At 36.0% G+C, this 288,358-nt stretch overlaps 1 protein-coding gene across 3 annotated transcripts; it reads right to left on the reverse strand.

Moving 5' to 3' along the window:
• Positions 1 to 104,519: 104,519 nt before the first annotated feature.
• EMCN (endomucin) lies at positions 104,520 to 225,192 on the reverse strand. Of its 3 annotated transcripts, XM_030922491.1 has the most exons (14): positions 224,993 to 225,189; positions 194,585 to 194,752; positions 189,220 to 189,376; positions 187,606 to 187,731; positions 182,977 to 183,051; positions 173,658 to 173,774; positions 157,184 to 157,222; positions 132,441 to 132,533; positions 132,145 to 132,204; positions 130,306 to 130,401; positions 126,114 to 126,138; positions 124,905 to 124,966; positions 119,277 to 119,350; positions 104,520 to 107,534 (listed from the first exon to the last, which is right to left on the reverse strand). In XM_030922491.1, the coding sequence occupies exons 3-13, from the start codon at positions 189,290 to 189,292 to the stop codon at positions 119,316 to 119,318; spliced, it is 801 nt and encodes a 266-aa protein (XP_030778351.1). In that variant the 5' UTR covers positions 189,293 to 189,376; positions 194,585 to 194,752; positions 224,993 to 225,189; the 3' UTR covers positions 104,520 to 107,534; positions 119,277 to 119,315. The 3 variants fall into 3 exon arrangements, with proteins under 3 accessions (XP_030778351.1, XP_010379690.1, XP_010379693.1); XM_010381388.2 differs by lacking the exon at positions 194,585 to 194,752 and having other exon boundaries at positions 224,993 to 225,086; XM_010381391.2 differs by lacking the exons at positions 189,220 to 189,376; positions 194,585 to 194,752 and having other exon boundaries at positions 224,993 to 225,192.
• Between the last annotated feature and the right edge of the window lie 63,166 nt (positions 225,193 to 288,358).

A 288,358-nucleotide genomic window follows, 5' to 3' on the forward strand; every position in this document is an offset into this window, starting at 1 on the left:
CTGGAGATGATCACTTCCTCTTATACATTCCAAGCAGTATTTGTTTCTTGTTTTTCACGGAAGTACTACTACACAAAGTATGTGTTTCTAACTCTTCCTACATTCATTCTGTTCTGCCTTACATTATAGTTGGCTATCTTTATTGGAATCATTCCCCTCTACAAGAAAAAGAGTTCTCTGAGGTCAAAGCCTCATTCAAATCAGGTTCCATGTCACCTTCAGTGCTTGACAGAGTGTCTGGTCCAAAATATTTGCTTAATGCATTCTTGATCTATTGAAATGGATGGAATGTATAAGAATTACAGCACCATCTATTTCTAGAAGTCAAACTTAGAAATCTCCACTTTTTGGGAGTGGAGACAATTAGGAAGAGACCTGTGGGGGAGAAAGAGGGACTGCAGGGATTCTGAGTGCTCCCCACCCCCCTTTCACTGCACCCTTTTGTATTAGGCATTCCTTACTTCCAGTTCTTAGACCAAATAGAAACAGAGCTTGCTGGTTGACAGCCACAGAGCTTACCATACCATAGAGATTTTGGGGGGTGAGGGGCAGGTGGCAAGAGCATATTCTGCAATGTACAGGAAAGATATCTTTATTTAATAACATGATTATAAATTATGATTATTCATTATCTGAATATTGTTATCTATGTGACCTACTTTCTTTTAAGACCCCAAATATGTAGATTATGGCTATAATACTCAGCAGCATTAAATATTGCTGTAAGACACTGTTATGGGCTGAGTTGTGCCACCTCCTAACATTCTCTTACCTCAGGATGTGACTGTATTTGGAGACAGTAATTTAAAATGATCTTAATCTAATATGGCTTGCGTCCTTATAAGAAGAGGACATTTAGACTCACTTAGAGACACCAGGGATGTGTGCACACACAAGAATGACCACGGGAGAACACAGTGAGATGGTGGCCACCTGCAAACCAAGGAGAGAAGCCTCAGGAGAAATCAAACCAGCCAACACCTCGATCTGGGACTTTTAGCTCCATACTTGCAGGAAAGTAAATGTGTGTTGTTTAAGTCAGTCTGTGGCATTTTGTTATAGCAGTCCTAGCAAACTTATACAGCAAAGAGATAAGCATTTTGTTGATGTGGTTTTTCTAACCCTCCCTTCTGTAATGTTCTGCAGGTACTGCAATGACCTTTTGGTCCCTTTGGTATTTAAAGAAGTTCCTCTGGTCTAATCTCAGGTATCCTGAGCACAGTATCATTTCTATGAATATTAAGTTTTGGCAAAATCACATGAAAAACACAATTCTCCTAAGCTAACTGAAAAGCTAGTCACAATGGGGCTACCATTGTAAAAAGCGTGTAGAGTGCAACATTTTGTCTATTTTAAAATTCAGTTATTTTCAAACCATGCATAACCTTGCCTGGGACACACTCTGAAAGTACTTTCTATTTATGAAGTTCATTGTTCTATTTACTTGAATTTTTCTTCCAAGTTCTGCCTGTGACATTTTTATTTCATTTATAAGGACAAAATAATGGTATACCAGGAGGTTGGTAGGAACAGACCCTAGAATGATTTTCAACTCTTAACCATGCTCAGATTTCAAGGCCAAGTGACTCAATATAGCATGCAGAAATATTGAGTTAGGGCCCAAGGATCAGGCCATACAGAATTTTAAAAAAAGAAAAAGAATAAAATAAGAACAAAAGGACACAGAGAGATGGGAAATGGCTGGAGTGACTCAGAACTTATTCCCTATAACCCAGACCTCCCTGAGTTTCCTTAGCTGAATTTCCATTGTTAGGGGTGTGTGTGTGTGTGTGTGTGTGTGTGTGTGTGTGTGTGTGTGTGTGCGTGTGTGTGTGTGCGTGTGTGTGTTTAAGCCAGCTTCTAATCTGTTCCCTGCTTTACCATGGAAGCTTTTGTCCCACAGCTGGGGCTCATTTGGTTTGGATTTTCATCTATAAATTGCTGTCAGCAAGGATCTTTGGGAGCTAATTGGTGAAAGTGACCTAAAAAGGAACTCCAGAGGGAACCAGAAAGACTCAGGATTTTCATCCTTTTTCTCTTCCTCCAAGAATTTGTGTTACCTTTTGCCAAGGAACAACTAACTTTGAAGCTTGAGTAATCTTTTTTATTTAAAAGGTAAAAACCACCTTAGATGACATGCCATCAAACAAAACCATGTTTCTTAATCCTGTAGCAGAGAGCAAGGAGTGGCTAGTGTCTGGTATTCAAAGTCCCATTTGGACACACTTCAAAGAAAGACTCCAGGCAGAACTGCTAAAAAGCTTTGCCAACACCAGGATATATACAGATTTCCAGTTGCTGCGGCCTGAGCTCAGTTCCTGCATCTGAGGAGGATCATAATTGCTATCCTTTTCATCTTTTTTTTGTAGCCTATTAAATGGAGGCCACGTCACAGCAGGACACATAGATTCACAATAATAATAGCAAAATCTGTAATGATTTGATTTCCCTTTGGAAAGCATCTTTGCAGTAATCCTGGAACTTACCAGAAGTGCAGAAATTTAAGTTGAAATAAAGGAGTCTGGTAACAGCTCAGGTGATGGAAAAGCAAATCTGGCATCTAAGACCTGGTTGTGAAATAGGTGTAGTAGGTGTGAATTTCAGTTCACAAACTAAGGCATACAGACATATAACTTTTAATTTTTGTGTAACAACTATTTTTTATCTCTAAATCTCCATTTCATGAAAGAAGTGTTATTTCATCTCAGTCAATTCAGTGTCTTCAATGTCCTAATGATTCCTAAATAGCCTCTACCCAATTCTCTGAAATAGGAAGTTTCAAGGCTCTATTATCCTGTTGGGACTTGGTCATTTGCCTCTATGGCTTGCTGTCCTGATGCGCCTTGTGCCTACGTCTAGCCCTGTTGGCTCTGGCTCTGTTGACTAATTGCATGTAGAGTCTGTGAGCACAAGAACTATCACATCATTTCACAGGGATGTGAGACTAACCATGTGTATCTCAACCAGCCATTCAGCCAGTACCTCCCCAATGGTTTTGCCAACTCCTTGAGGTTCTATAAGGAAGGAATGCTTCTTTATTTTTTGGAGATTTCGTACCTCTCTTGGAGTTGGCCACATTTTAGGGGCATAACGAGTGCCCCCTCTAGACTCACTCTCATTGTTTTGTCACCACCTCTCTTCTCTTTTTCCCTTCCTCCAGCCAGGGGGATATTTTGTACATCTGAGTTGAGACAAAGGCATTGTGGGGAGCTCTACCTTCCTTAGTCTCCTTGATTTGGGAAGCTCAACATTCCTTATATCCCTTGGTCTCAAACATTTGCTTATGTCAGGAGTGTTTTCTGCACCTAAAGACTTTGTCTTCGGAAATGTTATCTAGGAAAATTTTTTCTGTGCTTTGCTTTCTGCTCGGTTATAGTCTTCTCCTATGCCTAGGAGTATAGGCTTCCCAGGGATTGGGATGCAAGTGTGGGAGGTAAGAAGAAGAAGAGGGACAACTGAGGAGCTTTTAAGGAAAAAAAATCTTATTTATTAACATTTCAGATATGATGGCACCTTAATAGCTGCTTGTTTTAGTCTTAGGACTGTGCTGGGACAATGCTCAGCAGCCATACCTCATCTTTCACTTGTAATTTAGAGACTTTCCTTATCTGTTCTCATGCCCATCCCAGTCGCTACCTCTGCCTTCCCCACAGCCCTTAAACTCTATTATCTTAAGCAGTTCTCTGGCTGGACAAACATTACCCAGGAAGCATCATGTTCTACAATTTCTCCTTCCTTCATGTATGGATTCCTATTCCTGAAGTCCTTTCTAACCAACCAGGCAAAAGATTAAGGAAGGATCTCCCTGTTATTCACTCTTTTGGTGCTCTATTTTTCTTTCTTCACATGTCACAGCAGTGATTACTTAATTTTGCTACGATTTGCTAAATATTCATCTTTCCCATCGTGAAAATCGGAGCTATTCTTTTTTGTTTACTACTGTACCCATAGCACTTGGCATATAGTAGGTATCTGATAAATAGGTATTAGGTAATGAATTAATAAATGATAAACTAGATATTCATGTTGCAGGAACTCCCTGCAACGTGAATAGTAGGAACTTACCACATGAGCTCCTACTGCTTCATGCACTTTCACATAAACCTTATCCATATCCTTACCCCAGTTTTCTGAAAGAAATCTTCATTATCCCCATTTTGGAGCAAATATTCTGAGGGTCTAAGAGTTGGGGGAGATTGTGTCTAAGGTTAGTCAGCTAATAAAGGGCAAATGTTTCATTGATTCACTATTTAACATGTGTTTTCCCTAGCATCTGCTTGTCTTTAAACATAATTTCATACCTTCTATGAGTGACTGATAACTCACTAGGTGATATTTACTTTTTCAAAAAGAATGGTGATTAAACCAAATGAGTCTCCAGTCAGGTTAGTGCCCAGTGGAAAGAACTTTAGGCAGATTATGGTGCCAAAGTTGGTTGGAAATCTTTCCCTACATTACTTAAAGTACAATATAAAGATGTTCTTGTGTTCTGCTCCCTTTTTCCATTTGTCCTAAGCACCAGACCTGTTCCATTTCAAATACTGTATTCATTTCATTTTTTGGGCCTTTGTTTCAGAGTATGAGTCTGCGATTGTGGCTCGAGTGTCTACTCTGTGAGAAACATTGAAAGCAAAGCAGAAAACTCCCCTCTCTCTCCAAAAAAGAACACATTCCTGTTTTTTCTATTACAGTGGTTTGTGTTATCAAATGTAAGAAACATATGACAAGATAAATAATTATGCAAGAAAAATATGATGGATTTTGTGACTTTAAAAGAATACATCGGGGCAGGGTATGGTTGGTTGGGGGAGATTAACACAGACAGAGGACTGGAAAGCAATTTGAAGGAGAGGAGGTTTACACTGGGCTTCAAAAAGTATAAAATTTCTTTATACTTTGAAGCAGGAAGGCAGATTAAGAGGTGATTGCAGCAGTAATGGGCATTCCAAGAAAACCTAGTGGTTTATCCTGGCTCTAGATCTTCAATTTAGAGAACTTCCGAGAAGCACAGGCGGCCCTAGGGTCAGCTTACAAGTTGGAAACTAGCGCATTCGGTTTGAGTTTCATTGAGGTTTGAATGTCTCAGGGCCAGCTTAGGTGTACCTCAAACAGAGCCAAAACTCTCGATCGGTTTCAGAGCTCTCCTGCTCTCCTGGATGTGTTTCTGACCACAAGACCAGTCTCTGGGTCACAGATGCTGAGATCGGGAAGCACTTCCCAACAGACCCCCCACCCACTGCAGATGGAGTTAGTAACGTTCTGGGTACCAGCAACCTCAGGAACTCTTGCTTCTCCCCTGGTTGCCATCATGGCAGTGTTCACTTGGATTACAGGGCTTCCTTCCCTCCATGCTCTGGACTTCTTGAGATCAGGGATCTGTTTCATTCTAAGTGTTGGAAGCATCCACAGTCAGCATGTGATATTTTCTTAGCACCTAGCCTAAAAGGGACCCAAGTAATTGAATGGGAATAAAGAGACAACACTGCCAACCTCAACTTCCTGCTAGTCTTCATATAGGCAATGTATTTTTATGTAAGTTGTACACATCTCATCTAACTATCTGACGTAGATATTCTTATACAGCTATTTTTAATATACTGTAATTACAATACAGTATATATCATCTTACTATTTCATAGATGAAAGGAGACTGAGTGATTAAGTGACCACAGTTGCAGGCAAATACTATACTGTGTGCTCTTCTTTATACAGTTAGGTTCAACCTTATGCTTAGAAAGAGGGGTAAGTCCTGGAGAAGAATTTGATGGGACCCACAAAACTCACCCACCATTTACCGTAAAATCAGATATGCCCTTTTTTCTTTTGTGGAATTTCTCTGTTTGTTAAAGTGTCACCTTCAGAGGATCCTTTTTAAGTTTCATTTGTTTCTTGACAGTGATTATTTGATAATAAAGCTCACATGAGGTGGCTCATTTATTTTTTCAATAACAATAATAAATATTTAATTAGTGCTCTTTTGAGTGCTTTACATATTTTATTTTATTTTCTGTATTTATTTATTTGAGACGGGATCTCCCTCTGTTGCCCAGGCTGGAGTGTGGTGGTACAGTGATAGCTCACTGCAGCCTAAAATTCCTGGGCTCAAGGGATCCTCCCACCTCAACTTCCCAAGTGACTGGGACCATAGGCACTTGATACCATGCCCAGCTAATATTTTACATTTTTTTGTAGAGACGGGGTCTTGCTTTGTTTCTCAAGCTGGTCTTGAATTCCTGTCCTCAAATGTTTCTCCCACCTCAGCCTCCCAAAATATTGGGATTACGGGCATGAGCCACTATGCCCAGCCAACATACATTATTTTAACCTTCACAGCAACCTAATGAGATAGATTCTGCTTTGTCCTAATTTTATAGATAAGAAAACTGAGGCAAATGGAAATTAAGTAGTGTTACAAAGGTAACCCAGTTAAGTAAGTGACACAGCCAGTATTCCAAACCAGGGATCATTCGATGCCATTAAATATTCATTGAGGCCCTGTTCTGTGCCTGGTATTGCCATGTGGTGGGAGATAAAGCAATGTGCAAAGCAGACGAGGTTCTGTCTTCATGGAGCTTGCATCCTAGAAGTGGATGCCAGGCTGTATACCAAAAAGTAAATATTATCAATCAGACAAAGTAAAGGCCATAAAGGGAATAGCCAGGCTACCCTTCCCTTCAAGTCTGACTAGGTCAAGGGAGGAGGGTGGCTATGAATGGCAGGGAAGGAGGTGACATTTGAACTGACACCCATGGAATGAGAAGGTGTCACCTGTCAAACGTGTTACAGCAAGGGAATGGAGAAGACCTTGTTGCTTGCCCTTGGAGCTTGGGAAAGAGGAAGGAGCAAGACTATGTATGTTTTTACAGGTAATGGTAAGAGTTAGAATTTATTCTAAGTGCAGTAGGAAGAGTTTTATTCAGACTAGTGAAGTGATCTGATTTATATTTTATAAATGTCACTCTGTTGATAAGAATGATCTGTAGCTGGTGCAGATATGGGAGTAGGAGAGTGGTCAGGAGGCCATAGCATACATAGCCCTAGTCAGAGGTGATGGTGGCTGTGGATATGTGGAGGAGGGAGTAAGGGAGGAGTATTTTGGAGGTTAAGCTTACAACTTTTATTGGTGGATTAGAAGGGGAAAGTGAGAAACGAGAAAACTGGGATGTCTTGTACACTTTTGACTTTAGTTACTGGCTGAATGTGCGATTTTGATGAGGTGGAAAAGGACTGGGAGGAACCAGTATTGAAAAATGAGATGGAATTTGCCCAGGCGTGGTGGCTCAAGCTTGTAATCCCAGCACTTTGGGAGGCCGAGACGGGCGGATCACGAGGTCAGGAGATCGAGACCATCCTGGCTAACCCGGTGAAACCCCGTCTCTACTAAAAAAATACAAAAAAAAACTAGCTGGGTGAGGTGGCTGGCACCTGTAGTCGCAGCTACTAGGGAGGCTGAGGCAGGAGAATGGCGTGAACCCGGCAGGCGGAGCTTGCAGTGAGCTGAGATCCGGCCACTGCACTCCAGCCTGGGTGACAGAGCGAGACTCTGTCTCAAAAAAAAAAAAAGAAAAAGAAAAATGAGATGGAATTCAAGCTTTTTTGTGTGGAATATTATTTTGAGTGGCTTTAAAACATCGAAGTGGCATATTATGGAAGCAACTGTATATGGTATCAGGAATTATCCGTGTTACACAGAAGCCTAATGAGATTTAATAACATCACAATAGAACTTTTATGGTTTCAACATTTCCGCTCCAGAGGAGAATTCATTTAAAAAATATGCCTTGACACTGAAAATTCCTACTCTTATGAAAACAAATGGACTATAATTTTCACCAGTATCTCAGTACAGCAGTAATGTTAATGGGGCAGCACACACAGGAAGCAAGCTAAGTGCAGTTGGGAGATGGCAGATGGGTGTGAGCCACAAATGCACATCATTCCTGAAAGAAGTAGGAAACAACAAGGGCCGCATATTGGAGGTAAACACGGTCTCTTAACAATAATACTGCTTAAAATATTTCTATTAAAATCTGAACCTTGAGCAAATACAGAGACTATGTTTAGCAATAGGGATATAAGAATGTAACCCTTCCCAGGCAGTCTGGTGTAGGACAGGAGTAGATGATGTGTGGAAGATTAGCAGGATGTGATAATACAGAAGTCATTCTCTTGGTCACACCTGACAAAGGGTTTTCATTGACTCTTGCCGATGAGGATCTGGAAATATACATCACAACCCCCGTTGTGCATCCTTTATGATCTGCTGACTGCATTTTTGCCTAAGTCAGTTGTATAATAAAATAAATATGTATCTAATTCTAGTTTAGGTTCAATCCTTTAAGGCTCATCCATTTTTCCTTTTGTTACTCACTAAGTTCAAAATAAAGAGAACTTACAGATTTTATTAGAGCCCTCCTGGCAATTAGTGCAGTTAAGATTCTTGTTTTCAGGATGGTCAGAACTAGTTGGTAGAACCTCTCACATGATGCCAGGTTAATTCTTTCCTGGATGGGTTGCAAGTTTCACTAACACCATGAAACATGAACACAGATGTGCTGGTCACATTTCCTGTCTGAAAGCTAACAGAGAGCAGTCCTAAGCAGTGGGATGTAGCTCAGGTGGCCTTTGTGCTGGAAAAAGGGAGATGTGCAAAGGTGTGGAGCAATGAGCACTTCTACAAATTAAATAAATAAAATAAAAGGCCTGGATGGGCAGTCTCAGCTGCTATGGGATCTGAGAGCTGGCCAAAGGCACAAGGCACTGGGTGCTGGCAAGCAGAGCTGTGGGGAGTTAGGGGTCATGTAGTGGGGGAAATTCCAAAATTCATCTTTAGATTTTCAATTTTGAATATGGCGTACTCTTGCACAAAACAGATCTTTATCTCTCTTACTTGACTGGAACCAATCCATTCTCCTGAATTTGGGAACCCAACAATTCATATCAGGCCTAAGGCTGGCCTTAGTGTTAACTCTTCCTTAGTCCTTGCCCAAGTCACTTGCTCAGGAAGTCAAGAAGAATCATTCATCCTTGTTAGTTACTGTTCACGTATCATTGTATGCTGGCCATTTTACTGACTAGACAACTTGCTAAGAACTACATTCTCTGAGTCACTGAGGGATTAATGGAGCAAGACAGGAGATTTGGCAAATGGCATCCAGCAGCCTGGTTAATCTCCTGCATTTTTCAGGACACCAAGAACTTCTTGGACAATGACTAAGTCAAAAACAGAAAGTTTTACTTGGTTTCTATTATTTTATACCACAAATCATGCTCTGCATTTACAGAGTGTTCATTTGCCTACCTGTATGTCCATTACAAATATGAGAAAACATATCCAATAGCCTGTTAGATGAAGAAACAAAACTGGATCCCGTGTTAGGCCTTATCAAATGCATTCACAAGAGCACATGAACATATATATGGTGCATATTTGGGTGTTCCTGAGAAATGCACCTTTAAGTTATATGAACAAAAGAAATAGCATGGATTTATAGCACGCAAAAGCTAAAGGAATCTTAGAGCTGATAGTCAGGTGTTTCTTGAACGGTTTGTAAAGTTTAGAACATTTTCTTCAAGTGAAAGTTTTTGCAGAAGCCCAAATATACTGAGCGGGTGGAGGGAGGGCTGTGCTTTTTCTTACCTTCTCTGAAACAACTCCATAGAAACGTTGGGATTCAGCAGGCTCTTTCTGCAAATCCAGCTGACTGGTATTATTGCTAAGGAAACTGTTACCCAGGTTGACCCAAGGTTATGTTGTGAACAATTTAAGTTACCACAGCTAGACCTTGGTTCTACTTACTCTTGGTTCATTGCCTCACTTTCTAGGAATCAATTCCACTGAAAATGTGTGTGGAACCAGTGAAGGAAGGATTATATAGTTCTTGTTATTGTTATTGCTTTTGTTTAGCTATTTCTTACTTTCAGGAAAGAGTTAGATGATTAGAAGGAAGCACATGTTTTTATGTTTCATTTTTTTCTATCTGGTATTTGGGAAAAACACAGCTTCATTAGATAAGGACGTGAGTTTCTCCAGTCTATTCCTAGGTTATGTCTTTGACCCAACTGACAATGCCACAATCCATGCTCCAGCTTCTCAGAGTCCAGCTGACCACTTCCTTCTCCCTAGACTGCACATAGTTTGGCTGGCATCACTCATATGCTTCTCCTCTGTATGCCCTTTTCCCATATTTCTAGCCATGACATCCTGAATCTCATATCTCAACTGTCCCATAAGACTTTTCAGATGCCCTGTTTGGCTTTCACCCTTCTGCTGCTGTTTTTGTAGACTAGCACTTATCAGAGTGCACCTGTTTTCGGTGTTATTTGGTGTCTTTCTTCTTCCTTCTCAGTTGTGAACTCGTAAAAGAGAGCAGAAACATGTCAGATTCATAGCACCAGATAAAATTCTCATACCAGAAGCCCCCAAACTGCTAGCTGAATTGAACTGCACATAATAAATATAAATAGTCCTACAGCCAAGTTTTAATGACATGTGACAAAGAAGGTACAGATGGGTAGCAGAGATGGGTGGTAGATGCTTTAAAAAATAACTTTTACTTTTTAAATAAAAACCTGAGGTTTTGAGTATGTAGGACTTAATTAAGAGTTATTCAGCCCGATTTTGCAGTTTTCTATAAAATTCCTCCCGTGCTTTGCTCTTTTTGGGGTATTTCATTACAATTGATATGTAATATCATGATTAAAAAATTTATTTTCTACTTTAAAGAATTAATTCCTCAAATATACTGTTTTCTGACTCAGTTTTCCTCAAAATTATGAAGGTACTTCCAGTTAACTTACTTTTCGTATATAAATGTATGCATTATATATGTACTCTATCCATCTATCATCTCTATCATATAAGATAATGAGAAGCAGGTTTTAAATTTTTTTATTTTGGTTCCTTCTTGATTATAGACTTCAGCCATCTGTGTTGTTATCCTCCTGGGATAATCTTTTAAAAGATTCTTATTTTTAACAAGACAACACATGACATTATAATTAAGAGCATGCCTGGGTTTGAATCACAGTTCCACTACTCATTTGTGTAAATTAGGGCAAGCTACTTTATCCCTCTGTTTCTGTTTCCTAACCGTAAAATTGGGATGATGATAATAATAGTACTTACCTCCTAGGGGTGCTGTAAATACTAAATGAAGTCATACTTAAAGTGCTTAGACCAGAACCTAGGATAAGAGAAATGCTGTATTAGTTTTAGAAGTTATTCTAGAACTCGTTTTTTTTTCATTTTCCCTCTCTTACTCCCTCCCACACACATGCTTTTTGGTACATTCTAGAGCATTAGTTATGTGGCTAAGATGAACATGAGTAAATATAAGCATGTACACCTCTGAGAAGTATTTCTGTAGGGTAGATGCTAATGTCAATGTAAGTGCTCTTGTAGCAAGGCTGCTATTAAAGAGTAAATGGTGCTGCTCATAACTGAGAGTAGAATATATGGAGGGATAATTACCAATATAGTCACTGCATTAAAAACATTCAGATAATATAGCATGGACTTTTACCCTAGGCAACTTTGGTATATTATTAAAGTCTGAACAGAGCTGCATATTTTGAAAAGCCATTTTAGACTGAGAAGTTTGCTGATGTTAAAGAAGTGCAAATATATTCAACCAATCGGTGAACAGCAGGGAGAAGTGTCTGCTGACTCAGCCCAATGTTGAATTCCCTCAGATTATTATTATTTACAGGTCTTTGGGAAACAAGGCTTCCTGCATGCACTGAGTTGCTTTTAATGATCCCCTTGCTTGCCATCAGTCTGCATAATAAGACTAGCCTTTGTGGGCATTTTTCCTGAGTTTTGAAACTCTGCAGGTTTTTTCTTTACCCTCTTTATATTTCTAAAGCATATGTGTTTAGTAGAGAAAGACTCCAAATTGTGCTCACTGTGCTTGATTGGATACGTAGTTTTTCTGCTTTGGGTTTTAAATAGATTTGCAGATTTAGGAATCTGCAGAGGTAAAGCTGCCCAAGCCTTCCTGAATGGACTACCCACTCCTGTAGCCAGATAATTCAGCATCCACCAACACTTTCCAGTTATGTTTTCCATGCTTATTCAGATGCAAATCCCAAACCATATATTTACCTTTATGTTTAACATCATTATTTACAGCAACAAAATTGTAAATCCTTCATTCATATGAACTCTAGTAGGCAAGAAAAGGGTAACAGGAAATGGGGTTTATATCTATCTATCTATCTATCTATCTATATAATTATTTTTGACTCATAAAAGTTGTGGGATGGCTAAGGAGTTTGGCCAAGTAGTTGTATGGAAAAGTACAGGCTAATGCCAAATACCTAAATAAAAGCTAAAGAACTCATAAAAGTGTTCAGTCTGTCTCCATAATATCAGACAGCCAGATATATGAAAATATCTGCATAATGAACTAAGTTTTTCTAGATTTTTTTTCTGATTGTGATGTCATTCAGAGGCCCACCTGACTCTAAATTATTAAGTTAGTTCTCGGCGTCTCTAGTGCTACCTTCTGTGTATGTGACCCAAGAAGGTATTAGACGGTTAGAGGCTGACCTAATACCGTTATTGCCCTAGGTGGTCTCTACTTAGCTAGGCATGATACCACCTTGAGGAAAGGATCCCTTAGTGATCTACTAAGTTAATTCATCTCTAAGGGAAACAATTGCCCCAAAGATTAGTTTAATAACAATGGCTCTGGGAATGTTGTAAAAACATCTAGAGGAATTTGGTTTTGTTTCTAGAAGAAATCAAGACAAATCTTATGTCATGCTATCTAGAGTTACTATTAAGCATGGCCATCTGTGTATTTCTGAATCTATCTAAACTTTAGTTCTTTCGTTATGAATGTGGGCGTGACAATATCATTTTGGCGTTGATATGAGGTTAATAACAAAATCTGTGTTTAAATGTCTACTCCAGGACCTGACACATAGTAAGTATTCAATAAGTGGTAGTTGTAGGGTAGTACCAAATACTTATCGACAAAACGCTGAAGTTGTGTAGAGTAGCTGTACTCAATCATACAATAGCTGCAGCATAAGTGTTAGATGCTTTTCTCTCCCATTACTGAGTAAAATTTTATTTTTAATAGCTGAGACTTGAGGATGCTCCAATCTTCAGAGTCTTCAGCTGAGAATGCTTGTCTAAAGCACTCTCTCCTTAAGGGAGCTCAGGTTCACAGTTGATAGCCCTTCGATTTGTCTCTGTTGTCTAAAGACATTTCCTTCTCTGCTTTCTTTTTCTCCTCTAAAAGAGGTTAAGAGAAATGATGCAATAGAATGGGAAACAATCATTGACGATTATGCTTACTACTGCAAGATCTGATTTCAAAATTACTTAGGACTTTGAGGAGTTTAAAAAATTCTAAGTAGTTTTCATCTATTAATTTTTTTCTGTTTAAATTAATTACCAGGGGATTAAACACCACATAGAAGTAGATTACTTGCACCTGTATTGATTCAGTACCATGTACTACCACGTTCAGAACATTGGTGGATATACTGCTAGGAAACAGACACAACTGTGGGATGAAATGAGTTAGGAATGACTTAAATTATAGACTTTTGAGCACTGATCATGTGAACACTGATAAGAGGGTGAGAACTTGAGTCCTGAGTTCTCTTTTTTACTCCTTTACTACAAGGTACGGAAGAGTATCTTGACTAGGGTCCAGTCTTGAGATAGAAACCATACCTTTATTCAATGTTATGAATTGTTAATTTTATATTAAAGAACTGAAAATGCCAAAAAGGTACATTGCCATATACCTTTTTGGAGGTAATCTGAGTCAGCAGGGCTGGTTTCACGGATTTGCGGCCCCTGCATTTGCACAGTTTCCTTGTTAAGACGGGTCGTATGCTTGGTTTAATGCTGTGCTGCTGCCATCTTAAAATTCTTAATGATTTTTGAACAAGGAGCACACATTTTTATTTTTCAATGGGCTCTGCAAATGATGTGGCTGGTGACACCTGTAGGAGGCAGCTAGCACCTTAAAGATGGGAGAACAAAGGGAAATAATTGAGTTAATTAGACAAGGAGTCTTGGAGAAAGGGCCTCCCAAGTGTAGATGCAGCCTGGTGTTGGTGTCTCCAAGTTTAAAGGAGGGGGCCTTGTGCAGCTGGGGCACAGACATCTGAGAATGGGTACTGGTCGACTGGTGCTGGAGTCTTGGGAGAACATACTTGTTCTAGAATCTGTGAAGTGACACCATGAGTCTGGTTCTGTGAATGCTAGAACTTCAGACTTCTGCCGCTAGAGGAACTGTTACTGCTGGGCTGAAGAAGTATTGCTAGGTAAGCCAAAGGCAAAGAGGAACAGGAAACAAATGAAATTCAGGAAGCAGAGAAGTAGGAGCAGATGCTTTCTTCCTCCTCCAGCCTTCACCTTTCCCCTATTGCCTACTGGTAAAGTCTAATGGAACCAGCTGTCAAAGCAGAACTGTGGGCTGTAGAGCCCCAGTCTCAGAAACACAAGATACAGAAAGGTGTGTTGGAAACAAGAGCTTAATAACCCCCACAAGCAGTTAAGTAAGAGACTAAGATTTGTAAAATGCCCTGGGTCTCTGTCCTCCCAGGTGTATCTGTAGCAGCTCCACCACCACCTATCGAAGCAAATCCTCTGATTGTTAATACAGCACTCAGGAGGCAACTAACACATCTTTTCAAATAGACTTACAATCATTGTACCTCCAATTTGCTCTGATAACTTTATGATGATTTATGTAATAAATAATTCTGGTTCAGACTAGTAAAGTCTGAAAAGAGGAGGGAATATTTTATTATGCAGAATGTTTACCTTCCCTCTGAGTGCTTCCTGGCAGAAAAAAATTCAGACTTTTCCCATTATGTTCCCTGCAGATTTGGAATTGTGTTTATGCCAACATTTAGATAACATTGGTTGAACATCAAGTTTACATCTAGTATAGTCTTCTCACCTCCTTTTCCACCCTTTTCCCCTTTCCTTTAGTTCTTTTCATTGTACTCAGCTAAAGTAAGATTTTATTTTAAATAAAAAAAGTTTGCATTGAAGGATTTAAAGTTCCTATAAAGAAGGCCATTCTCCAGATGAATGGATATGTAATTTTCATCTCGCCCCATTTCATTGGGCTATTCCTTGGCTACCATTTTGTTCTGGTAGTCAAAGCTGTAGTAATGATGAGTTCAGCTATCAAGTTTGGTAGGTTAAAGAAAATAATGTTCTTAGAGAGTGATTTGTAAGAGTGGTATCTTCATCAACATTCTTTCCCTTACAGTTGCTTTTATCTTTTTTAACTACTGTTTTTACGAAGATTATCACAATTTCCTAACACAAATATGTGCTAAGGGAAAAGGGTTTTATCAGAATGATGGTGTCAAACAAGGTAATAATATGAATTTAAAGTTAATATAACCTTCACATGGCTAATTTACTTACCTTTAGGGCTGCCTTTCTAATAATGCCTTTAAAAAATCAAATGCCTTTAAAAAATCACAGTTGCTTGATTTTTAGCAGCTGTGGTTGCTAAAGGGCCAGAGGAATGAAAACTATATATGTGGAAGATAAAAAGCCTGAAACATATTTTTTTTTTAGGGTTGTTTTCAGATGAAGAACAAGTATAGTAATAGTTCATATACTTGTCATCCATGGTCGATCCCAATTTTCCTCAAAGAGGAGTGGATGGCACATTATACTAGAATGTCAAACTTCTACCTTGAGCAATTTAGCTAAGCCCCGCTGACACATTTAGTTCACAACAGATGTTAAGGGTACATGCAGGCAGGCTGACAGGTTAACCTGATACACTCAATTTCAACATCATGCTGGATCACTCAGGGTGCTGAATTCACTGAAGTTATTGCTTAAGAAATGCGAAAGGTGGGTTCTTTACAAAAGTATCTAAGAGAAATCCATCTGTGAAATGTATTTGCTTCATAAAGTGCACAATTTGCCACAAAGAACACAAGAATCAAGGACTCTTCCTGCTGCTTTGCTTGTCTTTTTCTTTAACAGCAAGAATTCCCAAATTATGTAAACATGGAGAGGCTTTGGCACACTTTTGGAGAAGGGGAAAAAGAGACCCAGCTGAATCAGCTTCCTAAACGACTGCATTATTTTACTCTGATGGTTTTAATTAGAGAAAAAAAAAATAACTGCATTGAGACCATCTGCATATTCATAATGTAGAACATATGGCTGGTTTTCAGGATTTTGAAAAAGAAAACACATTAATAAGCGTGCTTCTTTCCATTCATTTCTCACATTCTAGGTTATTTCTTTGAGAAATAATATATTTGAAAAATCTGTTTACTCTTTACATAAGCCAAGTGTTCTCATTCGTTTAGGGTTTGTGTGTGTGTGTATGTGTGTGTGTTGTGCGTGTTACTTACTATTTTACATTTTAGCAACAAATGTTGAAAAAGAATATGGTTGTTTATGATTGAGAATGCCTCATAAGTGAGTTCATAACACTTTGTAGATGCATATTTACATTAACACACTGTCTTTTGTTAGCATAACTTACTGGAGTTAGATTTATGGGAAAGTCTTATTTGAATTTCCCAAGAGCATGATAAGGACTTCAAACCAAGATAGGTGTGTAGTATGTGTGTTCACACACACGTGTGTGTATACCTGTGTGCACGAAGGTCTGTGTATCTCAGATAGGATATAATGTGCATCTCATTTGACCAATGCAAATAATCAGCTATTATAAAAACTAAAATGTAAAAGTATACTTAGGAATAATATGTAAGTATATTTGTAAGTTTATTTGTAATATATGTTTACATAAGTATATGAAAAGTATTTCAGACTTGAGATGATTTTTGAATTTTAAATTCTTGAAAGAAGAAAAACATCTCTAGTTATATTAGAAGAAAATAGAAAATCAATAGAACTTTTACTTTTTTTCTGGCTTTGCTGGTAGTTACTGGATCAATAAATCCAATTCCCAATGTGCAATAACAAACAAGAAACAACCAAAGAGCTAGAATTGGCATAGCTACCTTAATAACAATTCAGAAAAGGGTATAAACATTGGGAAAAAAGGATTAGAAAAGAAATGAAATGTTGTTCCTTTGAGACCAAGCTACCATGTTTGTTGAGCAAAGGTGAAAGGAAACAAGTGAAGCAGAATTTAGGTGGCAGAGGTGTGTGTGCTGGGAAGAATTGGAGGAAATCACCCTGCTCTCTGGGAGGCTGCCTCTGAAACTCTTGTCCGGCGAGGCTTGATGCAGCTTAGTTGTTGCTAATGCTCCACCGTGCTGTAAGAGGTCCAAGGGCTCAGAGATAAAACTTCTTTCAGGATTTAGCAAAGGGTATTAGAGCCTTGAATGAAACAATCTACAACTTGTTGCCCAGTTCAGAGATTTAAAAAATTGAGCTATTTGAGCAGGTATTGTTTATTGAAAAGGAAAGACTTCAAGGCACTTATTGGCACTGAAATAAACAACTTGCTTATATTGAAATCATGCTTTTATGAAATAAGTCACTATTTTACAGAAGAAAACAATCTGACTTTTCCATTTATTCAGTAAGGGCATTGGAGATTTCCAGTATTTCACAAAATCTACTATGACAACTGTAAGATTGGGAATGAGTTTGCTTTTAGAGACATAGTTATTGAATAACCCCTTTTTCAAGGAATTGAGTTGATTTCAGCTAGTTTCCTCTGTCAATTTTTTTCTCTTCCAGCTAAGATATCACACCTTTAATTTCACCAGATCTTGTTTAGCTCCTGTTTTGAACTAGAGGATACTAACTCAGCTCCATTACCATAGTAATTTTTTTTTTTTTTTTCGTGATGGAGTTTCACTTTTGTTGCCCACTGCCCATGCTGGAGTGCAATGGTGGAATCTCAACTCACTGCAACCTCTGCCTCCAGACTCAAGTGATTCTCCTGCCTCAGCCTCTCAAGCAGCTGGGATGACAGGCATGCGCAACCACACTCAGCTACTTTTGTATTTTTGGTAAAGATGGGGTTTTACCATATTGGTCATGTTGATCTTGAACTCCTGACCTCAGGTGATCTACCCGCCTTGGCCTCCCAAAGTGCTGGGATTACAGGCATGAGCCACTGCACTTGGCCTGACTTAGATTTTGAATAGCAGACAGGATCTATTGCATTGCTTCTTGGCCTTTTGGCTAAGATCAAATACAGGATATCTTCCATGTTTTATCTATTTTCTAATTTCTAGTGATGAAGTTACAAAGTTAATCATTTTCTAAGTATGATTTTGAAATTTACCTCATATTTATGATCCTTTTATATGCCTAAAATTCCCTTTGCCTTTTTCTTTACTGTTAATATCAAACTTTTTCTTTAGATTCATTATAGTTTTTATTATGTATGTATTTACCTTTGACATAAGCTGTGCGATACAAGTATTCTTTTTGCACTGAGCCCCACGTTGAATTATGTATCCTACTAATGACATTTTTTTTTTCTCTATGAGTTTATAGTATTTGGGACTCAGTTATAGCTGATGAAATTGTCTCCACTCCCTTCATGGGGACACAGTGTACTTAGATATAATAAAGCTACATTTTAGTAAAATGTGGACAATTTGGTCTTTTTAAAATTTGCTTATGGCTGTATGCCAATCCAGAAGTAATAATAAGATAAAAGATTTTCATTAATAATTGTTTTCTTTTTCTTACTGACATGTGATAGAACTTGATGTAGATCATTAAGTACTGTGCATTTAACAAATCCATAAAAACCTGAATCAAATCAGTTATTTAATATGAAGTGGCCAAAATATCTGAAATAAAATTTTCTTTTAAAAATTTTTAGTAAAATATACTTCAAATAAAATTTCCATTCTCATCATTTTTAAGTGTATAGTTCATTGGCATTAAGTACATTTACCACTGTTCATGTCTAGAACTTTTCATTATCCCAAATGATGAACTTTTCATTATCCCAAACTGAAGCTGTGCAATCATTAAACAACAATCCCCCTTCCCCATCTTCGGGTAACCACTATTCCACTTTCTGTCTCTGAATTTGACTGCTTTGTGTGCCCCACGTAAGTGGAATTACACAATGTGTATTTGTTATTCTATATAAATTTCTCCTTTCTAAACAGATATTGCAGCATTAAGGAGATGATGTAGGCCCCCAAACTGCTCTTCCACTTACCTTAAGTTTCTAACTCTGTTACCAGTCAAGGGAATACTGTGTGTGGAATCATGATGGCTTCTCTGTTAGTCCCAGTGAAAATATGCCTCAACTTCATCAAAGACAAATTCATTTTACGTCTTATCAGAGGCATAGAATACATAACATAATATACATAACATAATATAAGACTACTTTAAGTTACATGAGGTAGGCAAATCAACATATACTAAAATAATGAAGTAACTTAGATTCCCCATCCCTGCTTCTTGTGTGTGTGTGTGTGTGTGTGTGTGTGTGTGTGTCTGTGTGTACTGATAAATGACACAAATTTGCTTGATAACATTAATAGCTAATAATTATAATGTGTATTACATTATAATTTGCAAAGGACTTTTTCACAGACATTTCCCTATCAAATAACAGCCTTGAAAATGTTAATGTTTATTATCATATTTAGATGCTACAATTAAGGCTCAGTGAGATTAATTAATGGTCACCAGGCAGGTGACTAGTGTGCTAGAGTCTAGTGTTTTTGCACCTCACTCCTCTTGCTAATTACCCCCAGTGGTACAGGAAGCTGAGGTCCAACATGCAGCTGTGTACAGAGTCCCAGTCTGATGCACTAATCAGCAGATACAGTACTCTTCTTATAACTTTACCTTCCAAGAGATCTTTCCCTGTTCCCAACACTCTGTTACTCACTCTAAGGATCAGATACTTGACCTACCCATTATGAGGTTCCATAAGGGTCAGAAACTTTCCATGTCTGGCAAAGCACTTTCCCTAAGCTACAGCAATAAAAGATCATGAACTCTTTCCTTTCACCAAAACTGGATCACATTATAAATAGTTGGGAGAAATCACGTGGAACTATTTCATAGTGGCAGCTGACCAAGTTCTGTTGCTGGCAAAAAAAAAGAAAAAAGGAAACCATTTTATGTCAAAGTCCAATATGAAATTGCAAAGAATTAAAATAATAATATAAATGCTGCCAATGTGTATGAAAAAGAAACTCTTTCAAAATTTAAGGAATATAGCATAGAATTTGTCAATTTATTCTGTGATCCTTCTGCTGTAACTGTGTGTCCAGTCTGTGCAGCAAACACAGCAAAGGGAAAAATGTACGAAGTAGAAACCTCAGCTCCGTGCTTTCTTGACTCTTGGAACCTCACATCCCCAAGGGCATTGTCAGAGTGGTTTTTAATTTTTTTTTTAATGTAGGTTGGCAGGGCTGTAGAAGTGTTTCATTTTTTCAACCCTTGCTGGACATGTCCACTGACAGAACCATGTTATGCTGGTCCTGAAAAGCTGCCAACAGAGGGAAATGAGTTATGCTGTATGGATTCATCTCAGCTCTTTCACATTCGCTCCTATTTTCCATGGCACTTTGATCCTTTCTTGTTTTCCATTCCAAATTGCTCCCTGTGTATCCTGTGCCAACTGGCACACTTCTGTTAAATAAGTATTTTGCTAATAATATCCTAGCTGTTTCTGAATTCTCCTCCACAGTCCCTTTTATTCTATCTGGGTATAAAGTTGATTGCTCTAAATCCCACTGCTGAATCTTGCTAATACAAGCATGATGGCTTAGCTTTAAATTCAGTTTGTTTATTGATAGATTCACCAAGGATCTTTATTCTAGAGTTCAAATTTTTTCAAAAGAATTTTTTATTAGATAACATTTTATTTTAACAACTTGATGAAAGTATAATTATTATTTATAGTGGTTTATTAATTTGCTAACGTATCCTACTATGCTTAGGCTATGTGAAATACAGTTTTTATTAAATAGTTTGTAAAAGTAAATCTTATAAAGAGATACTACTCTACTGGAACAACTCAGAAGGCTCTCCTTCTAACCAGCTGTCCTGCACTGAGTGACTGACTTAACCTTTCCAGGTTTTCAGTCTGCATAAAAAATAAGAGGTGAAAGCTTCCACTTGCCTCTGGGCATTAAAATGCAATGATTCTATGAATGTATTAAATAAAGAGCCAACTTGGCATGTTGCCTGATGACTCTTAGGAGTGATATTTTAGATGCTCTTGGCTGTATGTTTCTGGAAATCAGTTTCCTCATTAGACTTTTTTCAACTTATTTTGAATTCCTGCCTCTGGATTTTTACTGTCTCCTTCCCACTGCAGCCCAACAAAACTCATTTATTTTTAGAAACCAGCAGCTTCTATATGTGCTTTGAAACAGAGCAGTATCAACAATCAAAGCTACATGTGGAATCTTGGTAAAGGGATTTCATAGAAGAGTGACTTGAAGGCAGTGACCTTCTATCCTTTGTTTTCTTTTTTAGGACGTTGAACTTTGCCAGACAGAAATATGATTTCTGTGCTTTGTATGAATTGTGAAACTTGGTTTACATGAATATTTTATCATTATACATCAACTTTATCTGGAACATGATTTTTAAAAGAGTTCTGTTTGGGTAAGAATGTTTTTATTATGCCCTGGGCCTAATCTTTCTATGGAAATGTACTTTGAATATTATAATAGAAGTCAGTTGAAAAACAGAATAAAAATAAAAGCATTTCATTAAAGAAAACTTTTCAATAATGTTATGTATCGAGCCTTGGTAAAGTTCTTACTAGTGTTTAGGCTTTTGATATTTAATAAGGTATTTTATAAGTTTAAGTGAATGATGCTTATTTCTTAGAGGTAGTATATTTTTATTTTTCATAATGAAAGATGTCTAAGCTTTCAGTTAGACAGCCTTGGGCTTAAATTTCACGCCCCACCCCACCTCAGCTCTATGACCTTAGACAAGTCATTTTACCAGTTTGAAGCTCAGTTTTTCACCTGTAATGTGGGGGCGATCATTATCACTTCCCAAAATAAGAGTTGAATGCCATCTAGCCCATAGGAGGTACAAAGCAAATGATCTTGGGATGATTTTCTACTAACAGATGTGAGATGAGTACACACAGTCATAAAAACAAAACAAAACAAAACAAAAACAAGAGATGGGAGAGATTTCAGTTCTCCTCCCTCCGGAGTACCACATTTTTTTTTTTTCTTTTTTTTTTAAATTTATTTTTATTTATTTTATTTTATTTTATTTTTTTATTTTTATTATACTTCAAGTTCTAGGCTACATGTGCATAACGTGCAGGATTGTTACATATGTATAATTGTGCCATGTTGGTGTGCTGCACCCATCAACTCGTGAGCACCATCAATTCATCATTTATATCATGTATAACTCCCCAATGCAATCCCTCCCCCCTCCCCCCTCCCCCCTCCCTCCTCCCTCCTCCCCATGATAGGCCCCAGTGTGTGATGTTCCCCTTCCCGAGTCCAAGTGATCTCATTGTTCAGTTCCCACCTATGAGTGAGAACATGCAGTGTTTGGTTTTCTCTTCTTGTGATAGTTTGCTAAGAATGATGGTTTCCAGCTGCATCCATGTCCCTACAAAGGACACAAACTCATCCTTTTTGATGGCTGCATAGTATTCCATGGTGTATATGTGCCACATTTTCTTAATCCAGTCTGTCACAGATGGACATTTGGGTTGATTCCAAGTCTTTGCTATTGTGAATAGTGCCGCAATAAACATATGTGTGCATGTGTCTTTGTAGTAGAATAATTTATAATCCTTTGGGTATATACCCAGTAGTGGGATGGCTGGGTCATATGGTACATCTATTTCTAGATCCTTGAGGAATTGCCATACTGTTTTCCATAATGGTTGAACTAGTTTACAATCCCACCAACAGTGTAAAAGTGTTCCTATTTCTCCACATCCTCTCCAACACCTGTTGTTTCCTGATTTTTTAATGATTGCCATTGTAACTGGTGTGAGATGGTATCTCATTGTGGTTTTGATTTGCATTTCTCTGATGGCCAGTGATGATGAGCATTTTTTCATGTGTCTGTTGGCTGTATGAATGTCTTCTTTTGAGAAATGTCTGTTCATATCCTTTGCCCACTTTTTGATGGGGTTGTTTGTTTTTTTCTTGTATATTTGTTTGAGTTCTTTGTAGATTCTGGATAATAGCCCTTTGTCAGATGAGTAGATTGCAAAAATTTTCTCCCATTCTGTAGGTTGCCTGTTCGCTCTGATGGTAGTTTCTTTTGCTGTGCAGAAGCTCTTTAGTTTAATGAGATCCCATTTGTCAATTTTGGCTTTTGCTGCCGTTGCTTTTGGTGTTTTAGACATGAAATCCTTGCCCATGCCTATGTCCTGAATGGTACTACCTAGATTTTCTTCTAGGGTTTTTATGGTATTAGGTCTAACATTTAAGTCTCTAATCCATCTTGAATTAATCTTCGTATAAGGAGTAAGGAAAGGATCCAGTTTCAGCTTTCTACTTATGGCTAGCCAATTTTCCCAGCACCATTTATTAAATAGGGAATCCTTTCCCCATTTCTTGTTTCTCTCAGGTTTGTCAAAGATCAGATGGCTGTAGATGTGTGGTATTATTTCTGAGGACTCTGTTCTGTTCCATTGGTCTATAGCTCTGTTTTGGTACCAGTACCATGCTGTTTTGGTTACTGTAGCCTTGTAGTATAGTTTGAAGTCAGGTAGCGTGACGCCTCCAGCTTTGTCCTTTTGACTTAGGATTGTCTTGGCAATGTGGGCTCTTTTTTGGTTCCATATTAACTTTAAAGCAGTTTTTTCCAATTCTGTGAAGAAACTCATTGGTAGCTTGATGGGGATGGCATTGAATCTATAAATAACCTTGGGCAGTATGGCCATTTTCACGATATTGATTCTTCCTATCCATGAGCATGGTATGTTCTTCCATTTGTTTGTGTCCTCTTTTATTTCACTGAGCAGTGGTTTGTAGTTCTCCTTGAAGAGGTCCTTTACATCCCTTGTAAGTTGGATTCCTAGGTATTTGATTCTCTTTGAAGCAATTGTGAATGGAAGTTCATTCCTGATTTGGCTCTCTGTTTGTCTGTTACTGGTGTATAAGAATGCTTGTGATTTTTGCACATTAATTTTGTATCCTGAGACTTTGCTGAAGTTGCTTATCAGCTTAAGGAGATTCTGGGCTGAGACAATGGGGTTTTCTAAATATACAATCATGTCATCTGCAAACAGGGACAATTTGACTTCTTCTTTTCCTAACTGAATACCCTTGATTTCTTTCTCTTGCCTGATTGCCCTAGCCAGAAGTTCCAACACTATGTTGAATAGGAGTGGTGAGAGAGGGCATCCCTGTCTTGTGCCAGTTTTCAAAGGGAATGTTTCCAGTTTTTGCCCATTCAGTATGATATTAGCTGTGGGTTTGTCATAAATAGCTCTTATTATTTTGAGGTACGTTCCATCAATACTGAATTTATTGAGCGTTTTTAGCATGAAGGGCTGTTGAATTTTGTCAAAAGCCTTTTCTGCATCTATTGAGATAATCATGTGGTTCTTGTCTTTGGTTCTGTTTATATGCTGGATTATGTTTATTGATTTGCGAATGTTGAAGCAGCCTTGCATCCCAGGGATGAAGCCCACTTGATCATGGTGGATAAGCTTTTGGATGTGCTGCTGAATCCGGTTTGCCAGTATTTTATTGAGGATTTTTGCATCGATGTTCATCAGGGATATTGGTCTAAAATTCTCTTTTTTTGTTGTGTCTCTGCCAGGCTTTGGTATCAGGATGATGTTGGCCTCATAAAATGAGTTAGGGAGGATTCCCTCTTTTTCTATTCATTGGAATAGTTTCAGAAGGAATGGTACCAGCTCCTCCTTGTACCTCTGGTAGAATTCAGCTGTGAATCCATCTGGTCCTGGACTTTTTTTGGTGGGTAGGCTATTAATTATTGCCTCAATTTCAGAGCCTGCTATTGGTCTATTCAGGGATTCAACTTCTTCCTGGTTGAGTCTTGGGAGAGTGTAAGTGTCCAGGAAATTATCCATTTCTTCTAGATTTTCTAGTTGATTTGCGTAGAGGTGTTTATAGTATTCTCTGATGGTAGTTTGTATTTCTGTGGGGTCAGTGGTGATATCCCCTTTATCATTTTTTATTGCGTTTATTTGATTCCTCTCTCTTTTCTTCTTTCTTAGTCTTGCTAGCGGTCTGTCAATTTTGTTGATCTTTTCAAAAAACCAACTCCTGGATTCATTGATTTTTTGGAGGGTTTTTTGTGTCTCTATCTCCTTCAGTTCTGCTCTGATCTTAGTCATTTCTTGCCTTCTGCTAGCTTTTGAATGTGTTTGCTCTTGCCTCTCTAGTTCTTTTAATTGTGATGTTAGAGTGTCAATTTTAGATCTTTCCTGCTTTCTCTGTGGGCATTTAGTGCTATAAATTTCCCTCTACCCACTGCTTTAAATGTGTCCCAGAGATTCTGGTATGTTGTATCTTTGTTCTCATTGATTTCAAAGAACATCTTTATTTCTGCTTTCACTTCGTTATGTACCCAGTAGTCATTCAGGAGCAGGTTGTTCAGTTTCCATGTAGTTGAGCGGTTTTGATTGAGTTTCTTAGTCCTGAGTTCTAGTTTGATTGCACTGTGGTCTGAGAGACAGTTTGTTATAATTTCTGTTCTTTTACATTTGCTGAGGAGTGCTTTACTTCCAATTATGTGGTCAATTTTGGAATAAGTGCGATGTGGTGCTGAGAAGAATGTATAATCTGTTGTTTTGGGGTGGAGAGTTCTATAGATGTCTATTAGGGACATTTTTTTTTCTTTTGGAGTTGAAATAAGAATTCACTGGGTACAATTGTGCAAGTTAACTATCATTTATTTTAATAAGTTTGCTTTTAAAGTAGATCTACCAATTATTTCCTTCATACCTGAAACCACCTTTTATCACATACTTACCCTTCTTTAAGATTAAACTGTCAGCAGAGTAAGTCAGTGATTCACCAGATGCCTTTTTTTAGCTGAAAAATGTTTCTAGCATATAGTTTAAGTCTTCATTATATACTTCATTTTGGTTTCCTGACCTCAATCAAAAGCATTTCTTTCTCTCTTCTTCTCTCTCCTGTGCCTTTCTTTCATCCTTTGATTCAACATGTATTTATTGAGTGTCAGTTACTGGCCAGACACCGTTTTAGGCCCTGGGGATAGAGCAATAAATAAACTAGGAGATCTCCTTTAAGTTAGATGGTCAGAGAAGGCCTCTCTGAGCAGGTGACATTTAGGCTGAGCAATATTTATACTATGATATCTATTCTACTCTTCTACCTTTACCCAGAGGCTGCTGAAATACTTCTGGTTCTCCGGCCATATCTTACTCTCTGAGACTACATCTGCTAGACATGCAGGGCCACCGGGCTTTGTCTTATCCTTATCTTGAATTCCATCCGATTGCTTCTCAGAAATGCTTGGGAGGTCACATATGTTAAAAATCACTTTAGCCAATTTTTCCTTTAAACTCCCCCAGTTGAACTTTTCAACAAGAATGAGAAGCCATTGGTGGGTGGGTGTATAGATGTTGGGGACAAAGAAGCAATGTTTACCAAGCACTATGTCACAGATGCTATGCTAAAACATTCCCACTGGATTTTCATAATCTGATAAAAATCCTGTGAGATTAATATTACCATTATTTCTAGATGTGGAAGCAAGTTCAGAGATGTTAAGCCACTTGCTTAGGTCACCAGCTAATAAGAGACAAAGCTCAATTTCAATCCCACGGCCTTTCTACGGTTCCTTGGTACCATCTATATCATGGTGCTTGTTTTGGTGAGTACACCTATTTGCCTTGAATCTTGTAACAATGATGATTAACAAGGCTGCTTTTCTAGCTATTTGACATTGTACATTGTACACATTTAGCCAGAGCTACCCTTATATTAAGAATAAGATTGAACTAAATATCCATAAAAATGAGCACGAACAAGTGTCAAACAGTATAATTTTATTAATATGAAGAAAAAAATAAAAGGAGACTCAAAGCCATGGCAATAGGCATCTATTATTTTTGGTTTGTCCAACATCCCTTTCTTTGGGAAACCACTCTCCTCCACATTTCCATGTGGTTGTGAACATATTTTCAATCAGAGTATTTGCCTATGATTGATAGCACCCCATCTTCTTTCCTGCTGTACTCGTGGAAATGTGACCCAGGTCTGAGCAATCCTGGTACCTTTCACCCTAGGCCAAAGTGATGCTTGCAATGGGTAGAGTCATGACTCAAGGTGGGCCAATAGCAATCCTTTGCCAGTATTGGCATATGGATGTTAGGGGAGGAAAATTCATTTTGGCCAAAAGTACAAAATTGGGAGGACATAAATTTCTCCAGAAAGTGGTCCTTTTTTCTGAAACATAGCAAAAATTTCTCTGGAATATTAAAAAATTAAATTTTTTCCTTCCCTCCCTTCCTTCCTTCCTTCCTTCCTTCCTTCCTTCCTTCCTTCCTTCCTTCCTTCCTTCCTTCCTTCCTTCCTTCCTCCTTCTTTCTTTCCCCTCTCCTTACTCTCTCTCTCTCTCTCTCTCTCTCTTTTCCCCCACCTCTTCTTCCTTAAGAGGAAGGCACCATTCCCTGGGGTGAGCAGCCATCTACCGGGTGGCAGATTGATTACACTGGACTGCTTCCTTCATGGAAGGAACACTGTTTTGTTCTTAACAGAATAGACACTTACCTTGAATATAGATTTGCCATCCCTGCACATAGTGCTTCTGCAAAAACTACCGTCTGTGGATTTATAGAATGCCTTACCCACTGTCATGGTACTCCACACAGCATTGCTTTTGATAAAGGAACTCACTTCACAGCAACAGAAGTGTGGAAATAGGCCTGTGCTTATGGGGTTTACTGATTTACTACATTCTCCATCATCTTGAATCACCTAGCTTGAAACAATGGTGGAACAGCCTTTTGAGGACTCAGGTACAATGCCAGTTATGTAGTGATACCTTGGAGACCTGGAGCAAGCATCTCAAGAAGGCTGTATATACTGTATGTGCTTTGAATGAGTGTCCAGTATATGGATCTATTTGTCCTATAGTCAGGATTCATGGAGTACAAGAATCAAGGAGTGGAAATGGAGTGGCACAACTGACTACTATCCTTAGTGACTCACTAGCAATTTTTTTGCTTCCTATTTCTATGACCTTATGCTCTGCTGGCCTAGAGGTCTGAGTTCCAAAGGTAGGAATGTTGCCACCAGGAGGCACAACAATATCGAACTGGAAGGTTCCCCATGCCTCTGAATCAACAGGCAAAGAAAGAAGTTACTGTGTTGGCTGGGGTGATTGACCCTGACTACCAAAGGGAAATTTGACTACTATTCTACAATGAAGGTAAAGAAGAGTATGCTTGGAATACAGGAGATCCCTTTGGGCATTTCTTAGTATTATCACGCTTTGTGATTCAGGTCAATGGAAAACTACAACAATCTAATTCAGGCAGGACTGTTAATGGCCAAGATGCTTCAGGAATTAATGCTTGTGCCACCCCACCAGGTCAAGAACCATGACCAATTGATGGCCTTGGAGAAAGCAAAGGGAATATAGAATGGGTAGTGGAAAGTAGTTATAAATACCAGCTATGACCATGTGACCAGTTGCAGAAATGAGGACTAAATTTTCATGAGTATTCTTTCTTATTTTGTTACAAATACCATACATATATTTAAAAATCTGTTTTTTATTTCCTTATCAGGAACCATAAGATCTGCATTAGTCTGTTTTCACACTTCTGTAAAGATACTATCTGAGACTGGGTAATTTATAAACAAAAGATGTTTTATTGACTCAGAGTTCTGCATGGGTGGGGAGGCCTCAGGAAACTTACAATCATGGTGGAAGGTGAAGCAGAAGCAAGGCATATCTTACATGGCAGCAGGAGAGAGAGCAAGAAGGGGGAAGCACTGGACACTTATCAAACAGCCAGATCTTGGGAGAACTCACTATCATGAGAACAGCAAGGGGGAAATCCACCCCCATGATCCAATCACCTCCTATCAGGTTCTTCCTTCAACATGTGGGGATTACAGTTCAAAATGAGATTTGGGTGGGGACACAGGGCCAAACCATATCAGATATATTGCCTTTATAATATTTAAATATTGTTAATTTTATATCATACTATTTGAATTACATGAGGTGAAGGAGAAGAGTAAACCTCACTCAATGATTTTACCTCTTCTTCTGGGGTGGGGATTAGTAAATTTTCAGTTGTATGCAGGATACTTGTATAAAGTTCAGTATAATTATGATTTTGTTATTGTCTTTATTTGAAGATGAAATATGGTTTCAGGAGATGCATGTGGTTGACAAGGAGTGGATTTGTGATGGCTAATTTTATGTGCCAATTTTACTGGGCTAGTCAGTGCTTAGATATTAGGTTAAACATTATTCTGGGATTCTTGGTGTGTATGTGAGGGTACTTTTGGATGAAATTAGCATTTGAATCAGCAGACTGAGTAAAGAAGATTGAGCTGCCCAAAGAGAGTGAATCTCTTCCAATCTATTGAAGGCTTGAATAAAATAAAAAGGCAGAATCAGGGAGAATTTGCCCTCTGCTGGACAGTCTTTGAGCTGGAAAATTGGTTGTCTCCTCCCTTTGGACTCAGACTTGAACTGGAACTTACTCCATTGGCTCTTTTGGTTCTTGGGCTTTTGGACCCAGACTATGAATATCATCACCATTCCTGGGTCTCCAGCTTGCAGCTCTTGAGACTTTTCAGCCTCCGTAATTGGAGGCATTCTTGACTGACAAAACTTTTTTTGTTGTTGGACTTTAGTAGTCTAGAAAAACTTGTGTGATTGTTGTGTTGTCTTCTTTTCTTTCCTTTTTTTTTTTTTTGTGACAGGATCTCCCTCTGTTGCCCAGGCTGGAGTGCAGTGGCAGTCTCAGCTCGCTTCCATCTCTGCCTCCCGGGCTCAAGCAAATCTTCCACTTCATTCTCTCAAGTAGTTGAGACTACAAGCACATATCACAACTTTCAGCTAATTTTTAAATTTTTTGTAGAGACAAGGTCTCACTATATTACCCAGGATTATCTTGAACTCCAGGACTCAAGCCATCTTCCCACCTTGGCTTCCCAAAGTGTTGGGATTACAAGCATGAGCCACTGTGCCTGGCCCACAGCTGTTGTTTTCTATTGGTATCTAATTAGCAGTGGCAGTTCTGCATTCTTACCCTTCAAACAAGAATTTCTGAAACCTCCAGTCAGATGATCATACTGCTGTCCATAATGACTCTTAATTTGGGTCTAAATCAATCTTTTTCTCTTCTCATGACAGATGTCAGGCTGCTAAAAAGGAGCCTAAATTCTTAAAAATATGAACCTCACAGTTATGTAGCACATTTCTATCGAGGAATTAAGATACCTTGCATGTTTTAATTACCTTTAATTTAAAATAACCCTGAGATTTAAGGTGGAGATGGTAGTTTTCTTGCCTACTAAATGGAGAAGGCATGAGCATGGGGAACTTTCATGCTAACACTCTATTCTGGAAAAATGACACCTAAGCTGGATGCTTGCAAATCAAGGAGATGACAGTGGTAACATATAGCTTGTAAGGTAAATAAATTTTATGGTGAAAAATAGTGATAACATATATTACCCTTCAATGTATTATTTTTTTTTACTAAAAATTCAGATTTTTATATGTTTAACCTAAGGAAATATGCTTTGCCTGGAACTACATTTCTTGTACTAGAATTGTCAGTAGAATCTTCAGTCCAGGGCTGTTTGTCCTGGTTTTGCTGAAAGATCAGTGACAAATGAACTTCCATTTAAAACATTTAAACTTCTAAGCCCCTCTAGGACTTTTTAGAATACGGACATCACTTATGCTTTTCAATCTTATTTTCTACTATGTGAACCTTTTTCTTTTGCCAATGAAGTAAATGTATTGTTAGTTTCTGCATGTCCCAGTTAAACCAATTGGCAGGAAGTACTGAATGCTATGGGCTCAGTACTACCCTTGCCCTGAACCAAGAAGCATGAAGTTTGGCAGGTATATAAGGAACCTTGTTCTTCTGCAACAGAAATTACTTTGCTTCTCAGAGCCTGAGTCCCTGAACTAGACATCTGGGTACCAGCCCATTCACAAGTATTTGCCTCCTCGTGCCCTGTGGAAATCTGCCCCACAGTTTCCTACTGGATTCAAGTCAACCCAAACCCACTCTTCTCTAGCCAGTCTCTTCTCCCTGGTCTTTGGATCTTCTTCTTTCTTAATATAGCATGCAAAGCTGTCCATGACTTGCTCTGACAATCTTTATTGATTTCCTGCCTCAACATTCATCCTCTAGTAACACACATCTTTTTATCTACATATTTTTCTTGTCTCTAGAATTTTGTTAATATTGCACTTCTGTCTGGAATGTCTTAGCTGATAAAACTTTCACATCTTTGAAGACTCAAGTTAGATGTCAGCACCTCCAGGAACATTTCTCAGATCTTTCCTAGTCCACAGGCTAGGTGAATTTCCTTCCTTTATTCTTTCATAATAAGTTGAATTGTAATTTCCTGTTTGTGTATATACTTCTAATAACTTCTCTGCTTAGTCCTATCCACTTAAATTTGATTTCAGGTTCTATCTCCTCTGTGAAGTTTCTCTGAACACCAACGTCCATATTCATCCCTTCTCTTTTGCATTCCTCTTAGTTTCTAGACCCCCACATTGGCCCTTATTTTTCTCCGTGTTGCCAATTTCTAGCCAACTGGACTATAAGCAAAATTATAGTCAATTGGACTATAAGCCTCTCAAGTACAGATGTTTTAACTTAGGGGAGATCTGAGTTCGAGCATGTGGGGACCTCAGTGACACAGACCCCTGGGGAAAGGGGTGGGAATGGCAGGATCAGGTCAGAAATAGATGGGAAAAAGTTGATCCAGGCTGACCAGTGCTCTATATCCCAGAGACAGAGAGGTTAGAGGTAATTCATGCCAATGTTGGGATCAAGGGATCTGATCTGCTCTGGGGAGTGGGGCAATGTGGAGGGAACCACGGCAGCAGGATGAGTATTGTGGTTCCAGTGAAAAAGTTATTTCCTGATAGGAAGCCAGGCAGGCTGTGGAAGCAGGGAAGGTTCAGGCAAGATCTAGGTAGAATGGGAAGAAAGGCTCCTAGTTTAGTAGGAAGTGGGGTGTTGGTCTAGCAGGTTGAGGCAGAAGCCCAAATAACATGATGGAGGTGAGGAAAAGATGGGAGGAAGGGGAGAAAGGGAGAGAAAAGGAGAAGAGGAGGCAGGAGAGGGAAATGAGAAGAAGGTAGAGAAAGGCTGTTAATGAAAGCCTCAAATAAGTTGAAGGGAAAGGAAGAGAAAGAGAAGAAGGGTAATGGAAGTGAAAGGGAAGAGAGAAGATAAAGCAGAGAAGTGATTAAAAGAAAGAAGAAACAAAGAGAAGAAAGGGAAATCAGAAGGCTCATTCCTGAACACCGTCTGCCTGAACAAATTCCCAATAAGTAGTCATGCCAAGGGGTTAGGAACAATCACATTATATCCCTTAAAATCACTATCAGCTTTTGCTTCCCAAACAGACACTTTGACATGAACAATTGCCATTTTTTCTCACCTTCTAGAGTATGAACAAAAGCATTTTAAGAAAATTTGATTATATATAATTTTTACTCTCCATACACCATTATATATACATTTATGCACATTAAATATATTATGCATACATTATTCATTTGACACAAATGCAGTGTGATTGCTATAGAAACCCTGCCTTAAAACTAATTTCCTAACTAGCTCACAGAGCCACATTTTGCCTACCTTAATCACATTATGTTCTTAAGCTTAAATTCTGTGTGAAATTCTAGGACTTCCATAGTTCTAGTAGTAACTCACTTGTAGATTTGAGGCCACCAACTGTATTAGTCTGTTTTCATGCTGCTGTTAAAGACATACTCGAGACTAGGCAGTTTACAAAAGAAAGAGGTTTATTAGACTCACAGTTCCATGTGGCTGGGGAGGCTTCACAATCATAGTGAAGGCAAAAGACACTTACACTGTGGGGGCAAGAGAGAAAGAGCTTACGCAGGGAAACTCCCGTTTTTAAAACCATCAGATCTCACGAGGTCCTTTCATTATCACGAGAACAACACAGGAAAGACACTCTCCCATAATTCAGACATCTCCCACCAGGTCCCTCCCACAACACTTGGGAATTATGGGAGTTACAAGATGAGATTTGAGAGGGGACACAGAGCCAAACCATATCACTGACACACCTAGTCTCCTTAAAATTGGCTCATCACTGGGCAGAGTAATGATGGAAGGTGGTTGAGAAGGTGGTCATAATCAGTTTTAATATACATGTAAGAACAGCACGAAGAGTAATGCATTCTTAGCACTTAAATATATTAGGTATATAAAAATAAAACAATTCTTAGATGTGCTGCATGGCAGTTACAGCTTAGCACATGGTGCTGCTTAGCATCTATTATTACTTTTTTAAAATTTACTATTGTTTAATGCTTATACTTTAACATGCAACATCTTATGTGATTTTGACAACCACTTATAAGGTAGTCAGAGCAGGTGTTACAGCCCAGCTTTACCAGTGAGAAAATAAAGTTTTGCCTCAGGTTGTGCACAGGCTCGTGGAGAGCAACACAACCCTGGAAGTTATTCAGTGGCTTAGTTCAGTATTATCTGTATGCCTGTGGGCTACAATCAACTAGGTCAGCAAAATAAAAATGGTTGTTTCTACATTATTTCTAAATGGCCACAGAATAATATATAGTATGTCCTGACAACCCTCTGGTAAAGGATTTCACAACTATATGTTGCTTGATATACTTAATTTTTTTTTCAGTTTCAGCCAGGATTTATTTCTGTCCTCTTTCTCCATTATCTTTCAACATTGGGAAAGTAATACTCAACATTTGAAGGCTAAAGGGCCACTGGGAACAAGTGTTCAAATTAAAACTGGCTTCAAAACTGTTCTGAATTTTATTAGTGTGTATAAAACTGACATTGGTGGTGACTGTGCATGGCTTTCAGGCTATCCTTTGCTAAAGTGAAAAGACAAGGCAGTAAATCCAGGAGTGAAACCAGGACAGCCAATTTCTGACTTGCTCTGTGACTCTTGACAAGTCATTTAATATCCATCCCTTGTTATCTTCCAAATGTAAGCCGGGGCAACTATGAGATCAAAAATGACAGGGGGCATTGTGATTACCAACGATCAAAACTGTATCGAAACAAGAGCAGTTTTTCAATATATGAATCAGAATATTGGATTGATTTAAAGTTTCACAGAGCAGATTTCCTAAGGGAGACACCATCAATGGCATTGCTATTAAGTATTAGACACAAATTCTCATTCAAAAGCACCAAGACTGCTTTGGGGACTGTGATTTTACCAGGAGACACTGTTGCTGGTGTATTTGTCTTAATTCTATTCCCTATGGCCTCCAAAGGATTGCGAGGAAAATCTTGAGATATTACCTTGGATTAACTCAGACAAAAGGTTTTCCTCCAAAAAGCCTAACTACTGGTTGTGCCTCATTCATCTTCTGGAAACCCTGATGAAGCATTTACTAAGAACTTTCTGGCATATTTTAAACGTGTGAAACCTGAGGGAATAAAGAAATATGTCTAAAGAGATTGTATCTTCTCTCATATCCGTGTTCTTTTTCATTAACTCTAACATGATGTTTAGCAACCTTAAATAAGCATGTTATATAGTTCCACTGAGAAACAGAATAGTCTCCAGACCTTTCACAATTTTACAGATCCTCAGAATAAACATATTCGGATGAAATTTGCTCATAGGCTGATGCATATTTCAAATTTATGGTATTCTTTTCTATTGATACTCATTCCTTAGGTGATCTCATCTAGTATTGACTTTAAATATCATCAATGTGCTAACACTCCTATATTTATATCTCTGACCCAGACTTCTCCCCTGAACTCCGGACAATACACCCAGTTGCCTACTTCACAGCTCCATTTGGCTTCCTAAAAGCATTTCAAACCTAACTTGTGCCAAACCAAATTCCTGTTTGTCTCCACCAAACCTGTTCTTTTCATAATCTTCCCCAACTCCGTCAAAGGCAAATTTATTCTTAAGTTAGTCCAAAAGCTTTGGGTTACTTTTTATTTCTCCTTACCTCACAGCTCATATTAAACTCCTCAGCAATTCCTATCAGGATTACTTTTCAAAAATTATTCAAAATCTGACCAACATTTGCCACCCCCACCTCTACCATGATGGGCCAAGCCACCATTGCCTTTCACCTGAATTAATTCTAATTGGTTTCCATGTCTGTTGTTGCCAGTTTTCTGTGTGATTCTTTTAAAATATAAATCAGACTTTGTTATTACTCTGCTCAAACCTTTGGAATCTTGCCACCACATGGACAGTAAAAACAAAACAAAACAAAAACCCTAAAAATGATCTACAAATATTAAAATATCGACACCTTCCTTCACCTCCTTATTCTCTTTCCTAATAGCTTTTCTCTTATTCCCTCAGGTTTAGATACCAACCTACTTGCTCTTCCTCTAATATGCAAGGTACACTCTAGTCTCAGGACCTTTACAGGTTTTGTTCCCTTTTCCTGGAACACTCTTTCTCCAGATCCTGTCAAAGTGGCCATCTACACTTGTATCTCAATTTTCATATTCTGAAAATTGCTTCCTCCCTTCATTGCCACCTTTGGATTGTGGGTGGTAACAAGCAATCTGGAATAATACACTTTCACTTATGGTTTACTCAATTTCCCATTGTGGCAAATTGTCCTTTTGCAAATATGCCTTCTTTTAATTATCCTAAATTAAATATGCCACCTCTAACCTGTTCTGACCCTGAATAATACAATAATTACTATTGGTACTGGACCAATACTAATTGGTACTGGATATCCTATGGATATCCAAATGGGATCCTGAAAATGAGTCTCTCTAAAATTTATGGAGTACAGGGATAATAATCTTGTCAGGGGAAGGTAAAAATGGGTAATTCATGGCATGGGAAAATATTACTATTATGCCGGTGAAAATTGATGGGGAACAGGATGATGTGCCGATTGAGGCATAGCATTGAAAGACCACTACTACGGCAAGAGTAGAGAGGATAAAAATTATGGAGTAAACTGGCTTCTTCTTTTCTTCAGGAGTGTACTTAGGGAAGAAAGAAATTAAGAGATAAAAATTTATATAATACTTCATGTAATATTTACTATTAATAATATAATATTTTTTATTATATAAACATTTATAAAATACTTCTTGGAGAACAAGAAGACCTTGATAGCAACTTTGATGAAATTCTCTTATTGTTGCAGGACATAATTGGCTAAGGCTCAAGGAGTGGATTTGGTTATAAGAGATGTGGTATGGCAGCATCCATGAAATCTTCAAGTCTGCCAGATTTCTCATCTAAGAAAACTGGGGAGGAAGGAGTTGTACCCTAAGGCACGGGTTTAAGACTTTTGAGTAGACATTGGCAGAACTGAGACCCTTAAGCTTACAGATTTTTCTGGAAACTCTCTTGCTTGGTGAAGCAGTCTCTGCCCAATCCCCTCACCAAAAATAGTCCTCTTCTGCTTAACAGTTGTTCAGTGATTGAATATAAGGTAGTAGACTCAGCTTGGTGCTGATTTTCTTTCAGATCCAACCTCATGAACTCTCTTTCCTTTTATGCCTGTAATGAGAATTATTTTCCAATGACATAGCACAATTTGAGAGATTCAAACCTGCCTCTGTGAGGAAAACATATACAAAAGGAAAGAATAATTGACCAATCTGTACCACTTGTGTATTTCCAGTAGGTGCCGAAACAGTGTAGGAACAAATTCTAAAGGTTTTAGAGCATGGGCGAAAAATACAAGGACTGGTCAAGCCAAAATCATTGACATGGTTACCCTTGCCTGGAAGGCTGAATTTAGTATGTCATCTCCAGGACATGAGAATGGCATTAATAGTGTGCTAGGTTTGTTAGTTGAGTTCTGGACTCATCTGTGGAACTTGCGTGGCATATTGCAGAGGAAAAAGACTTAAGGTTTAGGAAGATGGGGATATTTGAATAAATATAAACAACACTATTTAGCAATTCTCCATTCATACCCTTTGGGAGGGCCCAAAGGACCCAACATTCACCAAAACATTAAGAAGTGTATTGGGATAGAGCCAGGGGATCCTCCCCGACCCAGGGAAGCGGTGAATGAATGAGTGACCCTGGCAAACCACAATTCTTCCCCAGATCTTTGCAACCCTTGGGTCGGGAGGTCTCCTTGTGAACCCACTCAACCAAGGTCTTTAGTCTTCAGTCTGACAAACAGAGCTACGTGGAGTCATGGCAGAGCAGCCACTCAAGCACGAGTGGAAATACTGGAGCCTTAGACACTTGGGCTTTCTAGCAAAAGTATCTGTAGCTTCAGCAAAGTGGGAGGTTAGAATCCTGTACATATCCCTAGGAAAGAGGCTGAATCAAGGAAGCTGAGCAGCAACAGCCTGCAACCCCACTTCCATGGCACCTGGTAAGATAAGACCCACCGGCCTGGAATTCCAGCCAGCTACCAGGAGCAGCATTGCACCTACCTAAGAAGGAGCTCTGGTGGGAAAGCACAGGCCACTATTTTTGCTGTTCAGGTGCCGTAATGTTCTGGCCTTCAAGCCTTGGAGAGTCCGAGACCACCCAGGGCAGAAGGGATCCCCCAGCACAGCACAGCTGCTCTACCAAAACATGGCCAAACTGCAGCTTTAAGTGGGTGCCTGATTCTATTCCTCCTCACTGGGTGTGACCTCCCAACTGGGACTTCCAGACACCCCTGCCCGAGCTCTCCAGCCAACAGGGATCTGAATACCCCCCGGGACAGTGCTTCCAGAGGGAGGCAAGGGCTGCCATCTTTTCTCTTTTGGTGACTTATCCATTCCAGCCTTTGGGCTTTGGAGTATCTTGGGTGACTGGGGACTGAAGTGGACCCCAGCACAGCACAACTGCTCTACAAAAACATGCTGAGACTGCTTTTTAAAGCAGGTCCTGATCCCATTCCTCCTCACTGGGTAGGATCTCCCAACTGGAGTCTCCAGACACATCCTACAGGTGCCTTTGGGGCACCAACAGGTCCATATCTCCCTGTGACAAAGCTCCCAGAGGGAGGAACAGGCTGCCTTCTTTGGTGTTTTGCAGCTTTCACAGGTTCTGAAAAATCTGAAGTGACTAGGGACTGGATTGGCCCCCAAACACATTGCAGCAGCCCTATGGAAAAGGCCAGACTATTATGTGGGTGCCCATTCCCATATCTCCTCACCAGACAGATCCTCCAGCCACCTCCTGCCAGAGCTATTTAGCAAGTATCAACTCAGCAACTCCCTAGACAGAGTCTTCAGGGGCAACCGAAAGCCTCTCGGCCACTGCCTCTGCATGGAACTGCCCTTGCCACCCTCAGACTAATGAAGGAGCAAAGACTTTAAAAGCTTTATCCAGACCTCCAATAAGCTAAAGTTAGCCCAAGGATAGGAAACCAATCTGTCTCCCATGGGTCCCACTCCCTCCCCCCATGGCTTATCACCAGACAAGAAACCCCTTACTTGGGTCCACAGCATTAACCCTCCATCTTGGGCTGACTGCACTAAGCAATTGCTGACCTGTGTCTCTCTGTGGTGGAGCCCCCAGGAGTCAAGCAAATGACCCTTGGTCCAAACCACTACTAAGATGTATTCTTCTTTTCCCTGTAAGCTGGGGAAGGGACACAAACATTGAGATCACACCAGAGCTGCAGTGGGCAGTCCAGGAGTGCCAAGTCATGAACTAAAGCCAACACTTAAGGCAGAGAGGAACCCATACTTTCAGAGCACTGAGAAGGAACACAGCTGCAACTGTGAGGAAAAATAAGGAAGCCACACAACTAAGCAAGAGTCTACCAACTGACCAATACACCTCTGTGTCACCTGCTGGATCACACCCCAAAGCTTCAATGCCAAAAATACCTCACTAGCATATCCCCCTCTGAAACCAGAAACAAGAAGTTAGCTTCAAATAAAGACTCTACATAAAGCCTTGGCCCAGTGAAAAGAAGAGACATCCAAAAAATAAGTCTATTGACTTTACTCAATCTGCACTTCAGGTAAAGGAACACCATCATGCAGAGATGAGAAAGAAACAACTCAAGAACTCTGGTAACTCAGATGGCCAAGATGACCAGAGTGTCACATGTCCTCCAAATGATCACACTCGTTCTCCAACAAGAGTTCTTAACTAGGCCAAACTGGCTGGAATGACAGAAATACAATTCAGAATATGGATAAGAGCAAAGATCACTGAGATTCCGGAGGATGGCAAAACTCAATTCAAGGAAAATAAGAATTACAGTAAAGTGATATAGGAGCTGAAGGACAAAATAGTTGGTATATAAAGAAACCTAATGGCTCTGACAGAGCTGAGTAACACAATACAAGAATTTTGCAATGACATCACAAATATTAACAGCAGAATAAATCAAGTTGAGAAAAGAATCACAGACCTTGAAGACTGGTTCTCTGAAATAAGACAATCAGACAAAAATAAAGAAAAAAGAAAAAAAGGAATGAACAAAACCTCTGAGAAGTATGGGATTGTGTAAAGAGACCAAACCTACAAATCACTGGCATCTGTGAAAGGAGGGGAAAGAAAGCAAACAAATTGCAAAATATATTTCAGGATATCATCTATGAAAACTTCTCCAACTTGCTAGAGAGGCCAACAGTCAAATTCAGGATATGAAGAGAACTCCTACAAGATTCTACAGAAGAAGATTATCCCCAAGACACATAACCATCAGATTTTCAAGGTCAAAATGAAAGAAAGAATGTTAAATGCAGCTAGAGAAAAAGGGCAGGTCACCTACAAAGGGATCCCTATCAGGCTAACAGTGGACCTTTCAGTTGAAACCCTACAAGCCAGAAGAGACTGGGGGCCTGTATTCTGAATTCATAAAGAAAAATCTTCAACCAAGAATTTCTTTTCATTTTCTTTCTTTTTTTCTTTCTTCTTTTCTTTTTTTGTTTTTGAGATGGAGTCTTGCTCTGTCTTTCAGGCTGGAGTACAGTCACGTGATCTTGGCTCACTGCAACCTCTGCCTCCCGGGTTCAGGCAATTCTTGTGCCTCAAACTCCCAAGTAGCTGGGATTGCAGGTGTGTACCACCATGCCTGGCTAATTTTTTGCACTTTTTGTAGAGATGGAGTTTCATCATGTTGGCCAAGTTGGTCTGAAACTCCTGACCTCAAGTGATCCTTCTGCCTCAGCCTCCCAAAATGCTGGGATTACAGTCATGAGACACCATGCCTGACCAACCAAGAATTTCATATCCAGCCAAACTAAACTTCCTAAGTGAAGGAGAAATGAGATTCTTTTCAGATAAACAAATATTGCAGGACTTCATTATCACCAGAACTGTCTTACAAGAGATCTTGAAAGGAGCACTAAATATAGAAAGGAAAGACCACTACCAGCTAATGCAAAAACACACTTAAATACACAGAGCAGTATCACTGTAAAGCAACCACACAACCACACAAACAAGCCAACATAATAACCAGCTAACAGCACAATGACAGTAACAAATCCACACATATCAATACTAACCTTGAATGTAAATGGGCTAAATGTCCCACTTAAAAGACACAGAGTGGCAAGCTAGATAAAAAACTAAGACTTAATGGTATGCTGTCTTCAAGAGACCCATCTCACACGTAATGACACTCATAGGCTCAAAATAAGGGGATGGAGGAAAATCTACCAAGCAAAGGTAAAACAGAAAAAAGCAAGGGCTACAATCCTGATCTTAGACAAAATAGATTTCAAACCAACAAAGACCAAAAAGATGAGGAAAGGCATTACATGATGGTAAAGGATTCAATTCAATTAGAAGACCTAACCATCCTAAATAAATATGCACCTAACAGGACACCCAGATACATAAAGCAAGTTCTTAGAGACCCGCAAAGAGACATACACTCCCACATAATAACAGTGGGAGATTTCAACACTCCACTGACAGTATTAGACAGATTACCAAGGCAGAAAATGAACAAAGGTATTTAGGACCTAAACTCAGCATTGGACCAAATGGATCTGATAGACTTTTACAGAAGTCTTCACCCCAAAACAACAGAATACACATTCTTCTTATTGCCATACTCATGACATGTACTCTAAAACTGACCACATAATTGGATATAAAACAATCCTCAACAAATGTAAAAGGTTTAAAATCATACCGAACACATTCTTGGGCCACAGTGCAATAAACATAGAATGCACCACAATAAAAATTGCTCAAAACTATACCATTACCTGGAAATCAAACAACATTCTCCTGAATTACTTTTGTGTAAATAATGAAATTAAGGCAGAAATCAAGAAGTGTTTTGAAAATAATGAGAACAAAGATGATGCATACCAGAATCACTGGGACACAGCTAAGGCAGTGTTAATAGGGTGATTCATAGCACTAAATGCTCACATAAAAGTTAGAAAGATCTCAAATTAACAACCTAACTTTACAGATGAAAGAATTACAGAAGCAAGAACAAATCAACTCCAAAGCTAGCAGAAGATGAGAAATAACAAAAATCAGAGGTGAACTAAAGGAAATTGAGACACAAAAAAATCATTAAAAAGATAAACGAATTCAGGAATTGATGATTTGAAAAAAATAAAATTGATAGGTCACTGTCTAGACTAATTAAGAAGACAGAAGATCCAAATAAATACAATTAGAAATGGCAAAGGAAATGTTACTACTGATCCCACAGAAATAAAAACAACTGTCAGAAACAACTATGAACACCTCTATGCACACAAACTAGAAAATCTAGAAGAGATAGACAAATTCTTGGACACACATACCCTCCCAAGACTGATCTAGGAACATATTGATTACCTGAACAAACCAATAACACGCTCTGAAATGGAATCAGTAATAAGTAGCCTACCAACCAAAAAGAGCCCAGGACTGGATGGATTCTCAGCTGAATCCTATGAGATGTACAAAGAAGAACTGGTACCATTTGTAGAGAAACTATTACAAAAATTCTAGGAGGAGGGACTTTTCACCCAACTCATTCTATGAGGCCAGCATCATCTTGATACCAAAGTCTGGTAGAGACACAACAAAAAAAGAAAGCTTCAGGCCAACATCCTTGATGAACATAAATGCAAAAATTCTCAACAAAGTACTTGCAAACCAAACTAGCAGCACATCTTAAAGCTAATCCACCATGATCAAGTAGGCTACATCCCTAGGATGCAAGGTTTGTTCAACATACAAAAATCAATAAATATGATTCATCACATAAACAGAACTAAAGACAAAAACCACACGATTGTCTCAACAGATGCAGAAAAGACTTTTGATGAAATTAAACAATGCTTCATGTTAAAAACTCTCAATAAACTATGTATTGAAGGAATATACCTAAAAATAATAAGACCCATAGATGACAAACCCATGGCCAATATCATACTGAATGGGCAAAAGCTGGAAACATTCCCCTTGAAAATTGGCAAAAGACACATATGTCCTTTTCACCACTTCTATTCAATATAGTATTGGAAATCCTAGCCAGAGCAATCAGGCAAGAGAAAGAAATAAAGGGCACCCAAATAGGAAGAGGAGAAGTCAAACTATCTCTCTTTGTACAACATGATTCTATATCTAGAAAACACCATAGTGTCAGCCCCAAATCTCCTTCAACTGATAAACAACTTCAATAAGGTTTCAGGATACAAAATATACAAAAGTCACTAACATTCCTATACACCAACAACAACCAAACTGAGAACCAAATCAGAAAGGCAATCCCATTCACAATTGCCACAGTAAAATAAAACTCCTAGGAATACAACTAACCAGGGAGGAGAAAGATGTCTACATTGAGAATTAAAAAACACTGCTCAAATAAATCAGAGAAGACACAAACAAATGAAAAAACATCCCATGCTCATGGATAGGAAGAATCAATATCATTAAAATGGCTATACTGCCCAAGGCAATTTATAGATTCAATGCTATCACTATCAAACTACCAAAAAAGTTCTTCACAGAACTAGAAAATAAAATTTAAACTTTATATGAATCCAAAAAGGAGCCCAAATATCCCAGGCAATCCTAAGCAAAAGGAACAAAGCCGGAGAAATCATGTTACCTGACTTCAAACTATATTACAAGGCTACAGTGACCAAAACAGCATGGTATTGGTACAAAAACAGGGACATGGATCAATGGAACAGAATAGTGAGCCCAGAAAGAAGACCACACATCTACAATCATCTGATTTTTTTACAAAGCTGACAGAAACAGGCAATGGGGGAAGGACTCCTTATTCAATAAGTGGTGCTGAAATAACTGGCTAGACATATGCAGAAGATTGAAGCTGGACAACTTCCTTATACCATATACAAAAATCAACTCAAGATGTATTCAGACTTAAATGTAAGACCCAAAACTATAAAAACTGAAAGACAACATAGGCAATACCATCCTGGCCCTAGGAACAGGCAAAGATTCCATGACAAAGAAGCCAAAAGCAATCAAAACAAAAGCAAAATGACAAATGGGATCTAATTAAGCTAAAGAGCTTCTGCACAGCAAAATAAACTCTCAACAGAGTAAAAAGACGGCCTATAGAATGTAAGAAAATATTTGCAAACTATGCATCTGACAAAAGTCTAATATCCAGGATCTATAAGGAACTTAAACAACCCCATTAAAAAGTGGACTAAAGACATGAACAGAACATTGAAAAGTGGACAAAAGACAAAAGACATGAACAAAAGACACTTCTCAAAAGAAAACATATCTGTGGCTAAAAAGCATTTGAAAAAAAGCTCAGTATCACTGATCATTAGAGAAATGCAAATCAAAACCACAATGAGATAACATCTCACACCAGACAGAATGGCTACTATTAAAAAGTCAAAAAATAACAGATGCTGATGAGGTTGTGGAGAAAAGCGAACCCTTCTACACATTTGGTGGGAGTGTAAATTAGTTCAACCATTGTGGAAAGCAGTTTGGTGATTCCTCAAAGAGCTAAATGCAGAACTATCATTTGACTCAGCAATCCCATTACTGGGCATATACCCAGAGGAATAGAAAGCATTCTACCATAAAGACAAATGTACATGAATGTTCACTGCAACATTATTCATAACAGCAAAGACATGAAATCAACCTAAATGTCCATCAATGACAGACTGGATAAAGAAAATGTAGTACGAATACACCATGGAATATTATGCAGACATAAAAACGAATCAGATCATGTCTTTTGGGGGAACATGGATGGAGCTGGAGGCCATCATCCTAGCAAACGAATGCAGGAACAGAAAACCAAATACCACATGTTCTCATTTATAAGTGGGAGCTAAATGATAAGAACTTACGGACACAAGTAGGGAAACAACAGACACTGGGGTCTACTTGAATGGGGAGGCTGGGAGGAGGGAGAGGAGCAGAGAAGATAACTATTGAGTGCTGAGCTTAACACCTGGGTGATGTAGTAATATGTACAACAAACCCCATGACATGTGTTTATCATATAACAAACCCTCACATGTACCCCCAAACCTATATAAAACAACAACAACAACAACAAAAATGAAACAAAACAAAAAGAAATGCATTGGTGTGAGGGATATCAGTATGCTTGAAAATCAGTAGTAGGATAGCTCCTTTTAGGTCAGAGAAGATGGAGGGGATAATGCAATGTAATTGGGTTCACTGATATTAATGTGAGTAGTGGGATTCTCAGACTTGTAGAACACTTTAGTAACAATTATTCTGCTAATACTATAATAAGTTGTAGGATCAGAATGGTAATCATAGAATTTTGATCTGCAGGGATCTTTAACAACGCTTACCTGATGATGGGGCCCCTCAAAATAAATAGATGGGCAGCTTGCTAAAGGGATATTTGACATACATAAGTGGAAACATTTTTGGTCCACAGTGAAGAAACCTAAGTTGAGTCCTTGAAATGGGCTTCATGCCTTCTATCCAGTTTCTAAATCTAAATTTTTTCAAGCACCTAAAGTTTCTTAAATGAGGTGTTGTCCAGGCCCCTTTGAGGAAAGACATTGTAATATGGACTTATTAATCCTGTAAATATTTTCTGAAGACATCCTCACGGTTGATCTGAAGACCTTTACTATGGTAACTGTTCACTGAGGGAAGGCAAATGCTCTGACTAGCGGTTCTTAGACATTTTTTATGAAAGGAAGCTGTTCCCTGGAGACTCCTATTGGCTCTGTGCCCTAATGAGCAGAAGCTTATAGAAGACAAGTAATGGACGGAATCTTGCTCAAATCTAATAGTCGCTCTAGGAGGACTGGGGATAAATATTACAATTATTTATTATCCAGAAACTTTAGGGAAATTGATGTATTTAATAAAAAGCAAATTCCCTTATTGGTGCCCTGGCTTATGAAGTAGAGGACGTTATGGTAGGAAAAGTCAAGGGAAAACCCTTAGAACTGCCTTCCAATCCTTCTCTCTTTCCCCAATAATATAATGAACCAAAAATAATGTCCCATTCCTGGGAATATTGCATAGATTAATGTCATTATCAAAAATTTGAGAAATGAGATGGTAGTTATACTTATCATATATTATTTAACATAACTGACTCTTGGAAAAGCAGAAGTGTCATGGGGAATAACAGTGGACTATAGCAAACTTAATCATTTGGTGATTATGTTTGCAGTTATGGTGTGATTCTATTTCAATCTGTAAGGAAAATTATAAGCAGTTTGCCGTTACATGGCAGGGACTACAGTATACCAACACTATTTTGCCCAAGGGCTATGCCAACTCTCCTACTGTGTAAGCAGGAAGTAACAAACACTCTTGATGTCTTCATAAGGTATATACATTCCACAGAAATAGAAAAAATAGCAAAGTTTTAGGGTCTGAAATATGGGTGGGTCAGTAGGCTTAATGTGATATCCTTTTTGAAGTCAGAGACAAATTCCTACACCTTACACAATACCCACCACTTAGAAAAAGGTATGCACCTAGGACCAGTTAGAGTTTTGTAGGCAATGCATATATTTGGGTATAATCTTCTCACCCATTTATTGGTAATTCATAAGGTTACCTGTTTTGATTGGGATCTTTAGGAAAAATGGGCTCTGCCTCAGTCTACACTGGCAGTGCAGGCTGCTCATTTACTAAGAAAGGAAGTCTCCATGACAGATACAGATACTCTTCAAGCCTCTGGCAAACCCAGCAGGAAATTCAACAGCACAGATACCTAGGATTCTGAAATAAGGCTACATCTTTTTAAACTGACAACTTAAAACTCTAAACGGTAAAGCAGTTTTGGGCTTGCTATGATAAACACTAAACACTTGACCATGGAATATAAATGACCATGCAATTCAAACTTCATTTTATACATGAAGTATTATCTGATCTACAGAATTTAAAGCTGAATCTCAACAACAGAATTATACTAAAAAATTGAAGCCACACACACAAGTCCAGTCCTGAGCATATTCACTGACTACAGGAGCAAGTGGCTCAGACACATATTGTGGCTGCTTCTGCGGCTTTTCTATCTTTTTGTCATTCACAACAATGACTTCATGGGGAGTTCACAATTATTAGTTAATTGTAGAGAAAAAGCACAGGCTTGATTTATGGATAGATCACCATGCTTTGCTGACACCAGCTAAAGAAGTATAGGCAGTGCATAACAATCACACTCAGTGTTGACTTTGAAAGACGGGTGACAGTGTAATGGAACTGACATCACTTAATGATTATATGAAAGCTGATGGGAATTCGTATCTCTCTTGAGAGAAGACCATGTATTTGGATGAAGGACAAGAGAGAGAGGGGCAAAGTACGTAGGCTCTGCTGCATATCTTTCACTGGAAACTGCAAATCAATTTCTACCCTCCAAACCTCATTCTCTGCTCTGGGAGGCAGATTTGTGTGGATGACATCATAGGCTTCTCTGACTTTCAGCTGAGTATGGTCAGTAGGAATACCAGGCAGGAGATTACAACCAGAGTGAGGTCGGTGTATTTACTCCTTGGTTCTTTACCTGTGAGCTCACTTTAAGTTAGCTGTGTCCTTTGACTCAACATCTTTTTTGTTTGTTTTGAGGCAACTTCTTCTACATTAGTCTTCTCTTTTGTGTTTCTGGTTACTGCTTTCTCTCCTTGTCCTTTTAGGCTTAAGAGTGATTACAACACAGCTTTAACCAACCCTGAGTTAAGGCACAACCCTTGTGGTTCTGGTCCACCCTGCCTACACTTTTGTAAACAGAACCTAATTTTTAAAATTCTCTAAAATTACCCAATTTGAGAGCGCCATCTGTTTCCTATTGGGAAATATACCTCACACAGTCATCTTTCCTCTGAACCACACACTGTTTATTATTTAGAGCTCACACAATTGCAAGTGATAAAAATATTCCAACTATCCTTGCTTAAACTAAGGAAGCATAGAGATCTATTGGCTTGTATCAGCAGAAAGTCCAAAGGATGGTATTGTCTTCAGGCATGGTTGAATCCAAGAGCTCACATGATGTTGGCAGGGCTCTCTCCTCTTGGCTCTACTTTGTGTTGCCTTCCTTTTCAGGTGAGTCTTTTCCACAAAGTGACAAATATGGACACTGGCAGCTTCTGGCTTACAGTGGCTTTACAAATTGCAGTCCCAGAAAAAAAGAACATGAGAGATACTGCAAGTGTTCTAACACACATCATTATGTGATTCCAATGGAGAACTACTGAGTATAGTTGAGGTTGTTTCCCTGGCTATCATATTGACAGTCATGTAGAACAAGTTAAAAACTCTGCAGTTTGGCTGAGGAGTGGTTGTGAATAGAAAAGAACATTGCCTGGCTCAGAAGAGTATCATCTCCCAACCCTCAGTTGGAGTTCTTTCCCTTTGAAGTATAGGTTTGAAAATAAGGAAGAATACCAATAATAGAGATAGTAGGACAAGCTAAAGGCCTACTTCTGTTTTAAATGGACCACTCCTCTTTCTAGATACAGTGTCACATGATCACCTGAGAATAAAAGCTAATTTTGCAAATTCATTTGGAATGGACTCTCAGCCTCAGTCTTACTGCCAAATTCATTAATATGGTGAAGAGGGATCCCCTGGGATGAATAGTGAAACAGATCTGTTCAAAAGACTTCATAAAAGTCAAGAAAGCCCTTTGCCAACTTTGAATTTCTTTTTTGGCAAACCATTCTGCAAATATGACTTGGAGCAGTTCACATGAACCTTTGAGATGAAGAGGAATGTAAAAGAGCCAGCTTGTCTAGGATGGAGTGGGTAGTGGACTCTAAAACACATAATATATAAACCAGCTGGGTTGTAGCAGTAGAGGGAGCAGTCAGGTAGGGTGGGGTGAGCTCCTGAAGGGAACTGCCCACATTTCTGTAATTAGTAGAGCCATGGGAAACCTTAAGGATTTCATATAAAAGTACAGCGTGAAAGTGGCAGGTATGGAAAATAGCTTTGGCCATGGTATTAGGAGACTGGCGGGAAGGTTATAGCTGTCTAGGAAAGGAGTTCCTGGGGTCTAGACAAGGGAATTAACAGTTTACTGGGGAAAAGTAAGACAAAGAGGGTAAAAGAATTTTGTCAAAAATAGAATTTGTGTTAAGAAATAGTAGACAGAATTCATTTGCCACTTACATTCTTGTTTGCACACATCAGGCCAGGAACCAAACTACTATAGAAATGCACAGTGTCTCTTTCACAGAACATATAAGATTTTGTGTTTGGAGATTTTGTCATGCTTTGCCCAGCAGACTTTTGTTACCTTCTTTATTTATTACTATGTATTTAATAACTCCTGTGAAAAGTGTCATGAAATTTAAAACGTGGGTTTTGGTGTCAGCAAGCCCAATTTTGAATATCTGTTTTATCACTTACTAGCTTTTTGTTTTTGGCCAGATAATTGAATGTCATGTGTAACATGTAGAACATCATTCCTACCTCATGAGATTGCTTGTAGATATTAAATTAGCTAATGTGTGCAGAGTGGCTGGCAAAACATTCACTCAACAAATGGCTGCTAGTCTTACCAATTCCTTAATTAGAAATTGACTTGTTAAACCCAGGATGACATCATACTTACGGTTACTTGGCGTGTATATTGATATTTATTCATCCATCTCCCCACCTCATTTTAAATTGTTTAAAAAAACTGAGCTTGTTAAGACTCACCATCATTTACTTCTTAGCCTATTTGGGAAAAGAGTTTGTGTGTGGCTTTTCTGTGGTCTGATGTTATTCTCCATGTTTGGGTCAAAAGATGGCATATACTTTGTCTGTCAGCCTGGCTCACAGATTGTACTAGAGGAGACAGAGGTCATCTTGGCTGAGATTTGGAAATCTAGCTGCAGTTTGAAATTTCCAGTCTTCACACGGGCTGGTCCCTATAAATTTCAATTTTCAAAATATTCAATTTTCATTTTTTTTAACCTAACTAATTTTCCTGCTTAGGTAAAAGATAAATCTTAAAGTGTGCATCAAAACATAAAAAGGAACATAACTGTGCAAAGGAGAAGTACCTCACTAAAGTTACATTTAAAAAAAATAAGAATGGCTTTATAAAGCTCAAATCTTTTTGGTGTTAATTAGTAAGTGTATATCTATTTAAAATCTTTATGTTAGATATAGTCACGTTGTAAAGAACAGAGGCATGCTTAGAGTACAAAGGTCATTATATTTATTGGAAGAGTATATTGGAGAATGTGCAAAATTGATGGGCAGCCAAGTTTACCCAACCCTAGAGTACCATTAGGAAAAACAGAGTAGCCCTGACGACCTGGCTAGTGGCCAAACTTTCCAGAACTGGTGCCTATAAATGTTTCACCATTCTGGGGTCTTATATTCTTCATCTCTATTTCTATCGCCTCCACTTCTGCTGTTAGGGATAGACTGGTTATGACTTAAAGCTTTTGGTTAACCTCCAGAGGGGGACAGCCCACAAAGACAGAGCTTGCAGGACAGAAACTGGTTGAGGAAATTTGGGTAGATGCCCTTTGGGGGCATCCTTTTTTTGTTCTTCCATCAAAGCACCTGATTGTTGGTCTGTTGGTTCAGGTGCCATTCTTTTGTCCAAAGGGCAGGGTCACATGTATAAAGCATATTGCCACATGCCTCAGAAGCCATCTGGTACAAATTATGTGCATTTATGCCTATTACCTCTTTTCTTAACAGAGGACATGGTTGTGGCAAACATTCTAAGTAAGATAAACTCTATAGTTGATGTCATAACTCAGAATACAGAATCTAGAAACTTCTAAGAACTTAAAACACATATCCCACCTCATGGCCATTAAGAGGACTACTATCATAAAAGCAGTAAATAACAAGTTTTGACAAGGATGTGGAGAAATTAGAATTCTTGTGCTTTGTTGGTGGGAATGTAAAATGGTGTAGTTGCCATGGAAAACAGTATGGCAGTTCTCAAAAAATTAAAAATAGGATTCCTGTATGATCCAGCAATTCTACTTCTACTTGGTATATATCCAAAATAATTGAAGGCAAGGCATCAGAGAGATATTTGCACACTCATGTTCATAGCAGCATTATTCACAATAGTCAAAAGAAGGAATCAACTCAAGAGTCCATAGATGGATGATTGGATAAACAAAATGTGGCTTATGATACACAATGGAATGTTATTCAACCTTTAAAAAGAAGGAAACTGGCCGAGTGTGGGGGCTCACGTCTGTAATCCCAGCACTTTGGGAGGCTGAGGCGGGTGGATCACAAGGTCTGGAGATCGAGACCATCCTGGCTAACACAGTGAAACCCCGTATCTACTAAAAATACAAAAAAAAAAAAAAAAAAAAAATTACCTGAGTGTGGTGGCAGCGCCTGTAGTCCCAGCTACTCAGGAGGTTGAAGCAGGAGAATGGCATGAACCCGGGAGGCGGAACTTGCAGTGAGCCGAGATTGCACCACTGCACTCCAGCCTGGGAGACACAGCGAGATTCCGTCTCAAAAAAAAAAAGAAAAAAAAGAAGGAAATTCTGTTATATGCTGCAATACAAATGGACTTTGAGGTTATAATGATAAATGAAATAAGCCAGTCACAAAAAGGCAAATACTGTCTGATTCCACTGATATGATGTATCTAAATTAGTCAAATTCATAAACAGTAAGACGGTGGAGAAAAGGGGCGGGAGAGGGAAGTTATTGTTTAATGAGTATACAGTTTCAGTTTTGCAAGGTGAAAAGAGTCCTGGAGATGGATGGTGGTGATGGTTGTACAACAATGTGAATGTACTTAATGACATTGAGTTGTACATTTAAAAATGGTTAAGATGAGGATGAGGGCGGGGGCTCATGCCTGTAATTCAAGCACTTAGGGAGACTAAGGAGGATGGATATTTTCAGGCCAGGAGTTTGTGCCCAGCCTGGCCAACATGGTGGAACTCCATCTCTACTAAAAATACAAAAATTAGATGGGTGTGGTGGCATACCCCAGTAGTACCAGCTACTTGGGAGGCTGAGGTAGGAGAATCACTGGAACTTGGGAGCGAGATTGCAGTGAGCTAAGTTCATGCCACTGCACTCACTCCAGCTTGGGCAACAGAGCCAGATGCTGTCTCAAAAAAAGAAAAAAAAAAAAAAAAAAAAAAAAAAAAAAAAAAGGTTAACATGATAAATGTTTTTAAAAGTTAGTTTAAAAATTGTAAAAAACCTCATATACCCAAACCCCCAAACACACCACATACACATAATGCACACACACTCAGACACCAATGCACAATATTAGCTCTGTAGTGGAGTTAGCACAGTATAGTGGTAAAGTCTGCAGTCTCTGTAACCAGGATGCCTAGGCTCAAATACTGTTTGTAGTATCTGACAGCTGTATGACCTTGGACAACTTAACTTCTCTGGGCTTTGGTTTCCTCTTTTGTAAATAAAAATGCTAATACTATTTACCTCATAGGTTGTTGTAAGGATTAAATGAGCTCATACAACACTTGCAACAATGCCTGCAAAATACTAACTGCCCAAGGAACGGTAGCTGTTCTCACTATTTGAGTATGCATAAAGTATAATATTTTATTCTTAATGAATTGAATAAATCAAAGATCAATAACTTTGACAGGTACATTTCCTTTTAGAATCTGAAAAACGGAACTTGTAATAGAGGGTCCTAATCTTCTAAATGTGACAAAACAGTTGCTTTGGGGACATAATGGGTTGTTTTATTCAGGTCAGAACCACTTACATGTAAACCCTTGTATTATCCATTCTGTTAAGTTAGCAGTATCTTTTCCTTGTTGTAATTATTTTCAATTTCATCATTCATTGAAACAAAATATATTTCCTCATTTGGATATTATGCCTCAGCCATTAGTTTTTCACTAACTTTCCTCTATTAGTTATTCTTGCCTTGTATTTGTTGTAGAATGATTTAGTGAGCTTCTAAAACATGGCTGTGGATATTAAGTTTTGCAAATAGGACTAGGCTAGACAAAGAAGGATCATATTTGCATAATGGCCTTAGTACAGCTAAACTTAAAGCATTTTCCTGTTCATAACAGTGATGTTCAAATTATTATGCAGCTCAGAATGCAGCAGTCATCTAATCCAGTCTGGTGTCCCAGTTTAATATAACATATTATAGTCTTTTTATCCCTGAACATACCTAATGATGTTCCTGCCTATCCAATTTTTTTATGTCACAATCCATATAGGGCATCTTGAATGATTGTGTGTGTGAACTTTTTTGTGTATTTGATATTCTTTTTTTGTTTGTTTTGTTTTGTTTTGTTTTGAGACAGAGTCTTGCTCTGTCACCCAGGCTGGAGTGCAGTGGCGTAATCTCGGCTCACTGCAGGCTCTGCCTCCCAGGTTCACACCATTCTCCTGCCTCAGCCTCCCGAGTAGCTGGGACTACAGGTACCGGCCACCATGCCCGGCTAATTTTGTTTTGTTTTGTTTTGTTTTGTATTTTTAGTAGAGATGGGTTTTCACCGTGTTAGCCAGGATGATTTTGATCTCCTGACCTCGTGATCCACCTGCCTTGGCCTCCCAAAGTGCTGGGATTACAGGCATGAGCCACCGCTCCCGGCTGTGTATGTTATATTCTTATTTACAACTAAAGAATATTTTCCTGATTTGTTTATACTCCTATTGCAATTATTTCCTCAATCTGTATTCTTATTAGTACAAGTTATTTTTAAAAGCATAGTAAATATGTATGCATTAATAGTAATCAACAACAATTTGTATACATGTATACTATGGTTCTAGAATACCTAACATGTGATTTCAACATTTTCTTTTTATTTAGACATATTGAGAATATAGGAGTTGTCACGACTCCCACCATATCATGCTTTATGCTGGAGGAGAAAAAATCTAAAAGTGTAGGTTTTATTCATGTTCTCTTTTTCCTTGAGTAATATTGGAAGCATGAACATGAAATTTGGCATTATAGAGGCCCAGGTCCCAGGTTTGCCATTTACTAGTTGGGACTCTATTTAATCTCTCTAATCCTCAGTTTTCTTATTTATAAAGTAGGGTAATAGTGCTTACCACATAGAATGGTAAATGCAAAAATGTCTTCTCTAATTATGCATATATTTCCTATTCTAGTGCCTTAAATTTCTTTATGTCAATTTAATTTTCCACAAGGCATAATATTTCTTATGTCTGAAAAACTTTCACTTTATGAGATCTTGTAGTGAGTTTCTTATGGAAAATAATTATCAGTTTTTGTTTGTCTGAAAAAGTGTGTATTTCACTTTCCTTTTTGAAATATGTTTTTGCTGGGTATATGTAATGGTTTGGACATTAGGAACCCCCCAAAATTCATATGTTAGAACTTAATCCCCAATGTGACAATATTAAGAGGTGAGGCTTTAGGACTTGATTAGGTCATACAGACAGAGTCCCCATGAATGAAATTAGTACCCATATAAAAGAAGCTTGAGAGGGCCTGCTTGCCCCTTCCATCATAAAGGACATACAAGAAGGTGCCATCTATGAGACATAAACTCTCACCAGACACCAAGTTTCTGGTGGCTTGATCTTGTACTTCCCAGCTTCCAAAACTGTTAATAATATACTTCTGTTGTTTACATAAATTATTATTATTATTAGTAGTAGTATTTTCGGAGACAGAGTCACTCTGTCACCCTGACTGAAGTGCAGTGGCATGATCTCAGCTCACTGCAACCTCTGCCTCCCAGGTTCACGTGATTCTGCTTCCTCAACCTCCCAAGTAGCTGGGATTACAGGCATGAGCCACCAGGTCTGGCTAATTTTTGCATCTTGTTATATAAATTCTGTTATAGGAGACTGAGCTAAGATAATATATTGTTCTAGTTTGACAGAATTTTTATTTTCAGTAGTTCATTTCATTGTCCTCTGATGTACTTCACTTTTGATGATTAATTTGCTGTCATTCTTATGCTTATTTCTGTGTATGTAATATGTCTTCTATTTCTCTCTGACTGCTTTTAATATTTAGTCTTTTTCACTCTTTTTATTAATTGGGTTGGGATGTGCCTTGATCTGATTTTCTTAATGTGCATTCTGTTTCGAGTTCATGTAACTTATTGGATCTGTAAGATTATATTTTGCATCAAATTTAGAAAAATTTTATCCACTATTTAGTCAATATTTTTCTGACCTTCCTTTATTTTCTAATTTCCTGTGACTCAAATTTCATGTATATTTTACTTCTTGATGTTATTCTGCCACTAATGTACTAATCATTTTTGCTTCATTTGCTGTGTTTTCAATCCACTAATCTTTTCTTCTGAGGTATCTCATTTGCTGTTAGTTTTACCCAATGTATTTTTTATTTAAGATACATACATAATCTCTAGAAATTTTATTCAGACTGTTGTAGCTATCTTCTATTTCTCAAATCATTGTGCTCATGTTTTTTTTCTACTTTCTTGAACAATTAAAATTAGGACAATTTTAATAGCTTCACTAACATTCTGGTCTGTTCTACCAACGTCATTTGTAGGTCTGTTTCTATGGACTACTCTTTTTCTTGATTACAGTTTATATTTTCCTGCTTCTTTGGTGCTCTGGTAATTTTTGATTAGGTGCTGAATCATGTAAATGTTGTGTTGTTGAGTACTGGATTTGTTATATTATCTTAAGAATTACGAGATTTTGTTTATCATGCAATTAATCATTGAAGGAGTGTTTTTTAAAGCTTGCTTTTTAAGCTCTATTAAAATGGTTCCACAATAGCCTTTTATCTAGAGCTTATTTAGCCCTTTTACCATTGTGATATCCTTTTAAAGAATTTACCCAATGTCCCCTATATTATTAGGCTCTCCAGTATTGCTGATGAGAATAAAAATTATTCTCAGCCAGGTCTGAATTTTGAGAATCGTTTGGCCTACTGATTTCTGGTGCTTCTTTCGCCAGCCTCAGGTGGTTTTCTCTTCCTCAGCATAAATCAGTAATCAACTAAAGACTTACAGATAGTCCTCTGCACATAAGTACCAACCTCTTCTTTGGCATTTACCTTACAAAATTCTATCTTAGCTTACCTGATCTCCAATCTATGTCTTCTCAACCTGGCTAAGTTGCTGGACCACTTGGGTTCCTCCCACCTAGACTGTGGTCAGCAAAACGACTGCAGGCAGTAAATCAGAACAATCATAGGGCTTCTACCTTTTTAATTTCCCTTCTCCCAGGGACAAAAGTCCTGCATTGCCTATTGTCTAAAGTTGGAAATGAGTTATGTCATATATTTGTCTAGAGTTATAAGTTGTTAATGATAATAAAGAAATTCTTGTGCTAGTTAATAGTTTTTTAGAAGAAACATAATCTTTTATGCTTATTAGAGCTGGAGTATGGGTTGGTCCAACCACAAGAATTAAGAGTGAAAAAAATGAACATCAAAAGAAAATTAAGTTAATAATTTTCCTATGAGAGACCAAAAATAGGGATGATAGGTCCTAGATAGACAAAAGAACAACACTATTTATGAGAATGTTATTATAGCATTAGAGACTCTGCCAATCCCAAATTACTTATCATACCCAATTTATGATGTCTGAAAGGCTACAAAATTAAATTCATTCCTTTTGATTAGTGCTTTATTATTTTTATTTAAATTAGTAATTTCTCCTAGAATAGTTATAACTTTAAATCTCATAAATTACCTAGGGCAAGTAAAAATACAGTAGTACTCTCTTATCTGCTGTTTTGTTTTCCGTGATCTCAGACACCCATGGACAACTCTGGTCTGAAAATATTAAATGGGACATCCCAGAGATAAACAATTCATAAGTTTTAAATTGCATGCCAGTCTGAGTAGCATGATGAAATTTCTTGCTATCTCACTCAGCCCCACCCAGGACATGAATCATCCCTTTCTCCTGCGTATTCATAATGTACCTGCTACCTGCCCATTAGTCATTTAGCAGTCCTCTCAGTTATTAGATGGACTGTCTTGGTATTGTAGTGTTCGTGTTCAAGTAACCCTTATTTTACTTAATAATGGTCCCAAAGTATAAAAGTAGTGATGCTGGCAAACTGGATATATCAAAGTAAAGCCATAAAGTGCTGCTTTTAAGTGAAAAGGTAAGATTTCCCAACTTAATAAGAAAAGAAAAATATTAGATGCTAAGGTTGCTATGATTTAAGGCAAGAATTAACCTTCTATTCATGAAATTATGAAGGAAAAATAAATTTATGCTACTTTTGGTGTTACACATCAAACTGCAAAAGTTACAGTCACAGTGCTTAATAAATGTTTAGTTGTGATGGAAAAGGCATTAAATTTGTATCTGGAAGATGTGAACAGAAACATGTTCTGATTGACAACAATTGCATTTGGTACTATCTGTGGTTTCAGGCATCTATTGAGGGTCCTGGAACATACCACCCGGTCCCCAGCAAAAGTAGTTTTTGATGTTGGAGAAAGAGACAGAAAGAGGAAGGATAGTAGCTATCAAAGTTGCATTGAGGATTCCAAGAATGGAAGGAATGTAGAAAATGGAGCCTGTTTATGATATCACTATTTAGATATACTTTTCCATCTAAAAAGAAACTTCCACTGCAGTTTCAAATTTATAAATTAGACCTGTATTGATGTAAGACCAGAATAGTTTTATATAATTTACAACAGATATTATTACCTTTAAAAAACAGACCCCGACAAGGTGTGAATTCTTTAATTCTGGCATGGCCAGAGACCGCAGGGCAAGGTTTGCTAGGTCAAGAGTGACTTTTATTATCTAATACAATTATTGAGGTTTAATTAATATACAGTAAACCAAATATGTTTAAAGTATACAATTGGATACATTTTGACCTATGAATATACTCATGGAATTATAACCACAATTAAGGAATATACCCATCATACCCAAATGTTTCTTCTGACCTACTCTCCCCATTCCAAGACAACCAGTGACCTGCATTCTGTCACTACAGATTAGCTTCAGTTTTCTAGAATGTTATATAAATACAATAATCTGGTAGATATTCTTTTTTGGTCTGGATTTGTTTTTTCACTCAGTATAATGCCTTTGAGATTAATACAATGTTTTGGTATATCAATTTCCCTCATCTCAGGGCTGAAACTCCTGCATTGTCTATTTATGCAGGACTCCAATTGTAGATGTACTTATTTTTCCTCAGAGATACATCAGCTTTTGCTTTATTTTTATTTAAATTATGTAGTCAGGTGCATACATCTTTAAGGCTGCTGTGTTCTCTTTAGTAGTTCACTGGTTTACATTATGAAGTAATCCTCTGTCTCTGGTAATATTATTTGCTCTGAAATCTGTCAGCTTTCTTTAGTTAGTGTTAACACAGTACATCTTATTACATCTATTTACTTTTAACTATTTGTAAATGGATTTCTTGTAGGAAACATAGAGTTGGTTTTGTTTGCATATATTCTGACAATCTCTGCCTTTTAATTGGTATGTTTATGTTTATGTTATTTATATTTATATTTAGCCCAGTTTCTCCTGTCTTTGTGCCAGTGTGTCACCTATCATATTTTGAAGGGAGTAACTATTAAAACTCCAAATTATACTTATTTCTCTTTAATCTTTTTTCCAGACTAAAGAAGTAAATTTATAATTATAACTTGGCATCCAATATGTTTATTTTTTCAGTGCCACAATGCATTGGCAACTGATAAGAACCACTATAGTCTGCTTAAAAGCTATAATTCTCATTGTAAAACTATTCATTAATATTCCTTGTGTTGACCTAAAAGAAGAAACTGAGACAAAATTAATATAGTTTCTTTGGAACACACTTTCAAGTTTTCATGGGGAGTGCTCCCTTTAGCCTTTGTTACAAGCACATTTTTGAAGGCAAGAATGGGGAACAAGGACTGGGCTGATACAAAATTGTTCATCAGGAATTCTCATTGGTTTACAGAAATAACATTGATTTGTGATTAACTGTACATTGTTGAGCTATAGGATATGGTATCAGGATGAGACATTATTAGGTTAATTTATAGTTACTTGTGGCAACAGCAAGCAGTTTCAAGAGAATATTACGTAACTCAAGGGGGGAGATAAAATGTGATTGCTATCTCATTTTAATGCCTCTCTGGGCCTGATAATTTAAAAAGTCTTGCATTCCTCAGATTAGATATATACATACACATACACACACATGTTTATACATATGTAAAACATATTTATATATTCATATTATATCTATATTTATGTTAGATACTATACCATATATAATAATTTTATACTACATATAATGTATATTTCATATCATAATATTACATTTATATATGTATATATATCTCACTGGTTATGTAACTGTCTTTGTAACCAGGGCTAACCCCGAGAAACCAACCCTGCTGAATGTACCAATATGCTTCAGAGCTGAAGTTTGTGTCTTTCAACATGATTCTCTCATTGAGGTACTATCACCCTCTGAAGCCTTGAATGGGTGCTCTACCTTCCCAAATAATTCTATTTTCTCCCTAACTACAACAGAACCTGGTTTTAAATGAATATTTCTTAAAGGGTGTCTATGGGGCATTTAAACATTGGAATCATCTTGGACATAGCTTGTGAATATAGATTTCCGGGCCCAAATTTAGGCTAACTGAATTTATCTCAGGCATGAAGGCTCCATGAATCTGCATTTTTAGTAAGTTTCCCAGGTGATTTTCATGTACACTCAAGTTTGAAAACTGTCATTCTAAACTCTGATAATTAAATAGACGTTGTATGCATCCTCTGAATTTATACTAATATTTATAAAAATTTTACCTTGGTATTTTACTTTTTACTCCTGTATTACCATATTATAGAGATCATTGGCAAAAATAAATTTAAAAATTTTGAAATTTAAAATCAATAAAAATGGAAGTTACAATATTTCATGCCTACATTCAAATAGGTTGCATTTTTATCTCCCCATTTTGTAGACTTCTGTTCAAAACTTTGGGGAAATTGTGGTAGAATGATGTCTATTTTCAATAATTTCATAAGAAAGAACCAAAACAAGTCAGGAAAGGTGGCACATGCCTGTAATCCCAGCTACTTGGGACACTGAGATGAGAGGATTGGTTGAGACCAGAAGTTTGAAACCAGCCTGGATTTCTGAAGGAACTTAAAACAGAATTGCCACTCAACACAGTAATCCCACTCTTGGATATATACCCAAAGGAATACAAATCATTTTATCATAAAGACACGTACATGTGTATGTTCATTACAACATTCACAGTAGTAAAGACATGAAATCAGCCTAGATGCCTATCAATGGTGGATTGGATAAAGAAAATGTGGTATTATATACACTATGGAATACTATGCAGCCATAAAAAGAATGAGATTATTTATTTTGTAGCAACGTGAATGAGGTGGTGGCTGTTATCCTAAGCGAACTAACACAGGAATAGAACCAAATACCACATGTTCTCACCTATAAGTGGGAGTTAAACATTGAGTACATATGGATGTAGAAAAGGAACCAATAGGCATTGGGGGCCTACTTGAGTGTGTAGGGTGAGAAAAGGTTGAATGTGAATGTATTAGTCCATTCTCATGCTGCTATAAAGAGCTTCCCGAGATGGGGTAATTTATAAAGGAAAGAGGTTTCATTGACTCACAGTTCTGCATGACTGGGGAGGCCTCAGGAAACTTACAATCATGGCAGAAGGGGAAGCAAACACATACTTCTTCACATGACAGCAGAATGTAGAAGAATAAAGTCAAGCAAAGGGGGAAACCCCTTATAAAACCATCAGATCTCGTGAAACTCACTCACTATCACAAGAACAGTATGCAGGAACCACCCCCATGATGCAATTATCTCCACCTGGTCCTGCCCTTGACATGTGGGGATTATTAGAATTCAAGGTGAGATTTGGGTGGGGACACAGAGCCAAACCATATCAGTGAGGATTGAAAAACTACCTATTGAGCACTATACTTACTACCTGGGTGATAAAATAATTGGTACATTGAACCCTCATGACATGCAATTTACCTATACCACAAACCTCCATATGCATTCCTGAACCTAAAATAAAAGTATAAAGAAAGACAAGAGAAACCAGCCTGGCCAACATAGCCAGCCAACATTTTTGGATAGACTTCATCTCTATTAAAAAGAAGAGGAAGAAGAAGGAGAAGGAGAAGGAGAAGGAGAGGGAGGAGAGGAAGAAGGAGAGGAAGAAGGAGAGGAAGAAGGAGAGGAAGAAGGAGAGGAAGAAGGAGAGGAAGAAGGAGAGGAAGAAGGAGAGGAAGAAGAAGAAGAAGAGGAAGAGGAGGAGAAGAAGAAGAAGAAAAGGAGGAGGAGGAGGAGGAGGAGGAGGAAACAAAACAAATTTTGTTGGAGAATTGATTATCAACCATGATTATGTCTTGGCTACACTCCAGTTCAATAAATATGAATATGGGATGGAACTCAGGCATCAGCATTTTAAAATGTGATCCTTGTGTGCAAAAATGGTTGAAAACCTCTTTATCAAACATGTGTGGAAAGCACTTGTAGAGCTTATTAGAACACGGATCCTTGGTTCTACTTGCAGTTAGGTCTAGGTGGGGCTGAAATTTTGTTTTTAAAACTTTTTTTTTGTATTTGTAACAAAATATTGCTGCACTCAGTAGCACACTGCTTCACGGTGATGGTATGGTCTCTCAAGACTTTTAGACAAGTCTTCATCACTAAAAATATCACATAACTTTTAGTAATTAAATCTTACATTCAGCCTATGCCTACATTAATAAGTTATTCCTTTGAGACAATATTATCATTTAAAACAGTTTAATTATGGCTCTTTCTTGAGTATTTGAGAAAGTCCAATTATCACTTATATACACTAGGTGATGCTGACCATAAATCCTCTGATCTAAATTAACGTAACAGCCATGTGATCTGGACCACATGGCCAAGACCTGCTGAGATCACCACAACCTGCCAAACAAGTGTATTGACCTGCCCTTCCCTTTCGCTGTAATTTTTATTTAATACATACATTCTTGGTATAAGATGGGGACTGATTCCTATGATTGAAGTTTCTCTTTTTTTCCCAGATTTTCATCTTCTCAGACTTCCTTGGTACCAGTTCTCTAATTGTGTAGACACGGAAGAAGCGGCAGTGAGGAGAGTCAGGTTTAGCCTGACTTTGCCATTAGCTCTCTGTAGTTTAGGAAAGGCATGTTAAATTTTCTGGGCCTCATTTTCACTATCTATAAAATGATTTGGACAAAATGAATGTTCTTCAGTTCCTTTCCAGTTCTAAAATTGTCCTCTACATCGTTTCACAAAATACTATTCCCAGAGCAAACAAGTTGTTTATTATGTGAAAGAGTTTGTGATGGTTCAGTAATTCAGTACACGGAAAAAAAAAGCATTAGTGTTTCGGGTTTGGGGGCATAGTAAATACAATTAAAATCGGTATAGTTCCACTGTGGCTTTGCTGGATCTTGTTGTGGCCAGGAAACCTCTCCACAGAATATATTTGAAACAATTAAATTCATCGGTTTTAATCTTCCTTTGGGCTGTGTTCTGTTGGCAGAAATTATATTCTTCTGTATAAAAGTCCATGTGGCAAATAAAGAAACTTGAGAACATTATTGTCAGATTCAAAAAGGAAAGATTAGTGGTTTTTAATAAGACCATGATTTGGAACTTTGAATCTGTTCCCGCCATATAGAGCTGCTAGGTAATAGCCAGTGACCTTTGTAAAGAAGAATTTAAAAGACAGGATTCAGTTTATCATTCATTTTAGGGCTAAAAAACTAGAAACGTGTAGTGCTTAGAAAAAAATAAGAAACATTTTAGGTGTTTTACAGAAACAAAAGAGCACTCGTAAATGAGTGGAATTCCTGAATGGCTGAGAGTGAGTTTTATAATTAACATTTAGCAACAAACTTCAAATTGGAAGGAAGTTGGAGGGAAACTCCTAACAGTTGCTTCTTATTCCTAGTATAGCTCCTCACAGGCAAAGACTTTAATATCTTCTGTTTTCAGTTCTTATTATTACTTTCATGGCTTCAAATAATGTGCTTCTACTACTATTTCTTGATTTATGAGTGTTTTCTAATCTGACAAACGTGACAAGTTAGTGCATTTATATATGTACGATGGTTACTGGTGTATTTGAAGTTATTTCTACAACATTATGTTGTGTTTTCATTTTCTCCACTCCCTTACCTTACCCTTTTCTACCTTCTTGGATTTATCAAGATTTTATAAATATTTTATCCCCATTTTCTATCACTTATTTGCTTTTACTAGTTTAGAAGTTGTAATTTACATGTCTTCTGGATATTTAACACACTTAAATCATTGATTTTCAAATGTTAGGCCAAAGTTATGATAGACATATAAATCCAACTTGATCATGATATAATATTATTTTCATATATTGCTGTTTCTAAGATGATAAAATTTTGTTTGGAATTTTTTACACCTATGTTTGTGAATGAGATAGGCTATAATTTTCTTTTCTTTTACTGCCATTGTTGGCATTTACTATCCAGGCAGTGTTAATTCTTAAAACCAGGTGAATTAGTTGAGAATTGAAATACTTGTTCAATTCTCTGGAAGAGTTTGTATGCAGTTAATATTATTTTTTCTTAAATGTCTGGCGGAACTCAGCAGTGAAACAATCGAAACTTGGAGTTTTTTGGTAGAAAGTTTTACGTTACTGACTTGATTGATTTAATATTAAAACATATTCAGGTTTAAATTTTGTGTTTGTTTTTCACTGTGTCTGTTCTGATGAAATGTTTTCAGTATATATCTCTATAAATTTCAAAATTTTTGCTCTTGGATCTGTAATAATTTCTGTTGTTTCATGACTAAAACTGGATCTCTTTCTCCTGACTACACTCTCAATTTTGTATTTATTTTCCATTTTGTTAACATATTTTCCTCAGCTTTTTTCTCCCAGGATTTTGGCACGTCTCTTGTGTGTGTATGTTTCAACAACTATATTTTGTCATAGGTAGCAGTAGCTTGCTCATTTGCTTTTCAGTGTTTTCAGAAAATGACCTCAGAATAGCCAGTTCCGTTCTGAGAAAGTTCTGAATTAGGTGAAACAGAGGCAAGACCTTATGTCATTGCTTCAGAGAATTCCCATACAGGTCAAAACACACAAACACAATTTCTTTAGAACAAGGTTTTTGCTCCCTTTGATACCAAAGACTCACATCAGAAACACCGTATGCTGTCTTCAAATAAGTCAGTGAGCTGGAATTGGGCAAGGGTAAGTTAAAATGCCACAAAATTCTTCTGCTGTGTGTAAGTACCCTTATATTTTGTAATTGCGCATTTCCTTGATTACTATAAATCTTTGATTAAAAGAATATCTTTCCAAAATTCTGACAAATGTGATTCTGACAGCTTTTGCCCATTTGGGGGCCCATGATTCTTTGAAGTTATTTATCTTCTAACTACTTGTGATAGATTTTTTGATCACTTTTTAGGGGTATGTATTTCCTCAGTATAATGTTTTAGTTGCATCCTATACATTTTGGTCTACAATATTTTCAGTTTATTAAAAAAGATGCATCCGAGTGGAGCCAAGGGAGGACTGTAGTGGATTTTATGATGTGCTTTCTAGATTTCCCTTCTAGAAAAAATGACCTATTGCCTCAGCTGCTGAGAGTCTTCCTGGCAGAATGCCTACGGCTCTAGGTTCCCTTCAGGTACTCCCTTGGATGATGACAGCCACCTCACTCAAGGTTACATTTCTTCCTTCAGCACTTTGTGTCCAGTACCTGATTGACATGAAATGTAAATTCCTGACCCTTTTCCCCTGGCTTGGGACAATGCTGAAGGGTCAGCTTCAAAACTCTTCATAGAATCATCTGAGATTTCTGTTTGAATTTCATCACAGCTGGACTTCTCCTGTTGCTCAATCTCATTTCTTCTTTTTCCATCTGTGGATATTGATCCTAAGAGTTATTTCTAAAAAATCCTCTGGCAGAGTGATCTTTGTGTCAGCCTTCTTTTCAAGGATTAAACCATGAAGAAAGTCTTTCTAGATAAATTGTTAGCCAACCTGGGAACTAGAGTAAATGAACACAAGAATGCATACAGAACCAGCAGTTCATATTCTTGGAGCAAAGAAGGTCTGTGCATGTGTGTGTGTTACAGTGGAGTCATTGTGAGAAAGTGTGGCAGTATGAGAGACAGACCTAGTAAAGCAAATTTTGGCTAGATCACAAAGGATCTGATAATCTATTTGAGAAGTTTGAGACCTTAGATCCAAGAATATGGAGGAATCAAGAATCCATTGAAATAGTAAACAAATTATCATTTCTTGAAATGTGATGGCACTTAGCCAACAACAAATGTTTGCAGATAGAAATGATCATTAAGTGATTACAGAGTTTCTAACTACCCACTTCCTCATTAGAAGTTCATTCCACTGTTGACTTAGCCAGCAGGATTCTGGAAAATGTTTTTACTCTGTTGGGACCATGCAGCCTCCTGCTCATGGCTTGCAGGCTAATGGCACCCATAGGGAAAATTCTGCAGACTATTAGTTTCAGATATGCAACCAGATCACTGCTGTGCCTTATTAAAGGCATAAATCTGAACTTGTGCTGAATATGTACAAAGGAGATTTGATTTATACATCTCTGTAACATAAAAAGAGTTACTCCAGTTTCCAGAGGCAGCCTGTCTCTTACATGGTCAACACCATGGTAATAGTTTTCAATAGGAAATACTAGTGACAGCTAGAATGCAACAATTATACATTAAATACAAGATAATACCCACTTCTTCAATTGCCAATAATTTATCAGATATGGAAAAATGCTCATTTGATCATTATAAAAATTGCAGTTTAAAATTGAGCAATTTGGTTAGGAATCTCTGTAAGTATCAAGGGCATCAGAGTAAGTGTGGGTGGCAAAAGGAGAATGAGAGGAAGAGAGGAATGTGAAGGGATGTATCTAACTATGCTTGATTGAAGAGAAAAATGATGCTTTTCTAAAGATTTGAGCAAGCACTTCAAAGCTCTGCCACCAGCAGGAAAGTCAGCAGAGTCACTTTGATAATGCGTTCAGCCAAATGTTGCAAATCCTGTTGCATAATACAATACTTCAAAAGCAGTATCGCAACTCCTAAGTGACAAACTATCAATTTTACCACTTCATTGTATCCAGGAACAAAAAAAATGTGTGTGTATGGAGTTCCATGGGGGAAAAAAAACACAACAACTGGTAGGCAAAGTGGTATTTTATGGTCTATATTTGGCTCAGAGTAGCTGCTACAACAATGAAAAACAACACAGTTTACTAGCTCAATGTGAGAAGTGATTTAATAGTCTAATAAGGACTGGTTGTATGTGCCCACCTACCTGTTTCGGAGGGTGGAGAATGTAATCTATGTCTGTGGAGCCACTTCCTAAAGTCATCTCTGTATTCTGGCAATTTTGGAGGGCAGTTAACTTTCTCTTCCATGTGACCCATCACTCTCCTCAGAAAGTAGCAGTGAACCCCCTTGTGAGTTACTTTTCTGATAATTTCTTCATCAGTAAGACCACATTTGAACTGTATCAAATCTTCTGCATGTTGAAATAAAAACCATTGTATTCAGCTCAATTTGACACAAAAATATCATGAACGATCCTACATTGTTGAAGTATTGTGCTAGAGTCTGTGAATGATGACAGTAAGATATTGTTAAGGTCTGTAGGGAATTCACAAGGAATATATTCTAATGAAACCAAATTTCAACACAATATAGTAAGCTCTGATCTCTTTTAAGAATGCCAGAAGCTTACTCTTTCTATATTTTAAGATGCTGTAATTCCTTAGTGGATTAATTGTCACAAATTCAAATACAGTTGTATTGACATTTAAATTAAGTTTACATATGTCATGTGTCAAAAAATGAAACAAGCTTAGTAAAACTTTAGTAAATCTCTGAAATGTAACCATATAGAGAAACTGACTTTATATCAAAATTGTTTGATTTTCAAGGAAAGTCTTCCCCATTCTGTCTTTTGGAATAACAGCATCAAGCAGTCAGGCTAGCCAAATGTCATTTTTATTCCATAACATAACACACCCAGTCCGTCTTTTATTAACCTACTAATAATTGATACTTTGTTTTAATTAGTTCAAGAAGTTTTGCTCAGCACTTAGGAGTCTGACATGTCAAATAAGAACACAACTGCAGCCATTTAATAAACAGTTTATCCTGACGATGTCATTACTTCCTATGCTCTTTAGTGGCCTCCACAGCCCAGATGAACTGTTTCTCATTCCACTCTCACACTTTTTGATAAAGAATGAAATGCATTTAGGATCTTCATATGTAACTAGATATTGTAATACAAAGAAACTAAACCCAAATGGCCTAGGACTGCCGTTATATGACCTGAAATATGTATTCAACCAGTCAGTGTCTCAGTTACTTCACCTGCGAATTCAGTTTCAGATTAACAAAGTCTCAAGACCCTGTGTATTCTGTTTGCTGAGTCTACTATTCTAACACATTTTGGTAGAATGATGTCATCTATGCAGGGAATTCTAAAGTGAAAAAGGTCCAGTGGATATAGACTATTTGAACAATAGTCCTTGTGTTATTTAGATGTAAACTTATGTATATGGGGATAGTATATTGACTATTTGGAAATTAGATACCTTTGCTGTATCTTCTATTTATTCTTTAGTCTCTTTTGTGCTATGTCTTGCTTCTTATCCTCATAAATGCAAATTATCAACTCCCTGAAACTTATTCCATCAGCTACGTGGTTAAAAATTTGCACAATTCTTTATGTTTGGCAAAATTTTACTGAGGAAAATAATGTATTAAAAATAAATAGGCTTGGTTTGGGGAATGCTTCCAATTTTGAATCTTTGGCAGGATTGGGCTTCTACAGGAAAATAAAATTAGCCAAAGCTCTAGCTCAACATCTTTTGAAAGATAAAGCTATGGGGCTTACTCTAATGTATTCAAGGTGTCCATGTACTTTGAGAGCAGCTAATAATAAGCTCCCTGGAAAATATGATGAAAACGTTGGCAGATTATCAGAGTTCAACAAAATCAACTTCATGCACATCCAAGACTACCATTTCCAAAATAGATTCTAGTATTTCAGGTTTATCATTTCATTTAGAATGTTAACTTTGGGAGTGTGGGAAGCGTTTTTCATAATCACAGGGAAGGGGACAGTAAGCTTGCCTCCCACATTCGATGTGTATCCTCATACTGTTTTATTTTAGCATCTGAAATGCAAAGTAGCTTCCTCCAAAGCAAGAGCCCACCCAGGAGCTGAAATGCAAGGAGTATATGGAGAAATTTGTGGTGAAATTTTGCCACAGTCCTTGAAAGCTTCCTTTCTTGTATTTTTCTGAAATTGATATGTTCTGCTCACCGAATTCAACCTTTAGGAATTCTGGCACAACACTGTATTTTTCTCAGAGTGACTGGACTTCAAGAGTGACTAAAGGTATTACTTTGCTGTTCCAAAATACGGAAAACCCAGTAAAAATATTTCAGATCATGAAAATCTTCCTAGTAATTCAGCGATACCTAAAGTTCATAGAAAACAGTTTAATTTTCTTAGCTGAATAAGTAAACTCTCTTTTTATTCAGGAATTATATAACTTCCAGCAGTCGTTTTCAAGTAAGGAGGTAAAACGAAGGTTATTTTAGAATCACTTGTGACACTTTGTCAAACCACACATTCTCTCCTCTCAACAGGCCCCACTCTCTCCCCAAGATTCTAGCACATTCCTACCCTGGGGGCAGCATGGATAGAATGTGCCACGGTGATCAGTAGCTACTTATAAGAGTGGGCTGTATTTCCTGAATATTGGGGTTGGAAAAAGGTTGAGAAACACAGCTCCTCTGTCTTCAAGCAATATTTCTCAACAGTGTCCCTAGATCTCAGAGGATTCATGAAGTTAGTAATGGAGACCTACAGGCAATGTTCATTATTTTTTAAAGCAACCTTATAGAACCTGTATATCTACTGACAATAAAGCTGCTCCAGCTGCAGGCTAAAACCTTGTCTCTTCTCTTCAAGCTAAAGTTATACAAACTCAAGGTGATATACTAACTATTGCAAGCCCTTTGGAAGTTCTGAGGAAGTTACATGTTCCCTAGTGAATAGAAGTAGAAAAATATATTTCTATTTAAGTCTGTTCATTTGATAGAACATTTCAAAAAATGAGACACATAGATAAAACATAATTAAAAGGTCACTTGGAAGCTAAGTTTTGGAAGCCATTGACCTAAAATAAGGTAGAACTGAGCATAGGGAAGATATCTGTCGATTTCTCTTTAATTAATAACTTACTTATTAATAGTAACACACACATATATAAGCACATCTATATGTACATTGTTCTAAAATAGGACTGAAGAAAGAACAACAAATCTATGAAGAATAGAGTTCTGGCTGGGTGCGGTGGCTCAGGCCTGTAATCCCAGCACTTTGGGAGGATGAGGTGGGCGGATCATGAGGTCAGGAGATCAAGACCATCCTGGCCAACATGGTGAAACCCCATCTCTACTAAAAATACAAAAATAGCCGGGTGAGGTGGCATGCGCCTGTAGTCCCAGCTGCTCAGGAGACTGAGTCACGAGAATTACTTAAACCCGGGAGGCAGAAGCTGCAGTGAGCACAGATTGCCCAGCACTTCAGCCTGGGCAACAGAGTAAGACTCCATCTCAAAAAAAAAAAAAAGAAAAAAAAAATATATATATAGCTGTAGTAATCATTTATTAATTTTAATTCTGATCTTTTAAAATTATTCATGTTTATTTATTTCCAGTAAGTTTGAATTCCACATGCTTGCACTTCCTGGGATGGGCACTGTGGGTGGTGAGATTGTGGGAGGCTCAACTTCAGAATGTGTTTTTACAAAATTCATATCATCAGCAAGTTCTGGGTCTTACATAAGTTCTGGGTCTTACTTGTCCTTAAAAGTATATCTGCAAATACAATGCTATTAATACTACTTTTTTGGATAGTGAATTATAAATTAAAGTGTGGACATTGGGTCTCTCTCATTCTATTATAGAATTAGCAAAAATTTCCACCAGCCAAACCATTATTAGAAAGGATGCTGCTGAGGCGTAAAAATCATAGAACAGAAGTAAGAGGCCTTGGAAGCTACAGGTATTAACTTTTGAGAAACAGAATGTTATTTCTCCTTTTCTCTGTCTTCTTCCTAATTCCATTTAGAGTTGGAGGAAAAGACAAAAGATGACAGAGCTTTCTTAAATGGCAGTGAGGGACACAGACATGAGAAGGTGACATAAATTTAAGCTGAACAAGGATCTGCATCCACTCTCTTGATCTCTAAGGGATCTAGTCAGAAAGCAATAAAAGCTGACTTGGTAATATTCCTGCAAGGAATAAGGGTGTCTTCTAATTCTAAAACTACAGTGTATTCTGGAAGAATTCTGCTTTTTAAAACGATCCTCAACAAGTTCTTGAGATTCCAGTTCATCCGGTTAAGGGACTTGAACAGAGAGCAAAAATACATTATCAACATCAACCTCAATTTATTCACTTATTTATTTAATAATACTTTGACATTCTTGGGGTGATAGTAAATTATATTGTATTCGCCATTCAGCCAGTGGCCATAGTGGCTCCTTAATCAAGTTTTGACAAAAGGAGTTTGGAATAGCGAAAGAGAGAAAAGAAGTGAAGAAAGCCAAGCATTTAGATTGTGAAATAACATTACATGGACTCATCTTTTTAAATCCCTTCCTTATCTCTGCCTGTTTCCATTGTGAAGCAGGAATAATAATCGGAAACTCAAAAGCAATTTGACATGCACAAAGTATCTTTACTCTTGTCAATGCACATTTTATCTGGACAGCAGAGGAAAGAGGAAGACAAGGTAGAAGTGACTCAAAGACCAACATGATATAGATTCTTCATTCTGTGGTCTGTCGAGTCAGAGGGCACTTAAAGTCAGGAGGGAAGTTTTCCTGGCGTATGTGTGCTCTGAGTGTCCAACTCATAGCCAATGGCCTGAAAACACAGCTGCATGGGAAAAAAAGTCAGGTATCACTCTCCCTCTGTCAGCAAATCCAAAGTTATACTCACCCTGCTTTGAATTCAGTGACTTTTCTTTTTAATCTTTTCTATTCTTCCTTCTCATCATATTGCTTAAAACCTAGTGCTCTGTATACACAATGGCCACTCAATCATTGTGGGTAGGTTGGAAACAGGATAAATCTGAAACAGTAGCATGGCCTGTAGCTTCCAAGGCTTCTTATCTCTGTTCTATGAATTTTATGCCTTAGAAACAACCTTCCTAATACAAAATTATTTTTTAATAGTTCTGTAATGGAATGAGAGAGACTCAATGTCCAGACCTGAATTTATACTTCATTATACAGTGTAGTAGCAGGCTGCTTTGTTCACACAGAGCCTTTCTTCTGGTGGTAAGACTGGCTTATTCCTGTGAGGGGCAGGACTCCTCACATGGGTGATGTTGGCTTGCAAACTCTAAGGCCTGACTGAAACGTCTCAGCGCTATGTTGCAGTGTGAGGCTTTTCTATCAACCAACTTTCCTTCCTTTTTCCTCCCCTTCCACAGTGGACTTTCCCTGCCTCCTCCAGCTTCCTCTGCTTTTCCCCACAGGAGGGTTGTCTCCGATAACTCCCTTGCAGGTCTACTACTTGGCATCTGCTCCTCAGAGGACCTGAGCTAACACAAGAAGAAAGTAAGCTTTCTCCCATGGCTTAGAGCTCTAATTGTGAATGTAAATGTAAAACACACCAGGGAAAACCAAGAGATAAAAGGCACATATCCAAATGGCTTTTCAAATTGTGCTTGGCCATCCTCTCACCTTCTCAAGTCCTCTCCCTCTATTCAGTTCTAGGCAGGGGTTGGCCAGCTTTTTCTGTAAAGGGCAAGATTGCAAATGTTTTACACTGTGTGGACAACACAGTCTTGGTTGCAACCACTCAACTCTGCTATTGCAGTGCAAAAGCACTCATGGGCAATGCATAGATGAATGGACACGGCTGTGTTCTGATAAAACTGTGTGCTGTTAAAAACAAAAACAAAAACAGGTGGCAGGGTATTTTTGGCCTGCAGAGCATAGTTTTACTGAGCCCTATTCTTTGAGGTTCATATTGGAGGTTGCTTTTGGCTGACTTAATCAGCCACTTATTTAGACCCCTGGATACTGAGCAGATCATTTAAGCTAAAAAGAAAGATCAGAGAAATCTGTGTTCTTCATTGGCATCTGCTGCTTTAGAATTACTTCACCCTGCAGTCAGCATTGGAAATTCCCTTCCCTGGGGATCCTGTGAGTGTTCCACGATGCCCAATCCCCAAATCTCTTTCATTTTGCTTACAAATTGCTGAATACCCCACTTGCTGTTCTAACAAATGAGATTTCATTTCTCTTGTTGCTGGAAATTTTTAAAACTGAAATATAGCAACAGGATGGATGCATCTTACAAAAGCTTCTAGCAATTACTATAGGGGTCACCAAAGCAACTCATTTTTTTTTTTTTTTTTGGATTAAAGCATTTTAGGGGCCAGGAGTGGTGGCTCACTCCTGTAATCTCAACACTTTGGGAGACTGAGGCAGGTGGATCACATGAGGTCAGGGTTTTGAGATCAGCCTGGACAACATGGTGAAACCCCATCTCTGCTAAAAGTAAAAAAATTAACCAGGCATGATGGCATGTGCCTGTAGTCTCGGCTACTTGGGAGGCCAAGGCAGGAGAATCACTTGAACCCAGGAGGCAGAGATTGCAGTGGCTGATATGGCACCACTGCACTCCAGCCTGGGCAACAGAGCAAGACTCAGTCTCAAAAAAAAGCATTTTGGAGTGGGAACTGATGAAGAAAAAAATTCTGTATGCAACCAACTGAAGTTTTGACTTTATCGAGAAAACTACTCTGAAGTTTTTCCAGAGGTACAGGGATTGAGAAAAAGGAATTGGAGCTGAAAAAGGTCCTGTGGCCCCAAGCAAAGCCAGGTATTGGAGGAGAGTCAACCAGATGACCAAGTACTCTGTGGCTGCAGGTGAAACGGGATGGTTTTACTTCCCTGATTATAATTAATTGGTGGTAAACATGGATATTTTGTAATCAATATTTTATATACTATACCATTGCTTCATTAATATCATTACTTGGATATTACACTTTGTACGATTCTCCAAGATAAGATTGTAAAAAGGGCACTGGCTTTACTTGAATTGCCTTTGGCACTTGTTCTTCCAAATACGGCAAGCAAAAGAATGGCTTCAGTTCTTGGACAACATGGGATAGTGGCAACAGCAACCTTGGCCCACCTCTTGAAAGAGATTTGTGACTCAGAATGGATTTCCAAGGCTTGTTCTTGCCTCTCAGCACTTGACTCTTATCCCCTGTCCTTCCCTCCCTCTTTGTTCTTGTTGAGGATTGAGGCAGAGCTAAACCTGCAATATAAGTAAGAAATGGTAAAGCTTCACTTATGTAATGTAACAACGTGCAATACTTTCAATGAAGCATCGTTGTGAAGGCTAATCGTCAAATCAATGACAACATAGCATATAATTTACATAAATCATTAGTAGTTATGAAGTGACAAATTAAGAATGATCACAACAATTACTAAAATATCATCTCATTTGATTTTCACAATGGTCTGTGTAGTTGCCATTAGATTAGCAAATTTTGACTCACAGTTTAATTTTGATTGAACGATTCTATCAAGTTCATAAAGCTGATAATTTGTAAAGTTGAAATTACTGGCTAGTTTTCTGGCCTCTAAAAACTGGGACACAGGAGTTAGTTGTAAGGACTTAGGAACCAGGTGACCTGGGTTTGATTTCCACTTCTACCTCTTGTGTGGTCGGTGACTGAACCTCTTTGTGTCTGCCCCACAGAGTCATTAGGAGGATTAAATGAGAAGTGTTTCGATAATGTTTCCAACTATGCTTGGCATAAGTACTACATCAGTGTTTTTAAAAGCAACAAATACACTATGTTGTGTCTAAGAAATTGAATACATTAGTTGATCCTACGGAATTACCTGATCTCCCTAAGCTTCATTTTCTATTTATTTGCAAAAGGGAGATTATAATAGTACCTACTTTCTAAACAAGGCTCAATCAGAGTGAATGTAAAAACCTTTATATCATACATGGGATTTATTAAGAGCTCAGTTTGTGTTAGCTATTATAGTTTTGTTGTTGTTGTTTTTATCTTCTTATATGGAACAGAATATATGCAAATAGATTAGTCAGATCAACATTGAAATATAGGAATGTGAATGGCTAACATAGATAATAGAGATGATATTTTAAAGTTCTTAGGAGATCACACATGTTATTTAAATATTAATCTGGCTGGCTGAAAAATATTTTCAAAAACATTTTAAGGACATTTCTTCTCATAGAGATACATCTGGTTCAGGCACAAGACAACTTAAGAATAGTATAAAGTTGACTGAAAAGATACTAGACTCAAAGGAGACCATTGTATAAAATATTAAGGCTTTCCTTAAGTGTCAAGAGTTTGGACACATCATAGGACAGCAGGCTTTTAAAACTGCTAAATTAAGTCAGAGTTTCTGCAACACAGAGCACCTCTGATGAGAGGGGAATTTGTGAAATATCCTGAATGGCTTACTAAAAAAGACCCAGAGGAAATCCCTACAACCTACAAATAAAGCTTCCAGTGTTGACCACAACTGCCCTCAAGCTGCTACTATGAATATGTCAACCCACAACCATTGTAGGCTGGGAAGACTCGGGGCTCAGGCTGTGATCCAGCCCCTGCCTGCTTCTCCTCCCCTTTTCTCTCCTTCACTCAAGCTGCACTTTTCCTGGTTTTACCAGTTAGCTATGTTTGTCCTCACTTTCAGGTCTTTGCTCATGCTGTTCTTTTATGTGTGGAACTTTCTTTCCTCACCTCCTGGTTAAATCTTTCTCATCCTTCTCTCTTAACTTGGGCATCATTTCTTCAAGGAGGGTATTCGTGATTTCCCCGCTGAGATTAGTGCTCTAAGTACACCATATATTTCCCTCTCTTATAGCACTCAACTCTCTTATAATTATTTTTCTTACTATATTCTTTAGTAACTATATGCACTAAGATCCTCTAAACTTCTGAAGGGCAGGCACTATGTTCACTCTGTATTCTCAGTGCTCAACAAAGTGCCTGAAACACAGTAGGGGCTTAATAATTATCATATGTAATTGAATATAAGACACATTGATTGGAAGATAACCCATTATTTCATGAACCCACTAGGAAAGAAAAGAAACCCTATGAATTAAACTATAGAACGATGCCTTTATCATCACTTAGAATTCTTATTCTATATTTATTAGAAGATCTCATTTAGTCTTATTTAGACATCGATTTTTATCATGTCACTGTCGCATATTGTATATATGTGTGTATACATATATATAAATTGGTTACTGGATTCCTGAACTTCTTTTTTGGAGCCTCTTATGAATTATTTTTACACTTAATTTCGGTTATTCTTTTTTCTCCCCACAAAATATTATGCTCTGTGCCATCAAGAGCATGGGTGATGGCACATTTCTTGAAAAGATCATCCCCTATTGTTAAGGAGAATTTCTTGCAAATTTCATACCCATTCCTCAAATATTTATATGCATAGGCAATGACAACTTCATCATAACTGCTGCAAGGCCAGAATGGCTTTAAGATGCATCCTATTCCTGCCAATGTTCAAAGTATAAAAAAAAAAAAAAAAAAAAAAAAAAAGTGAAACAAAGAGCATGGCAATTCCCAAATAAATACTGTAAACTATATAAATGCGTGTAAACAGTTCTATGCATGTATGTGTGTGGGTAGGTAAGTAGCCAGAATATTTTCAGAACACTTGTGTGTAATATGTCTGTGAAAAATGAGTCCACATCAGATTGTTTATAGCAGGCCTCCTTGAGAATTTCAAGGTCAAGGGAAGCATGCTGCACTCTGTTTTCTTCTGCTTCTGCTTCCTGCTTCTGTAGGGCTGGAGTAAGAAGAGGGCTAGGGCTTTTGCTTACAAAAGCTTTGCTTATGAAAGAAGCTTGGCCGTCTGTTTTTGTGAGATTGGGCACTTTTTCTTCACCTTCTTGCCCTCTCACTATAACATCTAACTGGATCCTTATTCTGTTGTTGACTTGAAGACACTATAATTCTTATCTAGTCAAATCCCTTTATTGTGTCAGAGATAAAATTGGATGCTCATGTTGGTAAGAAGAAACTCATTTGCAGTTACAAGTGGCCAATTATAAAGCAGAGTAAATTGAGTAGATGCTCCAGGGAAAGGTCTTAGGCTAAGCATCGGGAAGCATAAAGGCCTGGTGTGTACATGTATAATACTCATTGTTTGCAAGCATCTGTTACGGACTGTATTGTGTCCTCTCCAAATTCATTTGTTGAAGTCCTAACCCCCAGTACTTTAGAATGAAACTATTTGGAGATGGGGCCTTTACAAAGGCAATCAAGTTAAAATGATGCCGTAAGGTGGGCCCTCATCCAAACTGACTGGTGTCTTTATGAGAGATTAAGACACACAAAAGGAGACATCAGAAATGTTTGCCCATAGAGAAAAGACAGCATGAAGAGGTAGCAAGAAGGTGGCTATCTGCAAGCCAAGTAGAGGCCTTAGATCTTGGAATACAAACCTCCAGAACTGAGAGAAAACAAGTTTCTGTTCCTTAAGCCACACACTCTGTGGCACATTTTGTTACAGCAACCTAAGCAGACTAATACAATATGTTAATGAGGGGATTCAGAAAGGTGATTGCAAAGGAAGGAGAAGGTACATACTTGAATGTCATTAGTAACTTACAGCAAGATTGACTATTAGATAGTATTATTCAAGGAGTCCCAGAGGAACAAAATCCTTCAAACCATAGCTTCTTCTACCCAAGGTGTTCAAGAAGAAATGAACCAAAGATAAGACTGCAAAACTTCATTGCTGGCAGAGCTTGGTGTGGAATTTCCTCAGAGAATCCTGGTTTGCTGAACTGAGAACACAGAGAGGGGCTCTTTCCTTGCCCTGAATTTGCATCTGTCTCAGCTCCCATTTGGTTATAGAAAGGACAGTACACAAAAGAAGAGAAAATGTCATTCTGGGCACTTTCAGGTTATTTCTTTTACTTTTTTAAAAACTTTTTATTTTTAACTTTTTATTTTAAATTCATATACAGCTTTGTTAGGGGTACATATACAGCTTTGTTACATAGGTAAATGGTATGTCACAGGGGTTTGGTGTACAGATTATTTTGTCACCCATGTAATAACCATAGTATCCAATAGGTAGTGTTTTGATCCTCTCCTTCCTCTCACCCTCCAACCTCAAGTGGGCGCCAGTGTCTCTTGTTCTTTTCTTTGTGTTCATGTATATTCAATGTTTCGCTCCCACTTACAATATGTGGTGTTAGTTCACTTAGGATAATGGCCTCCAATTCCATCCATGTTGCTGCAAAGAACATGATCTCGTTCCTTTTTATGGCTGTATAGTATTTCATGGTGTATATATACCACATTTACTTTATCCAGTTTACTGTTGATGGGCATTTAGGCTGATTCCATGTCTTTATTATTGTAAATAGTGCGTCATTGAACATATGCATGCATGTGTCTTTATGGCAGAACAATTAATATTCCTTTGGGTATTTACCCAATGATGGGATTGTTGGGTCAAATGGTAATTCTGTTTTAAGTTCTTTGAGAAATTGTCACACTGCTTTCCACAATGGCTGAACTAATTTACGTTTCCACCAGCATTGTATAAGCATTCCTTTTCTCTGAAACCTTATCAGCATCTTGTTATTTTTTTAACTGTTTAGTAATAGCCATTCTATTTCCTTATGAGCAAATCGAGACCATTTATGTTTCTCCAAATAAAATATATTTTATTCAAAATTTTACATTTATTAGTACAGAGTTACGCAGATTTTTCTTTTCCAATTCAGAAAAAAGCATACTTTATATATTTATTTTCGACTTTTACTCATTTCTTGTTTTGTTTGTGTTCTCCCTCTTTTTTCTTTCCTATTGTGTTGGTTCCCTTTGAAATCTTCAAAACACTCACTCTCACGTTGTAATTGCCTCTTAAACTGTGATTTTTGTTTGGGTACTCTGTATCATAGAGGTCACCTTCTTTTCTGGGCTGAGCCTCTGATTTTTCATGATAAATTAGTTTTCGACCTATGCCTTTTTTTGAGTCTTCATTATCTTGCTTTTAGTGTGTCCTACAGCTTCTCTTCATAGGCTCTCTTTAACTAGCTTGTTTACTTTTCGTTGAAAATAATAGAGCTTCAGCTGGTGTTTGTAAACAAATAGAGTATATGGATTGCCTTTGATCTCACCACTCACTGGAGAGTTTGTTCTGTTTGTTCAATCTTCTGACAGGCACAGCAAGAGAGAAAATTATAACACACAGTTCCTATTTCAGCTTCTGGAGTTTGACAGGATTTTACCTAATACAGCCCTATTGAGGTTCAATCATATGGCACCTTCTGCTCAAGCTGGTCCATTTTAGCTTTCTTCTGTAACAACTTGAATCAGTGCAATAAATGAAAAAGAATAATGCTCAGAATATTCTAGTCCAAGGTCTCTTTTTATGCATGTACTTAAGAACTGTTTCTATTTTCTGGCCAGTTGTTTTCTGAGCATTGCAGTCTCTTTGTGGATATAGAAACTGGTATTATGTCCTGGGGGAAGGGGGAAGGAAATATCACACTGCTTGCCTCAAAAATCAGAATCTATTCAGCAATAGAATTCATGTGCAGTGCTATAGTTGGTTCATATCCTTTTTCTGAGTGGGACAGCAGGGAGAAAATAAAAAGACATTTTCCTTTCCATTATCTTGCTTTTGCAGAACAACAGATTTGTTTCCTTTTTAGAAGCAAAGTATGTGTGGGACCATGATTGTGTTTCCTAGTCCTATTTTATCACTTTAATTCTAGTTTCAGGCAATTATATGAATTTTCACCTTTCTCGCTAACTTTCATGTGGGCAGTAACTATGCTTCTTCCCATTTTACTTCGGACATAATCTCAGTGTCAGGAATATTCTAGGTGCTCAATAAACAATTTATTTAATGAACACATGAATACCACAATTGTTACATTAGTGAGTCATTACGAACAAACTGAATCAAGCATAATTTGCTAAAAAGTAATCTAAACAAGGCTTCCCCATTATGATTTCATTACATCTTAGTGCCAATTTTACTTCCTTACAACCTAGTAATATTTCTATAACTCTTAACAAGGGTTAATAACTTGATCTGGAAACTTTGATGTGTGAGAAATTGTATGAAGATCAATCATTCATTCTACAAACATGTATTGAGCACCTATTTATGGTTGGCACTATGCCATGGTAGAATTCTTTCCAGTCACACAGCGGGTAGAGGTTTGGGGTGGCTGTACACTAAAAAGTAATTACAAGATATTGTGAGATATCAGAGAGTTACATAAAATTTGCCATGAGATACATTTGAACTCTGCTTTGAGTCTTCAGAGAAAATCATGAATACTAAGAGCTATAGGGGATGGAGATGTAAGGAGAGGAGTGTTTCTAGGAAAGGTAATAACACCCAGAGTCTGGAGTACTCAGGGGATTGCATGTAGTTAATTGTGACTGAAAACAGAGGGTGGAAGATAACCAGAAAGGTTTTAAATGCAATTTCCTATAGATCACTGAGGATAGTTTTCACCTAGAATGTAAGGATAATGCTAGATTCAAGAGGGTGGCTGACCATAAGCCAGAGTGATAATGACTGGGGAAGATATGTGAGTATAGGGGTAGTGAGGAGAATATGTGGGTGAGAGTTGTATAATTGGATAAAGCTTCCATAAAGAAAATGAATTTAAAGCTGCACTGGATACATTAGAAGAGATAGTGCTGAGAGAATCATTATGTTCTTATAGGAAGAGGTGTGTGTGTGTGTGTGTGTGTGTGTGTGTGTGTGTGTGTGTCTGTGTGTGTGTTTGAGATCGTAGACACACCTGAGCTAGAGTTGGAGCTGTGTGGCTGCCTCAATCAGTCAATATTTGTTTGCCACCCTTTGAAGTCATGGCTTAACACACTGGCTCATATCCAAGAGAGAAAAAATGCAGATAAAATTAAAGTATAAGCTAAAGCTAAGAATGCTCAGAGAATGGAACAAAATGAACTACCAGTAAAGATGTTGGGAAAACATCATCATAGATTTTCAAGGACACTGATCTGATGTCAGGGGAGTGATGTGCTAAAGGAATGGACAGCCTTAAACAGTAATTATAAAGCTGGAAACCTATTATTAAGTAAAGGATTTAAGTGAGGCCTTAACTATAGAGTCTCTTGTATAATACCCCATCATGATTGTGCCAAACCTCTACCATTTTATTCAAAATCAAATTCCACTTCATCAACATTAGATTCATGTCTTTTAACATCTGCTGTGCCCTTTGGCACAATCTAGGTTTTCTAAATTTTTATTTCTTCATTTTCTCATATATTTTATGTACATACATACACACATTATATATATGTACATCCTCAGGTAATTTTAAAATAATTTTCACATTATGTTGAGAAACTATAATACATCCGAAAATATTCTTTAGATTTTATTGATATAGCTTAGGTGTCCTATAGGTGAAGGTATACAAAATTTTGCTTTTACTATATCTTTCAGTTAGCCAAATTATTGTCTAGCCCAAAGTGAGTATTTATAGTGATGAAATGGCTCTTTCCATTCAAAGAGGCATCCATTGTGTTTCTTTATGTAAGAGATATCGGGTAACAGATCCTGTGATGTGGTAAGAATAGATCACTATTCCAGCTAGAAGGTATCTGCCACTGGACACGGTGAAAAGAACCAACGGTATGATTAGGAGTGTGAGACTGTGATGATACTCAGATTTGTTTCCTTGATGTAATTTCATCTCTAGACTTCTTTCAGGAAAGAGGGGCACAGCATTATAACCACCACCAGGGGGCTGCTGTTGAAAGGTACCCTAGCCTTTTGCAGGGAGATTGAGCTGCTTTTTCCTAAGTGTTTAAGTTTGCTTTAAAAAGTAAACACAATTTTAAAAGAAATTAATAAAAATAGCAATGAGCTAGGTGCGGTGGCTCATGCCTATAATCCCAGCACCTTGAGACACTGAGGCAGGTGGATTAACTGAGGTCAGGAGTTTGAGACCAGCCTGGCCAACATGGTGAAACCCCGTTTCTACTAAAAATACAAGAATTAGCCTGGTGTGGTGGTGCGCACCTGTAATTCCAGTTACTCAGGAGGTTGAGGCAGGAGAATTGCTTGAGCCCAAGAGACGGAGGTTGCAGTAAGCCGAGATTGTGCCACTGTACTACAGTCTGCTTGAAGAGTGAGAGGCTGTCTCAAAAAAAAAAAAAAAAAAAAAAAGCAATGACACAAATGCCATATTGCTTTTAGTTTACAGGCATATTGATTTCATTAATTAATATAGTGATTGAATTATGGGTTTTCTGATAAGTTGGGCAAAATGGGAGACATGATGACTTCATGCTGCCTACTAATAGAAATCATACAAGCTCATCTACGGCGACAAACTTCAGTGGCACGAATTCAAAGAGGCATCAATTGTGTGAGTCTTTAAGAGATATGGGGTAACAGATCCTGTGATGTTTTCAATTGGGATTTTGCACAGGGCACATCCATTTTGTTCAAAATGGAGTTTTATCTATCTGTGTTTATAAAAGCTGCAGAAGACAACTTTAAGGCATCACTCAGGGAAGATATTTCTTCAGGGAAATGAAGTGGGTTCAGGAATATTATTTCCTAATGATCTTTCTTAATGCAGGGACTAAGTGTAGGGAATCCAGGAGAATGGCTAATTAAAATGCCCATTACATTATTTCTCTGATATATGATTTGCTTAAAACTACCCATTGGTAAGTACTCAGAGTTGACTTCCGGTAATTATCTGATGAGAACCTAGAACCAAAATACAAAGATGCCTTGAGTAGGTATTTTGTACAGAGTTAAAAAATTAGAGCATGTTCAGCCGTATTTTATTTCCATTACAAAAAAGTTAAACCTGAAATCCATGTCAATTTTCAGAGGTCCTCATTCACCTATGATCTCCACCCCTTAAGGTTTTGGTTTTTTCTTTTTTTGGGGGGATGGGGGGGTTGTAATTAATTTCTTATAGAAACTAGCTTGCCTGCTAAGAGCAATCACAAACCTAAATGCCTTTCTCTTTCTTGCTCAAATCTACAGGGCATCAAATATTGACCAAAATGTTTCTTCAAAAGAAAACATTAGCCTAGTAAATGCAGTTCATTTCTAACCATCCTTGAATGTTCAATGTTTTCCCAAAGTTGTTGACAGTGCATCTATATAACAACATGTATTAATTTAATATTTAATATAGGTCTTCTTTCTCCATGGAGCTTAAAGCACTGCATAAAGATTTTTATTTTAAATGAATTCAAGATACAAACTTGATAAAGCACAGGACAACTTCAAGTCTTATATATTTCAAATCCAATATACAATGAACTCACACCTGGATTATTAGAGCTATGCTAGAATAAATATGATTTATTGATTGAAATGGAACTCACATTGTTTTCACTTTTTAAATGTGTTTTATTTTTTGAACATGATTTTTTATTATAAAAGTAATATATGTTCATTGTGAACATTATGGAAATAAAAATAATAAAATAAAAATCATAGATAACTGTTTTAACCTCTATTAAACTTTTAGACTATGTCCTTACACACATTTCCTATGCACTAGTATGTATTAAAAATAATTAGGATATATGACATTGCTCATTTGTGAGTGACACTTCATTTAAAATGTATCACATTTTCCCATGTCATTAAATACTAACTATAGTATTCCATAGCATGAATTGCACCATAATTCATTTAACAATTTCTTTAACACTATATATTTAGTTATTTCTAACTTTTCTATGTTGTAAACAATGCTATGTGAACATTTCCATCAACAAATGTTTGCATATTTCTAGAGCTATTTTCTCTTGTTAAATCTGCAAAAGGAGAATTTCAGGGTCAAATTTTTTTTCACAAGTTTTCATACACAGGCTAAACTATCTTCCACAATGGAAGTATATGAGAGTGTCTATCTTTATCTTTGCAACACTAAGTGTTATTATATCAAGTTTAAAATCATCTATAATTTGATATATGAGAAAAGATTGTTCTTTTACCCTTTGTTACTTTGCTTACCTGAAAAATTTGAAATAATTCATATATTTATTTACTGTTTACATTATTGCTTTATGCCTTACTTATTCCTACACATCATTCATTTTTTTCTATTAGGGTGTATTAAATTTTGTATGAAGAGAATTCTTTACATAAAATTAGGATAACAATGTGTCATACATTTTACAAGTATCTTTCCACCTAATTTTGTCATGTTTTGTTATTGAACTTTTCATTTTTAAATTGTCAATTTCTCAAGTGTTTTCATTAAAGTTTCCACATTTGTTTGTACAATCAGAAAACCTTTTTCACAAAATGTTCAATATTCATTTTTATTTTACATATTTGATTATTTGCTCAGTTTGTTTTTCATTTCATGCATTTAATGCTTTAATAAATCTGTAACTAATTATGGTTTATCATGTGAGGAGAGGATTTTATCAGTTTTTTCTATTGTTTTGCAATTGTTCCTGCATGTTTATTGAATAATACGCTTCTTCCTACTGATTTTAATATTTTTAAATTCAGTTGAAGCTTTTATGTTCTGTGGTTTTCTCCTGAGATTAATTTCTGCTCCACTGATTTCTCTATTCTTCGATGTTTATCACAATATTTTAATAATGCATTCTCGTATCTGGTATTGCAAGTCCTTCTTCAGTAGTTTTTCCCAGAATGTTGTCATTCTTGACTCTTTATTCTTACATATACTTCAGAATTACTTTATTAAGTTGAAAAAGATTCACTTAAGAAGATATGTTTCACTATGGAAAAATGCCCAGGATACATTAAGCAAGGAAAGCAAATTATGTAACAGTATGTATATTATCCCTCTTACAATGAAACAGAAATCAGAAAAAACACAGAAGTGTGTGTGTATGCTCATGTGTATATGAGAATGTTTCTTACAGATACATACAAAAGTTCTAGAAGAATGGCCAGAAAATTTATTAACAATGGTTACCTGTAGTAAGTGGGAATGGACATTGTGGGGAAGAGGACCTTTTGCTTTTTCACTAGAAAGAGTCTTTTCATGCAATTTGAATTTTCTACCATGAGCAAGCATTAATCTTAAAAATTTTAAAGATTTTAAAATGTCTTTGTAAAAATCATCCAAAAAATATTAAAAAGCTATTTACACACAAAAGGACAAAAACTGCATAATTTCACTCATATGAAGTACTTGGGTAGTCAGATTCATAGATACATAAAGTAGAATGGTGGTCGCCAGGATATGGGGGGAGAGGGGAAAGGGAGTTGCTGTTAAACATGTAGAGAGTTTCTATTTTGCAAGATAAAAAATATTTTAAAGATGGATGCTGTCTCAGTGATGGTTGTACAACAATATGAATGTACCTAATGCCACTGAACTGCCGCTGTACTTAAAATGGCTAAAACGATGTTTTATTTTATGTATATTTTACAATAATTTTAAAAGCTATTTACAATGATTCACCTCTGGGGAGTTGCATTGAGGAGTCAGGATGTAGGCTGAGGACAATACTTTTCATTTAACACCTTCCGCATGGCCTGAATTTTTCATGCGAAGTTAGTGTTGTTTTCATAATGCAAAAAAATTTAGGAGTCTTTCTAAGCCTATTCTGATTTTAAGGGATGCCTGATTAAGAACAATTTAATGTCATAGCTAATTTTAAAATGTATTGAATTCTAAGTGGAATTATATTACATTTATGAATGATGGGACATCTTTATTGTTATAAAAATATTTTGTCCTTTAGTCATATAGAAATACTTTTCAAAAAACATTTGAAACTTTTTTTATTTCAATAGCTTTAGGGGTATAAAAGGGTTTTGGTTATACGGATGAACTGTACATTGGTAAAGTCTAGGATTTTAGTGACCTCATCACCCAAGTAGTGTACATTGTATCTAGTAGATAGATTTTCATCTGTTACCCTCCTCCCATCCTCCCGCTTCTGAGTCTCCAACGTCTGTTATACCACTCTGTATGCCTTTGCATGCCCATAGCTTAGGTACCACTTATAACTGAGAACATGTGATGTTTGGTGTTTGATTCCTAAGGAACGCACATGTTTGACTATCAGAAATAGAATGTTCAATTGAGTGAACATTCATAGAATGAATGTTCATGAATTCTCTCTCTTGGTTCTTCTCTACCCCATTATCATTCAATTTTTAAATTTTCCTTCTGCCTATCCTTTAAGTGTTGGTGCTTTTCACTGTTTTACGTCGCTGTGTGAACTCTTCCTGCAATGGTGCACTCATTCTCTTCAATCACCATGTATAAGGGGTCTTCAAAAAAGTTCACAAAAAATGCATATTATGAAAAAACTATGCGTGAATTTCAATTTTTCTTGCACCAAAAAAATTATACTAACTTGTTATAACATGTCTGAGCAGGATTTAGTTTAAGGCATTAAGAGGGTTAAGACATCAGTTTGAAAAGGGCCCCTATCGGGGCAACATGAATTCTGCTAAGATTGAAGCATGAACAAACATCAAATGTAGGTGAAGCTTGGGTGAAAGAATGGTGAAAATCACTGATGCTTTATAAAAAGCTTTCGAGGGTAGTACCCCAAAGAAATCAGCAGTTTACAAATGGATAAGTGTGATGAGACAATGTTGAAGATGAAACCAACAGCAACAGACCATCCACATCGATTCATGAGGAAAAAAATTCATCTTGTTCATGCCCTAATTAAAGAGGACTGACAATTATCAGCAAAAAGAATAGACAACAGCCCAGCTTACACAATTCTGACTGAAAAATTAAAGTTGCGCAAACTTCCACTTGACCGGTGCCAAAACCATTGGGTCCAGATCAGCTACAGACAAAAGCAGAGCTTTCAACGGAAATTTTACACAAGTGGGATCAAGATCCTGAAGCACTTCTTTGAAGCATTATAACAGGAGATGAAACATGGCTCACCAGTACAATCCCAAAGACAAATCACAATCAAAACAATAGTTTCCAAGAGGTGGAAATGGTTCAGCCAAGGCGAAAGCAAACTAGTCAATAGCAAAAGTCATGGCAACAGTTTTTTTTAGGATGCTAAAGGCATTTCACTTGTTGAGTTTCTGGAGAGCCAAAGAACAATAATATTTGCTTATTATGAGAGTGTTTTGAGAAAGTTAGTCAAGTTTTTGAAGAAAAACATGTAGAGAAGCTTCACCAGAGAGTCTTTATCCACCACAACAATGCTCCTGCTCCTTCAAAAAGGGCAATTCCACAAGTTTCAATGGAAATTCATTAGACATCCACCTTACAGTCCTGATTTGGCTCATTCTGACTTCTTTTTGTTTCCTAATCTTAAAAAAAATTTAAATGTCACCCAGTTTTCTTCAGTTATTAATGTATAAAAGACTGCTTTGACGTGGGTAAATTTCCTGGACCCTCAGTTCTTTAGGGATGGACTAAATGGCAGTATCCTCATTTACAGAAGTGTCTTGAATTTGATGGAGCTTATGTCGAGAAATAAAGTTTATATCTTTCTTTTTATTTTTTAGTTCAATTTTTCCACAAAATTTTTAACATTTTCTCATATATACTGATGACTTATGAGTCTATATTTCCAGTTGGGATATTTCTCCTGAGATCCAGGCATCTAACTCTCCCCACATGTCCACTTAACCCAAAATATGTATATAATAAATATATATTGCAAACTCTATTTCTTCAGAATCAAATTCACTCTCAATTCTCTTATATTTTTAAAATTGATTCAACCAGTCATTTAAGTGGGTGATCTGGGAAGCATCTAAGGGATATGTCCTTTGCTCATCTTTTATATCTTAAACACTATAGAATTCTGTCAATGTTTTCATTATTCTTCCCTTATGGTAACTGTCTTAGTCCAGGTACTAATAAAATTTAAATGGAACTATTTTAATAACACCACACACACACACATACACACACACTTACACTCACAGAGAGAACACTAAACCAGCACCTCTTAATAGCATCAATTTTTGTCTAATTTTTGCTTTTATGGAATTTATTTCTAGGTGCTAAATATTTATTGAATAGATATTTAATGGACTAAAATGTTATTGAATTATGAATGTTCTTATTTTTTTAAAACAGGATAGAGGCTTTGGCATTTAGTTTCTCTTTTCCTTTTCCTTTTCTTTTTCCTTTTCCTTTCCCGTCTTGTACCTTCTTTGGAGGTTTCTTGCAGGTTCTTTGGGATTTTGTAACAGAGAACTAGAATAAGAAGAAAAAAATAGAGACATGGAATAGGGATCATCATGGCGGATGGGAGGCAGAACTAGATTGCAACTCTGACTCAGACAGACAGAGCACGGATGGAGGGCTGGCATTGTAAATTTTAGCTTCAGATTGACTGCAAGAACAAACCAGCAATCCTGAGAGGACCCACAGACCTTATGAAGTGAACTGCTCCTACAGGACCCGGGAGACACCACAAATACTGTGAGTGCCTCCACTGAGGTAGAGGAAAAGGGAGAGCCTCCTCTCCTGAACTCACACTCTCACTGCAGAAACTGAAAATCTGTTTGCGTGGAGGAGCTTCCAACCTTACCTGAAACTGAGTCAATTTAGAGAGCCGAGTGAAATACAGGGGTAGAGAAAGCAGCAGAATGTCTCTGGGAGCTCACTAGGTCCCCAAGCAGGCCATTCCTGCCTAGCACCACAGGGATCCATCAGGAGGGTAGCCAGAGGAGCGAGGGGTAAAACTGCCTAGGGAAAAGGAAATCTCCAGTTGATCTTTGTAACAATTTGAATGGGGCGAGAAGCCTCCTGGCCAGAACTCTGGGGAGGGCATGAATCCTACGAATCCTAGAATCCTATGTGTAGACTCCACAAGTAGAGAAAGAATCAAGCCCTTTTCTTTTGCAGCGGGGAGGCAAGTAGCCTGGGGCAAGTTTTCAAGCCCAGCTCACCCACCACCTAGAAACAAACTCAGGCTTATTGGGGTAGAGGAATGGTGGGAGTGAGACCAGCCCTTCCATTTGCATGGAAGCTGGGTGAGGCCTGTGACTGCTGGCTTTCCCCCACTTTCCTGGCAACCTGCATGACTCAGCAAAGGCAATATTCCTCCCAGGTACATAACTCCATAGACTGGGGTATCTCACTCCCATCCCCCATAGCAGCCACAGCAAGACCTGCCCAAGAACAGTCTGAGCTCAGACACGCCTAGCCCTGCCCCCACCTGATAGTCCTTCCCTACTCACCCTGGTGGTGAAAGACAAAGGACACATAATCTTAGGAGTTCTAGGGACCTCCCCACCACTAGTTCCTCTTCCTACTACCACAGCTGATGCTCTCTGGAAAGTGTCACCTCCCAGGAGGAGGCCAACAAGCACAAAAATAGAGCATTAAACCACCAAAGCAAATGACTCTCACGGAGTCCATTGCAACCTTCAACCACCTCCACCTGAACAGGTGCTAGTATCCATGGCTGAGAGACCCATAGATGGTTCACATCACAGGACTCAGTGCAGACAACCCCCAGTACCGGTCAAGAGTCAGGTAGATTTGCTGGGTGACTAGACCCAGTAAAGAGACAACAATCACTGCACTTCAGCTCACAGGAAGCCATATCCATAGGAAAAGGGGGAGAGTACTATATCAAGGGAACACCCTGTGGGACAAAAGAATCTGAACAACAGCCTTCAGCCCAAGACCTTCTGTCTGACAGAGCCTGCCCAAAAGAGAAGGAACCAGAAAACCAACTCTAGTAATACAAAAAAAACAGGCCTCTTTAACACCCCTGAAAAATCCCACTAGTTCGCCAGCAATGAATCCAAACCAAGAAGAAATCCCTGATTTACCTGAAAAGAATTCGGGAGGTTAGTCATTAAGCTAATCAGGGAGGCACCAGAGAAAGGCGAAGCCCAATGCAAGGAAATCCAAAAAACAATACAAGAAGTGAAGAGAGAAATATTCAGGAAATAGATAGCTTAAAGGAAAAATAATCTAAAATTCAGAAAACATTGGACAAACTTTTAAAAATACAAAATGCTCTGGAAAGTATCAGCAATAGAATTGAACAAGTAGAAGAAAGAAATTCAGAACTCAAAGACAACATCTTCAGGTTAACCCAATCCCACAAAGACAAAGAAAAAAGAATTAAAAAAAATTGTTCTGAACAAAGCCTCCAAGAAGTCTGGTATTATGTTAAGTGAACAAACCTAAGAATAATTGCTGTTCCTGAAGAAGAAGAGAATTCTAAAAGCTTGGAAAACATATTTTGGGGAATAATCAAAGAAATAATCAAGGAAAACTTTCAAGGAAAGATCTCAGCCTTGCTAGAGACCTAGACATCCAAATTGAAGAAGCACAAAGAACACCTGAGAAATTCATCACAAAAAGATCATCGCCTAGGCACATTGTCATCAGGTTATCCAAAGTTAAGACAAAGAAAAAAAATCTTAAGAGCTGTGAGACAGAAGCACCAGGTAACCTATAGAGAAAAACCTATCAGATTAACAGGAGATTTCCCAGCAGAAACCCTATAAGCTAGAAGGGATTAAATCTCCTCAGACAAAACAATTCAACCTCTTCAGACAAAACCTCCTTTCCTATATTCAACCTCCTCAGACAAAACAATTATCAGCCAAGAATTCTGTATCCAGAAAAACAATTATCAGCCAAGAATTTTGCATCCAGAAAAACTAAGCATCATACATGAAGAAAAGATACAGTCGTTTTCAGAAAAACAAATGCTGAATTTGCCACTACCAAACTACCACTACAAGAACTGCTAAAAGGAGCTCTAAGTCTTGAAACAAATCCTAGAAACACATCAAAACAGCACCTCTTTAAAGCATAACTCACATAGGATGTATAAAACAAAAATACAAGTTAAAAAACAAAAACCAGAAAAAAAAAAAAAAAACAACAACAAAGTAAACAGGCAACAAAGAGCATAATGAATGTAATGGTACCTCACATTTCAATACTAACATTGAATGTAAATGGCCTAAATCCTTCACTTGAAAAATACAGAAGGAATGGATAAGAACTCACCAACCATCTGCTGCCTTCAGGAGATTCACCTAACACAGAAAGACTCAATAAACTTAAAGTAAAGGGGTCAAAAAAGGCATTACATGCAAATGGACACCAAAAGCAAGCAGGGGTAGCTATTCTTATATCAAACAAAACAAACCTTAAAACAACAGCAATTAAAAGAGACAAAGAGGGAGAGTATATAATGGTAAAAGGTCTTGGGCAACAGGGAAATATCACAATCCTAAACATATATGCACCTAACACTGGAACTCTAAAATTTATAAAACAATCACTAATAGACCTAAGAAATGAGATAGAAAGAAACACAATAATAGTGGGGGCCTTCAGTACTCCACTGACAGCACTAGACAGGTCCTCAAGACAGAAAGCCAACAAAGAAACAATGGATTTCAACTATACCTTGGAACAAATTGGCTTAATAGATATATACAGAACATTTCATCCAACTACTGCAGAATACACATTCTATTCAACAGCATATGGAACTTTCTCCAAGACAGACCATATGGTAGGCCATAAAATGAACCTCAATAAATTTAAGAAAATCAAAATTATATCAAGCACTCTCTCAGACCACAGTGGAATAAAACTGGAAATCAACTCCAAAAGGAAGCTTTAAAACCATGCAAATACATGGAAATTAAATAACCTGTTCCTGAATGAGCATTGGGTCAAAAGGAAATCAAGATGGATATTAAAAATTTCTTCAAACTGAATGACAATAATGACAAACTATTAAAACCTCTGGGGTACAACAGAGGCAGTGCTAAGAGGAAAGTTCATAGCCCTAAATACCTACATCAAAAAGACTAAAAGAGCACAAACTGACATTCTAATGTCACACCTCAAGGAACTAGAGAAAAAAGAGCAAACCAAACTCAAACTCAGTAGAAGAAATGAAATAACCAAGATCAGAGGAGAACTAAATGAAATTGAAATAAAAAAATACAAAAGAAAAATGAAACAAAAAGCTGGTTCTTTGAAAAGAAAAATAAAATTGATAGACCATTAGCAAGACTAACCAAGAAAAGAAGAGAGAAAATCCAAATAATCTCACCAAGAAATGGAACAGGAGATATCACAACTGACACTACTGAAATACAAAAGATCATCCAAGGTTACTATGAACACCTTTACACACATAAACTAGAAAACTTAGAAGAGATGGATAAATTCCTAGAAAAATACAACCCTCCTAGCTTAAATCAAGAATTAGATACCCTGAACAGACCAATAACAAGCAGTGAGATTGAACTGGTAATTTAAAAATTATCAACAACAAAAAAGTCTAGGTCCAGATGGATTCATAGCAGAATTCTAGCAGACATTCAAAGAAGAATTGGTACCAATTCTTCTGACACTATTTCACAAGACAGAGAAAGAAGGAACCCTTCCTAATTCATTTTATGAAACCAGCACCACCCTGATGCCAAAACCAGGAAAGGACATAACCAAAAAAGAAAGTTACAGACCAATATCCTTGATGAACATAGATGCTAAAATCCTTAACAAAATTTTAGCTAACCAAATCCAACAACGTATTAAAATTATAATCCACCATGATCAAGTGGGTTTCATATCAAGGATGCAGGCATGGTTTAACATATGCAAGTCAATAAATGTGATACACCACATAAACAGAATTAAAAATAAAAATCACATGATCATCTCAATAAATGCAGAAAAAGCATTTGACAAAATCCAGCATCGCTTTATGATTAAAATTCAGCAAAATCGACATGCGAGGAATATACATCAATGTAATAAAAGTCATCTATGACAAACCCACAGCTAACATAATACTGAATCGGGAAAAGTTGAAAGCATTCCCTCTGAGAACTAGAACAAGACAAGGATGCCCACTCTCACCACTCCTCTTCAACATAGTACTGGAAATCCTAGCCAGATCAATCAGACAGGAGAAAGTAATAAAGGACATCCAAATCGGTATAGAGGAAGTCATATTATTACCGTTTGTTGACAATATGATTGTTTACCTTGAAAACCCTAAGGACTTCTCCAGAAAACACCTAGAACTAATAAAATAATTCAGCAAAATTTTCAGATACAAGATTAATGTGCATAAATCAGTAGCTCTTTATATACCAACAGCGACCAAGCAGAGAATCAAATCAAGAACTCAACTTCTTTTCCAATAGCTGCAAAACACACACACACACACACACACACATACACACACACACACAAAGCACTTAGGAATGTATCTAACAAAGGAGTCAAAAGTCCTCTACAAGGAAAACTACAAAACACTGCTGAAGGAAATCATAGATGACACAAACAAATGTAAACACAACTCATGCTCATGGATGGGTAGAATCCACGTTATGAAAATGACCATACTGCCAAAAGCAATCTATAAATTCAATGCAATCCCCATCAAGATACCACCATCATTCTTCACAGAATTAGAGCAAACAGTTCTAAAATTCATATGGACCCTAAAAAGAGCCCACATAACCAAAACAAGGCTAAGCAAAAAGAACAAATCTGAAGGTATCGCATGACCTGATTTCAAACTACACTATAAAGCCACAGTCACCAAAACAGCATGGTACTGGTATAAAAATAGGCACATAGACCAATGGAACAGAATAGAGAACTCCAAAATAAGCCCAGATACTTACAGCTGACTGATCTTCAACAAAGCAAACAAAAACATAAAGTGGGGAAAAGACACCCTTTTCAACAAATGGTGCTGGGATAATTGACTAGTCACATGTAGGAGAATGAAACTGGATCCTCATCTCTCACTTTATACAAAAATCAACTCAAGATGGATTAAGGATTTAAACCTAAGACCTGAAACTATAAAAATTTTAGAAGACATTAGAAAAACCCTCCTAGACATTGGCTTAGGCAAGGATTTCATGAACAAAACCTCAAAAGCAATTGCAATAAAAACGAAGATAAATAGCTCGGACATAATTAAACTAAAGAGCTTTTGCATGGTAAAGGAAACAGTAGAGTAAACAGATATCCCACAGAGCAGGAGAAATCTTCACTTCTATATACCTGACAAAGGACTAATATCCAGAATCTATGACAAACTCAAACAAATCAACACAAAAACCAAACAATCCCATCAAAAAGTGGGCTAAAGACTTGAATAGACAGCTCTCAAAAAATCATAATAAAAAAACAGTAGGTGTTGACATGGATGCAGTAATCAGGGAACACTTCTACACTGCTGGTGGGAATGTAAACTAGAACAGCCACTATGGAAAACAGTGTGGAGATTCCTTAAAGAACTGAAAGTAGAACTACCCTTTTATCCAGCAATCCCTACTGGATATCTAAACAGAGGAAAAGAAGTCATTATATGAAGAAGAAACTGCACATGCATGTTTATGGCAGCACAATTCAGAACTGCAAAATCATGAAACCAATTCCAATAGCCATCAGTCAATTAGTGGATAAAGAAACTGTTTTTAGAATTGCGAAATCATGGAACCAACCCAAATGCCCATCCATCAACTAGTGGATAAAGAAACTGTTATACACACACACACACACACACACACACACACACACACACACACACACACACATATATATGATGGAATACCACTCAGCCATTAAAAGCAATGAATTAACAGCATTTGCAGCAATCTGGATGAGATTGGAGACTATTATTCTAACTGAAGTAACTCAGGAATGGAAAACCAAGCATTGTATGTTCTCACTAATATGTGGGAACTAAGGTATGAGGACACAAAGGCATAAGAATGATACAATGGACTTTGGGGACTTGGGAGGAAGAGTGGGAGTGGGAGAGGGATAAAAGACTAAAAATACGGTGCAGTGTATACTGCATGGGTGATGGGTGCACCAAAATCACCACTAAAGAATTTACCCATGTAACCTAATATCACCTGTACCCCAATAACTCACGGAAAAATTTAAAAAATCATAAAATAAAAAGAAAAAATAGTCAAACATATCTCTTTTTACTATTAATTTGCTTTAAAAAAACAGAAAAGAGAGAGACGTAAAGCCTTGAGATAGGTCCCGACAAGGAATTTCTCAGAGAATATTTGGAGGAGATTTGAGAAAGGTAGGTGTGATACATGAATAAAATGAATGAGACAGGAAGGGGAGATTTCAGAACATGTTGCTGTGGTCTGAAAACTCCTCTTATATGTTAAGAAATTCATTTAAAAGAAGAGAAATTGCAAGATATAATTTGAAATGATGTTTTGGTTGCCTAACTGTGCACCCAAATTGGGCAACTGTCACGAATTTACTTCTGTTAATTAAAATGTGCACCCTGACAAGAGTCACAGATTTAATGCAAATACATATTATTGAATACAGAATACATAAATGAAATGGGGACACACATGATTGAGTACAGAATATGTAATTGAGTGAACAAATAAGTAAATGAATAAGAGCCTGACTAACATCATTATACAGATGAAAGGTATTTTATATCTTGATAGAGTTTAGTGCAGGTTGTCCATGGATAAGGGAGTATAATCAAAGATTTCTTTAGCATTTGATTTGGGAGAGGCGATTTTGATTAAAAATAATATAAGATCAGGTGATATTTATTTAAAAATAGTAAAGGTATGTGAATAGAACTATATCCTGATGAACCTACTGGAGTAAATTTATGTAATTGCTTGTCAAAGCACTAAAAAAAGTTTGACGAGATTACTTAATGTTTTCCAATTAAATTGTGTTTCCAAATATAGTGACTTCCACTTTAATGTAGCTGGTATGGAGCTTTGTGAGTGTGTGCTTCTTTTATCATGGATAATGTTCAGCTCCTTTTTATTTGCCTCCTGGTTATAATAGTAAAACCCTTGTTAACTTAGTGAAGAATGATTGTTTTTTCATTTGCTCTAGCAGATTTATCCAGTCACCAAGTAACTATTTAAATATATACTGCAAGATTGAAGATTTCAAGACATGGTCTTGATTTTCACATCATTATCAATAGATTTGTCACTGTCACAAATTTATTTCTGTTCACTATGATGTGAGCAATTTTATCAGAAAAGAGCCTCGAGGAAGCATTAATAGTGTAAGAGCAAGAGAATCATAATGCCATTTGGCTCACAGGCAGTTCCTCTTCATGAATTTTCAACATGATGAACAATTGCTATAAATTGAAAATAACCTTACTTTATCTTTAACTATATTCTTGATAATTATTCAATAGTTTGATCACTATTGATAACAAGCAGAAATACCTGCTAGGTCTATATACAACATATTAGATTTATTTATTTATTTCAACTATTATTTTATATTCAGGGAATACATGTATAGGTTTGTTACCTAATATATTATGTGATGCTGGAGGTTTGAGGTATGAATAATTTAAAAACCTACTCTTTTTTTGTTTTTTTGAGAAGAAAGCTAGAGAGTGAGAATATCTAGTAGGGCAACTGATTTATCATTTAAGGTCATTTTTCTTTATAACGATGACATAGGCAACAGTTTTTTAAAGGAATCAATTGGATAGTTTGTCAAATATTTGAGTCTGTCACTAAGGACTGGTTCTGAACTACATGATATTTTAAAGTATTGCTCCATTCCCCTCCCCGAGTCCTTATCCTTTTGGGGTACTGGAGTTGCTAAATCCCAGGAATGGAGTCCCTACAGTACCTAGACTTGTGCTGTTCAATGTGGTAGCCATTAAATATGGTGGTTATAAAATATTTGAAATGTGGCTGGTCTGAATTGATTGCAAGTGTAAAATGCATGCCTGATTTCAAAAACAGTTTAACCAAACAAAAAAAACTTTTTCATCGTCTTAAAAATATTTGTATATTTATATACAACTTGAAATGATAGCATTTTGATATATTTGGTTAAAACAAATTTCATATTCATAGTTTTTGATGTATCTACTAGTGAATTTTAAATTATACATGTGGCTCACATTTATTTCTATTGAATAACATTGCTTTAGACTATAAAGAAGTTATCGTAGAATTGTGGAGTCTAGTGATACAATTTGTCTAGATGTCAGTGGACACTTGAGACTTAACAACTTTATAGCCCAGAACAATCTGATAACAAATGTCTCCATATAGGTGCCTATTAAATTCCCTTTATTCTCCTCTCAAGAAGCTAAGTTGATAACAGATGATAAGCTAAGAGCTATAGGTTGATAAGCTATGTTGATAAGAGAATTTGCTTTTAAGTCTTTGGTGACTGAATGATTTTTGGTTGACATGATGAGGAGTTTTGGGAACCCATCAATCAAGATTACATTCCAGGTGAGGATAGAAGGCTCTCTGACCATTAAAGTTTAAAGAAAGCCAAAATTTCAGCCTCTCTTATGGAAATGGCTTTGAATCAGAAGTCAGAGACCTGGGTGAGAGCACTTGCTTGGCTACTTACAAACTGTGTGCATGTTTTCCACTGAAAAATTATGTTTCCAGGAGCTAACAATGTGTTATCATAACTGTAAAAAGGGGGAAATTAATAATTGCAACCCAACCTATGCACAGCGTTACTGTGACAAATGGAATCATAATTCTATGATTGTTACTCATTAATTACTCATAATTGTCAGAGTATTCAATAAATTATTTTGTAAAGCCTTATGCATGTAAGGTACTGTGATTTTATAACCTTTCAATCAATATACAGACAGTAAAATAGAATGCATATCTGTTTTATTTTTTTAAAGAGGAAATATATATGCAGTATTCTTTATAATAGAGTATATAATGCCACTTACCAAGCCTAAACTAAACTGAGATTTACTTTTACCCTCTGCTCCTGAATGCTAGCCAGAGATAAAAACCTTTAACCATTTCTGTTTTCAGTTCTTCCAGGATTCATCATTACAATTTTAAATAATAAGCATGTACTTTTTCCTACAACAGCTTTACACAGTGGCTAATAACCCCCTGCTGTGAGCGAAAAAGAATTTAACTCACTAACATTACTTCACATTTTCCCTCCTCTTGCCTCCCAAGTTATAGAACTTATATTAGTATTTAATGCCTGTATTTCTTATCTTTTAAATTTTAAATAATATAATTAAATCTTTGTCTCTTTCATTAACTCAGTATGCTATGGTTGCTCTTTCTGTAAAATAAAGACATTAATGTCTCTACGGTGTCTTGCAACTCTCTTTGTCTCCATCTCATAACTCCCTTGGACCATACCATTATTTTATATCCTCAGTGTTTATAGTATTTCAGGTTCAACTTTAAATTCTGTCTACAGGATTATTCAAAATTTGAGAATCTATACATCTTCCATTATTATGATTAGATTTTAAAGTATTCATTGAAGAACCTTGTAGTAAGATTCACTTTCTCATAGTCTTTGGACAAGTCTGTTGAGGCTTTCTTCTTGTGGACTTGACAAGCCATGCCTAGGTATGGTACAGCAAGTCTCGTGTTATTCTATACCAACACATAATTTGTGATTAAGATGATAACAATAGTACAAGATGCACTTTTGTTATCATAACTTGCACTTTCATGATCCTTTTTGCCTACATGTAACTTGGTAATGTCTTTAGTAAACAGTGGAAATTTGCCTCCCAATGCCCACAATAGAAAAGTACAGATTGTAATTGGTTTTTGTTGCTGTCAGTCATATTGGATTAATATAAGTAGGCAGGTCACCATGATGGTTAGATGTAGTGACTGACCCTGTATGAATTAATTTTTAAATACATCCATCTTAAAAAAGGGGCAGAGTGGTTGAGTTGGAAAATAACTCAGACCTTTAATATAAAGGAGAGAGACTAAGTTGACTGAAGTTTGAGAATTCTGTGTAGTAAATAGTAGATTATTAAATAATATTAAGTTCAGTAGCAAATAAAGGGATTTTTCTAGAAATCCTTAGAATAATGTTTGTATCTTAAGATGTAGACCTTTTACTGACTTAGCAAAACACATTTTTGATTAATTGGGCTCAGCTAGAAGAAGAGAGTCTTCCTTGGTTTTTGGTAAAGAGTATCTCCTAAAATAGACCTAGAGAAGGAAATATGATCCTCTGTCATTAAATTGTCCACTTAAGGATGCTATTTTAAGTGTCAATATTGCATTCACTCTTTGTGAAATATTGACTGTATTTTTTCTCCCTTCATTCATTAAAAGAACGAAATAAAAAAGATCTGTTGCATCTTTCTTCTGTTTCTTGTTTTCATGAGATACTACCAAGCTGAAATACATTTATAGTTTCTTCAACGCTTATAGGAAAATAGCACAAACTTTTCCAGGATGTGATTTCTTTTTATGCTTCAACCTTATGTACCTAATATCTATGTTAGCTCTCTGCCACATTTAATTTCTTTTGTTTTGACATTATTATTTTGTGTGTTTGTTGTTTGTTTGGCTTATATGGTATAAATTGTGTTAAATGATTTGCATGCATTATTTTACTCAAGCTTCTCAAAACTTTAGTAGTGACATTTTAAAATTAAGATAATAACTGATGGAAACTAGACAGGAGCTCATGTGTAATGACTGAGCTCATCATTTATTCCACTATTATGCAGTGTACTGTATGTAGCTTGGAGTATGAACAATGCCATATAACTTTAAGTTTTCCATTTAATCACATAATTTCACCTGCTCATATTAGTAGTAAGTCAAAAAACACTCTTCTCCCTGGGTTATATTACTTATCTTCGATACTGCAGAACAAGCTTTTGGAAGTAGTTATCATTTAGGATGTCTTTTTGTAACTTGTATGCATAAAGTAATACCTTGAACTAGTAGGAGGTAATAAAACTTTATTGATTATGATGATGATGTGATGATGAAGATAACAGCATTTGGTATTAATAGTTGATTTCAATTTCCATTTCCTTCCCACGCGCATTTCTTAAAACTTCAACCTTTCAAAGCTTCCCACACTTCTCTATCCAGATAGTTTGACTTCAATTCCATATTTCAAACTCTGAACCTCCACAGAGTGGGAAGCTTAGCTATCAGAACTTTAGAGTTACTGTTCTTTTTTTGAAATATAGATTTATGTCAGTCCTAAGGAGTGTGTCATATCACAATAACAGGATGGAGCTAAGACTTAGCACATATTTCTAAGACAGCAAATTGAAGTTCAATACATTTCTGAACCACAATTCTTAGATAATACAGGTATTAATTAAAACCTGCCTCTTGTAGCATGAATGTCACAAACAGTGGCACTGAACTCAGCAGATAAGTGGGTTTTACTGCAAAGCCAGAGAAAACCTCAATAGTGCCTCCTTCTAACCTGTCAGATCATCTAAGTTGTTTGACACAATTAAATGACACTGCAGTGGGAACACCAATACAGTGGCTAACAGTTTGTTTTAAATGCTTTCATTTGCTTTAGTTTTAGTTTCAAGCAAAATGCTGTAAATTTTGCATGGTGCCTACATTAATAATTTAAATGCACAGAGCATCGGCAGCAGAAGTTGTTTGCTAATATATTGCCAGCACACCAAAGAAGCTCTGTCTTTTATCATAACAGGCACACACACACACACACACACACACACGGATTTGGTTTATATTTCTGAACAAGGGGATGTGTAGATATCTACAAACACCTGCTATTGGAAAAGACCAATCAAGACCTGACACTAAATTTGAATGCATAAGTAAGGTTTTGTGCTTAAAAACATTACAAAAATTGTATTAAGTGTAAAACATTACAAAAAATTGTATTCAGTGTGCTTGAGTTGAGATGCTTCAGGTTGACATTTGGATAACAAAATGAACATATTCTAGAAATCAAATCTACAGTTAAAAAATTGTTTTCTTGAATTACTCATCCTTATTGACTTCCTCTTCATTATCAAAATGTATCTCTAAACACTAGTGATATTCAAAATACCTAATCATAGGTGTGACATGGATGATTGACTTATCAGAACATATGCTTTCACTGTTGTCAGCACCTTTAGGTGCTGGATTCTGGAGAAATCTGAGGGTCTCAGGGTGGGGATGAGGAGGACATCTGGGGAAGGAGTGGGCCCAGGATAGCAGTTATTTATGAATAAATGCTTATACATTTCTGTAGCATTTTGCACTAAAGCATTTCTATATTTTAAGTCTCAGACAAATGTCAACCTTGCTAAAAGCTCATTTATATTAATAGGTGGTGCTAGAATCATGGTGCTTAGAAATTTAGATGGCTCTAATCTAGTGATAGAATAGAAAGGTTTAGAAATTTTCCCAGCTGTTGGAAAGAAGTCTCAGGCTTGACAATTAATCTGGAATGTAAGCACTAATATTTCTAGCCCTTCTGGTCACTGGAATAAATAAGAGAAAATGTTAATATTTTTATGTCCACAGTACTTCATAATCTCATTTAATTGTCTCAATAACCCTGTAGGAAAGTTTAATCTTTTGTAGGGTGCAGCCATTAACAAAGTATCACAGACTGGGTGGCTTAAGCAATAGACAGTTAGGCTGGGTGCTGTGACGCATGCCTTAATCCCAGCGCTTTGGGAGGCTGAGGTGGGCGGATCATCTGAGGTCACGAGTTCTAGACCAGCCTGGTGGAACCCCGTCTCTACTAAAAATACAAAAAATAACTGGATGTGGTTGTGCACACCTGTAATTCCAGCTACAAGGGAGGCTGAGGCAAGAGAATTTCTTGAACCCAGGAGGCGAAGGTTGCAGTGAGGCAAGATTGCACCACTGCACTCCAGCCTGGGTGACAGAGCAAGGCTCCGTCTCAGAAAAAAAAAAAAAAAAAAATAGACATTTATTTCCTCAAAATCCAAAATCAAGACATCAGCAGAGTTGGTTTCATTCTGTGGTCTTTTTCCTTGGCTTGTAGGTGGCCACTGTGGATGTCTTCACGTGGCCTTCTCTGTATGTGTTTGTGTGTGTGAGTGTGTATGTGTGTCTGTGTTCGAATCTCCTCGTCTTATAGACACCAGCCATGTTGGATTAGGACTCACCGTAATGACCTCATTTAGCCTTAGTTATCTCTTTAAAGATCTTATCTCTGCAGTCACATTCTGAGGTAATGGGAGGACATAATTTAGCCCATAACAGAAAGTTAGTAATATCCTTCCCCCCTTGTGAGTTTCTAAAAATATTTTTAACGTCAGTTCTATTAAAGTATATCTTACATACAAAAACATACCTAGTTTATGTGTATAGCCTGAGTTTTGGCAAATATATACACCCATGTAACCGATACCTTAATCAAACTACGGAACATTTTATCATACCAAATTGTTTCCTTGTGCTTCTTTCCTGGCAATTCTCCATCCCTGGGCTCTGGGAGGCCAGTGGTCTCATTTCTTTTCTAGCATTTCATATCATGAAGCCATGAAGTGTGTGCTCCACTGTGTCTAGCTACTTTTGTGCAGCACAATGCATAATGTTTTTGAGATGTAGCCATTTAACTGGGTATATCAGTAGTTTCATTTTATTGCTGAGTGGTATTCAATTGTATGACTATACCACAATTTGTGTATTGTTTACAGCTTCGGGCTGGTATGAATAGAGCTAGTATGAACATTTGATTATAGGTCTTTGTATAGACAGAACAAATGTGTTTATTTTTCTTGGGTAAATATGGATAAAAGCGGCAACGCTGTATCATATGAGACCTATATGTTTAACTTCTAAAGAAACTGCCAAATTGTTTTCCACATGGTTGTGCAAGTTTACATTCCCACTAGCAACACAAGAGAGTTCTAGTTTCTCTATATTCCCACCAACACTTGGCATCAGTGGCCTTTATAATTTTGGTCATGCCTGTGGATATGTCGTGGTAGCTCACTGTGGTTTTACATTTGCACTTTCCTGATGACTAAGTGATATTGAATGTATTTTCATATGTATGTTGGCAAGTCATACATCTTCTTTTGTGAATTATCTGTTCAAATATTTCCCCCATTTTTTAGTGAATTGTCTTCTTATTTTTAAATTTTTGCACTCCTTACATATTCCAGATACAAGCCATTTGTAATGTATGTATATGTGTGTGTATATATGTATATATCTATAATGTAAATCATCTATTTTTGACTTGTATTTTTTGGTTTATTAATTCCCATTTAAAAAGCAGGAATTTTTAGTTCTGATAAAATTCAATTTATCATTTTGTTTTTACTTTTAATTTTTTTGTATCTTATCTAGGAAATCTTTACTGATTCTAAGAAAGGCAAATGTCATAGATTTGAATTTAATATTTAAGTTTATGACACATCTTGAGTTATATTTGTGTGTGGTGTGAGCTAAGTGTTGAACTTTTTTTGTTTCTGTTTTTTTGTACTTGGGTATCCTATTGTACTGAGCCATTTATTAAAAAGACTTCATTTCCCTCATTGAATTACTATGGCACACTTGTAAAAAAAATCAATTGACCGTAAATGTGTGTGTATATGGGAGAAAAACACTTATTTCTGGAATCTCCATTTTGTTCCATCAATTAAATTATATTTCTAAGTCAGCAGCACATTGTCTTGATTACAGTAGCTTTATATTAAGTCTCTAAATCTAGTAGCATGTCCTCCAACTTTTTGCTTTAAAAAAACATTTTAGCTATCCTAATTACTTTGCATTTCCATATAAACTTTAGAACCATCTTATCAATTTTTATAAAAATGATAGCTGAATTTGGATTGGAATTGTAATGGATCTATATATCAATTTAAATGCGAGTGACATCGTAATAATATTGAGTCTTTTAGTCCATGAGCCAGTGTTCTTTAATTTCTCTCAGAAGTTAGACAGTTTTAAGGGTATAAGAAGTGCATACATTTTGAAAAATTTATCCCTAAGAATTTTACATTTGTCGACAGTATTCTAAGTAGTACTTTTTAAAATTTTCAATTTTCATTTATTGTTACTAGCAAAAGATATCGGTTGATTTTGTGTATCGATCTTGTATCCTGCAACTCTAACACATTCAGTTATTAATTCTAGTAGCTTTTTTTGTAAACATCAGGATTTACGTATGATCTTATCATCTTCCTTTCCAATCTATATGTTTTTTTCTTGCATTATTGCATCTGCTGTAACTACCCTGCCCCCATGCCAGAACAATGTTGAATATAATAGGTAAAAGTGAATATGCTTATTTTGTTTCTAATTTTAGAATTTAGCATTTAGATTTAGATTTTAGCATTTAGATTTTTACCATTTATGTAAGATTTAGCTGTGTGTTTCTCATAAATGTCCTTTATCAGGTTGAGGAAGTTTTCTTTTAATCTTAGTATAATGAGAGGCTTTATCATAAATAAATATTAATTTTGTCAAATGCTTTCTCTACATCTATTGAGATAAGCATATAATTTTTCTCCTTTATTCTATTCATATGTTGAATCACAATCCCAATAATAGATTGTCAAATATTAGACAACTTGGATTCCTGGAATAAATCTCACTTATTACTTTTTAATTTTATATATTTGATTTGCTAATATTTAGCAAATAGTTTTGATGTTTTTTTGCATGAGGGCTATTAGTCTGTAGGTTTTCTTTTGTATTATCTTTGACTGGTTTTATTATCAAGTAATAGCAACATCATGGAATTTGTTGTAAAGTACTCATACATTTTATCAATCTGACTTACTCTATTGTCATTGATACATTTTTCTCAGGGTTTATGGTTCACAATTTAATTCTCTGGGGCATGTATATAATTTTGGATTGAATGGTGGATATTTAGACCTTGATGTTGTTGAGTTGTTGTTATACTCCATTTTGTTGTCTTTATAAAAGATTCTCAGTCTTTGTTCTGGAAGTCTGTTAAATATTTTGTGGATTAACTTGATTCTTGCAAGGCTACTTTTAAGCTGTGTTAGGGCTTACCTACAGTTGTGTATACTCTAGGGGTATTTTAGAACAACTGCTAAGATACAACCATTCCCAGGATATTAAGAAAGGTGACCAGTGAGGATTTTTGAATATGCTTGACCAGACCTTGAATGTTTCTCTGCTCCATATAAGACCTAGAAATTTTTCAGCATACAACTACTTAGTTGCTCTTTCCCGGTTGTTCTTTTCCTGGTCTCATGGAGTTTTACTCTAAGTGTGTTCATACCTTCCTATCCCATTATTATCAGAAACAAGGTCACCTTTGTAGTTTTTTTTTTAGGTCTTTCTCTGTATAGCTCCCTCCTCCCTGGTTCCATTCTCAAAAAATTACAGCTGCTTTTGTCTCCTGGTTCCAATCGCTGTCATCTCAGGTTCTAACTAGGGATCTTCTGCTATACAGCTGATCAGAAGTGTGTCAATCAGGGCATTCATAAGGCTCATTTGTTTTGTTTCTCTTTGCTCATGAATTCCAGTTCAGCTCTTCTTCTTGTCTACTGTGTGAAATAGCTGTTCATTTTTCAAACTGTTTATAGTGAGATAGGCCTGGTCTCTGTTTTTAATTATGACCTGGAGCATAATGCTTTCATCCTTTTTAATAGAAACGTAAACTGAGGCTTAGAGAGACTAAGTAGTGTAGAGATGGAGAACAGGGATTTGGGCATAAGTTGGAATTCAAATTTTTCCTATTTATTAGTTGTACAACCTTGGGCAAGTTATTTAACTACCTGCCTTGATTTTCATATCTTTATAAGGGAGATGTTTCTGCTGCTGCTAATCATATATAAGGAATAGTTTCTTACTATTATTGTGATGGTTAACTGAGATGGTGACTGTAAAGTTTTCTACACAGTTCCTGGCACATCGTGAATGTTGGATGGGATATTAACTAGCTAATTATATTGCCCACGATCACTCTGCTAGAATTTCTCTTTTTTTAAAGGAAAATATGAGTTCAAATAGTCATATCTTCCTACTTATTTTTAAATGTCAGAATTCTTGGTCAGACTTGAAAACACTTTTAAACAGTTCTTGGAAGCTTTAAAATTATTCTTGGTGATCTTGATTTTGGTAGAAACTCTGACTTCAAATTCAGGAATGTAATATGGATGGCAAAATGAATATTTTCCCTTATTTATCAAAATTTTTTTTTTCTTTAAAAAGTTTTTAGAACAGAAAGCAAGTATATTCAAGCCCAAAAGACAAATTATCTAGAAGTAGGGGCAGAGTATACTCATTTAGTGGAACATGAGAAGTCCTGTGTGTGTAGAGAAATATTAAAGAAAAGATCAGGGGATAATCCATCACAAATTCTCCATTAAAAATATTCATTATAGGTTTAATTAATCACAATGATGGATATCTTTAACATTAGGCAATAATTGGCAGTTTCATAGTGGTGAGACTATAGTCTCTCAAAATACAACTTTTAAAGGTCATATTCACTTTTCTTTTCAACCTCATAAAATCTTGAATGACCACAAGTAGAGCTCAACAGAGAATAATAAGGCAAAAAATCAGGAATGTTCATCATCGAAGGTTTGACTATGTCCTTGGTTGATATCCATAAATTTAAATATGGTAGATAGAAAAAAATAGCACACAGATTTGTCAACCATATGCAATAGAATAGTTCAGTTCAGCAAGGGGAATTCAGAATTCTTTCTCTGCTGGCTGAGCCTGTGTGTCAGCCAACAACATCCGCTTAGTCTCAGGTGACAACAGTGTCAGTTAATTAGCTTTTGTTTATGTTTTGACTATTGATACACTTAAATTATATTCCTATTATCATGCAAAACAAACACATAGAAAGTCCTACCTTTGATCTAAATACAGGCACTTCTTTGTTGCAATGATATTTGAACTGTATATCAGAATAAAAAACTTATAGTAAGCCAGGCATAATTAAAGCATATTTGATTAATGATAATTTTGGCTTGAAAACAAAATATCCTATTTCAACAGAAGTTTAAGTTGGTTTACAAAAATGCAGACCTTACCTTTGAGATTGATATAAAATGCCATGGACATCTCTGTAAACTTCTCAATCCTCCTTTGACCTTTTTGAAAGATTTAATCTTGTAGTTGTTAGGTTAATGCATATTCTTTGTGTGCACTTCTTGAACTAGAATAAATGTTATTCTTTTCTGACCATTAAAATTTTTCCCTCTTCCTGATTCTTGTAAACTCTTTTCTAACAATGCTCATGAAATGTAGAGAAAATGGTTTCTCTAGGATCCAAAATGACGTATTACTTATAATTTAAATTACAGAAGAGTTCATTTCCTTGCAATATGCTGTATGTAACATGGCTTTTGCTGAATAGCTCAGTAAATCATCTAGGGGTGCTGGGACTTTTCTTTCTTTTCTTTTCTTTTTTTTGTTCTTGTTTTTTGTTTGTTTGTTTTGAGACAGAGTCATGCTGTGTCACCCAGGCTGGAGTGCAAAGGTGCCATCTCAGTTCACTGCAACCTCTGTCTTCTGGGTTCAAGCGATTCACATGCCTCAGGCTCCCGAATAGCTGGGACTACAGGCATGCACCACCATACCAGGGTAATTTTTGTATTTTTAGTAGATATGGAGTTTCAACATGTTGGCCAGGCTGGTCTCAAACTCAGATTTTTTTTTATTTTCTGAAGACAAATGCTCTGTGATTGGCATGCTCCAGTCACCGTCTCACCATTTAAAGACTTCTAGATTAGAATTAAGCATGGGCACAACAGCTCTAAAGTGAAAACATACATAGTGGAGATCTCTGCCTTCTCTCCTCTCTTCCTTTCCTTTCTTTCTTTTTTTTTTTTCTACTTCCCATCCTTCTCAAAGAGACACCAGTCAGAAATATAGATATGCTTATGCTTGCTTGGTGTCCTTGATTATAAATAGTCCAAACATCACGAAGCTAAAATCAAGGTGATTATGTAACTCCTAAAGATGGAAGTTGTCAAAATACATCACAACAAAACAAATTTTAGAAGGCTATTTTAAATACAAGATTCCATCTTCACTAAACTGCCCCTTAGATCAGTAAGATAATTTAGCATGAAAAATCAACTTAGATAATCATACTTTAAAAAGCTGCCACTGGCAGCCTATTAGTTCCAAAGCGTTCCAAAACACTTCAACCAACTTGACACTTTGATCTCACATGTCAAAAAAGTGGTCAAGGTTGATCAGTTAGCTTTTATCAGAAGAATTTGCTCCTGATGGAGTGGCAGTTATAATCATATGGCATTTTTAGAACAGTGATACAATGAAAAATAATATCATAATTATGTATTTATAAAGTGTTGATTTTCTACAAACTAGAGGTTTAGCAATGGTTGCTAGAACAAATTATTACATTTCTAAAAGATATAAAAAATGCATGGAGATAATATCAATCAAATGAGCTAATGAAAAATCATGACCCTATTATCTTAATGAATGCAGTATAGTGTTATAAATGCCCTTACACTTACATCTTCATCACGTAGTATGAATGACAAACAGAAAGACCAAAGAACTGATAAATTACTGTCTCCCTAACAGAGTGTAATATGTGAACCCCATGTCCCTTTCTCACTTATTACAGATGCTTTTCATTAGTGAGTTCATATATTCTAATAAGCCATCCAAAAATATTCATAATTATGGGAAGACAATAACATTGCCATTTTCACAGTCATGTTATAGTATTTTTAGTGTACTGAGTACAGTAATTATTTATTAAAAGTAACACGAAAACAGGAATAAAATACTTGTATGTACAAAGTAGCATGGTATGATTTCTACCTAATATTTAATAATACACATGCAAATTTTCCCTGCATTAACATAGTGGTAAACAATAAATACTAACAGTAGGTAATATAAGAACACCGAGAAAAGTAGGAAAGTCTTCATGGATAAAAATTCTTGGCCCAGAAAACTTTAAACGTTAAGGAAAGGTGTGCCTGTCAGCGAGTCCACCTCCTGGGCTGTCAGATTCACTGCTCACAAATTTCCCTCCTAAAATTCCTTTTCCTAGGAACGCTCCTATAAATGGAATAATGTAATTTTTAAACGTCAGAGGACAGGAGAGCGCCGGGGTTCTTTTTGATTCCGTCAAATTATTGCATGTCAGCTGGACATCACTTTACTGGGAACGACGACTGGTGTACAGGCCAGCAGCAGGTATGGAAGTCGGGATTGATTCTGCAGGACTTTCTCCTTTTCCCCCCTTGGAGCATGGAAGCTGAAGATTAAGCCTGTGAGCAACAACAACAACAAAGTTCAGATTCCAAGAAAGCAAAGAAGAAATAGAGATGCTGGGGGAGTCCATCTCTTAGTAAGAAATGGTTGTCACTAGCTACATTTTTTTCACCTAGTAGAATCACTTGACTGTCTCTCAAGCACTTCAGACTTGACATATCTGAAAAGAAAAGCACTATTTTCTTTCCCAAACCTCACTCCACAATCTCAATCTTCAGTATTTCCTCCATGATGCATTCAGACACCCAGGATGGGAGTGTGGATATTGTCTATAGTCCTATTCTTCCTCATTCCCCACTGGCCACATCCAATCAATCACCACATCATGAAATTTTTAACCTCCAGACATTTTTCTCTATTCTATTCTGCCTCTTCATCTTCCTCCATACTGCGGCTCCCTAGCTTAAGCCTTTGTCTTTTTCCAGCGGAATATTGCAATAGCCTCTGACTTCTCTGCTTCTGGTCTTGCTCTTCTTGAATGAGTCTTCCACATTAAACATACACTGGTATATATCAAGCATAAATCTCATATTCCTCTTCTGATTGAAGTCCTTAACTGTGCCCTGTCACTAATGCAGTACAGTTCAAGATCTGTTGCTTGGGGTGACAATGTGAGTAATTAAGAAATTTATGGGCAACTTTAAAGCTTTGCTGCTGTCTACTCATCAGGGAGAAGAATGAATAGGCATCAGAAGAAAGAATGAAGGAATACCATTTGCCACTTCTTCATAGGAAAGATAGCCAAGCCTTTGGTTTAGTATTTTGCATTTTTCTCTGCAGTGTAGGAACAACTTTCAGTATTGGTCTATAAAAGAGCAAGAGATGGAGACTTCTGTGTCCCAAGTAGGAAACGGGCAGTGGCCCAACCTGGCAGGGATTAGATGGTGTTGTGTTGCTGATGGCAGTGCTGGTGGTTTGCTAGGGTCTGGGGAGAGCATGATATGGTGTGTGTGGTGGGGTGTGGGGAGTGGTACTAGTGGCGGAGACCTGTAACCAACTCTTTCCTGGTTTGGTTGGTGAAGGCAAGTCCTTTGATAGGGATGGCTGAACTGTTGCTTTACATGGGGGAACGTTGGACATTGGCTGCCATGGCCTGCAGGTAGCAGCTACAGGTATCCATGTCAATTCTTAGGATAAGGAAATGATTATAGAACAGGATATCTGTGACTTCCTCCTAGAGCATTTGTGGCTGATAGGTGGTTGAGCACATGCCAGAGCATGGTGTAGCTTAAGCACCATGATTTGAAGAATGATTGCAGACAAGGCTTCTCTTTAATTATTGAACTAGTTTTTTAGGCATATTTTGTATTCAAGGTCAAGTGAGGGGTTCCTCAAAATGATAAATGACCTCTTTTTTTATTTTTATCTTCTTTTCTTTAAACTTTTATTTTAGGTTCATGGGTATATGTACAGGTTTGTTATATAGGTAAACTGCATGTCGTGGGGTTTTTTGTGCAGATTACTTTACCCATGTAATAAGCATAGTATTTTTTCAATCCTCACCCTCCTCCCACCCTCTACCCTCAAGAAGGCCCTGGAGTCTGTTGTTCCCTTCTTTGTGGATAAAGTACTTTTGATGTCATTAGTGAATGAAGAAAGTTAGTACTTCATTCTAGCCTCATGCAGTCCTTCATGATTTACCTTGGGAAACAAGGCTTCCTGTGATCTAGTACCCTCTACTACTTGAGCCTTATTTCCCAGTCAGAGGTCAACGCTTCTCAAGCTGTTTATAGTGAAGAACAATGCTGGTTTCTAACAATATCTATTCAGCTACAGACAGACATTTTAAAAAGTACAATAACATGAATGTTGCAGCAGTATCAGATTGCCATAACAATTTTTAAAGTTTTATAATTTCTTTCATATACCATTCAGTTTCACAATTCTTTTCCTGTTTGTACATGCTATTCCCTGTGCCTGGAAAATCTTTCCTCTCTTTACCTAGGCCACTGTCGTGTTTTTTTTTTTTTTTCTTCTCATTCTGTAAGTTTTAGCTCAAATACCATCTCTAAGAAATTTGCTGTCAAACTTCACGGTATCATGTCTGTCTTTACATAACACTGTGCTATCATTTACCATATTATGCTACAATTATTTTTCTTATCTGTGTTTCTTTCCACTTCTGTAAGCTTCTTGAGAACTGCAACCATGACAAGCCCTCTTTATATCTGGGCTAGTACTTGACAAGGAGTAAGGTCTCAATCACTTTTTGTTCAACTAAGTCATACTCCTCTATAGATGAATTTTCAAGTGAAGTCAAGAGTTTGTAGCATAGTTCAACTGGTAAACATCTGCATTTGTGTTAATAGGATAATGCTCATGATTGATACTGTTTCAATTATTTTCTCAAAGATCAGCAACCTAAATAAGAACAAACTCTAGTTGCAACACCATGCATTTCACATCGACAATCTCTCTCAAAAAAATAAATCTTGCTTCATTAATGGTTCTTTACATCTGTACCAATATCAGTCTTTGCTTTTAATGGCTATTTTATAATAGATTTCATAACAGGTTTCTTTAACACTACTGACAACAATTTATAAACAATCAGAATGGCCATAGGAGAAAAGACCATGGTTTTATAGATGTGGAACACAGTGTAGAGTACTATTAAGAAATTCATTCAGGGTTATAGAATATGATCATAATATACAGTTGGCCTTCCATATCTGTGGGTTCTATGTCCACAGATTCAACCAACTTGAATTAAAAATATTCAAAAACAGTAAAAATTATTAATATATTAATAAAAATAATACAAATAAAATATAGTATAACAACTATTTATATAGCATTTACATTGTATTAGGTATTACAAGTAATCTAGAGATAGTTTAAAGTACTACATGAGAGAATTTATATAGGTTATATGCAAACACTATGCAGTTTTATTTACATCAGGGACTTGAGCAACCACAGATTTTGGTATCTCCAGGCCTTTTGAAATCAATCTTCCACCTCCGTGAATACAGAGCAGCAATTGTAAATCTCCTTTATTTATGATGTTTTCCTTTTAGCTTGTGTTATTTCATTTTAAAATGAAAGAAAAATAAATGAAAAACACGTTAAGCTCATCTGGAAGTTCACAAAGATACTCTTAGATTATCAGGGCACCATTTAGAAAATTACAGAAGTACCAGGGAATTGTATCTCGGAGAAAAATGGAAATAGCTAACAATCCACATTGCTGAGGGTTTGTGGGAACGGACTTTCATCCAAGCTACTAGACTTCCTAACACCGCAGTTCTTCACTGGTCTGCAACCCCCTTCACTCTTCAGCCTTCCAAAGTGTCTTGGAACAGAAGGAAGATGAGACCTATTGGTGAGGGAGCAACCAGGTAGCAGCAGATTCCTCCTTGACAACAGCGCAGAGTTGGTCATAGAATAGTTAAATGGCTATCTGTTCAATTCTAAAATTGTTATTTTTCCCTTTTAATTTTATATCTTAGGCATGCTTTCATGTTATTACAAATTATTTTGAGAATTATTTTTACTCATTATATAATGTCACTATGCAAAGTATAATTTATTTTATAAATTCCATAGCATTAAACATTTAAGCTGCTTCTACACGTTTGCTGCCACCCTCTTGTATATGATTTCACGCTCCCACAAGGTAAAGCTTTGCAGAAGGCAAGGTTTATAGCTCATAAATGTTTCAAAATTCCTGTCTGCCCTGCCAAATCACATTAAACGTAATACTGCGAACAAAATGGATTATCAATATATGAAGCAACAAGCATTAAATATATCTAGAATATTGTTTTGGGATGGAAATTTTTAACATAGGTGATTATTTCTGTAATACTGTTTGCTGTTACATGAGAGTTCAAGACTTTTTAACTTCTTTCTCGAAATCTTCTAGGTTTGATGAATTCATTTCTATATATTCTGAATCTCCAAGTTGATATCTAATTTCAAGTTGACAACCTAGACAGCAGTTACTCTTTGGTTATTAAATTCAAAGTACAGTGATAGAAATATCTTAAAGAGAAAAGTGAGACAGACAATAGAATTGACAGATGTCAAACTTGTTTCTTCCCATTACTTTCCGATCTTTACTCTTCAGAACATCATTATATAATTCCAAAATTACAAAGAGGAGTAACAAAAGTTATTTAGCTTTTCAAATCAAAAGCCTTGGAATCTGAGGCTCGGAATATTTTTTTAAAGTACAAAAATGGAAAGGAATGGGAGTTGAACAAAAATTACTTTTATTAAGCTGGTTTGAAAGTCAACACTGTTTCTTGCCTTCTATATACTTTTTCTTTCTTTCTTTCCCCCACCCCCCCCAACTGCAGAAGACTTGCTTTCTCCAAGGTGATCAATTAGTTACTAAGATTTGAACATTTTGGTAATTTAGAAAACAGCCCTTTACTAGCCACTGGGTTGCAAAGCAACCATAGCAAGTATGGAAGGAAGCTTTCCATATATCAGCTAGGGCTGAACAACGTATCTCATCCCCAGCTTCTCAAACTTTGCACCTGGAAGTGTCCATTGCATAGGATGGACAAACTTCTAGATTCCTTTTTTTTCCTTTAAAACTTTTATTTTAGTTTCAAGGGGTACATCTGGAGGTTGGTTACATGGGTAATTGCATGCCATAGGGATTTGGCGTTCAGAAAATTTTGTCACCCAGGTAATTAGCATAATAGCAAATAGGTAGTTTCAAAGTACTCACTCTCATTCCACCCTCCCCCTTTAAGTAGGTCCTGGTGTCCATTGTTCCCTGCTTTGTGCCTGTGTGCATTCAGTGCTTGGCACCTACTTAGAAATGAGAAGATACAGTATTTGGTTTTCTGTCTTCGGTAACTTTAGTTAGAATAACGGACTCCAGGTTCATCCATGTTGTTGCAAAGGCAACAATCCGGTTCTCTTATGTGGCTGCATAGTATTCAATAGTGTATGCGTACCACCTTTTCTTTAACTAGTCCACCATTGATGGGCCTCTAGGTTGATGGGCATCTAGGTTCATTCCATGTCTTTCTTATTGTAGATAGTTCTGTGATGAACATATATATGCATGTGATTTGACAGTAAAACAATTTGTATTTCTTTGGTCTATATCTAGTAATGGGACTGCTGGGTTGAAAGGTAGATCTGTTTTAAGTTCTTTGAGAAATCTGCAGGCTGTTTCCACAGTGATTGAACTAATTTACATTCTCACCAGCAGGGTATAAGCATTCCCTTTTCTCTACCACTTGGCCAGCATCTGTGATTTCTTGACTTTTTATGGTCGCCATTCTGACTGATATGAGATGGCATCTCATTATGGTTTTGATTTGCGTTTCCCAAATGATTAGCGATATTAGGCACTTTTGCATATGCTTGTTGGCCCTGTGTATGTCTTCTTTTGAGAGGTGTGCGTTCATGTCCTTTGCCCATTTTTTAATGGGGTTGTTTTTTACTCTTTCATTTGTTTAAATTCCTTACAGATTCTGGATATTATACCTTTATCGGATGCATAGTTCATGAATATTTTCTCCCATTTTCTAAGTCATCTGTGTACTCTGTTGATAGTTTCTTAGGCTGTGCAGAAGCTCTTTAGTTTAGCTAGGTCTGGTTAGTTTTTGTTTTTGTTTCTATTGCTTTTGGAGTCTTCGTCATGAAGACTGATGTCCAGAATGGTATTTCCTAGGTATTCTTCTAGAGATTTTATAGTTTTTGTTTTACATTCAACTCTTTAATCCATCTTAGTTGATTTTTGTATATGATAAAAGGTAAGGATCCAGTTTTAATCTTCTGCATATGGCTAGCCAGTTTTCCCAGCACTATTCATTGACTAGAAAGTCCTTTCCCCATTGCTTGTTATTGTCAGCTTTGTTGAAAATGAGATAGTTGTGTGTGGCATTATTTCAAAGTTCTCTGACTTGTTTCATTGATCTATGCGCCTGTTTTTGTACCAGTATCATACTATACTAGTTACTGTAGCCTTGTAGTATCATTTGTCATACTGTACTAGTTACTGTCACCTTGTAGTGCCATTTGAAGTTGTATGTGTGTGGCATTATTTCAGGGTTTTCGAACTCGTTTCATTGAGCTACCTGTTTGTTTCAGTACCAGTATCATACTGTATTAGTTACTGTAGCCTTGTAGTATCATTTGAAGTTGGGTAGTGTAATGCCTCCAGCTTTGTTCTTTTTGCCTAGGATTGCTTTAGCTATTTGGGCTCTCTTTTGGATCCAAATGTATTTCAGAATAGGTTTTTTTCTAATTCTGTGAAAATTGTCATTGGTAGTTCGATAGAGAATAACATTGATTCTGCAGATTGCTTTGAAGAGTATGGCCTTTTTAAACAATATTGATTCTTCCAATCCATGAGCATGGAATATGTTTCCATTGGTTCATGTTATTTCTGATTTCTTTTGACGTGTTTTGTACTTCTCATTATAGAGATCTTTTGCCTTCCTGGTTAACTGTGTTCCTAGGTATTTTATTATTTTTGTGGCTCCTGTGAATCGGATTGCATTCTTGATTTGTCTCTCAACTTAGATATTGTTGGTGTATAGAAATGCCACTGAATTTTGTACATTGATTTTGTATCCCAAAACTTTGCTGAAGTTGTTTATCAGAGCTAGGAGCCCTTGGGAAAAGACTATGGGGTTTTCTAGGTATAGAATCCTATAATCTATGAAGACAGATAGTTTGACTTCTTCTCTTCCTATTTGAATGCCTTTTATTTCTTCTCTTGCCTGACTGCTCTGGCTATGACTCCCAGTGCCATATGAATATGAGTGGTGAAGTGGGCATCCATGTCTTGTTCCAGTTTTCCTGGGAATGCTTCCAGATGCTTCTTCCCATTCAGTCTGATGCTGGCTGTGGGTTTGTCGTAGATGGATCTTATCATTTTGAGGTATGTTTCTTCAATGCCTAGATTGTTGAGGGTTTTCAACATGAAGAGATGTTAAATTTTATCACAAGCCTTTTCTGTCTGCATTTATTAAGATGATCATGGAATTTGTGTTTTGAGTTCTGTTTACGTAATGAATTACACTTATTGATTTGTGTATGTTGAATCAACCTTGCATCTCAGGGATGAAGCTTTCTTGATCATGGTGGATTAGCTTTATGACATGCTTCTGGTGTTCAGTTTACTAATATTTTGTTGAGAACTTTTATCTATGTTCATCAGAGATATTGGCCTGAAGTTTGCTTTATTCATTGTGTTTCTGCAGGTTTCATGGTATTGGTGTGACGTTAGCTACATAGAAAGAGTTAGAGAGGAGTTTATTCTCAATTTTTCGGAATTGTTTCAGTAGGATTGGTACTAGCTCTTCCTTATACACCTGGTGGAATTCAGCTGTAAATCTGTCTTGTCCAGGGCTTTTTCTGGTTGGTAGGTTTTTTTATTACTGAGTCCATTTTGGAATGAGTTATTGGTCTGTTCAGGTTTTCAATTTATTACTGGTTCAATCTTGGGAGGTTGTGTTTTTCCGGGAACTTACCTATTTCTTTTATGTTTTCTGGTTTGGGTACATAGAAATGTTTGTAATAGTCTCTGGATTTTTTGTTTGTTTGTTTTTTGTATTTCTATGGGGTCAGTGGTAATATCCACTATCATTTCTGATAGTGTTTATTTGGATCTTTTCTCTTTTTTAGTCTAGCTAGCAGTCTATCAGTCTTAATTATTCTTCCAAAAGGCAAATTTTTGGTTTTGTTGATCTTTTGCATAGTTTTTATCATCTCCATTTCACTCAATTCATCTCTGATTTTGGTAATTTTTCTTTTGCTAGCTGTGGGATTAGTTTGTTATTTGTTTAGTTCCTCTAGGTGTGATGTTAGATTGTCAATTTGAGATCTTTCTAATTGTTTGATGTAGGCATTTAGTGCTATTAACTTTCGTCTTAGCACTGTTGTAGCTGTATCTCAGAGATTCTGGTATGTTGTATCTTTGTTTTCACTAGTTTTAAATAATTTCTTGATTTCTACTTTAATTTCATTGTTTATGCAAAAGTCATTCAGGACCAGATTGTTTAATTTCCATTGAATTGCAGGGTTTTTAAAAATCGTCTTGGTATTGATTTCTATTCTTATTGTGCTGTGGTCTAAGAATGTGGTTGACACGATTTTGGCTTTTTTGAAATTATTGATAATTAGTTTCTGACTGAGCATGTAGTCAATTTTAGAGTATGTGTCATGCATGGATGAAAAGGATTTATATTCTGCTTTTGTTGAGTGGACTTTTCTGTAGATGCATGTTAGTTCTATTTTGTCAATTGTCAAATGTAGGTCCCAAACATCTTTGTTAGTAATCTGTCTTGATGATCTCTCCAATATCATCAGTGGAGTGTTGAAATCTACTATTATTGTGTGGTTACCTAAGTGTCTTTGTAAGACTAAAAGACTTCGTTTTGTAAATCTAGGTGCTCTAGTATTGGGTGCATATATTTAAGATAGTTAAGTCTTTTTGTTGAGTTGAACCCTTTATCACTGCCTTTCTTTGTCCTTTTTGAACATTTTTGGTTTAAAATCTGTTTTGTCTGAAATAAGAATAGCAACCCCTACTCTTGTTTGTTTGTTTTCTATTTGCTTGATAAATCTTTCTCCAACACTTTACTCTGAGACTATAGGTGTCCTTGAATGTGAGATGGGTCTCTGAAAGACAGCATACACTTGGGTCTTACTTCTTTATCCAATTTGCCACTTTATGCCTTTTAAATGGAGTGTTTAGCCCACTAACATTCAAGGTTAATATTAATATGTGTGGATTTTAACCTGTCATTCTATTGTTACCTGGTTTTATGTAGACATGATTGTGTTTTTGCTTTATAACGTCAATGGTGTATGTACTTTAGTGTGTTTTTGTAGTAGCCAGTAAAGGTCCTTCATTTCCATATTCAGCACTCCCTATGAACCTCTTGAAAAGTAGGTCTGGTGGTAATGAATTCCCTTAGTATTTGCTTGTCTGAAAAGGATTTTATTTCTGCTTTGCTCATGTGGTCTAGTTTGGCTGAATATGAAATTCCTTGTTGGAATTTCTTCTCTTTAAAGATGCTGAATATAGGCCCCCAGTCTCTTCTAGCTTATAGAGTTTTGTCTGAAAGGTCCAGGGTTAGCCATTGATGGGGTTCCCTCTGCAGGTGACCTGCCCATTCTCCCTAGCTACCTTTAATATTTTTCTTTTCACATTGACCTTGGAAGATCTGATGACTATGTGTCTTGGGGATGGTTGTCTTATATAGTATCTTGCAGGCGTTCTCTGAATTTCCTGAATTTGAATATCAACCTCTCTAGCTAAGTTGGGGACATTTTCATGGACAATATCCTCAAATATGTTTTCTAAACTGCTTGCTTTCTCTCCCTGTCTTTCAGGGATGCCAATGAGTCATAAGTTTTTCCTTTTTACGTAATCTCATGTTTCTTGGAGATTTGTTCATTTTTGAAAATTCTGTTTTCTTTATTTTTATCTGACTATGTTAATATGAAGAACTAGTCTTTGAGTTCTGAGATTCTTTCCTTGACTTGGTCTATTCTGCTGTTAATACTTCTGATGTGTTAAGAAATTCTTGTGGTGAGTTTTTCAGCTCTATCAGATTAATTTTTTTCTTTCTTAAAATGGCTATTTCATCTTTCATCCCTTGTATGGTTTTATTGAATTCCTTGGATTCCTTGGAATGGGTTTCAGTCTTCTGATTCTCAATGATCTTCATTGCCATCCAGATTCTGAATTCTATTTCTGTAATTTCATCCATCTTTTTTCTAGTTAAGAATCATTGCAGAGCAACCAGTTCAGTCATTTGGAGGTAAGGAGGCAATCTGGCTTTTAGAGTTTCAGGAGTTATTGAGCTGGTTCTTTCTCACCTCTGTGGGGTGATGTTTCTTTAATTGTAGCATAATTTGAGTATAGTCGGTTTCATTCCTATATGTTTTCAGAGGGCTGAGGCTTTGTGCAGGGTCTTTATTTGCAGTTGATTTCTTGTCCTTGGTTTTATAGAGGACTATATTACCGAAGTATTTTTGGTGTTAAAGTTTGGTTTGCAATTCAATAGATAGTGCTTAAACATAATGGCCGGTAGATAGATTCTTACCCAGCCATGCAGCCCCTCTGTGTTTCCTCACATTTGTAGCCATGCTCCCCCTCAGTGCTCTGAGAGTGTGTGATCCTCTCCCACTCAAGTGCTGGTCATAGATCTCAGCTTAGCACTCCCAGACTGTGCACTGCAGGCCTGAGACAAGCTTAGGATTTTTTCTCTCCCCCCAGCTTGGTGGCAGCAGGGGTAGAGACCTTGGCATGCCACTCAGAGCCACTGCCTATTAGACTAATCAGCTGGGAAAAGGTGATTGTATTGCAGGCCCAAGCTGGGGGCTCATGACTGGTGAAGAGCAGGAGGGCAGGGAGAGGCAGTCTTGCCTCTTTTCCATAGGGCACTGCCGCATGCTGAGAGTGCACAAATTCCAAGATTCCTAATCCATCCCTAATTACTGGCTAGAGGGGGACAAAATCCTGATACTGATACATGTGTTTGGATGGCACTCCTCTGTCTCTGTCTTCTGCTACTGGCCAGACAAGCACAGCAGGTACCATTTATTCTACAAGAAATTTCTGAGTGTCTGTAACAGCACAGGGTTAGTAGTTAGGCAGTAGATGTAGGCCATGAATACAATGTTTCTCATCATGGACACTTTACCTAGAGCGACTACCATTGTGATCAGGCCAATTCTGGAGATGTATTTATTTTATTTTATTTTATTTTATATTTTATTGTTAGTTGCCAAAGGGTCAATTCTTCTGCAAGTTTTATAAAACCTCAAAAACTAAGTGACAACACTTAATTGATACTTCTTGTAACAATTAAGTTAAAGTCAGAAGAGCATTTCCTTACTCGGTTCCGGGAAAGTAAAAGGCAATCCCATACCAACTGGGAGAGTTAATTCCAAGGCAGGTTTAACATTGACCTGGGCTCTTTACTAATATAAGAAATGTACCTGCCTTGAGCTTACTCCTGGTCATGACATGGAATATACTTTTGAGAAATTTCCATTTTTTATTGATTCACAATTATTGTAGTAAGATTGATCATTTGTATCTGATTTTGTCAAGCAATCTGGAGGGCTCTGTTGCTTGGCTGGTTACACAGCAAGACTATGTCTACATGACCAGCTGAGTTAAAGGAAACCTGGCTGAAACTGAATTTTAGATCATCTTTTTGGAGGTGTTTTTTCCACACATCCATGGTTTCTAGACCCAGAGATAAAATGTATTCTGGTATGGTCCTTATAGAGAGAGGGCAATTGGACCCTTCACCTAGCCTCTCTGAACCCATTTCCCTGAACCAGACTGTGGCTGTGATACACACCTTTACTGTAATACAGTTTCTATGCTTTATCATTTTCTTGCAATAAACTGCAAATTTACAAGCACTGTCATTTGGATCCTGCCAGTGTTTGTTAGCAACAGAAGCCTGTCTAAGTGCCACAGTTAGTGTGTGCTTACTGACCTAGGTAGGCAGACTGAATTTACAAGGAAACATTAACAACAGGCAGAAAGAACAAATTGTATCATTCCTTAGATAGGCAAGAGAATTGGACAAATCATCTACAACCACCAGGTCATGCAATTTTTGGCAATTTTTGTTAGAGTTTGTTTTTAGACAAATAAACAATGAATGATCATTGCATTGACACAAACCATTAACTTTTCAGCTTTTGAAATTCTTTAAAAACAATCTAAGCTGCACCAGGCTAACAAAACAGATATTAATGATTGTCTCCATGAATGAAATAGGGAAACTTACATAATTATTGCTTAGGTGTAGGGAGAATTCCTCAAGCTGTCAGTTCTTGGTTTTTCCTTGGGCAGAGTGCTCACCTGAGAACAGAAGATATGTTTTGATCTATAGGCTCAGAGACTGAGTAAGGATGAAAACAGTTTCCTAGCTTTTTTCTATTTTTCAAGGAAAGTTCAATTTTCCTGCAAGAATGTCATTAGAGCCACCGTTTGCCTCTTGGTATTGTCTAGAAATTAGTCACCAAAATACATGAGCTTTTCCCAACCGTCATCTGTTTTCACTCCAAAGTAGCAATATGAAGTCCTGGGTGGGATAGGTCAGGGGGCAGTGGGTGTGGGAGATGTGAGTTGGGAGATGATAACATCAGAGAAACCCTGGGGAATGAGTATTGATGTTTCCTTGTTACATGAGCTGGCTCTGCCTAAGCAAGCCCATATCATGTATTTAAAGTGCCATTTTATCAGGAAGACATTCTAGGGTCCTTCTGTTTAAATAATTCAGTGAGGGTTTTGTAAAAATGAATTTATAGGCCAAATGAACACTTGGGTGATATACAGAGCAGTGCAGGTGCTATTACTCAAAATCCTAGTGCTATTCCACCACCCGATATACACAGAAATATTAACCTAGGATGATGGCAAGTTGAGAGGCTCCAAGTATTTTTTACATGACAATGGATTCATTACCAACATATTTCGCATTACTTCTGTCCTTTAGGTAGAACCAAGTATTTACGTCATTCACACAATTCAAAAGCAATATAGGTCAAAATCTCCAGCTTTTAGAATAAATTTCATCATTTTGCTCCAGCTTTTATCTGCCAGTTGTTAGGAAATCTGTCTTCTGGGGACTCTGAGGATGTCACCTGTTACTTGTACCAACATGGCAATAACAAATAGTGCCAGAGACCTCTGAGGAGAACAAACTCAAGACTCCTCTTCAAGAGCTCCTTTGGTTCTATGCTCTGAGAAATGTTGCGTATAGTGCTGCAGCATTCCCAGACCCTGCTCCAAGGCAATCTTTTGCTAACTATTGTTCATTTTGCAAAAGATGCAGCACCTGCTTAGAACCCATGGCTATGAAGTACCAGAATGAGAAGTAAACAAAATAAATATTGATTCATCCCCTAGCATCTGCCAGAAGTCAAGCAAAGCAAGTCACTGAAAATCTTTACAATTCTTAATATTCTTCCTCAAGGTCTGTCTAATTGACAGACTAGACATTTTGAGGAAAATTTAATAACAATATGATATCAGTAATAAGAATAATGATATTTATAGTAAAATCAAACAACCCACATACATATCTAGTGGAAAAAAAACATCCAGAGGGAAATATATCAAATGCCAATAGTGGTTGTATGAAGATTGTTTCATGGGTAGTTTAAAATTCTCTTTAATTCTCTATTTTTTCTATTTTTCATTATTCATAATCTGGTCAAATATTAAAATGGTAGTTTCAGCCATGAAAAAATATTATAATGCAGTAAACTATGTTAATTTGCAAAATTAGCAACATGTTAAGATGAGGGAAAGACCATTTGCAGTTGAAACAGTCAAGGAAAATTTGGTGTAAATGCAGAGAATGAGACAAATATTGAAGGGCTGAGGACAGAAGAGGATTCTACATACGGCTTTATAAATCTGTGAATGTTTTGTTCATTTTTACTCTGTGGTTCATTTTTTGTTTTTAATGAGCTTTTATTTGTAAAAATAAGCAAAAAATGATGACTATGCACTTAATGAGTAATTGCCATAGCATACTAATTAGTTATTTTGCTAATGACATATTAATCATATGTAATTGCCATTAGAGGGGGAAGTGCACATGACAAAGAAGAGCAAGAGACTCCTCCTTCAAGAAAGCGAGGTTCAGAAAGACAGAGACAGTCAGGGGACAGGGAAGGGAATAAATGAAGTCTGAGAAATATGCGTTATTATTGCATATCAAGTGTTTTCAAAACTGAGCTAGAGAAGGCAGGCACATCATGGAAGGTGTTGCAGACATGTTAAGGTGTTTGAACTTAATCTTAGGTTATTACTTATCAGAGTCTTCTAAGCAGAGGAGTATTCTAATAAATTCAGATCTGATTTTTCTTACTCTAAATGGTTCAAAGTCAACTGATGCTTTGAAGCTAAGTTTAGTGATACAATGTTTTTCTTCTTCCATAGAGTCATATATTTCTAATTCCAAATTTTTTCTTTATAATTTGTACAGCCTGACATATTAAAAGTGAGATAATGTGTATTAGCTTTCTGAGATGATATAAGAATCACATTTAAAACACATGTCACATACATTTTTTAGTCAATCATGGTGATCTTTAACCTGACAAGATCCCTTACTAAAGCTGAGGAGTAGCTCATATGTTCTTATAAAGGACTCCTTGATCTGCAACATTTGATGCTCATTTTTTTCCTGAAAGCATCTTCTTGTTAGACCCTAGCAAACTTTCTCTTTTACATTTAAGAGAGTTCCAAATTTAAACATGTATGAGTTACAACTTCAGCAGAAGACCTTATTCAACAAAGAATATATTTAAAGGAAGCAGGGAGTATGGATGGATGAACATCAACCACATTACTTACTCCATGACCTAATTGAAAAAGAGGGATTTGGAGTGAAAGAACTCTCTTCCCAGGAGAAAATGACCAGAACTTTAACTGTGGCTCATTCAGGCTTCTAGAAAACCAGAAGATTTGACATCCACTGGCATTTTTCCTAAAGGTGGGTTGCTGCAGAGGGCTGTTTCCTTGGAAACATTGTTTATTGGTCTGTACCATAGTAAAAAGTCCAGGGTTTCTACACTGAAGTAATGACAGATTCAGACAATTTTTATGAGCCCCTGAAGCTCAAATTTCATTGTGTTACCCATCTATGCTCATTAATTAACATTGTATTTCTTAGGTCTTGAAACAAAGAAAGTAAATTGTAACAGTCATCAATTCTGAGTAGTTGGTGGTCAGATATTTGTTCTATCAATTTTTTTCTGTATTTTAAAAATTTCTAAAAATTTTTATCTAGGCAGCAGTAGAAAAATTGAGCTAAGCTTGTGAACTTACATCAAACTTAGTCATTTAAGTTTTTTTTTTCTACTTATTTTTTAGGAAAGACATCAGTATTAGGTAAGAGAAGTTACTTAAGTAAAAATAATTTTAGTAATGTAACTTCTCTTGAGTGTAGTGAGCATAGTATTATAAAGAAAACATATTTGAATAAATTTTGAAATGCAGTGGGAAGAAATTTGTTTGCTAGTGTTTGGGGAGACACCAAGTTCTGTTAATGATAGACTTTAATAAAAACTGTGGTAGTACAAGGAGCATTTGGATAGCATTGTATTTTAGATAATAAATTCTGGACTACTGAAGTCTACACTGAATCACCAATTTCAGTGTTGCCCTATCACCAAATATTTTCCATGGTAGTCATCTGGGTTGCCCTTTGAGAGGTTATTTTGCTAAAAGCAATATAATTTCTAAATTGAAGTTGGCAGAAATAAAAGTATTCAAGAATATATGTTACTATTTCCATGATAAAAATCTCCCTTTTAGACCTGTGACCTGACTTTGAAGAAAAGGAAATTAGGTGGGCTAAGGGTCGATTTAACTAGTCCGCGACTGTCTATTTCACTTACTGCTATAGTCACCACGAGAGTGGGAGAAAGCCTACATAGAATTTTCCCCAGGCATTAAAGAAGAGTGTGCTGTTACATTTGCAACCAAGAAACACAAGGTTCTCTGAGGTTTTCCCCCTGCTAGAAGTCATGATTCTAGTATCAGTTGTCCCATTTCTTCGGTGGAAATGGGTGGTAGAAAACTGCAGGTAGTCCGGAGCCCAGCGCCCTCCTCACAAGGAGAGCCAGGAGCTTCTACACAGAGCACTTCCAGGTATGTTTAGCACCCTAACTCACCGCTTGGAGAGCCAACATGACTGCAGAGTGTTTGGAATATGTGTGATGCCTGCTTGCAAGCCACAGGCAGATTCTGAGGACTTTTCTTGATAAATCCTGTAGCCACGCTTATGGTCTCTGATGTGCTTACTCAGGACTGGTTCACATTTAGCCTGCTTGACCACTTTTTTTTTTTTTTTTTTTTTTTTTTTGCCCTTTTCCCTGACCTGGTAGAATAGGCCTGGCTGCTGAGTAAAGGCTGGTGAATAGCCAGGAGGAAACTGTGAGTGGCTTCTAACCACTTTATGGGTAAATTCTGCTCCTTTGCACCCTTCAGATGGTTCCTCCTGAGACAAAGGATAGTATGGGAATAAAGGAAATGTGTGTATTAAAGAGTGGAAGAGATGCAAGGAAAAAGGAGATCTCTCCTAAAGGAAGATGGCTCATGTGAGGGGTTTCAGCATTCCTGCACAGGCTTCAGCTGTCCTTGCTCTTCAACTCTTCTGTTTGCCTCTTGCCATTTGTTCTAGATTGAATTTATACATGAAATTGAGACCACTTTCAGCCTTTAATATCTTGCTCTTGATTTGGGACAATATTTATAGCTTCTGTTTTACAAAATTATTTTGAGCCACCAGAAATATTTATAATATAGCTTATCCCCAATATTCAATTGGGGAATTGGATATTGTAAATGTATTAATGTAACATGATATTTAAATTAGACCCACATTTTTTAAAATTTTTATTTATTTATTTATTTTTATGAAGTCTCACTCCTCTGTCACCCAGGCTGGAGTGTGTGACAGGATTTTGGCTCACTGTAGCTTCCGCCTGCTGGGTTCCAGCATTTCTCCTGCCTCAGCCCCCCAGGTAGCTGGGATTACAGGCATGCACCACCATACCCAGATAATTTTTGTATTTTTTAGTAGTGACAGAGTTTCACCATGTTGGCCAGGCTGGTCTCGAACTCCTGACCTCAGGTGATCTGCCCGCCTCAGCCTCCCAAAGTGCTGGCATTACAGGCAGGAGCCACAGCTCCCGCCAGATTATTTTATAAAACTAATAATTGCTTTTAATTGATCTGTTTTGTGATATCAATAGTTTAAATGTCTGATCTACTCAAAACAAAGAAAAATCCATGATTTTAATTTTGAAAAGCTATCCAGCATCACATTTTTTCATTGTTCTTGACACAAATCATACCTATATTTTGAAAGACTTTTACAATTCCAATCAAATGAATATACCTAAGAAACTGGAAACATTCACATTACATCAATAGAATATTATATTTTACCTTTATGGAGAGGCACAATTGAATTTATATAAATGATATAAAACATGATTTACATTTTAACTGATGACAAGTTTTTTTGCCCTCTTGACCATATGTGACTACATAACCAGTACCAAGATGAAACAAAACAACAGCAATAATTTAAAAACTGGTTAACAAAATTTGTGATCTTTCTGCCATTCCTGCAGAACAGGAAATGCCTCCAGCCATCTACATATCCACACATATATAGAAAGCAACCTCTAAAGGCCACATAGTCCAATAATCTTATCAAAATGGTAAGATTTTTCTTTCCTTCATGGGAGAATTTTACATTTATTGACAGTAATTGGCTATTTCTAAAGAAGTTAGGCTTTTTGTTTATGTTTCACATGAACAAAATCCAAGGTTACAGTTAGATTCTAAAATAACTAATTTTTATCTAATCAACTGTCTGGAAACTTACCAGACTCATGAGAAATTGTCTTAACAGTAAGAAGCTTCACACTCTCTTTATCAGACTGAGGTCTATTTGAAACAGAAAACATTAAATTAGCACCACAGTAATCAGCATTGTATGTTTGTGAAAGTACTGTGACACAAACAGAATAATGAAGATGCATATGCATATGTAATTTTCACATGTAAATGGTAGGATCTAAACAAAAAATGATATACACACACATATATCTTTCCATGGCAAGAACTTTGTCTTTTCATGCACAAATATACATATACTTTTTAGCAATTTTTACTTTTTCTGTAGTCAAGCCAGTAAATCCCTGCCACTGTCTTATAGTGGTGATTGTCAGATAAATTAAAAATTAGTATGAGTTGTGTGAAGCACTTGGCACAAGGTCCATATTACACATGTCTCCAATTCTGAATTATGGAGAGGAAGACATATAAATGTTTACAGACCTTTTGGGCTTATGCTGAATTCTGGAGATATTCCTTTTCATGAAGTCCTGAGATACTGTAGTACGGTATCTGAACTGTCTATTTTAATCAAGAGTTCTCACCTATCCGAAAGAGTTTCAAACTCTATTTCCTTTGGACATCTCGGGAGTCTCTAAGTCATATGAATAGTAATGTAGCATTATTTCTAAAGTTTACAACCTTATGAAATATAAAAACACTTGTATAAAGGTAGACCACAAACTCATGTCAACAAGGAAAACAAGGTTTGTTTTGACATGAAAAACAATTCATCATGTCTCTTTGCAGCACCTTGGTTGTTATGGTTGCTTGGATTGGTAAAATCTGCTTTATTTTAATCAAGTCAAAGTCGAATAGCCATCTACCTTAAAGGCACTGAGAAATGGCTCAAGGTAGAAGCACAATTTTCCCTGTGATAAACATTAAAAATTGTCACTGGGAAAACTATCCAAAAACTCTAGGGATTTTTCCTATGATATTTTGCCTCATAATTATATTCCTTCTTCTACTTTTTCCATTTCATCTTTTTATTTCCCATTTTACCATTCTAAGATTAAACATAATCTTATATTTGGAATTTCTCTGTTAAATGGAGAGAGTTCTGACAAATAGTCAAAGCCAATATGTAGTGCTTCTACACATTAGAAAATAATCCAAAAAAGTATAAGTAGAGTTAACAATAATTTTCACATGTAAATGGTAGGATCTAAACAGAAGATGATATGGGCTTACTTACTGATCATTTCCATTTTCTGGTGTGCCTAGAAGAAGAGGGAGTTGTTATTAGAGTTGCAAAGAAGTTGGCTGCCAAAAATCTGAGCCCCTGTAACCCGCTTACCTGCCGCCCACTCTTTTCTATACAGAGATGTTTCTAAGCCATTTTAAAATATTTTAATTTTCCCCTTGCCAAGCCATTTCTTCAGGTATGGTTAATATTTATCCTGGCATTCATGGGATAGTCCTAATTAGGTCAACTCCACTACATTTAGTTCTGGACTAATCTTGATCTTGTAGTTTCATATCACTATGTGAAATTACTGTTCATTATTGCATATCCCATGGACAACAGAAAATGTCTGTTTATTACAGTATCTCTGAAAAAATTCTATTAAAAGCATTGAAGATTTTATGCCAGAGAATTGAAATTTTGACTTTCCTTTATACATTGTTCTTTTCTGGGACACAAATCACTGTTTGTGGTGAGCTACAATGTAGATACTATATCTAATTGTATCTTAAACCCACTGATTCAGCCTCTCAAAAGAGCCCTGCAAAATGTCACAGAGGCTACTAGCTGCAACTAATCTTTTGTACTCTTTGCCAGGCTGCTTCACAACTGTCTGGTAGAAAACACCTGGGGTTTAGAGTGGGAACTCAGAATGATTCATTCTGCACAAGGACATGGCCTCCCTGGAGTGAATGTTGGTGATCAAATCTTGCATTAATCTATGGCCAATCAGGAACTGTTTAATGTGATTGCATAAGGTTTCCCTTGTTGTGCTCCTTTGCTCTGATTTTATTCCATTGCTACTCAGCTTCTGTTTCTTAGATTTCCTTTCATATTTAATCTAAATGTTGTCATTGAATATGCCCTTTGAATGTAATTCTCCTGGCCTTGACTATCCTTGTTTTAAAAAGACCTTAATTCCACTTATATTTTGGCTGCTTCTATTTCTGTCATCTTGGTTAAGATATCCAATCATAACTCTTAATCCCTAGGATTTAACCCATGGCACCATATGCTGCTGACCAATTAGACTTAACCTCATCTTTGCTCCATCACTAAGGATTTAACAGCATTTTTTTTTATTCCTATGTGTCAAATACAATATCAACTGTGATGCTAATAGCCCTGTTTTAAAGTGAGTTGATTTTTTTAATTTATAATTTTTGTGGGTACATAGTAGGTGCAGATATTCATGGGGTATAAGAGAGATTTTGATATAGGCGTGCAATGCATAGGAATCACATCATGGCAGTGGTGTATTCATCCCCTCAAGTATCCTTTGTGTTACAAACAGTCCAATTATATTCATTGAGTTATTTCAAAGTATACCATTAAGTTTATTAATGACTATAGTTGCCCCGTTGTGCTGTCAAATACTAGGTTTTATCCATAGTTCATATATTTTTGTACCCATTAACCATCTCCACTTCCCCTGCACTACCCTTCCCAGCTTCTGGTAGCCATTCTTCTACTCTCTTACTCCATGAGTTCAATTGTTTTGATTTTTTAGCTTCCAGAAATAAAAACATGGGAAGTTTGTTCTTCTGTGCCTGACTTATTTCACTTAACATAATTACTTCCAGTTCCATCCATGCTGTTGCAAATGACAGGATCTCATTCTTTTTCATGACTGAATGGACATTACTGTGTATAAGCACCACATTTTCATTATCCCTTCATCTGTTGATGGACACTTAGGTTGCTTCCAAATCTTGGCTATTGTGAACAGTGCTGCAACAAATGTGGGAATGCAGGTATTTCTTTGATCTACTGATTTCCTGTGTTAGTCATATATACGAGGCAGTGGGATTGCCGGATCATATAGTAGCTATATTTTTAGTTTTTTTTTGAGGAACCTCCAAGCTGTTCTCCATGGTGGTTGTACTAATTTACATTTCCACCCACAGTGTATGAGGTTTCCCTTTTCTCCGCATTCTCTCCAGCAAAATGTATTGACATTTTTATATGCCTGTTTTAATAATTTTTCTCTAGGAAACTATAGCAATATTCTCATTAGCAGATAGATGCAAGCCAACAGACTATTTTCTGCATTTATACCATTCTAATTTGGTTAAAGCTCAGTCCACTGTCAACCTTGTCCAGGTAAGCTTAATTTTGTATTGAAATCTCTGATTCATGTTGTCTTCCACAGAGCAGAATGGGTTTACTAATTTCTCGAACTAGATAAAGTCTCTCCCACATATTTGAAGAGTGATTAACTGCAGGTATTTAATGGTGCTAATTTAATGATAACAGTGCTGTAAATTCTGTCTCAGAAACAAAGTTAACAATAACCAAAAAGATTTGGCTACTTGTACAATTGCCAAACTTGATTTTAAAATACTTATGTCTTCAGAATAGCTATCCATAGTGGTTGGAATTTTACACATCCACAGAAGCCTCTTTAATAGAAAATGTCAACTTTTCAAATACTGTATTCTTAAATCTTCCTATGTAAACTAATTTTTAGTATAGCATTTTTTTTAACAAATAAATATAGCACATTAATTTTTACCTACCCTATATACTCAACACTCACAGGCTTCAATTTGGATAGCCGATAGGATAATAGATAGGATTGGTAGGTAGTTCAGAACCTTAGGGAAATTAAACTGACTTACAAAAATGCTGTTTCCCTTCTGAAAACTGAGCAAGGAGACATGTTTCAGACTTTAAGAAGTTTATTCACTGATTCCCAAAGAAAAAGGCATTGATTTGTTTTTACTTTTCACCAAGAACTAAAATGAACTCTGCTGCTTTGGTCTCCTAGTTTCTCCTGGTACTGTCACAATCATACTACAACTGTCCATGCAATTCACGGTCAGTAGGTGGCCTTAGGGATAACATTCATTAGTGTCCTGGGGGGCACATTGTCCATGACATAAACAAAGAATAATGCAGCTTATATTCCTTTTAAAAATAATTGCTTTTTACCTTTTAACAGTTTATGAGACTTAAGTAGAGTTTTTTAGTGACATATTTAGAATTAAAGTGGGGAAGGAGAATTCTATTTACTGTATATTTAAAAATGTAACTCAATAAGCATATAGGAAGTGCCTGCTACATATTAGGTACCATGCAATGTGAACAATATGTGATTTGTGACTTGGAGGGGTTGCCTGATTTTCAAGAGAGGTAGGCACATGGAGAAATAAGTAACTATTCTATGGTATGATAAATGATATAATCCAAATATGTAGTATTACAATTAAAGGTAGAATTCATTCTGCTTGAATAAGTGGTATGTTATGAAAAGATACAGTAAATCTGTGTTTTGAGTTGAGTCCTAATGGGTAAGTTGAAGATTCGGTGCGTTATGAAAGGTAAGAGGTGGGCTGGATATTGCAGAAGGAATAGTATGGGTGAGGGCATGGTTACGTGATACTACATTACATGACCGGGGCTGGGCTGTGAAATGGAAAGATAGTTTGGAATTAAGGTAACATGACAGCTGAGCCACGGGAGTTGAAGGGGTATTTAGATGAAGGTTGAGTAAAGAAGAGCCAAAGTTCCTGGAACAGAAAAAAAGACTGAGTAAAGACTAGAATAAATCAGAATTTAGTTAACAATAATTTATCAGTATTAGTTCACTAATTGTGACCAACATACCATCAGATCTTAATAAGCGAATAGGGGAAACTAGGTGTGGTGACTCCCTGTACTATCTTTGTACCTTTCCTGTAACTCTAAGTCTATTCTAAAACGGAAAGTTTATTTTTAAAAAGGATAAAAAATATAACATGGTCATGGAAGATACTTTCGTTGGGTGTGTCTCCAAGGAGAGCAATTAGTCACAGAACATTTTTTGAGATTATGGGCCCCTGAGCTGAATTCTTAGCAATCCCTGTCTTTATTTTCTGTTACATAGAAATGGAGTTAATCTTTACCATAGACAAGGTGTCATTTTTATGCCCTCTTTACTACCATATTCCCCTGACCACCCACAAAATTTGGGCTATTTCATTAAAAAGAATTTCCCCACATTTGATAATATCTACTAATAGTATTTAATTCCCACCCTGCAATTCACTAGCATTCAGTGGGTGTCTGTGCCCTTCATCCTTTGTTTCTATGATCAGGAAATACGACATTTCATTTCTTTCTGTAACTCCTCTCTCCCTTTAAGAATTTAAAATCAAGTTTAAACTGAGCATATATTCATTCTTCTTTCAGGAAAATAAGAACAAACACAGTTACCTACCCGGGTCTGCCTTCCAGCACATTCGGTACAAACCCACCAGAACAAATACTGAAAGTGTTATTACAATCAAAGCAATGACCACCGGCAAAATAACACCTAAAAAGAATTGGAGACGTTGTCAATTAGAGTGGCTACTGAATTTCACAGCGATAGTTTAGTAACTGAGCAAAAGCATGAGTATTTCCTTTCTTCTTTAAACATCATTCTATTAAAAACATTATATTTTAGGCAAAGATTTCTCAGATTCATGGAGTGTGCTCTAGTTGTCATTTTTGACATAACCACTTGATGTCAGTCTTGTAACCTTTCTGAAACAAAATTCCAACCTTAAGAGAGAGTGCCCCATCTTCCTGGAGACTGAAGAAGTGGGGAGATGGAAGACTGGAGAAGCAGAAGTTGTACGCTAGATTATAATTAAATCCACATTCACTCATTATATTTTTTAGTACTTTATAATGAAGTTACTGGGAAAATATATATAACCCAATTGGGATTGCTCTAGTCCTAATGCTGGCTTTCTAAAACACTCACAAATTTCTTTCTATAATAATATCTAAAAACTAGAAAAGGCATAAAATATTGTAAGTAGATATCACAGTGAAGATGATTCTGAAAAATGAACATGATTCAAGAAAGATATGTGTATGTGTGTCTGTTTGGGGGAGTGATGTTGCTGCAGTAACTTAGGGTGAGTTTTTCATATTTGTATTGCCTTCCTTCCTTCCTTGCTTCCTTCCTTCCTTCCTTCCTGATGGTTATTTCTAAGGTTAAAAGTACAGTGATAAAAGCAAGAGAGCTGTCATAGACACACAACTAAAGGAAATTAAGATGACTATTAGTTTAGCATATTTGCTTGCATACATACTCCTTATATATTTGTCAGGGGTGAGAATTGTTCTCCAATTCATCTGTAGGATGGTTTACACTTCCACTGTCAGAGTTAAATACTTGTTTTAAGTAAGTTCTGCTGATTGCATAGTAGACCTTAGGTGAAATCATTATTGCCTCCCAAAGTGAAGATGTCGTGAATCAGCAGGTCAGTAATTTCTATGATGACTTATTTAATGGAATGGGTTTACCTAAACTTAATAGAGCCTTTTATAGTAACAGTTTTGAATATAGTCTTTTAATTCTTAATTACTAAGGAAATTATTTAATATTCTGTATTCGGTCTTAGCACACACATAAATGTTATATGACATATATAGGTTTTAGTTAAAATGGAACATTTCTTAAAGGCCGTTTTTAATATTCTATGAAGGCAAACAATTTGTTTTTTGATATAATTTATTTATTGTTTTAATTATTTACTTGACAAAAATGAAATATATTCAGGGTATACAACCTGATAATTTGGAAATAATTCACTTTTACAGGGACATCTACCTGTGCATTTTGTCTTATCTGAAACTAGTGCCATAGAGTCATCCTTGGCCCTTGATTGTAATTGCTAAACACTAAGCTAAGAAAAAAAAATTGCCAAAGTGTGCTTTTTTCCTCTTCTTTCTTTCTTTCTTTCTTTCTTTCTTTCTTTCTTTCTTTCTTTCTTTCTTTCTTTCTTTCTTTCTTTCTTTCTTTCTTTCTTTCTCTCTCTCTCTCTCTCTCTCTTTCCTTCCTTCCTTCCTTCCTTCCTTCTTTTTTTTTTTTTTTTGTCATTAAGACCCGACTCACCTGTGGGAAATTTTCAGAGCAGGCAGCAGTTAGATAGTATTGTGATGGGATTGCAGGCTCAGTAAAGTTGACAAAAGGCTGCCTATAATCTGATTCCTCCCCTTTACTGGTCATATGCAAACATTCTGTATATCTACTGCCATTAATGAAGATATTGCTATTACTCACTGGAATAAGACCGGCTGGTTGCTGAAGTGCTTGCATTTTTTCCACCCTCAGTGCCTATTACTTTAAGAAAGAAAGAAAAAAAGTCACTTTTGGTTAATGTCTGCCAATCCTTGCAGTCCTCCCTCCACCCTCATTTAAAGAAGCAGCCATGATTTGTAGGTATGATGCTGCAAGTGCAAAAGATTCAGTCTCATTCTGAAGGAGCTCTGTTTTGTGAGTCAAGATTGGTAGTGTTTCCTTGGTGAAAAAGAAGGTCAGGTAGAGCAGATTTCCACTCAGACACACAGATATCATACCTTGAGACTGTGAGGTGTTTTCTGGAATTGTAACTGGTATTGAGGATACTGTACCAGTTTTAGAAGGTGATGAATCTGGTTGTAAAATGCTACCTGTATGAAAATTACAAATGCAGAATCAGACTATGGTATTAAGTCTTCATACGGGATTTATTTGCAGATTCAAACAGTTTGCCTCTCTGAAGATCTGTGAAAACTATTTATTGTCGTATAGTAGGATAAATGCAATCATAACACTAAATCATAAGTTCATCCATTCCTCCTGGAAAGATAATTAAATTTAGAATCAAAAAGCCTGAGTATCAGTTTTACATCTTCAGGAACTTGCCAAGAAAACTTCAGTAAGTTTTTTAGCGTAAGTTACAGCCTGTATAACCTACTGCATAAGATTCCTGTGGGATGTAAATCTATGCAAAAGCATTTTTCAAATTTCAGATATTATAACTTTGGGTGATGGTGTTTTTTTTTTTTTTTCTATCGCACATAGTTAAAATGATCATAACTGTACAGGACTTCAGATTTTATAATATTTATCAGTGATTGAAGAGAAAAAATTGCAGTTGAGGCTTTGGTTAGAACAATTGAGGAAAAATCAAAGAAGACTCCTTCATTTTCATTCCTGAAGTTCAGCAGCTGGTTTTATTATGTGCCTTTTCTAGAGTAACTGCTGCTTGGCTGTTTTTTTTCACTAGTGTCCATGCTCTTTGTTTTTTCCCAAGGGAAATATAAATAAAAAATGTATTGTTGTTATTTGTTTATTTAGTTAACATTTGCCATCTTCAATCAGAAGGACTGAAGCAAAATTTATAAGTAAAAATCTACTATTCAAAATCCATAGCTGTCAATAAGTTTAAAGGACATATAAATAATTAAGTATTGTATAAGTTGAAAACATGTGTTCTTGTGAATTTGGAATACAGTACAATTTGTACTTAGAAAATTTTTTGAAAATTTTTTCTCTTTCTCTTGCAGTATGAAGTGCTTTATTTAAATCACGCCTGTTTGCCTTGTCTCTTCTCTGAATTGCAAGTTCCTAGAGTGTGAGGGCCATACTTGTCAACACACCCAACATGGAGCTCTGGCCACAGGGGGTGTGCAGTAAAATGTAGCTGACACTAAGAGGCACTTCTTATGATTATGGTTCCTTGGGCGTATTGAGGCCATGTATAATTGCACCAAAGAAATTGATATTTCTATGACTGCCTTGGCTCATTCCTTCTTCACCACCCACGTTCCAGCACGCACTGCATGCTCATGCATTTTTGACATCTGTGGGTGAAGAATAATGTTCAGAGTCTGTACCGTTCTTGCCATGCAAGAGATCTGTGGGTGGAAGCTAGATATATGCCCAAAAGAACAAAGAAAAATGTCAGGCTAGTGCACTAAGCAGGCAGAAAAAGGAATATTAAATAAAAGAGTGGGAACTAGCTGAAACCTTGGTACTTTCAGCTGCCTTTTCCAGTGTCAAGTAGTTTAGTGAGGATGAATGCTCTTTCAGTTGTCTTGGTGGAGAAGAAGGTGACTGATTAAATAACCGATGATGTTAATCCTCTTGCGATTTCCCAAGGGTTAATTGTCCTACCTTATTACCAAATTCTTGTAGACAGGCTAAATGGCAGCCTCAGGACTAAGTGTAATCTGTGTGGGTCAGAACAAACTCCCAGCTTCCCTGCTTAAAACGTGCTGATGGCCCAGTGCCAGTGGTTATTGCTAATGACCCATGGATAGGCCAAAATGTTAACACTTCATAGTGGAAAGATTTGGTGGCTGCTTGAACAAAGACTTTAAATTTGTTTTGTTTTTCTTTAAACTGCAACCTTCAGTTAATAAATTATTTCTGAATCCAGCACACACACACAAACACACACACAGACACACACACAGACACACACACAGATACACACACACAACATTACTGGTCATGATCCAATAATGGAAATTAACCTGCAGTTTGAGAAGCTCTGTTTTTTAGCATGATCATATTGCTAATTATGAAATTATGGTACTTGGTTGAATCCATAAAATGTGAGCCTAATGTTATTCTTTCTGTGACTCAGATGTGGAATCCATGACATGCTCAGAGCTGATGATCGACACAGTTTTTGTTGAGACTGTATTATCCTATATTACTAACAAAATAGCACTGCCAGAGGACATACAGCAGAGCTATAGCAGAGTGGCTAAGAGCATGATTCTGAAGACAGGATACCTAGGTACAAATCTGACTCTAGCACTTACCCCTGTGGAATCTTGGGCAAGTTGCTCAACTTCTACGTGCCTGAGTTTCCACATATATACATGGAGATTATAATAGTTCTACATCATAGTATTGTGAAAATTATATGAGTAAAAATAAATTTAAACTGCTTAGAAGGGAATGTGATATTAATATGTATATATTATATATAATAATAATTTTCTATTATTATATTATGATTATTCCCCTAGAGAGTTGACCCTCCCAACCAAGGTCAGTTTGTCTAATTTTCTCAAAAATTCTAAGAGTGAAATATATGAACTTCAGCCACTTCTGTGTTTTCAGATGCTTCTTTGCTCTAGTCAAGACATAAAGGAACTGGAGAAACTGGAGTAGAATATGGTACTCTTAGATGACATAGGTTTGTTCTTGGACCCTGACATTTGGTGATTTTTACGATTACTGAATTTGTGGCTATGATATTTCAGGATTTAAGTCCAGCTTGGAAACTTCAGGTCAGAACTTGGAGCAAACTGATGAGACAGAGACCCTCAGAGTCAAGTCTGTTGTAATAATGTATATCCAAATTTACCCCATCAGCATCTGACAGTGGTACATATTTGGACCTCACTGTAGACCAATTACTTGATAAATCATTGAGAGTTTTAAAGACAGAAGAACTATCAATGTCCCAAGGCACCTCTGATTGCCATAATAATGCTCCTCACGGAACTCCAACTATAGAAAGTTTAAGTGACCAAAATTACCCACGTGTCCTCTGAAACCCATCTCTCTGTTTGTGCTGGTGCCATGTCTCTCTAAGGCTGCTCCCAGCCAATGAGTGGACCTGCCAGGAATATTAGGCTGGCTTGTCCTGGGATGAATGTGGACTGGAGGATTCCCTGATGGTCTCCCTGGAACCTCCCCTAGAATGCATGGCAGCCTAGATGCTTCTGCTCAGCCTCTGTATTCTCTCTCCCTATCACCAGGTCAGATGTGCATTTCAGTCTGGTAGCTCTTCCAGACTTTCCTTGTCCCCTCCCAGGCATTTTTTTTCTCTCTTAGGTATTTTCCCCTAATAAAATCCTTGTACTTTTAACTGAATCTTGAACTCTGCTTCTCTGAACATTCAGATTAAAGCAGTCTCCCTGGCAAGTATTTAAAAGGCCACTTCCTATTGGGAGCAGAAATGAAGCCTCCAGGAATTTTAAACTGGACTTGGAAGACTTGGGCACTGGTTCATAAGGGAAATATCTGTTTGTCTAAACGTTTTTTTTTTTTTTTTTTTTTTTTTTGAGACGGAGTCTCACTCTGTTGCCTGGGCTGGAGTGCAGTGGCGCGATCTCGGCTCACTGCAAGCTCCGCCTTCCGAGTTCACGCCATTCTCCTGCCTCAGCCTCCCTAGTAGCTGGCACTACAGGCACCCGATACCACTCCTGGCTAATTTTTTGTATTTTTAGTAGAGACGGAGTTTCACCATATTAGGCAGGATAGTCTCAATCTCCTGACCTCGTGATCCACCCACCTCGGCCTCCCAAAGTGCTTGCATTACAGGTGTGAGTCACCGCGCCCGGCCCTGTCTAAACCTTTTATTTTCTCTTTTTATTTAGGGGAAGCCTAACTCTTCCTATGGAGAATCACCCCTTCCCCACTTCATGTGGTAATATGAGATGCCCCTTTTTAATCCAACCTCAGAGTCACTATATGGCTAAAGTTCTCTCCTAAGAATTTGCCTATGTAGTGATTTTGAGTTATTCTCAGAGTGAAGCTCTAATGGGACTATCTATGGGTGTACAAAATCCCTGAAATTACTACGATGCCATCCTTCTTTTTTCTGTGAGTTTCCCTCTCAAATTTTTTTGTTTAAAAGAAATCTTGGGCAGGGCATGGTGGCTCACGCCTGTAATTCCAGCACTTTGGAAATGGTCTCTAATTGTAATTTGATAGACTATTCATGTCCCATTTTAAAAATAACTTTTCAGCCTTTGACACAAATCTTTCTCTTCTGCTTATCACATGTTCTTTATGTGGCTACCAACAGAATAGAGCAGACTCTATTGATTTTTTTTCTTTCTGGTCTCCTTGGTTGGTTCCTCCTTCTCTTTTTTCAAAATCTTTTAAATTTTTCTTCTTATATTGAGACAGGATCTTGGTCTGTCTTCCAGACTGAATTGCAGTGCTTCCCTGCAGCCTTCATTTACTGGGCTCAAGTAATCCTCCTGCTTCAGCCTCCTGAGTAGATAGGGCCACAGGTATGCACCGCCACACCCAGCTAATTTTCTCTCTCTCTCTTTTTTTTTTTTTTTTTTTTTTTTTTGTTGTTGTTGTTGTTGTAGAGATGAACCTTGCTGTGTTTCTCAGGCTGGTCTCGAACTCCTGGCCTCAAGTGATCTTCCCACCTCAGCCTCTCAAAGAGCTGAGATTATAGGCATGAACCACCACACCTGTCCCCTCTTTTTCTTTCTAAATTATAATCTTGGAGTGCCCCCTAGAGTTTAGTCCTTGGTCCTCATCTCTAATGACCCTCATTTATTTGAAGATTTCATTCAATTTCAAGGTTTAAATGCATCAATGTCACTGATTCCCCAACTTATACTTCCATCCCAGACCTTTTCCTAAGCTCCGGATTTGTAAATTCAGATACTTAACTTAGCAAGTAATACACATTTTAAACTCAACATGTTCACACTTTAACTTCCACTCTATCTGAAGCCTTCCCCTCCTAGTTTGAAGCAGACATTCCTTCCAATTGCTCAGGCCAACGACCTATTTTTGGCTCATCTCTTTCTATTCTATTCCACACGCAATCATCAGGAATATTTATTGGCTTCACCTCCGAAATAAATCTAGATTTTGAGATTTTTTGCCATCTACTCTGTGATCACCCTGGTCAAAGCCACCATCTTCTCTCTCCTGTATCCTTTCTTCAGCTGACAGTGTCTCTTCAGCTCTCTGAGGTATAAAACATGAGTCTGTTAATGTAACACTGCTGCTCAAAGCCCTCAGTGGTTCACCATTCCACTTAGAGAAAAAGCCAAAGTCCGCGCAATAGCCCAGAAAACCCTAGGTAATCTGCCTGGCAAATTCCCTGCCTCAACTCTGCCCACTTGCTTAATGCTGTCCCTTAAACATGCCAGGCCTCTCCTCAAGTTCTAGCTCTGCCTGGATGTTCTTCCTCCACATATTGGGTGACTCACTTCCTTCTTGTGTTTACTCAACTCTTTTCAGGAAGACTTACCTTGGCCACTTTTTTCAATCTTGCAAACCCTTCCCTACCTCTCCAGTGCTTGTGATCCCTTCCTCCTCTATTGCTGCACATTTTCTCTTTCTCAGATCACTTATATCTTTTAACTTACTATATAATTTAGTTAATTATTATTTTATTGGGTATAGTTTACTTTCCCTGCGAGAATATAAGAACCTCTAGGGCAAGGATCTTTATTTTGCTCACTGATATTTCCCAAGTGTTATAACAGTGTCTGGAAGTAGGGTCCATCACTATTCACTGAATGGATAAACAAACTTCTTGGCAGCAGAATTGACTACTATGAAAGATGAAGTGAATTTATGAGATTACCTTTTAATCTTAATATTGGGATTGGCACATATTTAAAATCAAGATATTATTATTGTTCTCATTCATTCGACAACAAGAACAAAAATAGAGACCTACTTTAGGACCACCACTAAATGTTGAAGAAAATATAACAGAGTATGAGAGGTAGCTGTTGCATTTAAGGAGCTCACATTTTAGTAGGGGAGGTGAGAAGCATATCCCAAAATTGACAGATGTTAAATATGCAATAAAGAACAAGTAAAACATCATGGCAAAGACCAAGGATCGAAATAGGAGAGACTATGTTATTGTTTATTAAATTTTACTTATAACTCTTTAAAAAAGGACTTGAGGAGCTTAAGCAATTTTACAGACCATAAGATGAATGAAATTGAAATAAGAAATTAGAACAAATGCAAATGAAAGAAGTAAACAGGCCCTTTCTAAGAGTTAATACCGGGTATTAACATAATTGTTGCGGTTGGCCACAAGAATGGACTTTGAGCACCCTGACACTCAGGGAAACGAGAACATGTGGTCTACTCTGGGCTTTTATTATTGGAGAGGAAAATAATCTGTTATATAAGTGATACCTGAGTGGTATAGACAATAAGTGCTATGACTATTGTTGGTGCAATTCTGTGTTTTGGAAAGGGAGCACATTGATGTAATCCTGGAGTCTCCTCTAACTAGGATTTTAGATTCTTTTCAATCCTTGGCTAGTATATATTTTCACACACAATGGCACCCCCTATCCACTTAATAGGTAAAATATCACAGGAGGAATTTTCTGCCTTCAGATGATGAAAATTAATTTCCGCTCTCATCTGACCTTACCTTTCTGACCTGGTTATACTCTTATAGCAATGCAAAAAAAAGTTTTACCTTAAATTTCCTTTGCTTTGCTTTGGGCTGTCAATGTTAGTAACCTGAGGTAATAACATCTTCTAACCCAGAAATAATGGAATAACTGAATGGAGATTAATTTACTTTAGGTAATTCTGTAGAAATATTTGTTGTAGAAAAAGGATATATTTTTCTTTTTGATTTAAATAGTAGTTTTTACAAAATTATATATGATGAGAGTGACTGAGGCACTGTGCTAATTACTTCCATATGTGCTAATTTATTTTATTCTTAAGTAAACATTCTTAATCCTGTGTTTTAAAGATGAGAGATACTGTGGCTCAGAGAGATAAGGTAATATATTCAACAGTAAGTGCAAAGCTAAGCCATAAGCCAAATATGACTCAAAACCCTTTCTGTTTTCTTTCTAATATGCCATGTAATCGATAGATTTTAAAATGTTTATCTTAGTTACTTATGGCATCATTATCAATGGAATCAATAAATTCTGTTCTTAACATTCTGAAAGTTTTGAGATACTCTTATCCCCTCCTGCATCATGAATATAGATATGAAAATATTAAGAAGGATTTTATTTTCAAACTCTTAAAAGAGACTAAGTGTCTTGCAAATATTAGCACACTTAATTATTGTATTATTAATATTTGCATTTTACAAAGTAGAAACTGATGCCTAGAGAGATTCGTTTGCCCAGAGCCACACAGCAAGTAGGTGGCAGAGCCAGGATTTGAATGCAAGCTCTAGAGTCTGTGATATCAACCCCAAAATCATGCTGCCTAAGCTGCTGCATTTCAGTAGGGATGAGTTATAAAGATAAGACTCTTATTTTTGCTACATAAAATATAATCTATTTTCAATTTAGGCCTCAATCACAAAGGCATTTTTCTTATCAAAACAAGCTAAACACTTTCCTTCAGTAGGTCAAACCAGACCATGCAGATAGACAGAAGGGGACAGGGAGAATTATTCCTAATATAGTAAATAAAGCATGTCATAGACTTTATTAGAGAACCATACCCTTTTAGCAACAGCAGGAAATGTATTGGTTCCTAAAGTGATTGCTGGGCAGCTCACCAGTGAAGACTGTGAGTTTTTATGACTTTTCAGTGCAGACTAGGGTGATGCAAGAATAGTGCAGAGCACTACTTTGAGATTCAGCAGATCTCTGAACTAGATAAGAAACCACTTTGCCATACCTGGAATCTGTACAATTTCCTAAGGGGAAGTTTGTACCAGACACTACCACATATACATTGATATATTTCTCATTCGGTAATTGAATTCTTTTATTCTCAATTAATTTTCTAAACACCTTAAAATCCTAAGTTAAAAAAAAAACTCTAGATATTACTCTGCTAGAGTTATATTTCTAGCTTGACTGGATCCTAACTAAACGACAATAGCAGGATTCTGTCATTCAAAGTTAGAAAACTCAGATAAACTACCCCTGTATAGAATGATTCAAGTTTCACTTTATGTAAGTTCCTAGAGGTCAGCAGCCAATGCCCAAAACTAAGAGTGTCAACCACAATGAATATACTCAGACAGGATGGAGCATCCTCTTGTCCAAAGGCCCGTGGTCAGGTTTGGTGGCACTTCTCATACCTGTTCTGACTTTGTTTTTCTATCAACTGTAATGACCACAATGCAACTGAGACTCTGAAACACAGTTAAGGAAAGTAAAACAGATATGTATGATGAGATCTTAAGTTATGCTAGTTGCTGTGGGAATATTGTGATGATTAATTTTGTGTGTCATACTGAATGGGCCACAGGGTGCCCAGATGTTTGGTCAAGTATTGTTCTGAGTATGTCTGTTAGGGTGCTTTTGGATAAGGCTAACATTTGAATCAGTAGACTGAGCAAAGCAGATAGCCCTCCCTGACTGGTTGCCTCTCGTCCGACCAGTTGAAACCCTGGGTAGAACAAAGAGGGAACTTTTTCTGCCTAACTCTCTTGAACTGGGACATTGGTCTTTCCCTGACTTAGGACACAAACTGAAACATTAGTTCTTCTTGGAGCTTGAGGCTGCCAACTTTGAGACTGGAACTTATGCCATCAGCTACCCTGGTTCTCAGGCCTTTGGACTCAGGCTGGAATTACTCCATCAGCCGGCCTGAGTCTTTAGACCTCTCAGCCTCTATTATTACATGAGTCAATTCTTACAATACATCTTTCTCTCTCTCTCATTCTCATTTGCTCTCTTTCTCTCTCCCCACATCCCTCTATCTATTTCCCTGTCTCTCTCTGTCTCTCGCTCTCACTGTCTGTGCACAACCTTTTGGTTCTGTTTATCTGGAGGATCCTAATACAGTTGTTTTCCCCCCAAAATTAAGGGTTAATGGCTTATTCCTTTCTCAATTCGGTAAGGCACAATGGTCCATTTTGCTCAGGGCTGAGGTCTCTTATCAATGAAATCAAATGGTTCATTTTCAAGGACAAGTTATTAGCTCTGCCTATCTGTGTGAAAATGATAAGGCTAAAGAAAAGTGAATTCCATCATTGCTTAAAATTGTTGTAATGGCTATGCAATGTTTGCATTTATCTTTAGGGAATAAGTAGCCCTTCATCACTTTTCAGTGGGTCTTTTAATCTCCTCATTAGGTCTGAACTTGGAGCAAGAAAAATGAGTAGGTAGAATAACCTGGCTGCCAAGGGGTCAATACTTTCATGAACCCTTTCTCATCTTTTAAAACTGGCTTTTTTTTTTTCCACCCAATGGTTACCTCAACCACAGCCAAAGGAGAAAACCAAAAAACAAAAAACAAAAATTACTCTATCCTCTGATCTTATGTAAGATTATCTGAAATTCACCCATAACATATTACTTTATGCCTTCATGACTACTAGAATTATTATAGTTATGTATAATATTGACTTATGTCCTTAGTAACTGCCAATGGGAGGCTCCATGTATCATTCCTCTTTTAGCTAGTGTACACATGATAGGAACAGGACGAATATTTATTAAATGCCTTGGTTAATGGTAGTTGATTAAATATACCGTTCTGTATAGTTAGCACAGGTTCATACCAAATTTGGGGCCTTACCAGTTATGTTACACTGGGCAGTTGCAGTTTGATTTTCCCCAATACTTTGAATATTGAGCATAATATTCTCATGTTAAGCATCATTAAACACAGCTTTCTATCACATATTACTGTTGTGCTATTGAATGAAATGAGTGGAGATATCTTTAGACCTTGATTGATCAATTGATCATTTCCACATAACTATAATTATCTGTTTTGATCTCTCATTTTAAAAATTAAATACATTTTTTAAAATAAATTTTATTGTATATATTTAAGGTATACAACATGATATTATGAGATACATTTAGATAGTAAAAGTTACTAGAGTGAGGTAAATGAACACATCAATCATCTTACATAATTATACATTTTAGTTGTTTTTGTGGCAAGAGCATTGAAATCCACTCATTTAGCATGAATCCCAAATACAGCACAATTGTGTTAACAATGTTCTTATGTTGTACAATAGACTCCTAGACTTTATCCCACATAACTGCTACTTTGTATCCTCTAATCTACATCTCCCCACTTTCTGTCTGTCCCTGGTAACCACTGCTTTGTTCTCTATCTCTGTATATTTGAATTTTTTCTTTTAGATTTCACATGTAAGTGAGATCATGCAATATTATTTCTGTGTCTAGCTTATCTAGCATAATGTCCTCCATGTTCATCCACGTTCTGACAAAAGGCAAGTCTCATTATTTTTTTAGGACTAAATAATATTTCACTGAATATGGAATATTATTCTTTATCCATTCACCCATTAGCAGACACTTAGATTGTTTCTACATCTTGGCTGTCATGAAAATGGGAGTTCACATAATCTTATATGGTAGTAATTTCATATCCTCTGGGTATATGCCAGGAAAAGGGATTGATGGATCACTTGGGTAGTTCTATTTTTAATTTCTTTCAAAATCTCCATACCATTTTCTTTTTTTTTTCCTTTTTTTTTTTTTTTTTGACAGAGTCTCACTCTGTCATACAGGCTGGAGTGCAGTGGTGTCATCTCGGCCCACTGCAACCCCTACCTTCCAGGTTCAAGTGATTCTCCTGCCTCAACCTCCTGAGTAGCTGGGATTATAGTCATATGCCACCACACCTAGCTAATTTTTGTATTTTTAGTAGAGATGGAGTTTCACCAGGTTGGCCAGGCTGGTCTCAAACTCCTGACCTCAGGTGATCCTTGTGCCCCAGCCTCCAAAGTGCTGGGATTACAGGCATGAGCCACGGCACCCAGACAAAATCTCCATACTATTTTCTATAATGGCTGCACCAGTATGCGTTTCCATCAACAGTATACACGAGTTCCCCTGGCTGATAAAAGGTGGAAAGATCTTGAATCAACAACCTAAATCATAACTAAAAGAACTAGAGAACCAAAAGGAAACAAACCCCAAAGCTGTCAGAAGACAAGAAATAACCAAGGTCAGAGTGGAACTGAAGGAGATAGAGACACGAAAAAATCTTCAATAAATCAATGAATCCAGGAGCTGGCTTTTTGAAAAAATTAATAAAATAGATAGACTACTATCTAGACTAATGAAGAAGAAAGGAAAGAAGAATCAAATAGACAAAATCAGAAATGATAAGGGGGATATCACCACTGACCCCACAGAAATACCGACAACCATCAGAGAATACTATAAACACCTCTGTGCACATAAGGTAGAAGAAATGGGTAAATTCCTGAACACATACACCCTCCAAAGACTGAACCAGGGAAAAACTGATCCCTGAATAGACCAAAAATGAGTTTGGAAATTGAGACAGTAATAAATAGCCTACCAAGCAAAAAAAAAAAAAAAAAAAAAAAAAAAAAAAAAAAAAAAAACAAAAACAAAAACAAACAAACAAAAAAACCCTGGTACCAGATGGATTTACAGTTGAATTCTACCAGAGGTACAAAGAAGAGCTGGCACCATTTCTACTGAAACTATTTTAAATAATTGAAAAGGAGGAACTCCTCTGTAACTCATTTTATGAGGCCAGCATCATCCTGATACCAAAACCTGGCAAAGACACAACAAAAAAGTAAAACCTCAGGTCAATATATCTGATATACATCAATGCAAAAATCCTCAGTAAAATACTGGCAAACTGAATCCAGCAGCACATCAAAAAACTTATCCACCATGATCAAGCTGGCTTCATCACCAGGATGCAAAGTTGGTCAACATAAGCAAATCAATAAATGTAATTCATCATGTAAACAGAACTAAAGCCAAAAGTCACATGATTTTCTCAATAGATGCAGAAGAGGCCTTCAATAAAATTCAAAATTGCTTTATGTTAAAAACTCTAAATAAACTGGGTGTTGAAGGAACATACCTCTAAATAATAAGAGTCATATATGACAAACCACAGGCAATATCATATTGAATGGGCAAAACCTGGAAGAATTCTTGAAAACCAGCACAAGACAAGAATCCCCTCTTTTACTACTCCTATTCAACATAGTATTGGAAGTTCTGGTTAGGGCAATTAGGCAAGAGAAAGAAATAAAGGATATTCAAATAGAAAGAGAGGAAGTCATATTATCTTTGTTTGCAGATGACATGATCATGTACCTAGAAAACTCCATTGTCTCAGCCCAAAAGCTTCTTAAGCGGATAAGCAACTTCAGCAAAGTCTTGGGATACAAAATCAATGTGCAAAAATCGCTAGCATTCCTATACACCAACAGCAGGCAATCAGAGAGTCAAATCATGAATAAACTCACTTTCACAATCGCTACAAAGAGAATGAAATACCCAGGAATACAACTAACAAGGGAAGCAAAGAACCTCTTTGAGGAGAACCACAAACCACTGCTCAAGGAAATCAGAGAAGACACAAACAAAGGGAAAAACATTCCATGCTCATGGATAGGAAGAATCAATATTGTGAAAATGGCCATACTGCCCAAAATAACTTATAGATTCAGTGCTATTCCCATTAAGCTGCTATTGACATTCTTCATAGAATTAGGAAAAAAATTGTTTTAAAATCCATATGGAACCACAAAGAACCCAAATATGCAAGGCAATCCTCAGCAAAAAGAACAAAGCTGGAGGCATCACCTTACCTGACTTCAAACAATATTACAAGGCTACAGTAACCAAAACAGTATGGTGCTAGTACAAAAACAGGCACATAGACCAATGGAACAGAATAGAGAACTCAGAAATAAGACCACACACCTAAAACCATCTGTTCTTCAATAATCCTGACAAAAACAAGCAATGGGGAAAGGATTTTCTATTTAATAAATGATGTTGGGAGAGCTGACTAGCCATATGCAGATAATTGAAACTGGACCCCTTCCTTACACCTTATACAAAAATTAACCCAAGATGGATTAAAGACATAAATGAAAACTATAAAAACCCTAGAAGAAAATCTAGGCAATAGCATTCAGGACATAGGCACAAGCAAAGATTTCATGATGAAAATGTCAAAAGCAATTGGGACAAAAGCAAAAATTGATGAGTGGGGTCTAATTAAACTAAAGACCTGCTGCACAGCAAAAGGAACTATCATCAGAGTGAACAGACAACGTACAGAATAGGAAAAAAATTTTGCCATCTATCCATATGACAAAGGTATAATATCTAGACCCTTCAAGGAACTTAAACAAATAAACAAGAAAAAAAAAAAAACATTAAGAAGTAGGCAAATGACATGAACAAATGCTTCTCAAAAGAAGACATTCATGCAGCCAACAAACATATGAAAAAAGCTCATCATTGATAATTGGAGAAATGAAAATCAAAACCACAATGAGATACCATCTCATGCCAGTCAGAATTGCGATTGTTAAAAAGTTAAGAAACAACAAATGCTGGTGAGATTGCAGAAAAAAAGGAATGCTTTTACACTCTTGGTAGGTGTGTAAATTAGTTCAACCATTGTGGAAGACAGTGTAGCAATTCCTCAAAGACCTAGAAGCAGAAATACCATTTGGCCCAGCAATCCAATTACCGGACATAAACTCAGAGGAATATAAATCATTCTATCATAAAGTTACATGCATGCATATGTTCATTGCAGCACTGTTCACAATAGCAAAGATATGGAATCAACCCAAATGTCCATCAAGATAGACTGGATAAAGAAAATCTGGTATATATACACCATGGAATACTGGGTATCCATAAAAAGTAATGAGATCATGTCCTTTGCAGGGATATGGATGGAGCTGGAAGCCATTATCCTCAGCAAATGCATGCAGAAACAGAAAACCAAACACTGTATGTTCTCACTTATAAGTAGGAGCTGAGCCATAAGAACACATGGACACATAGGGCAGGGGACAACACACACTGGGGCCTATCAGTGGTGGGAGAAGTGTGCAGGGGAAGAGAGAGCATTAGGAGTAGTGAATGGATGCTGTGCTTAATACCTAGGTGATGGGATGATCTATGCAGCAAACCACCATGGCACATGTTTATCTATGTAACAAACCTGAACATCTGCACATCCTGCACATATACTCTGGAACTTAAAATGAAAGTTGGGGGAAAAAAAGAATTCCCTTGTCTTCACACCCTTGCCAACATTTGTTGTCTTTTGACTTTTTGATAATATCTATCCTAATAGGTGTGAGGTAGTATCACATAGTGGTTTTGATTTATATTTCCGTGATGATTAATGATGTGGAGCATCATGTGCCAACATAATCATGTGCCAACATGCACATGTTGGCAGTTTTCATGTCTTCTTTCACCAAATGTCTATTCAGAGTCTTTTGTCCATTTTTTAATCTTGCTATTTGTCTTTCTACATTTGCATCTTAACCCCTTATCAGGTATATGGTTTACAATTTTTTTTTCACAATTCATACTGTGCTGTTCTATTTTACTGATTACTTCCTTTGCTGTGCAGAAGCTTTTTAGTTTGATGTAGTCCCATTTATTTATTTATTTTTGATTTTGTGGCCTGAACTTTTGGTCTGATTTAAAAAAAAAAAAAAAAAAAACCTTGCTGAGGCCAATGCCCAGCAGATTTTCCCCTATGTTGTCTTCTAGGAGTTTTATAGTTTCTGCTTTTACCTTTCAGTTGATTTTTGTGCATAGTTTAAGATAGAGTCCAACTTCATTCTTTTGCATGCAGAAATCCAGTTTTTGCAGCACCATTTAGTGAAAAGACTATTATATACCCATTGTGTGCAGTTGGTGTCTTTGTAAAGAATTTGTGGACAATAAATGTTTGGATTTATTTCCAGGATCTTTATTCTGTTTCACTGGTCTATGTGTCTGTTTTTATGCCAGCACCATATTGTTTTGTTTATTATAGATTTATAATATAATTTTAACTCAGGAAGTGTGACGCCTCCAACTTTGTTTTTTTCTTTTCAGAATTGTTTTGGCTATTTGGAGTCATTCATGTTTTCATACGTATTTTTGGAATTTTTTTCATTTCTGTGAAGAATGACCTTGAGATTTTAACAAGGATTGTGTTGAATCTATGTATTGCTCTTTGACATTTTAACAATATCAATTCTTCTGATTCATAACTACAGGGTATCTTTCCATTTATTTCTGTCTCCTTCAATTTCTTTTATCAATGTTTTCTCTTTTTCAGTATACAGATGTTTCACTTGCTTGGTTAAATTTATTCCTGAGGACAGACGGTCCTCAACTTACAAGTTTTAACTTTACCATGGGGTTTAAGACATAACCCCATTGTAAGCTGAGGAGCATCTAGACTTGTGATGGTTTGACTCAACAATTTTTCAACTTTAATATGAGTTTATCAGGGTATCGAGTGAATTTTTTACATACAACATTTTCAATGTATGATGGCTTTATCAGAATGTAACCCCATGGTAAGTCAGAAAGCATCAGTAATTTTTTATGGTACCATAAATGAAATTTTTTTTTCAGTTAGATTGTTATTTGTATATGAAATGCTACTGACTTGTGTATGTTAATTTTGCATTTTGCAACTTTACTGAATTCATTTATTAGTTCTAACAGTTTTTTTTTTCTGTGGAATCATTACATATAAGATTGTTTCATCTGCAAATGGAGTTCTTTTTTCTTTTTGATTTCAATGCCTTTTATTTCTTTTTCTTGTATGATTGCTCTTGCTAGTACTTCTGGTACTCTGTTGAACAGAAGTGACAAGAGTAGGCATCCTTATCTAGTACTGTGTCTGAGTGGAAAAGCTTTTAACTTTTCCCCATTGATTATAATTGTAGCTGTGGGTTTTTCATAAATGATTTTATTATATTGAGAAACATTCCTTTTATGCCTAAACTGTTGAGAGTTTTTGTTTTTTTAAATCAAGAATTGGTGTTGGACTTTGTCAAATGCTTTTTCTTTGTCAAGATCATTGTGTGGTTTTTATCTTTCATTCTGTTAATGTGATATATTACAATGATTGATTTGTGTATGTGAAACTAGCCTTGCATGTCAGAAATAAACCCCACTTGGTCACAATATATAATTCTTTTGGTATGCTATTGGGTTTAGTTTGTTATGTTGTTGGATTTAATTTAATCCTCAATATTTTACTAAGGATTTTTGTATCTGCATTCATCAGAGAGATTGGTCTGCATTTTTCTTTTCTTGTAATATCTTTGTCTGACTTAGGTATCAAGGTGATGTGGTCCTTATAAAATGTGTTTGGAACTATTCATTCTACTTCTATTTTTTAAAAAGTGTTTAAGAAGTATTGGTATTCATTCTCTGAAGGTTTGCTAGAGTTCAGTTTTTGTAAACCTATCTGTTTCTGGACTTTCCTTTGTTGGAAAGTATTTTTATTGCTTCTTTGATCTCTTTATTTGTTATTGCTCTGTTATTCAGGCTTTCTATTTCTTCTTGAATTGATCCTGGTAGGTTTTTGGGATATTTTCTGTTTTGTTTTATTGTGTTTTTTAAGCAATTTACCTGTTTACTCTAGATTATCCAGTCATTGACATATATTTTTTCATAGTAGCCTCTTATGATCCTTTTAATTTCTGAGGTGTTTCATTTTTTCACTTTAATATATGATTTTATTTATTAGTCTTCCCTATTTTTTCATTTAGACCAGCTAAAGGTTTATTCTTTTTTTATTTTTTCAAAGCACCAACTCTTAATTTTATTGATTCTTCCTATGATTTTTCTGTTCTCTATTTGATTTATTTCTGTTTTTATTTTTATTATTTTCTTCCTTCTGTTAATTTTGGGTTTAATTCATTCTTCTTTTGTTAATTCCTTGAAGCGTAATGTTAGATTACTTATTTGAGATTCTTTTTGTTTTTAATGTAGGCACGTATTGCTATAAACTTTTCTCTGAACTGCTTTTGCTACATTTCATAGGTTTTGGTATGTTGTGCTTTGATTGTTGTTTGTTTCAAGATGTTTTTTAATTTCTCTTTTTATTTCTTCTTTGACTCATTGGTTGTTCACGAGCATGTTACTTGGTTATCATATAATTGTGGATTTTCCAAGATTCTTTTTATCATTGATTTCTAGTTTCATAGCATTATGGTCTGAAATGATACTAGATATTATTTCAATTTTAAATTTATTAAGTCTTGTTTTGTGACTTACCATATGGCCTATCCTAGGGAATGTTCCATTTGAACTAAAGAAAAATGTGGTATATTATGCTGCTGTTAAAGTAAAGCTCTGTATATGTCTGTTAGGTCTAATGGGTGAAAAGTGCAATTCAAGTCAAGTATTTCTTTATTAATTTTCTGACTGGTTGATCTATCTACTGTTTTTAAATTATTTTTTATTAATTTTGTGTTCCTTTTTATTTTAATAACTTTTGGGGTACAAGTGTTTTTTTTTTTTTTTTTTCTGTTACATGGATGAATTATATAGTGGTGAATTCTGAGGTTTTCGTGCATCTGTCACCAGAGTAGTGTATATTATACCTAATGTGTAGTTTTGCATTCCTGGCTCCACTCCCACCTTCCCCCTTCTGAATCTCTAAAGTTTATTATATCACTCTGTATGCCTTTGCATACTCATGGCTTAGCTCCCACTCGTAAGTAAGAATATACAATGTTTGGTTTTCTTTTCCTGAGTTACTTCACTTAAAATAATGGCCTCCAGCTCCATCCAAATATCTGCAAAAGACATTATTTCACTCCTTTTAATGGCTGAGAAGTATTCCACGGTGTGTGTGTGTGTGCGTGTGTGTATGTATATATACATATGTGTATGTACACACCCACACATATATATATACACACACACACATATATATATCTATCACATCTTATTTATACATTCATTAATCAATGGGTACTTAGGTTGGTTCCATTTTTTTGCAGTTGTAAATCATATTGCTGTAAATATACATGTGCAAGTGTATTTTTAATATGATGACTTCTTTTCCTTTGGGTAGACACCTAGTAGTGGGATTGCTGGATGATTTATCCATTGTTAAAAGTGGGATAATCCCAGCACTTTGGGAGGCCAAGATGGGCAGATCATGAGATCAGGAGATCAAGACCATCCTGGCTAACACGGTGAAACCCCATCTGTACTAAAAATACAAAAAAAAAGTAGCCAAGTGTGGTAGCAGGCACCTGTAGTCCCAGCTACTCGGGAAGCTGAGGCAGGAGAATGGTGTGAACCCAGGAGGCGGAGCTTGCAATGAGCCAAGATTGTGCCACTGCACTCCAGCCTGGGTGACAGAGTGAGACTCTGTCTCAAAAAAACAAAAAGTGGGGTATTAAAGTCCCTTGTTATTATAATATTGCCCTTTATTTCTCCCTTCATGTCCATTAATATTTGTTTTATGTATGTAGGTGCTCCAATGTTGGTTGCATATATATTTACAATTGTAATATCCTGTTGATGCATTGACCCCTTTATCATTAAATAATGACATTCTTTGTCTCTTGTGACAGTTTTTGACTTGAAGTATAGGTGTAAGTATAGCTACTCCTGTTCCCTTTATTATTTGCATCGAATATCTTCTTCCATTTCTTTACTTTCAGCCTATGTGTCCTTAAAGCTAAACTGGGTGTCTTGTAGACAGCATATAGTTGGATCTTGCTTTTTACTCATTTAACAATTCTATGTCTTTTAACTTGTATCCAAGGTCATTATTGATAAGAAAGGACTCATTGCTGTCATTTTGTTATTTGTTTTCTGATTATTGGTAGCTTCATTTCTTTCTCTCTCATTATCTATCTTTGTAATTTGGTAATTTTCTGTAGTGTTAATCTTTGATTATTTTCTCTTTATCATTTGTATACCTGTTGTAGTTTCTTATATTGTGGTTACCATGAATCTTCCATAAAACATCTTATAATCAACTATTTTAAGCAGATAATAACTCAAATTCTGTTGAATACAAAAACTCTATACATTTACCTTTCCCCCCACAATTTGTTTTTGATGTCACAATTTTCATCTTTTAATATTGTGTATATATTAACAACTTGTTATAGTTTTAGTTATTTTTGACTATTTTGACATTTAACCCTCATACTAGAGTTACACATGATTTATACACCACTATTACAGTATTAGAGTGTTCCTGATTTTACTATGCATTTACCTCTATCAGTGAGTTTGTACTTTATAAATATGTCGTCTGTATTTATAATAGTAATTGTCATTTTTTAAAAATTCTCACTTGAAGAACTCCTTTAAGCATTTCTTGTAAGGCAGGTCTAGTGGTGATGAATTCCTTCAGCTTTTCTTGTCTGGGAACAATTTTATTTCTCCTTCATTTTGAAGGATAGTTCTGTTGAACATAGTATACTTGGCTAGCAGTGCTTTTGTTATTTCAGCACTTTAAATATATTATTCAATCTCTCTTGACCTGCAAGGTTACTATTGAGAAATCCATTGATAACCTAATGGCAATTCCTTTACATGTGATTTGATGCTTTTCTCTTGTTGCTTTTAAATTTCTCTTTGTCTTTGACTTTTAACAGTCTGGTTATAATGTGCCTTAGAGAGGATCTCTTTGGGTTGCACATTTTGGAGGGCCTTTGAGCTTTATGAATCTAAATGTCTCTATCTCTTTTAAGACTTGGAAAATTTTCAGCAATTATCTTATTAAATAAGCTTTCTGTCTCATTCTTTGTTTCTTTTTCTTTTGTAGTATTTGCTTGCTTAATGGTGTTCCATAAGTCTTGCAGGCTGTCTTCAGTATTTTTTATTCTTTTTGTCTGATGGAATAATTTCAGAAGACCTATCTTTAACTTCACAGATTTTATCTTCTAATTGATCTAGTCTGCTCTTGAAGTTCTGTAATATATTTTTTATTTCATTGATTGAATTCTTCAGCTTCAAGATTTCTGTTTGGATCTTTTTATATCTATCTTTTCATTGAATTTCCTAATTATATAATGAATTGTTTTCCTGATTTCATTAAGTTGTCTATTTGTATTCTCTTGAAGTTCCAAGTTTCCTTCAGTTCATTATTTTATTTTATTTTTATTATTTTTTTGAGACAAAGTCTCACTCTGTCATGCAGGGTAGAGTGCAATGGTGTGATCTTGGCTCACTGAAATCTCCACCTTCGAGATTCAAGATATTCTTCTGCCTCAGGCTCCCAAGTAGCTGGGATTAGAGTTGTGCACCACGACACATGGCTAATTTTTGTATTTTTAGTAGAGACAAGGTTTTGCCATGTTGGACAGGCTGGTTTTGAACTCCTGACTTCAAGTCATCTACCCGTCTTAGCCTCCCAAAGTGTTGGGATCACAGGCATGAGCCACCACACCCAGCCCAGATCATTACTTTAAATCGCTTTTCAGACAGTTTGTAATTTCTGCTTCTTTGAGACCAGTTATTGGAGAACTATGGTTGCCTTGTAGTACCATGCTTCCTTGCTCTTTCATGTTTCTTGTGTCCCTGCATTGATGTCTGCATATTTAGTGATGTAGTTTCCTTTTTCAAACTCTAGTAGGGGAAGACTTTCAGTTGCATATGGGTCTGAGGCTGCCAGGTGGGCAGGGTGGCTCTGGTTACATGTAGGCACAGTGGGGTAATCAATGTGCAGCTTCTTTAGTTGTGATCAATGTCAGCAATGAATGTAGGTGCCTCAGTGGCCTAGTTTGTAGGAGTTGGTGGAAGTGATAGTGGCTGCATAGGTTGCTAAGGCAAAGTCTTAACAATTCTCCTGTTGTCTTTTCCACAGTGGGGAGTCCTAGCTGAAGACAACCATTTTTGTGTTTGGTCTGATATGGCCCACAGGCAACCATAGCAGCACTGGGAGCCAGGGCATAGGTGATCAGAGTAGCTGTGGATATAGGTCATGAGCTCAAGGTCTTGTGAGACTACTGTAGCACCTTGGACTTGAGGCACAGTTTCACTTTCCAAGATACAAATGAATGCAGTTTCCCCAGTAAGGCGGGGTCTGTTCCTCTGAGGCACACCTCAGCAGCTTAGGCCCAGAGTGCTGAAATATAGCTGAGGTTGTGACCCTGGTGGACATGGCACACCACTGGTACAGCTTGGTAGAAAAAGGAGTTTTTAGAAGATTGGGTCCAGAGAGCAAAGAATAGCTGTAATTTGGGACCTGGAGTCAACAGAAGTCAGCAAAAATGTAGACACTTGGTGATGAGGTACTAGGTAGTGGTGACACTGGACCCTGGAATGGTGGGACATATCACTACCCCAGGCTCTATGAGGCCAGGTACAGCAGGAGCAATGATGCAGAAATGGCAAGACACTGCTGTATCTTGGACCTTAGTTGGAGGGGTGCAGCACAGCTCCAGTTCCCCAAGAGGCAGCATGTCTCAGCAGTTCAGACTGCAGGGGTGTAGTGCAGTTTTGGGTGGGCAGGGCATGTGGCTGTTCAGCCTGGAGGGCAGGGTGCCACAGCTCAAGCCAGGCACTAATTCTTTGGGATGTGTTGTGCCACATCTGTTTGGCCCCAGAAATCATGGTCATACATGTCAGTGGAGCCTCTGGATCCCTGTAGGCTGGGGTACTGCATCAGCTATGACACTGGGGTGTGCAATTGTTTTTGTGTGCCAGAGGCTCTGAGCCCCTGTGGGTAGTATGTTGTCTTATCTGTGGAGCCAGGGCTGAGAGTTGACTGCTCTAGTGTGCCAGAAGTCTGTGATCCCAGATGGTGGTGGTGGGGTATGCTGCCTCATCTATGGCATTGAGGGGCATGACTGCTCTGGTGTGCAGAAGACCTGAGGTCCCTGAGGGTTGGAGTGCCATTTCAGTTCAGCCCTGAGAGGAGGGTGCACAGTAATTGGAATGTGGGGAGTGGAGTAGCTCCATGGAACATGGCCCTGGGGGTAGGACATAGTAGCAGGTTGGCTGGCGGATGATATGCTATTATGTGGGCTTGTTGCAGTAGTAACAAAACATCAGGGATGGAGGGATGCAATGCGTACTCACGCTTGGAGCAGGATGCACTTTTCCCCAAGATTGTACAGGGCAGTAGCAGCATGAGCCATGAGGCAAGAGGTAGGGGCTGAGAAGAGGAGGGAGGGGCACAGCATCAGCTGCTTCTCTAGGGATAGCTCAGTATGTAGACTCTGGGGCGCTCCTTCAGCAGGCTTCAAACACTATAAGGACTGCAGAAGTCTCTAGTGCAAAGACTGCATGTATCTATGGTGATGATGGTGGTTGTTGGGGTCCTCTTGCTTACGTTTTTCCTGCAGAAAGGGGTCTCTTCTGGTTTTGAGTTGATCCCAACTAGGGAAATGGGATGGCAGAGGCAAAGTGTTTCCTCCTCTTTCCTATGTGGCCATCCTGTGTTTCAGTGGTCCACAGGATTTCTGCTGCTGTTCTCCAGAGCTTTCCTTTAGATATTTTGATCAAAATGTAGTTGCTTGTTCATTATTTTTAGTTTTTTTGTGGGAAGTGGGAAGAGCACTAGAAGCTTTTAGTTGGCCATCTTGCTGATGTCACCAACATGGATCTATTTTTGTTTTATAATGTTAAAATATTATATCTATGTATAATTGGTCATAATTAACATTTTATATAGAATCCTTACTTATTTTTAGCCCCCAAAAGGGTTCTACATAAAAATCATCATCAATTTCTAGACTCTTAATAATAGTTTTTGAAGTTGTTGTAAAAATGTAACTTTTCAAGGAAATTAAAACTAGCTGCATAATGTTAAAGAAAATATCAAATGTGAGAACTGTATGTGATACATTCAAAGACTGAATACATATTTGCTTATATTTATAGAAAGGAAACAGGACTAGTAATTCTATGGGCTATAATTTTATGTCAACTTCTACCTAAAACAGAAATATGAATTATTTTTAATAATATGCCTGTCCTTAATCCTATGGATGAATATTTCACAAATTTGGTATTTTAACATCTTTGATGCCAAATACATAAAACTAAAGAAGTCTTTAATCTGAAAAAAAAAAAAAACAGAAGTATAAATAATGTCCTGTTAATAAATGTGTTAATTCATCTTTTGGGGGATGGTGTTTCTGATTTAGTCTTTAGCTGCAATATATATTTGCAGTTTGAATGAAAAAAATGAGACTCAATTTTCAAGTGGCTTATAGAACCAGTCTCATTTCTTTCTAATCCACTATTCAAATAAATTGTTTGTCTATTATTTGGCTTAGGAAAATCAGTTTACATAACTCAAAAAATAAAAATAGCCTAAATGAGCTTTTTATTCCACTAAAATCAATTAAACTTACAGCTGGCACTTTGTAAATAAAATTTCTTTAAACAAAATGAAGGATCCTTCAGTCTCTCCTTAAAGATAACTGACAATTTGGCTGCTTCCCAATTCTTCATCTCTGACTTCTCCTTGATAATCAATCTATGAAGCAGAGGGAAAAAAAATCTCTTCCCAGAACTGCGTCAGTCTTCTCTCATTAGAAGCATTGTTTTTGTTTTGTTTTGCTTTTTTTCCTCTAGTGCCTGCCAATTTTTAGCCTATGAAGATGGAAGTAATAAAAAATATGGTGATTAGTGAATAAAAAATATGGTGCTTAGTGGAGTAAAGGGAATTAATAATATAAAAATAACTTCTTTAATAATGAGATATATGATATAGAAGAAGATAATTACTAAAAGTTAAAAGCATAATAATTTGATTCAAATTCCTCGAACACAAGAGGTAGAAGTTAGACTAAAGTGATTACTTAGAATATTTGCTGTGAAAATGGAGCACTCATAATTTTTAATGTCACTCATAATTCTTTTTATTTTTGTAATTTTTAAAAAGTTATATGAACCTATAGGTTTATTTCACATTTTTAGTTTATTTTCATTTTTAAACTTTAATTTCATTCTCAGAGATACATGTGCAGGTTTGCTATATAGGTAAACTCATGTCATGGGGGGTGGTTGTACCAATTATTTTATCATCCAGCTATTAAACCTAGTACACAATAGTTATTCTTAATGCTCCTCTCCCTCTTCCTACCCTTCACCCTCAGGTAGATACCAGTTTCTCTTGTTTCCTTCCTTGTGCTCATGAATTCTCATCATTTAGCTCCCACTTACAAGTGAGAACATGCGGAATTTGGTTTTCTGTTCCTGTGTTAGTTTTCATTTAGTTTCCATGTACTAAAGATAACCAGCATTGAAAGCTTATGAGATTTGTCATTTGTATGAGTACCAGGTAGGATGTAGAAAGATAAAAATTCCTCAGATAACTATGATTTCAAAACAGGAAGACTCAACATTGCCATCTTCCCCTGCCCAACAATTTTCAATTCCTGTTGCTCCATTATCAAAAACACATTCAGTCTAAAACTAAGGGTGGCAAATACGAGCACTGTGATAATATTTTAGATTGTTAACTGTAGTTTCTAGCATCATCTTTTTCAGTACTACAACCAGATTTTATTAGAAAGTAAGAGAAGACATTTTGTACTTCTGGGAGAGGGCACACTGACAACAGAAACAGATCAAGAACAGTGGGTTCGGGGGCAGAGGACAGAGGGCAATTTCACAGGCTTTATACATTTGCTAGAGCTGACTCCACTCACCTTAGTCACAGAACACTCAGAAGTGTCTTTATAAGTTCTCCTGGTCCGCATTTTTTAAACTCAAGTTTTTCTAAACATTTTATTTGTGATATAATGTTTTCCCTTGTGCTATTTCTCCCTGCCCCCAAACTGATTGGTGTAACTTGTTTTATTCTTGAGATTTTACCCATGAAAATACTAACAGAGAGAGAAAAGAGAACTTACCTGGTATTTTTGTTGTTTTAATTGAACTCTGAGTCTCAGCTTTAGAGGGAAAAAAAGAAAAAAAATCAATATAATTAAATGTTGTATATCAGATCTATTCTCACAATTGTTTCAGGTGGTAAATGAGTATGAATTTTGGCTCATTTCTGATTCACTGTTTTCAAATCATAAAATCATGCTTCTTCATGATTACAGGAAACTTCCGAGAAGGTTTTTAAGAAAAAGTGGTTCAACCAACTTTTTCTTTAAGGGCCAAACATTTTAGGTGTTGCGGGCCATAAATATCTGTCGTAACTATTCAACTCTACCTTTTGATGTGAAAGCAGCCATACACAATATTTAAAGAATGGGAATAACTGTGTGCCAATAAAACTTTATTTTGAAAAAGTCAGGGTATTCAACTTTGCCTGTGAGCCATAGTTTGCTGAGTCTTGCTTTATAGGATCTGGTATAACCTCACACCTTGAATATCCTGAGATAACATAGAAAACAAAAATCCTTCAGTAAGTGCTTAATGAATGGGGTTGCCACGTGCTGTAATCCTACTAAGTCATGGTGCATCTCATGACCTGGGGAATATGCAACGAAGTTCAGACAGATACTTTTAAAATGTAAGGAATTATTTTATGATATAGTCCAGGAAAGGTTTCTGCAAGGGAAGTCATTCGAAAGAATTATAATCAAAGATCACTTCAATACCTTTGAGTCCATGGAGCATTTTCAAGATTTGGCACATGAAAAATACAGAAAATAATTTTGGAACAAATAGAAGCCCAATAATGACATTTTTAAAAGTCCACTTGCTTCCTTTGTATAGTCACTTGACTCTCTATATCAGTATCTTAAATTTAACATGCCCAAAACAGAACTCTTGACTGTTATCTTGAAATCTGTCTCTTCCCTTGCTTTCTTGTATCAATACATGGTGCTATTTGTTTTCCAGTTGCACAAAACAAAACGTTAGAAACCTTTCTTGAGTCGCCTATGTTTCTCACCCTTACCAGCTCTAGTTTCAAAATGTATTCCAAATTCAAACAAGTCTCACCACCTTTTCCGCTACTGTCCACCCAGCACCTATATCTCTCCCCTGAGTACCTGCAATAGCTGCTTAGGAAAATCTTTTTAAATTTAAACTTCACTGCTCCAGTGGCTTCTATTACTCCTCACCTCATCTCCAACCATTCAGGCCCTGTTTCACTGTACTCCAATTCGTGGCTTTGTTGTGGCAGATTGAAGGCACAAGGCCCTTTCTGCTTTGTGGTTTTCTTTCTTTTCTTGCTCTCTTTCTTTCTCTCTTTCTTTCTCCCTCCCTCCCTCCCTCCCTCCCTCCCTCCCTCCCTCCCTCCCTCCCTCCCTCCCTCCCTCCCTCCCTCCCTCCCTCCCTTCCTTCCTTCCTTCCTTCCTTCCTTCCTTCCTTCCTTCCTTCCTTCCTTCCTTCTTTCCTTCCTTCTTTCCTCGCTTGCCTTCTGACTCTGCTCAGAAGTCGCTGTTCAGAGAAATCTCCCCAACCACCTGCACTAAATTGTTTCCCCAGACCTTTTCACATCATTCCATCTCATTGCTGCATTCATTCAACAGTACTTTTATTACTACCACATTTTACTTTTGTCTTTAAAAAATTATTACTTTCTGTCAGGAAGTAACTCCATGGGGGCAGACTTCTTATCTTGTTCAGAGAAGTGATTCCAGTGCTTACCAGTAGAAACATATGGATATAATGAATGACAGTAGAAAATAATAATATAAAAAAAAATTCTACCTACCTGATTTCAATTTTTAAAGAAAAATGAATACTTTATTAAAAATTTCCTAGCTGGATAATTCTAGTTACTATTTGCAAGTGACTTTTATGATCAGTTTCATATATTATTAGTTGATACCTCTAAAGGAAATAATATATTTCCATTTTGCAAATCTGTAAACATTAGCTGAGGGTAGTAAAATTACTTTCTTAAGGAAAGAACCAGGTATATAGGCCAGGTCTGTTAACTCTAGTTTTCATCTTCTTTCAGTAAAATGGACAGCTTTTCCTTCCACTAAACTATTCCAAATGGAAGCTTGATAGACTTCATTGAGAAGACAAAACCTTCTGATTATCCTTTCTTTGAATATTTTTAGCCTTCAAAAATGTATAATAATTCTAGAGGAACATAATAAAAGAAATATAACTATACATTAAGATGTAGCTGAATCTTAATAAAACATATCAATTCAAAACCCTTCAATTGAGCAGTGTAAGAGGTTTGGACATTTATATATCTTAATGAATACATTGATATTTTGAGGACAAAATTCTGTAAGTCTCAAATATTTAATCAAGTATAGAATGTTCCTTTTTTTCCCTGAAATCAAGAAGATATTTTAAAAATTATAAAGTGTTTTCATATAAATACAACTTTCAAATTTGGACTCAGTTCTGTGGATACAAAAGCTTGGTAAAGATGAGTGTTAAGGAATATGGTTAAAGTTGTGGGAATTAATGAGTGAAGACATTTTCAATTATTCCTGTTTATTATTTATAACTTTCATAAAACATGTGTTTTGAGAAAAGGCCAAGCTTTGATCTATAAAGAATCTTAGGAAAGTCAAATAGCAAATTAGCAGTGTGCTTAGTTAACCATTCTCAAACTGAGATGTTTAATAAGGACCCAAAGTTTAGTCAAGGTGGTTGGCAACTTACAATCTGTTTGTTGAGTTTGATTTTTGAATATGAAATTGAAGTCTTATGAAATGCAAATGAATTTTGAAATGCTAATCACATTAATCCAAAGTTAAACTTTGCTCAAGCATTTAGTTTTTAAATCAGAAATCTTGAACAGCAATACAACAAATAACTTTGTTAAATATTCTTATCTCACAAAGGATATTACAGGATATTTCTAACTAACAAACTTACACATAGAACATGATAAGATCATTAACAGGTGCAAGAGAAAGAATATATACATCTCTTCTGATATATAATTCTCTACTGATTTGCTGTTGAATAATTTATTATAAACAATTCAAATTCTCTTCATCCTTTCCCCATATGGCATTGACTGAGTCATTAGACACGAGATTACTTCTCATCTGGCTAAACCATGACTTGTGACTAAGACTTTATCATCCTGAGGAGTCCTCTTGTATCTGCCTACTTGAAATGACATAAACTAATTAAATAGTATATGAGAAATATTATAATTAAGTCCCAAGATAAGTTTCATAGACCAAATGTGCAATTCACAAAATAAATATTGAAGCTGGGTGGGTAATTAGATAAACTAATGTTTTCTAGATTGTTGTGTGAGAGATTCTATAAGGTAGTACTGGAAAGCAGCATTAAATAAGATTGAAACATTTAATGAGAAAGTTGTTTCCTTTTGAGCTTTCTTGCAGTTTACTTGGTTATTTGAATGAGAAAATTCTAAAATTTTAATTGGATGCACATATGTCATTAATATCTAACATTTGCTTATAATAGTTTAGTTTTTTAAAGAGCAAGCATGTCTCAAGCTCAGAGCCTCAAGCAAAGAACAAACTCTAGCTAGAATTTTACTTTTTTATTTACATAGTAGTGATTTTTATAGCTATTGTTTATTTATGCCAAGTAAAACTGGTTTTTCGTTTATGGTAGTTTATTTTTCAAAAAAATTTAAGAATAAGAAGTGCATCAATTTAAAGAAAAACATTAAAAAATAATAATACAGATGATATACATCTCTAGCAACACTCATGAAGTAGTGGGAAACATCAAGATAAAGTCTAGTAGAGGTTCTTGATGAATATGAATGTGTAGAATTTGAAACAGAATTAGAGGAAGGAGGAGGAAAATAGTAATAAAAAATATACAAATGAGGGGGCAAATGAAAAATATACACATTCAAGAATAAATCAGGCATAGTGGGCAAGAGGACAACCCTGATTAGAATTGCAGGTTTATATTTATTCATTCAGTCAGTATCTTGTCTTATATTTATTGAACACCTACTTGTCAAGTGCATGATGCACCTAATTAGAAGCCAGTTATTTTCTTAATCCTTAGATTTAGATACTTTATGTACAATAGTTGTCATGAGAACAAGTGTGGCATAGTGAAAGGTTTATAGGGTTTGGGGCAAGAAAAACAGGGTTTTAATCTTTTAAATTTAATCTTGGCCAAGTCATTTAGTGTTTCTGAACTTGTTTCCTTATTTGTGAAATTGGTATCATATATACTTACTTTGCCTGGCTTTTAGGAGAATTACTATGGCTAAACAATGAACTAAAATGTATTGTGTTTGTTTGTGTGTGTTTATTTCTTTACATGATTTATCTCCCTTAATCTTCACAAAGATCCTGTGGAAGTATAATCTTATTTTAATTACTTTACAGATGAAGAAACTGAGGCACCGAGAAGTTAAGTAGTGGATTAAAGACCACAGCACAAATAAATAGTTGTGCTGCTTTTTGAACGTAAGCAATCTGACATCATAATCACTATCCATAACCAATAAACTAACTTATTATTGGCATGATTGAGGTGCCAAATTTTTATTTCATGAAGGGTGTGATGCCTTGAAGAACAAAGACCTGGTGTTGGCCACTCTCATGTTCAGCTAATAGCTTATCTAAAATGCCTACTTGGTTTTCATAAAATTATCTTTGCTTTTTGTATAAAAATAAACTCCATATTAAAGTAAGATAAATTATGCAAAAGGAAATATATTTGATAACCTATCTATTGTATATAAATGATATCAATTCCTACTTAATAGCATACTGGTTGATTATAAATGTTATTAAGAGAAGCCAGATTATCTTCTCAGTTTTCAAATCTCTAATATTGTATTCACTGTGGTAGAAGAAACTCTAGCTTGGCAAAACCCTTAAAGGTGTTTCTATCAAAGTACTTGCTTTAGTAGAGTTCCATATTGGAGTTCTGCACATCCCAATGTATCATCTATCTATAATCTTATTCTGCATTCTTGCCTCAGCCAAGTTACAATTCAGTAAAGGGAAAAAGAGCAATAGCCTCTCCTTCCCTGCCAATCCCTTACAATGTGCAAGATACCTCCTTTAAAATCTGGTTGTAGATACCAGAATGACTAAGTTACCAGCAAGAAATACATATATATTGTTTTCTTCCCTCCGTCTTTTCTTCTTTCCTTTCTCTTCTATCCTCAGAAACCAAGAGGATGTGCATGGGAATTTTTTTGTTTTAAAAAAGAGTTAATCATGTTTTCAAGCCATTAGCAAAAAATAAAAAATAAAAATAGAATTAAAAAAAATAGAGAGTTCAGGAAGGGAAAAAGATTTGCAGTTTTACAAGGAAGTTTCACACTCAATCCCTCCACAGTTTACCTACTGAAGAGTGTGGACCTTTGTTATTGACAATTGACACTTCTTTTGAATCGCCCCTCAGTGCCTACCAACATAGTTCTGCATATAGTCAATGATAAATGCATGGATTATGAAACCTAAGTATAGTGAGGGCTAAAGCAAGGACCTGGTCTGTGGTGAGTTAAATGGTGACTCCCTGACTCCCCCACTACCAAAAGATAGGTGGCCCTGGAACCTGTGATCTTATTTTCTTAGCAAGAATATAAAACTAATATAGATCATCAAGATACTGTGAGATTTCTACTCTAAGTAATTCAAACACAGAAGTCACTATCCTCTTTTGCTAAGCATACAATTTCTTTTTCTGCAGAATGTGCTTCGGGTGAGAATATCGGATAACTGTCACCAACGATGTCAAAGTATAGATCTTTCTATAAATACTAATTAAACATTTGGCGTCTTGTACTTTCTTTAAGAAAGTCAAGGTTCAAATAACCCTCTTTATCCCTGATAAAGCTCCTTCCTGTGAAACCTTCTTTGTCTGATATTATTGTAGTCCCTTCAGCTTTCTTTTAATTAGTTTTACCAGAGTATACCTTTTCCTGTCTTTGGTTTTTAATCAATTTATATTTAAAGTGGGTTTTCTGAGTACTGCACATATTTGGGAAGTGGTTATGCTTTTTATCCACTTTAACAATCTTATTTTTATAAATAAAATGTTTAAGCCATTTTATTTTATGTGATAAATTATAATTGCTTTTGAGTACACATTGTAAAAATTTTCCATCTGTTCTCTGTTTCTTTTTTCTTGTGTATTGCCTTCTTTTGGATTGAGTCTTTTTTAAAGATTTTACTTATCTCCATTATTGATTTTACAACAGTATATTTATAACCTTTCTCTCATTTTGGTATTTGTGCTATTGTTACACAGTTTGTTTCTATATATGTCTTAAACCTTCCATACATTTTTGTTATCTTATCTTTAAACAATAAATTGTCTTTTGAAGAGACTAAAAATGAGATAAAAGTCTTTTATAGTTGCTCACATATTTACCATTTCAAATGCTCTTCATGCCTTTATTTAGATTGAAATTTCCATCTGGTACCATATTTTTCTGTTCCTGAATGTCTTTACTGACATGAATTTCGCAGCTTTTGTATGTCTGAAAAATATTTACAGAATTCTTGGGTGAAAAGGGTTTTTTTTTTGCTTCCAATACTAAAAATGTTGTTTCACTGTTTTCTGGCATGCATCGTTCCCGATAAGACTCTGCTGTAATTTTTATCATTGTTCTTTTCTATTTAATGTGTCATTTTTTTCAACAGCTTCTTTCAAGATTTTCTCTTTATCTCTGGTTTTCCTTGATTTGATTATGATGTGTTTTGGTGTAGTTTTCTTCCTGTTTCTTCAATTTGGGGCTCATTAAGTTACCTGAATCTATGGGTTTATAATTTTATACACTTAGATTATCTTCCCTTTTGTTCTTTTCTTTTTTCTTTTCTGGAGACAGGGTTTTACTCTGCCACCCAGGCTGGAGTACAGTTGCATGATCATGGCTTACTGAATTCTCGATCTCCCTGGCTCAATTAATCCTCCTGCGTCAGCCTCCCAAGTAGCTGGGAATACAGATGTCTGCCATTATGCCTGTCTAATTTTTGTATTTTTTGTAGAGACAGGGTTTCACCATGTTGCCCAGGCTGGTCTCAAACTCCTGGGGCTCAAGTGATTTGCCCACCTTGGACTCTCAAGTGTTAGAACTACTTTGGGGTGGGTGAGCCACCATACTTGGCCCTTCTTCAAACATCTTTTCTGTCCATCATTTTCACATCTTCTTCTGGAATTATATGTATCTTAGGCCCCTGGGTTGTCCCACACCTCACTGATGTTTTATTCTTATTTTTCTGGTCTTTCTTCTCTCCAATTTATCTAGTTTCTATTGCTATGCATTCTTCTTGAAAAACTCAAAATATTAGTTTTTGTTGATCCACTTTATAGTACATTTGCTTTCCAATTCATTAATTCCCACTCATATTTTATTATTTTCTTCCTTCAATTTTGGGGGGGTTTATTATTTCTTTTCTCTGCCTTATTGAGATGGTTGTTCCAGTAATTAAGTTTGAACCATTCTTTTTCCTGCCTAATATATGTGTTTTAGAGCTATAAATTTTACTGTAAGATTGGCTTTAATTATATTGCACAAGTTTTGGTACTCCATATTTTTATCATCATTCAGTTCATACTATTTGCTGGTTGCCATTATGATTACTTCTTTGACACGTAAGTTACTGTAGTTTAAAATTTATGAGCATATAGTTATCTTTTGGTTTTTGATGTTTAGATTAATTCCTCTTTGATCAAGAGACACACTCTATATCATTTAAATCATTTAAAACCTGTTGAGACTTGCTTTATGACACAGGCTATGATCTATGATAGTAATCAATTCTTATCTACTTGAAAATAGTTCACTTTCTTTAGTTGAAGTGCAGTGTTCCACATATTTCCATTAAATTAAGTTTGTTAATTATATTGATTTATGCTACATCAATACCTATATTTTGTCAACTAATGAGAAAGGTACATTAAAATTTTCACTAGAATTGTGGATTTGTCTTTTTCACTAAATGTTTGCTTTATACATTTTCATGCTATATGATAATAACTAAAAGTTTTAATTTGTTTTATTTTCCTGGAAAATTAAGTATTTTAGTATTATGAAATGTTCTTATTTATTTCGATTTAATTTTATTGCCTTAAATTCTACTTTTTCCGATATAGATGTATTTTTTTCAGGGTATATCCCTTTTCACTTTTTAAAATTTAACTGTTGTATGTCTTTTTTAGGCAACATTTAGTTTGGTTTTGTGTGTGTGTGTGTCTGTGTGTATGTGTGTGTGTGTGATCATTAGGGTTTTCTATTAAAAAGATCATGTTATCTGAGAACAGAGATCATTTTACTGCTTCCTTCCCTATATGGCTGCTTTTAATTTCTTTTTCTTTCCTGATTTCTCTGAATAGAACTTTCAGTACTATATTCAATAGAAGTGATGAGAGTGGACATCATTGCTTTGTTCCTGATCTTAGAGGAAAAGCTTTCAACTTTGTACTGTTGACTATAAAGTTACTTGTGGACTTTTCATATATGAACTTTATTCTTCAGGGCAATTTTTAAAAATTTATAGTTTATTGAGCATTTTTATCCTGAAAGGGTGTTGAATTTTGTCAAACACTTTTCTGCACCAATTGAGATAATCATGTGGCTATTGACCTTCATTTTGTTAATGTGGTATGTTGCATTGATCTATTTTCCTATGTTGAACCATCCTGCATTCCACAAATAAATGTCACTTGAAACACGATCTCTAATCCTCTTAATGTGTTATTGAATTTGGCTTGCTAATATTTTGTTGAGGGTATTGGCATCAATATTCATGAATAATATTGGTCTGCAGTGTTCTTTTCTTGTAGTTTTTGTGTATGATTTTGGTATCTGCCTAATTTTAGTCTCATAGAATGCATTTGAAAAGGTTCCTGGCCGGGCGTGGTGGCTCACACCTGTAATCCCAGCACTTTGGGAGGCCAAGGTGGGTGGATCATGAGATCAGGAGTGCAAGACAAGTCTGGCCAAGATGGTGAAACCCTGTCACTACTAAAAATACAAAAATTCTCCGGGCATGGTAGTGGGTGCCTGTAATCCCAGCTACTCAGGAGGCTGAGGCAGAGAATTGCTTGGACCTGGGAGGTGGAGTTTGCAGTGAGCCGAGACTGTGCCACTGCACTCCAGCCTGGGCAACAAGGCAAGACCCTATCTAAAAATTAAAAACAAAACAAAAAGTGTTTCCTTCTCTCTTTTTTTTTTTTTATAAGAGTTTGAAGAGGATTGGTGTTAATTCTTCTTTAATTTTTGGTGGAATGGTTTAGTGAGGCCATCTGGACCGAGTTTTTCTTTGTTGGGAGGTTTATTTTATAAGATTATTTTATTTTATTTTTAGGGCTGTTTTATCTGCTAGGCTCTTTGATAACAGTATCTGGGGCCTAAAATATTTCCAAGGGCCTAGTAAAATCTTTGAGATCTCAAACACAAAATTATTGCCTCCATTATACAAAAAAATCAGCAAAATCTAAATTAGTAAATGATTCCTTAATGTGTCTACAAAATGCATACAACCTTAAAATCCATTAAGGTCTGAAACAGTTCTGATGCCAAGCACTTTGAATAAGGAATATTCAACTTGTATCACTTTTATCACTTTTGATAAATTTTATAAGTTTTTATAACTTTTATAATTTTATAACTTATAATCTATAAATTTAATTAACATAAGATGTGAGGGCAATTCAATGTTTGAAAAGGGGGACCTAAAGTCAGAAGGCATACAGCTAACCAAGACCTTAAAACAGCCTGCACTCCAACAACAAACATACTCTATCTTCTTTCCAATTGACCTTCACTCACGGTTTTCCTTTTCCCAAAACGACTCTTCCCTCCTTTGCAGCTGGTGCTTACTCCTCAAAACTTATTCAATACTAGACAAGAAACTCTGTCTCCTCAGAAGGCTCCACTTTTTGTGGTTTGAAACTTCCTTTATCATGTTCTGTCTTGATGGTAAAACCTCATAAACATTTAGCCTTCCTCTAGGTGCTAGCAGCTCTGTTCAGCATGGAAAGAGGTTCTTTGTCCTGAAAGATTTCACTGTTGAGCTAGAGAAGCAGGCAAATCCACATTAAAAAAAAAAAAAAAAAAAAAAAAAAAGTATTAAACTGACTTTCCAGTGGATGGCAAGTCTTCTCTGGCTTTCTCTGTCTTGAGAATTACATGAATTTGTAGGACTTCTTTTAGTTAGTTTATTAAGTTGGACAACTCCTCCTAGCTGGACCCATTACCCTCAGATGCTCTCTCTCTCTCTGTCTCTAGACATTTGCAATATATGAAGACATTTTCAGTATAGACATCTCTAGGCATTTTCAGTATATGTATGTCTCTAATATTTTCAGTATATGAAAATATTTTGTGTGTGTGTACACCATATATATACATATGGTGAACAATGTGATGTTTTGATATATATATATATATATATATGTATTGTGGAATGATTAAATCAAGCTGATCAACATATCATCTCACATACTTGTTAGTTTTTTTGTGGTCAGAACATTTAAAGTCTACTTTCTGAGTAATTTTAAAGTAGAAAATACATTATTATTAATTATAGACACTAGGTGGTAAAATGGTCTCCAGAAAGTATTCCTCCTGTCTAACTGAAACTTTGTATCATTTGACCAATATCTTCTCATTCCCACCCTACCCAACCCCCCCACTCTCCAGCCTCTAATAACTACCATTCTACTCTCTATTTCTATGAATTCAACATGTTTAGATTCCATATGTAAAGGAAACTATGCAATATTTGTCTTCCTGTGCCAGACTTATTTCAGTTAGTATAATAACCTCTAAGTTTATCCATGCTGTCACAAATGACAGGTTTTCCTTTTTTTCCAGGCAAAATAGTATCCCATTGTGTATATATACCACATTTTCTTTACCTCTTCATCTGTTAATGGACACCTAGATTGAATCCATATCTTGTTTATTGTGAATATTGCTGTGTTGAACATGAGAATTAAATATCCCTTTGATATACTAATTTAATTTCCTTGGATATGTACCCAGAAATGGGATTGCTGGATCATATGATAGCTATATTTTTAATTTTGGGGGAATCTCCTTTCAGTTTTCCACAATGGCTACACTATTTCATATTTCCATCAACAGTATACAAGATTTCCCTTTTCTCTACATCTTTGCCAGAACTTTTTATCTCTTGTCTTTTTGATAACAGCCATTCTAACGGGTATGAGGTGATACCTCATTGTGGTTTTAATTTGCATTTCCTTGATGATTAGTAATGTTGAGAATTTTTTAATATGTCTGTTGGCCATTTGTATGTCCTTTTGTTTGGGAAATATCCATTCAGATCCTCGGCCCATTTTAAAATTGGGTTATTTGTTTTTCTTGCTATTAAATTGTTTGAGTTCCTTATGTATTTTGTATGTTAACCTCTTAACATTTGTATCGTTTGCAAATATTTTCTTCCATTTTATAAGTGTATTAGTCTGTTCTCACACTGGTAATAAAGACATACCTGAGACTGGGTAATTTATAAAAGAAAGAGGTGTAATTGAATCACAGTTCCACATGGCTGGGGAGGCCTCACAACTATGACTGAAGGCTCATGAGGAGCAAAGTCACGTCTTACATGACAGCAGGCAAGAGAGCTTGTGCAAGGGAACTGCCTTTTATAAAACCATCAGGTCTCATGAAACTTACTCACTGTCACAAGAATAGTATGGGGAAGACTTACCCTCATGATTCAGTTACCTGCCACCAGGTCCCTCCCATGACACGTGGAAATTATGGGAGCTACAGTTCAACTGAGATTTGAGTGGGGACACAGCCAAACCATTATTGGTAGGTTATATCTTCACCCTGTTGATTGTTTCCTTTTCTGCACTGAAGCCTTTTCATTTGATACAATCTCAATTGTCTAATTATGCTTTTGTTGCCTTTGCTTTTGATGTTGTATCTGAAAAATCTTTCCACAGACTAATGTCAAGAAGCACTTCTCCTAGGTTTTCTCCTAGTCATTTTACAATTTAGGTCTTTTGAAAATGTAAATAATATCATATCATTGCCCTGCTCTCAACTCTCCATCACATTGTGTGTCCAATTAGAATAAAATTCACTGTCCTTACCATGGCCTGCGTGGCCCTGTCTGGACTGACCCCTGATTCCTGCTCTAATGGCATCTGCTACCTTTTCTTCCCTTCATTCCTTCCACTCAACCACAGATGTCTTCTCTTTATTCAAACAACTTAAATCCACCCACATATCAGCACCTGTGCACTTTGTATTTCCTCTTTGAATTCTCTTCCCCAAATATCCATATGTTAACTTCTTGACTTTATTTAGTTCTGTTTCCAAATGGCACTTGTTCAGAGAGGGATTTTTGAACACCTTATGAAAATTGGCACTACCATCATCACTTGCTTTTTTTTTTTACTGTTTTATTATTATTTAGAGTATCACTGATATTGAATTATTAATATTTAACTTATTTATCTTTTTCATCCACTAGAAGGTAAATTTCATGATAGCATGGTCTGTCTAATATACAACGACTTATCACAATCCAGGATAATGCCAGGTACATAGATAATCCTCTGAAGGATTTTTAGTAAATAAGATAATATTTAATTCAAAAAGCCCACATTTTAAAAATAATAAAGTCAGAGCACTAGACTAATGAGAAGTCCTATCTTAAAAATTCTAAGATTCTAGAAATTTGTTTCCTTTTAAATAGGAAAAATACACACCACTCTAAGAGAATGGGAAAAGATTAGAGAGAAATGTTTTGAGTATGATCTTCTTTTTGGATCTGAATTCCAACTTTCTAGGGAATAAAGCAACAAATCTCACTAGCTCTTCTACTCTAAATTAAACCTGTACTTGTTTTCATCTTGAGATGAAATACCCACAATGTATTTGTCTGATATTTCTTATCCAAGGAACCATTGCCCAGATATTTAAGAGGAAGCTGAATCTTCAGCTGTTCAACATTTAACCAACAGTAGATTGTTTTGTTTTCTGTCTATCTCTCTGTCCAGTATCCATTAATCCTAAATGTGTTTATGTGTGATGGGTGGAAAGGGAGTGATGCTCTCCTAACCAGGAATCTGGGAGAGGTACTGGTTTCATCACTTGGCAAATGGAAATGTGTACAATCTCATTATATCAAGTAGTGTCTATGTTGGGCAGTAAGCACCTTAAGAAAAGAGAGGAATCTAGGGAATAATGGCTGACCCAGAAATAAATGTAATAATAAATTATAAAAAAAATTTGTATAAAACTTGTTTATCAAATAATGAAAGCAATGGCCAACAGTAAAAACGCTTATTTCATTATCCTGCTTTCCAGAGTGTTTCATTTCTTAAGGAAATGACTTTGATGTGTTTTTTTTAACTACTTGGAAGAAAGCCATTTTAAACTGAGTTTAGAAGCGAAATCAATACAACAGTTCCCAGAACTGAGATGCAGAGAGCATTCTACTTCATGCATTGAAGTGGAATTAAAAGTCTTAATTGACTCATGGGCTGACCACATACTTCTGACATGTACTAGGTTTAATAAATCACAGACCCTGAATGACATTTTCTTCCTCATAAGTCACTGAATGGGTGAGTATTTAGTGCAGGATACAAATTATTTGAGTTTGATTTTCCAGAAGCTGCTATATACTTTGCAGATGTATATATAGTAGTTTTATTTTTATTTTATAGGAGCCATCATATTCTAGGTAGATGAGTTTTGGTTTCCTAAAGGTGCCTTTTAGATATATATGACTTACAAAATAGGTTCTACTTATCAGAAACCAAACGACTACGACATGAAAATGTTATTCATATGAAGAAGAGATGATTCTGCTCTTCAAATTCCTCTACGGGGTGACTGTCTCATTACAAAGAAGTATTAGTTTACCCTTATGGTGTGAAATTAGACTCCTTCTGGGCAAACTTCTGTATGTTGTGCTTGAGATGATTATAATACAAAAGAGAAAAATTATGTTTCTGAAGTTTCTAGACAAGAGTAGGTCTTGGACAGTCACAATTTCTACTTGCCATCTCTTTCTACCTTAGAGATTTCCCAAGAAAAGACTTAGACACTATGATTCATCTGTAGCTATTTCTTATTAAGGACTATGGATACACCAAAAATGCATCCATTACCTATATTCCTAACTCTTCCAGTCAAATGTGTTTACTATACATACAAATTACTTATATCATGGAGGCGAGAATGTGAGAAGTATCTGTTGTGAGGAAACTGGAACTGGAAAGCTATCAGAAATCATGGGAGTTCTAGCTTCTATTTCTCTCTCTGCCTCACACAAACAATTTAATTTTGCTCACAGGGTATTCCCATCTCCCAACATACTCTCCATTCTTTTCTGTCAATCCTGTTTACTCATATTAACTGCTTCTGGATGCCACAGGTATGCACATGATTTGCCATGACTACCGCAGACTCCCACTACTAAACTTTGCAGCTTCAATTCCTGTAGCTAACTCCTGCTGTTTGTTTATTGGGTTTTCTAGTTCAGAAAGAAAATTTGATTGGCTAGGCTCATCATTTTCTTTCCTTTTGCTTTTCAACAAAGTTTTATAAAAAATATGATTTACACACCATTAAATGCACGCATTTTAAGTATACAAGTATTTTAAGTATACAAGTAATAATTTTTAGTAAATCTGTAGGATTGTACAACCATCAACATAATCCAGTTTTAGAACAGCTCCATCAACATGAAAAACTCCTGTGAGCTTATTTAGAATCAATTCCCACTCCCATCTCCAGCTGCAGGCAACCACTTATCTGCTTTCTGTCCCTATAAAATGTCTTTTCTGCATATTTACTGTAAGTGGAATATACCACATGTCATATTTTGTGTATGGCTTCTTTCATTGAGTATAATGTTTCTGAGGTCCATTGATTGCAATAGCTTTAGAATAAGTTTTGAAATTGGGTTGTGTCCTCCAACTTTGTTCTTTTTCAAAAATGTTTTGACTATTCCAGGTCCTTTTTATTTCTGTACAAATCTAGGGTCATCTTACCAATTTATTTTAAAAAACTGGGATTCTGGTAGGGATTGCATTAAATATATTAATCAATTATTGATCAACTTGGAGAGAATTATCATATAAATATTGAGGTTTCTAATCTATAAAGATGTAATATCTCTTTAGATATTTAATTTCTCTCCAAAATAGTTTGTAGTTAAGTGTACAAATCTTTCACTTCTATTGTTGAATTTGTTTCTATGTATTTTATACTTTTTGATGCTATTGAAAACGGAATTATTTTCTTAATTTTATTTTGGATTGCCACTGTTAACATACAAAAATATAATTTACTTTTATATATTTTATATCCTGTGCTACAAACCACTCTTTAGTGGTTTTAGTAGTTTTATAGTGAATTCTTTGAATTTTCTACATAGATAATTATGAGTCTGCTAATAAAAAATGCTTTATTTCTTCCTTTTCAATCTAAATGGATCTATGTATTATCCATTGTTGAACTGTACTGTCTAAAACCTCTGGTTATAATGTTGAATAAAACTGATAAGAACAGACATCTTTGGTATGTTCCAGATCTTAAGGGGAAAACATTAAGTCTTTCTTTATTAGGTATGATGTTAGCTGTAGGCTTTTTGTATATGCCCTTTATCAAGTTGAGGAAATTTCATTATATTTCTAGTTTATTGAGAGTTTTTAATATGAATGAATGTTAGATTTTGTTGAATGCGCTTTCTACATGTACTGATTTTACTAATATGTTGTATTACTTTCTTTGGTTTTCATATGTTAAACCAATCTTGCATTTCTGGGATAAATCTGACTTGTTCATATTTTATATTCTTTTTTACTTGCTACTCATTTTTTGCAATATTTTATTGAGGATATTTGCATCTATGTCTAAGAGCCATATTGGCCTGTAGTTTTCTTTACTTGCTTTTTCTTTTCATTCTTTTCTTGCTTTGGTATCAGGGTAACATTAGCCTCAGATAATTATCTGTGCAGTGTTTTCCCCTCCTTTACGTTCTAAAAGAGTTTGGGAAGAGTTAGTATAATTTATTTCTGAAATACTTTATAGAATCGACAGTTGAAGCCATCTTGGCTTGGGGTTTTCTTTACAGGAATATTTTTAGTTCCTATTTCAATGTCTTTAATCATTCTAGGTTTTTTTTTTTTTTTTCGGATTTCCATATCTTCTTGAGTCAGTTTTAGTAATTTATTTCTTTCTAACAATTTTCTCATTTCATCTAAGTTGTCTAATTTGTTGGCTGAGCTGTCCTTTTAGTGCCAGGTAATATCATAGATTACTGCCCAGTCTTGCATTAATCTTTGTTGTGACCCATTCATTTGTGGCTGCAGTGTGCTAGGGTATCTCTGTAAAAGATGAGGCTGCCAAATGATTATTCTATTGGGTAGAGACTAAGAGACAATTTAAACAGGATATAATTCCTTGGCAGTTGTATGCTGGAAAACATTCTGAAACTAGTTTTATCCAACACACTAGTTTAACACTTCAGCACAAATCCTCGTACTTACTCTTGGGTTTGGAACTTTGCAATGTTGAAACAGCATTTGGAGGTGTAACACTTGTTACTGTTATGTTTGAAATGATGGATTTATTCTCCCTGACATCAGGGGTTGTGACTCTTAATCCTGTAAAAAGAATGAACAGTCATCAGGAGTATAACAAATCACCAGATCATCTTATTGATATTCATATTAATATCCAACTAAAACTTGAAGATTAATTTCTAGAAGTCTTCTGACCAAGCCTTAGAAATCCAGCATTTTAACATTCACCTTTTGGTGATATAATTAATTACTTTAAAGAATGTGGAGGGACATTAACTTTCTTGTGTAGGTTATCTCACTTGATTATCATTGTAATCTTATGAATTAAGTAATCATGATGATAATTATTTTATATATAAGACTCAGAGAAATTAAATAATTTCCCCACAATCACATAACTTGTAATAGGAGAGAACCATGACCTGAATTCAAGCCTTTCTGATGGAAAAGTTAATCACTCAGCTACCCTGGGAAAAGAAAGGTAAGGATATGGTAGTAATTAAGTATGGCACTATTGTTTTCATGCCACTTGGGAAAATATTTTCAAGCAGGTGGAATAGTCAGGGGATAAGGGATAATAGGACATAAATGGAATACATTTTTAATTATACTTAGTTCATTTTCTTTGAAAAAAAAGAAAAATTTACAACAAAAATATAAGCTGAGCTTTTCAAAGACAACATTTGAATAAGATGACTTGAAACAACTTATATTTGCCTATATATTCTGAAAAAAGTCAATGCCCTTCAGTTTTTTCAGTCTAGTATGGAAACATTGGGCTAGTGAAGAAATGCAGACATGCCATTTACTGCATGCTTGGTGTTAGCTAGATGTGATGCTACCTGGAGATGAGGGGAAAGCAGTTTAGTAGATCTCTAACACAGAGTAGAATGGAGCAAGAACTACTGGTGCTTTCTAGAAGTGCAGTCAACTTCCACTCTATGTCAACAAGTATCTACTGTGTAATACAAATTCTTAGTGCAGTTGAGGAAGTCATGCTGAAGAAAGGGATTGTTTGCAAGAAGACTTCATAGACAGTAGATAAATATATTTTCCTTCAGGTAAAAAGCCTTTGGAAATTAGTGTGCAAACAAAATGAAATAAATTCAAATGTAGTCTACAGTGTTAATCCCGCATATGAGAGAGAATGAGTGGGAATGGCCATACATTTCAGAGGTTAAATAGGGAGGAAAATATGTGAAGTAGAGATATGCCTTATTATAGCAAGAAAGCAGAAATTGGTATTCTTGTTAGCATGGAAGTGGGACAGGTCATCCAAAGTGCAGAAACTCAACATTTGAGGATGGAGGAACTCCTGGGGGGTAAAGATTTTGCTTCCCACTGGAATTTCAACATATGTTTGGGAAAGATCAGAACAGGAGTTTCTCTTCAGAAATCTTTGGAGAAGAATTCTTCAGCTGAGCTAAAATTGGAAAGCATGAAAAAGCTATTCTGAAAGCCTAAAGAGTTCCCTAGTATCAAGCAGACTCAATGGTCTTGGTGGAGGGAAAGAGAATATATAGCTAAGAAAGATGTGGAGGGCTGCCAGATTGGAAATATACAAAGAAAGGAGAAAAATAATGGAATAGCTGGGAATGTAACGCTAAAGATTTTGCTTAGAGAATTGCCTATTATAAATGTGGAATATATTTCACAAGTGAGAATTAGAGCCTACACTCAATGTAGGACAGGTTGTCAATTATACCGCATGAAGTAGGCCATGGAGTAAATCTTGAATATTTAAGGTAAATCAAAATATTTTAAAATATTCGTGGTAAACCTAAACTGAATAGAATAAAAGATGCTGCCACAGCCACAAATTTTTAAACTTTACTAATACACAGAAATGCTTCAAATCCTAGTCTCAGGAGAGAAGAATCTACACATGGTTGACTAACATTTATTAAGATATGAGAATCATAGTCATATTAACATCTTTTTGAGAAAACTTCCAGTTGTGTTTGTGGTTAACACATAGTTTATTCCAAACTACTGCCAATGAGTAATTCACACCTTCAGATAAAAGGTAAATCAATCTTGAAGCTAGTCTTTAAATCTGAATACTTTCTACTTTCCCTTACATAACAATATGTACCTGCTTTCATCTACAGTTATGAATTGCACTATAATCCTAGACAATAGTACATGCATTAAGTTTCACAAACATAATTTTTCTGGAGAAATATTAATTTATTAGAGAATTGCATGAAGCTACATTGGCTTTACATTTATGACTTGTGTTTTTGAGATTCATGTATGTTTAAATCTTAGCTTTTGGTATAGGTGGGACGCATTAAAGACAAAACATAAGGAATTTATCCATATTTGAGTTGGAAAAAATGAGAACTTAACACAAGAGATGCTTGAGGGAGTCGTATCAGTACCAGATTGTAAATCGATAAAAGAAATCTTGATTCCATGCATGTCCTTAGGTGAAAACCACTGCATAGGGCTGAGAGGATTGTGAGGGAGAGGGTCTGTTTTACAATTATCTTGGAATTATTAACATTAAATTTATTTTGTATATTTTGAGAAATTAAGTGTATTGAGGAAAACAGTAAATCAGGATATTAACTACATTAGGAATCTAATGTGTAGTTACCAATTAACTTGAAGGGAGGGCTTGTGATCATGGATTTTAATTTTACAGGGAGGGAGACTGGCAGCTTTATTCCTTTGGAATTACATAATGTGAATTACAGCATTGTTTTATCTGATGCCCACAGGAAAAATGTCTGACCACTTTGTCTTAAGCAATAGAATAAAAGGTAAGAGACTTTTGACAAAATTAGCATTTACTAAAATACATGCTGTAGACTATTAGTACTGTGGTATATTTGGCTTAACATGAATCAAAGATGCTTTTAAAATATTTAGGAATAAATTTAATCAAGGAAATGAAAGAACTGCACACTGAAAACTATAAAACATTAATAAAAAACTAAATAATTCACAAATAAATGAAAAGATACCCTATGTTCATGGATTAAAATAATTAATATTAAAATGTCTATACTACCTAAATTGATATACAGATTTTTAAAAATCCCTATCAAAATTCACAAGTCATTGTTTACAAAAATAGAAAAAAAATAATTTGTGTGGAACCACAAAGGATCCTGAATAGCAAAACAGTTTTGAGAAAGAAAAATAAAAGTAGAGACATCACACCTCCTAATTATTTAAAATTATATCACAAAACTACAGTAATCCAGACAGTGTAATACTGGCATGAAAACAGACACATAGACCAGTGGAATAAAATAGAGAGTCCAGATATAAATCTAAACATATATGGTCAATTAATTTTCAACAAGGGCGCCAAGAGGTTACTATAAGGAAAGGATAGTCTCTGCAATAAATTGCACTGGGGAAACTGTATAACCACATGCAAAAGAATGAGATTGTACCCTTATTTGACACAACACACAAAAATCAACTCTAAATGGATAAAATACCTAAATGTAATACCTGAAATCATAAACCTCCAGAAGAGAAGATAGGGACAAATCTCCTTCACATTGGGCTCAGCAATTATTTTTGGATATTACATCAAAAGCTCAGGCTACAAAAGCAAAAGTAAATAAATGGGACTACATTAAACTAAAAACCTAGTGCACAGCAAAGGAAACAATTAGCAAAATGTAAAAGCAGCTTACAAATTGAGAAAAATAATTTGTAAATTATATATCTGATAAGGAGTTAAGAGTCAAAGTTTATAAAATAAGTATTTAATTTAAGTCTTTAATCTATCTTGAGTTAATTTTTGTATATGTTGTAAGGAAGGCGTCTAGTTTTATTCTTCTGCATATGACTAGCCTATTATTCCAGCTTCATTTATTGAACAGGGAGTACTTTCCCCATTGCTTGTTTTTGGCAGCTTTGTTGAAGATTAAATAGTGTAGGTATGTGGTCTTATTTCTGGGTTCTCTCTTCTGTTCCATTGGTCTATGGTTACCGTAGCCCAGTAATATAGTTTGAAGTCAGGTAACATAATACTTCTAGCTTTGTTCTTATTGCTTAGGCTTTCCTTGGCTATTTGGGCTTTTTTTGGTTCCATATGAATTTTTAAATAGTTTTTTTTCCAGTTCTGTGAAGATTTTCAATATTAGTTTAATAGACAATACCATTCAGGACATAAGCATGGGCAAATATTTCATGATGAAAACACCAAAAATAATTGCAACAAAAGCAAAAGTTGACAAATGGGATTGAATTAAACTAAAAAGCTTCTGCAAAGCAAAATAACCTATCAAAAGAATAAGCAGATAACCTACAGAATAGGGGAAATTTTTGCAAACTCTGCATCCAACAAAGGTCTAATATTCAGCATCTCTAAGAAATTAAATTTACAAGAAAAAACAACTCCATAAAAACATGAGCAAAGGACATGAACAGATGCTTTTACAAAGAAGACATACGTGTAGCCAACAATCATATAAAAAAGTTCAACATCATTGATTATTAGAGAAATGCAAATCAAAACCACAATGAGATACTCTTTCACACCAGTTAGAATGGCTATTACTAAAATGTTAAAAAATAACAGGTGCTGGTGAGGTTGTGGGGAAAAAGGAAGGCTTATACACTGTTGGTGGGAGTGTAAATTAGTTCAAACATTGTGGAAAACAGTATAGCAATTTCTTTAAGACCTAAAAACAGAAATACCGCTCAGCCTAACAATCCCTTTACTTGATATATAAACATATGAATGGAAACCATTCTATTATGAAGCACACATATGTTCATTGTAGCACTATTCAGAATAGTAGAGGCATGCAATCAACCTAAATGTCCCATCAATGACAAATTGGATAAACAAAATATGGTACATATACACCATGAAATACCATGCAGCTATAAAAAGAATGAGATCATGTCCTCTGCAGGAATGTGGATGAAGCTGAAGAACATTATCCTTAACAAACTAACACAGGAAAAGAAAAGAAAATATTGCACGTTCTCATTTATAAGTGGGAGCTAAATGATGAGAACACATAAACACATAGAGGGGTCAAGGAATAAATCATAAAAAATATTAGAAAATACTTTGCAGTAAATGAATATGAAAACATAATATACCAAAATTTATGGAATGCGGAGACAGCAAAAGAAACAAGGAAATTTGTAGGTGTTAACACATATTAAAAAGAAGAATAATCTCAAATCAAAATCCTCACTGGTCAATTTGAGAAACTAGAAAAAGAAGAGCAAACTAAACCCATATGAAACAGTGGAAAGAAACACTAAGGATTAGAGAAGAATGAAATAAAATAGGGAATAGAAACACAACACAGAAAAAAATAAAACCAAAAGTTTGTTCTTTGAAAAGATCTATAAAATTGAGACACTTTTAGCTATACTGATAAAGAAATAAGAGAGAGGAGTCAAGTTATCAAAATTATGAATGAAAGATGATTCATTACTACCAACCTTACAGAAATTAGAAGGATTATAAGGCAATGCTGTGAACAACTATATGCAAACAAATTAGATAATCCAGATTAAATGGGCAAATTCCTAGGAAATCACTAAATACAAAAACTGAGGCAAGAAGAAATAGAAAATCTAATAGACTTATAGTAAGTAAATATATTAAGTTAGTATTTAAAAAAAAATTCATAAAGGAAGCTCAGCACCAGGGTCTTCCCTGGAAAATTCTACCAAACATTTAAAGAGCAATTACCATCAATCCTGAAAAACTCTTTCAAAAATCAGTAGAGAAGGGAACACTTCCCAACTTATTGTATGAGGCTAAACATATATTTCATGAATATGGACACAAAAATTCTTAACAAAATAATATAAATAAAGTTCAACACCATGTGAAAATAATTATACTCCACGACCAAGTTGCATTTAGCCTAGGAATTCAAGGTTGACTGAATATACAGAAATCAATATCATATGCCACATTAACAAAGTAAGGAATTTTTTAAAAACACGATAATTTCAATATAATAAGACAAGGCATTTTAAAAGATCCAATACCCTTGCATAATAAACACACTCAACAAACTAGTAATAAAAGGGAACTTCCTCATTCTGATAAAGGTCATCTATTAAAAACTCATAATTAACATCATACTTACTGGTGAAAAACTGACAGCTTTCCCTGAAAGTTAGAAACAAGACAAGGATATCTCCTCCCACCACTTCTACTTCAACTTTGTATTGAAGGTGCTAGCCAGGGTAGTTAGGCAATAAAATAAATAAAATAAAATTATAAATAAAAGAAAGTCATCCACGTTGGAAAGAAAAAAGTAAAACTATATTTGCAGATGACATAATCTTGTCCATAGAAAATTCTAAGGAATACACATACATATATACACACACACAAATTAGAGCTAATAAATTAGTTCAATAGAGTGGGAGGATATAATATTGACATACAAAAGTAAATTATATTTACATATAGTAGCGATGAATAATCCAAACTTGAAATAAAACAATGATTTCATTACAAAATAATTGTATTTAGAATGAATAAAATATTAGGAATAAATTTAACAAAAATAAGTTTAAGCTTAAGCTTTCCACACTTGAAAACTACAAACATCATCAAAATAAATTGAAGAAGACATAGATAAATGGAAAGACATCCTGTGCTCATAAATTGAAAGCCCTGATTGTTAAGACGGCGATACTCCTCAAATTGATCTACAGATTCAGTGCAATCCCTATCACAATTCTAGCTGGCTTTGCAGAAATCAACAAGTTGATCTTAAAATTCACATTAAAATTAGCATAATAAAATTGGCATGGTAAAGTTGAATAGCCAAAACAATCTTGGATAAAAAAGAAAAAGTTGGAGGACTCACATTTCCTTTTTTCAAAACTTAATAGAAAGTGATAGTAATCAAGAGTATATGATTCTGATATAATAATAGGCATATAGGTATAAGTGGAGTAGATTCAGAAGTCCAGAAAAAAACTCGTATTAGGTGGATGCAAATGTAATTGCAGCTTTTACATTGTCGGGATGTGCCATTTGATATTGGCATACATTCTTAAATAAATGTGATTATGTTTTTATATATATATATATATATCCTATCATGAAATGAACTTCTAGATATATGTATCTAGAATATATATAGATATATATTCTAGAAGTGTGTGTGTGTGTGTGTGTATATATATATATATATATATATATTTTTTTTTTTTTTTTAAATGGAGTCTCATTCTGTCACCCAGGCTGGAGTGCAGTGACCCAATCTCGGCTCACTGCAACCTCCACCTCCCAGGTTCAAGCAATTCTCCTGCCTCAGCCTTCCGAGTAGCTGGGATTACAGATGCGTGCCACAGTGCCCGGTTAATTTTTGTATTTTTAGTAGAGACATAAACATACACAGAGTTTCACCATGTTGGCCAGGCTGGTCTTGAACTCCTGGCCTCGAGTGATCCACACTTCTCGGCCTCCCGAAGAGTTGGGATTACAGGCATGAGCCACTGCACCCGTCCATGTTATATACAATTTTGATGGGCATTTCCGGTTTCTTTTTTTTTGCTAATGACATCACTTGCTGTTTATTTTGTGTTTATTTTAGACTATGGAAATGATGTTAGACAAAAAGCGAATCCAAGCGATTTTCTTATTTGAGTTCAAAATGAGTTGTAAAAGAAGCGCAGACAACTCACTATATCAACAAAGCAGTTGTCTTAGGAATTGCTAATGAACATACAGTGCAGTGGTGGTTCAAGAAGTTTTGCATAGTAAACGAGAGCCTTGAAGATGAGGAGCTTAGTGGCCAGACATCGGAAGGCCACGATGACCAGTTGAGATCAATCACTGAAGCTTGTTTCTCTAACAACTACATGAGAAGTTGCCAAAGAACTGAAACCTCAATGATTCTACAGCCGTTTAGGGGATAAGTGGGTGCCTCATGAGCTGAGTGAAAATAAAAAAAAATCGTGGTTTTGAAGTGTCATCTTCTCTTATTCTTACACAACAAACCATTTCTTGATCTGATTGTGATGTGTGACAAAAAGTGGATTTTGTATGACAACTGGCAACAATTAGCTCAGTGGTTGGACTGAGGAGAAGCTCCAAAGCACTTCCCAAAGCCAAACTTGCACCAAATAAAGGTCATGGTCACTGTTTGGTGGTCTTCTGCCTGTCAGATCCACTGCAGCTTTCTGAATCTGGCGAAACCATTACATCTGAGAAGTATGCTCAGCAAATCAATGCGATGCTCTGAAAACTGCAACATCTACAGCCAGCATTGGTCAACAGGACTCAACTCTTCTCCATGAAATTCTACCCCATGAAAATCAGAGATTTTCAGGCTTCCAAAGATACTATCAACAAAATTAAAAGATAACCTATAGAATGGGAAAAACATTTGCAAATTATCTATCTTATAAAGGTCTAGTCTTGAATGTAGAGAGAACTCTTACAACTTAACAATAAGAGGACAAATAGCCAAATTTTTAAAAAAACGTACAAATAATTTGAGCTAACATTTTCCAAGGAAGATATACAAATGGCTACCAAACACATGAAATATGTTCAACATCATTAATCATTAGAGAAATATAAGTCAGAATTACAAAGAGATACCAGTTCACACCCACTGAGACAAATATAATTAAGACAGACAAGTGTTAGCTAGAATATGGAGATATTGGAACTCTTGTATGTTGCTGGTGGAAAAGTAATATAGTACAGCTGCTTTGGAAACCAGTTCCTTAAAATGTTAAACATAGAGTTACCCTGTGACTTAGCAATTCAACCTCAAGACATATACTTAAGAGAAATGAAAAACATGGGCAGACAAAAACTTGCACATAAATGTTCATAGCAGCATTATTTATAATCATTAGCAAGTAGAAACAATGCAGATGTTCATCAATTAATAAATGGATAAACAAAATGTGATATATCCATAAAATGCAATATTATTTAGTGATAATAAAGAATGAACTACAGATACATATTACAACATGGATGAAGTTGAAAACATCATACTAACTGTCCAGACACAAAAGGTCATATATTGTATGATTCCATTTATGTGAAATATCCAGAATAGGCAAATCTATAAAAGAGGTCAATAGTTACCACAGGCTGGGAGGGGGATATGGGAAGTGATTGGTAATTGATACAGAGATTCTTCTTGGGGAGATTAAAATGTGCTGAAATTAATAGTGGTGGTGGCTGTACAATCTTGTTAATATACTGAAAACTTCTGAATTGTACACTTTAAAAGGGTGACTATTACGTTATGTGAATTATGTATTTTTTAAAATGGTAGAAAAATGAATCATTACTCACCTTCATCTTTACTTGTTATTAATAAAGTAACTGTTGTCATCAGAGATGTTTTAAGTAATTCGCTGGTGATTGTTCCTAGTTTGATAAAATAGATTACATTATTAATCATAATCTCATGTTACCTGTCAATAAATAAATAAATAAAAGTAAGTTAAATCTATAGGTGGACTGGCATCTCTCCTTTGTCTATCTTTAATTTTTCCCATTTTCCAGTTCGTTTTGTCTAAAGAATATATATATTAAATGCTTGGGTGGCCTACACACACACACACACACACACACATTTTTGCACAGTAAGTCCCCAAAACAAGTTTCCACTGAAGATTGTTACTTAGGTATCCTGAAACATGCAAAAATTATTGCTAAATACAAAATTCTAATGTTTAAAATCATTTTATTTTTCCCTGTGAGAAAAGTGACATGGTCAACAGGACCTAGGAATATCATGCCTTTTTTTTTTTTTTTTTCTAGAATTACATTTCATTTTATTGATTTAGTTATGGCACTGAAATTTCTAAATGAACATAAGTTATGAAGGAACCTGAAAACTTCTGTATTAATTTGTTTATTTATGAAATGTTCTTTGAGTTCCCAATCTATGCCAGGTGCCCTTCTTTGCTCTTGAGGACAGTATCCAATTCTAGTCACATTTTTAATGTTAGTATCAAGAATTATTCCTGGCATACACTAGGCATTTTGTCAATGTTGTTTCAAATAAGGAAGCACTCATATAACACATGAAAAATCAACCAAGGGCAAATCTGCCCTAAGTAGTCAACGTGACTCATCAGTTTGATACTTACTCTCCAACTCTCTGTAATAGTCTTTTTTCCTTCCTTCCTTCCTTCCTTCCTTCCTTCCTTCCTTCCTTCCTTCCTTCCTTCCTTCCTTCCTTCCTTCTTTCCTTCCCTCCCTCACGCCAGTACCCTCCCCTCCCTCCCTCCCTCCCTCCCTCCCTCCCTCCCTCCCTCCCCCTCCCTTCCTTCCTTCCTTCCTTCCTTCCTTCCTTCCTTCCTTCCTTCCTTCCTTCCTTCCATCCTTCCCCTTTCTCTTCTCTCCTTGCTTGATAAGGTCTTGCTCTGGCACCCAGGTTGCAGTGGAGTGGTATGAGCATATCTCACTGCAGAATCAGACTTCTGGCTTCAAGTGATTCCCCAATTTCAACCACCCAAAGCTCTGAGATTACAGGTGCGAGCCACAGCACCTGGCCCCTCTTCTTTGTTCATTCCTTTTTTAGCAATTTTATTTTAGACTCGGGGGTACATGTACAGGTTTGCTCCATGGGTATATTGTGTGATTAGGGCAAAAAGCTATTTACTTTTAAAGATATTATATCATTTTGAGTAAATAAATGTATATAATAGATTAAATCATTAGAATATCATAATTTTACTCTCTGCAAAATTGTTTCTTAAACTAGCATTCATTCATACCATTTTCCAAAACAACCTTTGAGAACCATGTTGAATTCTATTTAGGCTACAAATGTTTCAAAGAAATGTCTAATTTGTAAACATCTCGTATTTTGTGATGATAAACTAAAAGCAAAACATCAACTTTGCCACTTTAAAATTCTATGAAAAGGAGAAACCAAAAAATCATATACAAAGATATCCCAGGCACTTCATTTTCTATTCAAATATAACCAGGAACAGAAAGACAATAAATAAAAGGGAAAGACTATAGAGAAAATTGGAGTACTCAAACTCATACTTTTTTTGACTAATCATACAAGAAATTTCCAAGAATGTGTTTAAAATGTTGTTCTTTGTAGTTGTATCTAGTTAGTTTCTACATAGAAGATATACAACCGAAACATCACCATATTTAGCACCCTGTGTGAGATAGGTGGCCAAAAGCATTGGCCTCCTTTACTGACCTCAGGTACTAAAATATTTAATACCAGAAATTGTCAGTATCACTGTTGAGAAATATTTATTCCTGCACTATAATTCAACTCATTGAAAAATACTAGATTATTCAATGTTTTTTAAATGAAGCTGAATAATCATCAACTTTTTAATGTAAAAAAATTAAATTTCAAGTTTCTTTTTTATCCTAGAAGTTTATTTTATGACAGGGATATTCAGCGTCTGTCAAATGTTGATTTTTAACTCTAGCCATTTGGCCTTTGCACAAAATGTGCAGTGCACTTGATGTACATCTAGGAAGAGGTCAAGTCCCATTTCTCTAATTGGGTAAATCTCTGAAAGCAAGTCCTGCTCCAGGCAAAGCTCTATCAATCACATCTGCCACTTCAGTGATTATGTTGCTGCAAGAAGAATTCTCATCTCAGTTGCACATTTTCCACTTTTCTGATGATAGAATTTCTGCCATTGGCAAGAAAAATACATTTTATGTGATTTAGAAAGACATAAGCACTACTAGACCAACGATCTTTTGACCTTTAAACAAAGAAATTCTGATTAGGAAGCCTTAAAATGAAAAATAAAGATGCTTCTCCATGTTGTGTTTTTTCAGTACATACTTTCATTGTGGCTAAGAGGACCATATTGGCCATGAGAAAGAGGGGAATAATGGACTTGTTCACTACAGATACCTTTTTCTTGTATTATTTAGTAATTTTAAAAATTATTATTTTGGAGAATGGGACAATAAAACTCCTCCAAATGTAAGCCCCTTACAGGCCTGAAATTAGTAAGTCAAATATACTGATACACAATGCCTAGAACTTGATAATTCAAGATAAATTCTCCATCTTCTTTATTACTGTGTACTAACTGTGTTGCCCTTAGGAGGATGAGCATATTAAGTGTACTTAGTCTGACTCATCTAACCCTTAATACACGGTACTGATCAAATAAACCAGACAAAAAGAAGTTATTTTCTTTGTCTTCTTTGTCCAGTGTTGTTCCCTCATTCTCCTATAAGCATCACAGACCCCAATTTGCCTAACGACTTTCTCAGCCCTACCACCATGCCAGACTTTCTGTTTCCCACTCTGGATCAAAGCAGTTGGGGACTTGAGAGCCTGCCTTTCCTGCTTTATATCTCTTTTCCACCTCGCTCTCTCAGCAGCCTTCATTAGAGATCCCCGACTAACTTCCTTCCTTTAATTTCCCTCCCATTGCTAGATTTACATTTTGAGATTTTAACCCTTAAAATTCTCAAAATAAATATCAGATGATACTAAAGTATTATTATGGATTTGGAGGATTTGATGATGGCCTTGTAGATTTATGATTAATTGTCTCTTTTTTGAGATGCATATTTAATGTATAGAAGTAAACTGGCATGAAGTCTGGGTTCCCTTCAAGTACCTTGATAACCAAATTAAGAGAGAGAGTAAAACAGAGAGAAGGTAGGAAGGGGAAATAAAAAGAAAAATGAAGCAAATGTGATAAAATCTAGATAAAGAGTGATTTGGGGAGATAGACACATGGAGATAAATTACAGTATTCTCTACTTTTGGACATAGCTGTCTATTTTTATAGTAAAAATTGATAAAAAGTAAAACTTCTCTGACCCATTACAATTTTTTATAATTGTATATGAATAATTTAACACTCAAGTGGATAACTACTGAAGGACACAGACAACAGTGTAGTAAAGGAGTGTGTGTGTGTGTGTGTGTATGTTACCTCAAGTATTCTACACACTTGCTTCAAAGAAGGGTGCTTCAGTGTTCTGCTATGGGGGACCCCAAGAAGTAAAGTTGCCAGAAATTTTCTGGTTTCATCTTATAATCAAACAATGCAGAAATAATGGACTATGATCATAGTACTCTTTGTCTCTGACAATCACCACCCTATTCAAGGCCAGCAAACTAGCTTTCATTGGTCTTCTGCATACGTTTGATCCTGGTCTTAGATTGAAAATTAAGGGGGGGATAGAGAGAGGTAAAAAAGACAGCATAGGAATTTCAGTTATCCATTCATCAAGATACATGATTTTCTGGTCTTTCCATGACCTTAGTATTCTAACCAGAGTTTTTGCCCATAGACAATCCACAAATCTGTTTTTCTTTTCCATTGATTACAGGACCTGTGTGATATGCCTTATTTCATGTGTGTTACAAGATGGGCAGATGCAGTATGCATTGCATTGATAACCTCTTGTGTTTTTCATGGAAGTATTCTAATGGCTTTTAACATTTTTATGGATGGTAATCTCCTTAAATACCTAGCTAGAAAACATAATATAGTTGTCACTCAGTCCAATAACAATAATGATTACATTGCTACTGAAACCTACAAATTAAATCTATTATCAACACAATACAACCGACAAAACCAGTCTGTTATTAATACAGTTTCAACATGTTGGCTGTGCTGCTTAGGTGGAGAACTGGAATATTTAGAAAGATATTTTATGACTTAGGACATGGCAATTTATTTCTTCTCTAAAAATAAACTTTGTGTATGTAACATTCACAATAAAATCATTCTCAAACAGGAAGTGATCCCAAAGAATATCAACAAAGAAGCTCACTGAGATTTCAGGGTTTTGTATGGAACCCCAAGTAACACATAATTTCAAAATCATGAAATAGCACTGGCCTTTATAACAATCAGATATAAGATCCCAAATTATTTTCTCATACTGATGTATATACACTACTAATTTTATTTGTTAAAGTTAAACTAATTTACTAACAGTTAATCCTACCTTTAGGAGTTGTTTCAATGGTTGTTGTGATAACATCTTTCTGTGATGATCCTGTGTTTGGTGTTGTTACAGATGTTTTTGTTGTAGTAACGACAACTGATGAAGGAGTAGTTGCATTTATAACACCTGAAAAAAGTAAATTACATTAAAGTAGTTGCATTAACACTTACATATAGTTTTCCAATTAATAGACTGGTATATTTAAACAAGTATACTGTATATGTACTACTGCTAAACCGATCAGTAGAATGTGAATTTGCAGCCAATTTTCTAGTTGTAATCAATTTATCCTTAGCTGAGCATTTATTCACTAACTGCATCTACTTCTCACCAATGGCATGAATTTTCAAGATGACTAGTTAGGAGTAGTTTGTGGTTTCAGAGCAATATAATTTCTGAGAAAACTAACGTGGAATAAATGTATAAATTTGAAATTTAATAATATTTTTAATCCAACTCAATGAACCTTGCAAGATGAAATGCTTACATGGGTACTCTCTGGGCAGTAGATGTTTCACTAAATATTTTTACATCACATTAAAGTTATTAAGTAGTAAAATGTCAATATTAGTATATGTCTTCTTCATATAAAGCACTCTGTATAAATATGTACTACATACAGTATAAAATATAAAACATAATTAATAAAGACAAGAGTATACATATATACATATATACACATATATACATAGATACATAATTGCAACATACTTAAAAGTAATAGAGCCACCATAAATCCACATTTTTTAATAGTTTATTTCTCTAAATTTTAACATAATTTGGGCAAAGGCACAGAAATGAAGGCAATACATTTTTAATCCATATTATATATTTATTTTAAATAAGAATTCTTAGAACTTCAGTTGAAACAAATGAGGAAATCAGTCTTCTGTAACAACCAGAGTTGGCAAAATCATCACTTCATTATTATTTTTCAAAGTGAAGTATGTAGGATTTAACTCAGTGTTCTATAAAAAGATTTACTTCACATAAAATTATTGTAATTTATTAGCATTTATAAAATATTTTTAGTCCTGTATTTTGTTGTTTTCAACTCTGGAAATACAGTTTTATGTTAAAAATCAACATACAGCAAGCAAGTGTATAAAAATTTGGAAAAAAACAATTCACATCTATGGTAGGGTGTTGTTTTTTGTTGTTACTTGGTCTGGATAGAGTATATATACCATGTTAGTTAAGAGGATGGACTTTGAATAATGAAGGCATATTCAAATCCCAGTCAAACTGGGTATGTTATTACAGTAAATATATGTCAACAGTATGACTTCTTAAATTTAAATTACATTTGAAATGTTCCTTTTTGAATCTGAGAAAAAACAATAATCTAGCATGTCAATGAAACCAACATCTCAGACGTCATGACATAGAGTATACGTGCCATATAATTTTATAGTCTTGAGATGCTCGAAAGTGTTAGTTCTTAGCACTGACTGTTTATAGATAGCACATAGAAATTGCTTGAGGTATTCAACACATGGAGAAATGTGTTCAGCACATACAGAAATGATAGAATTGCATTTTCACAGGCTTTATGGAAATTAAGTCAAAAGCTTTTTTCACCTCTGGAGGTGCACTTCACACCCTTGGTCTTACCTCCGTACCCCACAATATTCAGCAGGAAGCAGGAATACAGCCTGTTGAAGCTTATCTTTTCACCATTAGTCATTTTGTTCTGGCTATTTTTGTTTTAGTCTTAACTTCCATAGATGTAACACTCATTTTAAATTTTATATTGAGGTTGAAGAAATCACTAAAAAAAAAAATAGCACTTAGACAGGAAAATTCACCTACAAATAGCCTGAATGATCCTCATCTGTGGACTTCCTAAATAGTAACATTGTTAATTTCTGAGCATAATCAACATCTTTAGAGATGTTTTCCTTCCTTCCTTCCTTCCTTCCTTCCTTCCTTCCTTCCTTCCTTCCTTCCTTCCTTCCTTCCTCCCTCCCTTCCTTCCTTCTTTCCTCCCTCTTTCCTTCCTTCTCTTCCTTCCTCCTTCCTTCTTTCCCTTCATTTCCTTCTTTCCTTTTCTCCCTCAATATTTATTGAGCAACTACTTATGTAAAAGTCATGATTAGATACAATAAAAGACTCTATGATTTATCACATGGTATCAAACATTACTTTTAGTCTGGTAGAAAACATAATGCCTATGCGCAGTAAATAATAAGGTATATCATGTATAGGTTGTGCAAACCAGTGTTTTTCAAACTGCAGGTTGTGATACAATTAAAGAATAATTAAATCTCTGTAGTAGATTGCAGTCAGAGCTTTTTCCAAATTGGAAAAGAAAAGAAACAATGTGAGAGTGTGGTATTGCAAATAACAGGTAAGTATTGTTTCATGAAGCTTTGGTATAGGGGTGTGTGTGTGTGTGTGTGTGTGTGTGTGTGTGTGTGTGTGTGTGAAGTCTGCACGAAATGTGTGCCAATGCAAAACACATTTCTTACTGTGATTCCAGTCAAAAATTTGAAAGCTGCTGGACAAACAATAAATTGGACAAGACTTTATAAGATAAAATAAGATTACCCTGCTGGTATGAACAAGGAATACTTCATGCTAGGAACTAGGGCTTGAAGAGTAATAATATATCTATACAGGGAGAGCAAAGGGCATGAGATGAGCTCTGGAGTGGAGAAGTGAAAGGTATTTTGGAGTACTGCAAACAGTTCTGTCTAGCTGGATTGCAGTGTGCTATGAAAGAATGTAGTGCGCATGATCTGGGAAAATATTGGAGGCCAACTGTAGAAGACCATGAACACCCAGACCAAGATTTAAGATTTTATCAAGTCACTGGAGAGCCATGGAAAGTGACCAAACAGAAATTCCACCCTAGGAAAGACAATGGGGAAATGAGTGGGGCAGAGAATGAGAAGACCCCAGTTGGATCAAGCTGCAAGCCCTCATTTTTATATTTATTAATGTCCTCTGCCCTTTTGAAGTTATCATGTGACATCAACGAATTCACATCCGAAAAATGACTTTATGAAAACTACAATTAAGGGAATTTCTAACCACTGGTGCAGTAAGATTGAGGTGTACTATAAGGCTTTTCCTCCTCAACAGCCTTAAACATATTTGGCCCCTGATTTCTCCTGAATCAAACTTTAATTCATTCATACTCTTTAACATCTCTATTATTAGTTCTATGGGTTGTTTAACAAACAGCATGCCCTCTTTTGGCAACTCCTAAAAGTACTGAGTGTGCCATGTTCTAGGCTCAATGTAAATACTTTCTGTGGGTTATCTAATTTAAAGACACAAAGAGGCTCATATTCTTACGATCACCATTTTATGGATAAGGACACTGAGGCTCAAAAAAGGTAAACAGTTTGCCAACAATATGCACTGGTAAGTGATATAGTTGGAATTTAAATTCAGGCAGCCTTGACTTCAGATAGTATTTTCTTAACCATCACACATCTGGCCATAAGAAGGTAGTGCTATGCAAAGCTACATACCTCAGCTCCACCTGCTCTCTGCTTTTGACAGGGGGTGATAGTGACTAGACACACACATGTTTTTCTCTTATGTAACTACAATGATGAAATAGACAAAATAGTTCACTATTTTTTTCTTAAAGAAACAAACATTTCAAGTGCCACATATATACATATATATGTATACATACACACACAGAAAATGTTTCCATATCAGACTTCAAGCTTTAAAGAGAATTTCCCATTGGATAACACTATTTAGATCTGAAAAATGCAAAAAAAGTTTTTTCATTTAGAAAAGTTTTGCAACTGGAAACTTTGTCTTACCACGTGGTGGAAAAGAATTATTTCCTCTAACTACCATGGTTGAAGATTTTATAGACCATAATGCATGTAGCACCAGATATGGTTTACTGTATTATTTGTAAATTCCTTCTAGGTCTTATTTGATTTTGTAATAAACCATTGGGAGAAATAGCTTATTCTAAAGTATCTTCTTTTCACAGGACATGGTGAGATACTATTTTTTTTCCTCTGTATGTCAAAATGATTAAAGATAAATTTAACAAGGCAAATTGAGCCTCATGACTCTACTTGTGCCAAAGCAGATAGTACTGCTCTTGGGATGTTGTAAGAGAAACAGATGGTATTTTGCCCTGATTCCACCCTGTCCCCATATATCCAGACTTGGAGAACTCAAGGGATACTGTGATACCTGTTTCCTGTACTACAAAGGATGAAGCATTATCTGAATATTAAGAAAATAGCTATTCTAATTATTAAAATTCTATGGTAGGTTTTTGCTAAGGTCTTTCCATAGATTCTGAAATAGTTCTGTATTCTGTGAGGTTCAATATAGGAAATTCCCAGCTGTGCACATATAGGAACTTTCATGTGAACTTTCTTTTTTTTTTTTTTTTTATCTTTGAGAATTCAGCTTATAGCTGAAAACTAAATATATTTTATTCTGTTTTCAAATGATAAAGTCATCTACTCTTTGTAATTACAAAGCACGTCTAATCTTTGTAATTATATTTTTAGGTAATTGTCAAATAGTCACTAAAAGTTAGGTTTTTGTTTAAAGGGACAGAGTCTTGCTATTTTTCTCAGACTGGCCTTGAACTCCTGCGCTCAAGGTATCATCCCACCTATGCCTCCTGAGTAGCTAGGATTACAGGTGTGCTCCATGACTGGCTAAAGTCAGAATTTTTATCCATCCTTATAATGAGTAGTGCTCTCTCCAGTTATCTTTCCTCTTTGGGACAGCGGATCGCCTCTCCTTTACTAAGTCTGCACCTAAAGTCCAGTAGAAATCCACTACTAAAGAAAGTAGATCTGGCTTTTTCTAGATCAACACAAACACTGAAGACAGTAACTTAAAATTCTAGGATGAGTTGAGATCGGGGAATAAATTTTTTGGTATCCGAATGAAATATAATCTTTGCATTTTCTAGCTTAGAAAAGTTATGAGTTTAGGATAGTTTCAGAAGATCACAGCACCAATTAGTAAAAAAGTCTCCTTGATGTATATTTCAGTACTCTTCAGTACATGATATACAAAAACCTGTTTTTGTTTCTAATTATACTACTTGGGTGTATGGAATGAACTTGCCTTCTGAATTATCTCTGAGAAAATATTTGCTTGCCAGTTTGCTCCATAAACAACATTTTGGAAGGAAGGTTTAAACTCTTTAAGAAAATGAAAAAATGATTTCTTCAAAAATATATAATTATAGTACATACAAAATGCTAATTACCAGGTGGTCTCATAAATGTCGAATGTCCTATTCTTATTATTAGGTAACAATGTCATAACCTAGACCAACTAATTTATGGAATTGATGTTAAAACAATTTTATTTCTCAATAGCTTACAATGTATTGTAAATAAATTTCTACAAATTTATATGGTCTTCATGCATCTCTACCTTGTATTTACTCCCAGCAACTCAGTCGTTTACAATTTTTAAAAAATTTTATCTTAAAATAAAATAATTGCCAGTTTTTCAGTTATGATTTCGTAGATTTTTATTCTCTTGTGTATCACAGTATATAATGAACAAAGACGTACTTCTTAAGTTTGCATGTAATGGCAATGCATAAATTGGGACTTATAAATGGTAGGAGGATCCCTTTTCATAGTAATTTGTCAGTAATTACTAACATTATAATTCTTATTGTACACTTTCTATGGCAGTAAATGACCATTAATGAAGTGTAAGTTGAAAATTTCCATCTTTCTCACATATTAAAGAGATACATAAAAACATATGTAAACATAATAAAATATACAAAAATAGATACAAATAAAATAAAGTACTGTTGCCATATTTGCATCAAATAGTCTTCATAAAAAACCTGGCACCAATTTCTTTTTGATTATTAATTTCATATTAACACAGTTGTACACTAATGGTGATCCTTCTCTTTTGATGTGGGAGAGGTCACTTTGATCCACTGCCAACAAAATTAAATACAGCAATTTTTTTCAATTAAAAGAAAAAAGTTATTATGTGATGATGCAGCCCAGATAATTTATTCTGTTTGCCTTCCTCCAAAAATTGTATGATATCATATAAAAATGTATAAGTAACTCATTAGCCAAGAGTTATTTGCCTCAATAAATATTTATTCAACATAAATTTCAACAGATGTTCAGCACAATTTTAAAATGTGTGTTTTTCCTAGAGGAACTTACAAGTTTTTTTTTTCTGATACTTAAGCTATAAATATATGTGAAACATCTAGAAGATTATGCTTGTAGTTATGCCATATAAAAATGGCATTAAATAATTAGTACTATACATAGCTGGTTCCATACAATATTAAGTGAAATCAAAGTGAGGTCATGTCTCTCTGTGTCTGGCATAATCAGAAATTATTTTCTTGGAGGAAGATTTTTCAAGAGAAGCCAGATAACTCTTTCCTCAGGAAAGAAAAAAGTTTATATTCGAATAGAAGAGAAAAACCAATAGTGCCAATAATATGAGATACAAAAAGGGACATTGATGATGTTACACATTAATAAGCATGATATTTTCGAAGGGGAAATCAGAGAAATCCCATTTGCAATGAAAACATCAGAGCAACTCTTGTAAATGAGGATTTTAAATTTAAAATACATTTTCAATTAAAGCTAAAAAATATTGTAGCAGGCACAACAGTTCTGAGAATGTTTAAATTTCCTATATGAAAGGACTTTGAAAGATAAGTAAGAAAATCTCATCTCTCACAGAGAGAAAAATATTCAGATAAGGGGGAGAAAGCTGCACCCAAAAGAGGAATCTCCTCAGGTTGCCAGCCATCTGTGAGGTGGGGAGGGAGTGCCAAGCCTGGCAGACTCTGAGGATGGACAGGTGTCTCAGCCACCTGGCTGCTCTGGGGAGAACAGGAAGGCAGCATTCCAGTGGTGAGTTTGTTAAACAGAAAACAACAATATCTGCAAAATGGACCCAAGAAGCTGAGATGTCCTGGCTGACAAATGGATAGAGGTGTACAAGGTAAATTGCCTACACTCACCCAGGTGTCTTGTTCAGAATTACGGGGCCATGCAGTTATTTTTCCTTCACAAATGGATAATTCTTCAAAGATCATGTTCCATAGTAATGCGATATTTTTAGATTGTGGACTTTAGTATAAGGATACTTCTTATATATTATAGTCAGTTTGGTTAAGGAATTTCAAATCCTGAGGTAAAAAAGGCAAAGGTTACATTTAATATTTATAAAGGTAGGAGTGGGAGGAAAAAAGAATATCTTGGTGATGCTCCTTGGCCCTCAGACACTTGTCCTGAGATCTCTTTCTTCCTCCATACAGTTCTCTGACTCCAGAAAGGAACTATGGTTCTGCAGTTCAAAAGCTACCTTCCAACAAAGTAAGATGCTGGAGCTTAGCACATCCTTGTAGGGAGCAATAAAAGCAAGTAAGTCTCTTGGATCCATCTCATGACTTCAGACGAGGGATCACTTTGGGTGCCCTCTCAGTCCTGAGGGGAGCAGCACTGCTTTGTCCCTTCTCTGTGCTCCACATAGAGGAGGGGAAAGTAAGAGAGGGTGCAGTTCCTTTTATCTCTTGAATTAAATCTTCAGCTTTTGATACAGTTAGGAGTTGTGCCCCCACCCAAATCTCATCTTGAATTGTAATCTCCATAATCCCCATGTGTCAAGGGACAGACCAGATGGAGATAATTGAATCATGGGGACAGTTTTCCCCATGCTGTTCTAGTGACAGTTAGTGAGTCTCGTGAAATCCGATTGTTTTATAAAGGGCATTTCCTGTGCACTTGCACACATGCTCTCCCGCCTGCCACCATGTAAGACGTGCGTTTACTTCTCCTTCACCTTCCACTGTGATTGTAAGTTTCCTGAGGCATTTCCAGCAGTGCAGAGCTGTGAGTCCATTAAACTTCTTTTCTTTATAAATTACCAAGTCTCGGGTACTTCTTCATAGCAGTATGAGAATGGACTAATACAGCTTTCCTCTGAACTTCAAATGTAGCCACTGAAAATCTTAGTTTTTAAACTACTGGCTCTCCTGAGCATTTCCTTGGAGACAAGGAGCATCTCACTGGACACTTTTTACTAGCAGATCACATTAGTTTAGCACAGTGACTTGCACACATGAAATGGCATGATGGAAGAAAATTACAGACCTGGCAACTCTGACATTAGCTAACTGTGTAACTGTGTGAGTCACTTTACCTTTCTGGACCTCCATTTTTTAATCTGTAAAAAGTGACTGTTGAACAATGTCTCTTGAACTATGAAACTGTATTACATCTAAGGTTCGGTTACATTGTAAATATCCATTATGGCAAATAATAAAGAATAACTTGCATTTATACATATCAAGGGGAAGCTTGTATTTCAGGAGTTCTACATAATCGCTCTATGGAGTTATTAACTTCTTACCTAGGAGAAATCTGTGCCCAAACGGGAATTGTATTTTAGGGGACAAAGATAACTACACTCATTTACAATTTGATGTTGTTGCCTGGATTAAATGTATTTCCCTTCAGTGTGCTGGTCCGCTCAGAACTAGAGAAAATGTTAAAGGCAAAATTTGAAACAGACATTTGGAATATTTTGCTTTGGAATTTTCTTTTCACCATGGAAGAGCAAGTATAATAAGATGAAATCTTTTTTATAGATAAATTAATTCCTACCTGAACAAACAGAGCCCATATTCAATATGTTAGCCAATTCCCTTTTAAAGTGTAGTATGTGTATGTTATGTCTATAGTTAGTGAAAAACTTAGTTTCCAAAAATAGTCTACAGCATTGCACTTGAAGCTAGAACATATTTGGCTGAGTCTGAGATGTCTTGCTTTTCATATTATCTACTCTTATTTTTCTTTTCTCTAAATGTAAATAAAAACTATCTAGTTGATTTAAAATACTCTTTAGTTTGTATCAACTGAAAGACTAGTTATAAAGGTGTAAAATTTTAAAAGTTATTTCTGTCTTCTAAAAAATCAGAGAGAAATTTTTTGTCCTGAAAACCTGTTTTAAGGTACAGAAAATGTAAGTTAAATGACTGGCATTCCAAGGAAACAAGCACATATAACAATAATTAATTTGATTTACATTATTTGATTTTAATGACAATTTTGTGAAACAGTTGAACAGGCACTACTTGTATCTCCATTTTATAGATGGATAAATTGAGGCCCTGGTAACCAATTTTGACTTTTGATGATGCAGAGTCAGAAAGTGTTAGACCCTTGTTCAAATTCAGGTGATCTGGTCTCAGCTTCCATGTTCTCTTTCTCTGCATTGTTTAGAGGTTTAGAACTATAATATGAAATTATGCTGCTTGTGGTTGCAGTATTCCCATGCTACTACTTTAGTATTCTGATGACATTAAAGAGTTCATTTTTCCCTTATGCTATTCCTAATCATTATGAAAATAAATGCAACAAATTAGGGTATATGATCATATGGTAATTCTAGTTTTTAATTTTTTGAGGAACCTCCATACAGTTTTCCACAGTGATGGTACTAATTTACATTCACAGCAACAGTGTAGAATCATGTGACACGTAACACCATTTCAGTCAGTGACCACATATGCAAGAGTAAGATGATAAAGGAGCTGAAAAATTCCTGTTGTCTAATGACAGCATAGCTGTTATAACACTGCAGTACAATGCATCACAATGTTTGTGATGATGTTAGTATAAATAAACCTGTGCTTCCAGTCATATTCAAGTATAGCATATATAATTATGTACAGTATATAACATTTGATAATGATAATAAATGACTATGTTACTGGCTTATGTATATACCATACAGTCAATCCTCCATATCTGCACCTACAAATTCAACGAAAGGCAGTATTTCTGGGATACAAAACCTGTGGATACGGAAGACCAGCTTTTCATATGAAAAGTCCCACAAGGCCGACTGTGGGACTTGAGCATGCCTGGATTTCAGTACCTGCAGGTGTCCTAGAACCAACCCCGTCAGATACTGAAACACAACTGCTTTACTTTATTATTATTATTATTTTAGAGTGTACACCTATTTATTTAAAAAAAGAAAGTTAACTACAAAGCAGCCTCTGGCAGTTCCTTCATTAGGTGTTTCAGAAGAAGGTATTGTTATTATAGGAGATGAGAGCTCCATGAATGTTATTGCCCTCGAAGGCCTTCCAGTGGGACAAGGTGTGGAGATGAAAGGCAGTGATACTGATGATCATAGCCCCGTGTAGGGCTAGGCTAATATGTGTGTTTGTGTCTTAATTTTTTATAAGTTGAAAAAGCAAAAAAAAAAAAAAAAAAAAAAAAAAAAATTGAAAACAGAAAAAAAGCTTATAGATTAAGAATAGAAAGAAAGAAACTATTTTTGTATGGCTGTGCAATGTGTTTGTATTTTAAGCTAAGTGTTATTTCAAAAGACTCAAAAAGTTTAAAAAAAAAGTAAAAATGTCATAAGGTAAAAATATTACCATAAGCTAAGCTTAATTTATTAGTGAAGAAAGAAAAATATTTTTTATAAACTTGGTATAGCCCAAGTATACAGTGTTTATACAGTCTATAGTATTGTACAGTAAATTCCTAGAACTTCACATTCACTCGACACTCACTCACTGACTCACCCAGGGCAACTTCCAGTCCTGTAAACCCTATTCATGGTAAGTGCCCTATACAGGTGTACTGTTTTTACTGTGCCGTTTCTATGTTTAGATACATGTATATTTACCATTGTGTTTAAATTGCCTACTGCATTCCACACAATAACATGCTATATAGGTTTGTAGCTTAAGAGCAAGAGGTTATACCATAAGGCTTAGATATGTAGTAGGTTGCGTAAGTGCACTTTATGATGTTCGCACAATGACCTAAAAAGACATTTCTTAGAATGTATCCCCATCATTACATCCATCATTAAACACTGCATGACTGTACTAGGGTTCCGTTTTCTCTACATCCTATCTAATATGTATCTTCTTTTATATTTCTTATAGTAGCCATTCTAACAGGTATGAGATGGTATCTCATTGTGATTTTAATTTGCATTTTCCCTAATGATTAGTGACATTGAGCATTCTTTCATATATCTGTTGGCCATTTATATGTTTTTACTGAGAAACGTCTCTTCAGTTCTCTTACCCATTTCCAATTGGGAATTATTTATTTTCTTTCTATAGAGTTGTTTGAGTTTCTTATATATTCTGGATACTCTTTTATGATAGCTATGGCTTGCAAATATTTTCTCCCTATCTATAGGTTGACTCTTCATTCTGTTGTTTCCTTTGATGTACAGGGCTTTTTATTTTTATATAATCCCATTTGTGTGTTTTAGCTTTTGTTGCCTGCATGTGGGGGATCAAATATAAAACAATCTTTGTCTAGACTAATGTCTCTATTCTGTTCCATAGGTTGATGAATCTATTCTTATGCTATCACTATACTATTTTAATTACTATTGGTTCGCTAAGGAACTAGCTGCACCACACTTGGGAGTTTAACAGTTCTCTGCATGACCTCAAATTCCTTCCCTAGTTCTTGCCAAGGGAGGGAGATAACCATCACAGCAAATTTTAGCAAAAATCAGAGGCAAAATCTGCCATACTTATGAATTTAAACAGTGTTCAGCCAAACCTTAAAGCCCTTCTGCCCCAAGGCCCGCCATAGGCAGGTGGGCAAACTTCAACCACGCAATTCTACAGAGCAAAACAGCTGGTCCCATCCATCCTGATCAGCAACTCCACCTAACCTTAGGGCCCCTCCTGCAACCTGTCCAACACTTAAAATAGTGGTACCACTTGACCAAGGAACAGACCCTACAACCTGGCCCAATATGAGGTGGTTGTAGTGCCTATCTAGCAGCTTAGCCTGATTATAGAGCTCAGTCAGTGGTCTTGCCACATAGCAGAGCCCGGCCAGCTGCCTCACCCAAATTCATAGCAAAGGCAGCAGGCCAGCTATCCAGAGAACTCAAAAGCAAGCTCTCGCTGACCAGGGTTGTTACCAACTGGTTCATCTAGAATCACAGGCTAGACTAAATAGTGAAAGTTTATCCCTTCCAAAGAACACCTGTGAAATTTAGAAAAAGTAGCTGTCTCCTGAAATGTACAGACACCGATGCAAGGATACAATGATTACAAAGACTTAGGAAATGATGACACCTCCGAAAGAAACTATTAAAGCCCCAACAGTAACCCTAACAGAAGATCTAAGAAATGACAGGAAAATAATCAGAATAATTCTCTTGAAGAAGTTCAATGAACTATAAGAAAATAGAAATAAACCATTAAATGAAATTTACACACAAACATTAAATGAAACAATACACAAACAAAATGAGAAGTATGACAAAGAAATAGAAACAGCTTAGAAAACCAAATAGAAATCCTTGAGATAAAGAATACAATGACTAAACTGAAAAATGCAATAGAAAATTCCAGCAGCAGACTCAAAGAATCAGTGAGCTTAAAGATAGAATATTTGCAATTATCCAGTCAGAGGAACAAAAAGAAAAAAGAATGAAAAAAGCCTGTAGCAACTGTGGGACACCATCAAGAGACCAAACGTACACATAATGGGAATTTAAGAGAGAAGCAAAAGAGAAAAAGAAAGAGAAAAGAGACAGAAAACATATTTAAAGAAGTATGGCTGAAAACTTCCCTAATCTGGGGGAAAATTTTAACATTCAGATACAGGAAGTGCAGATGTCTTCAATCAAATTCAATCCAAATATGAGTTCACCAAGACACATCACAATCAAACTACCAAAACATTAAAGATGAATAAAAAATTCTGAGAGCAATACATAAGAAATACATCACATATAAAGGGATTCCAATACAACTATCAACACATTTCCCAGAATATTATTATTTAATATATATCCAATGTCCTTTGCGAATGGAAGAGAAGACACTAAATAAATCAAAATAATTTATTACCAAGAAAAAGCAAGGGGTGGTGTAGTGTAGGGAGTAGATAACCAGGTCTGGGGACCATGTTGCCCAATTTGAGTCCAGGCCCCATCACTTACCAGCTATGTGACCATATGCAAATAGCTTAACCTTTTTAGCCTCAGTTTATAATCTACCTTATAGACTTTTTGTGCATATCTAGAGATTAAAACATATAAAAATTTAAGAAGTACAGCTAACATCTGGGTTACACTTGAATTTATCATGTTTATAACTCAATGATATAAAGTACATTTTAGAGTTCTACCACTAGGTTACGTTCGTTGCTAATACTGTCCCTATATATTAAGTTAACTAGTTAATGGGGCCATCTCCAACCCATTTAGTAAGTTCAGGACACTAAAATCTTTTGAATCAAAACTTAAGCTCCTCCCTAACTCATAATTTTATTCTCTGAATTTTATAACTATATTTATTTTTCTCTTTTTCTAATATCCTTTCACCGTTCTTTCTAAGAAACTGTGATTATAGTTGTAAAACAAAAAGGTTGCTGAATAGAAAAAGGAAAACTTGCAAATTGGGCTCATGTGGTAGAAGAAAGAGATTTTACATGCTGTCGTTGTGGTTCTGTGGGCTCCATATTGAGTGCTCTCATGCCATAGACCTTGGGCTACTGGGATCTGCAGAGTTCACACCAGGGATCTTTGAATCCATATTCACACTAAATATTGTCTATATATGGATAAAATGATTTACCCATATATGTTACTAATTTAAAATCAATAGCTTCTATTCTGATTAAAAGTATATATAATTTTAGAAATTGCAAAATATTTAGTAGCATTTTATTTCTGTTTCCTCTATTGATGAGTGCAATTATTATATTATTATTATTTTACACAGGGGTTGTTTCACAACTATTTTCCATATAAATGAGTTATTTATATTTTAAGAGTTGGGGGACTACTCCTCTGTGGATCTTCAATTAGTATAGCAGTAGTAGTAGAGTTTATTTAAATTCACTCAAGTCTTCATATAGCATCACAGGACAAATCCATAATTTGATGACTTTTCTTATCAATTCCCTGCAAATAGTCAGAGACTTTCTTCAAACACTGATGACTCATACTTTTTAATTAAAAACAAATAAGAAAATACCTATAGAGTAGAGGATTTATATATTTTTGGTTCCAGGATATACCAGTTCTAAGTGCTAGGACATAAACATATCTTTTCCTTTTCCGAATCTCTTCCCCCAGTTTCTCCACATTGGATGTGGAAAAACTGCTCTGAACCACATGCTCAGCAAAAGCCCATCATGTATTCATCCAAGAACAAAGAAGAATTCATGATTGTCTACTTTTTGATTTTTATACTAGTTTTTATATAATATGGTTTCCAAATTAAAAATATTTTGAGCTATGTCATTAAGATGCCATCAAAAGAGTTACTTGTGGTGACTTAATTAAAGTGAACACATTTAGAAATAACGCTGCATGTTGTGGGACAGATGTAGCCTTTGGAGAAAGAATGAGCCTACACTGAACATTACAACATATTTTTGTATTTAGTAATAGGCAACAGACACAGTTCCAGAATATGCTCAAAGTCTGGTTGGGAAGTATCTGCTCTGCTGACAGTGGGAGAAGTCAGGAAATTCATATTTAAAAAGAAGGAGAGCAAGAAGTAAACAGTGTATCTTTGCTTCTCAGTCAACTCAAACTTGCCTCATTATTTAAAAGTAGTACCCTGTTGTATAATATTGGCCAACTTTAATCCACACTAGAAAAACAAACCACTCTAGAATCCCTTCGCAAATTCCAAGACAAAGATGAGGACAGAAATGATAATTATCTAAGAACACATGGTCAGGTGTACCCTTGCAAGAGGTAATTTTGGAAATTTAAAAGAATGTCTAGAACTAAGAGTAAAAGAACTGAAGATAAATGAATTTTTTTCTGCTGCAGAAAACAAAACAAAACTTGTTATACCTTTTTTTTCCCCCGAGAGTGTGGGTAAGAGAAGAGAAAAAAGGTCAAGAAAAAATGAAGCATCTAAAGGACTTCCAAGAACAGAAATATTTAAAACTCACCCTTTGCATTACTGTGATATAAACCTCCCATCTCCTACCAAGATTTTAATTAACTGGATTTTTTTGTCATCCATGAAGGAATGGGAACTACATTTTGGTTGTTGCTAATGTGAATTTTAACAAAAAAGTCATAAGAATTCAAATAAACATGAGATTTGACAGATGCAGGGAGCTGGGAAGAAAGGTGAGCATGAGAACTTAGTCCTCCCTCTACCACATGGGATTTGCAGATATTGGTGGCATTGGATTTTTGAGCATAGAATAAGTCTTCAATCTGAACATATTTATACTAAAGGGTGGCAATACCTAGATGATATTTGAGTTACCTAAGATTTTTTATGCCATTAAACATTTTTTACAAGGCTCAAATCAAATTTGCTGAGTCACAATAATGAGTTTGACAAGCAGAGGATAATCATAAATTTGTTCTATAACAAATTATTCCAAACAGATTGGCTACAAAATGTTCGCTTTGCAAATATGACAGGATAATCAGAACAAATAAAATCTGAAGCTATGGAATAAGTACTTCAATGCAGCCTCAATATACTTAAATCTGAGATATCACCTGTATTAAGTAATAAAGCGTTTCCTAAACGTGAAAACCACTATTAGAACAGAGCTAACATTTGTAAACTGATTTTTCTGGTTTTGAAGACAAATTCATGCCAGAACAATTAAATTTACTTTCCTGATGGAGTAACAAGAGTATAAATAGGAGAAAATCAATAGATGTAATTTCATATTATGATCAATACATAATTTCTGTTATCGAGACCTAAGAGATATGGTGCTTTGTATAATTAAAATTTTGTTAGTTTAGAGTCATTACAGAAAACATATAAGAATAATTGGACTTCAAATAACTTTAATATATAGCATTAACATTTATCTGTGTATCTTTAGCTACTAATGCAGTATTTGATTTTAGGCCCTCAATAAATGTTCATTAAATGCTTAATGTAAGTAAACTTTTTCCTGAATAGCCAGTATCATCAAAATATTAGGATTATTCTATCATTTTAAATAGAATTACCATCTGCTTAAAGTAGAAGAGTACAAAAATTGTGTTGAATTTATATTGATTACATGATTTACTGTTGAAACTTAATATTGAAATAAAATTTCTTGGCTTAAATTTGTTTGCAAATATTTTTGCATATAATTATTATTTCTAAACACATCTTTGCTCTTTTGTGACCTCAGTAGTGTTCAATGCTGAATAAATATGGATTTATGATTTTTGTTTTTCAGATAGAGGGTCATTTTATTTTTTTTTATTTTTTTTTATTTTTATTTATTTATTTTTTTTTTTTTGAGGCGGAGTCTCGCTCTGTCGCCCGGGCTGGAGTGCAGTGGCCGGATCTCAGCTCACTGCAAGCTCCGCCTCCCGGGTTTACACCATTCTCCTGCCTCAGCCTCCCGAGTAGCTGGGACTACAGGCGCCCGCCACCTCGCCCGGCTAGATTTTTTGTATTTTTAGTAGAGACGGGGTTTCACCGTGTTAGCCAGGATGGTCTCGATCTCCTGACCTCGTGATCCGCCCGTCTCGGCCTCCCAAAGTGCTGGGATTACAGGCTTGAGCCACCGCGCCCGGCCGAGGGTCATTTTAAAATCTAGGAATAATCATAGAACATTGCCCATGTTCTTGGCATTTTTCTTATCTCTAGTGAGACTCTGTAACAATTGAAAATACTACTCTTCATATCCTCCTGGGTGACAAAGGTTGAAGTAAAATGTATTTCATAAGTTCAGAAGAGTCACTTACCAACTATAAAAATGTCCTAAAACCTCTTGTTGATTTTAGCACCCTTCTAGGGAGAAAAAAAGAGCTGGCGAAAGGAAATGCCAAATTTGGCTGTAGCAGTGCCTGTGGTTTAATCTCCAGAAATGTGTGTCCAAAACTTCATTCACTTTCTTGGCATCTTTACGAGTTTTTTCATATTCTTTACTATTTTCTTACTCTTTTTCTTAAAATTACCTCCCTTTAAATAATTCAGTTCAACGTTGAAAAAGAAATGTTATAATATTACCACAAAAATGGTAATATAAATAATTATGAAAACAAATACTGTGAAAAAAGTAATTCAACTCTAGACAGGTATCATTAACTATGATGGTTTCATGCTTGAACCTTGCTCTCTTGATGTTAAAGAGTGAATTAGTGAGTTTTAGGGCATGGTAAAAACAGGAAATCACCAAACATCTATGTTCTAACTTAAAAACCAGAAGCAGATTAGAGATTTGAGTCAATGTTATTTAATTCCATGGGCATTTATGGCTAAAATTATCTTAAGTACCAGAAGTTGTACCCTATTACACAAACTGGAAATAATGCTCTAGATAAAGCTTTTTAAGGTCTCCAAATCAGTCATGAAGGATTTTGTAATGCACCAAATTATAGCTTCACCATATGACAGAAAGTGAGTCCCATTCCATTTTCTCTCTTTCCTTTTTTTTTTTTTTTTTCTCGTATTAGCAAACCTTAAGAACCGTATTAGCATGCTTTAAGAAATAAAGTCAGAGAAGCCCAAAGGTCAGTATTGTTTCAGGGACTGATAATATAGGTAGAAACTAAGGGCCATGTAGTTGATTAAAAACCACTTAATGTCTAAAGTCCCTATGAAAAGAAAAAATTATATATAAAAGAGGAAGTATAAGACTATATATAATCTAGCTAGACTTGAGTAAGGCTTTTGATTTTGTCTCATGTTACTACAAAAACAAGACAAAACAAGACAAAACAACAACAAAAAAAACAACAAACAACTAGACTAACCTATAAGCCAGTAAGTAGCAAAGTCAATCTAAAGAAGATTTAGCACAGCACGGCAAAGGAATATAAACTTTACAGTTTAAAAAGTAATTCAAATCAAGTTTTGTTTGTTTGTTTGTGTTGTTTTTGAGACAGTCTTGCTCTGTCGCCCAGGCTGGAGTGCAGTGGCAGGATCTCCCCTCACTGCAAGCTCCGCCTCCTGGGTTCACGCCATTCTCCTGCCTCAGCCTCCGGAGTAGCTGGGACTACAGACGCCCACCACCTCGCCCAGATATTTTTTTTTTTCTATTTTTAGTAGAGACAGGGTTTCATCTTGTTAGCCAGGATGGTCTCGCTCTCCTGACCTCGTGATCCGCCTGCCTCTGCCTCCCAACGTTCTGGGATTACAGACATGAGCCACCGTGCCGGACCCAAATCAAGTTTTTAAAGAACAGCAAGTTGAACTTCATTTTTAAGGTCCTGGATAATACTAAGGAAAATGACAACATCAAAATAATTCGAGAAATTATTGCTCAGTCATAGATAAAGTTCAGAAGAAAAAAGTATAAAGTAAAAAACAAAAGTGGAAAAAGATACATAAAAATTTAGCAAAATAGTATAGGAGTAAATGCATCAGGGAAAGAAGTGAAACCAAAGGAACCCTAAGTAGGGAATGAGTCATTAATACAATATTTTATTTTAAAATCTTATTTTCAAATGGTACTAGAGTGAAGAGATTATAATATGTAAGTATTAAGAGATAACTATTGCTGTTTTTTTTAAATAGTGGTTGGATTCTTATTACAGGATGAATCCAGTTTTTATTTGTGAATTTTGAACAACAGCAAAGTTGTCAAAGAAGAGAAACTAACATGAGTAAAGATGTAAATTGGATTCCAGGAAGAGAAGGAAAGGAGTTGGAATGATTTACTGTTTAATCTGAAGAAACAATGTCTGAAAAGAAATTTAATTCCAACCAAATTTACATATCTATATCATTTGTCTCTCTATCTTAATTTTCTGATCTGTAAATGAAAGTAAAAAGAATTTCAGCCTAAAATTTCTGTTTCACTTGATGAAAAAAAAGTATTTATTTTCCTAATATTAAGACAAAATAAATAGGCAAATCTAGTTTATGAACAATGCAACTCTCATGGATACATATCAAGGAATGTAAATTATAATTATAAACTAAATCAATTAGTAAAATATCTGTCATGAAAATAACATGATACTTTCCATAATTACAGTGTATCACTTTTATTTTTTTTGTCTTTTTTTAAGACAGAGTCTTGCTCTGTCGCCCAGGAGTGCAGTGGCGCAATCTCAGCTCACTGCAACCTCCACCTCCCAGGTTCAAGTGATTCTCCTGCCTCAGCCACCTGAGTAGCTGGGATTACAGGGATCCACCACCATGCCCAGCTGGCCAGGCTGGTTTTGAACTCCTGACTTGAGGCGATCCACCAACCTTGGCCTCCCAAAGCTCTGGGATTACAGGCATGAGCCACTGTGCCGGGCCTATGCGTAACAATTCTTAAACTCTATATTTAAACATTTAATGAATCTTTTTCATTCATTTAACACAGATAATTACAGAATGCCTATGTGTACTAGGGCTGTGCTAGGTGATGATACAAACATTAATTATTTATTTTCCTTATCAATTCAAATAATTTACTTATATATCTTATATTCATTATACTACTATTTAGTATGTTTTGCAGGTATGTTCTTAGAGATATTGAACACATTATTTTAAAAATATCCTCAAGTGTACATTTTGTTTGCAGAAAAGATTTTTTTCAGTTGTTAATTAGACTTTGGAAGTTAATGTTCCATTTTATTTTAAGTTACAGAATAAAAAAATCTATTTATCTTGTAAGATTTTAAGTTTAATTTACAAATGTGGTTATTCAATTTACTAATGTAGTGAACGCAATCATCACCCTAGAGACCCTTTAGCTTTAATCCCATTTATATGTTTTGGTCAGTAAACTCCGTTAAGTATTCAAAACTCTATTATTAATTGAAAATAGTTAACATATACCACTTTGACTGCTTTTAAGGGTTTTGTAGAACTGACATATGTAAAAATATTTTGTAAACTCTCAAATACACAAATATGGCATTATTATTATTAAATTATAATGTCAGATGTGTTGCCATATTGAAATGATTAATCAAAGAACAAACTGCATGGCTTTGCTCATAAGTTCTTTAATAATTGTTTGATTAGTTTTTAAGATGTTTACGTTTTTTTAAAGTACCTTTTCTGCCCTGAATTAGATGGGATTTGAGGAAAATCAAATTTAGGTGAATTAAAGTCCTCAGAAGAATTTAAACATTTCTCCAACTAATGATAGTCTGCCTTAAGCACCAAGAAACATTGTAAGCAAGCTTCAGTTTGGGCTTCAGAAGACAGCCTCATGACAAACCTTTTATCCTAGCCTTGCGACAAGTACCCCATGCAGAACAAGGATTTTGAAGTGTGCAGTTGGCCACAAATCCTTGGGGTTAGTTTTCAATCTAGTAGGACGACAGATAAATCAATTAGTGTATAACAAACTAAAGATGGTGAATGCCTTTAACTGCTAACATAATTTGAGACAGTCACATCTTACAGAAAGCTATCTCCCTACAAAATGACAAGCCTAAGCAAGGCTTACATGTGAGTCTTTTAACCCTAAATAGGTAAGGTTTAATGAGAAACTAAAATTCAGAATAGCAGAGTATCATTGAGAGTAAATTGATAATAGCTAAATTAAAGCTTAAAAGTATACAGTATATCTTCTTTGTCCATAGGGGATTTGTTCTAGAGATGTGGGGAAATGGAAAATCCTCAAATAGTGTACAAAGAATAATGATAATAGAAATTTTTTTGTAAAAAAGAGTTTGTTATTGTCACAAAACACATCAGAGGCCACTGACATTTCTCTCCAAAGTTTTCCTGATATTTCTTAAAATTTTTCAATTAAATATCTTCAGTCTCAGTTAAGTACTAATCACTCTTAAGACCCTAAAGGATCTTATCATCTCTCCCCAATAAGACTTTTAATAGATTCCCTGCTTCAATTTAAAGTTCTTAAACTCAAAATCTGAGTTTTATTTATTTCTGCCTAACATTTGTGACAACTGTAAAAGCTAACAGACCAAAACATGACAAAATATAAATGTAAACATAATGAATAAATGTTAGGCAAAACCTGGTGTAATCATTACCCAAATTAAAAAATAGAATATTACCAGTAGTGTAAAATCTCCTTGGGAATGTAAATGTATCAATTATATCCCTCTTTCACTACTCTAGAGGTAACTGCTAATCTAATTTACGGTAATCATTCTTAACCTTTCTTTATAGAACTACTCTCTATGTGTACATTGGAATATAATATAGTTTAGATTTCAGTGTTTTAACTTTATGTAAATGGCAACATATTGAGGCGTTGTGTTTTGCTCAGTATATTTTATTTTTTTCATTTTATTGATTATAGCTGTAGTCATTGTCATTGCTATATACAATTCACTGAACAAATAAAGCATAATTTACATATTTATTTTGCAATTGATAGACATTTGAGCTGTCACTAATTTGAGGCTATTCTAAAAAATTCTGCTATAAACATATTTCTATTTCTATTTTTGCATTAAAGGAAAGTACTTAAGTCTGCCAAATTTTTTGATTGGGTTATGTTTATTTTTCTTACTGATTTGTAGGTTTTTTTTCTATATTAAGATGAGTCTTTTTTTGGGCAGTTATATATACATGACAAATATTTTCTCCCATTTTGTGACTGTATTTTCAATTTTGCCACTGCGTCTTCTGATAAATAGAATACTTAATTCCAATGCAATGAAATGTGTGTCTTTTCTTTTACGGTTAGTTCATTTTTGTGTATTTTCCTGAAATAAGGTTATAAGGCTATTCTCCTATATTTTCTTAAAGTTCTAAAGATTTCCATTCTATATTTAAATCAATGGTTCATCTGGAATTAGCTTTCATATGTAGTGCTATGTAGGAGTCTAATTTATTTTTTTTCCACTGGCTACCCAATGGTACCAGCAGAATTTATTGAAAAGATCAATCCTTCCTCACTGCTCTGTTGTACCATCTTTGTTTTATATCAGAGATCTATATATCTGTAAGTCAGTTTCAGAGCTCTCTGTTCTTTTCTATTCATCTATGTGGCATCAGTGTGATTACCACTTGATTTGTCTACCTTGCACCAATTTGACTGTTTTAATTACTATATCTTTGTTATGGGACTTTATAAATGGTAGAGTATGTTATCTTTTCCTGTTTTTCTTCATTAAAAATTACTGAAGTTTTCTTGGTTTTGTGCATTTTTATACAAAATTATAAAAAGTTTCTTATATTCCACATATTGGATCCCCCAATTAACATGGTATATTTTTCCATATTTCAAATTTTCTTTAACTTTTCAATAAAGTTTTATAATTATTCTCACACAAATAATGCACATCTTTTATTATAGTTATTTAAAGGTGCTTTTTTATGTTTCTGTACATGGCATATTGCTACATTTTCTTTTTTAATTATTTGTTGCATCCATAGGAATACAACTGATTTCATAAACTTTATATCCAGAGACCTTGATAAACTCTTTAATTCTGGCGTGTGTGTGTGTGTGTGTGTGTGTGTGTGTGTGTGTGTGTGTGTGTGTTTTGGTAAATTCTCATAAATACAGTACTTTAACAATCATGTTGACGTGGTGTCATTTATTTGGGGAAATACCCGAGGTTCACTGTTTAGTGCTAAGGAAATTGAAGATGAAGACACACAAGGAGTGGGGTTAAAAGTAGAAAATTTAATAGGCGAAAGAAAGAAGAGAAAAACTCCCCCATGTAGAGGAAGGGCAGGATGCAGTTGGCTTTATAGAAGGGCTTGAGGAAGTGGTGTCTGATTTACATAGAACATAGTGGATTGGTTGGACCAGATGTAACGTTTACATAGCTCACAAAGAGGCTGGCTGTCCCACCCTAATTTCTTATTATGCAAATGGGATCTTTACCTGGCTGGCCTCATGTTACCTGCACATGTGGCAACAAAGTAAAGGGAAGAGAAAACCTCCATGTTGAATATACTTGGCTTCCAGGTATCCCTTTTCTATCGGTACAGTTGCAGGCATTTACCTATGCAAACTTGCGTATCTATGCTTGCAGCTTGATTTTTCAGGCTGCCCTACAGAAAAAATGATTTTGGGGCTGCTTTTTATTAAAAAGAAATTCCACCAAGAAATCTTTTATGCTTACTAACTGCCTAAATGATTTCTTTTTAACTCCTATATCAAGGTCATATATCATCTACAAATAATATCAATTTTGATTTTTTTCTTTCCAATTCTTAATATAGTCATTTTTCATGTTTTACATCATTAGCTAGGATACTTTGTACAAAGGTTTATAAAAGTAGGATTGTTGGGCAAGATTGTCTTATGTTTAGTCTCAAAAAATGCTAATATTTTAGTATTATTCATGATAATTGCTATAGTTTTTGAAGCTGCTCTGTTAGATTAGGAAAATCCTCTTAGTGTTTTAGTTTTCTAAGCATTTTTATCAGCAATAAATATTGAATGTGCAGAAGTGGTTTTTCTGCCTCAATGAGATTATCATATATTTTCTCTTTATTTTTCTATGTAATGAATTATGTCAATTGATTTTCTAGTGTAAAACCAACTTCACATTGATAATATAATCCCAATTTGGTACAATAAAGTATCATTTAAAGGTTTTTCTGGCTTTTAAAAAATCATTTTTCATAATGAGATTGGTCTATAGCATTTCTCTCTTATAATATTCTTGTCAGGTTTTGGTTTCAACAATAAGCTAACTTTATGACATAAGTTGGAAAATAAAGCCTCTATTTTTATTCTCTAGAAGAGCTTATGTAAAAGTGAATTTATTTATTATTTGAATGTTTTGTGTAACTTTCTTGTGACACCATCTGGGCTGGAAATGTTTTGTGTGAGAAGATTTTTAATTGCTGATTCAATTTCTTTAACAATTTAAGGCCTACTAAAGTTTTGTATTTCTGCTTGAGTCAGTTTTGATAGTCTGTAGTTTTTAGAAATTAATTTACTTTACATAAATTTTCAAAATTATTGGCATAAGCCTTTTCCTAATATCTATTTATTATACTTATATTTTGGCAGACTTTGCAATAGTATATCCTTTTTCAATCTATTCACTTGCTTCTGCTCTCTTGATTAGTATCAGCAGAGGCTTACCAACCTTATCATTACACATGGGTATTCTTTGCACTATGTATTTCTTTTCCATTTCATTAGTTTTGACTTTTATTTTTATTATTTTCACCAATCTACTTTTTTATTTTTTATTTTTAAGACAAGGTTTTTCTCTGTCACCCAGGCTGGAGTGCAGTAGTGTGATCATGGCTCATTGCAGGCTTGACCTCCTGGACTCAAGTAATCTTCCCACCTCAGCCTCCCGAGTAGCTGGCACCACAGGTGTGCACTACCATACCTGGCTTACTTTTGTATTCTTTTGTAGAGATAGGATTTTGTCATATTGTTCAGGCTGGGAAAGCTACAGATATTTTATTTTTTTAATGATGATATTGATTTATCACCTAATTATATTAAACTCAGAGAAAATACACTTCAAATCTTTAGTTATTTTCAAAGGAAATGTTAGTGCAAGATATCAAGCACAATATGTGAATACTAACGTTTTTAACCAGGTATCTAGATATGTGAAATTACAAAAAGATGGGAAAAATAACCATATGCAGATTTTCAAGTAAAATATCTATAACTTGTTTGATAAACCCTGGAAACCCTTTACCTACTTCATGACATAAAATATATCAAAGTATGTGTGCGGAGAGAGAAAGAGAGAGAATTATCTGAGAAGAGGTTGTCTTTGTAGAATATTATCTTTGAATCCCATTCCCACCTCCTCCATCCCCAAGGAGAAGGGCTTGTCTGCTCCCTCAATCCAAACCTACTTTAATTTGTAATCCATACAGTCAGAAGGCATAACAGCCTAGGATCTGACTCAGGCCTGGGAAATCCAGAGAATTAAAGATAGCTGATAGCTGCCTAACTGCCTTGGTGTAGGACCGGGAGAGTTGTTAACCATGTTGAGAATAAGCCTGCACTGCTGGATGTTGCCAGGGAACGAGGTACTGGACTGTTTCCTGTGGGCCAAATAAAAGGGAGAGAGAATGAGAGTGTGGGCTTAGGATTATCCTGAATTCCATTCCTTAGCTCTACCTGGAGAACTGGGAACATGAAGAAGCTCCCGGTGTACAAGGACAACCAGTGCTTTGGAAGGGGTAACCAGTGAACTCCCAGAATAGGTATCCATCCACATGAGCCAAGGAACCACAAAGGAGAGAGGCTGAAAAGGGCACTTTTGAGGAACCCTTGAAAGTATACCATTCAGCAGTTGGGTTTTAACTATCTCCCAGAATGTGAGCACAGCTTATGGCGCCACATCAAGTAACATCTTTCATTCATGCTCTCACTCCTTCCTTACTCTGCTCCCAGTACGGTTGATCAGAAAGGAGCTTGAGAGGGAACAGGAAAGCAGAAAAATAGAGAACCTCTAAAAAAGCCACTTTGTAGAATTCTACTCCACACTGGCATGACCTACAAGAGAGAAATTTTAATTATAATTTTGGATCATATATTCTAATTTCTAATTGATACACTCTGAAACTTTAGTTGTCCACAGAACTGTCCATTTTTTAAGGGTTAGCCAAAAAGCCATAGGTTTCCAATAGTTTCATCAAAGATGAAACATTTATATTCACCAAATCAATATTAAAGAGATAGTGGGAAACAGAAATAAAATAGAATTTTAATTACATTTTATGATTTGTGGTTTCTATGTTTTTAAATCATTTTCTAAGTTTCTTGCTTTCCTAAGACTATGAGACAAGAGTGATAATCACTACTAAGTTAATTATTTATAGTAACATTTTAAAAAAAGCAATCTTCTTTTATGAAAAATGGAAAGATTTGGCACCTAGAATATGTCTTTAAAATTCCGAGATTGAGCTGGCAAGCCTAGTTAATTGTAGAAAAAGGCCACCAGAACCCTATCTTTTCGATATCCATTGAGTCACCACAAACATGGTGACAGCTTTGCAGATTGTATGACTAAAACTTAGACAAAACCCTACAGCTACTATGAAATAGGTGATGAGATTAACCCAAATGCCCATGGGTCATGCAGAGAGGTGAAAGAGGATAAGGTAGGGTTTAAATACATATATGTTTGTAGAAATAAGGGGCATTTCTCAATTTAAAGGACTGCTTATTACTCAGATCTAACTGAATATGGTGAGGGGATATGAAGTCCGATTTGTAAAAAAAAAAAAAAAAAAAAAAAACCCTGAAAATACAACTTTATTTCTTTTATTGTTGTTATTGTTGTTTTGCAAAATTTCCTTATTTTAAAATATTTATAAATATTTATACAGTCATAAAACACACCTGGTATGTTATATGCTTAGTGTGGTCAAACAACATACACATTCAAGTTAGAGGTCAAGGGTTGCTAGCTTGTAAATTCTGGAAGATAGACTGCTAAATTCTTCTTGTAAGTTATCCTAATTCATTAAGTAATGGCAGACTGATGAACCAGTTGACAAATTTCAGTCTGTTGTTTTTTGATACTAGAAGTTTGACTACCCTTCTAGCCTAGATTCATAATATAGCTTCTGCATTTTTTTCATGCTCACAAATGCTAGTAATTTAATCCTCTATATATTATTAACTCTTCTTACAGTTAACAGTTCTCTGGGAACCAGAAATATTTGTTTGGATTATCTAATGCATCTTGATCCCACTTGAAACTTTGAAGGGAATACCATAATTGTTTCTCTAATAAAACTATTATTAAAGGTGGCTAGATTTCTTGAGTACCCTATAGGATAGAAGCCAGGATCATTCAATGTTAATGAAAACATGAGGGAGTTTTCACAGTAGAAGTGAAAGCAATGGATATGATTTTATAATGATTAGGGAATGAAGGGCACCTCTTTTCGAGGAGATTGTCAAACAAAGCTGGAATTTAAGCCTGTATGCCTAGTGAGATTTCAGCACTTCAACTGATATTTGTCTTAACCAAATCTGTCCTTGGCCAAATTTGTACTAAACTAGTACAAGCAAAAAATAATAATAATAATTTAGATTCAATTTATGCCAACATTTTCCCTGAAAGCCCTAGACTCTAACATTTTCCTTGAAAGGTAAACATCTCTGCTTACCTTGTTGATATGGGACAGTAAAAAGAGCACAGTTCACATCAAGTGGATGGAGGGAAGAAGGATTGGCAAGAGCTTTAATGGCAAGAAGGAAGAACTCCACTGGGTACTGGCCTTGTAAAAGTGGCTAGAGGGCCTGTGCGGAATACTCTTCTCAAATCCTTAGAGCAATTAGTGAGTTCCCCATCTCTTCTTCCCAGCTTCCCAGCACTCTTAGACAGTTTCTCTCTTTCTCCCTGCTTCTGTCATTTCCTCAATCTCTTTAAACCTCATTTTTATTCTCAATCTTTTTTTTCTGGATGTTGGTTTCTCTCCCCACCCTCTCTCCAAGTATTTTTTTCTAGCCCCACTCCTAACAAATATCTCCCATTTACATAAAAATGAGACCACATGGGAAAATGAAAAACATGTTTTTTGTTGATGTGTACTATGAGAAATGTCTCTCATGACACAGAATTGGCCTTTTACATGCAAAGCAGATGCTTTCTAACATCCCTAACTGAAAAATCTCTAAAGGAAATAAACATTAGGGAATAGAATAAAACATTTTGCTCCAGAAGGAGCATATCTAGTGGTAACAGGATGAAAATGAAGCAAGATAACTTCAGGCAAAATGTATAAGAATTGTTTGTTAACACAAAGATTATAGAACTGTAGATCTGGAAGAAACCTTTCATATCACATAAATGAGTGTGGTAACACTCATTTTATAACATGAAAATTAAAGCCTTGAGAGGTTAAAAATTTTGCCTGCCTCAGTCACACAGCAAGCATGTGGCCCCTGGTAACTAACCCAAGGGCTCTTGGCTCAAAAGTTCAGTGTACTCTTCACCACTACAGTATGCTGGCTTGTCACACCAGTCAGGGCTCAATGGGAAAAAATATAAGAAAGCTAGTATATTGCCAAATATATTCTTTTTTTGAGTGAAAGTACCCTTTCTTTTATGTAATATTCTAATGAATAGCATATGTATTATGGGGAAAGGAGTCTGTATTTAACAAAGAACAAGGTGGTTTTTCTCATATCAATTGCACAAAGGGCGTTTGGCTTATTTACTGATCTAGGAACAACTGAATTATCTGGTGCTTTTGCTTCTGCACAAGATTAGGATAAAGTTAATTACTCAACATACTGAATTAATACTTCAAAGTTGGAAAGGCAAACTACGTAATCAAAGTGCCTTTACAATTGAATTTTCATAATTTTACAGTCTGTCCTAGTGGAGGTGGGGACTAATCTGATCTGAATGGTTCAGAATTACCTGATGAATTACAGACCACTAATTTTTGTGTATGTGAGCAAGAAACAGGAATGACTTGGCACTTGTATTCAGATATTCACGACACTCTGGTATGATTTGAACAGTCACTAGAATTCAAAGTTAAGTATTTTCTGCTATTTATACAACAGTAAGATGGTACGTCAACTTCATAAAGCAAATCAAATAAGTTTAGCCAACCAAAAGAGTATTCCAAAATCCACTTACTGCGTCCCCTCTACAGAGGCCAGGGATAAAAATAAATATTGCCCTCAAGTAACTGAAAATAAATCTAGGAATGCCTTGGGTATTTTCAACTCTGCTGACTTTTGAAGAAATAGAATTCTCCAAATTAAAGCAAGGGCTAGCTACTAAATATCACCTATGTGCCCCAAAATAGGTCTTGGGAAACACACACAAAAATAATCACTTAGAAATTGTCCTTGCTTCCTATATACAGTTAAGTTGTAACAAAACCTAATAATAGATGTTTAAATGATTTTTTCTTCTCCTTTGTAAACCTTTAGAATTTTAAACTTTAATTGATAAAAAACCTGTACTCAGCAAATGAGGCTGTCAAAAAATGAAAAGGAAAGAAAAAAAATAAAAAGTTCATTGATCACATAATTTAATTATTCTAATCCCAATAATGCAATTACTTAATGAATCTTTAAGTTAGTTCACTCCGTGCATTTAAAAAAATGGTGAGTCCCACTTCTAAAAATTGGGTTTGCAGAGAGAGATAATTGGGGAAGTCTCATGGTTGTTTAGAGTTGTCACAATGGCTTTGAGCTGATTAATGTAGGAGTAGCCTTTGTATCCCGGGGAGAGTGCCCAAGAACTCAACGTTTATGTTCTCACACTTGCTGAACACTCTAGGAGGGCGATTTCGCAGTTCATACCACAAAAAAGTATTTCTTTTCCCACTTCAGTTAAAAATAAATTCAATGTGTGACACAAATGGTTTTCCATGTTTTGTGTGTGTGATTTTTATAACTGAAGCATTATTTCAACACATGGCCATTTGGATGTGAACAGCCATAAAAATTATGTAAAGGTATTATGGCTAAAATAGAAATGATACAATTGTAGTTAAAGGCCCAACTAGCAAGGGAAAGTTCTGAAATGTATGGAATGGTTTCCTATTTCTCTCTTGATTCTGTGAGTTAATGTTAACTTATACAATAATAGCTAATGTTTTAGTAATTTATGACATGTACAGTATCTAAAATGGGTATTGCCATTGTCACGTAACACCAATACCATGTCAACATGTATCTTTCTTCCCATTTTTTACATGCAGAAGCTGAGATTAAGAAAGATTTAATGTCTGGGTCAATTTGAGCGTACTTAGAAGCTAGACTCAAACTTAAGTTTTCAGATTAAGACCGTGTTTCCTTCCACTAACTTATTTAAGCTCTGAGATTAATCTACATTCAATACTTTATGAGAGTAGTAACAATATTTGAGGATGTTGACTATTTTCAGACTAAAACGTTAGAATTTTCATTAAATACAAACACAATTTTGCTTATTAATTTGAGTGATTAGTTTACAGATGAAGTTAAATAACATAAATCTGAAAGGTATTTGAGAAAATACACCTGTTTGCATATAATGTATAAAATTGTGCCTGCATATATTGTGATTAAAACATTACTTGGCAGTCGTCTTACTAGTATCTTACATCAGTTCTATTGTGAAAAATTTTCAGATGCTCATTTTTCACTTTGTGAGAATTAACATTATAATTGTTTAAATATTTTCTGCTTCTGGATTGGAATCAACTTAGAAATAAAATATTTTATCTACAGTGCAGGATATGAGTTTCAAAACTCAACAAAACTTTATATAACATTTGTCTCATATCAGACACTATTTTGGGTGCTTTCTGCATATTACCTTGTGTGATTCTTCCAATATCCCTATGAGGTAATTCCTTGTAGAGATATTGCAAGAACCACATAAGGCAATCATCTCCATTTTACAGCTGAGGAAGCCAAAAGTTGAGTAACTTGTCCAAGTTTATACAGTTAGTAAGTGGCAGAGCTGGAACTTGAACTCAGACAATCTGTCTCCAGAAGAATTATAAATGTGACACCAAGTGATTAATTCACTGATAGCTATTTCCTCTTTGTTTCTTTCCTTCTTCTTCAAGTCCTATATTAGCTTCACTGACATTTATAGCCAAGTACGTGTTTTTTTCAACCAACATAACAATGACTGGTAGGCAAATGCCTACAGTTCCTTCCAACCCATCGCCTAAGAATTAATTTAATCCAGGATATTAAGAAAACATTATTGCTAAGTAAAAATTCATTTATGGCATTATAGTCTTAGTTGTCAGTTTAGAAGTCCGAAGTTGCTGTGAGGCACAATAGTGACTTCTAAATTACTCGAGTGGCAAGTCTTTATCCTTATTCGTTTTCAGAAAACTCAACTTACTGAAGTGTCACTACATCAGAAGGTAGCTGAAGAGCAACAGTTCTTGCTTTGATTTTAAGCCACACCACCTTGTGTAACTTTATACTATTTCCAAGCATCTGTTTCTTAATCAGTAAGATGGGATAAAACTGGCCTTGAAATTTGTGATGAAAGTAATGTGTGTAAAGTGCCAGGCACAATAAATGATGGATGCTAGTAGATGTTGTGACAATACTTCTTTGGGTTAACTTGGACCATTCCCAACTGTGATCTCCATTCTCTGGTCTTTGACACAACTAATACGAGTCTCAGCTAGAGTATGACTGATTCAACGGATTTAAGAAAACAGTTCACATTTCAGATGAAAAGCACAGAAAGAATAAAATCAATGACATCAACATTTTTTACTACTAACCTCACAGTGTAATTCATTACTGCAAACAGGCAAATAATTGCCTTAGAACGGAATCTGTTTAGAATATTGTTAAGCTTATTTAACAAAAGATTGATCAAAGATATTTCATTTTTTTGAAATGAAAAGGAAGAAGGGTAGTACATGTTAATTAGACTGTCAGAGAAACTGAAACCAATCTTTAGTTAGATATACACTACCATCTAAACTAAAATGTTCTCATCAAGAAATATAATAAATCCTGGATTTTCCTAAATAGCAGAGCTGAAACAAGGGCTTCTGTTCAGACAGTTTATAAAACAAAAATTTATCTCAGGAAGAGGAATAAAGGACTAAAACAATGAAACTGAAGCAGGAATATAAGAGAAAAGCATTTATGTATTCAGTGGCTCCATTCCCTCTTTTGTCAGGAGCTGTCTCAAAGAATGCTAATGCTCCTGCACTTCTAGTTCAGGCATCTGATAATGCCAGATTCTGAAACACACCTTTATATCAGAATAGCACCAGAAAGAAAGCAGGACACATGCATTAAAGTAAGGCAAGCAGCTGTCAGGTTACCCCTGTGCGTAGCTGGTTGCCATAGCAATGGCTGGAGTAAACATGGCCCGAGAAGATGTAGGGAAAGACACAACAGGAATCTAATGCTCATAGGGTGACTTCTTCTACTTTGGGACTAAGTATGATTATCTCCATAAATATCATTCTACAGGGTATGAAACCTCTATTCAAGTTTTAAAAATCTATTTTTCTTATGGTTGCCCCAAATTTGGGAACCATATATTGCCCTTTCTAGATGTAATTGACACCACTGTTTCCCATTGTGTACAACAGTACATAAAGGATCTTGTTTGCTAACTGAGAGAGCTTCTTCAATCAGCCGAAAGGTACTATTAGCCTAACCTAACAGACCTATAATGGATAGGAATTCAGTAGCTGGAAAGGATTCAGTACACAGGAATTGAAAGTTACTTAAATTCCTACTCTGAACTGGGCATGATGGCTCATGCCCCTGTAATCCCAGCACTTTGGGAGACCAACGTTGGGTCAGGAGTTCACAACCAGCCTAGCCAGCATGGTGAAACCCTGTCTCTACTAAAAATAAAAAAATTTAGCTGAGCATAGTGATGGGTGCCTGTAATCCCCTTGGGAGACTGAGGCAGGAAAATCTCTTGAACCCAGGAGGTGGAAGTTGTAGTGAGCCAATATCACACCGTTGCACTCCAGCATGGGCAACAAGAGCAAAACTCCATCTCAAAAAAAAAAAAAAAAAAAAAAAAAAAAAAAAAATTCCAACTCTGACATTCAGTGTTTAGAAACGTGCATCTCATATTGTTCTTAAAGACAAAGAGGAAGTTGGAAGGTGATTACTAAGAAGAAAAGAATGTGACTAACTTGAATTAGATAATTATTCACAAGTTAAAATATTTGACTACAGCTTGGAATGTAACTTCACCAATGAAAAGGAAAGGATGGACAGTTGTCTAGTAAATTCCAAGCTTTGTGAAACCCTTAAATATTCATTTTTTCTTAGTTTTCTGGGTAACTACAATCTTCAAGATAAAATTGCCAGAGAATTTGTTTCTGACAACTGTTACACATCTTTTGAAAGTAGGAGTTCTAGAATGATCACTTCTACTTTTAGGTGGGGATTATTAAAAATCAGCAGTGAAGAAAGAATGTAAAGAAATGGTTTGCAGACTAAATACTTTTCCATTTGGATTTGTTTTATATTGGTACAGTCTTCCTACAATAGACTACCCATTTCAGGTAAGAGACACTGGTGTGGATTAAGCTCAATGGAAGTACTTAGCAAAATTATCTACTCTGAAGCAACTCACCTTACCTATAATGACAAATAAAGATGTATGTTTTTTTTTTTAACTTTCTTCCAACTTCTATTTTTGTAAACTTCGCTTCTAAAAAAGCCATTTTGTATTTTTGAGAAGTTGATTGAGAATAAGGTATCTCCTTGAATACTTTTAACTATAGGAATGTATTACATTGAGTATTTGATACCCCAAAAGAAGTGGAGCTGGTTCTGTTTAGATTCCTTCCCACAGTGGTTATAGTTTGAGAGCTGGCTAAGCTTTGATAAGAATCCTTTTCCCTTATATTTGGTGCTCACTTTCATAACTGAAATCAAAATAATTGACTTTTTTTCTATATTATGTTCTCTGATGTATACTCATCCATAACTTTTTCATAAGGACAAGGTAGTAAACTGTTAGGTGGTTATCATAGGAAGAAATTAAAATATGAAAATAACAAGAAGGCAACTATTTCATTCAATTATCCATTCATTCAGATAACTGTGTCCTTATTATGTGTTCAGAACTGTTGCTGAGCAATCTGTAACAAATATAGCTCTTACTTTCAAGGTGCTTTTAGTCTAGTAGATAAATAAGACATTTGTACAAATAACTATGACAGAATTGGAAATAGGTGCCTTAGGAGAGTTAGATATATGGGTATCCGAAGAAAGACATATTGCTTCTCTCTGTTATTAATGTTACAATGGGCAAGATTAAGAAATATTTGTATTCAGGACTAAAGAGCATTCACCTCTCAACATCACCTCTGGCTCCAGGGGCGTTCCAACTATGCATCAGACACTTTTAATTTACCATTGAACATCTCTACATAAATATCAGGATTTCAAAATCACCATGTCCAAAACCAAACATCATTTTTCTCACTAAACCGTATCCTCATAGCTTTCCTAATCTCTGCTCCCAAGCCATTTTCCTATTTCTGGTATTTAAAAAACTCTGTCTCTGCATTTCAGTCACATTATCCTTCATTGCCAGTCAATGATATGTCAAATCACACACTTTCTACTTCCTTAAAGCTCTTCCTACACCCTTCTTTTTATTTTATTGACACACTTTCAGACTGGCAATGACATTTGAACTAGTTTCCCTATCTTTTATTTCTCTTGACTCCAGTAGTCTAATCTGTATTCTGCTGACAGGTTAATCTTCCCATTTTATAGCCACGATCATATAATTCCCATACTCAAACACATTTACAGACTCAAACTAATTAACTATATGAGTCAATATTTCTCATCCTGGTATTGAATATCTCCTGAGGCTATATTTCCAACCTTATTTCTCAGTACTTAGCTATTCCCAAATTGTGACCTCTTTACATTTCTAGACTAGAATATACCAATGTTTCAATGTATCTACTCAATAAATTCTGTTCCTCTAGAATCTCTTGATTTTCAAGCTTCAAAGCTTGTAAGAATTTCCACTTTTATATGTGGTCTTTTTGGATGTCCTTATATCCAAAACCAGGCTAGTTGTAAATTTTCTGTCATTCTTTATTTACCTCTTAAAGCCTACAATATAATCAAACTTATAATAACTTCCCTCATCTTCCTCTCTTCCCTACTTCTACGGTGAGGGCTAAGTTTTATTAAGTTCTATAAACCTACAATATTTAGCATGGAGTCTGCCAATAGTGTGTTTAATCTTTCTTTTTCATGAAATTGAATGTTCAATCACTAACAAATGAATTTCTCCAAGCAATTAAAACCTTCTTCATATACCAATAAAGAAAATGGTGTTTGTCCCTGTCTGAGAATGCCTGCAACATTTTAATATTCCCCAAGTTAAGGTAAATTTCAAAAAGCAAGTGGCACTTGATGAGTAAACACATATTGTTTTCTTCTTCTTGGAGGAATCTCTCTTCATTAACTTCTCTCAGTCCTGACAGTCAAAAACTCATCCACACATCTAGATTTAAAAGCCACTATAGGGGTCTGTTCAGTTTTAAATACAATTTAGAAAACCTTAAGAAAGAATGGCAGTTCCCTTTCAGAAATCTCCCACACATATTTCAATAGAACAGCTTTCCAAATTGGAGACTGAAAAATATTATACCACCAACCAAGTAATAAAAAGTCACTCACTGACTGTGATGTAGAAAGATTCCCTTGATTTTCACACAAAACTATATTGTATTTTATATACAATATAAAATAGCACAAAAAACTATATTGTATTTAGTTAAATCTGACAAAAACATCAGAAGAAAAGAAAAGTAGTCAATTTATCTAAAAGATCGTTATGTAGGAATAAATTACTACGCAAAAAAGCATGGATCTGCTTGACAGCTTGTGAATTTAAAGCAGATGAAATGCCTCCCTCCTCGCCCCCAAGAATCGACTTTGCTGATGAAATATGTTAATCATTCCTAAGTTTGAGGAACATATAAAACTCCGAAATCAATGTGTATCTGGAACTGGGAGTTAAGGGAAAAAAAATGTACTCAATCAGCTTAGGAAATCCTTTATTTCCTGTACCCAATCTGCAAAAAAACAAAACAAAACAAAACAAAAAAACACAGAACCAGGTATAAGAAAATCATACATGTAGATGGGAAATTATCTTCCAGTCCTTTCGTGCTCCACTCAGATGGCCAATTTATACTCTTGAGCTATAGCCTCCTCTTCTAAGACAAATGGAGTAGGTTTGGTTTGGTTTGTTTGTTTGTTTGTTTACAAATACTAGCCTTCAGTTAACAAGTAGACTTGTTAGCTGACTTGAAGGAGATAGTTATTATGTAACTATTGTCTCTGCTCAAATGGAAATTATCCTAAAGGGGTTAACAGTTCATTAGAAAGAAGACAGTTAACAGGTTAGGCTCATTACCAGTGAGCAATAGGAGATTCGTATTTTCCCGAAATGACCATAACGGAAAAATCTGTCAGGACATCTCTGGGTTGTCCTTCACCTTCATGTCTTTCTCAAGGTCAGGTATTGCAGGCTACTTCTATTGATGCTATTCCACTATACTTTCGGAAGGACGAATGATCTATTCAGAGTTTAACAATGCCGGCAAAGTACTGTACTCGTCGATGCTTGCAGACCTGGAGCAGCGAGCAGCCTAAGCCAGACTTTCAGACTTTATACTAATCTGACACATCTAATTGTGAGCAATAATTTCCATGGCATTGAGATTCCTATCAATCTTCCCCAAGCAGACTGAAGTTACTTATAAGCTAGTGCAATGATTTCTGTGGCACCACATAAATATTCTTTATTTTAAAAAATCCAATTCTAGTAACTCTTCTAAGTTAAATTTTCTGGCCTTGATACCTGCTGCAACTTAACCCCAGAAACTCCAACATGCATGGTGAGCAAATGCATGTGAATTTGAAGTGTTTTTGAATTTGTACTAAATTTACATAGATATTTGCATAGAAATGACTGATAAAATCAAAATTGTTCAGGGAGGGATGTACTTATTTTCTTCCGACATTATCACTGTAAATTAGAATTTTGTAGCCAGTATTCTTTTAAATTGAGAATGAGCAAAATAAAATTAGAAATGAATGTTTTTGCTTTTTTTCCCCCCAAGATCCCTCAGAGTCTGAATCAGTCTTTCCCAATTGTGTTCTTTTACGGTAGTTTGTACTTTGATTTTCATATTTATTAAATCTATTTTGTATTAAAATCACATGCTTATTTCTCCCGATAGTATATTTACCACTGTGGGCAAGGACATCTTACTTGTTTTTATATTCCTTCCAGTACAGGGTAGGGACCTAATAAATATTAATTAAATTTAACTTTATTTTCAATCACTCAGGAAGGGTTAAAAGTCAAATGTAAATCATTCTCGATATTGTCCATTAATATACTCAAGGCTTATGAAGATGCATACCTATTTTTTATCTGAGTTTCTTAACCAGACGTCAATAGGTAGGATTTTTATGTTTATAAATTCCTGAAATGTTATGCAAAATGTATGTATATGTTTAGATATGTGCATATTTCTTCAGCAAAAGTCTATAGACTGTAATCAAATGAATCTCTCTCTCTTCACCATACCCCAAAAGATTAAGATTCACTTCCCTAGGCAGCTTTATTCAACTTTTCAATCTATCAGAGCTGAAAAAATAGTTGGGAAAAATACAGGCTAACATCTGCAATACAGTATCTCCGATTACAGCCTTTCACCCACACATGCCAATCTTATTATTTCTGAGCTATGTCTGAAAAGAATACATTTTTGAGAGAGAGTACATTTTTAACCAGCATTCTATTCTTAGATTTTTATACTCTAAAGAGGCCATTGTATATTTCCAGTACCTTGTGATTTCATCAAACATGCTTTCAGGCTGCTGTACCCGCAAATATTTCCCTTCAGTAGAAAAAAATACCGTCTCTCTCAAGCCTTCTCCATGCACTCCAAGTTGACATCCAAACACTCAACTCATCAAAGGAATTGCTGCATCTAAGTGTCAGGGGAAGATCCCTGAAAGTAAACTGAGGCTGAGTCACCTACTAAGTGATTTCCAATCCGTACCACCAGAGGAATAAGAGACAAAAATACCTGTTCTGTTTTCACTGCTGCAAATACTGGGCAGAAGAAAAAGAATGGTCACTTGAAGCAGTTCCATGGTGCCCGTAGATGGTGTCAATGGCTTCTCTCTCCAGAGGCAGGCAGGGACAATTCCCTCCCAGCCTGGCAGGGCCTTATTAGCAAATGGAAAAGGTGTACTGAATGTGAATAGCCACTGCCCATTCCTACTTATTTTGGGGGCTCTGATAAAGAACTGGAGGAAATAAACACACTCCCTTTGGGAGTTCAGCAGAGAGGAGATTTATTGTTTCAGTCCCTTACAGGAACTCTTTTTTTTTTCTCTCTCTCTTCCTTTGGCAGCCACTTGTGTTTTTGTTACTACGTTATTTTGTTCTTCTTCAACAGAAAGGTCGGGACTGGTTTTGAACAGAAACAGATCCTTCTTGAGAATGGATCATAGCGCCTTCTAACTTTTGTTTTGAAAGTGCATTCTGAGGTGGTTATAAAGGGGCCTCATTTAGCAGCTACTCAAGTTGGGATAAAGAGGCTTTCACTGCCCGAGGGTTAAATTTTAGAGCAAAATCCATCAGGAATCAACTTAACTTTTCTCTTTCCAACTTGAAAGCCAGATTAGTGAAGGCCACCTTTTGGATATAAGTGAAAAATGGTATTAAATAGATTATGCTCTGCTCTTGAGTAAGCAAGAAGACTTTTAAAGAGTGTACAGAGAAGTTTTTCAGGATTTTTAAATAGAATTAAGCAAAGACATGTGAATGTCTATTGATCACTCCTGGTTTTTACTAAAGGACTTTGATGATAAATAAGGAACGATTACTTATAACACCTCATGAATGCTCTTCTTTAGGGGACAGCTTTGGAATGGCAGTGGGTGAAATGTCATCACACATCAGTAAAGCTGGGAGAGGTTGACTCTTTAAGACTGGAATGCCAACCAGGCTGGATAATCTATATAGTAAGGATCACGTTGATGTCAGTTGTGACTGATTAAAACGTAGTGATAACACTGCCACAGTCCTGGGTACAACCCCTGTGTGTGTCAATGACTTAATATTTTTCTTCAGTCACAGGCTTCATGTCTCATTTTAGCTAATCATCCTTTTATGTACCTTTACTCATTAGGCCTTACTGGACAATAGTGTCAATGAATCAGTGTAGATTCATTTGCACCCCATCCCCCGCAAAAAAAAAAAAAAAAGTTCAAAAATTATACCTTTGCCTGTTTGCAAGGAGGGCACACATTTCACTGCTGCACCATGCTGGAAAATACTTCATACAAAAAGAGTTAGACTGAGTCAACTGCTCAAAACATTTAAAAAACATTAACTTGTTTTATCCAATGTTATACCAGGGATCAGAAGAACTAAGTTTCTGTTTTGTGCACAAGTAAGATTGTATTTTACCCTCTTCTGATTGATTTTCTAAAACAGACTGCCTTGGGGTTGTTACTTTATTTGGCATATCCTGGAGAATATAAAGATAGGAACATATGTGAATAGATGTCACATGCACGTTCCAGAAATAAATTGGGGTGTGGCCATGTGAAATCACAGTCAAACACTCACATTGCCTCACTTCCTGCTCCTTCTGTACTCTTAACACTGGAGTTGTCAGTACTCAGAGTCACCCCTGATGCTGGTCACAATAATTTCTTCAGGGATTCGATGACATGTGGACTTCTCAGCACTGACTGCTATGCATTTCCATTTAGTACACTAGATACCTATTCTAAGAAAGTTTGACAATAGAATATTAAGGTTACTTAAAAGACAAAGGGCCTGTTGATGAAAACCAAAAACTAAGAATATACATCTTAAAATAGCTAGCCAAAACAGTTTTAGAATATAAGAACAGAAAAGAAAAAAAAAAAAAGGAGTAATAATGGGCGGAGGGGTCAGCTTTGCTTTACTAAATCAGAAGGTATTTTTAAGGTAAAATATTTAATTAAAACAGTAATGACTGCCAAGGGAGACAAACAGATCAGTGACATAGAATAGAAAGTACAGACACAGAAATATTTATATTTGTTGCTATCTACATAACTATACACACGGATATATTTACAGATATGTATTTGCATATGCATGCTTGTGTGTATATGCATATATATATAGAGAGAGAGAGAGAGGGAGAGAGAAGATATAGATGAGTTTAACATGTAGTAACTGTGATGAATAGGGTATATATTTATTGTGGGGGTTTTTTTGACAATGAGTTAACCATCTAAGAAAATGTTAAAGTTAAGTGTTTTACTTAAAATACCACATTTTACATGTTAATCTTATATGTTAAAAGTTTAAGTTTAAAAAACAAATCACAAAGTTCCAGGAGAGAATATGGGCTACTACATATAATTGGGGTAAAGAGGACATTTTATGCATGACACTAAAGGCAAAGCACATAAAAGAAAGACTTCATACATTTGCTTACACAAAAATTAAAATATTTTTGGCACAACACACCATGAGTTTAACAGGCAAATAAAAAATTTTGTAACAGCACATGATAATTTATCTTAAAAAATAACTTCTGATCTAAAAATCAATGACTCTACATATGAAAAAAGGCAAATAAAGTCACACAAGAAATAGAGGGCCAGCAAAATGCAAAACTATATTCATCACACCAGAGATCAAAGAAACGAATATCCCAGCATCGAAACAACGTATTTTGCCTTTTATATATAATTACATATAGTTATGACAATACGCATTTTTGATAAATGTTCAAATACAGTAACTAACTTATTACTGGGGTATGACCTTTCTGAGATGTGACTTAGCAATGTACATCAAAACAGTTAAAGAATCACACTCTGAGCTTGCAATTATATGTTTAGGAACTTATTCTGAAAATGAAGATGTTCATTGAAGTCCATGTAATTACAAAAATTTGTCAAAACATGAATTATTAAGGAAGAATATTATTCTGTCACAAAACACTAATTAGATAACTTTTCATAGATGTGGAAATATATTCATGACACTTTGTTGCAGGTATATATGCATATACATACATATGCATATCATGTATATAGGTGAATGTACATGTATATGTGTATATACGCATATACATGTATAAATGTGTGTATACACATATACATGTATATATGTGTATATGTAAACACACATATTCATACGTACACATACAGAGCAAGAGAGAGTAAGATACAAAATGTTAACATTGCTTATCTTCTGAAATGAATTATGGGTAGTTTCTATCACATTTTTAAATTTTCCATAAAAAGATCTTCCAGATTAAATACATATTGTTTTTGCACTCTTTAAAAGTCTTCTTGCTTACTCAAGAGCAGAGCATAATCTATTTAATACCATTTTTCACTTACATCCAAAAGGTGGCCTTCACTAATCTGGCTTTCAAGTTGGAAAGAGAAAAGTTGATTCCTGATGGATTTTGCTCTAAAATTTAACCTTCGGACAGTGAAAGCCTCTTTATCTCAACTTGAGGAGCTCCTAACATTTCTCTTGACCTGATACATTTTGTTTAATTTAATATTTTGAATTTATATGTATACATATATTTATTAAACATTTTGTATTCTAACCTGCTGGAATGTTTTCATTATTAGGAAGTGTATAATTTAAAAACACTTTAATAAAAGAAAATATGTGAAGAGAACTGAACCACTCTAACCTGAGAGATGAAAAAATGTCTTTGCTCTTGTTTTTTGTTTGTTTGTTTCACAATTATTTTTCTGAATTAATCTTTTTCACAATTAATCTTCTGAATTGCTTGTCGAAAGAAAAGGTAGCTGCTAGGAGGTCATGCAAGAGCAATCTTAGAATTCTTTCCAAATGCATATCAAGGCCTGTCACTGACATCTTTAACACTGAAGAAATTGTATAATGAAGACTCCAACACTCATGATTTATGTTAGCTTATGTGGCACAGAAAATATTTATTCAGATAGCACCATTACTAAGGCCCCAAATTAAACTCTCTTTCCATACTTGCCTTCTTCCTCTTAGCCAGCTCATTTCCCTGAATAAAATTATCTAAAATGAGAGGAAAGCCAAGAAGTAATTTAACGAACTGGCAAAGAGCGTGATCTCGAGTTCAAATCCTGTCTCTGCCTTAGTTTTATGTGACTTACTGACCTATTTGGCCCCTCTATGCTGAGCTATTTGGCCTCCATGCTTAGCTTCCCCACAGATAAATAGGATAAACATCATGCCGACTTTCTAATGTGGTTTAGAGGATTAAGTGAGATTCCAGAACGTCTTCTAAAAGTATATATTAAAACAAACAAACAGAAAAAAACCTACTAACCTTAAACTTATAGAATCTTGTAATTGTTATGATTTTATATAAACCGTCTTTTTCTAGAGTTTTTAAGAATTTTCCTAAGAAATATTCAGATGATGAGAGTCACAAAATATTGGTTTGAACTGATTGTACAGAATCCCAACTCTTATTATCAGGAATTTGTTCTATGCTCCACTTTAAGTTACTTTAAATATCAAGTGCTTTCTTCAGTGGAGATGGACTCAAACAGCTTATTTTTGTTACTTGCCTATTTGAAATGGGAATTGGGTGATCTCCTGAAGATTAGTGGGAACAGAGCTGAAACCAAAGAAATATTTAGAGCCAATGATTGTTGAGATATTAAGTCTCCCTTCCTCAGAGCCAAAATGGATAATGAACATCAACAGTGGGACGGCCCAGCCATTTGGCCAAACTTATGCCAGTAAAATCACTATCTTTCTCACCTACCACGTTCCTATTAATCAACTCCCAGTGACCCAAGGCCAATGGTATTTTGCTATTGCTCATGTGAAAAGAAAGCATCATAGCAAATTGATTGTTGAAATTTCTCAAGAGCTTATCTCTCACATTCTCCAACTGTCCATCCCAATTTTACTCCTCAACATGTAAAGCTGGTTCTCATACCTCGCATCAACTCCCTAACCTTGAATAAATCTCTTGATATATAAGGACATGAATACAGGGAAATTATAAAACCACAGTGGCTCAGAGATGAGACATACAAAAAGTTAATTTAGTACAAATTTGTCCTAACACAGAAACATCCCTGCAAATGCTGAGCGAGCCTCCATGCTAACAGATGAAATGATTGAGGCTCATTACTCTGTCAGGCAGTCCATTCTCCTACTGGACAAATCTCCTTTTTAAAAAGTCCAAGTACATTGTTTCGTCCTCATCTGCCTTAAGAAGCTCTGGAAATCAGTGTCATAAATGGATTCTTCCTAGACAAACTCAGTTGCAGGGGATAATTTTCATAAATTATGTAAATCAAAATAGGAAAAATCAGATTTTTCCAAGAAGTTTATAATTCCTAGTATGTATTAATACATCAATAATCAATCTTAATTGTATCTAATGAAGCGTTGAGATGATTATTTCTTTGGAATTCTGGAAAATGTAAATAAATTCTGAATAACAAGGCAACTGTAAAGTTCTTCAACAGTTTGTTCAACTTTCCATATAGCTTAGCTATTGCCAGCCATGAACTTCATGTCCGAGACTTCTGCTCGATGTCTCATTTTTGATGTTCCAGGAATAGCATCTTACAGAAATATTCTTCTCTTATATGGCACCTATTAAAAAATTATTGGGTGTCTGGCATATGCCAGGAATTTTTACAGGCATGTTCATACAAAAATGTGACATTTAAGTGTATGACACCTAAATGCAATTCACATTTTACCATATATATCCTCCATCTAGCTTGATTAATTTATCTATGATTATATTTTAAATAATCCTTTTGTCCACCCATTTAGTTCTTGTTTTCAGTCTGCCAAGTCCCCTTTTGCATTGTCTGGCTCTGTGTAATAATCAAAGGAAACTTTCACAGGACCAGATCTGAATCAACTTAAAAGTATGATATATTTCTTTCGCACTTCCTAACTTCCAGAGCAATGAAAGTTGAAGTTAATTATTTTAAAAATGTAAACTTTTTTTCTTTTTTTCAAATGAAAAGAGTATTCTGGTATTTTTGAGTGTCCTGGTATTCATAGACACATGTCAATTTTAAGTTATAATAGAAATGAAGTGTCTGCACTGGTTTATTCCTCCTAACAAACCCTTCCTACACATAACTCAGTGAAGGATTACCTTACTAATGGCTCCTGGGCTAATCCTCAGGGATTCAAGAAACTGCGTGTTACTCTTTGCCTATACTTCATTCCCAGTCTTCTTTAGTTACTCTCTTCCAGTCTCCCGTGGAGACATTTTGCAAATGATAATGTTCTACACCTTGTCCCCAGTATGCTTGTCAAAACTGGCATAGATCTGTGGCTAAGATTTTTACTGCTTACTGAATGGCTAATTATCTGTATTAGGTGGGCCCATGTGACTAGTTCTGGCAGGGGTTTGAAGCAAAAATGACATATGCCACTTACAGGACAATGCATAGAAGAGCAGATATGTGTACTCTATGTTTTCTATTTCTTGTTCATGTGACCTTGATATCCTGTATTTCTGATGGTGCAGTCTGAGTCCCTGAGTGACTGTAGAGCAGAGCTCTCCAACCCTAACCACAAATCTACTATAAATTTGGATGAGCAACACATAAACATTTATTGTATTAGGCCACTGAGATTTATTTTTTTCATTTAATTTAATTTAAGCTCCAGGATACATGTCCAGGATGTGCAGGTTTGTTACATAGGTAAACATGTGCCATGGTGATTTGTTGCACCTATTAACTTATCACCTAGGTATTAAGCCCCTCATACATTAGCTGTTTATTCCGATAAGCTGCAGGCATCAAACTACCTGACTTTAAACTATACCACAAGGCTACCGTAAACTAAACAGCATGGTACTGGTATAAAAACAGATACATAGACCAATGGAAAAGAATAGAGATCTCAGAAATAAGACTGCACATCTACAACCATCTGATCTTTGACAAACCTTACAAAAACAAGCATGGGGGAAAGGATTCCCTGTTTAAAAAATGATGATGGGAAAACTGGCTAGCCATAGGCAGAAAACTGAAACTGGACCCCTTCCTTATATTTTATACAAAATTATCTCAAGGTGGATTAAAGACTTAAATGTAAAACCAAAAAACATAAAAACCCTAGAATTTCAAGTTTATTTTGTTACTGAAGCATAACATAGCCTATCCTGACCAGTAAAAGTTCTTATTACCTTCTCTTGAAAATGTTTTTGAGATGGAGTTTCTCTCTTGTTGCCCAAGCTGGAGTACAATGGCATGATCTCAGCTCACTGCAACCCCTGCCTCCCGGGTTCAAGCGGTTCTTCTGCCTCAGCCTCCCGAGTACCTGAGATTACAGGCATGCATCACCACGCCCAGCTAATTTTTTGTACTTTTAGTAGAAACAGGGTTTCACCATGTTAGCCAAGCTGGTCTCAAACTCTTCACTTCAGGTGATCCTCCCACCTTCTGCCTGCCAAAGTGCTAGGATTACAGGCGTGACAACTGCATCCGGCCAAAAATCTTACTGGATGAAATTAAAATTGAATTGGTCACACTTTTCAGACATCATCGGCCTCCCACACTAGAAAGTAAATTTTTCAATGACAGAAGTTTTGTCTCAGTCATTTATCCCCTTAGTTTAGTCTGACACCAAATAATTAACTTTTTAAATAAAATAGATTGACTTCTCAGCTCTGACCTCAACCTTTTGGGAAGATCTTATATTGGGTTTTGTTTTCTACCAACTTTCCCCCAATCACCTGCTCCATTTAGCAATAAAATGTAATTGCAGCCTCACTGACCCAGTTGAAAGCTCATGGATCACTTTTTGGCCCTTGGCTTGTGTTTCACATACTGGCTTTTGTTTTCAGCACCCCCTCAGGTTCAGATTGTGCCATCACTATCTTGATTCTTGGGCTGGCCTGAAATCTCAGGAACTTAGAAACAGGGTGTTAATAATTATAAACATGGCCATTATCAAATTCCCTGCCTTGCTAGAATGCAAACAATTTTAGTAAAATGCAAATTGATTTCCCATCCAACTTCTGAAAATAAATTATTTTCATTTAATCATCAAATAAAGTTATTTACAAATGTTTTCAACTTTATTAAACTAGCACTGGCTTAGTAATTTCCTACCCCGTATATATAACTAAACACAAAAACATCTTGGATGAACAACAAAGCTGGGACCCAACCCAACCCATTCTTTCAAATCCAGCCTTTGGTCAGAGGAAATGACATAGTAATGGCTTTCACAAGCAGATGAGTGCTGCATCTGAGCACATTTCCAATCATAGAATCCAAATTTCCTGTCCCATTAGGTTTTGAATTCTGATATCCTGTCCCAACACTACAATACCAGCAGTTTTGCCCGTGTTTAACCTCAAATCTTAACATCAGAATTGCCCCATGGAGCTTTGCAAAAACATTTATGTTTAAGCCTCACCCATGAAATTTCTGTTTAGAAAGTACAGGGTAGAAGCCAGGCATGTATATGAGAAAAAAATCCACCAGTGATTCTGATAGTCAACCTCAGTTAATAATTACTGACTTAGATCATTATAAAATGTGTATGTGTGTATATATATATATACACACACACACACACAAATACATATTATGTATATATATTTTTATACATAAGAAATATATATATGTATATATATATGTATTTTTAGGTGTGCTTCCAACTATTTAAAAGGTAGCAGCAGCATTTCTTGGTTTTCACTGCTGACATCCATGCAGAAGGCATTCACTTTAGGATTCTTTAAGTGTTCATAATTGACTCCAATCAAGCCTTCTTAACATCAGTACATTCAGATTTTGAAAAGCAGTGACAATATTTCAGAAATTCACTTCTATGGAATTTTTACCATTTTATATTAAATTATAAATTTTATTCATGTGGCCAACTCATAGCTAATTAAACCTGGCTTGATCTTTTCAAATGGAAATGAGTCCAGGCTATGGGAGAGAAAATTATTTCTTGTGATTTGAGCCCTTAAATTCCAAATATTCCAAATTGCCTGTAATTATCATTCATAAATTTCCCTTTGAATCTTATTATATTTGCATCCTGATTTATAGAACAAGAAAAAAAATACCTTTAGCTCTTGAAGGAAAATGGTTATATTCTCAGTATTTTTCTAAAAACTTTTAGAAAAACCTTTTTCTTTCTATTTAACTGAGATGTTTTTGTGAATGTTCAAGTTTGAGATAGAGTGATCAAGGTGTGATTCCATTATAAAGGCATTCTGTCCAATACGTTTAATTATAATAACATGCGTTATTTCATGCTGTCCAAAAAAATTCCTAATTATAAGTTTGCTACCCAAGTAGAATTCTCCTCTTGAAAAAATAGCCTGCTGACCCATCACCTTAGCAGTAATTATGCTCTGTTTAAATTAATAAGTTAAAATTTGTGTTTCTATACAACCAGTCTCTTCTGAATATAACTAGTTTTGTTTAATACTCCATAGCTGATAAATCTGAGTTTCTGATCTTATTAAACTGAAAGCTAGATTGATCCATTGTGACCTAACCCAGTCATCTCTTTATGAAATCCCTCTTTATATGTCACTGGATAGCATCTCTATTTTTATTTTTGTTGCTGTTTTTCCTGTTGCCTCTGTCACAAAAAGAAATTTCTAAATTTCATTATCTACTGTATTGTATGGAACATATTGCTTTCTTTTCTTCATTTTTTCCCAAATAAGTATTTTTTATATATATTTTATTATTATACTTTAAGTTCTAGGGTACATGTGCACAACGTGCAGGTTTGCTACATAGGTATACATTTGCCATGTTGGTTTGCTGCATCCATTAACTCGTCATTTACCTTAGGTATTTCTCCTAATGCTATCCCTCTACCCTCCCCCAACCCCACGACAGAACTCGGGGTGTGATGTTCCCCACCCTGTGTCCGAGTGTTCTCATTGTTCTGTTCCCACCTATGAGTGAGAACATGTGGTGTTTGGTTTTCTGTCCTTGTGATAGTTTGCTCAGAATGACGGTTTCCAGCTGCATCCATGTCCCTACAAAGGACATGAACTCATCCTTTTTTATGGCTGCATAGTATTCCATGGTGTACATGTGCCATATTTTCTTAATCCAGTCTATCATTGATGGACATTTGGGTTGGTTCCAAGTTTTTGCTATTGTGAATAGTGCTGCAATAAACATACGTCTGCATGTCTCTTTATTGTAGCATGACTTACAATCTTTTGGGTATATACCCAGGAATGGGATCACTGGTTCAAATGGTATTTCTAGTTCTAGATGCTTGAGGAATCGCCACACTGTCTTCCACAATGGTTGAACTAGTTTACACTCCCACCAACAGTGTAAAAGCATTCCTATTTCTCCACATCCTCTCCTGCATCCATTGTTTTCTGACTTTTTAATGATCGCCATTCTAACTGGTGTGAGACGTTATCTCATTGTGGTTTTGATTTGCATTTCTCTGATGACCAGTGATGATGAGCATTTTTTCATGTGTGTGTTGGCTGCATAAATGTCTTCTCTTGAGAACTGCCTGTTCATTTCCTTTGCTCACATTTTGATGGGGTTGTTTGTTTTTTTCTTGTGAATTTTTTTAGGTTCTTTGTAGATTCTGGCTATTAGCCCTTTGTCAGATGGGTAGATTGCAAATATTTTCCCCCATTCTGTAGGTTGCCTGTTCACTCTGATGGTAGTTTATTTGCTGTGCAGCAGCTCTAATTAGTTTAATTAGATCACATTTGTCTATTTTGGCTTTTGTTGCCATTGCTTTTGGTGTTTTAATCATGAAGTCCTTGCCCATGCCTATGTCCTGAATGGTATTGCCTAGGTTTTCTTCTAGGGTTTTTATGGTTTTAGGTCTAACATTTAAGTCTTTAATCCATCTTGAATTAATTTTTGTATTAGGTGTAAGGAAGGGATCCAGTTTCAGCTTTCTACATATGGCTAGCCAATTTTTCCAACACCATTTATTAAGTGGGGAATCCTTTCCCCATTTCTTATTTTTGTCAGGTTTGTCAAAGATCAGATGGTTGTAGATGTGTGGTGTTATTTCTGAGGCCTCTGTTCTGTTCCATTGGTCTATATATCTGTTTTGGTACCAGTACCATGCTGTTTTGGTTACTGTGGCCTTGTAATATAGTTTGAAGTCAGGTGGCATGATACCTCCAGCTTCGTTCTTTTGACTTAGGATTGTCTTGGCATTGAGGGGTCTTTTTTGGTTCCATATGAACTCTAAAATAGTTTTTGTCCAATTCTGTGAAGAAAGTCATTGGTAGCTTGATGGGGAAAGCACTGAATCTATAAATTACCTTGCACAGTATGGCAATTTTCACAGTATTGTTCCTTCCTATCCATGAGCATGGAATGTTCGTCCATTTGTTTGTTTTCTCTTTTATTTCATTGAGTAGTGGTTTGTAGTTATCCTTAAAGAGGTCCTTCACATCCCTTGTAAGTTGGATTCCTAGATATTTTATTCTCTTTGAAGCAATTGTGAATAGCAGTTCACTCATGATTTGGCTCTCTGTTTGTCTATTATTGGTGTATAGGAATACTCGTAATTTTTGCACATTGGTTTTGTACCTTGAGACTTTGCTGAAGTTGCTTATCAGTTTTGGAGATTTGGGGCTGAGATGATGGGGTTTTCTAAATACACAATCATGGCATCTGCAAACAGGGACAATTTGACTTGCTCTTTTCCTAATTGAATACCCTTTATTTCTTTCTCCCGCCTGATTGCCCTGGCCAGAACTTCCAACACTATGTTGAATAGGAGTGGTGAGAAAGGGCATCCCTGTCTTGTGCCAGTTTTCAGAGGGAATGCTTCCAGTTTTTGCCCATTCAGTATGATATTGGCTGTGGGTTTTTCATAAATAGCTCTTATTATTTTGAGATACATTACATCAATATCTAGTTTATTGAGAGTTTTTAGCATGAAGGGCTGTTGAAGTTTGTCGAAGGTCTTTTCTGCATCTATTGAGATAATCATGTGGTTTTTGTCATTGGTTCTGTTTATCTGATTGATTATGTTTATTGATTTGTGTATGTTGAACCAGCCTTGCATCCCAGGGATGAAGCCCACTTGATCGTGGTGGATAAGCTTTTTGATGTGCTGCTGGATTCAGTTTGCCAGTATTTTATTGAGGATTTTCGCATCGATGTTCATCAGGTCTAAAATTATATTTGTTTGTTGTGTCTCTGCCAGGCTTTGGTACCAGGATGATGCTGGTCTCACAAAATGAGTTAGGGAGGATTTCCTCTTTTTCTATTGATTGGAATAGTTTCAGAAGGAATGGTACGAGCTCTTCTTTGTACCTCTGGTAGAATTAGGCTGTGAATCCGTCTGGTACTGGACTTTTTTTGGTTGGTAGGCTATTAATTATTGCCTCGATTTCAGAGCCCATTATTGGTCTATTCAGAGATTCAATTTCTTCCTGGATTAGTTTTGGGAGGGTGTATGTGCCCAGGAATTTATCCATTTCTTCTAGATTTTCTAGTTTATTTGCATAGAAGTGTTTATAGCATTGTTTTATGATACTTTGTATTTCTGTGGGATCGGTGGTGATATCCCCTTTATCATTTTTTATTGTGTCTATTTGATTCTTCTCTGTTTTCTTTTTTATTAGTCTTGCTAGTGGTCTATCAATTTTGTTGATCATTTCAAAGATCAGCTCCTGGATCATTGATTTTTTGAAGAGATTTTTGTGTCTCTATCTCCTTCAGTTCTGCTCTGTTCTTAGTTATTTCTTGCCTTCTGCTAGCTTTTGAATTTGTTTGCTCTCGCTTCTCTATTTCTTTTCATTGTGATGTTATGACATTGATTTTAGATCTTTCCTGCTTTCTCTTGTTGGCATTTAGTGCTATAAATTTCCCTTTACACACTTTTCTAAATGTGTCCCAGAGATTCTGGTACGTTGTGTCTTTGTTCTCACTGGGTTCAAAGAACCCCTTTATTTCTGCCTTCATTTCGTTATGTACCCAGTAGTCATTCAGGAGCAGGTTGTTCAGTTTCCATGTAGTTGTGCGGTTTTGAGTGAGTTTATTAATCCTGAGTTCTAAATTGATTGCACTGTGGTCTGAGAGACAGTTTGTTGTGATTTCTTTTCTTTAACATTTGCTGAGGAGTGCTGTACTTCCAACTATGTGCTCAATTTTGGAATAAGTGTGATATTGTGCTGAGAAGAATGTATATTCTGTTAATTTGGAGTGGAGAGTTCTGTAGATTTCTATTAAGTCTGTTTGGTGCAAAGCTGAGTTCAATTCCTGGATATCCTTGTTAACATTATGTCTCGTTGATCTGTCTAATATAGATAGTAGGGTGCCAAAGTCTCCCATTATTATTGTGTGTGAGTCTAAGTCTCTTTGTAGGTCTCTAAGGACTTGCTTTATGAATCTGGGTGCTACTGTATTGGGTTCATATATATTTAGGATAGGTAACTCTTCTTGGTGAATTGATCCGTTTACTATTATGTAGTGGCCTTGTTTGTCTCTTTTGATCTTTGTCAGTTTAAAGTCAGTTTTATGACAGACTAGGATTGCAACCCCTGCCTTTTTTTTTTTTTTTTTTTTTTTTTTTTGCTTTCCATTTGCTTAGCAGATCTTCCTCCATCCCTTTATTTTGAGCCTGTGTGTGTCTCTGCACATGAGATGAGTCTCCAGAATACAGCACACTGATGAGTCTTGACTCTTTATCCTATTTGCCAGTCTGTGTCTTTTAATTGGGGAATTTAGTCCATTTACATTTAATTTTAATATTGTTATATGTGTATTTGATCCTGTCATTATGATGTTAGCTGGTAAATTTTCCCGTTATTTGATGCAGTTTTTTCCTAGCATTGGTAGTCTTTACAATTTGGCATGATTTTGCAGTGGCTGGTACCAGTTGTTCCTTTCCATGTTTAGTGCTTCCTTCAGGAGCTCTTGTAAGGCAGGCGTGGTGGTGACAAATCTCTCAGCATTTGCTTGTCTGTAAAGGAATTTATTTCTCCTTCACTTATGAAGCTTAGTTTGGCTGGATATAAAATTCTGGGTTGAAAATTATTTTCTTTAAGAATGTTGAATATTGGCACCCACTCTCTTCTCTTCTGGCTTGTAGAGTTTCTACTAAGAGATCTGCTGTTAGTCTGATGGGCTTCCCTTTGTGGGTAACCTGACCTTTCTCTCTGGCTGCCCTTAACATTTTTTCCTTCATTTCAACCTTGGTGAATCTGACAACTATTTGTCTTGGGGTTGCTCTTCTCAAGGAGTGTCTTTGTGGTGCTCTCTGTATTTCCTGAATTTGATGTTGGCCTGCCTTGCTAGGTTGGGGAAGCTCTCCTGGATAATATCCTGAAGAATGTTTTCCAACTTGGTTCCATCCTCCCCATCACTTTCAGGTACACCAATCAGATGTAGATCTGGTCTTTTCACATTGTTCCATCTTTCTTGGGGTCTTTGCTCATTTCTTTTTACTCTTTTTTCTCTAAAGTTCTCTTCCCACTTTATTTCATTAATTTGATCTTCAATCACGGATACCCTTTCTTCCACTTGATCAAATCGGCTATTGAAGCTTGTGCATGCGTCACATAATTCTCGTGCCATGGTTTTCAGTTCCATCAGGTCATTTAAGGTCTTCTCTACACTGTTTATTCTAGTTGGCCATTCGTCTAATCTTTTTTCAAGTTTTTTAACTTCCTTGCAATGGGTTCCAACATCCTCCTTTAGCTCAGAGAAGTTTGTTATTACTAACCTTCTGAAGCCTACTTCTGTCAGCTTGTCAAAGTCATTCTCCATCCAGCTTTGTTCTGCTGCTGGCAAGGAGCTGTGATCCTTTAGAGGATAAGAGGTGCTCTGGATTTTAGAATTTTCAGCTTTTCGCTCTGGTTTCTCCCCATCTTTGTGGTTTTATCTACCTTTGATCTTTGATGCTGGTGACCTACAGATGGGGTTTTGGTGTGGTTATCCTTTTACTTGATGTTGATGCTTTTACTTTCTGTTTGTTAGTTTTCCCTCTAACAGTCAGGGCCCTCAGCTGCAGGTCTATTAGAGTTTGCTGGAGGTCCACTCCAGACCCTATTTGCCTGGGTGACACCAGCGGAGGCTCAGTTGAAAATGCAGAAATCACCCATCTTCTGCGTCGATCGCACTGGGAGCTGCAGACCAGAGCTGTTCCTATTCGCCATCTTGGAATGGAATTGCAAAATAAGTTTTATAAAGTTCAAGGATGGCTCGCTAAGCCCCAATTTCTGAAATTTAATGAAAAAGTTTATATTTTTCCTTAGTATTTTTTTGTTTTTATAAGCATTGATAGTCTCCCAGTGATTAATGTTTATTTTGTTTCTTTAAATATCATTCCATTAAAATTCTGACTTGTTAAATCTTTTATTTCTAAAGAATGATGGGTTTTATTTTATACTCTTGTTAACACTTACAGATATATTTAGTGGGAGCTTGTTTCACGTTGTAAGGAAGTACAAATAACAGTTACAACATTCTTACAATAACCATGGCTCTATGCAATGAGTACACTACTCTTACAACACAGTCAGGTACTTTGTCCAAAAATTTCTCTTTGTAGACTTCTCTTTCTGCACTTCCAAGGTTAGATCCTAGAAAGTCTGTAAGTGATATTGATGTTGAACTACATAGCTGTGAATTTCTAAGAACTGATTTAATCGTGTTTTAATTTGTACCAAATTTCCATAATTGACTGAACACAATTGATCTTAGTGGCTATTTTGTTCCATTGGATTGCTTGCTTGCTCTTGAGTGTGATTTTTGGAGGACAATTTATAGTATATTGAGGAGAAGTCAAGAAAAGAGAAAAATTATAGCTGTGTGATTTAGAAGGATGTCCAACAGTCATTTAAAACAGCAAGATTTATACAAACCAATTTCTTATCCTAATACTCAATGTTAGCATCTGAAAAAAAATCTTACTTCTGTATTTTTAAAAATTTAAATGGATTACAACACTAGAAATAAAACAAACAAACAAAAAAACCCAAATAAAACTAGAAAGAACTTTTAGATATGGAAAGCAAGAAGGAAAACACACTTAATGGCTATATGTTAGGAATGGCTAATGTATTGGTCTCTAAGCTGATGTGGTACTGAGTGAGTAATAGCCACCAAAAGAGTCCTGGTTTGTAAATATAATCTTGAAAATACTGCAGCAGAGTGATTTTCTAAGTGTGGTGGTGAATCACAAGCATAAAAATCACCATGAATGCTTGTTAAAGAATAAACATAGGTTTTAAGTATGGACTAGACAGTCAAAATCTAAAAAAATTCGTCCAAAAATTTATATTATTGAGAAGCTCACTCAGACAATTCTTATGCAGGCTAAGGTTGTGGAAGCACAGCTATAGTGTGTGTGTGTGTGTGTGTGTGTGTCTGCGTGTGTATTTCATTTCTTTTATTTGTTTTCCCTACAGTTTACTGAGTGAGAATTCTATGCAGAACCTGAGACTTGTCAATCAACGGCTAAGGGAATGAAACACTTTGCACTTGATGAGAATCAACATGATGTTCCTGAAGATCTTTCAACCCATGTTGGACATTTGAGATCTGAACCAAAATAAGGAAGTTCATCCCCCTTGGACTTCAGCCTTGCCCTGCATACGTCTTTTCTAGCTCATTGGTAAGTGTCAAAATGTCAATGAAGATAAAAGAAAAGGGAATATTTCTGTTTGCTTATATGCTGGCTTAGTGATTTTATTTGATAGAGAAAACAAAGCCTCACCAACTACAAACGGCTATTTTGCTAAGCCCAGAGTTGATGCAGTAAAATATGTGCTTTGGGGAAAATACATGCTTTGGGAAACTTGTTCATAGCTAGCCTTGAGGCTGACATTAGTAGTTGTGTTACAGAACGAAGTTATTTACTGATGATTACAACAATCTGAGATGTCTGGAGGACAAGGATTACCTAGAGAACAGAAACACAAACATTAGGGAGACATTATCATTGAGGATATGAAAAGGACTCATAGCTTACTGAAATACATTCTTTCGCATTTTTTCAGACATGTTCTTATGCTAGCTATCATTTTGTGCACAGAAAATAACCTAAACTCCCAAAAAGGAATATCAGAGTCCATCCCCTTCAATGAATGTTTTCATGATGAACATAATGAAAAATAAAAGCACCTGCTATAACCAAGTACAAATTCACTTTCCCCTTGACCTTCCAAGAGACAAAAGATCTAGGAGATAAAATACGAGACTCAGACTAATGGCTTTTTAAAAGTTTCACTCTGATGGAAGCCAGACTCCCTCTCCACCCCAGTGGCCTCTCCCAGTGTTCATTCTGCAAGAAAAAATCATACATCAATGGATGAGACTTCAGTAGAGGCAGATCTGAGGGCAAAGACAGAATTACCGCAAAGCTCATGAAATTTAGGCTTGAGTCTTTCACTTGCATTTGCTCATTCTGAGGTAATCTGGTGGGACCTAGCAATGTATTTATGGAGTCATATATTGTTTCTATTTTTTTCTGTAAAATTTGCAAAACGAAGATGCCTTAACTGAAATTAGTTAAGATTACTTTCTCTTTCTCCACTGTCTCCCTTCTTCTGCTGGGTAGCATAAGAAGTGGATATTATGGGGATATGGCTAAAGGGAAATTGAGTTGGGAAATTTAGTTAGGATTTGGTGGTATATAATTATGTGGTATATAGTCTCTATGTCTGTTAATTTTCAGGGACATGTCTACTTCTTACTGAGCTGGTAGCTCTTGCTTTGTGTGTAAATGGGCAAGCCCAGTTTTCTGATTGTAATGTAAGTGTGTTTTATGGTTGTTGGTACTGGGATTCTATGGGCTGTGGAAGCCAAAAAAGTTTGAAATGTATAGAGTCATATGTTAGTTTGTGGATAATTCTTCTAATCACAGGTTTCAACAGCTTATACCAGAGCATGTGGTTTCTTTTTTTCTCTTTTGTCAGGAAAACACTTAAAAATGTCATATTCAAGTATATAATGCAATGTAATTTTTTCATTTTTGATAAAACTCGTGAGAAACAGAATTTATCATGTTGCCTCTATTCCTTGTTAGTAGTACAAAAAGCAAGACTACATGTGTATGAAGTCATATGTTTCAACATTCCAACTATATGTAATGTAACTCAAATTTTGTTTACTCCATCTTGAGAAAGACTTTCTCTTTTCCACGTAGAAATTGGTTTTATGAAAGTGGTTTTATAAAATCTTTGTCATGTGAAGCAATGATCAAGTATTACAAAGTCAAAACATGTAAAAAATAAATTAGAGAAGGATGTTTGTATGACCTTTGTGGGCATTTAATATATGCAATTTGCTGTGCTACTTTCTCTTGTTCTGAATGATTACTTTTATACCCAATGTCTTTTCCTTGAAAAATGATCATCACATTTTATAAGCTTCAGGCCCCATAAATTCTTGTTTTTGTCCTTCCTAGGAAGGCTAAGTAGAGTATTTCAAAATGTCTAAAATATTCGAATGAAATTTAATGTGGCTCTGAACAAAAGTCAACAAAACTGTAAAGAGTAGTATTAAACCATATCAAGTCTCTGCCTCTCAGTCTTTCATTCTCTCTTACACACACAGGCACACACAAATACAGAACCTGTCTAGTCTTTTCATACTTTAGAGAACAGAACAGATATTCTCAACGTACAACATTATAATTTATATTGGAGATCAATCACCCTCACAAAGAAAATTCTGAAGTGGGTTTTATTTTCTTGTTTCTTCAAAAAGGCAAATACTTCTATTTTATTGACTTCAAATCAACTGGGAAAGTACACACTTCTCAAGCCTCTATGTCTGTAAATAATGTTTATCTGCTTTGTGTGTCTAAGAACAATCTTTAAGCTCCTCTTATATTCCTAAGAAGTTGTCTCTGATTATTTATGCTGCAAATGCTAACTAGGAAAACAACTCAAAGCCATGCAGGAAAAAGATATTCAGTTCTCTCCTGGAAAACCATAAAAAAGAAACCTCTTCATCAGATGAATAGATCGTATAAGCAAATCTACAAAACTAATGATGATTTTATTTTTTTGTACACTATCTATAAAACAAAGAGAAGTCATTCAGCTTCTCTAAAGGAAACTTGAAAAGTTCTCATTTAGTTCAATATTCACACTGAAGTCTTGGAAGCTAAGCAGGTCAGTGTCAGGCTCTGAACCAGCCTCTTTGCCCTTTGTCCACTCCTATGCCCTCTCCAGCACTCTAACAATAGACAGCAGGACTATAATAGCAATGGATTCAAGTTCAGTATCCCAAATTAAACTTAGGACTTAAGAAATAGATGGAGAGGTGGAGTAAGATGACAGAATAGAAGGCTCCACCAACCATCCCCTCCCTACCCCCTCTTGTCCCCTGCCACAAAGCCACCAATTTAACAACTATCAACACAGGAAAAAAAAAAAAAAAAAAAAAAAAAAAAACCTTTGTAAGAACCAAAAATCAGATGAGCCCTCATAGTACCTAGTTTTATAACTTCATATTGCTGAAAGATGGACTGAAGAAATACAAAAACACTCCTGCATTGCAAATGCCACTCCTTCCCCAGCCAAGGCAACAGCAGTGGCATGGTGCAGAGAGCTTCTCTGGGCTAGGAGGGGAGGGGATAACATGGCAATTGTGAGGCATTGAATTCAGTGCCATTCTGTTGGAGCAAAAAGGAAAACCACACTAAACTTGGCTGACGCCCGCCCACAGGGGAAGCATTTAAACCAGCCCTAGCTAGAGGAGAATCACGAATCTCAGCAGTTAGAACTTGAGTACCTACAAACCTTGCCACAGAGGGCTACAGCACTCTCTGTCTTCAAGTAAACTTGAAGGGCAGTCTAGGCCATAAGGACTGCAACTCTTAGTTAAGTCCTAGTGCTGAATGAGGCCCGAAGACAGGAGACTGGCGGGGCATGTGACATATGAGACAACAGCTGGGGCAGCTAAGGGAGTGCTGGCATCACTCCTCGCCTAACTCCAGGCTGCACAGCTCATGGCTTCAAAAGACACCCCTTCCTTCTGCTTGAAGAGGGAAAGGGAAAGAGTGGGGAGTACTTTGTCTTGCATCTTGGATACCAGCTCAGCCACAGCAAGACAAGAGACTGATAAAAGTCATGAAGCCTCTGTTCCAGACCTTCTAGCTCTCAGAAGACATTTCTAGACACACCTTGGGCCAGAAAGGAGCCTACAGCCTTGAAGGAAAGGATACAGTGCCTGCAGCATTCCTTAACTGCTAATTGAAGAGTTCTTGAGCCCTGAATAACCATCAAGGATACCCAGGTAGTATATCAAGGGCCTTGGATGAGCCTCTGAGACTTGCTGGCTTCAGTGAGACTCAGCACATTACCAATTGGGTTGGCTACAGGGCAAAACTCATTCTGCTTGAGAAAAGCAGAGGGAAAGTAAAGGAAATTTTGTCTAGCACCTTCGGTACCAGCATGGCCACAGAGGGGTAGGGCACCAAGGGGGCTCAAATATAATCTTATATTTGAAAAAAACTAAAGTATCTGCAAGAAAACTATTAAAACTGATAACAAATTTAGTAAAGTTGCAGGATACAAAATCAACACACAAAAATCAGTAGCATTTTAAAATGCCAACAGTGTCAAATGTGAAAATGAAATAACAAAGTAATCCCATTTACAATAGCCACATATACAATTAAATACTTAGGAATTAACCAAAGTGTGAAAGATAACTATAATGAAAACTGTGAAACACCGACGAAAGAAATTGAAGAGGACACCAAAAAATGGAAAAGTATTCCATGTTCATGGATCAGAAAAATCAATATTGTTAAAGTATCTATACTACTCAAAGCAATCTACAAATTCAGTGCAATCCCTGTAAAAAATACCAATGACATTCTTCACAGAAATAGAAAAAAAAAATCCTAAAATTTATATGAAACCACAAAAGACCCAGAATAGCCAAAGCTATCCTAAGCAAAAAGAACTAAACTGGAGGAATCATACTATCTGACTTCAAATTATACTGCAGAGCTATAGTAACCAAAACAGCATGGTACTGGCATAAAAACAGACACGTAGACTGAAGGAACAGAATAGAGAACCCATAAAAAAATCCACACACCTAATATGAGCTCATTTTTGATGAAGGTGCCAAGAACATACACTGGGGAAAATACTGTCTCCTCAATAAATGATACTGGGAAAACTGGATATCCATATACAAAGAATGAAACTCGACCTTTTTCTATCACCATTTACAAAATCAAATAAAAATGGACTAAAGACTTAAATCTAAGATCTCAAACTATGAAACTACTACAAGAAAACACTGGGGAAAATCTCCAGGTCATGGTCTGGACAAAAACTTCTTAAGCAGCACCCCACAAGCACAGCCAACCAAGGCAAAAATGAACAAATGGGATCATATCAAGTTGAAAAACTTCTGCACAGCAAAGTAAACAATCAATAAAGTGAATAAATAAGCCACAAAATGGGAGAAAATATTTGCAAACTACCCATCTGAGAAAGGATTAATAACCAGAATATATAAGGCGCTCAAACAACTCTGTAGGAAAAACAATCTAGTAATCTGATTTTTTTAAAATGGGCAAAACATTTGAAGAGCCATTTCTCAAAAAAGGGCATACAAATGGAAAACAGACATATGAAAAGCTGATCATCAGAGAAATGCAAATAAAAACTACAGTGATGTGAATGTAAATTAGTACAACTACCATGGAGAACAGTTTGGAGGTTCCTCAGAAAACTAAAAATTGAGGTATGATATTATCCAGCAATCCCACTATTGATATATGCCCAAAAGAAAGGAAATAAGTATATCAAAGAGATACCTGCACTGCTAAGTTTGTTGTAGCACTGTTGACAATAGCTAAGATTTGGAAGCAACCTTAGTGTCCATCAACAAATGACAAGATAAAGAAAATGTGGCACATATATACAATGTAGTATTATTCAGTCATAAGAAAGAATGAGATCCAGTCATTGCAACAACATGGATGGAATTGGAGATTATTAAGTGAAATAAGCCAGACACAGAAAGACAAACCTTGCATGTTCTCACTTATTTGTGGGGTCTAAAAATCAAAATAATTGAACTGATGAACGTAGAGAGTAGAAGGATTATTCCTAGAAGCTGGGAAATATAGTGGTGGGATTGCGGGGAGGTGGGGATGAATAATACATACAAAATGACAGTTAGAAAGAATGAATAAGACCTATTATTTGATAGCACAACAGAGTGACTATGGTCAATAATAACTTAATTGTACATTTTTAAATAACTTAAGGCATGCAGTTATATTATTTGTAACTCAAAGGACAAATGCTTGAGGGAACGGATACCCCATTCTCCATGACATGTTCATTTCATACTGTATGTCTGTACCAAAATATCTAATGTACCCCACAAATACATATACCTAGTCTGTCCCACAAAAATTAAAAATAAAAATAAATTTAAAAAATAAATAGATTTCAGACTTTTGAATAATTTGGGAAAGCTACGAAAAACTAAAGTCAAAAAATGCAATAGTATGTAAAGATTAAATCATCATTCATTCAGCAAATATCTGTTGAATACCCATTATGACCTCATCAACTGGTCTTTAAGGAAGTAAGTACGAATCAATGAACAGGGAAGACATATACCTTTCTTATTTAAATAACAATATGCAATTATCTATTTAATTAAAATATAGAAATATAATTATAAACACTTAATTATTAAAATTCTTTAATTACAGTTGTGATGAGTTATTAGAGAAATGTATATTATGCAATGAAACTATACAACAAGACAATTAAATTCTAGTAATTGAGACTTCTCTGAGGAATAGATATTAAATCCAGACCGAGAGGATGATTGAGTCTTAAATAGGCAAAGGGAGAGAGTTGGGAAATTGTGAAGGACTTGAAACAGCAAAATCTCATTGCACTCAAGGCAGAGAAAAATAGGCCATGTGGCTACAGAAAAATGAGCAGGAGGGTGGTAGCACAATATGAGATCAGAAAAACTAGCAGGAGCCAGGTCATGTAAAAGGCTGCCTTAAACTTTGTATTAAGGGCCAAGAGATTTCAGAAAAGTCTTCTAGGCAGGGGAGTGAGTCGCTGATGTTGTGAGAAGGGAAATGCTGTTCTTTACTATAATCCTTAGTAAAAAGAGGTAAACAGATGAAACTAACAAGGCTGTTCCTTATGGGAGAAGTTGCTGAAGGAAAACTAGACTGTAAATCACAAACATCTGTTCATGGGGGGAGTCCGGGGAAAGCAATTAAGTATAGACTGGTGGTTTAAAGAAGAAGAAGAAGTGCTGCGAAGGCCAAAGAGAGGGTAGGCTACGTGGGACTCTAGGCAACACTCTGTGAAAACACACATCTTCAGTAAAACTACAAAAACGAGAATAAGTTTAATGGCCCTAGATTTCTTGTGAAAGGTGCAAGAGATGTATTTCCCACCAAGCTGACTGAGTAGATGGAATACAAATGGCTCACAAAGATCCATAAGTAGAAAAGGAAGGAAACATGAGGAAATCAGGTCAGTAATTACAACAGCTACCATTTAATTAGCAGTTTCTCTGTGACAGGCTGTGCTAAGCTACTTACTTGCATGTCTTCATCTTATCCTCACAGAAACTGTGGGTCATAGTATAGTTATCTTCATTTATCAGAAACGGAAGCTTAGAAAGGTTAAGTAATTTGCAAAGGTCACACATATATTAGGTGGCAAAGCCAGTTTGAATACAGGCAACCTACCTTTGGAGCTCAGCTTTTAACCAGTAAAGTAAATTCACCGGGATTATGTAGAGGGCCTTCGAGTCACCCATATTTTGAAGTTTTCAGTGATGCATAAATCTTCAAAAAGAGAGAGACCCCTAAGGAATATTCCATATACTTTCATTCATTTCTTTATCCAGCATATATTAACTGTCTATTATATACTCAATAGTGTCCTAAGCACTAGGGACAAAATGGTGAGCACCAGCAAAGGTCTTCTCATGAGGCTGGCAATATTCATGAGAAGATTGGTTGGACTAGGGCTGTAAAAAGATATTAATCAAGTATGCACAGCAATTGTCCATTTTAAACATCTATTTGATATGACATGCTATGATAAAATATTATTTGAAAATTTGATTTAGTAGAATGTGTATAACTAACTTTATCCAGTTAGGAAAATATGTCAGGGCTTTCCTGGAAAAGTGACAATTACATTTCAATTTGAAGGATACTTAAGAGTTAACAAGTCAAAGGAACCGGGGCTAAAAGGAAACAGGGATGATCACTCCAGACAGGAAGAAAACCTACAAAGGTCTTGTGGCAAGAGGTAACACAGAAGACACAAGGGACAGAAGGGAGGCCAATGTGTCTGGAAAGTGAGTGCAATGACAGACACACAGGGTGAGATAAGGCTGCAAAGGAAGTTGAGGAGGATGAGGTAAGGGTTTGTGAGCTATGTTAAGAATATAAGCCTCTATGATAAGAGCGTAGGAACAGATTTGCGTTTTGACAAGATCACTCAGTCTGCTGTATTGAGAATGGATTTGACCGAGGTAAGAGCAAACGTGGGAGTCTAGTAAAAAAGTTACTGAAAAATTCCAGGCACAAAGTGATAGAAAACTTGAACTAGAGTGAAGGTAGTAGATATGAAGAGATGAATAAATTAGGGGGAAACTTGGAAGGTAATATTGAGAGCACTTGGTGAAGGATTCAATTAAGGATTGAGGAAGAGTGAAATGTTGCTAAGTTTGTGACTTACAAAATTCCGAGAATAGCAGTGTCATTTACAGTGGTAAAGAACAAAAATACTGACAAGGTTTCAGGAGGGGGCTCATAAGTTTGGTTTTGCAAATGTTGAGGTTCAGGCTCTCTCTTGAGCTATTCAAGAAGGGATGCAAATAGACACCTGCATTCTATCTGAAAGTAAGTGGAAAAGTATGTGCTGGAGACGCGAGTTTAGTATACTTTGTGTATACATTTTCATTTAAAGTAACAGGATGGATAAAATTGCCCAGGGAGAAAGGGCGTAAAAGACAGTCATTCTTTGGTATTCACAGAAAATTGATCCCAAGTCCCATTCCATGGATACCAAAATCCACAGATGCTCGAGTCTCTGATATAAAAAGGCAAAGTATTTGCGTATAACTCATGTACATCCTCCTGTGTACTTTGATTCTATATTGCTTATAATACCTAATACAGTGCAAATGTTAGGTAAATAATTGTTACAGTGTATCGTTATTTATTTGTATTATTTTTAATTATTGTATTGTTACTTTATATTGGTTTTGCATGTGTGGACTATTTTTACTCCATGTTTGGTTGGTTGAATCCACAGAAGTGGAATCTGCAGATATGGCGGGCTGAGAGTGATCCCAACATTTAATTGCTGGGTAAAGAATGAGGAATCTACTACATAGACCAAAGGAAAATCCAAAAAGATGAGGTTAAAATCTCTTGACAGAGAAAAGGAAAGAAAATGTCTCTAGAAGAGCGGAGAGACCCATACTATCGAATGCCATTAGAAGGCTAAGTAAGATAGACTTTAAGTTTCTGTTTGGATTTAGCCACGTGGAGGTTGTAGTGTGATGGCAGGTTGTTCCCACCAGGTGATGTGAGTGAAAGTCATACGGGATGGGTTGATGCATGATTAGAAGATTGGGGACTAACCTGAGGAAATGTAATTTCAAGAAAAAGAGAACATTTTTGAGAAGTTTATCTGGAAAGTATAGGAAAAGACAAAGAAAGGATTTCTGGGACATGGAAACTCTTTTGGAGTGGATCAGTCATGATTAGAAGTTGGGAAATTGAGACAGGGATGGGAGTCAAAGATAATTCTCAAATGTCTTGTGTGAGTGATCAAATGATTTACAGGGTTGTCTATGAAAAAAAGAAACTACAGGAGTTGCTGCTTTGTGGGGTAGAATATGGATTAAAGTTAGGGCATGTTGAGTTTGGGATGTCTATAAAAACACCAAATAAAAATAGTCTGTCAAGGCCAAGCATGGTAACATACATCTGTAATCCCAACATTTTGGAAGGCTGAAGCTGTAGGATCACTTGAGCCCAGGAGTTCTAGACCAGCCTGGGCAACATTGGCTGCAAAACCCTGTGTTTATGAGACCTTGCAAAACCTTGTATTTATTTAAAAAATTATTTAAAAATTACTCAGGTGTGAGGTGTGCACCTGTGGTGCCAGCATCTCAGGAGGCTGGGATGGGAGGGTCACATAAGCCCAGGAGGTCAAGGCTGTAGTGAGCTATGATCACATTGCCATTGGACTCCAGCCTGGGAGACAGAGTGAGAACCTGTCTCAGAAAAAAAAAAAAAAAAAAAAAAAAAAAAAAAAAAAAAAAAAAAGTCTATCAACAGATGGAATGGGGCTCAGAAGAGAAGATGAGGTCAAAGATTTTAGGGGAGGCAGCTCTGGATTATACATGGTAGTTAAAGCCATGAAATAGATGAGATATCAAAGAAGAGCATGTACAGAGAGGAGTAAAGAGAGACTAAATCCAACCTGGAGGATCCCTATCACTTAAAAAAATCACAGTATGGGAGAATACATGAAAACAGTAACCAGAAAGATAGGAGGAAAACCAGAAGTTTCTGTCTTGAAAGACAAAGACAGAGATTGCCTAGAGAAGAAAATTGTCAATTTACATCAAATGATTCTGAAATAAGATGAAATGATTCTGGTCAAATAAGATGAGGATTCAAAAATGTTATTGGATGTAGGGCCATGAAGATCATTGATCACTGTACTGGAAGCTATGGAATAAAGGGTTAGAGTTAGTGTGGGAACCAAATTTTAGAGTTAATAGGATATAAAGATGAAGAAACAGTGTGTAGACAATCCTTTCAAGAAGCTTGAAAAGAGTAGAAGAGGTAGTAGTAAAACTGAGAAGGCTGTAAGGCTGTATCAGCTGTAGGTACTATCAGTTGTAAATACTATGTAGCTCTTCATATTCCTGTGGCACCACCTGCCTCCCAGACCATTGGCCCAGTGAAGGACAACCAATTGTGTTTGACCAACACAGGTTCACGTCTGGGTTCAACTTGCCCTGGGAACACCAAGCCTTCCCTCTTGGCTACTTTTTATGCAGCCAAGTTGACCAGCTGCACCCCTGAATTTTTTGGCTTCTCTTGCCATTTCTGAGTTTGGAGGAATCATAACCACACTGACAGAGTCCAGTGTGGAATCTGACATCCAAAAGTACCAGACCACAAAATTTAAAACAGTGGAGAAGTGAACTCCTTGAGGGCTACACACTGCGCCATACAAAACAAGAGCTAGGAGGGAGTTAGGCAAATCAATTTCCTCACCTTTCTTTCTTCCCAGGACTACTAGGGTCACATTTTCTTCTTGCAGTCTGCCTGGAAAAAATTGCAAATGTCAAGAAGTTACACCTGTTGAACAACAATGTACACTTTAGAGTTTTCATGAGAAGGGGTAGCTATTTGGTAACACCTCATTTAGTATTGCTTTACATTCTTCCTTTTCTCATTTTTTTTCTCTCTTAAATAAGACATCAACACTTTCATCTTGGTATGAGGCTCTCTAATTTATAGTAAACCTGAGGTAAAACAAGGGTGGATTCAGGAAGCATTTTTTTGTTTTAAGGAGGGGAAGAGCTGAGCATGTCCAATTACTAATGATAAGAATCTAGTCAGGAGGAAATGTTGAAGATGCAGGAGAAGGGGAGAATTATCACTGGGGTAAGGTTTTCAAGTAAGTAGGAGGGACAGGCTCCCTAGCATGTGTGGAGAGTAAAACAAAGTTTTTCTGAGCTTTAATTATGTTCCAGGATCTCTTCACAATGATGGAATTTTTTTTTTTTTTTTTCATTTTGGTCCTCACATCTTTTGAAGTAATTCTTACCATTGTCTTCATGTTGCAAGTGAAGAAACTGCGACACAGAACTTCTAAGGAATTTTCCCAAGTCACACAATTCAGGTGGAAGAGAAATTATTATACATCTATTTTATATCTAGAGCCTTCTATTTCTAGAGCCAATATTCTCACTCAGTTTATTTTACTGCCTATCTTCCATTAAAGAGGATAATTTCTTCTATCGTGATAAGAAGAAAGGAAAAGAGGTTGAATGCAGTTGCAGATTTGAAGATGTTCACAGCTTGTGGTGGACTCCATCAGCAGTGAAGAGTGACTGGAAGAAGGGCATTTTGGGAATTTGGCAACAGTATGAAAAATTGGAAATCATTTCGTGGATAGCCTAAGTTCTTGTAATATCCTGCCACACATTCATATTGCTTCTGCCTTTGTCTTTCTCCAATCTACTGTCAACACAGCAATAGAATTAAATAAGTCAGATCATATCACTGTGCTCAGACACACCAATGACTTTCCATCTTGCTTAATAAGAACCCAACAATTCTTATTAAGACCTGCACGACACTACATTATTCAATCCTGTCCCCATCTGTCTCCTTGTTGAGCTCATCTACTTCTCTTCCCCTTGTTCACTCAGCTCCAAACTTCCATGAAAACACTGGTCATGATCTCAGTGCTGCTGCACCTACTACTTCCTCTACCTGGAATAGAGGACTCTTTCTCAAGATGCCGAGGAGGCTGGTTTCTACAGCTTTTTCAGGTTTGCTCAAAAGTTGCCTCTTAGAGAAGCCTTTCCTGTCCACACTCAACTGCCCTACCAATATTTTCTACCTCCTTCCCTTCTATACTATTTTCTTCTTAGCACTTATAATTACGTATCATAAATACTTTCATTTTTTGTCTTATTGTCTGTCTTTCCCACTAGAATTTAAAGTTCCTCAAGGAAAGAGTTTCTAATCTTTTTTTTTTTTTTTTTTTTTTTTTCAGTGCGATATCCTTAGCAGCTAGCATAATGCCTGGCTTATACTATCTTAGTAAATACTTGTTGAATGAGTTCATAATTGTGGAGAGTGGGAGAGCCAGGTTCCTGGTAATATGTGCTAAGATATCTAGGCAATACAAGACACTAGGTTGAAGGTAGTGACCAGGAATACGTAGTTTTCTGCTTTTATACTTCTCATTTACTAGAGTACAGATATGAGGTAGGGTGTTTTTTATACCAGAATTTTTTCCAGACATGTCTTTTCTGCCTTGTATTCTACCTTAGACAAAAGCTTGGACTTCTTTTTATGTCTTATGAATCTTTAGACAAACAAAAACTAATGATAAGCCACTTCTAGGGGATTTTAAAAATTCAGATGGGCAATATTAATTGTTATATATATGAGATATATTTTGAATAAAGGAAATTGTTTTTGTATCAACAACATGAACATAAATTCAGACCTTAACTTACGTATCTGTTTTTTTTTTTTTTGGACTTTGGAAAAACTTGTTATTTGTTGAGAAACATGTGAATTTGCAGCTTTAGATGTTCTATTTAGGCAGTGTTTAAGTTTGGAGGGTCAACAGACCAGATTTGGAGTCCTGATATGTAAGTCAGTACATTTCCATCTAATTTTCCACTCCCAAGAAATGGAAAAGTTTGAGTCATTAAGTGATAAGAAGCTTCCTAATTGAGACAAACAAGTTTTCTAGTGCAGCATAGAAAGTTAGACCTAGCTATAATTGAAAAGATAAAGGAGAAATTCTTATGAGAACTTAAGGAAAGTCGTATGATCTTCAACAGGTTAACGGCATTCACACAGGAACAGTGTTTTGCTTTTTTTTTTTTTTTCTTCAAATTTTCTGAGCACAGGAACTTCTGAAGTGTTTGCTAAATGCAGAATCCCCCAGGTTTAATGTATGAGCATCTGTAAAGCTAAGGCCCTAGAATTTTACATTTTAATAAGCACCGCAGCTGATTCCATTGTAAGCCATTAATAAGCCAAACATGGACAAATATTATTGTATAACATATCCTGTAATAAAAAAAGAAACATAGGCCACTAAGTTAACCAAATTAATGAAAGTCAGACACTAAAGCTCCTACATATTCCTAAAGCAGGAAACTCTATGGACTCTTTCAGTCTTTTCACTTTTGTTCTAAACAAATGTATGAAGCATTGCTTGGTTATTCATTTTAAATTTGTTTAATTGAATTGAAATGGCAATTAGAAGAGCGAATGACGCCTGGTAAAGCCGGGCAGGCTGAGGTCTAGTAAGAACTAACAGCTGAGAGTCTGTTGGGGAATAAAGAAAACAGCAATTTCCAAAAGCACACAAAAGCGCAGAAAGCACTACAGTCTAGGATCTGTTTAGGCAGGGAGAAACAGATCTCAATCACTCCAGAGGGCATTCCTGATTTACAGCCTAATAATGTCCCTGAGTTAACAACATAGGATTCCATCATTCTTAGTACTCTCTGTTTAAGATTTCAGGGAGGCACAGTGAGTCTTCCAAAGACTTAGATGCAGAAAAATAATATTAAATATATATTAGAGTAAATTCCAGTTATTTGGAAAATTAACGGAAGTAGAAAAGTTTATTCCACAGAGACATGAAATACATACTTTCCGTGTGGACAGTGGTTAAATAACCCTCTTCTGTTGGACTTGTGGTCTCGTGGGTGGTAACGTAATTTTTGCTTTAGGTGCCAGAAATTGGGTAAGATTACTGCCTGAGACAGCACAGGACAGCAACAGTGAGAGACGAAAGCCCCATCAGTGTGTGCCAGAGCTTTGCAACTCCAAACACAGTCCATCATGGACCAACAACTGCAGCATCACCTGGCAGCTGTTAGAAGTACAGACTCTCAGATCCCACCCCAGATTCCTGAGTCATAATCCATAATTTGATAAGATTCTCAGGTACATTAAAGTCTGAAAAGTGGCGTGTTAGTGAACTGCGATTTTTGTGTCAAGGGATGTACTTGGTGTTGAAGAACTGGGTTCAGAGTTCAGAGAGCAGGTGTTCAAAAGCAGCTTCAAGTCATACAAAAGAGCCAAGAATAACCCAAGAGCTTCCACCTATCTCTGTAAACAGGGTTAGAGGTTGTCAAGGTCACAGGCAGTACAGATACCATGGAACATTTTTTTTTCTTAAGAAATCTCAATTTTCAATCTCACATTTTCTTTAAAGTGTTTTTTACTATAACACAAATATTGAAACACACAAATGTGTGTACAAATTAATACATTTTAATACTGTTTTAATGAGGTAAAATTTACATGTAATAAAATGCATAACTTTTGAAGAATGTGTCCATCAGATAATTGGTACTCTGATGAAAATATAAAACATGCTCATCACTCCAGAAATCTCTCTTATCCTCTCAAATTAATTTTTAGTTCCTATGCAACTGCTGTTTTAATTTCTATCACTATAGATAGTTTTACTTGTTCCTGAACTTAATACAAATAGAACCAAGCATTATAAACTTCTTTGTGTTTAGATCCTTTTCCTTGACATACTGCTTTTGAGATTAACCTTATATTATTGTACATATCAATAATTTGCTACTTACTAGTGACTAGTGTGGTATGAATATACCACAATTTGTTCATTCTCCTGTTGATGGACGTTTGGGTTGTTCCCAGCTTTTTGGTATTATGAATAAAGCAGCTATAAAAAGAATATTCTTATACAAGCCTTCTGTGGGGAGTGCTTCATTTCTCTTAGGTAAATATCTAGGTGTAGAAATTGCTGTTAACTTTCTGAGAAATTATTAGTTTTCCTAAGCAGTTGTACCATGTTATGCTCTCACCAGCTCCACATGCTTGCTAGAATTTCAATTGCTCCACATCCTTGCTAGCATTTAGTGTGGTGCTATCAGTCTCTTTAATTTTAACTATGTGAAATGGCTATGAAATGGTAAGTTTGTGAAATGGTGCATTTCACTGCTTATGAATAATGCCAAACACCTGTGTGTGTGTGTGTGCTTTTTCCTTATCTGTATATCTTCTTTAGTGAAGAATCTGTTCAAGTTTGTGGCAGACATATTTGCCAAAATAATAATGAAAATAGGTACAATGATATCTCCCAATCTCCCATAACACATACTTGTATTCTTTTTTTTTCGGGGGGGGTGGGGGGGAGGTGGGGATGGAGTCTAGCTTTGTCGCCCGGGATGGAGTGCAGTGGTGCAATCTCGACTCGCTGCCACCTGCGCCTCCCGGGTTCAAGCAATTCTCCTGCCTCAGCCTCCCCAGTAGCTGGGATTACAGGTGCCCACCACTACGCCCAGCTAGTTTTTCTTTCTTTTGTATTTTTAGTAGAGATGGGGTTTCACTGTGTTGGCCAGGCTGGTCTCGAGCTCCTGACCTCATGACCCACCCACCTTGGCCACCCAAAGTGCTGGGATTACAAGCATGAGCCACTGTGCCCAATCTATAATGCATTCTCGACATTCCTACCATTAGGTGGTTAGGAATGTGTCACTTTATCTGAAAAAAAGGAGGGAAATCTTGCTACTGCCTTGGATGATAGCTTATGGTGAAAGTTTTACTATATGACTTCAGAGGCTAGATTATAAAAGGTGATGTGCTTCACCTAGTTCTGTGGGAATGTCTCTCTTGAGAGCCAGCTATTATGCAGTTTGAAAACCTGTGTCACTTTGTGCAGGGGTCCAGCTGGATAGGAACCTACAGCCAACACCAGCTTGCAAGATGTGAGTGTACTGTCCTAGAAGTGGATCCTTTAGCCCCATCTGAACTGCCTTAGCTGATACCAAGTGAAGCAGAGACAAGTTTTCCCCACTGAGCTTTATCCAGATTGCAGATTCATGAGCAAAATAAATGATTGTTGTTGTATTGAGTCACTTATTTATGGAGTGATTTTTTTATACAGCATCAGTAACCAGAACAGATTTTGGTTGTTTCATAACAAAAATTGGCTTTGTGACTAAATGATGAGAAAAAAAACAATGTTAGTGAAATTCGAAGGCCTTTAAGCAGCAGCCTAAGAAAACTTGGAAGGCTGCCAACGGAGCCTCTAATGTAATGAAATTGGAACCTGCAGCAAAGGGGACTTTTGTAATAGAGAGATGTGTGACCACACTGGCATCTGAGGTAATGAGAAAAATAGGAAATTTGTCAAATTTATCAAAGTACTAAATGAACTCCATATCAGTTCATCAAGAGTCAGCAGCAAGCGTTTTCTTAAAGGGCTGGATAGTACATATTTCACGCTTGGAGACCATAGGGTTTCTGTTACAGCTTCTGAACTATGCCATTGTAGCGTGAAAAAGATACAGAACATACAAAAATAAATGGGCAGGAATATATTATAATAAAACTTTATTTACAAGAATGGATGCAAACTGTGGTTTAGACATGATATGTTTGTCCCTGGAAAAACCCATGTTGAAATTTGATGCCCAGTGTGGCAGTCTTGGGAGGTGGAACCTAGTGAGGGGCGTTTGTGTTATGGGGGCAGATGCCTTATGAATAGCTGGGTGCTGTTCTCTTGGTAGCGAGTAAGATCTTGCTCTTGGGAATGGATTATCTCCTGAAAGAATGGGTTGTTGTAAAGCCAGGATACCGCTCACGTTGTCTCCTTTTTGTATGATTCCACTTTCCCTTTGATCTTATCCACCCTGTTGTGACAAAGCACAAAAGTCCTCGCCAGAAGCCAAAGCCATGCCATGAACGTCTCAGCCTGCAGAACTATGAAATAAATAAACCTCTTTTCTTTATAAATTACCAAGTCTTAGGTATTCTTTTATAGCAACACAAAACAAACTATGACAGACACTGTCCCACAGAGCATGGTCTGCTGATTCAGGCAGAATATTGAAAGGACCACCTGATATATTCTTGTTGTTTATGATAAAACACAAAAAGAGAGAGAGGAATCAAAGATGAAATGCGTAGGAACCAAGACTTGCTAGATTTGGAAAGAAAACTGTTTCTTATTCCCTGATTCTCCAGATGGCAGAAGTAACAAAATTTTTAGGGAAAAGATCAAATCCAGTGCAGTAACTTAAGAGCCATTTTGTTACTTCTGCAGTAATTTAAGATATCAGGAAGGTGATAGTTTATAGAACCTTTCTCTTTGTTTGTTTGTTTGATAGGTCTCTCTCTGTCACCCAGGCTGGAGTGCAGTGGCACAAATATGACTCACTGCGATTTCCTGAGATCAGGTGATCTTGCCACTTCAGCTTGTTGAGTGTCTGGGACTACGGGTGCACACCACCATGCCTGGTTAATATTTTATTTTTCTTTTTACTTTGTGGAGATGGGATCTCACTATGTTGTCCAGACTGGTCTTGAACTCCTGGGCTCAAGCAATCCTCCCACCTCAACCTCTCAAAGTTCCGGGATTACAAGCATGAGCCACCACAACTGGCCCATAGAATCTTTCAAAAAAAAAAAAAAAAAAGGTATGTATTCATGAGCTACAGAGTATTATTTTAAGGAGGCAGTACTTGATCCTGATCAAGAAAGTGGCAACTTGTACCGTGATGGTTTTCAGAATTGATATAGACCACTGACTGATGTCTGTGACCTATTCCCTGCTTCCCTCCTTTTGAATCTGTCTAAAGCAGTTAATTATGCCTTTTTCACTAATACTTGCTGGATATGGGAGTGGGGGCATATACCTTGTTTCTTTAGTTCATATAGCTTTATATTGAAAGGAACCATGTTAAGAATATAAAACAATCCGTCTTGTCTCCACTGGTATCTGGTTTAGATGACAAGATCCTGGACTTCAAAATTCAGCCTGATGATGTAATGGATGAGATAGTTGAAGGTTTTAGAAGGAGGTGAGTGTATTTCAGATGGGAAAAGAATATAAGTAATATATGGCCAGAAGGTGAACTGTGGCACTTTTAAATCATAGCCCCCAAATTATTTTACACTTGTTCCATTAAGATACAGTTTCTACAGCCTGTTCCATTGAATTTAAGCTTCGTAATTGGTTCACTAATCCATTACAGCAGAAGAAATATTGAGCCAGTTTCTGAGCCTAGACTTAATAGCCTGCAGCTTCTTCCACTTCTATTTTCTCTTTGAATGCTTACCCTTAGAACCCAACTACTCTGCTGCAAGGAACCAAGCACCCCTGCGGACAGGCCATGTGTGATGTGTTATGGACAATAGCTTCTGATGAGGTTCCTGTCTCTTTCCAGAAACAATTTCTGGACATGTAAACAGGCAATACCCCCAGGCACTGAGTTATTGTCTATTAATGCTTTCATGTTATCGGAGCCATTGCTGCATTAAGTAGATACATGCTGCCGCCTTGGAGCCTTGCCCAAATTGCAAATTTGTGAACAAAATAAACGATTGTTTTTGTTTTCAGTCATTAAGTTTGAGACGGTTCATTACGTAGGGATAGACAACTGGAACAAAGTTTTTTGCTCATTTTTAAATTTTTTAAACATAGTTTGTAGGAGTCTTCTCTATATTCAAGATACAAGACTTTGTCTGATATAGGCACTGAAAATATGTCTTACCAGTCTATGACTTGCTTTTTCCTGTACTTAATGATTAGTTTTGTCTAGCAGGAGTTTTAGTTTTGACGTAATACAACTTACTTTTTTTCTCTTATGGTTAGTGCTTTCCGTTCCATTTTTGAAGGAAACTGCACCTACTCTAAGTTGATGAAGCATTTTTATGTTTTTTTCAAAAGGCGTAACAGTTTTTGCTTTTAAATTTAGGTCTATAATCAATCTGAATTTATTTTTTCAGTATGGTGTACAGTAAGTGTTGAAATCTGTATTTTTCTATATGTTAGCTAGACATTCCAGCACGCTTTGTTGAAAACATGATTTTTCCCCAATTGATTTGTTTTGCTACCTTTGCTAAAAAATTTTGGCCGGGAGCAGTGGCTCACGCCTGTAATCCCAGCACTTTGGGAGGCCAAGACGGGCAGATCACCTAAGGTTGGGAGTTCGCAAGCAGCCTGACCAACATGGAGAAACCCTGTCTTTACTAAAAAATACAAAATTAGTCAGGTGTGGTGGTGCATGCCTGTAATCCCAGTTACTTGGGAAGCTGAGGTAGGAGAATCACTTGAACCTGGGAGGGGGAGGTTGCTGTGAGCAGAGATTGGGCCATTACACTCCAGCCTGGGCAACAAGAGTGAAACTCTGTTTCAAAAAAAAAAAAAAAGATAAATAAATAAATAAATCTTATAACTCTCCTTTCTGTTCCAGTAATCACTTTGTTTTTCATGCTAGCATGATTAATACGGACTTACAGGAAGTATTGAAATCAGGTAGTGAAGTCTTTCCAATTTTGTCCTTATTTTTAAAAATTGTTTTGGTTATTTAAGATCCTTTGCTTTTCCGTATTAACTTAAAATCAATTGTTAAATTTTTGCAAAAGAGCCTATTAGAATACTGGTTGGTATTAAGTTGAATCTATAGATCAAGCATGGAACTCTTATCTTAATAATAGTTTTCCAGTCTACAACCATAGTTCCTCTCTCCATTTTTTTTCCAGCTTATCAACATTTTTCTCCTATTCTCAATCTTAGGGGAAACACATACATTAGTTTACTATTAAGTATAATTTCCCATAGGTATTTTTTTTTGTAAATGCTTTCTGTCAGGTTGAGGGAATGTATTTTGGTTTCAGTTTGATTTATGTGTTTTACTGCATTTATTGAGTTATGTTTTCCTTTATTCTCTTAACATGGTAAATTACACTGGTGATTTATGCCTATTAAACCAACCTTGCATGCTGGGATAAAACCTACTTGCTCATAATAAATCTATATATTTTATGATATTATATATTATATTATATAATTATAGTATATATTTATATTAAATATAGTACATAATATTATGGTAGTACATAATATAAAATATACAGTATATATTATAGTATATAATTATACTATTATAAAATGAAATTTATAATAAATCTATAAATCCCATCTATATATTGCTGAATGATATTCACTACTATTAAGAATTTTTGTCACTATGTGTATGAGGGGTAATGGACTCTATTTTTTTAATACCTCTAGCATCTTTGTCAAGTTTTGGTAACAGGGCTAAGTAGGTCTCATAAAACAGTTTTGGATATGTTTTCTCTTCCTATGTTTTTCAAAAGAGTTTGTATACATTTGTTATTATTTCTTTCTTAAATGTTTGGTAGAAAATGCCAGTGAACCCATCTGAGTCTAGATTTTATTTAGGGGAATATTATTTTTTATAATATATAAAATTGATCTCTTTAATAGGTACATAAAACTCTTTACATTTTCTATTTCTTATCAGTCTTGAAAGGTGTTTTTGGATGAATTTGTTCATTTCATCTCTATGTTGTCGAATTCCTTGACCGAAGATCTTCCTAACTTTTTTTATTATCTACTTAGTATCTATAGGATCTGTAGGGATAAGCTGTCTTTCATTCCTACTACTGGTAATTTGTTTGTGTGCACATTTCCCCTCTGGATTCATCCCACTAGTGTGTTTTCAATTTTATTTATCATTTCAAATAACTAATTTTAAACTTTGTTAACTTTCTTTATTTTTTCTTATTCATATTTCATTAATTTACTCTCTTTATTACTTTTTTCTCTTTCTTTTTGGTTTTATCCACTCTTTCTTTTCCCACTTCTTAAGATGAATACTCATTACACTGATTTTAAATCTTCCTTATTTTCTAAAACCACACACTACATATTTTGATATATTGTATTTTATTTTTATCTAATTCACAATATTGTCACATCGTTTGTGATTTCTTCTTTCACTTGTTGGTCATTTAGAAGTGTGTTACTTAATTTTGAAATAATCATGAGTGGTATTAGATATATTACTGAATTTTAATAATTTTATGACAATTTTATTTTAATTTTTCCAAGAACATATTCTGAATGATTTTATTCTTTTTAAGTTATTGATACTTTATGGCCAAACATACGATTTAATTTGGTGATCAATTTATGTGTATTTAAACATAATGTGTGTTCTGCCGTTTTGGGGCAAGGTATTGTTCTCTAAATGTCAAATAATTCAAGGTAATTGATAATGTGGTCATGTTTTCTGTATCCTTCCTGATATGTCAATATTTTCTTGTTCTAGTAATTGATGAGAATTGAGTATTAAAATCTTCATCTATGATTGTGGATTTATCTAAATTTCTCTTTAAGTTTTTGTGTGTATATAGGATTGTAATGTCTTCATGAATAATTGATCATTTTATTATTATGCAACATCCTTATTCATTTACGGTAAACTGTTTCTCTTTAATTTATTTTGGCTAATATTTACATAGCCTCTCCAGCTTTTGCATGCTTATGGTTTGTATACATTTTTCATCTTTTTATTTTTAGTATATTTGTATTTTAAATTTACAATGCTTCTCTTTCATACATTTTTTTAATTTAAACATTCTTGAAAATTTTAGTAAGTCAGTAAAACAAATATTGTTATAAATACTTCTATAAAGTGGGGAATTGATATAAAGAAAATTTTAAAATCTGGCCTGCTCCTCAAAATGTGGTCTTCTAGCTTACAACATTGTATTATCTGAAGAAGATAACATAAACCATTTGATTTATCAAAACTGAATTTGACCCAAAACAATAAATAGAGCATAAGTTAGTTAAACATATGTTGTGATCTATTTGCCTGATATCTTCAGCTTCAGCTGCAAATCTTACTATAATCATAGCAAGATATAACAATTATATCTAACCTCAACCTATCTTCTGAGCTCCATTTTATATTTACAATACCTTTTTAGAAACTTTTGTTTAGATAAACTGTAGGCATTGCAAATAAATAATTCTATGTTTTCATCTCACTTTGTCCATAAGATCTGTCTTTATTTATTTAGCATTTTGGTTAGTTAAACCAGTACTATTTCACTGATCAAGTCATCTTTTACTTTTTGTTTCTTATTTATTACTCCTATTAAGTCAACCAGCTTTTTTTCCCCTCTTTCCTTCTATTTAAGATAGTTCTTTAACATATCCCTGCTTCTCCAGTTAGACTTCATCCTCTCAGTTGTGAAGTACTGCAATTGTGTCTTAATTGGTCTCCTACATCCAGTCATTTTCTCCACCAAAATCACAGTGACAACCAGAATCATTCAACAATATTCAACCAAATCTGTAAATCTTTTTCTAGTTATGCCAAAAAAAAAAAAAAGAGAAAAAAGTTCACGATCTCTACTCGTTATGGTTTGTGTGCTAAAGCATTTCTATGTAACACATTTTCTGTATCCCTTCATCTGTTGATGGACACTTAGGTTGCTTCCAAATCTTGGCTGTTGTAAACAGTGCTGCAACTAACATGAGAGTGCAGGTGTCTCTTCAATATACTATTGATTTTCTTTCTTTTGGGTATATAACCAATAGTGGGGTTGCTGGATCATATGGTAGCTCTATTTTTTACTTTTTGGGGAACCTCCAAACTGTCCTCCATAGTGGTTGTACTAATTTTATAGAAGAACAGGGTCACCATAGCCAATAACAACTTAATTGTACATTTAAAAATAACCAAAAGATTGTAAATATTTGTTTGTAACACAAAAGATAAATGCTTGAAGGAATGAATACCTCATTCTCCATGACATGATTATTTTACATTGCATGCCTCTAACAAAACATCTCATGTACCCAATATATATTGTATATCTACTTTATACCCACAAAAATAAAGAATAAAAAGTAAAGATCTCTAAATTTGGCAGATATCAATTCTCTTTGCAATGGTATTTATTACACAGTCATGCGTTTATTCTTTCTACTAACTGAGGTATTTTCTCTCTACTCTCTGCTTGGCCATGACCTTCTATCTATCTGTCTGTTTTCCTGTTTGTCTGTCTATCTATCTATCTATCTATCTATCTATCTATCTATCTATCTATCTATCTATCTATTCTTTGAGTCTCAATATAAATGTGACTTTCTTGTCAAAGCTTCCTTAACTCCTCAGCCTAAGGCAGTTAGGTGCTCCCTCCTCACTATGATTGTTCTCTATACTTACATGATAGATTCTTAAAATTTTTTTCATCATTATTTTGTTCTATTTTAACATTGCAAACTGTGGTTTATGATATTGAATGTGAGATACATTAATAACTATCACCATAATAGTATAAAACAAATTTTGCTTTTTATATAGGTATGTATGTGATCTGCTGTATATTTACTGGTAGAAGGGTCAGGTGGGCCACACCATGCACTTGACTAATTTTATGGTTTCCACTGAATAAATAAATCTAGATTAATTTTTGGAGTGAATATATGTCTATACTATCTGAAACAAATAATGTGCTAAAAAGTAGCAGTGTACAAGTTACATCATAGCAATTTGTTTGTCTCACCTATATATTGTAACATTTTTGATGTCTTCAACTATACTATGAATTATGTGAGAGAAGAAATCATCATTTTTTATTCACCTCTGTATTTTTCTTATCATCTGGTGCAGTTACTATCCCATAGTAGGCTCTCAGAAATGGTCTTATAAATAGAGATTTTCAAAATCCCATAACTATGGAAGCCCAGACTAAAAGAGCTGCATGCTATAAAACTATAAAAGGATAATATGTTTCATTTAATAGTTTATTTTAGAGATGGGCCACTGAGTTCAATAGACATGGTGGCATGAAGGGATTTGGGAAATAAGAGAGTTCAATGCAAAGAACCTCATTAAATATTTAATCAAAATTTCATGATCTGCATAGGGAATAGGGAAAGTGCCCTGAGAAGTCATAAAAATTAATTTGGAGGGGAATTAAAAACTAGAGACTCATAGTGCTGTGTAAGTGGTTTTGTGTCCTATAAAGCTCTCTAAATGTGTTTGTGAGCTGAGCATCCTGTCCTGAGCTCATGAAATAGGAAACAAAACATCAGTCTTGGCATCTCCTGGTATTTGAGATGCTTGGAATTATTATCTCATACTCTTGGCTGTCTGAAAGGAAACAAAACAGAAATGTATGTTTGGGTCAGGCTTTAATTTTCCAGACTGAAAAATTAAATCACTCTCTACCCTGACGCAAATCTTGTCCTGTTTTTCTCTGATCAGAAGTTTGTTCTTCTGGGACTAGATGAAAGTAATGGGCAGTATGGAAAGGTGCTATCCCAAGAGTATCTGCGCACTTGCTCCACATTTATTCTCTCCTTCTCTCTATCAGCTTCAATTCATGGTGGAGATGATTGTTTAAATTTCTCTAGCTTGGTTTCCTTATGTATTAGTAGTGAGTAAAAAATAATGATATGTTAAATAAGATATATAAATATAATGTCTGTGACTGCAAGTGTAAATTACAAAGTATGCTATGAAAAATCATACTGAACACAGAAGACTTACTCCAAAAAACTGGATACATGAATGTGAATGTAAGATAAATAGCAATATAACGTTAAAGCTTTAGTGTTTAAATGTTAAAAAGCTAAGTCATGTTTAAAATAAGTATTTACATAACTGAAATGACTTATTGTACACATTTTTGATAATATAATCGTTTTCAAAATTTGACATATAAATGCTAAAGAACTACTAGCAATAGACAAGTCTTTTAAAAATGGTTTAAAATTTGTTCTGTGATGACCAAAAGATTTTCCACCTTTTCAACTACAAAAAATGTAGAGGAAGACAAAATATATTTTAATATATTAATTAGAGTTATGTTCAATGTAGTGCACATTATAAATCTGAGTTTATATCTAATGTATACTTCTCAAAGAAATAGATATTTCTACATATCAGTCATTATATTCTATAGCTTTCATAGTAGCAAAAAAAGGAGATGATTATTTTTTCATGATTACCAAAGGACACTGGACACTGGGTAATGTGGATTTAAATCAAGGTAATTGATAATAATTGAGAGTAGCTGGAATTACACATAAGAAAAAATGCACTTATAAGCAATGTCCTTAGAACCCACTATCCAGAAATAAAACAATTAGCTGTGTTAATATATGAGAGAAATGCAAAAGGCTGCAGGAAACTGGAGACCAAGGGTAAGTGAGAATCTTCTGACTTCTTCAGCAGTATCCAGGAAACATGTTCTAGAAAATGTCCTCAGATTAAAGACCACTAATGTAAACATCAACCTATAGAAGGAGAAGGTGAGATATTCTGATCCTAACTTTTCAATGCACAGGCTGGAGTAAATAATAAAGGAGAAAAACTCAGAGGACTGAGAAAGTAGTCAAAATTGGAATTAAGAAGTTGTTCAGAAGAAGGCAGTCCAAAAGAGAAATAGAATATACACCATTTCTTATAAGGATATCAGGTTGTTATACACACATTTTCAAATCCTTCTAAACCAACCCAGAGAATCTGGGCAATTTTCTCCATTTTACTGATGATGATATTGAGATTCAGAGAGTTTTAGTAACTGCACCAATGCTAGGTGACTAGTGAGTGGCAGAGTTAGAATTCAAGTCTAGATTTGTCTGGTTCTAAAGCACATTGCAGGTGTAAAGGCTGCACAGTAAAAAATTTTGTACAGATTATTTGTACAGTAAAAAATCTTGGTTCTTGTGAAAGAACCAATGTTTCATAATCTATGTAATAATCAGAAAAAAAGTATGCTTTTATCCTGATATTAAAAGATTTGCAGTGGTGGCTGGTGATTCCTGTCCTAAAACATTCAGAGGGAACCACCTAATGTGGACTTTTACAATGTAGTTAACTTTATTAAAGAGATAATGGAAAGAAAAACTACACAATTCTAACTCCTTGATCACTCCTTGCTTTCTCTGATACACAAAGCTTCATATAAATGAGAGTGCTTAAGAAATCAGAAACATATTTAATGACTTCAAAATTAGGGTCAGATAATAAAATATTTCTAGGATCATGGCAGCTGGAAGGCAGGACTAAATTGCAGCTCTGGACAGAGAAGCATGCAGAGGATTGAAATGTGAATTTTAGCTCCAGCAATCCCAGGAGCACCCACAGACCCTCTGAAGGAAGAAGACTGCTCCTGCAGGACCTGGGAGACTCCCCAAATACTGTGAGTGCCCCGACTGTGGAAGTGGGAAAGGGAGACCCTCCTCTTCTGAGCACACACCCCCACTGCAGAAGCTGAAGTTCTGTTTGCAGAAGTTTCTGACTTCACCTGGAGCTTAGTCAAATTAGAGAGCTCAGCAAAATACAGGGGTAGAGAAAGCAGCAGAAAGGCCCTGGGAGCTCACAGGGTCTCCAAACACCCATTCCTCCCTGGCACCACAGGGATCCATTGGGAGGGCTTTCAGGGGAACCTACGCCCAATATTTCAATGTAGGTTCTTTCTGTTTTCCCTAAGTGTCAGCCAGTTTGAGAAATAAAGAGATAGAGTACAAAGAGAGGAATTTTACAGCTGGGCCTCCGGGGTTGACATCACATATTGGTAGGACGGTGATGTCCACCTGAGCTGCAAAACCAGCAGGTTTTTAATAAGGACTTTAAAAGGGGAGGAGGTGAATGAACAGAAAGTAGTTCACAAAGATCACTTGCTTCAAGGGGCAAAAAGGAGAATAAAGATCACATGCTTCTGAGGAAACAGGACCATGGCAAAAACAGAAACTCCTGATAAGGGTCTATGTTCAGTGGTGCAAGTATTGTCTTGATAAACATCTTAAACAACAGAAAACAGGGTTCCGGAGCAGAGAACTGGTCTGACCTCAGATTTACCAGGGTAGGGTTTTTTCCCCATCCTAATAAGCCTGAGGGTACTGCAGGAGACCAGGGCATATTTCAGTCCTTATCTCAACCGCATAAGACAGATGCTCCTAGAGCGGCCATTTATAGACCTCCCCCCAGGAAGGCATTTCTTCCCCAGAGTATTAATTATTAATATTCCTTGCTGCGAAAATAATTCAGTGATATCTTCCCTTCTTGCATGTCCATTTATAGGCTGTCTGCAAGAAAAAATTATAACTCTATTTTTCCTGACCCCACAGGCAGTCAGACCTTATGGTTGTCTTCCCTTGTTCCCTGAAAATTGCTGTTATTCTGTTCTTTTTCAAGATGCACTGATTTTATATTGTTCAAACACACGTTTTACAATCAATTTGTACACTTAGGTACAATTATCACAATGGTCCTGAGGTAACATACATTCTCAGCTTATGAAGATAACAGGATTACAAGATTAAAGTAAATACAGGCATAAGAAATTATAAAACTATTAATTTGGGGAACTGATATATGTCCATATTAAGAAGAAATCTTCACAATTTATGTTCAGAGATTGCAGTAAAGACAGGCATAAGAAATTATTTGAGAAATGATATTTGTCCATATTAAAATGAAATCTTCACAATTTATGTTCCTCTGCCATGGCTCCAGCTGGTCCCTCCATTCAGGGTCCCTGACTTTCCACAACAGAGGGCAGACAGAGGAGCAGGGGGTAAAACTCCACAGGAAGAAGGAATTCTGCAGCTGAATTTTGTAACAATTTGAAGGAGGCAAGAAGCCTCCTAGCCAGAACTCAAGGGAGGGCATGAATTGGGTGTGCAGACTTCACAGGCAGGGAGGAATTAAAGCTCTTTTTTGTTGCAACTGAGAGGCAGATAGCTTCAGGTAAATTTTCAAGCCCATTTCACTCTCCACCTGGAAACAGACTCAGGGCTGTTGGTGGGGGGCATGGTGGGATTGAGACCAGCCTTTCAGTTTGCATGGGAACTGGGTGAGGCCTGTGACGGCTGTCTTTCCCCCACTTCCCTGAAAATCTGCATGATTCAGCAAAGGCAGCCATAATTCTCCTAGGTACATAACTCCAATGACCTGGGAATCTCACCCCCATCACCCACAGTAGCCGCAGCAAGACCGGCCCAAGGAGTGTCTGAGCTCTGACACACCTAGTCACACCCCCAACTTATGGTCCTTCCCTATCCACCCTGGCAGAGGAAGACAAAGGACATGTAATCTTGGGACTTCTAGGGCTCCGACCACTGCCAGTCCCTCTCCACACTACTGCTACAGCTGATGCCTCGTGGAAAGTGCCGCCTCCTGCAGGAGGCTAACCAGCACAAAAATAGAGCATTAAACCACCAAAGCTAAGGACCCTCACAGAGTCCATTCCCTCTGCCACCTCCACTGGAACAGGCATTGGTATCCACGGCTGAGAGACTCATAGACAGTTCACATCACAAGACTCTGTGCAGACAAGCCCCAGTACCAGCCCAGTGCTGGGTCGACTCGCTGGGTGGCTAGACACAGAAGAGAGACAACAATCACTGCAGCTTGACTCACAGGAAGCCACATCCATACGAAAAGGGGGAGAGTACTATATCAAGGGAATACCCCATGAGACAAAAGAATTGGAACAACAGCCTTCACTCCTAGACCTTCCCTCTGACAGAGCCTACCCAAATGAGAAGGAACCAGAAAACCGACACTGGTAATACGGCAAAACAAGGGTCTTCAACACCCCCAAAATTCACACTCGTTCACCAGCAATGGATCCAAATCAAGAAGAAATCTCTAATTTATCTGAAAGAGAACTCAGGAGGTTAGTTATTAAGTTAATCAGGGAGGGACTAGAGAAAGGCAAACCTGAATGGAAGGAAATCCAAAAGGTAATACAAGAAGAGAAAATAAGAAATATTCATGGAAGTAGATAGCCTAAAAAAAAAACATAAAAAATCTCAGGAAACTTTGAACACACTTTTAGAAATGCAAAATGCTCTGGAAAGTCAGAAATAGTATTGAACAAGTAGAAAACATAAATTCAGAGCTTAAAAAAATGAGGTTTTTGAATTAACCCAATCCAACAAAGACAAAGAAAAAAGAATAAGAAAATATGAACAAAGCCTCCAAGAAGTGTGGGATTATGTTAAATGAGCAAGCCTAAGAATAATCAGTGTACCTGAGGCAGAGGAGAATTCTAAAAGCCTGGAAAACATATTTGGGGGAATAATTGAGGAAATCTTCCTGAGCCTTGCAAGAGACCTAGACAGCCAAATATGAGAAGCACAAAGAACACTTGGGAAATGCACCACAAAAGGGTCTTCACCTAGGGACACTGTCATCAGGTTATCCTAAGTTAAGATGAAGGAAAGAATCTTAGGATCTGTGAGACAGAAGCACCAGGTAACCTATAAAGGAAAACCTATCAGATTAACAGTAGATTTCTCAACAGAAACCCTACAAGCTAGAAGGGATTGGGGACCTATCTTCAGCCTCTGCAAACAAAACAATTATCAGCCAAGAATATTGTCTCCAGCAAAACTAAACATCATATAGGAAGGAAAGATACAGTTGTTTTCAGACAAACAAATGCTGAGAGAATTCGCCATTACCAAGCCACCACTACAAGAACTGCTAAAAGAAGTTCTAAATCTTGAAACAAATCCTAGTAACACATCAAAACAGAACCTCTTTAAAGCATAAATCACACAGAACATATAAAACAAAAACAAAAGTTAAAAAGCAAAACAAAAAACAAAATCAAACTAAATAGGCAACAAAGAGCATGATGAATGCAACAGTATCTCACATTTCAATACTAACATTGAATGTAAATGGCCAAATACTCCACTTAAAAAATATAGAACTGCAGAATGGATAAAAACTCAACAACCGACTATCTGCTGCCTTCAGGAGACTCACCTAACACATAAGGATGCACATGAACTTAAATTAAAGAAGTGGAAAAAGGCATTTCATGCAAATGGACATCAAAAACAGCAGGGATAGCTATTCTTATATCAGACAAAAGAAACTTTAAAACAACAGTGGTTAAAAGAGACAAAGAGGGACAGTATATAATGGTAAAGGGCCTTGTCCAACAAGAAAATATCACAATCCTAAACATATATGAACCTAACACTGGAGTTCTTAAATTTATTAAACATATTTACTAATAGGCCTAAGAAATGAGATAGGCAGCAACACAGTAATAGTGGGGGACTTCAATACTCCACTGACAGCACTAGACAGGTCATCAAGATAGACAGTCAACCAAGAAACAAAGGATTTAAACTACACCTTGGAACAAATGGACTTAACAGATATATGCAGAACATTACATTCAACAACCACAGAATACACATTCTATTCAACAGTGCATAAAACTTTCTCCAAGATAGACCATATGTAGACCATAAAATAAGCCTCAATAAATTTAAGAAAATTGAAATTATTTCAAGGCACTATCTCAGACCACAGTGGAATAAAACTGGAAATCAACTCCAAAAAGAACCTTCAAAACCATGCAAATACATGGAAATTAAATAACCTGCTCTTGAGTGAGCATTGGGTCAATAACAAAATCAAGGTTGAAATTAAAAAATTATTTGAACTGAATGACAATGATGACATAACCTATCAAAACCTCTGGAATACAGCAAAGGCTGTGCTAAGAGGAAAGCTCATAGCCTTAAATGACTACATCAAAAAGTTCGAAAGAGCACAAACAGACAATCTAAGGTCACACCTCATGGAACTAGAGATAAAAGAACAAACCAAACCCAAACCCAGCAGAAGAAAGGAAATAACCAAGATCAGAGCAGAGCTAAATGAAATTAAAACAAACAACAACAACAAAAAAAAAAAATACAAAAGATAAATGAAACAAAAAGCTGGTTCTTTGAAAAGATAAATAAAATTGATAGACGATTAGCAAGACTAACCAAGAAAAGAAGAGAGAAAATCCAAATAATCTCACCAAGAAATGGAACAGGAGATATCACAACGGACAACACTGAAATACAAAAGATCACTCAAGGCTAATATGAACACCTTTATCACATAAACTGGAAAACGTAGAAGAGATAGAAAAGTTCCTGGAAAAATGCAACCCTCCTAGCTTAAATCAGGAAGAATTAGATACCCTGAACAGACCAATAACAAGCAGCAAGATTGAAAATGGTAAATAAATATTATCAACAAAAAATTCCAGTACCAGGCAGAATAACAGTAGAATTCTACTGGACATTCAAAGAAGAATTGGTACCAATCCTTTTGACACTATTCAACAAGATAGAGAAAGAAGAAACCCTTCCTAATTCATTTTATGAAGGTTGCATCATTCTAATACAAAAACCAGGAAAAAACATAACCAGAAAAGAAAACCACAGACTGATATCCTTGATGTTAAAATCCTTAACAAAATACTAGCTCACCAAATCCAACAACATATCAAAAAGATAATCCACCATGATCATTTCATACCAAGGATGCAGAGATAGTTTAACATATGCAAGTTAATAAATGTGATACACCACATAAACAGAATTAGAAACAAAATCACATGGTCATCTCAATGGATGCAGAAAAAGCATTTGACGAAATCCAGCATCACTTTATGATTAAAACTCTCAGCAAAAATCAGCATACAAGGGACATACCTTAATGTAACAAAAGCCATCTATGACAAACCCACAGCCAACATAATACTGAATAGGGAAAAGTTGAAAGCATTCCCTCTGAGAACTGTAACAAGACAAGGATGCCCACTCTCACCACTCCTCTTCAATATAGTACTGGAAGTCCTAGCCAGAGCAATCAGAAAAGAGAAATAAATAAAAGGCATCTAAATTGGTAAAGAGGAAGTCAAACTATCACTTTTTGCTAACAATATGATTGTTTACCTTGAAAACCCTAAGGACTCCTCCAGAAAGCTCCTAGAACTAATAAAAGAATTCAGCAAAGTTTCCAGATACAAGATTAATGTACACAAATCAATAGCTCTTCTCTACACCAACAGCAACTAAGCAAAGAATCAAATCAAGAACTCAACTCCTTTTACAATAGCTGCAAATAATAATAATAATAAAAATACTTAGGAATATACCTAACAAAGGAGTTGAAAGATCTCTACAAGGAAGAGTACAAAACACTGGTGAAAGACATCATAGACAACACAAATAAATGGAAACACATCCCATGCTCATGGATGGGTAAACTCAATATTGTAAAAAACAATCTACAAATTCAACACAATCACAATCAGAATACCACCATTGCTCTTCGTGGAATTAGAAAAAAACAATTCTAAAATTCACATGAAACTAAAAAAGAGCCCGCATAGTCAAAACAAGACTAAGCAAAAAGAACAAATCTGGAGGCATCACACGACCTAATTTCAAACTATATTATAAGGCCATAGTCACCGAAACAGCATGCTACTGGTATAAAGGTAGGCATGTAGACCAATGGAACAAAATAGAGAACCCAGAAATAAACCCACATACTTATAGAAAACGGATCTTCGACAAAGCAAACAAAAACATAAAATGGGGAAAGGACCCCTTTCCAACAAATGGTGCTGGAATAATTGGTCAGCCACATGTAGGAGAATGAAACTGGATCCCCATCTCTCACCTTACACAAAAATAAACTCAAGATGGATTAAGGACTTAAACCTAAGGCCTGAAACTATAAAAATTCTAGAAGAGAACATTGGAAAAACCCTTCTAGACATTGGCTTACGCAAGGATTTCATGACAAAGAACCCAAAACCAAATGCAATTTCAAAAAAGATAAATAGCTGGGACATAATTAAACTAAAGAGCTTCTGCATGGCAAAAGGAACAGTCAGCAGAGTAAACAGACGACCCACAGAGTGGGAGAAAATCTTCACAATCTATACATCTGACAAAGGACTAATATCCAGAATCTCTACAATGAACTCAAACAAATCAGTAAAAAAAAAAAAAAAAAAAGAAAAGAAACAATCCCATAAAAAAAGTGGGCTAAGGACATGAATAGACAATTTTTAAAAGAAGATATACAAGTGGCCAACAAACATATGAAAAAATGCTCAATATCATTAATGATCAGGGAAATGCAAATCAAAACAACAATGTGATACCGCCTTACTCTTGCAAGAATGGCCATAATCAAAAAATCCAAAAACAATACATGTTGGCTTGGACATGGCAATCAGGGAACACTTCTACACTGCTGGTGGGAATGTGATCTAGAACAGCCACTATGGAAAACAGTGTGGAGATTCCTTAAAGAACTAAAAGTAGAACTACCATTTGATCTAGCAATCCCACTACTGGATATCTACCGAGAGGAAAATAAGTCATTATTCATAAAAGTTACTTGCACATGCATGTATATAGCAGCACAATTTACAATGGCAAAATCGTGGAACCAACACAAATGCCCATCAATCAATGAGTAGATAAAGAAACTCTGATTAGATAGATAGATAGATAAATAGATAGATAGATATACACACACACATATGTATATATACCACCACACATATATACACACACATATATATGTGTGTAGATAGCCATAAAAAGGAATGAATTAACAGCATTTGCAGTGACCTGGATGAGATTGGAGACTATTATTCCAAGTGAAATAACTCAGGAATGAAAAACCAAACATCATATGTTCTCAATGATATGTGGGAACTGAGCTATGAGGATGCAAAGGTGTAAGAATGATACAATGGACTTTGGGGACTCGGGGGAAAGAGTGGGAGGGGGGCAAGGGATAAAAGACTACAAATATGGTGCAGTGCAGTGTATACATGGGTGACGGGTGCACCAAAATCCCACAATCAGCACTAAGTAACTTACTCATGTAAGCAAATACCACTTGTACCCCAATAACTTATGGAAAAATAAATAAAAACAAAAGATTTCTGAGCTAAGATTTTTTAAAAGCCTTCTATTTGAAAGGGAAAAGAAGCAGAAATGATAGATATGATGGATTATGTGGATGGTAGCAAAAAATACAGAAAGTGAGAGAACCACTTGGCTCACAAAATAGTTGTTTATGGTAGTAGAAATATGGGATTCTGCTGTAGCAGAGACTGCCCAATATTTTTATTAATATCCAGGTTTTATTTGTCTCGGCATACTGCTAAATGACAACAGAACCCCTTTCATTTGGGACCTTTTGATGCATTCTCGCCAATGAAATATGAGAATTAATATGTGTCTTGGCTGATATGATTAAAAGCAGAGGTTTGAAAGCTCTTTCTTTTCACTTGTCTATTGACCCAGCATGGATGATCTGGTTGAGGACTCCAAGGCCCTTAAGAATGGTGAGTCTTCTTGATCCAAGTAGCCTGGATCCCTGAATGATTGCAGGAAATAGACATCTTTGTCTGCTGACTTTGTGCTATGAAAGGAAAAGAAACTTTTATCATATTTAGCCACTGATATTGTTACTACAGTCTGTCTACTCTGACATGTCTTCCAATAGATGGTGTATGCTCTATTCTTACAACAGCAACATCAAAAACACCTAAGCTAATCACTGTTTTAAGTTGAATTTTTAATTCCAGAAAGATAATGCACTGAAAAAAAACTGGATCCAGTGGATTATAAGAAGTATGGCAGAACAGTGTTAAAAATAATCCCCACTAATTTCAGGATAAAATAACAGTAAGAAATATCATGAGTAACATTTGTTTTATGAGACGTTTGTTCATCAAGGTATGGGTGTCCAACATGATAAACTTGACATTATAGTAGAAGGAGGTGTACAATGTCTCATGTATTACTGAGACTTGGTAGATAGAGCTCTTGGCTACACTATGACAATGTAATAGAAATCTTTATTTAAATAACTGAGCTGATTAGAAAGGGTGACAAAATTGTATGTGCAAGACAGTACTCTCTTTCATGCTTTTACCATTCTTGCTCATCAATAGTTGTCCATATTCTAGACTTGAGGGGTCACTTCTGTCCATCTGACTTCAAATATCATCCTACAGTCTGAGCTAATGCTTCTGTATTTTCCACACCAGACTGGACTCAAGCTTAGTTTTGATATAAGGAAAATTATATAATGGACTCTGGAAATCTCATCTCTACTCCAGGGCCAGCTGTAAAATGTGGGTAGATCACCCTACGGCATTGTCACTTCAGTCTGACCCAGCCTGATCTTCTTCTGACTACTTTGAATAAGAATTCCACATAGCTGACCACCAGATCTTATCTAAGTTATTAAAGCACTCATTGGTAGAATTCATGAGACTACTGTGGTAGTATGCATTTGGAAGGTATCTGAGTGAGAATAAAGAGGGTAAAATAAGAGAGAAGCAATAGCAATTGCTGTTATAGGAGTTAGCATATTAGACCAGTTGGCACATTTGGATACTGCAATCAACATACAGGGATACAGGGTTGTAACTAACGTATAAAATTCACAAAAATGTATTGAAGCCCTCATATATAATGATGTCTTCTGGAAGTCTCATTCCTCTTAAAGTAGAACATCTGATACCTGATTGAATTTTTTCACTAATAAGTTCATTTTTTGGAAGCTACTATGGGGATTGCTACTTTGAACATCATTGAAAAAAAAAGAAGGGCTGATTTTTGGTATAAACATTGACATAAAATCAAAGGAAGGATACACACAGGGTGTAGTCTGATATGTGCATTGGAAAACAGCTTCAAAATATTCACAAAAAGCATGACTCCATGTTCATGAACTTAAAAGAAGAGGGTTATTTAAAAAGGAAAACAATCTCAAAAGAAAAAAAAAAGGATAGGAATCTGCAAGAAAATAAATTCTGACAATTCAATTATAAATAATCCCATAAAAGAAGAAAAGAAAGGTGACAATATCACTCAGGTAGCTATACCAGGAGTTATCTGAGAATGCACAAATGATGGAAGAGGCATACTTCAAAGAAAGAAAATAAAGAAGTGTTCTAACCAGAAAATTAATTAGAAAAATATTAAAACCCAGGACAAGTTAGGATTTTGAAATACACTGATGAAAACAAAAATGTCTTTGTTATTGTATTGTGTATGGGAAAAGACCATAAAGAAAGATTAGTCTTGGCCCAGATGCTGTGATGTTAAAAGGGAGAAAGGAGAAGTGAATATTTATTTTACTTCCACTTGCCATGTGAAAGATAACAATTCTCAAAGCGTACAAGGTGATATTTTGCCAAGAAGAAATTGGGCTTAAGGTAGGCAAGGAAGGAAAAATCAAACCAACATTTATTGACATCTACTACCTGCCATGTATTTATTCAACAATTACTTTTTGGAAATTTTCTATCTATGTACTTTTATAGTCTCCAGATATATAACAATGAATAAGTTAAATGAGTCCCCTGCAGTCAAAAAGCTTTCATTTATTTCCAGTGAAATTGTAAAATACATCTCATGCATTACTAGGAATTTAAAAGATATCCATTACTTTTACAGAAATAGAAATCAAAGCTAAGAGAGGGTCATTAATTGCCCAAAGACATAAAGCATATTTAGGATAGACACTGGAATGGTAACCTAATGCTGATTAACTCTCAAAACTGTATATTTTCTATTTTCTAGTATGTAGCTTTCTCCAAAGTAGAAAATAGAAGTGTACATGAATTGCATCCTAGAGCAGGTGGTAATTGCCAGTGTAATTGTAAATAACTGTGGCATTTTACAAAATTAGAAATATGAAAAACTCTACTACAAAAATATAAACATTTCACTATTCAAAGAGGGAAAAATATATATGTATTTCAGAAATTACAAAAGGCAAATCTAGTGTGTATTTAAAAACAGATTTTCACCAGTAACATATTAATACTTAAAAATAAGTAATAACCACCGCTACAAGTAATCAAATAGCAGGCTGTGTGGTTTCTAGAAATACGTGCTAGACTTAGTTTGAAAAACTAATTTAACCATTTAGCTCAAACATTTTCGCAGTAGTATTTCTGGTGTCTTAATGCTTAGTGACACAGGTAGGTTTATGTGTTACTGCCGTTTGAAAATTATTTCAAGATTACTGAGCCAGGCATGGCAGCTCATGCCTGTAACCCCAGCACTTTGGGAGCCTGAGGTTGACACGTTGCTTGAGCTTAGGAGCTCAAGACCAGCCGGCACAACATGGCAAAACTCCATATCTACCAAGAAAAAAAAAAAAAAATAGGGTTTGGTGGTGTGTGCCTGTAGTCCTAGCTACTTGGGAGGCTGAAGTGAGAGGATCACTTGAGCCCAGAAAGTCAAGCCTGCAGCGAGCCATGATTGCACCACTTCACTACAGCCTGAGCAACAGAGTAAGACTCTGTCTCAAAAAAAAAAAAAAAAAAAAAAAAAAAAAAAAAAAAAAAAATTACTGGAAGGAAGTCTTAGTGCCATAAAACTCTGATGTTGAGCCTATTTTTACGTATTTTAAACTACATCATTAGCAAAGACATAGAGGCCTATTTAGAAAAATTTTAGGAACAGAAAACTGTGAAGAGTAGTTAATACATTGGACTTCTGAGTAAAAATGAAGCCTAATTTTGAGAGATCAAATAAACAACATGAAATCTGACAGGGGAAATACAAAATTTTACACTGAGTTTCAAAAATTGAATATTAACAAAGAAGGGAGGATTTGCAGCTCATCATTTATTCATGTAAAAAAAAAATCCCAAAGGATTTTTGGTACTACAAATCCAATTATAGGCAACAGTATACAATAGCATTCCGTAAGAAAATAATGGGCCGGGTGCGGTGCTCAAGCCGGTAATCCCAGCACTTTGGGAGGCAGAGGTGGGCGGATCACGAGGTCAGGAGATTGAGACCATCCTGGCTAACACGGTGAAACCCCCTCTCTACTAAAAATGCAAAAAATGAAAAAAAAAAAAATTAGCAGGGCGTGGTGGCGGGCGCCTGTAGTCCCAGCTACTCGAAGGCTGAGGCAGGAGAATGGCGTGAACCCGGGAGGCGGAGCTGGCGGTGAGCTGAGATCGCTCCACTGCACTTCAGCCTGGGCCACAGAGTGAGACTCCGTCTCTAAAAGAAAGAAGGAAAGAAAGAAAGAAAATAATGTAATCTCAACCTCATTTCTATTCATTTACACAACCACACAAAATATATTTTAAATGTGACATTGTCATAATAAAGTCCACCCAAAAGAGAGGTACAAAGACATGTAAGATCAATCACTATTTTAATCACTTCTCTATCTCCAGTGCCTAGCTGTGGGTCTGGAAAAAAATTTGCATTTAGTAACTATTTGTTGAATTAATAAATGATAGACAACATGTATCACGGAATACAGTTAAGGAAAGGTCTAAAGAAAAGAGGTTTAACAGGGTGGTTGTAGTGGCCCTTAAGTAAGGAACAGCCTACCATACAAAAGATGGGTGAAAATTTTTTCTGGTAGTCCCAGGGAAAGTTAAAACATATTTTTTCTGCAGTAGAAATAAATCTTTAAAATGTTTACAGGTATCTAAAAATGGAATGGTAGTCTTTCCAAGTATGAGCTCCTTGATACTTAATATGTTGACAAGATAAAGGATTATCAGATTTAAGGGAGATGCTGGATAAGTCTCTGCTGCAAACACTTCTAATGGAAAGATCTCTGATTCTATGTATAATTGTGGTTGCATTTTTTTCTTTATTGTCTTTTAAAGTTTCTTATTTCCTCAGTTCACTTGTCCTAAAAGTGTTCAGGGTTAGCTCTAAAATGTTCCATCTAAAAAACATTGAATTTAGTGTTTAGACCATCATAAGATTTTAAAAAAGGGCTCATTTTTCTGTAGAAAAATGAAACTAAAACAAATTAGAAGAACAATAAGACTGACTTCAATTTCAAAAGATAAATTCAGAGCTAAGATGAATTGATTTGACTGAAAATGGAAGTTACAGCAGGTGAAATCCCAGCTTTGTGAGGAGTGAATTGTCACATGAACTATGATGACTGCTAGAGCTTGCAGAAGGCAGCACGTGGCCTTCTTGGTGCTGCCCATCTCCCTCTGCTTGCCCTGGCATAGCCCTCATCACATGTCCTCATCAGCAACACCTTTTCCCTGTGGACCCTTTTCCTCAGTAGGCTGTGAGCTCTGTGGGGCAAAGACACTTTCGATCTGACTAACCATGAGATCTCTAACAACAAACAGAGTGCTTAACACATTAGACTCAATAAATATTTGTTAAGATGCACGAATAGATAATGGAATCTTTACTATATCAAAATTATATTTTAGATGTAGCACCCTTATTTCTGGAGTGCAGTGATGACAACTTTCCTACAAGGATGCTGAAAAATTTACCTCACTGGTAGTGAAGTCATTTAAAGATCTGATCTCTTGATTTTAAAAGTTACTTTTTTTTTTTTTTGTAAATTAGAATATTCTCTATTACTATATTATATACTTATCATTCAAACTTAATATTTTTAGCTTTCGTTTTGCTATCAACAAAAGAAGTGTTTGACTACCTCCTAGCATAGAGGAATGACCACTATATGAAACAAAAGAAACCCTCTATCAATGATTCTGACAGACACTCCACTAAAGTAATAAAGATAGAAAAATGAGTAGGACACAGACTGGCTTGCTGGCTCATGCCTGATCCCAACACTTTGGGAGGCTGAGGCAGGCAGATCATGAGGTCAGGAGTTCAAGACCAGCCTAGCCAACATAGTGAAACCCCATCTCTACTAAAAATACAAAAAAAATTAACCGGCCGTAGTGGTGGTGCACACCTGTAATCCCAGCTGCTCAGGAGACTGAGGCAGGAGAATCGCTTGAACCCGGGTGGCGCAGGTTGTGGTGAGCCGAGATCGTGCCACTGTATTCCAGTCTGAGTGACAAAGTGAGACTCCATCTGAAAAAAATAAAAAAAGAAAAAAAAAATGAGTAGGACACAGTCTCTGCTTTTAGAAGCTATCAGTACAGTAGTAGAGACAATGTGTAAATAGATATATATATACCATAATAACAATGTATGAACAAAGTTGGTATACTTAAGGGGCATATCTAAAATAGATAATAAGGCAAGAGAGATATGTCATGATATCTCAAATACATACAAGGAGGAACGAATTGATTCAAATAATGGTTGAAGAGGAGAGAAACATAGGGAATTTTCATCGTGCATCTCAAAACCATGGATGTAAAATATCGATCTTGCTGGGTGTTGGGGGAGCATGTGTTGAAATTATGAATGAAAGCTGTAATCATCACTAACATTTGTATAGTGCTTTGCTGACCACTAAGCTCACAAAACTCTGTATTATCACCATTTCATAGATTAAACTCTGAAGCTAAGAGGAGGTAAAGAGTTAGCCCAGATCTCTTAGCCAGTAAATGATGAAACTAGAACTGTAGCCCAGCATCGAATACTGAGTGTTTTTCACTCTTATATGAGAAAAGATCTTCAGACCTGCTTAACACATTAAATAAATATTCCATGCATGTATCTCATTTCTGTAAAATTATTTAAATTCAAGGATTTTATGCATAAAAGTACTACCTAAATGTGACATAAATGTTACATGATCACATTAATTCAATACAGAAGCTTACTCCTTCGCCTTCCCCATCCTTTTCCTTATCTACCTGTGAAATAACCGAGGAACACTGCTCAAGTTGGAAGCACACAGCCTCTGTTAGCATTAACAAGGAAACCTATCTGCAATGTTGTTTCCTTTCTTTTAAAAAAAATGGACTGAGTAGATGAATGGCTTAGTTTCTTTTCATCATAGTGATGGTATTCTGAATTGATGGCCATAACAGATCTGTTTTTTACACTAAAAAATAATGACACTTTCAATGTAAGCTGCTGTCATATACTGATTACCTGAGCAGAGATAAAAATAATACTAATAATCTTTATAAACATACTTGCTTCTGAGTTCAGAGGAATATTTGTGGTAGGATGAAAATTTCTACTAGAATTACAGCAAACTCCAAACCCTCTTTCATATTATGATTTACACTTCTGAGCTTTTGAATTTCTTACTAGGAAGGCTTCAAGTTTATAAACAGAAATAAAATTGAAGTGGAAATTATGTATGCACTTTAATGTTTAATGCTATACATTAACTAGAATTATTAGCAGTGGTCTTAACATGAGCTTTGAATTAATATAAACATGGGTTTTAGGTTTCTGCTTCCACGCATTAACATTCTGACTAAAAACAAGTTATTTAAAATTTCTATGCCTCAGTTTTATCATCTGTAAAATGGAGACATTAAAATTTTAGAGTTAGATATAATATGTGAGGTCATATTTGTAAAGTAAAGTGATTAGCATAGTGATTAACATGTTAAAGGCTTAATAAATATTATCTATTGTTATGGGATTCCAGAAAAAGGGTTTTGAAGACAAGATTCTGTTTCATTTTGTTTGTAAACATTTTTGGAAGGATCAGGTGATTCAGTGAGTTAAATAATTATCTAGGGCTTCAGGAGAGATTAAGGTACAAGATCTGATTTTGCCTTAATTTTGTTTCTTAAAATATCTCACCTTATTTGCTACAAATTTGTCAGCACCAAAAAGGAAATAATACTATCCAATCGAATCTTAGGGTTTTGAATCTAGAAAATATCATAGGCATGATTGATTGCAATTTATTTATTTTATTAGAAAAGAGACTGAAAAATAAAATCCAAAGAATTTGTTTGTAACAGTATGAATTAAAAACTAGCAACAACTTTGCTTCCAGTTTGTGTTTTTGGTAGAAGAATAAATTGCACATGAATTAGAAATAATACAGCTAACACCACGTCTAGCTTTTATTTTTACAGTAAACTCTCCATCCACATTTGAAATCTTCATTTAAAATAATGTGTTGGGCTGGCTGTGGTAGCTTATACCCAGAATCTCAGCACTTTGGCAGGCCAATGTGGAAGGATCACTTGAACCCAAGAGTTTAAGAATGCAGTGAGCTCTGATCATACCACTGCACTCCAGTCTGGGCAACAGAGTGAGAACTCTGCCCCTCCTACAGAAGAATAAATAAATAATAAATAAAATGATATTTTGGTTTCTGTATGACATTTCCCTACTTGTATAATTAATCTAGTGAGTGGTCTACTTAGCATATTGGGCACATGAAGGGGATCACTTAATGACACCTCTCTACCATACAACAAAACTATTTTCCATAATATTCACAAAATGAAATAAATAACAATGCAAAAAGAAGCATAGTTGTAAAAATGTTCTTTTATTGAACTTCATATAGCTATGCAAATGGAAACTAAGTGTGATAATATAAAAAGAAAACAAGTTAATTTTTTAAATTGCATTAATTTTGTTAATAGAAAACTAACACAGAAAGAAGGGTTTCCAAAGAGTAAACTCTGAAAGTTTCAGATAATAACTTGAAAACTAAATGACAAACTAGAGTGGGTTAAAGTCTTGCTTCTTTGACTTTATAATCACTGTGATCACATTTATTTAAGTATAATTTGTAAATGCAGAAATCTGTAGTACCACAGGACATGGATAATCCAACTCAGTGTAAGATTATCCAAGATCGTCTTGGTGTAGGCTCACATTAGCTCACAGGTAGCTATTATGGACATCTCTTCCTAAATTCTTGCTCAGTGACATCACTTTATTGATTTGATTATTAATTCAGATTAATTATGGAGGATGCAATAATACCAAGGAAATCAGCAAGCGCAACAAATCAAACATTTTTTTCTTCAGTTAGCCAATTGTTGAACACTTACCAGTACATCACAAATCAAACTGTACTCAAAGTGAGCCTAAACTACTTCAGTTGAGAAATTACTCTCAAATCAATTAACTGTAGTGAGTCTATAACAGTTGGGAGCCAACTGTATAACTGATACTTCTTTGAATTAACTTTCATATGAACACAACATAATTGGAGAATTTGTTTAGAAGTTAGATGAAAAGTCATTCAGAATTGTTGTTTCATGGTGATAATGAAAAACAGACTGATTTCAAATTGGTTTTAGTATTGGTTTAAGTTTTATTTGTGAAATCAATTTTATTGACATAATTTGTTTGCATATTTTCAACATTCGGTGAATGTTGACAGTTGTATAAACTTTGAATTCACTATCATTATCAATAAGCAGGCATTTCTAGAACAAACAATAGACTCCTCTTGCCCCTCTGCAGTTCGTAGCTCCCATTGCACAAGCCCAGGCAACAACTGATATGGTTTTGTCATTAATGGATTAATTTTCATTTTCCAAAATTGTAAATAAATTGAATTGTATACTATGCATTCTTCTGTGTTTAGTTTTATTTCATTGTACATAATGATTTTTTAAAAAGAGTCATTCTTTGTGTTACATTTATCAATATTTTATTATTTTCATTGCTGAGTGGTTTCCAATCGAATATATAGTCTACATTTGGGTTATCTATTCACATATTGGTGGACATTTACCTTGTTTCCAGTCTGGGGACTCTTGTGAATAAAGGTGATGAGATTTATGTTCACATCTTTTTCAGGACTTATGTTTCTATTTCAGTGTATAAATTATTAGGAGAAGAATGTCTGGGTTCTATGATAGGTTTATGATTAACTCTTAAAAGAAGACATTTTTCTAAAGTGGTTTCACCATTTTTCAACCCAACCTGCAGTGCAGGAACATTCTAGTTGCACCTCATCCTCACCAACATTTGGTTAGAGGGAGTAGATCATTCCTTCCCAGTAGCCCAAGTAAAGGTCTTACGAACTTTATTGGAGCTGACCACGTCACACAACCTTCCCAAAACAACTATCGTGGTTTCTGTTTGCTCAGGTCTGCACCATGGATCTATCTTGTATCTGATATTTGAGTCTGGTCCACTGTAAGCCACAGACTGAGGGTTGAAGAGGCAGCCTTTTCTCAGGGGGAAACTAGGAAACTGTTAGAGAAAGTTGAACGGATTCCAGGAGGCCAAAGATCGACCTAATTCTGCTAAACATTTCCATTATGTATAGCTAACTCCTAGAAGTAATAGCTTTTTAAACTTAGAAGTGCATAATGAAAGAAAAGTCTGGTTTTGGTTGGAATAACAGTACAATGAAACACAGCAACTAATAAACATATGCTCAGGACCCATAGTGAAGAAACTGATGGGTGGGTGTTGAGAAAAACAGATTAAGTCCATTGCTTTCTGTTTCTTTTTTGTTCAAAATTCATGGAAATCTGTAAGGCAACTGAGTGTACTTGCTAAAGGCAGATGGTTGTGTTCTCTTGATTGGTGGCATAGAAAGCTGAAGGAGGTACAGATGGCCAGATGGGGGAGGCTTTAGAAATGTGTGTGAGGCCAACACTAATTTTAGGAATCATAGCATTTATGAAGACCTAAAACTTTTGGAATATTTGTTGATCTGACAACTTATAGTCTAGAACCTAGGAACATTACTGTTACTATTCAACCTTGGCCTTTGGACACAGAAGGAAGGAGAGCTGGATCATTTCCACTTGCATAGCCATGTATACAAAGTTAAAAGAACAATTTTTCAACTATAATTCTTCTTTGCATTGTTATTTATTTCATTTTGTGGATATTATTGAAAATAACTCTGTTGTATAGTGGAGAGCTGTCATAAAATGATACCCTCCAGGTACCCGACATACTAAGTAGGTCACAGGCTAGATTGATTATTTAAGCATGGAAATGTCTGGTACCAACCAAAATATCCTTCTGTTTATTTATTATGTATTTATTCTTTTTTGGTGAGGGGAGGGTTCTCACCCTGTTGCCCAGGCTGAAGTTCAGTGGCACAATCCTAGCTCACTGAAACCTTGAACTCCTAGGCTCAAGTGATTCTTCCACCTCAGCCTCCCCCAGTCCTGAGACTATGGGCATGAGCCACCATACCCACCCCAAAACATTTTTTATCTGTTTGTGTTCCTTGAACACGGTTTATGGGTATGAAATCTAAAGTTTGATTAACTGGTCCTGTTTCTGTTCATTACAAACTGAATGGTGATTTCTGAAAGTTATTTAAGTTAAACAAAACATTTTATTGACTTTACATTTTGTCTTACCATTCCTATCCCCCTTACCCTGCTCACTTGCCATATATGTATAAACACACACGCACACACACATACATATATACACACACACATATATACAATTAAAGATGTGTGGATATGTATTTATAATATATACACCTATAATATATTTATTTGTACTATTTCTCTTCATCCTCTCACGAAGTGAAAACTTTATGAGAGAAGACTATTTTATATGTATTCTCTTCACTGTTGTATTTCTTTCACCAAGAAAAATTCCTGGCATAAAGTAGGAACTTCAACAAATTTACTGGATATTTTGTGAATATGTTTTGGATAGGCAGTGGAAAGTTAAAGACGAGGCTAGGGACTTAGCCTGACTTATTCAGTGATCTATCCTGAATGCCAACAATAGTGCCCAGCAAATAGTAGATGCCCAATGAATGTTTATTGAATAAATTAGATATCTATTATTCAACCATTTTTTGTGAAGCACACAATGTTAACTACCGGATAGTGAAAGAAATCGAGGTGCTGTTGGTTTGAAAGAAATGCCGAAAGTTTATAATAATTACGTGAGCAATCATAAAAATAGCCAATCAGAGGCACCAACTCTCCCATTCACCAAAGGATTTTACAGACAAAGAAACTCTGTATTTGTAGTGGCTCTAACCTACATGATTCTATAATTTCCTTCAGCATTGCTCAGCTATCAAGGACAAGCAGATAGTTGTATTGACTTAATGCCACCTCTCCACCCTTCCCTGCGTCCCAAACCAAACTCCTATCTAAATAAAAATCACCATGATGTGTCTTGGAATTTAGATTGCACAGTAATAAAAGTGGCTCCACAGGGGACAGAAAGACTGCGATAAAAAGTACAAAGATTGGAAGACAGTGGAGTCAAAGAAAAGGAATAGTGGAAGGGGTGAAAGATTGAAAATATGATCAATTTAGCCACAGAATGGGATATTGGAACGTTTTTTAGGGAGCATGTCAGTTTTTAGGTAATAATATTCAGTCTGAGGCCATGGTAAAATGTTAGCATGAGTAGAAATAAGCTTGTTTGAGGTTTGTGTAGCAGGGGATAGGAGTGGAGGAGTCCAAGCTGTAGAGAACTAGGTAATAGGTTGAGTCTTTGAGAGTTGGGTTGAGTCATGTTCGATACCTCAAATGAAGGAAAAAGTGACAGAGACACCTATAGGTGGCAGTAGACAGGAGGAGTGGAGTTGGGGTAGTATAGACAGACGATGGAGGCTTCAGAAGAGAAAGGGAGTGGCCAGTTAATGTCTTTAAAAAGGTAATAGTTGGCTAAGAGAATAGGGTTGGATGAGATGGGGTTGTCTTAGTTTGGACGGCTATAACAAAAATGCCACAGACTGGGTACTTTAAACAATACACATTTATTTCTCACATTGACTTATGGAACTATATTTCTAGAGGCTGGGAAGTCTTAGATCAGGGTGCTGGCAGATTTAGTTCTGGTAAGAGTCTACCTCCTGGTTCATGGGTGACTGTCTTCCTGCTGCAACCTCACGTAAGCAGAAGGAACCACGGAGGTCTCTAGAGTCTTTTTGTAAGGACGCTAATACCACTTATGAAGGCTCTAACCCCATGCCCTAATCACCTCCCAAAGGTTCTACTTCTAAATACCATCACGTTGTGTGGTTAGGATTTCATCATATTAATTTTGGAAGGACACAATCCATAACGGGGGTCAAACCAGGAGTAAGATGACCAGCTGGAGGCTATTGCTGCTGTACAGAGAGACACATTTGTGGTTTAGACCAGGCAGTAAAGGTGTAGGTGGCGAGGAATGGTCGTTTGAAGGACATTTTGTGAAGGTGAAACCATCAGAGTTGGCTGATGGAATCAGATGTAGTGTATGAAGCCCCTTGGTATTTGGTCTGAACAACTGGATTAATGTTAATACTCGGTGAAAAAGGCAAAGGAATGATTCAGTTTGAAGGAGAAAAGAAAGAGTTTTGTTTGGGTTTTGCAACTTTAAAGAACTTGACAACTACTTCGACATTTATAG

This window comes from Rhinopithecus roxellana, chromosome 2 (assembly GCF_007565055.1).
Source record: "Rhinopithecus roxellana isolate Shanxi Qingling chromosome 2, ASM756505v1, whole genome shotgun sequence".
Lineage (NCBI taxonomy): Eukaryota > Metazoa > Chordata > Mammalia > Primates > Cercopithecidae > Rhinopithecus > Rhinopithecus roxellana.

What these genes read in the sequence shown, in the direction of transcription:
- EMCN (XM_030922491.1), bottom strand. Translation starts at nt 189,292, where the DNA reads ATGACTAATGGTGAAAAGATAAGCTTCAACAGGCTGTATTCCTGCTTC. An exon ending in CATTGAAACAACTCCTAAAG is followed by an intron (nt 183,052 to 187,605) that starts GTAGGATTAACT and finishes TTATCAAACTAG; the next exon opens with GAACAATCACCAGCGAATTA. An exon ending in TAAAACAACAAAAATACCAG is followed by an intron (nt 132,534 to 157,183) that starts GTAAGTTCTCTT and finishes ATTTTCATACAG; the next exon opens with GTAGCATTTTACAACCAGAT.